The following is a 280880-nucleotide window of genomic DNA, read 5'->3' on the forward strand; positions in this document are numbered from 1 at the left end:
CAAGGCTCCCTGCCCTGGGTCCATCACAAAGCTACAGCAGCCATTTCTGGGCATAAAGCACACAATTAGGGAATAAAGTATCAACATAAAATCACCCCAAGACTTTGGGGAAGTTCTGTGCCAGGAAACCATCAATGACACAGCGATGGAGGTGGCTGATGTGGTGACTCCAATCAGAGCCCAAGGGTGGATCTGGCAGTTTATCTGCTTTCCCAAAAAGAAAAAAAGGACCCCTGTCCTTGGGCTGGTGGCTGCTGGCAGGGCAGAGGGGAGAGACACAGCCCTGGCTTAGATGGGTCACACACATTTGTAAATTTGGCTGCAGTGATTTGTGTCCTTAATCCTCAGCACAACAAGGACTCACTGGTTGTTCTGGGCCAAAAAGAGCAGTGAGAGAGATGCCACCAGAACTGCTCAGCCCTTCCCAGCTCTGCTCCCCAGACACCAACTGGGGCAGTGTGAATTGCAGCAGGCCCATCTAAGCTTGTCCCTGTAAATGAAATATTCCTGGTTCAAGAACAGGAAGAGGAAATTGGCACACACATGGCAAAGAGGGAAGCTGTGGATCTCTGGATCTGTGGATCTCTGGACACAATGCCTCCCATCCTCCTGTGCCCTTCCCTTCCTGCAGCCACTGGTTTCTCAAATCCCCCAGGTCATGCTGGGGAAACATTTAGGGACAATGGCATAAATCTGGCACACAGCTCTGGTTCTGGTCAAAATATTTTTCAGACTGGATGAGTGGCTGACTGGTCTTACCCTTGCATGAGTGAGGATAGAGTTGAACACAACTTCCCATTTGTGTTCAGCAAGAGTGTTCTCTCATCTGCTGCTTTGTTTCCAAAATGAAGGGTAATTTACCACCTTTGGGGTCTTCAGTAATGCAGATTACTGCATTACTCATTACAGATTACTCTCTGTGGAGAGTCCTTTCCCCCCTGTGACTCCTGTCCAAGAATTCCTGCCCCTGCCCAGGTTCTTGCAGGACACACCACACCTCTCCTCCAAGTGAGAGATGTTTTCATGGCTGGATGCCTCTGAAAAGACAAGGGCAGACACTCCCCTGGCATTTGTTCCTTACCTGGGTGTGCATCTGCATGTGAACCTGTGGGCAGTATGTGTGTGAGCGTGTGTTTATTAGTGCTAAAAATGCATTTGTCAAAATCTCTAGAGTTAAAAAACAATCATTACGTAATTATATTGAACAATTAACCGACTGATTCATCAGCTAGAGGCTCACCAACAACACCTGAAACCTCTGCCAGCCACCTAACAAGGCACAAACAAAAGCAACTCACAGAATATCCTGGATGTTTATGGACCTGTGCTCTGTCCAGGTAAGAGAAGACACTTTCCATTCCTGGCTGCTGAAGGTCCCAGGTGTTACCTGCTCTCAGCTGCTGGTTTAAAGTGTTTTGATACAGAAATATTCCTTATAAAATTAGTTATCATGGCTCAGAACTCCCCTAAGGTGCCCAAGCTGCCTGACTTAGACCTTTCCTCTGCTCACCAGGGTCTGTGAGCACTGTGAATATGCAGAACACTTAAAACTCCACAGAACAACCTGCTCCAAGCCAGCAGAAAAGTTCTGTCACTACCAGTGCTGTGGTGTGTAATGCTCTAGTTAAGAGCTGTCTGGGAGAGAACAGAGACAAAGAATGAAGCTGGGGAAGGAAGCTGAACTATGTTTCCAAGCAGGTAACTGTGCAACACTAACACCTTTTAAAAAGTCTTCTTCAAACCACAAAGCAGACAAGGAAGATCACTGCTGCTGTTTCACACACTACTGGAGTGCAGCAGGTCCTGCAGAGAGCACCAGAGCTGCTGCAGTCCAGGCCCATGGTGGTGTAATTTGGCTGGCAAAGCTCAGTATGTGGGCTGCATTGGGAGTCCATAAGAAGAGCTCACCTGTCTCATTTCTCACCAGAGAGGTGAAAAAGACACTGCTGCAGACAGCTGTACCAGCAAACCCTGGTGTGTACAATACCCTCAGTACCACCCGTGTTTGGAAAAGTTGGTGCATCTTTCCTAGGGAGATGCTGCTGACTGACCAACCAACTGATGCCACCAACTCTTCCTGGGCACTAAGGCACTGACCTCAGCCCTGGGAACACCTGACAAAGGTGCAATCCTTCAGCATGAACAGAGACCTGAATCCCAGCCAGGCAGTGTGTCAGTGGGCACAAAGATTCGGGCAGGGGTAAAGCAGCAGAGAGGTGACTTTATTGAGTTGTTGTGTGTCGCTGTCAGTGTCACAGGGATGCAGTGGTGGGACTGCCAGACCCAGCCAGTGTTACCCCTGCCTTTAGAGGGGCAACACGTTGTGACGTGGTGTGGACCCTCCCAGAGGACAGCAGGCAGCAGCAGGGTCAAACATGGAAGGCTCTTTATTATCTGACTCCAAAAGCTTTTATACATTTTGTACAGAGGGCCCAGATTGGCCCAAGGAGGTCACAACCTCCTGACTCCATTGGTCACTGTGACCATCAGTCAAGCTCTCTCTCAGAGAACAAGAATGCAAAACATACAGATAAATTCTAAGAATACACATTGTTTACATGCAGAATCAGGCTGCTAAGACTCATCAAACACTTGAAACCAAGAAATGCAGGGACGATATGCCAGGGGCACTGGGAGGAGGAAGGCAGTGGAGAGGCGACTCCATTGAGCTGCCGTGTGTCGCTGGGGATGTCACAGGGATGCAGTGGTGGGACTGCCAGACCCAGCCAGGGGCACTGGGAGGAGGAAGGCACTGGAGAGGTGACTCCATTGAGCTGCCGTGTGTCACTGGGGATGTCACAGGGATGCAGGGGCACCAGGAGGAGGAAAGCAGTGGAGAACGACCCCATTGAGTTTCCATGTGCCGCTGTCGATGTCACAGGGATGCAGTGGTGGGACTGGAGGTATCACAGGGATGCAGTGATGGGACTGGCGGTATCACAGGGATGCAGTGATGGGACTGGAGGTGTCACAGGGATGCAGTGGTGGGACTGGAGGTATCACAGGGATGCAGTGGTGGGACTGGAGGTATCACAGGGATGCAGTGGTGGGACTGGAGGTATCACAGGGATGCAGTGATGGGACTGGAGGTGTCACAGGGATGCAGTGATGGGACTGGAGGTATCACAGGGATGCAGTGATGGGACTGGAGGTGTCACAGGGATGCAGTGATGGGACTGGAGGTGTCACAGGGATGCAGTGACGGGACTGGAGGTATCACAGGGATGCAGTGGTGGGACTGGAGGTATCACAGGGATGCAGTGGTGGGACTGGAGGTATCACAGGGATGCAGTGGTGGGACTGGAGGTGTCACAGGGATGCAGTGATGGGACTGGAGGTGTCACAGGGATGCAGTGGTGGGACTGGAGGTATCACAGGGATGCAGTGATGGGACTGGAGGTATCACAGGGATGCAGTGGTGGGACTGGAGGTATCACAGGGATGCAGTGGTGGGACTGGAGGTATCACAGGGATGCAGTGATGGGACTGGAGGTATCACAGGGATGCAGTGATGGGACTGGAGGTGTCACAGGGATGCAGTGGTGGGACTGGAGGTGTCACAGGGATGCAGTGGTGGGACTGGAGGTATCACAGGGATGCAGTGGTGGGACTGGAGGTGTCACAGGGATGCAGTGGTGGGACTGGAGGTGTCACAGGGATGCAGTGGTGGGACTGGAGGTATCACAGGGATGCAGTGGTGGGACTGGTGGTGTCACAGGGATGCAGTGATGGGACTGGAGGTATCACAGGGATGCAGTGATGGGACTGGAGGTGTCACAGGGATGCAGTGGTGGGACTGGTGGTGTCACAGGGATGCAATGACGGGACTGCCAGAGCCGGGCAGGGGCACGGGGAGGAGGAAGGCACTGGAGAAATGACTCCACTGAGCTGCCGTGCGTCCCTGGCGCTGTCCCAGGGCTGCACTGGCGGCACTCCCGGAGCCGTGCAGAGCCAGCCCCGAGCCCGCCGCGGGGCCGGCCCTCCCTCTCTCTCTCCAATGGGCGCCGGGGCCGCCCCGGCCCGCCCCGCCCGCAGCGCTATAACTGCGGGAGCCAGCAGTGCCTGAGCCAGCCCGGCACAGCCCGCAGAGCCCAGCGCGGCTCAGCCCGGCTCCGGGACCCACCGGGACTCCCAGCAGCTTCTCCCACCTGCAGAAGGAGCGGAGCACAGCACAGCCTTCCCCTCCCCAGGAGGAGGAGGTGGGGGCTCAGCATCCTCGTGGAGCCCCTTAAGGACCCGCAGCCATGGCCGAGCACATGATGATGCCGATGAGCCACGGGGGCGCCGGGCTGCAGAGCTACCGCCTGGGGCTGCAGGGACCCCCGGCCCAGCACGGGCAGCACGTGCTCAGGAGCCTCCCCGCAGGCGCCGCTCACATGATGCCCTACGGAGGGAGCGCCATGGAGGGGACCATGAGACCCAGGGCCGGGCTGGCGGCGCAGATGGGGCACCACCAGCTGCACAACGCGATGATGTTCGGCGCTCCCGGGCAGCAGCAGCAGCAGCAGCAGTACGTGGGGCCGGTGGGAGCACAGCAGCTCATGGCCAGCATGCACCTACAAAAACTCAACACCCAGTACCAGGGACACCCTCTGGGCATCAGCAATGGGCCCATGGGTGCTGGGGCTCAGCAGTACAGAGTGGGGCCGGGGCAGCACCCCGGGGTGCAGCACATCCCCGCCCCCGCGCTGACCTTGAATGTTATGGACACTGATCTCATAGACGAGGAGGTTTTGACGTCCCTGGTGCTGGAATTGGGGTTGGACCGGATTCAGGAGCTGCCGGAGTTGTTCTTGGGACAGAACGAGTTCGACTTCATTTCAGACTTTGTTAGCAAACAGCAACCCAGTGCCATCAGCTGCTGAGAGGGGGCTTTGAGCTCCTCCTTGTGTCTTGGTGGTTTTTGTTTTGTTTTTTTTTTTTGAGTTTGTTTCTGACTTTTTTTCCCCCACCTGCCATCCTCCTCCTCCCCTTCCCCTGCCCTCCCCAAAGGGACAATCATCGGACACTGGCTTGCAATGGATTGTTTTTCTCTTCTGTGTGGTTTTTGTTTTGGTTTTTTTTTTGTTTGTTTTTTCTATGTGGGAGTTTCTGGAGAAGGGAGTTGATGCTCCCCCAAAACAACAGAGAACAGAGTCAACACCTCCTGCTGTAGAACTGCCTCTAAATGACATTAAAAGGATTTCTGGCTTAAGTAGAAATAATGGACTTACGACTTTCCTCAGCCAGGCTTGGAGCAGCACTAGGCAGCTGGCAGCCCTGCTGCTGCCTGGATTTGCTGGTGGATTCAGTGGAGCTGAAGGATCCTGAGAGAGAATTGTCTCCCCTGTGCATGGTTTGAGCCAGTTCTCCCTTCCAACCACGGCCGGGGTTAGTTATTTGTCGGGATGTTTTCCTGTGACAGTAAATAGGTTTTCAGTCATGTCTGTGTTCAGCTCGGGAAGGGGCACTTCCCCATAGCAGGCTTTTTTTTTTTTTTTTTTTTTTTTTTTTTTTTTTAAATCTAACTCACAAAAAAAAAATAATAAAGTTTGCCTTGGGGAAGGGTGTGCGTTCGTGCCTAAATGTTCATCCCTTGGAACTTCAGATCTCAGACCTGTACTGCCAATCAGCTGTAAAATTCACCAAGGTTGATTCAGGCTTAAAGCTGCAGTCTGGCTCCACTCTTTTTCCTCCACCTCTGAAACCAAATAAAGACCATGCAACTGTATATTTCAGTTCTAATCTTATTTATTTTTTCCTGTGATTATTTATTCGCAAGGGCTCCTTTTGTTATTTGGCTTTTGGGGACTGCTGGGAAAGATGCTTGGAGAGCACTGCAGCTTTAAGATGCTGGCTTTGGGGAAAAAAAAAAAAAAAAAAAAAAAAAAAAAAGCCTTGGGCTAGTTTTCAAGCTGAATAGTCACTGGTTATGCTGGACTCTAAATCCAACACCTTTCTGGATGTGATAAAGATGATTCGATTTCTAATTCCCCTCTCTCAGAGAAGGTGAGATGGGAAAGGCGGCGGGGTTTGGTTTCCTGCCCTGGCTCCTGTTTCCCTGGGGGAGCTCCTGCTGTCTCTTGGCTGCTGCTGCCCCCTGGTGCTGCCAGCCCTGGGCGGCTCGGAATGTACGGATGGATTTGAGAATAAAAACTGAAATATCGCCCGTGTGAGTTTGTTCAGTGCCCGTCTCCACGCTGTGGAACACTGGGGAAAGTGTTGTCTTTGCTCCTGCTGGTGGGTTCTTTGTGTTCCACATCTGATACTGGAGTTGGAAGGATTTGGTTTCTAATTTAATGCTTGGAATTAAGTCCTTGGAGTGTGGCTAGGAGGATGAGCTGCTCCTTCTCTGCCTTGGGGAGAAATTACAGCTGTGGATGGTGGTGCTCTGCTGCAGAGGGGCTGCTTTTGCTGGCTGAGCCAGGTGATGGAATCACAGGATGGTTTGGGCTGGAAAAGACTTTAAAATCATCTGGAGCTGCTCAGACAAGAGTGCAGGTCTGACAGCTGGGCTGCAGGTCTGCCAGCAGCTCTCTGCTGCAGTTCTCTATACCATAAAGGCTCTAAAAATCAAGACAGCAGTCTCCTACTCTTACAGGACTTAGATTTTTCTTTTTAAAGGGTTTCCAGCCCGTTCCTTTGCAGAGTTCAGGGATGTACCAGAGTGTCCCTTTCCTGCCCTGCAGCAATGGGGCTGTGGATTTTATTATTGGAATGGCTGAACCACTTTGAACTGTCAATGTCCCCTGGTCTTGTTCCTTGCACAACTCAAGTCCCATCCTTTTGGTGGTTGTGCCTGTGCAGCCTGGAAACCTGGTCAAAAAATAACTGGTGGAGCTTTTGTTGAAGGTGGGAGAGCTCTGTTTAGGCTGTCAGCTCTGTGGCAATGTTGGAGAGCTGGAAGGACTTTGTTACCTCTGTGTGCAGCTGCAGGCTGTAGGTAAAGCAGTGAAGAGCTGGCAAGTTCAGAATAAAAGTAATTCAAGCACAAAATAAGTGTTTTCTAGGCTGTCAGTTGTTGTGGGGGGAGTTTAGACTTTGGGGAAGCACACCAGTGTGTCCCAGTTACAAGTGGGGAGTTGTGTCCAGCCCACAGATGAGGATTATCAACTCAGCAGTTTCTGCAGAGCTTGCCCAGGGATAGATTTCTGTGTGATAAATCCTTGGCACTTGATGCCCAGAGGAAAATGTCTGTACATCCTCTCCAAGGGTTATGCAGTGCACTGAGGTGCTGTTGATTTAAGTCAGAACTGATAATTTGGAGTGACTGGGGGTTCACAGTCAGGATTTTCCTGGTAGTCTGTCCCAGCAGGCTCAGTTGAGATTATTTCAATGCTTCTTGAGCGTGTAACTCTTAATTTCTCCAAAAAAAAAAAAAAAAAAAACCCTGTTAAGTGTGATTTTCTAGAAAACCCAGGTCAAAACCATTTATCACTTCTGCTAGAGGCCTGTTGCTTTAGCTGGGCTGGACAAGTTCTGTTGGGTGATCCCCAAAGCTCTGCCAGGCTCTGCAGAGCACTGCACACTGCTGCTGAATGAATAAATAAATGACAGCGCCCATCAGTTTGAGAGCTTTGAGGGCATAGAAGTGAACTCCTCACATGGAGAGTTTGCGTTTACAGACAAGCACTTCTCTGAAGTACCAGGAGATTTTTTTTTTTCTTTGTGTGTGGTGGAAGAAGAGAGGCTTTCAAACCCCACCCAGGCTGGATCCTCTGTAACACTCCAAAATAGGTTTTGTAGCCATTTGTGTGATGTCCAGGGCTTGAGGCAGCCCCTGGGAGTGTGTGAGTGTGAAAACACAGAAAGACACATCCCTGTGCCTGTCTTCTCCACATCCCTGTGTGTGTCTTCTCCCCATCCCTGTGTGTCTCCCATGTCCTCTCAGGGTGATGTAGAGTGACAAAGGTGAAAGTCTCACTGCTCATTGCAGTGAGTGCCCAGGCAATAAGGTGAGCAATGCCTGGTAAATACAAAAATGATGGCTGGAGGGTTAATCCTCCTTGATTCCATCACAGTGCTGGGCTCTAAGCTGGCTACTCAGCAAAGATCTTAGTGCTGCAATAAATGTTTCTATGAAAAACTCAGCTTGCTGTTCAGACAGAGCCAGACGAGCAAAAAGAAAGCTGGAAAATCATTAGGAGATGAATGAAAAGTAAAAATCAAACAGTGAATGCCCTACAGCACCCATAGACAATTCAGCTGCATCCTGTGCATTGCCCATGATGGTGAATTTTCAGAAATTCTGGTCTGTTTAGGGAAAAATGATAATGTAAAACTAGAGAAGGAGAACAACTGAGGCAGAGTAATGTTTCTCAGAAAAAGCCACAGAATAATTTGGGATTTCTCAGTCAGGAAGAAGCTGAGCAAGAGAAGTTCATAATGTAAGTGAAAGGAGAAGGTGACGGGGAATTATTTTTCCCAAGTGTGATGCGAGATCTGTGCAAATTTAGCAGAGGGCAGGGTCAAACCTGAGTGAACAGAGGTGTTTCTGCAGGCAACATTCCTGACTCAAAGGCTCCTGGCTCAGAAACAGGGGGAATTTTGTTTGGTTTGGAGGTTTTTTTCTAATGGTTTGGGGGGTTTTTTTGTTGTTTTTGTTTGTTTGTTTGTTTTTTGGTTTGGTTGGGGTTTTTTTTTTTGGTTTTTTTTTTTGGTTTTTTTTGGGGGGGGGTTTTTTTGAGGGTTTTTGTTTTTGGTTGGTTGGGTTTGTTTGTTTGTTTGTTTTTAGGTCACAGATACATTTTCCTTCAGTCATGTCTTGTGCCAATGAAATCCACAGGGGAGAAATCAAGGTCTTTGTAAGAAGCTTAAGCTCTCTAAGCTCCTCTTCATTTTAAACCTGCTGTCCCCAAATTCCCAATCATTTCTCATTCATCTTCTCCACATCAGTAATGATTTTGCAGCTCCTGAGATGTTCCCTCCTGAGTGTCCAAGAATCACTGTTTGTTGTAGGTTGGGATCACGTTTTTGTGCCCTTTTTCTGCCTTTTTGGGATGGGGGAGGGAACAGCTCTGCTTTAAGCTGTGGATAGATGTGTCATGGATTTCTCCAATGCTATAATTAGGTCTGGTTGTTCTATATTCCCAACATCCATCACAGAACCACAGAAATATTTAGACTGGAAGGGACCTTTTGAGGTCACTCAGTGCAATCCCCTGCTCCAAGCAGGATTGCATTCAGAGGCAGGGCAGGGCTTTGTCCAGGGAGATTTGGAAAACTTGAGGGGATGGGATTTGTTTGGAACCTTATTTTAGTGCTGTACTTCTTTTCTTTCCTAATTTTTCCCTTTCCCTTGGTCCCTGACTGGCACAGGCACTCACCTACTATATTTGGAGACCTGTGCAGAGATTCCAGATCTCTCTCCCAAGGGTTAAAATCATACTCTAGCCATGTTTACATGTATTGGAGGCTTCTCTCTCACTTTTGGCCTGGGGATTTGTTTAGAACCTTGTTTTAGTGCTGTGCTGCTCTTCTTTCCTAATTTCTCTCTTTCCTTTGGTTCCTGGCTGGCACAGGCACTCACCTACTATATTTGGAGACCTGTGCAGAGATTCCAGATCTCTCTCCCAAGGGTTAAAACCATACTCTAGCCACGATTACATGTACTGGAGGGTTCTCCCACTCTTTAGATCTAAAAGATCTAAAATCCAAGTGCCAGTGTTGCCTAAATACCCAATTTCTAAAACCTGTGCCCCAGTTCTATCCCTTGGTTTCCTCACGACCTCAGTTTTTGCACTGCTGTGTCCTCAAGCCTTTAGAGAAGAGCCTTTTGAGCAGGGGTAAGCTTTGCTCTGTTCCTCTGCACACTTGTGGGGGTGTTTGTTCCTTCTCAAAATAGCCAGAGTAAGAATACAGTTTGTTCTTGTGTCATCTTGGCTTTGCCCATGAATCTTCTGGACTTCCAGAGGGGTGAGGAAGAAATGGGGATTTTACAATTTACCTCACTCTAAAAGTCCAAAACACAGTTACTAAGAAATATTCAAATAACTTTCATATTCTTGGCTACAACAGAACTGTCTCAGATGTGGTTTTCTCCTCTAGAAAACTGGTCAAATGCTGACCACTTGTAAAAATAAAACTATAGCTATGCCTGATGTCATCCTGTGCATTTCCCAAAACAAGTCACAGCACCTGCCTTGAATGGAAGCTGGCTGCTAAGGATCCCCATCACACAAACCCTGGCACCTGCAGCAGAGGCTTTCTTGGCTTCTTCTGTAAGAGCCAAATCTTTAGAATAGAGGGCTTGGGGCTTTCCAGAAAACAGCTTATTTCAAGTTTAAATAAAGCATATCTGCCTAGTGCAGTGGACTGTGAGGGCTGGTGTGACTTTCACTGCACTGCCATGGCACTGGGTAGGGATGAGAAAATCAGAGGCAGGCAAAGAACATAGATAGAACATACCCAGGAACATCCTCCTTCAGCTCCCAATACTCACATCCAGCAGCAGCAGCCTGAGGCTGAAAATGTTCTTTTCTCCTATTCCTGACCTTTGCCATCAATGGAGGTGCCATGTGTGAGGAAATTCCCCATGTTCAGGTGCACCTCATACACTGTGCTTACATACACTGCATTCAAAAGGCAGTCCTCTCCTCTCCTCTCCTCTCCTCTCCTTTCCTTTCCTTTCCTCCTGGGTTCACCCTGCAATGCCAGTAGCAGGGCAAAGAACCAGGCAATAAGTTTGTCCAGGGAAAACAGTGTGAGAAATAGGTAACAATTCACCTCTTTGTTATTACCAATGCACCAAATGGAGTCTGGAGTCACAGCAGGGCAGATTTGGCCTTTTGCAAAACACTCTCCCCAGGCAGGAACCAGTACACAGTGAATTGTCTGTGTGTGACACAGGGAAGAGCTCACACACATCTCTGACACATCACAGAACGTGCCCTGCGATGCCCAAGACTGGGGATAAGGAGAGATGCCCTCCTGCTGCACTTTCTCCACCATCTGCACAGAGCAGCACTGCCACTACTCATCTACGTGTCCCCATCTACCACCCAGAGGGGCCAGCTCAGACCTCAGGGTGTGGATGGATGCACAGACAAGGTTCTGGTTCGTGCCTGCTGACCTGCTGTTTCACCTCTCAGGTGTCTGGATCATGGGCAAGGACATCACAGTCAGAAGGAGCAATGCAAAGGGCTCCACATCACTCCCCCAGGCCAGGTTTTTGAGGATCCCACTGTGGAGTATTCCCACTTTGCTGGACCCAAGCCCCAAGTGCAGCAGAGATTCCCAGGAGCCTCCACATGTCTCTGCATGAATAGGGATTAGGGAAAGCAGCTCTTTGCCAAATCCAAGTGATATTCCAGAGGCAAAGGACTAAGCCCATAGTAAAAGCTTTGTGACTGTTTTCACAATCATCTGATCCCAGCCCAATTCCCAGATCAGCTTTTTCCCTGAAGAAGAGGGAAAACAGGGATCTGCACCTCCAGCCTTTGATACCATGCTGTTGTTTAGAAAGCCAGTGGTTACACCGTGGTCCATCTCAGCAGCATTTCCACGCTGAGGGGCTCTTTTGGAGCAGGTCGTTGTTCAGCACATTACAACACTCCCGATTTTCAGATGCTGGTTACATTCTGCCGTTATGTTGCTTCATAATTGCTACACCAAGGTATGGACCAAGTCCTGCTTTTCCTGTTTCAACTGTAAATACAAAATTCAGTTGATTGCAAGGCACCGTAGTGAGTTGAGGAAGGTTTTGACAAGCCAGCCAAGTCCTGTGTCAGTTGTGTGTGTGCAGCTCAAAGGCAGTGGGACCTTTCCATGTGCAGGGGCTGTGCTGCATCCTGCAGCCTCCGGATGGATTATTATTTCCTTTCCAGATTTGCCAAAAATATCCCTGAGTTCACATTTCCAGGGAATTCTGCAAGTTCAGCCTGCTACAAACATTCATGACCTGCTCATGACCACTGAAATACCAGGAGGGTGAAGAGACCTCAATGCAGAAGTTTTCTGATCTCCCACGCTGTTGGCTCTGATCCATGGTCCGTTCTTGCTGCTTCAGCTGTAAAAAGAAAGCAGATTTCCCCATGGAAGTCTGGCTCTCCCTGCATGGCTGAAGAGCTGTGTGTCTTCCCCATCCCTCTGCACACTTCTGCCTTTCTTCAACAGCACAAAATAAACTCCAGAGGGGTTTTATTTAATTATTTAGATGGACAGAGGGTTTTATTTAATTCATTAATTCTCATCCAAACCCCTGTGCTGGGGGTTTTGCCAGGCACACTTGGCCTTCTGTGCCAGAGCCACAACCAAAATCCACCACATCCCTACAGGTGGGAGAATACAGGTGACACTGTGGTGCTGTGAGCAGTGCCAAGAGCAAACCTGGCTTGTCAAGAGGGCACAGCTAGGCAAGGAAAGGAACAGTAACTTTAATAATTAAACCTAGCTGTAGCTTCCTCAGAGTTTCTGGCAGGGTTCAAAAGAGGATCCCAGTGTCCCTGAAGGAAGAGGAGCTCAGCACTGCCCACAGAGCCACTGCTGGGGCAAAAACAGGGAGGGAAGGGAGGGAAAGTGGTGCTCAGCATCCCAACACAAACTGGGTAAAATCCAAAGAAAGGCATCTCATGGAGATGAGACTTGACAGTGCCTATTTCTCTCCTTTCACAAGTGTTGGGAGCAATGAGTTAAAAGAAGGAGCCTGGTGAGGAGGATTGTAAATGCTCCATTGACCTTGCAGCTGGGAATAAGCCTTGATAAAGCAGTGTAAGCAGCAGAGCAGTGCTCCTCCAGCATGGACCAAGTTTGTGTTCCTCTGCCTGGGTGTTGCTTTGGGGACAGCTTGGTAGTGGGAATAAATTTGCTCTTTGTGCTGAAGCCATGGGTTTGTGGCTGTGCTGACTCACACAACAGAGAAGCAAAGTTAGCCAAGGCTCCAAGGCTGTGTTTTAGACCTCTTGGAGCAGCCAAATCCCACCTCTAGTGTGTGAATGCAATGAACAATGCACTGTTCAGCATCTTGGAAAGTCAGAACTACAAGAGCTCCTGATTTCTGCCCGGGCACCACGGGGATCTGTCCCTTTGGACAACCCCAGCTGTGTCAAATGGCCAATTTCTCCTGCAAAAGCCTTTGTAAGAATCCAGGCTGTGAACAGCACCAACTGCACAGCCAAGGGATTTAGGGCTGAATTAGGTACTCACTGGAGTTTGACATTTCCAAAGAGTTGCTCCAAGCTGTCGGTACTGGAGCGTGCCTCCAGCAGATGGGCAGCAAGACCTGCTCTGTTCACTCCTGTCTGAAGGATCTCTGGGTGAGCTCAAGGCAGCAAAAGAAAAGCTGCAAGAGTCCCTGGCCTCTTGCAAGGGAAGGCTCAGCACCGCAGGCTGTTTATAAATAGCCAGTTTCAGGAAAAGGCCCTTTCCGTTCTGCTGTCAGTGTGCTGTAAAGAATAAACAGCTTTCAGGGCTGAAAAAAAGCCCTCCTTATCTTCCCCATGTAAAAGCTGCCCCCAAGTGCTCAGCAAGCTCTGGGGTCCCCTCAGCCATGGGGGAGGCAGGCAGGACACCCTGAGTCACATCCTCCAGTGAAATGTTTGTGGCAGTTTTGAGGTGGCCAGCAGGCAAAAGGCAGGATTGTTAATACAGGATGTGCAATCAGGGCCCTCATTTCTGCACTGCTGACCTGGGTTATGCTCAAGAAGGGTTTGAGCATCCTGGAATAATGCCCAGGGTGTTGAGGGCACAGCCTCTCATTAAAGGACTTTACCACACTTCCACAAATCACCTGAGCTGGGCTACTGGTTTAAATATATGGTATGCCAGAGGAAAAACAGGTGAATACTCTGCCGGTGTAAAACTGGCAATGACAGATCTACGAGCAGTGGGAGGGAGGGAGCCTGCAGCTCCTGCTCTGAGCACTTGGAGAGCCCAGCAGAGCCCTATGGGAACTTCTTCATGGACTCAAAAATACTCTCAGACCTCTCTAGTGAAGATACAGTTTCTGGAATCTCCGCACTTCCTTGAAAGCATGTGCTGACTTTTCCTTTTGTCTTCATCCCTGGGAACCCAGGACGACTCTGATGCCCAGTGCAAAGGGGTTGGAAGGGACAGGAGAGGGTTGCCATTGGTAGAGGTGGAGAGGAAGAAAAGCCCTGTGTATAGCTGGGCCCATTGCCACGGCAGCATCTTGAAGTCGGCTCTTTGGAGTAGCCAGTGTAAAGCAGAAAAGAGTATGGACAGGGTGTGATCAGCCTGTCCTCCTCAGCATGGCTGTCCCCAAATGAGGAGGGACACTCAGGTGCTGCGGAGTGATGGCTTGGGGGCCATCGGTGGTGACCTCGCCGTGATATGGGCACCGCTGATCAGCCGGGATGGAGCCAGAGTGGGCAGGAAGGGTCCTGGCACCCGGGACCACCCAAGGCCACCCAGGGCCACCAGGGGCCACCCGGGAACTCCCGCGGGGCGCTGCTGCCCCCTCGCGGCACTGGGCGAGAAGCACCGCACAGTCCGGCCCCAGCGCTGCGGGATGCGGGGAGCGGGGAATGAAGAACAGGGTGTGGGATGTGAGGAGCAGGGTGCCAAGTTCTAGGTACTGAGAGCTGGGTGCAGAGTGCTGGGTGTCAGGTCTGGGATGTGGGGTGCCAGGTGCTGGGTGTGGGTTGTGGGGATCAGGGTTTGGGGTGCCAGGTGCTGAGCGCTGGGTGGGGAGTTCAGAGGAGAGTGCCAAGACCTGGGTGATGAGTGCTGAGGGTCCTGGGGTTCACTACACTGGGGTCTCTTCTCAGAAGCAGGTGCTGGCCCCATCCTTCCCACAGCTACACTGTTTGCTCCACAGGCACAGGGATGTGTGGGCTGTGTGTAAACGGTGGTGACACCTTCACACTGTGCACCCTCACCCTGGCAGTACCAAGTACCAAGTACATCCTTTGTCCTGTACCAAGAACCCAGCAGGGCCAGGGAAGTGACTCTGTCCCTGCGCTCGGCCTTGGCAAGGCCACACTGTGTTCAGTTCTGGGCCCCTCACTTCAAAAAGGATATTGAGGTGCTGGAGTGTGCCCAGAGAAGGGCGTCAAGGCTTGTGAAGGCTCTAGAAAAGCAGGTTTTATGAAGAATTTGGTTTGTTAAGTCTCGAGGAGGCTCAGGAGGGGTCACATTGCTCTCTACAACTCCCCAAGGAGAGGCTGTAGTGAGGTGGGTGCTGGTCTTTTCTGCTGTGCCTGCAGTGAGAGGACAGGAGGAAAAGGCCTTTAGAATCAGATGAGATATTAGAAAATATGTTCCATCAAGCACTGGAAGGGGCTGCCAAGGCAAGTGATGGATTCACCACTGCGGAGGTGTTGAAGAGGCGCTGGGATCTGGCGCTGGGTGATGTTTTAGTAGTTGAGGGGTTACAATGGCAGTGCTGGGTGGACGGTGGGGCTGGATGATGCTCCAGGTCTGCTCCCACCCTTGACAACTCTGCCGTTCCTCACTCCTGCCCTCTCTCCCCTCTCCCCGGCCCTCTCTCCCCTCACCGCCCTGTCTTCCCCTCACACAGGCCCCCTCTCCCCTCATACTGCCCCTCCTTCCCCTCACTTCCCCTCTCTCCCCTCACACTGGCCCGCTCCACCCTCATTGCCCCTCTCTCCCCCCTCTCTTCCCCCTCACACCGGCTCCCTCTCCCCTCACGGCCCTCTCTCCTCACTGACTCCCTCTCTCCTCTCTGCCCCTCTGTCCCCTCACTGCCCCTCCCTCCGGCCCTCTCTCCCATCATTGCTCCTCTCTCCGGCCCTCTCTCCCATCACTGCCCCTCCTTCCCCTCCTTCCCCTCTCTCCGGCCCCCTCTCCCATTGCTGCCCCTCTCTCCCCTCACACTGGCTGTCTCACTGCCCCTCTCTCCCATCGCTACCTCTCTCTCCCCTCTCTGCCCCTCTCTCCCCTCACACCAGCCCTCTCACTGACCCCCTCTCTCCTCTCACTGCTCCTCTGTCCCCTCCCTGCCCCTTCTCTCCCCTCACACCGGCCCTCTCTCCCCTCACTGTCCCCCTCTCCCCTCACTGCCCCTCTCTCCGATCACTGCCCTTCCTTCCCCTCACTGCCCCTCTCTCCTCTCACTGCCCCTTTCTCCCATCGCTGCCCCTCTCTCCTCTCACTGCCCCTCTTCCCCCTCACATCAGCTCCCTCTCCCCTCACCGCCCTCTCTTCCTCACTGACCCCCTCTCCTCTCACTGCCCCTCTCTCCCATCACTGCGCCTCTCCCCTCAGCCCGGCCGCGCCCACCCCTGCCCGCGCTCTGGCCCCGCCCCTCCCGCGCTCTGGCCCCGCCCCACACGCAGGCACGGCAGTGGAGGCCGCGCAGGCGCGGGGCGGGCGGGCGCTGTCAGCGGGGCCGCGCTCGCCGCCTCGGGCCCGGCCATGTCGTACGGGCCGCTGGACCCCCGCGGCCCCGGGGCCCCGCCGCCGCCCCGGGACTTCGGCGGCATCATCCAGACATGCAGCGGCAACGTGCAGCGCATCGCGCAGTACAGTGAGTGCCGGGAAAGGGACGGGGCGGCCCTGCCCGGCAGCGCCCCGGGCTGGGAGGGCTCGGTGGGAACCGGGGTGGGCACAGCCTGCCTGGAGCGGAGCTGGGCCGGGCACACGGCAGAAACCGGGCTGGGCACACGGCAGGAACCGGGCGCGGTGATGCCCAGCCCGGCTGCAGGGCGGGGTGAAGGCTGTGGGTGTTGTGGGTGAGTGTCACTGTCACCGAGCCTCCCCTTTCCCCGGCACCGGCACCTCGGCCCGGCCCGCCCCTCACTGGCATTGGGTGCCCTCCGTGAGGGGCTCCGGGTGCCCTCCGTGAGGGTCTCCGGGGGCAGCAGGAGCCCGAGGAGTCACCGCCCTCGCCGTGCCAGGGATGTCGAATAAAGCACTGGAATTGTCTGCCCGGGGAGGTGGTGGATAGGTTTAAAAAAGGACTGGATGTGGCACTCGGTGCCAGGGTTTAGTTGAGGTGTTAGGGCTGGGTTGGACTCGATCTTGGAGGTCTCTTCCAACCTACACATTGTGTGATGCTGTAATAGGGGATGAGAAGGTGCGGCTTTCCCCTCGCTGTGCTGGACAGGATGTCCCTAAGGACAAATGTTCAAGTGCCCGTGGAGGTTTTTAAGGGAAGGATCAGTCGAACGTGTTGGTTCCTCAGAAAGTTGATGACTTCTCTGACGATACAAAGCTATTTATGTTACTGAAAATGCTTTGCTCAGTCATGTTCACTTCTCCTTGGTGTAGGCATTGCTGAATTGCTTCAGTTTTCCAAACAGCATGGCTTGTTGATTTTTTTTCCCTTTTTATTTTTTCCTTTATACTCCTTCTACTCCTTCTTCCTTCCTTCCATGGGATTTCTTTGAGCCTCCTGTTCAGGCAGCTCAGCTTCTCTCTGTCTCCCAGGACAGGCTTCTGCTGTCCCATGACCTGCAGCCATCCCATCTCCACCCTCTGCCTATCTCGAGTTAAACAAATAGCCCTACAGTTTCTGTCAGGTGGGTGGGAGCACACACACAACATCTGACTTCATGTTACAGTAGTTAACTTTATTACAAACTATATAAAAAGTTTCCCTTCAAGCCTAAGAGAAAAGGATATATTGAAGCCTTAAGGCTTGTCCTCATTTCTTTTTTCCCCTATAAAGAAAAGAGCAGGCAAATTGTATGCACAGCTGAGTATTATTCACTTCTCTGGAGAATCTCTGTGGAGTGAACATTTTACACAAAATGGATAGAAAACCAGTGGCCTGAGCTGGCAAAACTGTTGTTTGCTCAGGTAATGTAACAGTCTTGCAGCTAGAGGAGAAATTGAAGTGTTTCAAGAAATCTTATCTGTCAGGTAGTGACTATGTGGGAGTCTGAAATTAAAAGGGCTTGGAGATGGAAAGGTGTTGACTCAGGGGCATACCCACTATCCAAAGAATAAAGAGCTCCAGCCTCTTCCTTTCATTTTCCCAGACACTTTATTCTCATTTTGTGTGGACTCTGAGATAAACCAAGCAAATCAAACTGCTGAACCTGGCTCAGGGCAGGACAAACACTGCCTGGCCTGGAAATGGAACTGTGCAAAAATCTCCCCTTGCAGAGACAAATAAGTCACAGAATGTCTGGACATTATGGCACAGCTGCTGTTTGCCAAGTCCTCAGCATCCACACACAGAGTGCAGTCCTTGTGCCATTTGGATCTTTCCGACCTTCCTGTGTCTGACAGAGCTGTGAAATATGTGCAGCTTTGCTTGCTGGAAGCCAAGCTCAGTGTGTGAGGAGCTGCCAACCAACTCCTCACTGTAAAACCTAATAGAAGTCTGAAATTCTAGGTGTGAGAATACACTCAGTGGATGTAAAAGCTAATTAGTGGCTAATTACTGATGGACTCACATTGCAGCTTTAGCTGAGCTGCCTTTATTATAAGCCATTGGACATCCCTTTAAAAGAAGTGGCCATTGGAAGGATCTGATGCTTCTCCAGCAACACATTGAATCAACTGCAAAGACTCCAGGCTGAAAATAGAAGTTACACAGGAGGGTGTCTCTAAATTGGGAAAAAAAAACCCTCTTGGGATAATTAAACTCCTGGGATAATTCAGTTCAGTTCAGTGTGGAACTGTATTAAGGTGATTCTCCTTGGTCTTGCCTCTCACTGCATGATGTGATAGCAGATTTCATGATTGGTTTGGGACAATCAATCTTGGTGCTGCTGCAGAATAAATAAAGTGGATCAGCTTCTTGATCTGTCAGAAAACGAACTCTTAAGGTAGAGGGAGCAGGGAGAGAAAAATGTACTTGCTTTTTAGGTAGGTTAATGGTTTGATGTGATTCATTGTGTGGTTTCGTGATCATGAGTGCCTGCATAAAGAAAACAGTGGGAAAACATTGGAGATTAGGGAGAAAGAGGTCTAAAATATCTCTCTGCGCTACAACATGATTTCAAACTGATAAAGGCAAACTGTGAGGTGCTGCCTGTTGTTCTTGAAAGATTATTTGTGCCAGTATTGTGAAAGGTTTGGACTATCATGAGTAGAAAAATTCAGATCTAGGGCGCTTTGAAACTAATAGCAATGCTTGGCATTTTCTTTCTGTTTTTTTGTTGGGGTTTTTTGGTGGTTTTTTTGTTTGTTTTTTTTTAACAAAGCACTAATAATTTAAGTAACTTAAAAATAATATAAAAGTGGCAACACAGCACAGTGACATTTTTCTGCAGCAGTGATGGCTTAAAATTCTGAAATAGCAAGGCTGAAAAAGTCTAAAAGGGTTGAGGAAAAGGAGTGCACAAACTCTTAGCTGCACTGACTTCTCTTTAGGGTATCTATGCCTCACTATCACTTTAATTTGACAGTTAATTTGTTAGGCTGGATCATGTATAGGTGGGGCTGTTAAAATACATTTTGCATTTCACAGACTCCCAGAGCTGTTGGGTTTGGAAGGGTCCCCTGGAGTTCATCTGGGCCAGCCCCTGCTGGGGGAAGTTTAGAAGGAACTTCCTGTGTTTCAGTTGTGGGTGTTGTCCTGTGTCCTGTCCTGGACTCCAGGGAGAAGAGTCTGGCCCCACCCTCTTGGCATCCACCCATAAAATACTTGTATATATTTAAAACAAAGAATGGAAGTGTTGCTTTACTAGGTTAAGTCAGATATTGAAATAAATTTAGCTTTTTTGGGGGGGAAAGCTAAAAGAATATATCCAAGAAGGAATAAAATTGGTTTGAACTTGTCTTACTAATTCATCTTGTTATTTCTTTATCTTCAGCTGCTCAAATAAAGAATTTGATGAGCCAGCTGGGAACCAAGCAGGATTCCAGCAAGCTTCAGGAAAATTTGTGAGTATTAAATGAGCAAACATTGGTGTAGATGTTTTTCCATTTCTGTCCATGTTCTTAGGGACAGTGGGTTACTTGCTTTGGAGTGATGTTTTATTAGATAAATTTAACACAGTCCTACAAACCCAGAATGACTGTCCCCTGGAGAGGCTGTACAGGGGCTCTCTGTGTCTGTGCATCTTTTACAAACTCATGGGGAACATAAATAGGAACATTATGGAAAGGATGATTCCTGAGGTCATCAAAGGAAACTTGAAAGTACATTCTTCCACTCTCTTCATGTGGCATGAATGATGAGTGTGACAGAATCTCTGAATGCACAGTTATCCTGGTTTTTATAAAAGCCATTTTTGGATAAAGTCATGGCTTGTGGTGGGAGATAACACATACCACATTTGGAGGATGAGATCAGGGTCCAATTGGGAGAAAAAGGGATTTGTTTCCTTGAGCTGCTCAGTTGACTCAATCTCTGTTTAATCAGTAGATTAAAGAATTAATCACTGGTGACCAAACAAATTCCTTCCCATTTCACGTCACTGCTTAATCCCTCCACTTTGGGGTGAGAGTGGCTGCACCCCACAAATTGTCAGCTGCCACACAAACTTCCCAAAATTTAATGTATGGTTTGTTTAGTTTACATATATATCTTATACATCTTCAATTATGGAGCCTGAATGTCTTGATTTTTGTGTCCACTGGGTCAAATAAACAACTTTCACTTAAGCATCTTGTACCCACTGAATGCAAAAGAAATTGCTTCTGGTTTTAGTATTTTTCTCTTCCTAGTTTACAGTGTGGGTTTTATGTAATAATATTAGATTCTTCACAACAATAGCTTCATATTGCAATGTTGTTGGAAAGCCTTGCAATTCCTGAAGTAGAAGCTGGATTGTTCTTCTTTCTGACCACTGTTTTTTCACCAAAATGAAGAATTTAATATCAGAATCCCTGTACTTGATATATCAAGTGTAAATTTAACCAATGGAGTTGGTAGTTGTCAAGTGAAGAGTTAGTTAATAATTGGTACCATAAGGAATTCACCCTAAAAGAAGGATTATGTTCACTGAATAAAGTTGTTTCTCTATTATGCCATTGGAGAAAGAGATATTTTTTAAGCTACTGAATTATACTAATTAGCATAAGTATATGCTAACTAGTATAATTAGCATATACTAATGCTGAAGAGCATTAGTAAGAATTAGTAAGAAAGGAGCAAAAAAATTATTTGATTTTTTTTAATGTAGCCCACACTCATGCTGATGTTAAAAAAAATAAAGTACATCTCTGATTCTTTAGGTTGAAAAAAAGCTGTGTGATCTCAGAACCCCTATTTAGCCATTATTCTGCAGGCTGAAATGCTCAGTGGCTGCTTTTTTAGGTAGATTTTTTGTGACTGCTTTTGAAATTCTCTGTGTAACTGCTTTTAAACTTCTGTATGTAACTGTTTTTAACCTTGTGTTCCAGACAACAGCTGCAGCACTCTGCAAACCGCCTTGCCAAAGAGACCAATGAATACCTGAAGGAGTTGGGCTCTCTGCCACTCCCCCTCTCTGCTTCTGAGCAGGTACAACTTCCTGCACGTATTTCTGGATCACTCATTTCATGAAATTAGGGTAGAGCACAACGTCACAAAGGCTGAACTGGCAAAGCTGAAGAGACAATGAAAGGATGATGGTGAAATAGAGAAACTCATTAAGCTGGCTCCTTATATGACACTGGAAACTCCATGTTTCCCAGGAGCCAATAATTCTAAAACCTTCCTGCATGAGAATAAAAGACCCTAAATGTTTGGGGAGAACTCAGTATGCAATTCTAGTTTTCTGAGTAAATTTCTGAAGAATAATCTTGTTTGAAAAGTGTGGTGCAAGGTCGTGTTTTAGGATAAGAATTCAGGGCAAACTGCTCACCAGTATGAAATGTGAGCAGGCCAGAAAGCTTTGCTTTCCATGGGATTTATTAGGGGTGGAAACTGGTTCACTTTGCTTATATTTGAATAAAGCAAAATAATAAAGATGATGATTTTATCTTACCAAATATTAGTTCCTACTCTCTGTGGGAAAGGGAAGGAGCAGTTCTCTGTGTCAATTCACCACTGGCTGCTTTTGGGATGCTGCTCTAGGATGATCTGGGTCAGCAGATGTTGTCTTGGTCTAATTCTGTATTTAACATTTATATACCAGTTAGAAGCATGGCTGTGCTCTGCTGGTTTGTTCAGCAGATATTTTTCAGTTAATCTTCTGTGGTGAACAAAATCCTGTCATGTGTGTCTCACTGAGTGCAGCCCAGGGAAAATTGAGTCAAAATCTGCATGAGCTGGAATCAGCCTGCTGAAGATCTGCTCTGGCAGAAGAATTGTTGCTTCCAGAGGGTTCAGATGGAAGATTGAGTGTGTTAGGAGGCTGCTTTAGTGGCTTATTATAGAAAAAAATATAATTGAAAATATTTATTTCCTTGAAATCATTGTTGAATTGGTACGAGCTGATTGCAGGATTAACAGTCCTGGAAATCCCACAGTTTGAGCCAGCTGTTGCAAATCTTTTTATCAGAAAACATAAGAACTGACCTAATGTTGTCCTTGGGACAAGCTTTTCCACAATTTCTTCTTTCTCATCACTGGAATGTCACAACACTCAAAGGAGATGTCCCGTGGAGGCAAAATAAATTGACATTGTAAAACAAAGATGAAAAGGATTATTGCAACTAATGTATTTGGAGAAAAGATAAACTGAAATGGTTATCAGGAATAAGGATTTCTGAGCACTGGCACCAAAAGATCACTGAATGCCAACATTCCTTGTTGTTATGATGGTTTTTTAAGAGTCTGACAGTCACTTTGTAATGAATGGGAATGTCTAAACTCTTGTTTGTGTTTGGATTCTTCAGCGCCAGCAGAGGCTTCAGAAGGAACGATTAATGAATGACTTCTCCACGGCCTTAAATAATTTCCAGGCAGTACAGAGGCGAGTGTCAGAGAAGGAAAAAGAAACTGTAGCAAGGGCAAGAGCTGGCTCCCGTATTTCTGTAAGTATTTACGGGAATTTTGGAGTGATACAGTAAAATATGAGTCTTCTGAGAGATCTTTTACTTGCCTTTCAACCTCATCCCTGTTTACTGACACCTTACTGAGTGAAGTGAGGCCTTGGTGCAGCAGTTTTCCATCCCTGATGTTGGAAATAATCTCCTTTCAGTGTGCTTCAGTGTCAGTGTAGAGGAGGGAAGGAATCCTGGTAGTTGCAAATGTTGCAGGTGAGATGGGGAGTCAAAGCAGAGTGAATAGCAAAGCATTGCAGGCTGCTCTTCATGTCAGCCCTTTGCTATAAAATTTAAGACTTCAGATGGAAGTTCCCACACCTTAATACATCTCAAATCTCACACTGTGTGGCTTTATATTCTTATAATTTCTGTCCTGCTAATATCTCCAATGTATGTTCACTGTTGTGTTTAAACAAACCTCGTGGCTACCAAGAATTCATAATAAAATGGCCAGTGAAAGCATTTATCTCCTCTTGCCTCAGGGCTTTCTGCAAGCTCTGCATTCTTAATTTCTGCAAGGGAACACATTTATCCATTGAATTATGCTCTAAATTTTTTGCATCATGTTGGGAAGGGAAGTTACAAACATCAACAGCTGATCCAAGAACATGAACTGGCAGCTTTTGATCATTCAGTTGCCTCTGATTTGCAGAGACAATCTGAATCTAAAAATTCAATCTAAAGGTGAAACTAAAACTAATCTTGAGTTAAATGTGAAAGCTGCAGTGACAGAGGAGCTCTCTGGACAGTTTCTGCCTTGATCTCCAAGATGCTGCTGGTGATTTTGTGCATGGTCCTGGTAGTCTGTGAGAGTAGTGACTCATTTATCTCTTCCAGGCTGATGAACGGTTCAGAGAAGAACAGCTTGTTTCATTTGATAGGTAATAACTTCTCATACTCTTGAGGTTTTCACTGCATATAACTAAAGTTTTTGTGGTGTGGTGTATTACTGTGACTTGGGCCAGGCTCTGCTGGCTGAATGCAAAACAAAAAGAGTTGAAAAGCAACTACAACAGCACAGGTAATATAACTATGTAAAAAACTGCATATGACAGTATTTTATCCTCCTTAAGTATAAATTGTTGATTATTATCCTGAGGGGAATAGTGGTGCCCTTAGGATGTGGCAGCTGCACAAGATTACCAGACAGGATTTCACTCACTGTCACTCTTTCCACAGGGAGCTGCATATTTATATCTTGAGTTTAGATGTTCTTTAGCAGCTCATTGGAGCTACAGAAGAACAGCAGATGAAGCTGCCTAAAATTCAGAAATCCTGGACATTGTGCACTGGCAAACTAATCCTGGAATTACTGTCACCTGTCAGACAGTTGTACAGTAAATAACAGGGTGCCTGTGTGGTAGATGGCTCTGTAAAATGTTACATCCATTTTAAAATCCATTGTAAAATGTTACATCCACTCTGCAGTGTGGTAAAGAGAGCCCGAGCCGCCCCAGAAGTATTAATGTGATGTACCAAACACTGGACTGGTACAATATTTTCTGGCACACTTCTCTATTGAAAAGATGGAGATGTTTCCCTTGAAGAACATTCTAAGCTGGACATAGAGGTGGCCTTGTATTATAGATGCTGCTCCACTCTAATTGGTGTAACTTCTGCAGCAGTTGTGAGGAACCAGCTCATCAGGAGAGAGGTAGACTGGGATGCAGAGTTACTTGGGTTTTAATATCTCTTTTGGTGTGTAATTTAATGTAAAGTTCCTACTAGACTAATAAATTGAAATACTAAAACACTTTAGTCTTAACTCCAAATGCCAGATAGGCAAGGATCTTTGAATCCAGGTGCTTTTCAGGTGTTCTTCTGTTCTGTTTAATGTGCCTTTCACCCTGATTTCTCCCATTTGGAGGGATGGTAAAGAAGCAAGGAAAGTACAAGTATTTTTTTAGAAAAAGCAGAACTGAAATAGGCAGGTTTCTTCTATAATGCTGTAGGTGGCTGTTACGTTCTAGAACAGAATTTGCTATGCATGTAACTGCTTTCCAGTGTCTTCACCTTGCCTGATCTGTCTCTTTTTTCAATTTTTCCAGTTTGTGACTGTTGTCACAAATCTGTCCTGTCCTTGTACAAAGTGACAGGGCTAAGAATCTCAAGGTTGTTCTGTAGGAAAACTCTTCAACTTAAACTCATTTTGCCATAAAATGCAGCATGGAAGTATCTATAGTCAGAGAGACCCTGACTTTCCCTCTCTTTGCAGTGGTGAAGATTGGAATCAGATGCAATCTCAGGAAGAAGATGTGGCAATAACTGAGCAGGACCTTGAACTCATTAAAGAAAGAGAAACTGCAATCAGGCAATTAGAGGTGACCAATCAATCCTGCACAGTTAACAGGACTGGAGATAAATCAACGGGTGCAGGGTTAATTAATGGGATGGGCTGAGGAGAGCTGATGGTGGAATAATAGAGTTTTCCTCACTGAGAGGATTGATGCCAAGATAATCTCCCTGCTCCTGTTGAAGGAGGTGTATTTTCCCTCAGTCTTGACTGGGGATCCTTCAGATATGGCAGGAGTAACTCATTTTACAGTCTTCATACTGTTTTAATTGCTTTTGTAATTAAAAAAATATTCAGTAGCTGGAGTATTGTAGGCTCCTGTGTTAATCCCAAGTTGCACAGCATCAAATCACATCATTCAGTGAATGCTGGTGTCTATTTTTACCCTGAGTGATGGTCAGAGGAGGTACTAAGAGTGAGGGTTAGAAAATATTGTGACCAGTGTTTGTTGTAACTTGTTAAACATTTGTCTTCAGGCAGACATTTTGGATGTCAATCAGATATTTAAGGATTTAGCCATGATGATTCATGACCAAGGAGATATGATTGGTAAGTGCATTTGGATAATAAGAAGCTTTTTCTTGGTTCAGTTACATGGATTATTTTTTTCAGTATTTTGCATTAAAAATATTTCTGCCTGTAATTTTTAAACACTGAAGCTCTGAAATATTTTGCAATGAGTTCTCCTGTTTTTTTTTTTTTTTTCCATAGATAGCATTGAGGCAAATGTGGAAAGTGCAGAAGTCCATGTGGAAAGAGCCAGTGAGCAGTTACAGAGAGCTGCCTATTATCAGGTAAATCCTGTGTGCTTGATTGATTGTCAGTGCATGGTTGAGCAGTAATGAAACAGGCAGAGCAAGACACTGAGGACTGCAACAGCCCAGACTAGTTATTAAAACCAGCTCATGCAAGCTGGCAATCATTCATTTTACCATCTGGTAGCATGTAGTAGTATTCTCTCTCTCCATGGCTTCCTTGTCAGAGTACTGAGGTATTTATAAATCTGAGTTGGACATGTTTTGCATGTGGTTTTTTTCTGGATGGAGAAGGAAGTGGTAATATATTACTGCCCTCAAATTATTAGATGCCAAGTTAAAAATAATTGATGTAGTCCATGGTATATGGATGGAGTGTAGCTGTAAAATCCAAGTCTAGTAACTACATGAAATCATTTAAATTGTAGAAATGCAATGCCAAGCCCAAGTGGCCAAGGGGAGATTGTATCAGAAAACTGCTTAGGAGTTTGATTAGGATTACCTGAAAAAATCTAAATAGCTGGGAAGATTTTGCCTTCTCTGAGCCTTGTATTTGCCTTAAGGGAGGCAAAACCTGTGACATTTTGACTTAACTGCATCTCTTAGACCACTGCACTCCTAAAACTAAAAACATTCATGTATAGAATCATGGAGTTGAAGGAACATGTAAAAGTGTTCAGACTACACTGGTTATTACTTCTCTCAAATAACTGTGGTTATCAAGTGCTCTTGTTCAAGTTAGTAACATGAATGGCAGCCTTGCTTTTTCCTCAAAGTGTTCCCGTTGTCAGTGGGTTTTTTTTTCTTCTCTCATTAGAAGAAATCCCGTAAGAAGATCTGTATCCTGATTCTTGGCCTTGCTGTGGTCTGTATAATCATAGTACTCGTTATCTGGAAGGCAACATGAAATCTTCCCATGGAACCCAATCTCCCTGCTGAGATTTTTTTCTGTCAGAGCAAACAGGCTGACTAGTCTCGGAGATGAATTGACCACCCTGAGAGAGCACAAGTTGGAACTACTTCTATTAATAGATATTAGCAACTAACGTGCAAATAACTAGTATTTGGAATTAGTGAACCATGGAGACGGTATTTATCGGTTTATATACAAATTATATTTGTTTTATGTAACTAAAATCTTGTGGTTTTGCTTTCTGTAATGTGTTATATTCCCTGTCCCAGCTGTATGCTGAACTGTGATCAATAATTGGAGATGTCTTGTTTCTGACAAGTCACAACTTGTGTGTAGGTAACTTTGTTGGACTGGAATGAGAATGATATTCAAAAACAGCCCACCACCAATATGTAAATCCAGCAGTTTCTAAAGTCTCCAGTATCTGCCCCATGGTTTTATTGTCTCCAAGTGGCTGTGGTTCTAGATTCTCCTGAAGAAAAGGATGTTGTCACAGATTTGAGAGGCAAAGAGGGGGTGTGTGGATGATAATTTAAACCTCTACATGCTGGTCAGTTTAGCCTTGAGACTCATAACTGTATTGTTTAATTTTTTGGGGGTGTGGTTAGGATTGTTTTTTGTTTTGTTTTCACAAAATACATCACTTGAGGACAAAATGTTCTTTTGACTTAGAATCTAACAGTGCAACCTTCTTAGACAAACTAGCTGGTGGCTTGCTAGTGGACAAATAAATCTCTTCCAATACTGACTCAAGCACTAACTATAAAAAGTTTAGCTGCTCACTCACAATTGTTTTTAGAAGCTTCCAGGGGGGAAAACACTTAAAAATGAGGCAGTGGGGCACCTAAGTTTACAAGCTGGCAGGATTAGTGAAGAGTGTTAGCAGAAATCTCAATTCTGAAGAAGTGCTCTTGAAGCTCACTTGTAGTTTTGAGTAAATATTATATGTGGCTTGTGAACATTTGGTATTTTCAATTATTTATTGAAACAAAGTGCAGAGAAACTGGCTGAGTGAAGTGCTAGGATTTTCAGACTGAGGATGTGTGTGCAAATAAAAAAGATTTGCTGGTTCCAACTCATAGAGTTGGGGCAGAATAAACAGCCATTCCCCACTTCAATGTAGCTCTGAACTGACATGCACTGAGGGAACAGCAATCTCTCCAATGCCCAGTGGGGGTGGGAAATGCAGCATACTGACCCATTTTGTATTTAATCTTTATTCCATGTCTCGTCTATAATAAAGTAAACGTGAAAGCTGGGAAGGGAGAGTTCTCCCCAATTGCACAGTGGTTTGCACTATTGCGCCATCATTCCATCTAATAATCATCAATAAACATTTTTAAAAGCCTCTCTCAGAGCTCATTTCTCTTGCAGTTTAGACGTTGGCACAGGTGTGGTTGTAGTTCCCCCTCTTAAGCAGAGTAGAAGACTTTGTTTCCTGCAGCTTCAGTTCTGTGCTCCCTGATTTTTCAGAATGAAAACACAAAATTCATTTCATGAGGAAATACACAATACTTCTGTGCAGAGTCCTGTACAACAACCGATCCCAGAAAAATGAACCTCACACCTCAGAGCAGCTTTGGGCCAGTTTTGACTATTTATTTGCCTTTTGCTACAACTTGGAACCATTGGTGAGCCTGTATGATAAAATCTGACTTGAAAGCAAGAGAACTGTGTGTTGTTCTGCTCCTTTTTTAAAGTTTTCCTTGGAAATGGTGGAAACTATTGATTTGTGTAGAGTCCTTTGGCTGTCACATTGCCAATATAAGAACAAAAACACTTAGCTCCTAAAGGAAGCATTATTTGTAGGCTCCATCCTTCTACCCTGTTTTAGTCCTCTGGAAACTGGAATTGAGGACACAGGTACAGGTTGCTGAGCTCGGGGCTTTCTGTAACTGCTTGACTCCTTTCTCCTCTCTGCACATCCTTGATCGTGCAGTAGAACCGGTGCAGACACTGTTCTGAACAGTCCCAACTATTATTCCCGAGCTTGAAAAGCCAGCGTCCTGAAAACTTGAAATAAACGTGGTTTGTGCTGCAGTGTTCCAGCACGGTGCGCCTGGCTCTGGGATGTGTGTTCCCGGGGCTGGTCCCGGCTCTGTCCCCCCAATCCCGGCTCTGTCCCCCCAATCCTGAGGCTGGTCCTGGCTCTGTCCCCCCCAATCCCGGGGTTGGTCCTGGCTCTGTCCCTCAATCCCTGGGTTGATCTCGGCACTGTCCCCCCAATCCCGGCTCTGTTCCCCCTGGTCCCGGGCTGTCCCCACGTTCCCAGGGTTGGTACTAGGGGTGTCCCCCCAATCCCGGGTTGGTCCTGGCTCTGTCCCCCCAATCCCGGGCTGGTCCTGGCCCTGTCCCCCAAATCCCCGGGCGGGGCCATCCCTCCGGAGGGGCGTGGCTAAGTTTGGTTCCGCCCCTTTCCCCGCCCCGCCGGCGCCGCGCGGGGCACGCCGGTCCCGCCGCGCGCCGCTCCCCCGCGCTCCCATAGTGCCCCGCGCCGGCTGAATGGGGCAGAGCCAAGATGGCGGCGAGCGCGGCCGCGGCGGGCGGCGGGTCCCTGTTCGAGTGCCCGAGCTGGTGAGCGCCGGGGCGGCTCAGGGGGATGAGGGGCTCGGGGATGCGCTCCCCGGAGCCGCGCAGTGCCGGCCGAACCGGCGGGGTCCGGGCCTGAGCGAGGCCCGGCGGGTGCCGCCATGGACAGCGCCGCGGGGGGCCCCGGGCCCTCCCTGAGGTGCCGGGGATTTTCCCGAGAGCTCAGAGAGGATCTGTGAGGTAGTAGAAATTAAATATCTTGCTCAGGGGATGTAGCCGGTACAAGAAATGTGTCAGCTTGAAATTAGCTTGAGATTTTTATTAGCTGGAGTTAAGAAATCAGGGCTGAGGGAAGTGTTGGAGGAGAAGCATCGCCAAAGAGCCTTGGGCTGGGTCAGGGTCGTGCTGGGACCCCTGGAAATGAAAATGCTTGAAAATTAAAATCCCTGAAAATGTCCTACCGGGAGCACAGCTCTGGATCAGGGTACCCTCGTTCATTTGTTCAGAGTGTTTTGATGCATCACTGGGGAGATCTTGGCTCTGCTGCCTTCTTTGGGATCCAGAGCCCTGGGATGGCACCGCTGTGTTTTAAACCGCACAAATTCACCCCTGAACCGAGAACTGGAGCAATTCTGTGCCCCAGCCCTGCCTGTCTCTGCTCCCTCGGTTCTCTTGTACCTCTCAGAGCTTTGTGACAGTGCATGAATGTGTTTTAATTTAAACCTGGTGTTTAAGTGCCTGCTTTAGTTGGTAAAGCCATTTAACCCTCTCATGAAAGAGAATTTCGTGTGTATTTTAGGGATTTTCTTACACGATAATAAACACCTACACGAGGATGATGTTCCATAAAATAGACCAGATAAAGGCCAGGATTATTCTGGATATTCAACTTGAAATTCAAAGTATCATCCTTATTTTTTTCCCCTAGTGTTTTTATACAGCAGTGACCACAATATGCACTATATTCCATGGGAAATTGGGCCCTGTCTTGTTCTCATTTTTTAAGACTTTTTGTAATTCACTTATTGCAACCTGAATGTCCCAAAATAATTTTTAGGCCCAGCAAAGTTCCTGTCTGGACTCTCTCCTTATACATCATAAGGAAAGTTTTTATTTTCTCTTGGATTCTGTTTGTTTGCACATTGTGGTGGTTTTAGGGACCAAATTGGGTGATTTATGTGTTTGTATCTGTGAAGTAAAGGAGAGCCTGGGACAGTTTGATCTTGTCCCATTGGCAGCAAACACCAGTGAAAAGCTTTGTGTTTTTCCTTAATGCTTCTTTTGAAACCCAAAAGTTCTTTCATAAGAGGAAAAATAAAGAAGTGAATTAGCAGGAAGGCAGCCTGGAGAGCTCCCAGCCCCAGGGTTTGTGAACCCAAAATGGGAAGTGTTGGGTGATTCTGGCTGGTGATAACCATGGCCTCACCCTGTGGGAGTGAGGAGCTCTTCTGCCAGGTGGATTTATTTTATTTTATTTTATTTTATTTTATTTTATTTTATTTTATTTTATTTTATTTTATTTTTTCTAATTTTTTTCCAATTTTTCTATATTTATTTTATTTTTTTTATTTTTATTTACTTAATTTTTAATTATTATTTTTATTTTTTAAATTTTGTTTATTTCTTTTATTTACCAGATGGATTAATTTATTTATTTATTTATTTATATATGGTTATTTTATTTTATTTATTTTATTTACCAGATTTATTTATTTATTTATGGTTATTTTCTTTTATTTATTTTATTTGCCAGATGGATTTATTTATTTATTTATGGTTATTTTTATTTTATTTACTTTATTTACCAGATGGGTTTATTTATTTATTTATTTATTTATTTCTGGTTATTTTTATTTTATTTACTTTATTTACCAGATGGATTTATTTATTTATTTATGGTTATTTTTATTTTATTTGCCAGGTTTATTCATTTATTTATTTATTTATGGTGATTTTATTTCTTTTATTTACCAGGTTTATTTACTTATTTATTTATGGTTATTTTAGTTTTGTGGGGGTTTTTTTTTTATTATTTATTTACCAGATGGGTTTATTTGTTTATTTATGGTTATTTTATTTTATTTACTTAATTTACCAGATGGATTTATTTATTTATTTATTTATTTATTTATTTATGGTGATTTTATTTTATTTCTTTTATTTACCAGATTTATTTATTTATTTATGGTTATTTTCTTTTATTTATTTTATTTACCAGATGGATTTATTTATTTATTTATTTATGGTTGTTTTATTTTATTTATTTACCAGACGGATTTATGTATTTCTGGTTAATTTATTTTATTTATTTTATTTTATTTTACTTACCAGATGGATTTATGTATTTCTGGTTAATTTATTTTATTTATTTTATTTTATTTTACTTACCAGGTGGATTTATTTATTTATTTATTTCTGGTTACTTTATTTTATTTATTTTATTTACCAGTCACTGATGGGCCTTTCCCAGGTGGGATTCTCCACAGTGGAGGTGAACAGGTTTGGTGTTTATTCAAAGTTTTCACTTGGGAGGGTGTAAAGGTGCCCTGCAGGACCCTGGGCTTACAAAAGCACCAAAAATCTCCTGTACAGGAGCATTGCAGGGCCTCATTCCAAGAGCTTTGGGCAACCAGAAACATGGAGCTGCAGAGAGTCCTCACAGCCACAACCAGATTCTCCTGTAGGGAATTATCTTCAGTCTCCTCAACCTCTGTTAAAAGCAAAATCTATGTATTTTCCTGCTTCTAAGGAAAGCTGGCTGGGACCTGTGAACACCAATCATATCAGAAATACATCTCAGATACAATCAAAAGGAGCAGCTTTTTCCTTTCCTTTAAATTTTTCAGGTTTGCCTCTATCATTTTACCTGTTCTTCCATAACTTGAGTAGCATCTGAGTACCTCATTCCCAGAAAAAAAAAAAAAATCCCAGTTTTCATCCAATTTAACTTGGTCTTTCATTTAGTTTTTTGTGCTGGTTTAGGTCGTTTCTTCACAATCCATACAACATTTATCCTTTCTTTCCTTGTGTTTCCAGCAGCTAAATTTAGGACAGATGTAAAACAGTGATTGCTGATGCCAGAACATGTTTATGCCTGTACTGTAACTCCTCTGTACCCATTAGCCAAGATTTGAGTATTTACAGTTGGCATAAAGGCTGCCAGCACTTCCTGTAGATTATAATTTAGCTATTCCATGAGGTCAGAAAATGTCTTTAGATAATAACTACAGATTTCTGGAGAGGATGAGCCCCAGGGTTCTGCAAATTCCACCCTGTCCTTGAAGCTGGACACAGAGCTGTGTACACTAATCACAGAGACCAAGATCTTTAGGAAGTGGCTAAATTTAGGTTCTGACTCCACATTTAGAAACCCAAATAATTGACCTAATTTTAAACTAACACGATAAAATTATGGCTGTCCTGTCTGTGTCCTTAACAGCAGCAACTCAGAATTTCTTGCAGTGAACTTATTTCAGTCAGGCTGCTGAGTTTCAGCTGGATATAAATCTGTAACCCTGTTCTCTGGTGTGGCACATCCTCTCACCTTTTCTCTGGGGACTGTGATGAACCATCTGGAAGAAGCTGCCTGGTTCTCATTTTGGTGATTCACGAGCTGATTAGTTTTGAATAAAAAACTGAAAAATCTTTCTGCTTTTTTTTCATTAAAAGGCTTTTCAAGTATCTAACTTGGGCAGCCTGAACTGTGATGTTGACTGAAAATGCTGAGTATCCAGGAAGAGATCACTGAAAGGAAAAGCCAGACTGAGTAGGAAGTAGACTTGTAGAATGAATTTGTTAAAAGGTTTACCTAATTGGAAAGAAAAAAAAAAAAAAAAAAAAATTGGGGAAGTAGCTGTTGTATGATTAGAGTAAGGCTGGTGTGTGAAAATTGCCAAAATTGTGTTGCAGAGTAACCAGAACTTGGCAATTTCAGAGGAAAGGGAGGAAAACAAGTTTTCCAGTGCTCAGAGGCAGAAAGAGGGAATACTGAGAAGTGGACAGGAATCCATGAAAGGAATCTGCACTTCACCATAATCCCATGTCAGTGGTGAAATCACCACTTCAGCAGATTGTGCTGGAGTTCAGCATCCTCTGCTTTTGCTGCTGCTGTTTGTTCATCTCAGTGAGAGTCAGTGTTAACCAGATACTTTGTCAGGGTGGTAAATCCACAGTCTTTGAGAAGAAAAACTGAAACCTGACAAGAAAACTTGTGAGAGTCTCAAGTGGTCAGTTCAGAAAGGGGCAGAGGTGTCTGGGCAGGCTGGTGTAATGGGTTGGAAACAAGAAAAGAAAAATCTTGGGAAAGAAATGAAGTAGAAATAACAGGAGTCTGTGTTCTTACATGAAATTATTGAGGGGAGCTGACCTTGCAGCACAGAAGAAACCAATAAATGTAAGACACACCCCAGAAACATGAAAATCTATATTTAACCCTTTCAAACAGCTTCAGCTAGCAGTGACCTTTCTTTCTTCTCCAGCCACACTGAGAACATCTCTAGCCACTGTCACTGTTCCCTGGGCTGGTTCATGCACTGAGAATGGGAACATGATCTCTGCAGAGTTCCTCAGCAGGGCAGCCAGGAACTGGGGCACTGCTGCTGCCTGGAAAGCTGCTCCAGCCTCAGAGACAAGCAGCAGAGATCTTATCTGTCAGGAATTACTAGAGATGCACATTCTGAGATACCTGAGCAGAAAAAGATCCTTTGCTGCTAAGAGCTAAAAGATCCTGTGTGATGCAGAGCAAGGTATTGGTACCACAACAGTGTCCTGGCTTTGAGCACTATAAATACCCAAAATGTTTTTGCTACACCCTGTGAGTTCACCCTTGTGCTGACCTTGTCTTGCTGGGATGTGAGGTGGGAATAACACTGCTGAATTTGCTCCAGAGGAGGTGAGCAGGAGCAGCAGGGCTGGGATTCCTCCAGGACTGCAGTCTGCTCCCTGTGTTGGCAGGGAAATGATCACAGGTGAGTGTGGGGGAAACATTGGCTACTGACCAGCACTTTTATAATAATATTACAGGTGTGTGCAGAGCCCTCTCAGCCTAGAGAAGAAAAGTGGGAGAAGTTTTTGTTCCTCTCAGCAGCCAGGGGTGGAGATGTGCTGTTTTGAGAGTGACATGAGAAAACAGCTCTTCAGGAAACACTCCCAACTTATCCCCATCTCTAGTTGTTGGTCTCTCCCTGCCTCAGGATGTTCTGTTTATTGTGTAAATCAGATGGTTTATTGTGTAAATCAGATGGTTTTCACCTGGAAAGGTAAAGCTTGAAATGCTTCTTCTCCTGGTACCTTCACTCTTACCATAAAAATAATCTTGGTTTATGTGTTGTCAGAAGGAATCTGCAGGCAGAAAAATTACAGGATTTTTGTATTTTCCCAAAAATACTTCAGCTTACATTTGTGTAGGTTTGGTCTGTAGCTCGAGCAGCTCTAATACTAATAAAATGTTTGTTAATTGTTTTGATTAATATTTTTCCTTTCTTTATTTTGCAGGGCGGGGAAACCACCACCTGGCTTACACCTGGATGTAGTCAAAGGAGACAAACTCATTGAGGTATGGCAGCAGGGTTTGATGGATTTGGTGTATCATGTACATAAACACCAGCAGCAGAACATTCCCTGTCATTTTTTCACACTTATTCATAAGTATTTCCTTTCTCTTATGTATTCATTATCTTTAAATCAGTTTGTTTTGCTCTGAAACAATGAATGAAGTGACTTTTCCCTTCCTCGTTAAACCTCTTCCCCTTGTGCTGCTTGTTTGAGAAACCTCTCTGGTCAGTTTATTTTTATTTTTTTATTTTGCATTACAGTCAGGTTAACCAGGCATCCTGTGTTTTGCAGCATGAAACACAGTTTGATTTGATTTTTTTCCTCCCACATTGAGGATCTGTGAGCAGTGTTGTGATCAGCACAGATACAGAGAGTTATTTTTATTACAGCACCACCTCATTCTCTATCTCATATTTTGTCTTATATCACAGTGAAAGTAATAAATAAAGAAAAATCTCCTTACCATTGTTGACAGAGAGATCCCAAACCAGTGGATGTATTTCAGCTGTGGAGAGACTCCCAACTTGAAGCTGACTGAAACAGAAATATTTCTGGGTGTAGTAGCCAAAAGCAAAAAAATCCTGACACCCACAAAAGTCATTCACTTATCCTCTCCTGCTCCAGCTGGGCAGAGGAGAGGGGAAAAAAAATTAATGAAGAGCTCATGAGTTTAGGATTGGGAGAAAAAAAAACACTGTAAGGGCAAAACAGGTTCAAATTAAAAAGTATAAAGTAAATATATAAGTAAATATAGGAAGGAATTGTTCAACCCTGAGGGTTCCCCAAGCACTTGATACTAACCGAGCCATCAGTGTCCCAGCCTCGTGCTGAGGGTCACCCTGTGATTGCTGGGTCTGCAAAGTGCAACAGCAAAACAAGCCATGCAGTGTTTAAGCTCAGTGTGGGAAGGAACACACTGGGTTATAGCTCAGAGGCACAGAACATTTTGGAAACTTTATCTTAATCATAAAATCATAAAATTATCTTCTCAGCTGATGATTTGTTGCAGTGCTTCCGTGAATTTGTGGCTTTTTGCAAAATCTCTTGGAAAGTGCAGTCAGGGCAGTGTTGTTTGTGTGTAAGAGGTGCAAAGGAAAATTTAAAGGATACTTCACTGTTTTCAGCTGTGGGCAAGAATTAGAAATGGTTTGATCATGTTTTGGGGTAGCTGCTTGTGGAGCTGATCAGTGTTTGTGGAGGAATAAATCACTTTCCACTTGATATCAGGTCTGTGTTTATGTAGGACTTATTTTCAAATTTACAATAAGAAAAAGTTAATACTTTTTTTTGGTTTTTTTTACAGTGTGAAATCATAGAATTCACTAGTGCAAAGGTGTTGAGTGCTGTCATTGCTGCCTTAATAAATGAGATGTCGACTCACAAAGATGTTTTTTTGTGGTTGAAATCTAAGTATTGGCACTCTTTGGGATTTTGTGCCAGCCTGTGTATCACTTAGGGGACTGAAGGAATCATCATTCTGTCTGGCTGGGTTTTATTTACAGAATTGCTTGAAATTTAATAATCCTGTAGTGCTGGCTGAAACTGGCCAGAGGTTTAATAGTTACTTGGTTTAGTAGTGGGTGTCAGAGCTGATAAATATACACACCTTGATCACTTAAATTCTCTTTTCTTTAAGATGGCAGGCAAAAATATGTTAGTCAGTAGATTTCACAAACCAGTCACTGTGAAAACTTGGTGCTTAAATTGTGTCCCTTGAGTTGGTGGGGAATGAGACATTTTAACAGAGTATTACCTAAGGGACCAATCAATCATAAAACTGTCATGATGTACACAAGTGTGGAGTCAGGTTGTTCAGTTAATTCTTCTAAACATGCAGAATTAAATCCCTGTTACTGAATAGCAGATGATGAGAACTTGCAGCGTGGGGGCTGACGCTGGAAAATCCAACCTGGAAAATACAGAACATTTGTATGGGGTAAAAAATGTTGATGTCCTGTGTTGGACTGGAGATCACCAAGCACAAGTTCCTATCTTAGACAAAGCCTGAGGTCATTCAGTGAGGAATGTGGTAAAATCTGGGAGCAGATGTCAGAGAAAATCTCCTGTATGAGGTAGTCAAATGCTTTGAATAGTGACTGTCCTTCCCAGACTGTCCAGTGTTGGCTGGTAAAAAAGGGAATAATAACTGGGACTTTCCCATATTCAACTATTCAGATTTTATAAAGAACAGACTTGAGTTTATGTATTTAACAGTGCCAGACTAAACTGAAATATTGATGAGCTGTTGATGCTTTGTTTTGAATTTGCTCTATTTATTCACATTCTTGAATTTTTTTCAGGAAGATCCAAAAGATTCTAAGAGTCTAATATGCTTCTCTGTTTGATATTCTACCTCAGAAACTCATCATTGATGAGAAGAAATACTATCTCTTTGGGAGAAATCCTGATCTGTGTGATTTTACCATTGACCACCAGTCTTGCTCTCGGGTCCATGCTGCCTTGGTCTATCACAAACATCTCAAGAGGGTTTTCCTCATAGATCTGAACAGCAGTAAGTAGTGTGGCATTTAACCAGACAGAAGAGCTGGGCTTCAGTGCTTAAACATTCTGAATCTTAGACATTTTTTGCTTTTCCATTGTTGTCTGCACTGTGGGCAAATGGATATAATTTGAATTTGCATCATAGGGAAAGACAAGGGTTAGGGCAAAGGAGAGTTTGCTCCACTCAGCCAACAGCTGCCTCACTGGGTGGTTCAAACATTTCTAATTTGTAAGAGGCCAAAGGAGAGGAGAAAAATTACTTCCCATCACAATTTTAGTGAAGCCTGTCTTCTGAGGGTGATTTCCCAAGGTCTAAAACCTGGGAAAACCATTTGTCAGGTGTTTTTTTGTACTGTCCAGACAGAGAACATTGGCACCAGCAGGGATACAGCCAGTAAAAGGTGTTTGTAATTTATATCCAGGATATATCAGGATCTGTGAGCATTGTTGTGATCAGCACAGACACAGCGAGTTATTTTTATTACAGCACCACCTCACTCTCTATTTCATATTTTGCCTAATATCACACTGAAAGTAATAAATAAAGAAGAATCACCATTGCTGACAGAGAGAACCCAAATCAGTGATTTTTTTAAGGACTTCTGGTGTGAGTTATCTCACTTTGTGAGATGATGGGTCTACACAGCTGATTCTTTCCGCGGTACCTCGAAACAACCGTTACAATCTCCGAGATTCTCAAAATTTGAACTGAAACACCATGATCCTGAGCTCAGCAGGCTGTTTTGCATTTTGCTGTCCTCAGCACATGGCACGTTCCTGGGCCACATCCGTCTGGAGGCTCACAAGCCCCAGCAGATCCCCATCGACTCCACGGTGTCCTTCGGGGCGTCCACCCGCGCCTACACCCTGCGGGAGAAGCCGCAGACGCTGCCCTCGGCCGTCAAAGGGGACGAGAAGATGGGCGGGGAGGACGAGGAGCTCAAGGGTTTGCTGGGGCTGCCAGAGGAGGAGACAGAGCTGGATGTGAGTATCATGGCACCTTTGATGCCTTGGTGGTGGTTTTTTCCAGCCAGGACAGCGTTCCTCGGTTGTTGGTTTAGTCGTGGAATTGTTGATGTTGGAAAAGACCTTGAGGAGAGTCAGGTCCATAAATCTAACACTGCCAAGATGTTATGAGCCACCCCTGAAGATAAGGTTAATTCAGGTTCTAGTTAATAGATCCCTTGGGGCAGATTGGAGTGAAACAACACTGAATAACCAGTATTTAATTAATTTATTTATTGTACCTGTAGGACATGAAATGAACGACACGCACAGTCAGGTTGTCAGGGCAAAAAGAGGGAAGTTTTTTTTTTTTTTTTTATTTAGGTTTATATAGATTTTGGACAATGACTATGGATTGGAGGATGAGGTTGCCACCTCTCCAGCCACATCAGTGCAATTGAGGCAGTTATGCCCCATCAGAGGGAAGAAAAACTTCAGCTCTGGATGGGAATGGGAATGTCTGTGTCAGAGGGGGAAGGCTCAGAGAGTTGAGGGATGTAGTTTTACAGCTGAGCCCTGGTGTAAGGCAGGGCATTGCCCTGATAGAAGGCACTATCCCCCCTCACAGGATCTGCTTCTCATCAGCCTCTTCCCTTAATCTGGTTCCAAACCCAGCTTGTTGCTAAACAAAGGTTGATTTGACATTGTCATCCTCTGGTGCTCACACCCTCTGTGCCTGGGCTGCTCCTTCATGCATGTCAGCAAAGCACCCACTGTGTTTGCAAATGGCCAATTGTTTAAGCAGTTGACATTTCAGTCTGTCACACAGGCCCCCAAAACCCTAAACCATGTCCTTAAGTTCAGTGTTTAAATGTGTTTTAAATACCTCCAGGAATGGTGACTAAACAACTTCTCTGGGTAATACCTCCTTAGGTTCAGGTTTTTAATTTCTTGGCTTTGAAGATAGCCTGAGGTGTCTTCTGCTGTCCAAACCATCTCATCTGCAATGATTAACCTGTGATCATTGATCAGGATCATAGATCTAATAATCAATCATAGATCTAATAATCTTACTGTGCCAGTGGTCATCTCACCAAGGTTTGCCAGGGACATGCTCTCCATCTAACATTTCCCCAGGCTGGGATGGTTTCCCACTCTGTTCCCATTGCCAGATACCTGTGGATGTGGGAAAGGACCTCTCAGAATCATCAACCTGGATTAGGGTACCCAGGACTGTGCTACTGTGCTCCATTCTAAATCTCAGGGCAGCTCAGTGCAGCCCTGAACCTCAGCTGGAAACTAAACAATGTCCTGTGGTCTTCTGATGTGCACAATTATGTGATTAAATCAGACTTCACACACTAATTGCTTAAACTCTTTTCATTTCTGAATTTGCTCTTAGAATCTGACAGAGTTTAACACAGCCCACAACAAAAGGATCTCCACCCTGACCATTGAGGAGGGGAACCTGGACATCCAGAGGCCAAAGCGGAAACGGAAGAACTCCAGAGTGACGTTCAGTGATGACGATGAGATCATCAACCCGGGTAAGGAGTTTGCTTCAATCCTCACTTGATTCTCTTCAGCACCTCCTTCAAGTGTGCTCATAGGGATCCCTCATGGGTGCATATGGATAAGGAGAAAATAAATCTGGCAGTCAGTATTTGGGGAGCTAAAGCCACGTCTCACTGAAGTCTGTGACCTCCTTCTGTTTCTTCTGTTCCACCTGTAAAGTAACTGCAAAGCTCTGAGCAGTTGATATCAAACTCAGCTTCATTGTTCTGTCAGATACTGGAGAGATGTCATAGGTCCAAAAGGAGGATGGTGGTTTACATTTTTTGCCCTATTTAGAATCTCAGTGGGAACAGAACTTGCTGGTTTTTCACCTGTTCTTTAATGTTTTCTTTACCTGTTGCCTCTGGGATGTCTTGAGCTCAGAGAGTTTTTGCTACTTTTGTGCACATCTGAACCAAGTCATCCCTAATCCTCATTCAAACCAATGCATTTGAAAATGTATCCACTCAAAATTAGGATTTTTTTTATCTCTTAGCTGTGTTAATTCTGTATTAATGGCATTCTTACCAATCCTACTTTATTCTGATGATATTCCTGTTAATAAGAGCAGCTAATTAATGAGCAGGTATTTTGAAATACAGTGTAGAGGTGGTTCCTTTGGCACCCAGAGTGACCATTGTGGTTTAGAATGTGACGCAGTTCAATGCTCAGAACATCCTGATACAAACACCAGCCATTCTCATCACAGAAAAAAGATATTTTTTCTGGACTTTCAGAGACTGACTGTTTCTGACTCCTGCTTCAAGGCTCCCCAATGACTCTAGGGACCAGCTGCTGTGCCTTTAGCACATGCAGTGCCTTGTCAGCAGCAGCTTTCAGCCCAAACTCCAGCCTGTCTGACCCCAAACCACTCATCCAGCTGCCCCATTGTCCATTTGAGGGAAAGCCAGGATGCCTGATGAGCCACATGGGAGACAAAACCACTGGATGTTCCTCCCTTCATTTGGTCACCCTTGTGCTTATGGGGAACTGCTGAAGTGCTGGCTTGGGGAGGAGAAGCTCTGTCATATGGATTCCTTTACCCCTCAGGTTGTTTTTCCCTTGTGCTCACTGAAAGCATCACTTGTTTTACTCACTGAAAGCATCTCTGTTCTTGCTTTGCAGAGGACGTGGACCCGTCAGTGGGGCGGTTCAGGAACATGGTGCAGACAGCAGTGGTCCCTGTGAAGGTAAGGGGTGACTCCTCACTGTCTCATCAGCACATTGCATTAATGAACTCACTTCATGATTGATGAGTTGCACCTTAGAAACAGAGTGCACTCCCACATGGAAACACTCCCACGTGGAAAGTGTTTCCTTGTGAAGCAGAAGTCGGCTTTTGTCTCCTTCCTGCACTGTGCCCCTCTGGGAGTTTATTGTTGGGCTTTTGAAGGGAACCCAGAGGAAACCTTGTAGGACAAAGACAAATGGTCTGTTAGCACGTTGTATGTGGCAGATTTGGTGCCTCTAGGGGGAAATGGTCTTGGCACTCAGTTTAAATAAGTTGATTTTATAATAGCCCCACAGCCTGTCTCAGGGGCTTCAGCTGGCTCAATCTTTAGGAGGCTTTGGAGGGAATTATACCAGGAACAAGATAAAGGATGTCAGAAAAGGCTCCTTCCCCAGGACCTTTGTCCCAGGCATTTATTCTTCCAGATTCCAGGGGGGAAAGAGAGAGAACAAGGAAGTGTGAGGCTTTTATGGCCCCCTGCTCAGGGAAAAGAGAGCTGGACCACAGCCAGGGAGGTCAGGGAAGGAAGGGAAGGGTCAATCTATATGGTGAGGGACTCCAGGGGGTCAGGAGGGAGAAACCATTCCCCCAGAGAATTAGAACAATTGATGGTCTTGAGAGCAATGGTCTTGGGGGAAATGGTCTTGGCATCCAGTTTAAATAGGTTGATAGTCTTGAGGGAAATGGTGTTGGCACCAGTTTCCATAGGCTGACATTCCATGCGTGGTGACTAATTCTCTCCCCCTCCTGCCCGCAGAAGAAGCGCCTGGAGAACGCGGGCTCGCTGCCCCCGGACGAGTCGGCGTCGCGGCGCATGCAGAGCTTCCCCTACAGCGGGGGGCTGTACGGGGGGCTGCCCCCCACCCACAACGAGGCGGGCTCCCAGCCCCACAGCGTGCACGGCACCGCGCTCATCGGGGGGCTGCCCATGCCCTACCCCAACCTCGCCCCCGACGTGGACTTGACCCCGGTCGTGCCCTCCACAGTGAACATGAACCCGGCTCCCAACCCCGCCGTCTTCAACCCCGAAGCTGTGAATGAACCCAAGAAGAAGAAATACGCCAAGGAGGCCTGGCCGGGCAAGAAGCCGACCCCGTCCCTGCTGATCTGAGCTGAGGGGAGGGTCGGAGTTACCCACTCCAGAAACTTTTCATGTGCGGTATCGTCTTTTTAAAATTTCAGTGTCCTAACAGATGTAATACCGAGATTGGAGGAGTGAAATATCCTTTAAAGATCTGTCTTCAAATGTTTTTATATGTCTGTTAAAAAAAAAGAAAAAATACAGCTCCCATCTCCTTTTGAACCAAAACCCCCTACAGCCTTTTCTTAGCCACCACTGTCCCAGAGGTCTTTATGCTGAGTTTGGATCCACAGGTCGAAGGGGCAGTCACACAATTTAATTATCACTTATGGCATGACCCTGCAGGTCCGTGTATTTCAGTGCTGAGCTCGCTGTGGTGACACTTTTCCTGCTGGATGTGCTCACAGCAGGGCAGCTCTGTCAAGAGGAAATGTTTGTGGGGCCAAGCCTTGCAGAATCCCATTGGAAGGATTTGTAAAGTGTGCAGAGTATAGGTCAGCTTTTATTTTTTATATTTCCAAAATCCTCACCAATGTGGGGCATTCTCTTTTTTTTATTATTATTATTTTTAATTCGGCTACGGCTTGTTTTAATTTCCACATAAAACACTAGATCATCCCATGAGTCATGAGTTGAGATGGAACAACAACAGGTGGGTTCCTTAGCTTTGTTCCAGGGCTGCAGAATGGGGGCTGTGGGATGGACACAGAACATCCAACAGGATCAGGCACTGCCTGCCCTGTGCCATGGTGAACTCCCCTGGATAACTCAGGGTGAAGTTAACACAGTGGAGTTGCTTTTAGACTTGGTGGTCCCTGTAACTTAAACAGTTTCATTTTTATTTGCAAATGGAACTTTTAAGTTTAGAGCGTATGAGATTCAACAAGACAAAAAGCTGGGAGGAGTGGTGTGTTCTACACACAAAAATATTTTGGCTGCTGGGAGCTGCAGGTGAGAATTGAGTGCTGCTGAGAGCCAGAATAGGAGTTCTCAGTGGACTTGGGTTGTTGCTCAAGCCCTTTAGTTCACATACTCAGACATATAGTGGCTGTACTTTACACAAGGTAAGGCCAGAGCTCTATTATTGTTAAGTTTACTCTGGATTTTTGTACACACTCTAATGCAGTTCAGCTACAAGTCACATTCCTTTGCTGTTTGGGGGATCCAGGAAATGTGCACCAGAATGAGAGCACAGACCTGGCTGTTCACTGTGTGCAGGACTGGAGCTGCTTGGGGGAGTAGTGCTGAATCCAGATTGTTGGATCAGTGCTGAGTTCAGTGAGCTGAGGATGCTGGATGCACTAGATCCATTTCAGACAGATGCCCCAATATCTGTGTGAGTTTTGCTCCACAGTGATTGTTTCTATCATGTCCTGAGGTGCCAGCAGGCAGCTGCCCAGCTCACAGGAGCTGTGGTTTTAGGGGCTGCTCTGTTCCCTCCCCACCCCATCACATCCAGCACCTGCTCCATGATCCAGCTGTGTTTAAGTGGCCATGGATGGTTCAGCAGGACATTTGTTCTGCTTCCAGTGCTCCCACAATGACTCAAAATCTTCCTCTCTTTAGTCTGGCCTGTAGGATTTTCATTTCCCAGCTAGTTGCTTTCTGAAGGCAACGCTGTAGGGTAAAACTAGTCAGGACAAACAGAAGTTGAGCAGGTTTCCTTATTTTTCTTTTTGTTTTGGGGATTTTTTTTTGTTTTATTTTGGGGGGGAAGAGGGTTGGGTTTGGGGTTTTTTGGGATTTTTTTTTTTTTTTGCAAGTGGCTCTTTGCAAGATTTTTCTTGACAAGGGAAACTTCACTGCTCGTTGTTTTTTAAAGCTCTTCTCCTCCCAGACTCTGAACCAGCTCTTATTATTTCAGAGCTTAGGGGCCACAGCTGGCCAGGAGGGGACAGGAACATCGAGGGGCTTTGTACAGACATTTGTACACTTGTGTAATATGTAATAGGCCTTTTCACACTTCTGTTGAGCTTTTTACCTGTAACCTTTACTATGTTGTAAATTAAATGCAGATTTTGCCATGTTGGAGAGTGTCGTGTGTTCGTTCCACTCTGCCCTGGTGCAGCTGAGACAGCCACAGCAGGATGGGCAGATGGGAGGATCCTGCAAAGACCCTCCTTCTGCATCAGAGCCCTGGGAGAGCCCAGAGCCACCTTCACACGGCACAGAGCACTCATCCTGCACCCTCCATCCCTACCTGGAGTCCAACACCAGCACCGTGTACTGGTTCCCTCCAGGGGCTCAGAGCAGCTGGAAACCCAAGGCTGTAAATCACCACCTCAGATCTCACTGGCCAAGTGAAGATCAGCTCCCAAACCCAGCTGAGGGAGGGAACTCTGGAGGCAAATAAAGAGAGCACAGAATAGTGAAAAGAGCTATTTATGCTCAACAACAGAGAGGCAAATAATCATCAGTACCTCACCTTCAGCACTGAAACGCCAAAGTTTGCTGAAGTCCAGACAATGTCACCCCACCTCCTTTTGCTCATACACCACAGGCTGCTGTGGAATAAAGCCACCACAAAAAAACTTCCTGAGTCACCAGCTGTGCAGACTTGCAAGTGTGTGCCAACACAAGGAATGCTGGCAGCAGCCTCTGGAACATGTGGCAGCTCCCTACCCTCACCCCTGCCAGTCCATGTCCACAGGGAGGTCTGGTCTTCATTGATTTGTGAGGCTCTCCCAGCAGAGGGGAGACAGACACTCCTTGTTGCAGTCACTTTGGCACAAAAAGGCTCTCAAAAACATTGCTCTTCACACATCAACTTGTCTAGAAATTTTCAAATCAGCACCACGGGGCTTTTAGTAAACATTGACAATTTTGTTCTGGTTTCCAAGCAAGTTCTCAACGGCAAAATCACCAATTCATGTGCACTGTAGTGTGATCTCGTGCCCTCCTCCTTTACTCTTGGCCATCACAGCACTCACTGAGGACTGAGAAATCCTAAGATCATGCAGAAAACCAAAAGCCAAACACTGCTGGCAGCAGAGGCAGAGCTGTTGGCTTTCACACACTCATCATACTTCATAAAATCGACTTCCCTGATGGCACACAGGTGATCCACACGGCATTCCTGCGTGCACAGCTCCAGGTCGTATCTGGCAGAGTTAAACTCATAGTACAGCTGCAAGTACTGTGGGTCCCTGGAGATCCTCTCCAGCACGGTCTGCATGGAGCTTGCAGAGCCATCAGGGACCTGGAAGGCTTCTGTCAGCTTGTACTCTTCCTCCCACACTGGGACCTCTTCCTTGTCTGGTGAGACCATCATGTTGGCACGAGTAAGGTTCAAGTAGTAAGTCACCATATCCTGAGGGAGAGAAAAGCAGAACTGGGGAGATATCAGGACAAAATGAGCCCTGGAGGGAGACACTGGGCTGGGTTTAGCCCCCACTGCAGCACCCCTCACCCCAAGGGCCCAGTGACAGGGATTCCTATTGAGATGGGGACCCTGCAGAACCCACCCCAAACACAGCCTGTTTCTTAAGGAGTGGCTTTGCTCTGCTTGACTTTGACCTCCAAACCTCAGCAGCTTTGACCTTGGCTTCCCCTTCAGCCATCAGTCAGTTACTATCAACACTGCCCAGCAGCAGAAACAAGGGCTGCAGGGGTGTTACTCACTGAGCAGAGTTATCTTCTCAACTGTGAACAAACTGAAGAATCAAGTTCTTCACAGCTTCTGTTCTCAGTCTCTTGCCCTTTTTCTCTCTGTTTCACTGGCTCCCCAGCCTTGCACAGTGTATTTTGGCATTCACTTCTATGCCATAAGCATGTAAACAGAGCAATTAAAGAGCTTCATCCACTACAAAGGAGGGCATAGGCACCCATCCTTCACCTTTTGGCAAACAGGAGACAGAAAACAGGGAAACAGAAGCTGCCCCTACAATTCACCTCAATTCAGATCCATTATAAATGCACCATTTTAGCAAGTAGAAGGAGAGAAATAATTTTTCAGATGGTTTAAAGGTCGTGGAGGGGGTCTGACAAGTGTGTTGTTCAAAGAGTATTCCTGTGATCCTTATTATCCGGGGAGCAAAGCAAGTGGGAAAGGAAACTCATTAAGGACATGAAGAACACCACAAAAACTGTGTGACCCTGCCCAGGGAACTCATCCCAGCACTGGCTGCCAGGGCCACACTTCAATTCACTGACACTCTGACTAAATCTTTGTGCAGACACGAGGCTGAAATATCCTGGGTCAGAGTCCTCGTGCACAAAGCCACTCAGCTTCTGTGGACTGAGAAATCCTGAAAAGCCTGTCCTGACCACAGGAGGGAATTAAAGCTGTTCCAGAGCTGCAGTGTGGGGCACACAGGGATCCCCTACCAGGACCTGAAGGGTGTCCTGATCGTAGCTGACCACCCGAATGGCAGGGTTGTTGGCTCCATTGCTCACTCCAGGTAATGTTGTTTTCCAGGGAGTCACTCCAGGGGCCAGGAACATGACATTGATGGGAGAACCTTCAGAGAAAAGTAAAGCAAACTGTGACTGGAGGCTTGTCCCACACCCTGTCCCCATCACAGTGAGCACCCAGACTGGGCTGCCAACAGCTCCCTGAACCACCACACACACAAAGATTAACACAAGGAACAACACTGGGGGCTGAGCACGGAGCTGCTGCAGCCAGGAATGGGCTCTCCAAGGCTGGCAAAGTCTCCCTGGGTGACTTGATGATGCCTGTATCCCCTGTTCTGTTTATTCTGGATATTAAGTTCTGCACCTTTAAGACTGGTTCTGAGGGCAAAGGGGGAGAGAAGAAGTGCAGAGTTTGTTTTCAGAAACTGCACCTGCTCCCCCACACTCTTCTCACAGACTGTTATATGCAGCACTGACAGCAGGAAAGAGCTCTCCTTTGGTTTTCAGTTAGGGTTTTTTAGCTTGCTGAGGCAGACAAGTCCCCCAGACTGTGGCTTTTCTTTTTCTTTGAACTGTTCAAACCTGTTCTGGACTGAAAACCCAGCAGAGCACTGGCAGCTCACACCTGTGGCCCACCAGGGCCAGGACATGGCATTTTTCAGCACTGGAGGAACTGATAAGAGACTGGGCCAGCTGAGCTACAACCCACAACAAGGACTTTCTGAATTTGCCATCTCTTCAGAACAGGAGGAGGTTTTTTTGTTTAATACTATTCATTTTTTTATGCTTGTGAATACTTTTCTTGTTAAACAAACGGGTTTTTTTCACTTTTCTCCAAGGAAATCTTTTCCTGAACCAGTTGTGGGGAGGAGCCACTTAAATCTGCTTTCTAGAGGGATCCCTTTGGAAGTTCCCTCCCAAATTTGCCCTAAACCAGGACACAAAGGCTCTTGCAGTGAGGATGGCCAGGGAACCACACTCAGCAAAGGTGTTCACCCAGAGCACCCCACACACACACAGAGATTCAGCACTGGTCCCTCAGCAATGCCCAAACCCCTCAAGATGGAACAGCCAAGATGCTGCCAGGCATTGAGGAGAAACAACAACATTTGGGGGTGAATGGGAAGGAGAGCAGGAGCTACAGGAGGCAGAGATGAGAACCACTGCTGCCCAAAGCATTTCAGAAGCTTTTGCTGGCTTCTGAGCTGCTTTCAGCCAACAGCCACACCAACACCCTGATGGACAGTGACTCTGAGAGCTGTCAGAGCTGTCACACAAGAGCTTGTGTGACCAGAACAGGTACCTGTGTCACTGTAGAACATGCGGAAGCTGTCGGTGTGATGGTGCCCAAAGAACTGGGCAGAGATCACCCCGTGGTGCTTCTGCACAATCTCCAGGTACCTCTGGTTAAAGCCCCTCCGGAACCAGGGCTTGCCCCTTTTCTTCTCAAAGAAGCCAGGAGGGACGTGCCCCACAATGTAAACCTGCAGAGACAAGAGCTGTCCTGAGCACACACCCCACACTGCCCACGGAGCTGCAGCTGCACCCTGGAGCAGAGCAAGAAGAGCTTCTGGGCTGGGGAGAAGCCCAGGTTGTTTATTTTGTCTTTACAATACCATTTCATCGTCTCTAGAGGCGTTGGTCAGTGTTTCTTCCAGCCACTGGAACTGCCCTGCAGGATCCTCCTCACCAGCTGTCTCATTATTCTGGTCATAGTACAGGTTGGTGTTGAGGACAACCATCCGCCCCCTCGTCCCTGAGCCAGGCAGTTTCTCGCTGTAGAAACCTCCTTAAAAATACAACCAACAGGGAAAGAGCTGCAGGGCTGGTCACACTGGTGGCTGTGATCCCAGATCCCTTTGTTTCCACCTCTCCTTGTTCTCCTCAGCAATAGCCACAGCAGGGTCACAGCCTGGAACAGTGCTCTGACCTCGCCAGGATTTGGAGTGACTCTTCCCTGTGTGTCTCTTGTCATTCTCGAGCCTCTCCTGGTGAGGGGAGACCTCGGTGGGTACAATGGGCAGCTCTGGAGAGCCCCAGCCCTGCCTGCACCAGCTGCTGCCTTTAAAGATATTTTTCCTCCCTCTGCAGGTCACCACTCTACATTCTTTCCAGTAACTTGACAATGGCAGGAGAGACTAAAGTATAAAATATTTTATCTTCTTGCAAGCAGAACCCCAAGACAGAAATCAGCACTGAATTGGACCCCACCTGTGAATGAATCCTCTGTGAATACTGTTGCTGTGAGCACAGAAGGAAGGAAAACTGTTCATGGTATTCTCCTACCCCTCCTCATATCCCCAGCATGCTCTAAACATGAGCCAGTGGTGCCAGACCTGCTCTGAAGAGAGGAAGGGAGGCTTCACTCAGCCAGGGCCGCCACAGTTCTGCTGTTTTGTTGTAGATCCTGTGCTCCTTCCCAGGAAACTGATTCTTGGGGTGGAAGTCATGATTGCCCATTGCTGCATAGACCTTAATACCTGGGGACAGAGCAAAGGAGACTGAGGGGAGGCTGCAGAGTTCCTCCAAGCTCCCCGAGGCACTCCCAGCCTTGGGAAGAGAGCTCTGGAGCTTTGCCAAGGCCAGTCACCCTCTGCCCCCGGGGCCACACACAGCTCTGACCCACCCTTGGGACCAGCCACCCACAGCCAAGTGACTGAGCTGTCACCAGCAGCAACACTCCTTGCTCCCTGCTGACACAGGTTGTGTCTGAGGGTGTCTTGCAGCCTTTTCTGCCTTAATTACTAATGACAGAAACCTTTACTTCCCTCTCTCCTGAGTGAGCTAACCTGAAACATGAGTGTGCATCAGCCCTGTATGGCACAGCACAACTGAGGCCACCAAACAAGTCCCAGTGACCACAGCCCTTCTGTGCCTTTCCCCGTCCCACTTCTGTCATTTCTCCATCCTGGTTAACCCTTCCCATGAGTCTCCATGCCCCACTCCCCTTCCCCATAAATCCTACCTGGAAATGTCTCTTTTATCAGAGAAGTCAGATTTCCTATTATGTGCAGAACCTTTTCTTCTCCGAGCTGCTCGTTGGGGACATGGGGAGTGTCATCTCTAGAAAAAGAGAAGCAGCACAGTCACTGTCTGGAACTGATAGGGCTTGTGCTTACAGCAGTGAGCAAGGCAGAGAAACTTGCCAACCCCTCTCTACAAGAGAGAGATTAAGATCTTGGGTGCAGCAGTCAGTGCAATGTTAACTGGCCAAGACACTGAGGGAGTTTCAAGAAATTGCCCACAGGGAAAATGAGCTCCAGTCCAAACTTGCCAGAGTAAAGAAACATTCAGATAATACTCTCAGGGATCCTACAAGGTGGGACTGTTGTGCAGGGCCAGGCGTTAGAATCCATCATCCTTGAGGATGGATTCCCTCCAGCTAAGGATATTCTGTGACTCTGGTATTTACTATTTCTTAAAACACCTCTGTGCCCAAGGGTGTGAAGGGGAGGCTCCCTCTGCTTTGGGATGTGTCATAGGTATTAAATTCCCTGGAAACATTACAAGGATCAGCAGTTTGCAATCTGAGGGCATCTCTCCTCCCCCTGCTCTGACTGGGGACAGGGACACCCAGCCCTCAGCTCCTTCCCCTGGGCATTCCAGGTGCTCAGAGTCACTGTGGGATCACACACAGCTGGGCAGGATGCACAAAGGATGGACAGTGAGCTGTGATCCTTTTGGGCTGTGCTTTCCTCCAAACCCTTATTTTGCATTACGAGGTGTCGCTGTCAGGGACACGAAAAGAACCACACTCACCCCTCAGGTTGAAGTGAGGAAAAGAAGGAGCAGTTTATTATGATTTAGGGTTTTTATAGGATTAGGAATTTAGTCCAGGATTGGCAGATGAGAGGAACAACTCTCTGACCCCAATGGTCCATTCAGAAGTCCATCAGCAGGAAATATGAAAACAATCTACATTGTTCTGAGAGACTCCATGAGAAGTATGTAAACAATCATCAGAAGACTAAGGAATCAGGGCGACAACGACGCACATCCTCCTGAATTATTAAAAAAAAAATGGATATTGATCTAATACCAATATCCAACTATGACAGACAAAGACTCTCTAACAGTTTAAAGTTAGAAAGTGTACATTTATTTATGTTTATTACGATGCCAGGGATCGCTCCCCAATACACACCTCAACCCACAGATGGTCACAGGAGCTTTTATGTCCAGGAGTATTGAACACCCAAAACACAAATGTACATTCATAACTCTGGTACATCCCATTCCATACTCTCTATGGTAATTAGCCCAAAAAGCCATTAAGCATGGGGAGTTTGTTCTTTGAAATGGGTCAGTGGTCTTTTTTATGGGGTGGGCTCCCAAAATGATAAAGAAAGATTCTCTTCCTCAGCTCTGACTTTTTAACCTTTAGTGTTATGTGACAACTGAATCCTGTTTTTTCAAGGACTGTTTGATTTATGATTGTATTGTATTCATGGAGTTTATTGATAGTTTGCCAGGTCCCATGATTTATCAGTCACTTCAATCTGGCTTCGGTTAACAAAAAGGGACGTTTAGCTACCTTACCTCAGCAACACCTATTTTAACTAAAGTCCTTAATTCTTCTAAATCAACGCTTCACTCCCCTGTCCTTTCTAAAGCGGTGACCACGGGAAGAGCGTGGACACACCTCGAGCTCCCCATGGGCTCCCCTGCCCTTGTCCCGCCCAGCCCAGGTGTCCCCCCAGGTGTCCCCGGCCCTCTCACCCGGTCCAGAGCACGAAGTCCGGCGTGGCCAGGCGGTCCCGCATGGTCCTGGCGGCCGAGCCCAGCAGGCTCCATGGGGAATCGCACAGGTAGCTGCCCCAGGGCCCGGCGGGCCCGCTCCGCTCGCCGCCCGAGGGGCAGGGCCGTCCCGCCGCGGCCGCCGCCTCATACCCGGGGTCCCAGTGCAGGTCCGTGAGGTGCCAGAACCGCCCGGAGCCGCCGCTCGCACCGGGCAGAGATAGAGCCAGTAGGCACGGCAAGAGCGGTACTACAAACTGGCCCATGGGCTGCGCTGCTCCCGTGTCCAGCCCTCACCTGTGCTTGCCCTCACCTGTGCCCCCCCTCACTGTGCCTGCCCTCACCTGTGCCCCCCCTCACTGTGCCTGCCCTCACACTTGCTCCGCCCCTCATTGTGCCTGCCCTCACACTTGCTCCGCCCCTCACTGTGCCCCGCCCACATCCGGCCGTAGCATTGCCAGGCCGGGCAGTGCCCTCTCTCAAAATGGTGGCGGCGGCTTCCCCGCGTTCTCCTCCTATTGGAGGGAGCCGGAAAGCGGAGGGACGCGATTGGCTGGCGGGCGGTAGCGCGCGAGTGGTGGGCGCGCGGGCGGTCGGGCGGGCAGCGGCAGATCCCGGAGCGGCGGCGGCGGTGGCAGATCCCGGAGCGGCGCCATGTGGAGCGGGCACGGTGCGTGCGGGGCCGGGCGGGGGCCGCGGGGCCGCCGCAGCTCTCCCCCGTGATGGCGGCAGCGCTGGGAAATAGGGCTGCGCCACCGCCTCACGGTCGCTCTGTCTCCCCCCCGCTTAGGGAATTTCGATGGCGGGTACGGCGGTATGGGCGGCGCGGGGCCCCCGGGCGGTTACACGCAGTCCCCGGGCGGGTTCGGCTCGCCCGCCGGCGGCCAGGCGGAGAAGAAGCAGGTAGGCCGGGCGGGAGCCGCGGGAAGGGCAGGGAAGGGAAGGGGAGAGGAGGGGAGGCCCGGCTGTGACTGTCCCCTGCCCCTCGCAGCGGAGCCGCTCGCAGAACATCGTGCCCTGCACCGTGTCCCAGCTGCTGGCGGCCGAGCAGGTGGACGAGACCTTCCGCATCTGCGACGTGGAGATCTCGCAGGTGGGCGCCGGGGAGGACCCTCGGCCCGGGGGGGGGATAACCCTCGGCCGGCCCCAGTAACCTTTGTTCCTGCGCCCAGGTGACCGTGGTGGGCATCGTCCGGCACGCCGAGAAGGCGCCCACCAACATCCTCTACAAAGTGGACGACATGACGGCAGCCCCGATGGATGTCAGGCAGTGGGTTGATACCGATGTAAGCGCTGGATTTGCTATGAACAGGCTGCTTTAACAGCTTTTGAGGGCAGAGGGTTGTAGAATAGTACAGTGTCTGAACTGGAAGGAACCTGAAAAGATCAGTGATCAACACCAATTTCCTGCCTCTCACAGTGGTTTTTTAATTCAAAAGATGCAGCTTTTCTGGAAGGTATTTTAGGGATAACCTGTCCCTGAAATCCAAGGGAGATGCTGCTGTAGCAGAGGTCACTGGTGTTGTATGTGACTGACTGTTCAGTATAGCTGAGTTCAGCTGAACACTTTTGAGAGGGAAATCAGGCAGATGTTCAGTTGCATTAATGCAAGTTTAGCATGAGTTCAAAAACTGCTCTGGTCCACCCCATCTCTCAACCAGATTATAGAACTCAAGACCTAGTTTTTTACTATTTGAGGTTCTTTTCCTCTTGTTGCACTGTGAGAATCTCTCCTAAGGGGACAGAGACAGCAGAGCAGACATTTGGTTCTGACTGCTCTGAAAAGTATAAATTTTATATATATATATATATATATATATATATATATATATTTACAGTTATGTTTCTCTAACTGATTTTACTGGACATAGGAATGTGTGTTGTTTGTGCTTTCTTGCTGCTTTGCTAAGTTGCTTATTGTGATAATTAAGAAAAGGAAATGTGAAACAGCAAAATTCTCTTTTTTTTTCCTCTCTGATAGGAGGCAGGAGGTGAGAATGTTGTGGTACCTCCAGGAACTTATGTTAAAGTAGCTGGTCACCTTCGGTCATTCCAGGTGAGGTGATGTTACCTGTGTGAGTGGTGGCCATGAGGCTGGAGCAGGGCTCTGAAGGATTGCTGATCTGCCTTACTGCTGCTTTGGAATATCCACTTAACTCTTTGTCTCTGGACAAATCCTTCATTGTCTCTGCCAGGGTTATATTTAATAATGTTCTAATTGTTCCTGAGTGCAGAGGAGTATGTAAAATGAGAATCCTTTCAAAATTCCCCTTGTTGTCAGTGTGCTTTCAGCAGAGCAGAGTTCTGGCCACCAGGTTCTGGGGTGTTGGTCAAGCTTAGAGCAAGTTCTGGTTCATGGGGAGACTCCTTGTGGTTTAAATATTCAATTAATGATGCATGTGCATTAAGGCAAGGTGCAGTTAATTCCCAGCTGGTTAGAAAGGGGTGATTCTGTCTCTATTGTCTTTCAAAATCCCATCCCTCTCCCACTGCTTGCTTGCTCCTAGGGATGGGGGGAATCAGAAGGGTCAAAGTGAGAAAAACCATGAGTTCAGACTAAGGCAGTTTAATAAGTAAAGCAAAACAAGGAATTCACTCCACACTTCCCATGGGCAGGCCTCTTCCTCCTCCTTTCACCAGTTTTATAACCGAGCATGACCCTGGCTGGTCTGGGTTCTCCCGTGGGGCAGTGGGGTCCCAGATGTGTCCCCTCCCAGCCTAATACTGGTGGAGCTGTGCGAGAAGCAGGAAAGCCCTTGGCTCTGTGCAAGTATTGACGAGCAACAACTAAAATATCCCTGCGTTACCAAAACATCCTTGTGTTACCAACACTGTTGCAAGCACAAGCCCAAAACTAGCCCATGCTGCTGTACCCCAGCCAAAATCAGCACAAGATCAGGTCAGAACATTTTGGATGAGCTGCATGCAGAGAATCTCTCTCCCCACTGTTATCCCTCTCCTGGAGGGAATGGCTGGGTTGGCTGTTAGGCATCTATCTTCATGTTGCTATAAATTGTTTTCTTTGTTTTTTGTTTGTTTGTTTTTTCCTCTGAAAGAATAAGAAGAGCTTGGTAGCATTTAAGATCATGCCTCTGGAAAATATGAACGAGTTCACCACACACATACTGGAAATTGTCAATGCACATATGATGCTCAGAAAAAATCTTATGGTACGTACAAAGATCCTGATTCTGTTGTGGCCCTTCCTGGGTGAGTGATGATCTCCCAAAGAGGGAGAAAATTGCCTCATTGTGGGGCTCTAAAGCCTGAAGCTGGGCAACACTGAAGGTGGAACAGGAGTCCTGCCTTCCTTGGAGAGAAATTGTATTGCAATCCACTTCCATAAGAAGCTATTTTTATTATTAGAAATTATAGTGAGTCTTTAACTCTGCGGGCTTGGGCAGCCTGGGTAACCACAGCACTTTTATTCTCACCATTCCAGTCAGCATCAAGAGTGCCACAGTCCTTTTCCTCCACGGGGATAAGTGACATGGGGGGCTACAGAGGAGGTGGCAGCCTGCCAGTGAACGGGCTCACGGCGTACCAGAGCCAGGTGGGTCCCAGCAGCTCTTCTGGGAGCACAGCACTGCCAGCAGAGGCTCCTCCAGTGTGATACAGTGTGGTTCTTGCTCACCCAGGTGCTGAACTTGATCAAAAGCTGCCATGTCCCAGAAGGGATGAGTCTACAAGACCTGAAGCAACAGCTCCACAGTATGAGTATGCCAACGATCAAGTAAGTGTGTGGAAATGAAGGATGCTATGGAAATATAGGCAGTTCTTTTCAGAGGCAGAGAGGACAGTGGTCACAGCAGCACAGGAGCCAGAGCTTTAGAAACATGCACTGCTCTGAATGAGTTGCTTTGCTCCTTGTTATCAAAACAAGCTGTTTATCAGTTCAATGGCCATGTACTGCAGTGCCTCAGTGGCATTTCTCCTGTTCAAGGACTACCTTGCTCTCTGCACACTGATAAAATATCTAGGAATAGTCTGTTCTATTCTATTTCACTGTTTCTCGTAATTTCTTAAGACTTAAAAAGGTAGTCATTACCTTCCATGACCTTTGTATGTTCTGTCCCCTCTGAAAGCAGAGTGGTGGGTACTAACTAGGAAGTGCAGAGTGGTCAGGCAGAGTCTGAGCTTCAAGGGGGGCACATTATTATAGTTTTGGAGAAACTTCCTGTGTCACCTACACTGCCCACAGAACAGACACACCAAGAGCTTCCCTTGGCAGCTGCCAGGAGGGAACTGTAGGGGATGGGGTCTGTAAATGAGAATTAAATTTGGCAGAAAGATGGTGACTTATCTCCCTGTGCTAACCAATTGCTGATGAGTTACCCAGCTGTGGGGTTTTTCTTCAAGGCAAGCTGTGGAATTCCTCAGCAGCGAGGGACACATCTACTCCACAGTGGATGACGACCACTACAAGTCAACAGATGCTGAGTAAAAGTTCCTTCCATCTGATATTAGTTGCAAGCAAATATCTGTGCATGTTTCAAGATACCTTGCTGAGCTGTATTGCATGGAGGGTGACCTTTGCTCTTTGTGGGAAGTCCTGGTTACACGGTGAATGCTGACTCCGTGGAATTCAAGGATGAGCAGAATGTGTGTGACTCTGGCAATTGGGCCTGATTCTATGCTCTGACCATGTAACTGAGAGCATAAACAGACAGGGGAAGACTGAACCTCCCTAAAGCTTCAGAGCTTTCACTTTGTTTTGGCTCCTTAGAGAACGCCTGTTAGAAAGAGCCTCTTTATGATTTGTCCTTTATTTCTAGAGCTGTTTCTCCTCAGCTTCCACACACCAGTGGGTAGTCAAGAGTAATCTTCCACTTATGTACAGCAATCATGAAAAGATGTTTTTATTGTTTAGTTTGTGCATTTAAATCTATATTTGTACTAGAGAGAGCTGATCTTGTTATTAGAGCTTTTGAACTTTTCCAATAAAATGTTAACTTGGAGCACCTTGCATCACGTGTAATTCCTGGAGGCTTTTCTGCCTTGAAGAAGAAAACTGCTTGACAAAACCTGGGGATAAAAGCACAGCTCATAATTTCAGTTTACTATCTTTATTTTTTTCCTTAGCTTTTTACTTTGAAGGCTCAAACTGAAGTGAATGTCTGGCCAGTAAGAAATTAAATAATTGTACTACTGAAGAAAATAACTTGTACCAGTGTTCCAAATAGGGCCAAAACCATTTCTGTCACCAAAACCGGGCACCTCCACCCCGCTCCCTCCCGGGCTCAGCCCTCTCTCAGCCCCGCGGTGTCACCGTGGGCAGGGCAGGGACACCCGGGGCTGGGGCTGGGGGTGACTCTGCCCGGTGCAGAGCGAGAAACGTGTGGGGCGTGAGGGCCCCGCGGGGCTGCGGGCGGGAGGAGCGGGCAGGGCCGGCTGCGGCTTCCCGGGAAGGGGCTGGGGTGGTTCTACCCTCGCCTCAAGCACCGCCGGGGCTGAGGGAGCGGAGCCGGGGCCGAACCCAGCGCTGAGGGAGCGGAGCCGGAGCCGGGGCCAGGATTGAGGGAGCGGAGCCGGGGCCAGGCCCGGGGCTGAGGAAGCGGAGCCGGGGCCGAACCCGGGGCTGAGGGAACGCGGCAGAGGCCGGGCCCAGGGCTGCAGATGTGGGCAAGGCCATACCCAGCGCTGAGGGCGCGGAGCCGGGGCCAGGCCCGGGGCTGAGGAAGAGGAGCCGAGCCAGGCCCGGGGCTGAGGAAGAGGAGCCGAGCCAGGCCCGGGGCTGAGGGAACGCGACGGGGACCGGGCCCAGGGCTGAGGGAGCGAAGCAGGGGCCGGCCCAGGACCGCGGAGATGTGGGCAGGGCCGTGCCCAGCCCCGAGGGAGCGGAGCCGGGGCGGGACGCACAGCCCGGGGCGGGCCCTGTCTGAGGGGCGGGTCCGGCCCGCGCCGGTTCCGGGCCGGGCCGCGGGGCCCCGATGTCTCCTCCAGCCGCCCCGCCGCGCTTCGGGCCGCTGCAGCTGGTGCTGGCGGCGGCGGGGACGGTGGCGGCCACGCTGGACCTGTGCATGGACGGCTGGGTGGCGGCGGAGTACGCGCGGAGAGGCCACCCCGGCTGGGCCGCGCTGTCCGTGTCGCTGCTGGCCGCCGCCTCGGCCGCCGCCCAGGCCTGCAGCTGGCTGTGGCTGCGCTCCGACCCGCCCGCGCTGCGCCCCGCCGTGCCCGCCGTGCTGCTGGCCGCCCTGCACCTCCTACAGCTCGGCTTTTTCTTTAGGTACGGCACCCTGTTCCCCGCGCGTGTCCCTGGGTATCCCTCCCTATCCGCCCCCCGGGCATCCCCCTGTCCCCGCTCCTCCCCAGCCTCCCCCCGGTGCCCGACCCTCTGCAGCGCTCTCGGCCCTCCCCACAGCCGGGACACCGCTCATCCCCACCCTGGATACAGGAGGGACCAAGAGGTTCCCGCCCAGAGCGGTTCTGCCCAGCCCCAGATGAAGTGTGTCATTGGGAGCCACCTGTGTCCTGTTAGTAAAGTTTCCCTCCGGCTCTGCGCTGTCTCCCGGTGCTGTTTCCGCTGCCTCCTGTACAAACAGAAGAGCCTCGTCACGGCCTTGGCGCTCCTGGCCTTGAGGGAGCAGCGAGGCCGAGCTGGGGAAGGGAATAATCCAAGCAGGTCCGCTGGGGTCGGTGCTCAGTTTTTACACTTCCACTTCACCCGTGGTTGGGTGTGGTGTCGCTGCTCTGGTGCATGGATTGGGCAAGGAGAAGTTTGGGCATAAATCAGTGGGGTTTGTTGTCCTGTCAGGAGTTTGTTGTCCTGGGACCAAGCTATGTGGTGCCTTTTGTGGCCCCTCACACCCAGCTGTGTCCCCACACAGGTGTCTCCACGCCCTGAAGGTGGGCTGGAGGGTGTGCTGGGCGAAGGCAGAGGAGGAGGACGAGCAGAGACACATGGCCTTCCTCTCCCACGACATCAGCATGCTGCGTCTCTTCGAGACCTTCCTGGAGAACACCCCGCAGCTCACCCTGCTCCTCTACATTATCCTGCAGACAAACAAGGCTGAGCTCTCCCAGGGTGAGGGGGCTGGGGCCAGGGGAGGGGGCTGCAGGCTTGGGCTCAGAGTGGCCTTGGGTGGGGCAGATCAGAGAGGCTCTCCAGGGGCTGGAGGATCCAGCAAGACACTTGTAGTGTCATTCTGCTCCCCATGACACACTACAGGGTGGACCCCTGTCCTGTACTCACATGCCCCAATGGGTCAGGCTGGGCTTGGGGTGGGGAGGGTTTGAATCTGGGGGACCACTGTGGTCAATCTTTTATTGCCCCAGGAGAGGCTGAGGGTGAGGTGAGTAATCAGATGCCTTTTGGGGAGTAGGGAGGGGCTGATGTTGGTATGGGTGAAGCACAGGCTGTTGCAATGGTGTTGTGGTGCCCTTCCCAGGGTGGGGAGCAGGTGTCACTGCAGGGAAATGGGGAGCCCAACAAAGTAGGAGCCAGCACTCACCTGCCTGTGTGGGCTGAGGGCTTCCATGCCTTGGAGATGGGATCTACAGAGCTGTTCAATGCCAGCACTTCATCTTCTGAGCAAGGCCAGGCACCAGCCTCCTTGTCCTTGAGAGATGCAGGTGCTGATGCTCTGACCCTGACAGCAGCTGCTTTTTGATCTGGGGGGAAACTCATTTTAGCAGTGGTGGTCAGGGAGAGGTCTGGGCCACCCCTTGGTCCCCCCTCAGCATTGTCATCTCTGTGTTTGCAGGGCTGGGGATGGGCACTGCTTTCCTGTGTGTGTCCTGGTCCCTGCTGGACTACCACCAGTCCCTGCGCTCCTTCCTGCAGGACAAACATGAGCTGAGCCTGGGCTCCTCCATCATCTACTTCCTGTGGAACCTCTTCCTCATCTGCCCCCGCATCCTGGTGCTGGCCCTCTTTGCCCTGTTCTGGCCCTATGGTGTGGCTGTGCACTTCCTCCTGCTGTGGCTGGCCATGTTCCTGTGGGTCAAGCTGCAGGGCACGAACTTCATGGAATCACCAGGCCCTGAGCACCTTTACCGGGCCATGGTGGCCGTGATCCTCTACTTCAGCTGGTTCAATGTGGCCCAGGGGAGGACTCTGCACCGCAGCATCATCTACCACGGCTTTATTTTGGTGGACAGCACGCTGCTGGCCCTTGCCTGGCTCTGGGGCTCCTCTGAGGAGGAGGAGCACTCCTACCTCCTGCCCGTGGTCTCTGCTGCCCTGCCCTGCTACCTGCTGGGGCTGGGGCTGAAGGTCACCTACTACAAGTGGCTGCACCCCAACGTGCAGGTGAAGCAGGAAGGCAGACAGGACGAGGTGGATGCCACTGGAGGGAGCGATGAGGTGGAGTTTCGCTCGTTTTTGGAACCAGACCTGGTGAACAGGAGGATGCAGTGGCTGGCCCAGACACACTTTGCCTTGTCCCGCCCGGCACGGCAGCACTTCCTGAACGGGGCTGCTGCTGCTGCAGAGTCTGCAGTCTGAGGGCAGCTCCTCTGAAGGGACATGAGGGGGAGATACACCTGTTGGTTGTGCCCCTGGTTGTGCCCCCCAGGCTGTTGTTTTGGACAGCTGGAGGGACCTGGCAGGAACCAGGGGTGATGTGGAAACACCTGATGAGTCCCATGGTACTCAGCACAGCTCTCATGGCTGTACCCTCAAGGAAAGCCACAGTGTTTGTGGTGAGTCCAGCATATGGCTGCATTGCTGTCAGCTTTTTTTGTTATTTATTACTAGCTTTTTCAAAAAACAAAAATGAAAATAAGAGCACTGGTTTATTTTCTCTGTGCCTCTCCTGTGCCTGCTGCTGCCATTGCTGTGTAGGGATGTGGGTGGTGGGGCAGGGAGAACTTGTGTCCTCCATGGTTGTGGTTATCTGACCTTTCTGTTTCCAGCAGGATTTTCCTCCTTGTTAGTTTTGGCATTAAGGTCAAAGCTCACCTGTTATCTGTGTTCAGGGGGAGGGATGGGGAAAGAGGCCTGTGCTGGGAGGAGTGGCTGCAGGGTGGCTCAGGGCTTCTATCCCAGGGAAACATCTGGATGCAGCTGGAAGAGCAGCTGAAATGCTGTTTCCCAGCTGCTCCTATAAGCTCAGCCCTGCCCAAGGCCAGGAAAAGAAAATGGGAAAGGAATGTTTGTGCAGGAAGCACCATGTGTCTCCCCTGGCAGGGCCCAGGAGCTGCTCCTTCCCCCAGTGCCTCCCCAGGAGCACGGGGGGCTCTGGGGGCTGCACTGTCACCTGTGGCACCCTGAGTGCTCCTGGTGCTGCCAAGCCTGGCTCAGACTTGGGCAGGGACTGTCACGGGGGCAGAGAACAGGCTGAAGCACTGACTATAGAAAATAAAGACTTTATTATTTTTTTCCAGTTCACAGGACAGTTCCATTACACACCATGAACAGGCAAAGGCCCCACAGCCAGCAGCACCTGGGACTTGCCCCTCACAGCACAGCAGGAGAGGTGCTGTGGGCTCCAGGGGTCCTGCTGCTTCCCACCAGGGCCAGCACAGACATGTCCCCAAGGGCTGTTGGAGGCAACAAATACTAGTGGATCAGGTGGTTTTTAAAGCCTCTGTGGCTGTGTTGAAGCTGAAGGGGAAGCCAGCAGCACCCAGGTGAGCTCAGGTGCTCTGGGCCAGGCTGACTGTCCTTCAGGTGTTCATGTTTGCTCTCCCATTACCTCTGACCTGACTGTAGCTGAACTGGTGACAGAGACAGGAGAAAATCAATAGATAGAGATGCTGTTCTTGCCTCAAGAGAGACAGGAAAAGGCTTAAATTCAGCCAGCAGAGGAAAAAAATAAAATAGCCAGGTCACCCCTTTATTAACAAACACAGAAATGTACCATCAACCTCCTGTTAAAAAAGTACTTTACATACATTCAAGGAAACATCATATAAATACCAGTATGAAATGTCAGTGGCTGCGAGTTCCACACTCAGCTAAAATTTTACCAACATCTTAAAATTTCCTTAAAACATTTGAAGTAAACAAACACAAAGCACAGCCAGCTGCCAGGCAGCTCAGGCCTGCAGGCCAGTGCCTGGGCAAACCCAGCCCCTCTCCAGCACGGCTCAGCTCTGCTGCTTCTGATGGGAGCAAAGCACTTGGGCTGCTCCTCGGCCCTGCCGGTGGTGGGAGGTTAAGGCACAGGTTTTAATCCCAAAGTTCAGCCAGCTGGAGTACAAGGTGTGCTCCCAACAGGCTGCTGAACAGGCTGGGACAGCTCCCAGACCTGCTGACAGGAGACCTTTGGATGGGCTGAGGGATGTTCAGCATCAGCACAGACTCTTCTGTGACTACAGCCAAGTCCTGATCCTCTGGTGGCATTTCCAGCCCTGGGAGCAATGAGGCTACTCCTCAGCACAGCTCTGGCACTTCACAGGGACCCCAGAGGAACTGGACTCTATGGACCCAGCAGTGAGAGAGCTGGAGCTGCCTCAGCTGCCTTGGAACAGGTGCAAACACACCTGAGCTCAAGACAAAGAACATCCCTGTGTGCTGCTCCCCTTTCCAAATCCACTGCTGAGAACTCCCAGCACAGCCTGTTTGCCCCCAGGGCACCAAACACCCTTCCCTCTGCTGAGCTGCCCAGTGACACCCACAGCAGACTCCTCAGATTTTCCATGGGATGAGTTCTGCTGCTGGCAGGCAGCAGCTCCCACACACAGCATGTTCCTGCTGCAGAGCTCCTGGGGAAACACACAGACCCAGGATCCACCTGGGATCAGAGCACAGGGCCAACAACACCTGGTAAGGAGCTGAATGGAAAGCAGATCATTCCTGACTCCAGTGACCACCCTGGAGAAAGAGAATCGCCTTTGATTCCAATTTAATCTGAATTAATCTAAAAAACCCCTCAAAACCCAAAGGGAAACTGGAGCTGGTACTATGTAAAACAGATCTCCCAGGTCCAGTCCCTGAGCATGAGGTATCCAAACCCCTGGCTCTAGGCACCTTCTGCCCCATGGTCACTGGAGCTGGCCCAGGATGCTCCCAGGGCACAGCAGAGCCTGTGCCAAGCTGGCCCAGCAGTTCCCTCTGCACTGATGGAAATTAACCCTCAGTAATTAATGCCATGAGAGGAATGCAGCAAACACATCCCTGCCTGTAGGAGCACAGCAAATGGGTCAGTGTCCTCCCTGCAGTGACAGACTTTCAGCCCAGTCTCCCAAAGGCTGGTGACCACGATCTGGAGGGCTCTGGGTGCAGCCACAGGTCTGGCTCTGCAGGAGCAGCAGCAGAGGGTTCTGGGGCACAGCACACACCTGTCCTCAGGGCACCTGGTGCCATCAGGAGATCACCAAACACAGCCTGAGTTGGCACAAAACCAGCCCCAGTGCTCAGCTGGCTGTTCCTGGCCAGGGGAGCTGCAGGTCACTGACTCCAGCCTCTATTTCTGAGACAGTAGCAGAAAAATCAGCATCACCATCCCTCCCAAGTGCTCCACGCTGCCAAGTCACAGTGTCTTAGAAAATTAAGTCCCTCTTAACAAGGCGTTTGTTTTTCACTATGTAATTAGGCTAATGCAAAGAGTATAAGAAAATTGAATCTGATTCTACTAAAAGGAACTTACAAATAGGGTCAGGAACACAGAGGTGAAGGTTATACCATAGCCAGAGCCTTCTCTGCAACATTCATGAGGATTTAGGAATTAGATTACTCCTAGTCCAGGTGAGGACTCTGTTCACATCTGAGCAGTTTGCACCAGCCTGCTGTACCTGATGTTCACAGGTGGTTTCATTTTTCTTTGCAGGGAAAATCTGTGGGATCTACAGTCCAGACCAAGGCTGGAATCCAGTGATCTCCTGCTGGCTAAAAGGGCTTGTGCACACATTGACTAGAAGCCACTGGGATCAACTTGAAACACCAACACTTGCCTCTACAAGGAACCACATATCCCAGAAGCATTCCCTTACCTTTATATTTTCCAGTAATCCCACACTGAGGAAATAACATAAGGACATTGTAATAAATTAACTGTTTTGAACACCCAGGGAAGGAGAGAGGACACATTTTACAGCAATAGAGGTATTTTTGACATTTTCATTAATATTTCCTATGAAAAAAACCCCACAGCTCTTGGCTTTGCAAAACAAGGGAGATTTTAAGCTCTGCCGTCAGCGTTTTCCTATAAAAATAAAGTTTTGTGTTTATTTGGGTTCTACAACTAAGCTGAATAGAAAGGAGAAGGCTCTTACAAATAAATCTGCTGTTTTATGGCCCCTCCCTCTGGAGACACATGCCAGAGGCATTCAGCTGGCTCTCTAAGTCCCTTCTGCAGACAAGCTCTGCACCTCTGGACTTGGCAGGGCCTGTGCTCCCAAGGAATGACCTGCTGTCATATTCCACTGTACAGTTTGCATTAGATATGTTTTCTTCATCAAGCTGAAAAGTGAGTCCCCAAACATGTGAGATTTCTGCCCCCTCCCCCAGTGATGGAGGAGGCTTGTGGGAGCTGCAGTCATGTCTTTGCTCCAGCTTCTTACAGGAAGTCTAACTCAAGGGCCTGGTGAAGGGACACGAGGTCAGCGTGGTTTGTGATCCTCCAGAAGGGCATGTTGTGCTGTAAAGACAGAGCAGAGTCAGGTTTATGCAGGGATTTCCAGGCAGGGCTGTGCAGTGTGGTGGTTCTGAGCACACCACTCTGAGGACAGACCTCAGCCACGTGCACACCTGTATCTGGAGCCCATCTCGTGTGCACATCTGTGTGTGACAGGCACCAGCACTGACACAGTGGGAACCTTGGCTGTGACTGCACCCAGGAATGCCTGTCCAGGGCCCCCAGGACACCTGCACAGATGACAGCTCTGGCTGTGGCAGAATGTGTGAAGCCTGCAGAGTCAAGGTCCTGACAGTCATCTTTGCACTTCACTATTAATTAGCACAACTGAATAACCTTGTCCAAATCAATCAAACTCTCTGCTCCTTGTTTGTAATCCACCTAATAGCAGGTGCTGTATTCATCTGCTGCTGTTCCTGAACCCTGACTCCTCCACACTCCTGAGAAACTGCAATATCCTGATAGTCACAGGTTATGATCACTATTAAACCATAGAACCATCAAAGGTGGAAGGGACTTCCAAGATCACTGAGTCCAACCTTTCAACATGGAACATACAACATGCTAGACTAAGACACTGCTGACAGGGACAGTGTTATACACAATCCTAAATAGTAAAATAGAAACTTTAAACACCCAGGAGCCAGAAAATCTTAACAAAATGGAAGATCTCTTGCACCAAAGGCAAACTTTGCTCCTGGCTGCCCTGGCCTGAAGAATTCAGCCTTGGAACACAAGTCCTTGTAGGCAAAGCCTGCCAGGAACTTCCCTTTGCATTTCCCCAGCTCTGCAGTCAGACTCACCTGCTTGGCTGCCACCTCCTCATCACGCCCATCTCCGATCACCACATAGGTGACCTTCTTCCCAAAGCGCGACACGATCCTCTCAAAGCAGCTCTCTTTGCCTGCCAAAGACAATCCCCCTGTGAGGAGCCTCAGGCAGAGAGAAACAGAGCCTGAACAGCTCCCTTCCTCCCAGTACAGAAACATTTCTGGTCTTACTGGGCAGGGGGAGCACCCAGTTCAGCTGTTCAGCTGTAGAAATGGAATTTCTCCATGTAAAAATTCCAGTTAATCCTCAGCAGGTGCCACAGTGCCCAGAGACTTGGCACAACCCCCTTACCTATTTTTGTAGCACTATAAATATTTTCAATGGGAAACACCTCGCCCAATCCATACAGAAGAACTTTGGCAAGAGCTGGCATCAGTTGGGTGGTTGTGATCAGGATGTTCTCACAGTTTTTTCTAAAAGAAAGAAAAACACTTGTAACAGCACATCTACAGGCAGTGGTGCCAGGACTGCTCCAGGCAGTCTGATCAGCTTTGCTGTCCTGATTTCAGGAGGCATTTTAGGACAAGGTTTTGCAATTTTTGCTTGTTTGGTTCTGGCAAAATTCCTTGTCAGAAAAACCATTTGGTGAATATGGGGACCTTGATGACTACAAGTGTTGTAGCAGAGAAACAGGGGTGGAGTTTTGCCCTCAGTCACTTGGCACCTGTGCCAAACAGCACCCCAGGGTGAGAAAGGGCTGAGAAAGCCTCACATGCACTGCCAGGTTCCATACCTGGACTGGATGAGCAGCAGGGATTTTAATGCGGTTTCCAGCCAGGAATCTGTCAGCACTTCTATGTCAGTCCTCAGTCGCTGCAGAGCTTCCCTCTTCTGTGGGCTGAGCAGGCCTGGAAGGTGAGGAACACGTGTTTGCCTGGCTGGGCTGGCACAGGGAGGGCTGGCCCCAGTGCACCAGCCTGCTCTGCAATAACAGCACTGAAGGCCTCTGGAAGCTGGACTGTCTCAAAGCAATGAAAGAAACCAGCTCCCAGTGATATGAATGAGCCCACACATCCATCAAGGAGTCTGTGGGGAACTGGGCAGACACTTATCTGCAATTATTTCTAAGCATTTCTCAGGATACAGGCAATCAAAGGCACTTCTCTCATAACAAGCACTCACAGTAGTAGAGGTCCAAGACAACAGAGAACTCCTCCAGTCACCCTCTCTAACTTTCTGCTTTCCAAGGACCCTTTCCACTTTAAGCCTTTTTACATATCTTTTTTTTAAACCACTCCCCTCTCTTTTATTCCCATGCCTGTAATTGCTTTTAGATATAATTTCTTCAAGTCAAGTCTCAAATTAAAAGCAGACAGAAGGGGAGCCCATTTCTGCTCCTGACAGTAAACACAGCAAGAAAGGAGCACATGGAGCCTGCACATCTCTCCAATTTCCATCCATGACATATGAGCCCCCCTCACTCCAGTCCTCTGCACTGAGGCCACAGAGGGACCCACAGCAGGCTGCACTGACAGCTGCTTCATCAAGTAGCTCTCCACAGGTCCTGAAAAACTCTGTTCAGTGTTCAGTGCTCAGCCCTCGGTGCAGGTGACCACTCACCTCCAACGTTAGTTTTGTATTTGTTGTAGATCTCGCGTACCCTGCGGTAGCGGAAGGCCAGTTTCCTCATCCAGTCCACTCCCTGCACGCCCACTGAGGAGCTGTGGTTTGCATTGCTTCCCGAGCCACTGAACCCATCCGTGGAGAAGTTGTAGTTGCTGTTCCAGGAAAGCAGATGTGTTAGGTGTGCCACAGCAGCAGAACCACTGCGGCACTGCTGATAGCAGCAGCTGGAGAACACCACAGGGCCTGATATTTCTGGGTCTGAGAGATTTTAGTCTGCTGGCAGCTGTTAACTTTTACATGCAAACCACAGGGGGAGTTTCAAAGGTCAAGATCATGGAATCACAGGATGGTTTAGGCTGGATAGGACCTTCAAGATCATCTCACTCTAAACCTCTGCCAAAGGCAGGGACTTCTTCTACTAATCTAATTAGAATAACCATTAGATTAGGTTACTAATCTAATGCTGTCCTCATGAGATCTCAACTGTTGGTTCTCCATTTCTCACTGGTCATTGAGCACAGAGGCAGCATTCAAAAATGGGCAATATAATTCACAATATCATTTCAAAACTCTTAATGCTATGTAGGTCTTCAAAGAAATGTCCTCCAGCAAACAAACACTTTGCCAGGTTTCATCCCCTGCACAATGCTGAGCTCCATCCCTTAACCCCATCTGCATTTGAAATCTTCACAAAACCTGATTACCTTAGATCCTGGCCATTGTCATCAGATGCCACATCTTCTATGTGTACCTGGTCACACTCCTGGTAAAGACAAAAAAAAAAAACAAAACAAACCCAGAAATAAAGTCATGTTGTGGTAATCCAGAAACACACTGACATTTGCAGATTAAAGGAACTGTGATAGAAACCAATCCCTTCACACTTCCCAAGAGCAACAAGCCTTGCCACAGTGCCTCCACCAACCCACAGAGCTTCCACTAACTCTGTCTGCCAGTACTGGGTTTTATTTCCCAGCCCCTTGAGGTCCTTGCCCAGCCTGAGATCTTAAGTACCAAAAAGGATTTAAAAAAGCACATTTCTATGGCATTTTGAGTTGTCTGCATAAAAAGGAACTTCAACACTCACTGAACAGGTTGGACTCAAAGCTCACTTGTCACTTGAAACCCTTCTGCCATTTCAAAAAAGCAAACAAAACAAAACAAAAATACCCCAAAAGCACATTATCTGCTCAAGCATTGCTATTCCATTTTCTCCAAATGGGTCAGCAGAGCCACAGCAGTGACTCTGGTGCTGAGTGCAGCTGATTTAACTCACTAACCAACACCTACAGCACTACATTTGTGGCTGAGCACACAGCTAACACATCAATGAGGCCCCTTCCAGCATAAAAGATTATTTGGCTTTTTCATTTGGTTTTTTGTTGCTTTTCTCCCCTGAGGCAGGGAGGTAACTCATCACCACCTTTGCAAAGTTCACTGCTGCCAGTAGTCACAGCCTCAGTGGAAATATAATTCAAGTCTCTGTTTGCATCAACAAAACCATTTTGTTTTTCCATGTGTATCAGTGCACAGAGCCCTCACAAAGAGTGGGGTGTAATTCTGAGATGTTAACGTGGAGTTCTGCCTTTCAAACACATTTGCCACGTACCTCCAAGTCATTGAAAAACAAGTGAGTATCAGCAACTTCAAAAATCATTTCCTCCATGGACAGACCTGAGCCAATCACTAGAGTTGGATCCTGGAAGAACACAAAAAAAAAAAAGTAAATGCAGTGTGGATAAAGGCAGAAGGGAATTGTCATAAATCTCTCATCAGTTAAACTGCACAGAGTTTTTACAAACCTGGCATAATTCCAGCTACATTCAATGGTGTGAACTAAAATTTCCCTAATATTTTAAACAACTCGATTAAACAATAAAACAAAAACCAAAGACTTCAGTGCTCCTCAGGAGAGACTGATACATTCTCACAGTCAGCACATACAAAACATTTAAAAATCTACAATGTATTTTGAGAAAAAACACTTCTTTTGCCTATGTGCAGCTATTCCTAGTGAGGATAAAACCAGCCTGACAGACTTGCACTGTATGAAGGGCCATGTTGGTGACATCCACGTCCTAACTCTGTACAAAGCCAAATTTAGTTCTTTTCCTGCCCCAAACTGCCAACAATTTAAAAGTACCACTGCAGAGAGTTAAAAAAAAAAAAAATCCCTATTCCTTTTCCAAAGACAAACATTTAATTCTGCATGACAGAAATGGGATTTTTTTCCATGGAAAAGACAGTATTACCTTGCCATATTTTTGAGCATAAGAGCCTGTGAGAAGAGAATGGAAGATGATGATGGTCTCATCCAGGTCCCAGAGAAACACCCGCTGCAGAGAGAACAAGAGTGGGTTAGAGCTGAGATAGAGGGAAGATATTTTTTCCTAAATCTAATCTAAACCTACTCTCAGTTTGAACTCATGGGGATAGACCTCTTAGTAGGGCCTGTAGTGATAGAACAAGGGGAAATGGTTTTACACTCAAAGAGAGGAAATTTAGACTAGATGTAAAGAAGACATTTTTTACAATCAAAGTGGTGAGGCACTGCCACATGTTGTCCAGAGAGGTGGTGGATGCCCCATTCCTGAAAACATTCAAGACCAGGCTGGACAGAGCTCTGAGTGACCTGGGTCTCTTCAACCCAAACCATTCTATGATCACTTTCCATTTCCATGGGGATGGAATGCAAAAATTGGAGGAGAATTTTCATCATCACACTATTGTGCAATGCTACCTGTAGAAAAGATCACTATTTACCTCCAGTTCACTGTCCTGTGAGGAGGAGGTATCTGCTTTCCTCTTCCCCCTGTTCTTTCCAGGGATGTTTTTTCTTGCTTGCTCATCTAACTCTTTACTTGCTGTTGCTCTTGGTAGCAAAGGACTTGTGGATGCATCTCCTGGAAGAAAGAAAGCAAACAGCTCTCATTCCCTTGTGTCTCAAAACAAACACCAATACAGCACTGGCTACAAACCATCATAGTAAAAGCTAAAATGTTACTTTACCATGTGGATGCAGTAGTAGTTGAACCCTGATTAGAACATAAACCACGATTTCTTTGTCTCATCATTTCAAAACAGCTCCATCCCCTCAATTCAGCCCCCCAGAACTGAGATATTGCAAGAGCTACTGCCTGAAGAGCAAAACCAGAGCAGAGCATCCTCCATCCTAAGACCTGGAACCTGCAGTCATTTCACCACCCTGGAATTACTCCATTACTCAACTGTGTCTATTTTATTTAATAGACAGCTGAATATAAAAATAACAGTGATGATGTTGATCCTGGAGACACAGCCTTGGCCATGACTGACAGGGACATGTAAGAACACCCTTCCTAGGGAAAGAGTACACCACCTCCTGCATCTTTCCCTCCTGCAGCCAGGTGTTCAGAGCACTCCCTGGGGCACACAGAGTATGTGGTAGGTGTCCTGGAATGGCAGCAATAAAAGGCTTCTGATACTTAAGTTTGGCCGACCCACCATAATATCCTGCACACCAGTGGGACCAGCCTGACAAGGAAGGTAAATGTCCCATCAGGCCCAGCAGTCCAAGGTGCTGCAGGGACCCTTTGGAGATGTGTCACAGAATCACAGAATGTGCAGGTTGGAAGAGACCTTCAAGATCATCTAGTCCAACCCAGCCCCAACACCTCAACTAAACCCTGGCACTGAGCCACATCCAGTCTTGTTAAACACCTCCAGGGATGGTGACTCCACCACCTCCCTGGGCAGACTATTCCAGTATTTAATCACTCTTTCTGTGAAAAACTTCTTTGTAATACCCAACCTATATTTCCCTTTGCACACCTTGAGCCTGTGTCCTCTTGTTCTGTCAGTGCTGCCTGGAGAAAGAGACCAACCCCAGCTGTCTCTAACCACCCTTCAGGAAGTTATAGAGAATGATGAGGTCACCTCTGAGTCTCCTTTTCTCCAGGCTAAACAACCCCAGCTCCCTCAGTCATTCTTCCCATGGCTTGTTTTCCCAGCCCTTCACCAGCTTTGCTGCCCTCCCTGTGTCCCCACAGCTGCCCTGTCCAGCAGAGCTGTTTCCCAGGCCCAGCCTCACCAGAGGAAGGTCTCTGCACTGCCCGTGCTGGCACCAGGGTGTTTGGTTTCTCCTCTGGGTATGTGGTGCTGGATAATGCCAAGTTCTCTGTGCTGCTGTCTGCTGGTGGCACCACTCCAAAGCCTGAGCTGGGGTAACAGGTCTGGTACTGACTCTGGCCAAGGATTGTGTATGTAGGATAGTCCTGTTGGAGGAAAGAGTTAGTGATGGTAAGATACCTCATTCAGAAAACACTCTGAACATCCAGAAAAGGATGACTTTTGTATTAGAATATCCTGCCCAAGAAAAAATCCCAGCAAGAGCACAGTTTGACTTTATGCTGTTTCATTCTGCATGCCCAAAAAGGGCTGAGAGCTCTGCCTGCCCACTGGCTCCTGCACAGGCAGGTTTTGCAGAGTAGACCAGTGATCACAGGGCCACTCCTCTGCTTCCAAAGTCTGCAAAAATTAATTCATAATGAATGAAGTGACAGCAACAGGGGAGTTGAGTGGATGCCAAGACATCAGTGCACTCTGTGCTCTGGAATGTGTGGTTTTGTCTTGCATTTGACAGTGAGAGAAAGTGACCTTGGGCCTCGTTGAGGGCACAACTACAGGATAAATGGCCCTTACTCATGTCCTGACTTCATCAAGCAATAATTCTGCATGCTGGAAGGTGTCTATTTATGAAAACTACTTAATTCATTTAGGAGATCACTCAGCACCTGTGCTTCAGGATTTTAACTTCTGCTTCTGACAGTAAAAAAAGTAGTGACTCCAAATGTCACATCACACTATTCTGGTCCACAGTTCTCTCTTGATTCCCTTGAAGAGCAGCCTGGGTTTGTTAACCAGGTACCTTGGTTTAAAATACTGAATCTTTTTTTTTCCCTTACAGTTCCAAGCAAGTTTATATTTAAAAAGCAACAGCATAAACACAGAAGGATTTTTGTGCATCCATTGCATTTTCCACACTCATACTCTCCTTCTGAAAAGCTGGACACTGAAAGCTTCCTTTGTATATCCAAATACTCAGAATGGCAGTTAACCACCCACAGAGGAAAAAAGGCAGGGGGAAATAGTCTTTGGTAGCTTGTAGGGCTGCCTCACTTTGTTCTAGTCTGCTCAGAATGCACACTCGACTTTACTGGGTTGAAGTTTTGTTTGTGTACAACTCATTTCCTACTCTTGCTGAGGGAGAACAAAGGCATCCAAAAAACATCCACCTCTAATCCTCCCTGCAGATTTAATCCTCAAAACAGCTGAATTTCTTCCACTCCTCTTGCAGAGGTTTCAGTTTTAAGACTCACAATTTGCAGATGAGGCAACAGCTTTGAGCAGATGAAGTGAGAGAAGCATCATGGTCACAGAGACAAGCAGGAGTGATTTGGTGATTTTGAGTTTCACACTGAGCCCCACAACCCCAGCACCATTTGAAATGACATTTCCATGTCATTTTTAAGCAACAAAGATAAAGGAGATGGTGCACATAAATTAACCAAGGAAGTTTTACCTGTGAGATGCTGGCTACTGCTGACGTGGAAATATTGACAACAGTTGAGGATGTAGAGACTGGACTGGCATTGGTAGTTGATGCTGTAAAATTGAGAATTATTGCATTAAATATTCTAGAAAAGTGTAAGAAATGAGAAGTTGTGAAATAAATACTTACTAGGCAAATGTGCAAGCATTTGTGCTTCCAGCAGCACTCTGCTACTAACAGCCAAAAAAAGGACTGGGCTGTATTTTGACACCAGTCACATTTCAATTGGGTTTACAGGGAAGGAGAGGTAGTAAATCTTTAAAAACAGTCCTTTCAAATGGTTCAGGAACCTTTTCCCTCCGTGGTTGCTAAGCAATTGGAGCAGAATTAAAAAGGTTTTGCATCTTTATTACATGTTTTGATAAGACAACAATCCTGTTCTGATGATCAATCAGTAGCAGTTGAAAACAAATCAGAATAAATCAAGAAAAAAAGACATGAATGTCTTTAAATCAGTTCTGTCAAAAAAAAAAAATCTGCATCTAACTTAGCATTTTTAGTCTAATTAGATTTAATATTTAAAGAAACATTAAGAATGTTTCAAATAGTAGAAAAAGAGTGTTTCCTGCTGGAGAAAGTGAACATCTCTCCCAACATCCCTGTGTCTAGAATTGCTTTTTGGATGAAATATTTGCTGAAATTGGATGAATATTTGCTGAAATAATCTGTCAACAGCTCGTAGGATGAATTCTTAGAGATGTGTAGTTGTTAGTACCAACTTGAAGATGTTTCATAAGCTTTGTGTCACTGCATTCAGTTCTCCCAAAGCACAGAAGAGGCTGCCAGGGCAGCATTTGGGAATACCAATGGTTTAGCAGTTTTTTGGGGGCTGCAGACACTGGGCCACTCCATTAAACATCCCTCAACATGGTTTTGGAACTCACAAGGATAACAACAAATAATTAAATCAGAAGGAACAAAATCAGATGCCATCAAGAACTATTTTCTTGTCTGAACCACCTTTCTCTACACACAAATAAAACAAACAAACAAAAAAAAATCCCATTTAGATGCAGAAATTCACAATATCCCTACTTTACCACCACTCTGAGAAAAACCCTTATTTTTTGCAAATACCACTATGCAGAATTCACCCCAAGAACTCAAACTTCTGAAGGTTTCAGTCCTGCTCCCCCAGAAAAACACACCCACCATGAACTCCTAACTCTCACCAACACTACCTGGTGCCTCCTGGAAAGATGAATGGATCCAAAATATGCCTCAAAAAAAGTTAAGAAAACAAAGGAAACAGATTTAAAAAGATGTGTAGAAATTCACAGTATTTACAGGAGATGAGAAATATGAGGAGTGACATCTCTGTGGAAGCAGAAACAAAGGGAATTAGCCCCAGAAACACTTAGGAAAAGGCAAAAGGAATGCACTGAACACCAATAATGGCAATGAAGACACTCAAGGAGCTCCACAGCTACTTGAAGCTCAGCTGTGTGAGCCAATGAACCTGTCACAGACACTCCTCATAAATAACTGCTCAAATACAGGGGGCAGTTTCCCAATGAAGCTCCTTCCAGTTCCACATTATGGAAACTATCAGGGCTGTTATCACCTTAAGAGAAGGTTCTTTCCAGGCCTCCATGAAGCCCAGCTCTCCAGAGAAGATCCTTGCTGACTGAACAAACCTGCCATGCAGCTGGGGCAGAGCAACTCTCTGGAGGACAGACTGTTACCCCACTGCTCTCAAGACTATCATGGAGAGGAAACAGAAAAGTGATTCTGATCTGTAAAGCTCTGCAGAAGTTGCTTCTCCACTGAGATTGATTATAGAAGTTTAAGAAAGGAGAAAAAAGATTTCAAGGTTTGGCATTCCCTCACATGAATCTCATTGTTATCTTAACTCTGGTCTCCTTCCAACAGGTCTTTTTAATGATCCTGTATCCAAACACTGGTAAATATCAGATTTTTTCAAACAGTTCCCACCACATGGATGAACCAATTCTTTCTGCACTGGGGGCCACTTCCTTTTTTGACCTGTGAACGGGCCAGAACCATGCAAAAATATTTGGCATAAATTTGCCAAACACGACTTCAAGGGCTGAGGTTTAAAGACCAGCAAACACAAGTAGTGCATTAAAGATGCCACGACTCTTTTCATCTTTTCCTCTCTTTATCCCTCACTTCACACCTCATCCTCAGACATTACATCCCTGCCTCCCCTACCTTGTTAATCTCAATCTGCTTTGCTTCATTTCCAAAGAGCCAAAACCAGAACCAGGCACTGAAATTCCCCTCTAATGAGTCAGCATCACTGTACAACTGTGTCTCACCCTGCTGATTTGAGTGGAGAGAAAAAACAGATATTCCAGGGATTACTATTAAAACAACTGTCTTATCTTTCCAGCTTTCACAATTCCTCACCAAAACATAAATGGCAAATTCCAGCCTAAAGAAAAGGTATCGATTTGCACATATGTGCCATAAGCAACAATATTGCATTATTCAGATATCTGGCATGTTCACTCCTCAAAACTGCTCTGGAAGCTGGTGAAATTCAGCACCTGCCTTCTTAGATGTGGCACTTCCAGCAACTAAAATATCTGAATGGTAGCTCTATACTGAGAAATTCACTTCCTAGCATATCTACCAACCAGGTGTGTGTGATAATATGCAAGAGCCATCCACCTCCAGAAGGAATTAAAAACAAATGTTTAAAAAATCTCACTGCAGTCAGCATATTTCCTGACACAAACAAAGAGAAATGCAAGAGCATTCCCAATAAAGCATGCAGGAACACAACATGTAGTCTCTTTCCCCTTCCCATTTGCTCCTCAGCCTGTTCAGCCCAGCAGCATGGCACCAACGAGCCAGCCTGGTGCACACACAGGTAATGAGGTAAATAAAAACCCAGAAAACACACAGGCACAAAGAGAAAAGAGGCAAAGCATGAAGGAGCATGCACAAACCAAGGATGAGCATGCAAGCATCTCTAGTTTGGTATCTGGACTCAAGTTAGGTGGAGAGAGATGCAGATAAAAACCATGCCAAGTTACCTTCAATGGAATAAGAATAATGTGCTGGGCTGGGCTGGCTTGTGGTTAACCCTGTAGTGCAGGTAAGAACACTGTGCTGACTTGTAGATGGAGTCTGAATTAAACCACTTTCAGGTTTCATACCTGGCCACAGTGCACCTGAATCAGATAAATTGGACCAGTTACAAACAAATATGCTGGGACCAAACAGCATGCTCCTACCTCAGATCAAGATTTTTTGCTCATCACAAAAGCAAGTAACAAAGACATGTTTAATTTCAGCAATAGTAAGCACTGACTGTCAGGCTGTGCAGGGATTAGAGCTGGTGACAACATGGCTGAAAAAGAGAAAATTAAAAGCACCAAGAAGACTTATTCACAAAGCTTTTAGCTAGAAATCTGTTTGTGTCACTGAGATTCACTGCCCATGCAGATAAAGGACCTGCCAGTGGCTGTGATTTTGGGCTGAGCTGCACAGCACTGCAAGTGACATCAGCTGTTACACAGTGAGGCCAAAGCTGGGACCTCTGAAGGCCAAGCTCAACACTTCCACTACTTCACTGGCCTTTGGGATCAGTATTTTAAACCAAGCCACAAGTCAGTAATTTTCCTAGACTGACAACAGGAAACACAGAGCTAAAAAATAAAAAAATAATTAAAATCCGACTGGTTGTTCCAGGTTTCCTGTTGTGTTGGAATGCTTTTGTAACATCCCTGGGCACAGCACAGAGAGCAGAGTGACTGTAATTATGTGTACAGAGCACACTTAGCATGGCTCAGCTTGGGTGCCCTGTTAAGATTGAGGTCTCTGCACTGACAGGTGCCAACAGTATCTAATTGAAGCAGCTCAGCTCAGGCCTCACTCTTTGGGGCTCTTCAGGCTTTCTTTTGAGTGTCTCCAAATCTACAGCCATAGCTAAAGACAGTTCACCCTGGCCCTGGTTAGAAAGCAGAAATATTTTGAGAAAATCTATTTAAAAACAAGCAGGAGTGTGCAAAGCAGAGGGACAAAGGATGTTTGCAGCTAGACAGAGTTCAGGGCCATCAAAAAGACCATCCTCCTTTTTAAACACCCTGAAAACAGTACCAAGGCTGGGGAAGGCACCTGCAGCCCTTCACTCACTCCAGCAGGACTGAGCCATGGGCTGTGAGCTCCAGGTTTCTCACCAGAAGACATGGGAGACTTCATCAGGCTGGACATGAGCAGCAGCTCCAAGAGGTCACTCCATGCTGCAGCTTTGTCAGAATTATATTCTGCAATGGCCCTTTGATTTATTTACATATCTGATCTCAAATTGTCACCTATGAGTCAACTTAAATCACTCCCCTCAGCACAGTTACCCCAGGGTTTGTCTCTTTGACTCTCAAGTTGTGTCTTCGTTAAGGTTTCAAAGTCCAGAACCTCAATAATCAGCAAACAAAAAGGAAAGGCTGATTTAAGAAGTACTGTAGATACATTGCAGAAACTCCAGAACAAAATATATGGGAAAAAGGTCCTCCAAGGAGAGTGGGAGTGAGAGCTGTGTTTGTTTAATCTGGAAAGGGAGAGCCACCACCTCCAAATGGGTGAGCACATTTTACAGGGGGCAGTAACCAGAAGCTCCTCAGGGCACTAGACAGAGGGACAAGGATCAGACAGCAGCACAATGTGATGGTGACACCACATGCAGAAGTGCCAAATCAACCTGAGAGTGAAAAATAAATGCTGTAGGATAATGACCACCCTGAATGCTACAGGATAATGACCACACAGGGAATGTGGCACCACTCTAAGAAGTGTTGGCAGTGCTGGCTGGTGCAGGAGCTGATTCAAGTCATTTATTGAGGCATCTTTCAGCCCCTGCCTTCCAGGACTGTCTTGTTGTTACAGATATATCCTATTTTCCATACAGCAGGCACACTCCTGGACTGGTGACATACCATACATCCTTCCCCTCATTCTGCAGGAGAGCAGTGTAATCTAGCACAGCCTCAAGGAGGATGGAGAAGCAGCTGTGAAAGGGGGAATGAGACTCTTCCATGTCCAATGGCAGCACTGTGTGTCACAGAATGTCACAGCACACACCTACAGGCATGGAAAGGCCCCACACAGGACATCTCATCACTTGTAGGTTTTTCTTGAGTTAATGGAAGCCATCACATCTGTGGTGTTTCTAATACCAACTTACAGCCACACATACTCAGCCTGGATGTGACTGCTCTTATTTTAATGTTTCTTTTTAAAATAATCTCTCCAGACAAGGGCATCCCATGCAGAACACTGCACTGAACACCAAGAGAGGTGAGAAATCAGCAAAAGCATAGGTCAACTCTTCTCTAAAAGGAGCATCCTGATTTCAGCCACCTCAAGACTCTGTTTGTGTTTGTCAGCTTGCTTTTTTCATTTCATGCTGGTCTGTTCCAGTTAGATAACCCATGGTGCCTTCTTTCTGGCAGAGACACAAATACACAAGAGAAAGACACACCAACCTCTGTAACAAGCCCTCTGGTGCTGGTAAAGCAAGTGATCAAGTTGTTGGCCCTCACCTGCTCACTGGAGATTTTGTGAGCACAAATCATTTCCAGAATTCCCTCTGCAGTGTGCATGTTCAATCCTCTACCCTCTACCTCTCTATCAAACCATGCCAGGTCCATTTTCTCAGCATAACTCAGCAGGTACCACTCCAGTATGATTTCCATTACTGGAAATAATGACTTTTAGCATCTTCCTAACACTGGATTTCACACTAAAAATTCAGGTGTTTAACAACAGACCTCAAACTCCACACCAGTCATTTCAGTAACTGATGACATTTTGGGTATTATACAGACAAAGCTCCTTTGAAGTCAATAGAAAACACAGATCTCCTTCCAGGTCTTCAGAAGAATTTCTAGTGTTACATTTAAATTAGAATATTGAAGTAGCTGAGTAACCCTGCACTCCAGAACCTTTGGCTTTAAAAAATACAAATACAAATACAAAATACAGTCACCACTACTGCCACCAACAAAACATCACACACTAACAAAACCCCTACACCCTCCCTCCAAAATTGTAGAAGGAAGTCTAAACCACTGTTTTAAACAATTTCACTGGAGCACTCCACATATTTACAAATATTTACCTTTAAAAGCACCAAAATGTGATACATTGAAACACAGAACAGCACACGGAGCAGCCTCAGTGCACCATGCACAACACACTATTGAGAAACACCAAATAAATGAAGCAAAGGAAACCATCAGTCACTGCTCAGATAGAGCAAAAAACAGCACTGAAATCAAAGTGCAGGCACCCAGTGAGGAGTATGTTCCAACAACTGTTAGTAATTACAGTATTAGTAATTTAACTCATGTATAACAAAGCCAAGTCTGGATTTATTATCTTTTCCACACCATCTTTCAAATATATCGTGACAAATCAATTGTTTTGTAACCTTTAGAAAAGCCTGTGCTCTGTCAGCAGCTAACAAAAGCCAGAAATGTAACTGTTTTTATTCAAAGACATCTAATTCTTTAATTAAAGAAAAATTCATCCTTACACACATCAAGGTACTAAGATTTTAGCCCTACAGATAAATCTGCAAGAGGCTCAGTGCATATGGTTGTGCAGTACAACCACAAACCCCTGAGATATAAACTCAGAATCACAGAATTGTAAAAGTTGGAAAAGATCTTTAAGATCATCAAGTCCAACCATTAAAGCACCACCACTAAATCAAGTCCTCACACGTTTTTTGAGGCCAGGGGATTCCCCCAGGTTCCCTGCATGGTGGTGGGATGCTCTCCCCTCTCATCGGTGTTGGATAAAACAGCCTCTGCTCCTTTCCATTTTTTGAGAGCTGCATTTGGAAAGACTGAAATAGCTATCAAGAAGGCTCAGTTATCACAGTAAATTAATTGCCTGGTAAACTTGGAGACATTTTAGCATGAGCTCTCATTTGGTGAAAGATGAAATAAAAAAATGGCTTAATCTTGGACAACAAAAAGGAAAGGAAAAAGCAGAGAAGTTGTAGCATGGGGTGTTGTGTCATTTCACTAACAAGGAAACTGCACAACTAGAGACAATGATGATCCCAAACCAAGAACCATATAACAAACTTCATGGGGAGATCCAAAGTAACCAAGATTTGTTAAAAATCATATTTTTTAAGTTGAAATCCCATCACGAGATCAGTGCCCATCTACAATTTCAGCTATGGATAGAATATGAAACTCTTCTCTCCAACACACCTTTGGCTTAACATTGGCTTTTTAACGAGACACAAAACAATTAAGTGCAGGCAGGGAGAGGGCTTTGAAAAGTCCCATTTTACCGAAAGGAGGTAGTCCGTAGGTCTGGGTGGTCTGGGGGTAGATGGTGTAGGGCTGGGACTGCTGTAGTGCTGGGTACTGAGGCTGACCAGGGTAAGGGCTCATTGTTTCCGACACTGGTACAGAAAGGATATGTGCATATGGCCTTAGTGAAAAGAGAGAACAAAAAGTCAGAAAGTACTATGTACATTTTTATGCATTTTTCAGCCTTCAAACCAGAAGACACATTTAAAAAAATTGCTCCAGGAAGGAGGAATTACTCAGATTGGCACATCCTCTGAGTGCAACAAGCTCCTTGTGCTTCCCAAGGCAGGCTCTCTTGAGTTAAGAGATGCTGCCAGCTCCCTGCAGTGACACCAGGGAAACTCCCTCCTCCACCATGCCAGAGCACCTGGGTCATCCAGGAGTTGGGAGGGACAAATTCCTCGTTCCAACAGGGACAAGAAATCAGTCCCATTTATCATGCCTTACCACACAGACCCTGAAGCTACTGCAATCTAGCAGTATCTGCAAGAACACAGAAACTATTAAAACCTATCCTGCTCCAACAGGAAGAACTACAAATATCCCTAATGACAAGAAAAATCTTATATTCCCCTTATATCGTGTTCAATTTTGTTTATTTGACAAATATTATGTGCATTATTCACCAAGACTCTCATGTTAATTACTTGAAGGGCCTCATTTATCTTTGTGAATATAAAACAACAATCACTAAAGCCCAGGGGGTGAGTTCTGTAAGTTCAGTGTCCTCAAATAACTATCTGTGGGATTTACAGCATTAGAGAAATGCATAAAGATACAAAAAGATTACTTCAGAGAGAAGTAAGAATTACAGAACTCAGTAACAATTTCTTGACTTACTTTGCAGAATACATTTGTGAGGTATAATCATTTGATGACCTTGGGATATAATCAGTGCATGTCATAACTGAAAAAAAAATAGTTTGTGTAATTACAGAGGTGCCTTCAAAACCCAACAAATAAAGACAAATATCAATACTCATGGTACATTTTAGTCAACACACAGTATTTACAAAGAGTTTTAGTGCCCTGAATATCTGTTTCAAAGCAAATTCTCAAAAACACACTGTTCAACTGGCAAAAAAAAAAATAAAAATTGTTTGAATTTTGCCAGCTCACAGCAGGTAGATCAGTCAGTCACTATTCCTCCCTGTGAAACAGTGCTCTTTCTCTTCATCAGCTGGTACCATAATTTTTGGCAACTGTCATAAAAAAACTTTGATTTCAGTCCTTCCCAAACTCTGCATATTTGCCAAAGGGGCTTCACCTGCACAAAGTGTAACATTTCTGTGTCCTGGAGCAGAGACAAAATGCCTGTTTTGCCAAGTTTTCCTCTTCCCCTACACACTCTTTTAATGCCAAACAGTCTTTCCTGTAAAAAGGAACAGCTCCAGCCCAATGAATTTAACCACACACATCCAGTGAAGCACAGCTGCAGTGCACAAGGCTGAGATTCCTCCGAAGTAATGTGGTAGTTACATTTAACCAGATGTTTCCATTTTTCTGCTTGAATAAACCCACAGCAATTGCACTCTGAAACTGGTAAGACAGAGTGGCTCAGGGAGGAAATGTTGCAAATGTTCTCACTCAGCACAGGCTATGGCTCTAGTGCACCTTGTGTGACTGAGCTCTGTTACAGCACTCCAGGCTGGGGTGGAGATGGGGGATTGGGCTCCTCTGGCTTAATCCCAGAGCCATTAAACACCCTGTGGGTTCACACCAGCTGATCTGATGAAATACTCAGTTGTCCACCAAACTAGGAAAGCAATGATGGGCAGGAGCCCAGCACAGAATTTGGCCCATGGAGCTTCTCTGGCACACGCCACCATCCCAGTTACAACCCCTGTGACTGTGTATCTGCACAGTTTATCACTTTGGATCTAAAAGCACCATTACCCAAACCCTAAGCAAACACAGCTGCACTGCTGTGGATCCAGCTGATCCCTCTCTGAAAGCAAAGCACCCAGGGCTTGCCCAGGAGGTGATCCAGGCTATCCCAAAGAGAGATTTTCTCTCTCCACATTTTCCTTCTCCCTCTGGAGTGACTCAATTACCAGCCTTCAGAATGGCACAGGGTCAGGGATAACAGCAGACTCTGCCTTGAGATTTGATCCAAATGCCAATAATGTGCTCAAAAAAAGTTGGGCTTTCCATATCAGACCTGCATTATTTCTCTTGTATGACCACACAGTTAACTCTGCTGAGTTACACTGAGGAAAGCAAGGCAGTGACCACAGGAAACTCTAACCCTAAAGTGCATTCTGCCACCTCCAGAACCTTCTTCTCTTTGTGTAATGTGGACACAAGCAGCTGAGAAGTACAAATCATGTGCTGAACCTCCAAATGATCCAGGAATCACCTTCCTCAGCTCCTCAGTGTCTGCATTTATTCATAGCATGAGGCCCATGTAGCACAAGGATACAACAGGAAACACAAACTGGGAACTTTTGGACCTAAAGACTTTCCTTTACTTTCCTTTGTCAGTTCCCACATCCCTCCTGTAAAAATGTTTAAGATTTGTAGGGTTTTTTTTAAAGAATGTCAATATTCATCTGAATAATTACTTAGTAATGATATTTCTAGAATTTGTATTTATAAAATTGCATACAAAGAATGAGGCAATGGTGTAAAAAAGCAAAAAAAAATCCCACAGTAACACTGGATGCAATTTCTGGGGTTTGTAAATGGCTTATCCAGTTCGGCAGCAGGTTTTCAAGGCTGAAATTTCTCATAATTCCTGCAACACCACAGTACATGGATTAAAATAGCAAAGATTAAATGAATTACAATGGAAAGTTACACCTTACACACTTTCAGCTAAGATGAGCTGGCCTACACTTCAAAATATTTATTGGCAGTCAAAGGTATTCCACACGGGAATCTGACTTTCCTAATAACTTCCAAGAGAAAGGATACACTCTACTCCTCACTTACTATGCAATCTTTGTATTCCCTGTTTCCTCTCTTTTTCCTAAGAGCTTTCAGCAGACACTGAATACAATTCAGATTCTAAGATGAAGTGCATGGCATATTGCTACAAAGGACCCAACCAGCTGTGTGGAGATAATGATTTATAAAACATGTTTACAACAGGCACTAGAACTGATATTGACTCAGCCCTCAAGAAGAATCATGTCTAAGGTAGATAAGACACAGCAGCACTCAGAAGCACCCAACAGCAAGCTGAGGGGGCAGTGACACAAAAAAATATTTGTTAGAAACAGATATTTCCTTACCATCAGGCATTAACACTTTGTAAACACCACAGCAAACGTTCACTTTACAACTGATAGTGAGGGCAGGCTAAGGATTACAAGGAGGAGACAGAGCTTGTGGTTGATGAAGGATGGTGCCAGGGAAAGACACGAGGAAAGGCAGTGGGAGAACTCCACAGATACTCACTCTCACTGGACATGGGAAGGTTGGAGCCAAGGTTTGAAGATTCAGTTTTCTGATCACTGACTTCTGTGCTGCTCACATGACTGCCAGGACAACAAAAGCTCAATATTAACATTATTAACTCGTAAATTAACATCTTTGGGCATCATAACCCTCGGGTTCACCCTTTCCAACCAAGGCAGACTAACTCTTCACAAAACCCTGTGCTCTTTGCTGCTTCATGAAGAGATCTGCAGCTGGAATTAGACATCAAACTATATGAGGTGGAATTAGACATCAAATTGTATTTGAGTGGAGGGTTTGGTAGAGGGGGGACTGCAGGGGTGAGTTCTGTGAGAAACATCTCTTGGCATCTCCATTTCCCCAGGCTGCAGCAGCCAAGGAATTGCTGCCAGCAGTGGTTGTGTGGCCCTGCTGTCACAGGCTCCCCTGCCCATGGGCATTGCCTCACTGCTGGATTTATCCCTGAACACCAGTCTTGAAACATCCTTCTGTACTTTAATATTTGCAGGATTATTTTGGATTTGTCCCGCGTTGTTTCAGTTCCATGTCAATGTTGCTTTGTTCATGTACAGAGCAGGAAGTACAGGTAATTTCTGAATGAAACTGTTATTCCCTTGATGACTGCCCTCCTGGCTTCAGTTTCATTATTACTAGCTCTGCAACACAGCTTTTCAGGAGGTTTTGAGCCATCTGTGTGCTGTTCTGACATTCTGAGATTGCAGTTTCTCAAGGTGAAGGAGCCAAAGGAACTATTTATTGCTGCTGAGGGGGGACTTCCCCCCCTTGTAGCTCAGGTGTGCACCAAACACAGTGTTTTCTGCCTCCCTCCATGACCTGACTCCACTCAGCATCCCAACAAGAAAAAACTGCACAGTTTTGTGTTGGATGAGCAAATTGAACTCTCAGGAAGAGCCTAGAGGTGCCTGAGCTGAACTACACAGGGAGCAGGAGGCTGCACAAGAAATAAACCCAAATATTAGGACACCTTCCCCCACCCATCCCTGATTTCTGGGCTCAACTAAACTGATTTTCTTTCCTTCCTCCACGTCCTGCAGTGCAGAGAAAAGGGAGAAACAGGTCCAATAAACTCTTTTAAACTAATCCATTGGTCAAACTTAAAATCATGTATAGCTTTATCAAAACAGAGCCAGCTTACTTAAACAGAATATCTAATCAAGTTGGAAATGCAACTTTATCTCTCCCCTCTATCTACAATTTTCAAATTCAAGGATGTTTGCACTCAAATCTTGAGCTCCCTGTGCCTGTAGGGAAGCCCTGGTTGTGCTGAAGGAGGGGGACACACAGGGAGAAGGGAGAGCACCCCAACAATGGGTTCAGACCTGCCCATCTGTCCTTGGGCCCTCTCTATCCAAGAGAGGGAAAAAAAACCTCTCTAAGATCTGATTCCTTTGACTTCAGATGGGCCAGAAAGGGATCTTGTGTGAATAGATCAAAATTCTGATTTTTAGAATACACCACGTCCACTCCTGCAGAAATGGGAGTTTCCTCCTTGCTCCTATTGGAATGGCAGAGACTCCAAAAAGAAATCTTTCTTCATTGTATTTGCTGCTACTCAGAGAAACAGAATAAATCCTAATATAGCTGTTCTCATTGTAAATAGTAATAATAATAGTTAATTCCTAAATACAATACCCATCAGGACAAAAATAGTATCACAAAGAGCTTTAAACAGGAGAGGCTACAACCTCAAGAGTTTCATTTCTCAAAGCAGTTATCCACACAGTTTCACCATGAATAGTAGCACAGACATTATTAAAATATACTGAGTCTCACCTAACTAAATGCATGTTCTGTCAGTCTCATTCTGTGAAAGATGAGTGTGATGATGCCATTAAGACTCTTTAAAAGACTTTTATACAAGCTTTATTCTATAGGACAAATTAATTATTTTTATTGGGAACTTAATCAAAATTATACCAAATACAAATGCAACTATATCTTCCACAACTCTGTAAAAAATAAATCAAGAGGCAAATTTCTAAAATGAAAGCTGTAAAAGACCATAAAGAAGCGTTCTACACTAAAATCAAATTTAAAATCCCATACCTCAGGCTCTGTTCTCTGGATTCCTGCATCTTGGCTTTTTTCACCTGCAAAGACAGAAATGTTCAGAGCTACAATTAACACAATCTGGAGGGTTCAGAGTGGTGAATACACAGCTTTGTCCTGTACTCCAGAACTCACCAGTGTGACCACGGGCTCTTCATCTCAAAACAAGCCTTTTCCTCATTAGAAAACAAGGGCTAACACTGGATTTGTACAGCAGGATTGTCATGTTAATTATGTTTGTAACAGGTACTGAGAAATACAGCCACAAAAAAAATGGCTGGGAAGGACAATTTTGGGGAAATTGAATAAAAACAGCTGTAAATTTTAAGAAAATCTTATTCTGCACAGATTCAACACTAGTCTGCTCTTTCCCCCCTATATTTTAAGATTGTTTAAAGATAGGAACATGAATGCTTTTTCTGTAGTAGATTAGGAGTTTTGACTCCTGACTAAAACCAGTACAGCACTTTTTCTCATTCTGTTCCTGTACAGGGTATTACACCACAGCCAGCACTGGCTTGAGCACAAATTTGATTTCTGAAGGCTACAAACATTACTGTGAAACCCTCAGGGGGAAGCCAGGTTGAGTTCCTCCTGCAAGAACACACCATTAAACCCAAAATACCACCTCACTCATTCATTATGATCCATCTGGCCTCATTTACTGTCACAGAATGACTGACTGGTATCAGGTACTTAGAAGAAATTACCAAAAAAATCTCTAGGTGAATATTAAAAATCTGCTTTAAAGAACCTTTAAGCAGAATCTGCTTAAAGGACACACCACTGAAAATTAACTGTACTCTGTCTCTCATGCCCCGAAGAATAAATATAGTTTTCACTATATAAGGATGTATTTATTGTATTTAGAGAGATAATTTTTAGTACAGGTAATTCATTTTTAAACTCCTCAAATAGCTGGAGTACAAACTATATGTTTTTGCTGCTTATTTTCACATTTTGTGGATTTTACTCCAGCCCATCACCGGCAGGTTGTGGCAAGGTTCTGAATAATTTTAAGTTTACATTTCATTTGACTTTGTTCCTAAATCATAAAATTGCACAAATGACATTACAATGTATTTCCTAACTAGTTTAACTGAAGAACATTAAATTCTCACATTAAAAAGGCATCAAGATATTTTCAATTACAATCACTCAAAGTGCCCTCAAGCACATAATTCTGTTTCTGTGTGTATTTGATAATCACTCCCATCGTAACTTGGCAATTTCTTGTTGAGCTTGTACCAGGTTTATTTTGGGAGCAGAACATTAATATAAACATTTCTGCTTAATTCCTACGTTATTATGTTTAATTTAATTAATCTCATACTGTATTGATAATTCACTACCCAACATTTCTGTGGTGTGTTAGTATCAGTTATTGATAATGTAAATAGCATTATCAATAACTAAAGCATAAAGAATAGGAAGAATTAAAGATTATATACAGTGTAATAACCAGCATGCTGATTCTGTCCCTAAAATAGTGAATTTTATTTTCTCTACAACAGGCTTGAAATAAATCTGGTCTTCTGAGAATAACAAGTAATAATTTTGCATAGAAACAGCAGAGTACACATAATTATTCCTTTCTTACCATTGCCTGTACAATTATAGCAAATTAAATGTACAGCACATTTTACAAACAACAAAATGCTTTTTGTCCTCTGGATAAATATACTAAATATAAGCCTTCTTTTCCAGTATTAGTTAAAATAACTAAATAAAATAACTAATAAGTAAATTCACAAAGCAAGTTCATTATTTCCACTGCACCTTTCAAAAAGGGAAGTTTGATGAAATTTTATAAAATAATTTTTATTTTGGAAGCATTTAACAGAGAGATCATATATATCAAATGCTTTTTGTCCTCTGGATAAACATACCAAGTATAAGCCTTTTTTTTTCCAATATTAGTTAAAATAAATGTATATCAAAATTGTGAGATCACTAATTTGTTTTATATTTTCATTTTCAGCCTTTTTATAAATGTACTTACTGGTTGTTCGGGTAAATCTTGTGCCTCTTCCATGGGTATTATTATTTTAATGGTTCAATGATTCAAATGGTGTGTTCCTCAGCAGCCTTCAAGCCCTGCCAAGAAAAGGTGTTCATAGCTTTATGTACTTTTTGGGGGGCTTATCATGTAGACTATCAGAGAATATTAATTGTTATATACTCCTCCCACAAAACTCGTGTGGCCATCTCCCAAATAAAATACAAAATTCATATATGGAAAGATTTCATAAACAAGGGATTTAGCTTTAAGCTTTGAAGATACAGATTTTCATGCACATGGTACATTTCTACATCATTTACTCGGGCCACACTTGACTGTAGAAGCTAACACACTAATCAGACACGTGCACCATGATTTTAAAGACACTTTAAATTATCAAATCTGGTCTACTAGGTCAGTAAACAGCATGATTCAATCTAACCTGTTTTAATTTAGAACATTTATATAACAATCAAAAAAAAAAAAATCAGGACAAGAGTGTACGCCTAAATGCATTTACACACAGTGCTGTTCCCCACCAAATTCATTATTTCAACTGCACCTTTCAAAAAAGAGAAGTTTGATGGAATTATATAAAATAATTTTTATTTTGGAAGTATTTAACAGAGAGATGTGATACATCAAAAAGCTGCTGCCCTCCAGAGGCTTTAAAACCATGAAAAAGAAATTTTGCTGAATGTTTTCACCACTTGATTAACTTTTTGCAATTTGCTGGGCAAAAGATTAAAGCCTGTGTCCTCCTGGCTTCCACCTCTGCCTGCCTGATGTGCATGAACAGCCTGATCTGTGTTTTTGTTCTTTCTCCATCTCATTTTGGACACACTTTATCAAAACCATCCCCAGCTTTTCCTGAGCTGCCTCCTCTGCTCTGCCCACACAGCACAGCTTCAGGGGGATGCAGGAACCAGAAGAAATTATGGAAAACACTTAGTAGGTTGGAAAAATCAAATCTGGTGACTTTCTGTGCTGAGGTCCAACCTATTCCTGCCTCCACAGCCACAAATTCTACCTCTGAGTGTCTGTAAGAAACGTGAAAGGGCTGTTTAACACACAACTCCTTCCTCTAAGACCTTCAGTTTATATTTTATATTATTAATGTTCGGACCATTCAACCACCTTCAAACCAAGCTTATCCCCACATTGACTGACTGACTGAACTAGTTTATAAAAAACAACTTCGTGTTGTCCTGAAAACCATGTGTGTGTCCCCCCTGGCTGGATCCTGCCAGACCTACTTTACCTGCAGCACGTGCAGGCAGCTCGCAGCTCGCTCCCACGTGCCGGCCACAGGGATGCCACACAGCCTGCAAGAATTTCATATAAACCACCACACCACACAAAAAGGTTTTCTTGCCTCGTTTGAGGACAGGTCTGATGTGCCAGGGTGTATTGTGTGAGCTGGGATAAAGTTTCATTGAAGGTTTGAGGGTTTTGCGAGGTTGTCGACCCTTTTATCAAAGTTTCTTATTGTTAAGTGAATTCACAATTAGTCTCTTCTATAACTCAGGTTTTTTGGAAATGACCCCGTTCACAGCACACAAGTTGACAAGACAAAGCACTACTGTCACCTTTACAGGTTTTTCCTCCACCAGTTTCAATCAGTTTTATTTTAAATATAAATCTTTATTTTTTGCAGACATAACAGGGAAATTAGGACTCAAGAGAAACTCTGCTATTCAGAGCTAATAAAAAGGAGTACAAAATACAATGGCCAAGAGCAAGAAAATTTGAAATTCACATCAAAAGGTCCTGTCCCTCATCCTTCTGTTATTTAATACTGTTTTGTTGTGTAATTTCATAGAAGAGTCCCAAACTAAACTCTTTAGTATGGAAAAATATTTTGTATTCCACTGATCCATACAGCAGTAACTTCCCACGCCATGCTTTGCTGAAAAGCTGTGAGTATTCTTTAATTTTGGTTCTGAGAAAGATTTAAATAATTACAAAGACAAAAAAAAATCTCAGAGTCCCACTGGAATATGTTACATGTGTGAAGAAAACACTCTTTCCAAATAAGTTTATAGGACTTGGAAGCAGATGATTTAACCAAAGTAGATAAACAGAAAGTGCCTGTCTGAATGGCAGGGAGAATTTGACCTCTGGTGGTTTCATGCCTTCTCCCAGGTTAGTGAGAATTCCAAGTGAGAACTTGGCCTGGGGTGGCTTTGTGCCTTCCCTGCACCCCCAGAAACAGCAGCACAGGCAGAGGACACCTCACACTCCAGGTGTGGCTCCACAGACCAAGCAGCAGTGAAATGCAGTGTCTGGGTGAAATGCAGGCACTGAATGCACATCTGGGAGAAAGGGGTGAGGGCATCCTCCCCCAGACAAGGAGCAGCAGCAGCAGCTCACAGGGAGAAGGGAGAACTCCTGCCTCTCCCAGCCTCCTGCACCCAACTCCTGCCTGCCTGACACTCCCTCCTTCCTGGCCACCAGAGCCTTTGTGGTTGAACAGGATCTGCCAAGGGAAAAGAAAGAGAAAGGAAAGAAAATCCAGAGAGACTCAAGCAGTCTTTCTGCTAAGCTGATGTCAGAAAGATCAGCTCTGGCCCCACACAGCCCCATTCCAGGGGAGCCAGCAGGATGAGGGTCAGGAAAAACACACAAGCAGAGCAGCAGGATGTCCCTTTCCAGCCACAGCCACGGTAAATGAAACCACAATTTTATCATCTACTCGATGTGTCACTTTGATGAAGCAGAGATACAATGGTGATAAATACACAACAGCCTTTTCACCTCTATCACCCACCCCGTCATCACCAGGATCTCATGCAGAGCAGGCACACATCTTCCTGAGGCTGGGCACAGAAAATCCTTGGCTCATGGCATGGCAGGAACCTCTCCCTGCTCTCTCCTCCTGTGCTGAGAGGCGGAGTGAAGCTGCTGTCAGCTCCAGGCTGAAGCTACAGGAGGAGGAGGAGGAGCTGCTCCTGCCCTGCTGATACCCCCAGCAGCCCTCTCCACCTCTCCAGACAGCCCCAGCCCTTGGTGGGGACACACCCGAGGCTCTGAGCCCCTCCAGGTGCTGCTGGACACCTCCTCGCCCAGCATGAGATGTCTGAACCACCCAGAGCTGGGCTTTCCCGAAAAAAAAAAATCCAGCATCTTGCACTTGCTCAGCCTGAGCTGCCTCAGAGGAGCACATTGAGCCAGCAGCTCACCAGCAACAAAAATGATTTTTAGAGTGAAAATACATAACGCTGATTTTTTTTTTTGTTGGGATTATTTTTGGTTTTGGTTGCTTTGGGTTTTTTTTTTTTTTTTTTTTTTTTTGCACATCACATCTCAGAATTTAACTTGTATAAAACTCCAGTTAACTGCACTTCGGGTAAGCTTATCACACGTCATTATTTTTAATAATTTTTAAATCCTAAGTGAATACAACAGCAGAGGTATCAAAGATTCAGGTGGTGAGAATGCTTCTGTGGGCCACTGGGTTTGTGAGTGAGAAAAACAGTACAAAATGGAAGCAAGTGTGTAAGGAGCCATTAAATGAGCTGCTGCAATGAAAAAAACATTCAGAAAAATGAGCCCATTGTTCTGCTTCTGGAAACCAGCAAAGTACCACACTTTCTTCCTTTATGGGATGATTTTTGTTAATGACCTGATGAAAACTATTCTGTAATACTGAATTAAACACCAGGTTTTATTTGATCTAGACTTGTTTTGGACAACCATCCTGTTGAATTCCAACTTGCACGGAGCAACAACAATACAAAATATTAAGAATTAGGTTTGCATGACATTTTATTTTGTTTGCTCCATTTAAGGAGCCACATCATCTAAACTTCAAACCAGAAGGCATCAGAGCAGAGGAATGAGCTGCAGAATCACTCTCAGCTCTGCCTTTGCTCTGCACAACATCTTGATGCCAATAATTCACCATTAAACACCCCAGCAACTGATCTCCAATTTCTTGCACTAAATCCTGTCTTAAAAATCCTAAAATACAAAGTCCAGCTTGGTCAGACTTTTTCCAACTAGATACTCTGGATAGAATTTCTAAAAGCTGCCTGCTATGAGCAGCACCTGGATGGAGTGCTATTTCCTTTCAGCTTGTGCTTTCACGCCCATCTGCCTGGGCTTTGAATATAAAGTTTCATGCAAGAAACAGTTCTCCCAAGCTGCAAATAATTAAAGTCAGGATTCTGTGATAAAACCAACACACAGTAATTATACTGATTAGGAAAAAAAAAAAAAAAAAAAAAGCTGACTATGGTTTTATGTTACTTTTAAACAGTCACTATTTCCCTAGGAACAAATCTTTGACTGGGGTAATGAAATTGCATCTATTAAACAGAGTTGGAGTAAAATCATAGAATCATTTATTTTGGAAAGCACCTCCAAAGATCATTAGGTCCAAGCAACACCCAGCACTGCCAAGGCCACCACTAACCCATGTCCCCAAGCGTTTTGTCTTTTAAATCCCTCAAGGGATGGTGATTCCTCCACCTCTGCCCTGGGCAGCCTGTGCCAGAGCTGGACAGCCCTTTCAGGGAAGAAATTTTCCTTAATATCCAATCTATACCTTCCCTGGCAGAGCTTGAGGCCATTTTCTCTAGTCTTGTCCCTTGTCCACTGGGAGCAGAGCCTGACCCCACCTGGATCCTCCTGTCAGGGAGTTGTGGAGAGCAAGAAGATCCTCTCAAGCCTCCTCTTCTCCAGGCTGAGCCACGCCAGCTTCTCCTCATCAGATTTGTGCTTCAGCCCCTTCCCCAGCTCTGTTCCCTTCTCTGGACATGCTCCAGCCCTTCAAAATCTGCATTTTAGTGAGGGGCCCAAAACTGAATCCAAAAGAGGGGGACAATCACTTCCCTATTCCTGCTTGACACACCATTTTTCACACAGGTCAGGATGTCCTTGGCATTTTTAGCCATCTGCACACGTGCTGGTTCATATTCAGAGCTGTCAACCAGCACCCCCAGGTCCTTTCCAGCCCCCTCCCACCCTGGAGTGTTCCATGGGATTGTTGTGCTTAGGATGCACTCCATTCCCTTGTCCAGAACATTCATAAAGATACTGAACAGGACTGATCCCAGTACTGAGCCCTGGGGAACTCCACAGTGCCCAGCCCCACAGGGATGTGGTTCCATTCCCCTTCACTCTGTGGGCCCAGCCATCCAGACAGTTTTAAACCCAGCCAAGAGCACACCTGCCCAAGCCTTGAGCAGCCAGTTTCTCCAGGAGAAATGGTGTCAAAGAGTTTATTTACTAAGGTTCAGGCAGACACATCCCTTATCCATGATGCAAGTCACCTTGTTGGAGGAGGAGATCTGCAGAATCTGCCTCTCCTAAACACATTCTGGCTGGGACTGACCCCTGGCTGTCCTGTATATGCCATATGATGGCATGGAAGGTGGTCTGTTCTACAACCTTCCACTCCTCTGAGGTCAGGCTGTAGCCCCCAGATCCATTTTCTGACCCTCCTTCTAGCTGAGCCCTTCATCTGCAACCATCCAGTCAAGTGGGGCCTCCCTGGTTAGCCAGTAGTCTGGGAAATGATGGAGAGTGGCTCAGTGAGCACCTCTGCCAGCTCCTGCAGTGCCCTTCACTGGATCCTATCTGCCCCCAGAGACTTGTCTAAGTGGTGTGGTATGTATTTATAGAAACATTTTTTATTGTCTTTTACAGCAATGGCTGTAATGTTTTTGCATTAGTTTTTTTTGTATGAGTCACCTCTGCAGTTATTTTCACTCCTTAGTGTGAACCACCTTACAATGAACAGCAACAAAAATACACCAATTAGGCAGCAGAATAGTATAATCTTCTCATATTTTCAGGTGGGTTATTTCATTACAATGTGCCCCATGCTGCTGCATTACACACACAGAGAGGAGATCAGAACATGCAGCCAAAGCAATTCAAGACATCACCCAACTGGAGCAGAGCTTTTCCTCAATGTTTTCACTCACCACACAACAAACAGCTTCTGACAGAGAGAAGCAGAACTTGGCACAGTGCAGAATGGCAGATCTAGCCCCCTTTATTTGTTTAGATTGAATTAAAATACCCAAATAAAAAACAAAAGTACCCACACACCCACAAAAGTACAACACACACAAAATACTGTGACAACCAGGAGAATAAGTCTTTGCAATGAGTGCTGCTGGATGATTCCCTGCTCTCTCTCTCCATGCTTTCTTTCTTTATCAGCCAAGAAATTTCAGAATCAAACATTGTAAAAGTGACAAGGAAGGCATTTTTGTACGCCCTATTTCTGAAGGTGTGACAAGTCTCCCAATGCTGTCCTGTAGGACTGAAAAATCATGGTTTGATTAAAATTTCATGAGCTTAAAATGGAAAAAAAAACAACCCGAGCCGGGAGAAATAAAATAAGAAATAAACACAGTGAGAAAATAACTGAAATCAAACATGGAAATAAAACTCTAATTTTCTTTCAGCAATGCCTGTTTCATTGACAGGAAGTTCCCCATGATTTTTAGATCCTTGAAGGGCTGTCAGTGCTCTGACTGGCTGCAGCTCACTCTGCTTGACAGATGACACATCCTTGTTTCCCCGGCTCTTACGCAACGCTTTTTCAATTCGATTTTGAAACACAGCAGGGAAAATTTTAATGGGGAAAAAAAGAACTGTTTTTACAAAAGGAGTATTTGGAAAGAACAACTTCATCCTCAAGAAAAACAACTCCCACTGAGCCCAGAAATCATATGGCAACTCCTGCTAGACAGAGCCAACATGTATCACTCACAGGGCACCAGAACAGACAACTGCTGCTACCTTTCAGTGACAAAAGCAGAGCACAGTGATTTACAGAAACATCAGCCAAGTAGGAGAATTGATTCCCTCCTCTCTTCCTGAGGATATAACTTGCTGTGAGATCAGACAGATTTTTCCCTGGAGATTACACAGGGTGTGGTACCTGAAATCTCACAGTTCATACACATTTTTTTGTGTTTCTGGAAATTAATAAACAGGTCACAAACTTCTAGAGCTGCAAAAAAAAAAAAAAAAGCTGTTTGACTTCCATGATTTTAAAAACAGACCTCCCAACAGCAGGAAACACTGCCTTTAATTCCTAAAAGCCACTTCAGGCATATTCTAATAGATTAGGAACAAAAGACTGAACACTTTAAACTTCTCTCAGTCAGACAGCAAATCTGCATCACATTAACCACAAAAAGGAGTTGTTACTGACATTATGCAGTTCTAAATTTAATTTTCAATTAAAGATTTGACTCAAACATCAAAAAGCCACATTGCTAGCACCAGAGGCTACCACAAAACACACCTATACTTCTATTAGAGAAACTCTTTCAGTACTCAGTTCAAAGTCCTAAGAGAAGTGAAGATGACAAGTAACAAAATAAAGTTTACAGTTTGTTCAGAAGGCTGATCTGATCTGTACAGTGCTATGAGGGGGCAATGTCTGATCATCAAGGACAGTCCACCCCAAGAGGCAAGAAAATTAACAAAATGCAGAGAAAGGACACTTTGGCTGGACAGATAATTTCTGACTAAGCCCAAAAAGGAAGAATCAGGGAGGTCAAGCAAAGACCAGGTTCATGTGAAGGCTTCACCAAAACTGCTGCAGTGTGGCTTCCAGGAGAAAATGAACAAGATCATGAAGGTATCTTGATTGCAATAAATATATTTTTTTCAGACCTTGGCACTGAGAATCAATCCCTAACTGGACAACAAACAAATCCCAGTAAAACCAGTGCTGTGTGTCACGACCACAGAAAATCCCAAGCACAAGATGAATGCAGGCAGATGAATGACCTGGTCATTACTAACAGATCTGTAATTAGTTGTGACCAGGGATAAAAGATTGTGCCCTTTTCATTGCAGCTGACACCAGATGAGAGGTGTCACATCATGCAAATTCTTGCAGTGGTAATCAAAGCATGTTTAACCTGACACTTTGTTAAGTTACAACCAGTTTTATTTGACATAACACTGGACTCTGCCAGTGAGAACTGCACTTTCAGTTGTTATATTTCGCTTTTTTACAACTGCAGCCACAAAAAAATTAATTCAATTCATTAGAGAAAGATGACAACTCGGTGCTGGTTTTTATTCAGCATAAAGTTAAATTCTTTAGGTGTTGCCTATCATACAGACTAATAATTCACAGAATTACTGTAACTACTTTTGTTATCTTGTAAAATGCCACTCGCAGTGATACCATTGAGTCATGGGGACTTTCTGGCTTTCCTCAGGTCACACAAGAATGAGTATTTTCTAACTTTTTTTAAACCAAAAGAATCATTTTTTGCTCATATCCAGAAACACCAACATAGCAGGACATTTGGCATGTGAGCGAACTACTGGATAGAAGGGGAAAAAAAAGTAGAATAAGAAGAATTATAAATCTTATGTGTCTTTTAGTTCTTCAGAATACCAGCCAAGCTAATGAAGAATAGAAATGCCCCTGTTAACTCTGAATCACATCTTCTAGAAAGGCCTTTCTATACCCCAAAAGTTCTGGATGGACAGGAAATGGGGATTTAAAGTACACAGAAGAATCTAGACAACAGCTTCTGAAATTTCAAGAGCTGTTATAAAAGCTGGGTTATATAAAAAGGCAGCAGATATATCTTGCAAAGGGGACCAGACTTGCATGTGAAACTTTAAAGTCCTGAACCAACAGCATTATTTTCTGACAGTATTTTCCCCAACAGGTAGATAAAAATAACTATGCCTTTACCAAAAGAGCAGCATAAGGAAATCTGAGATACAAAAAACCACTGTTTTTCTATCCAAAACACCTCCATGTAGTTTTGAAAACAGCTGCTACATTCTTTTCTGTTCTGAATAATTAATAATTACCTTGTCCTGAATATTCATTTTTCTACCCTGATCATCTTAAATCAGTAATATTTAAGGAAGGATTTCTTAATATCCCTCAAAAAGAACCAGGCAAAAAAAAAAAAAGTATCACTAGTATGAGACTGACCTGTAAAATCCCAGAAATGGAATTACATATAATAGTGAATTCTGTACAGAAACAGGAACATCAGCCAAGGTTTAAAAGTGCCACATGCTTTATGTGATGTTCCAGCTGGTGACTCTCAGAGAAACAGCACTGTCAGTATTCAAACACAACCAACAAACATTTCAAGACACAGCAGGAAAGCTCCTGGGATGTGAGAATAATGTTCTGCTCAAGTCTTAACTCAGGAGAGACCCATCTGCTGCAGAACTGAACTGTTTCACCTCTGAAATTAGGCTTGACACACCCTTAACCCCAAATAAAAGTCTATTTAAGGGATGGAAAGAATCCCCAGTCAGCTCCATCACAATATTATATTATTTTTCTAAATATTTATTTTCTAGTTAGCTTGTTCAGTTACAGGACTGATGGGTGACACCCTGGAAAAGACAGAGCAGTGAGTGGTGTGAGTGACAATGACACCATACCCTGAAAATGCTGCTCTGCCCTGCTGTGTCACAGCACTCTCCTAAACACCACGGTGGGTAAGGCATCAGGAGCAGATCCCAGCCCTTGCAACATCACCTTCACTGGGGCTCTGGAGGCAGCTGCAAGAAGAAAGAAAGGATTTGAAGTTACTCCCTCGGATATTGGAGCACCTCCAGTCATGGTTTCTGCACAAATTATCCCAAAATCACTTCACCAGAGAATTCTGCTGAAGAGATGCTGTTTGCAGCCCTTTAACCAAGTAAAGGAGAAAAAAAAATTCTAGACAAATTAGGATGAAATAAAGAAATTAAATTAAGGGTAAGACAAAACAAGAAAAAGCCTTTCCTCAACATAAAACCAACCAATGAGTGCCACTGGTCGTGGTATAAGGGACAAAATCACTCCAAAGTTCCTGTAAGAAGACACTGTCTGGAGATGGGTGGTTTATAGACACTGCTTGGGGCAAGAATATATATAAAATAATAGTTGTTAAGTCCTGACACAATTCCATTTCAACTCAAAAGTCTCCACACCTCTCCATCCTGGCAGCTCCTTTTCCAATCACAGGGTTCTGCAAATCCAGTAAAAGTTTTATCAAACATCTATTTTCTAATAGCAGATTTAAAAGGGAAAAAGAGCAGAGATTTGCCAAGAGGGGGGAAAAAATAATCTTACCTCTGCTAACTGAGAGTACAGGCTTGGAGATACTCATGTCCCAGTGATATATTATCTGCTTTATGCCTTGAGTAACTTGTGTATAGCCTGGCTTGAACACAGGAACACACTACTTGCCTGACTTTTAGTTCAATTAAAGTATTTCAGTTTTATGTTTAGCCATCTATAATCACCTTTTGATACACAGAAGTTAGGAAATGACACATTAATCTACTGTAAAGGGGCTCCAACTCATTCATACAACACATGGAAACCCGTTTCTTGTGTCCTCTGACATATTCAACTCAAACTTCATTCAACACTTTTCTGGGGTAAAGTTTTGAGGAGTTACAAATACTTCCAAAGTCACCAACTGCTTGGGAATTCCTACAGGTATTGTATGACACTTTTTCCCACAAACACAGCAGGTTCAGCCCAACAAGCCTGCAGGTCTGCAGGCTGAGAAAGCTGCTATCTTCGCGTATTTTTAAAAATAACTTATCAGGAAACCACTGACTTGAGGCACACGAATTGTGATTCTCCACTAAACGTACCTTATTCCGCTTCCGGAGCTCAAGATAACCCACAACAGACAAAACTGAAGGAAACCCAACAAGTGGCAGATAAGACTTTGATGATTATCATTATCTTAATCAGTATGTTGAATGTTAATTGCCAGTTGGAGGTTACTACACTACAGATAGAAGCAGAGTTAGTTTCATTCTGAAAGCAAACTCCACCATGACTCTATTTTTGATGCTCCATCAGAATGGCCACAGCTATGTGTTCCATCAAGGACTAGCTCTACTCTGGAAACCATTCAGCCACACCATGCAGCACAGAAATCAAAATAACAAGACATTCTGTGCTGTGGCTGGCTGTACATAAACCTCCAGCAACTCTGCACAGCATTCCCAGAACGAGGAATATCCAGCAGAGCTGATCTGGATCCAAACTCGCCAGTGAGGCGAGTCAAATCAGCCCAAACATTCTATTAGATGGACAAGCTCCAGCACAAGCAGCTAAACCCATCCGAGAGCGGTGCAGGTGTGCTGAGCTGTGTCCTGGGGATGCCCGCACAGCCTGCCCGTGGCCATTGACCGAGCCCTGGGCAAGTCGCAGGCCCGGCTCTGAACCCAGGCTCGCTCTGGCCGCTCCTCATTGCCTGAGCGAGCCCAGAGAGCCGGGCAGTGCCCCCCTGCCCCTCCTGCCTTTCTCCCAGCTCTTCCCCACACCAGCAGCGGCGGAGAAGGCGGGACAGCCGGCACAGCCGGGGACACCCCGCGGGGCTCCAGCCCCGCTCCTGCCCGGCCGCTCGGGCCCGCGCTCCGGCCGGGGCCGGGGCAGCACCGCACGCTGAGCACACGCCTCGGCCCCGCCGCCAGCGGCCTCGCCTCGCAGCCCCGGCCCGCCGGTCACAGCCTGAACGTCTGAATAGCACCGGGGGCTGCGGGGGTGCTCCGTGCGCGGGGCCGGAGCAGGTTCTTACCGAGAGGCGGCTCCGGAGCCGGGCCCGGGGCCCGCAGCGGACATGGCAGCGGCGCCCGCGCTCCCGCCGGAACAGAGCGGGGCGCCGGCAGTGGCGTCACGGCCCGGGGCGGGGCCTCGGGGCTCGGGGCCGTGAGGGAACCGCTACTGTGGGGCCGGGCGGTGCGGCGTTCCCGGGGCTGAGGGCTCGGAGTGGGCTCGGGCTGTGAGGGAACCGCTACTGTGGCGCCGGGCGGTGCGGCGTTCCTGGGGCTGAGGGCTCGGGCTGTGAGGGAGCCACCACCGCCGCGGGTCTGGCCGTGTGGCGTTCCCGGGACCGCCGCCGCCGCTGTGGAACTGGGCGGTGTGGCGTTCCCGGTGCCACCACACTGGGGCCGGGCGGTATGGTGTTCCCGGGGCTGAGGGCTCGGGGTGGGCTCGGGCCGTGAGGGAGCCGCTAGTGTGGGGCACCGCCGTGCGGCGTTCCCGGTCTTGTGGAGTTCCCGGGACCGCCGCCGCCGCTGTGGGACCGGGCGTGTGGCGTTCCCGGGGCCGCGGGGCTCAGGGCTCGGGCCGGGCTCGGGCCGTGAGGGAGCCGCCGCCGTGGTGCGGCATTCCCAGGGCTACTGCCTCCGTGGGACTGGCCATATGGCGTTCCCGGGGCCGCCGCACTGGGGCCGGGCAGTATGGTGTTCCCGGGACCGCGGGGCTGAGGGCTCAGGCCGGGCTCGGGCCGTGAGGGAGCCCCCGCTGCGGGTCTGGCCGTGTGGAGTTCCCGCCCTTGTGGCGTTCCCGGTGTTGTGGTGTTCCTGGGGCCGGCGCTCCGCTCGCTGTCCCAAGGGGTATTTAAATACAGCAGGGCTCGGTCACTGGGTGCCACCAAAGCCGTTCCATCCCCGACCTCCTCAGCCTGGCAGGGCAGAGAAAACAGAAGGAAAGGCTGTGGTGGGGCGAGAGCAGGGCGGGAGAGATCGCCCACCCATCACCGGTACGGCTGACACGGCCCGGCTGAGGGGAGCTGCTGAATTTATTGCGAGAGAAATCACAATAGGGCAATAAGACATCTTAATCCCGCACCCCTCCGGGCTTGTCGGACTCGGCTGTATTCCTGATTTCCTCTCTCCTCCGCCCAGCATCGCAGGGGCGGGGAATAGAGGATCACACTCTCTCCCTGCCTAAAGGGATGATGCACTATTGGAAATACCCGCTCCAGGGTCAGCCTTCAGGGACAGGCAGCTCCCCATGGGGTCACAAGTGCTGCCAGCAAAGCACCTCCTCCAGCGTGGGCTTCTCTCTCTCTCCAGGGGCCCGCAGGTCCTGCCAGGGCTCTGCTCCAGCACGGGCATCCCTCTGCTCCGGCCTGGGCTCCTCCAGGGCCATCTCTGCACCCCCTGTCCCCATGGGCTGCAGGGGCACGGCTGCCCCACCATGGGCTGCCCCACCATGGGAATCTCTATTGCCATAATCCCCAGCCTTCTGATGATAGTTTACACACCTTCCTGCAAAGTCTCTCAAAACAATCTATATTGTTTTCATTCCTCTCGGTGATGGACTTCTGTATTGACCACTGGGGTCAGAGATGTGTTCCTCTCAATGACCAGTCCTTGACCAAATCCCAAATACTATATAAACCCTAAATCATAATAAACCTTCCTTCTTTTCCCTGCTTCTATCTGATGGGTGAGTGTGGTTCTTTTTGTGTCCTTGACTGTGACAAATCTCAGCCCCAGCACTTGAAGCAGGTCCTGCCCTCCTTCCCCACTGACGCTGGGCTCTGCAGAGCTGTTTCTCACATATTCTCACTCCTTTTTTTTTTTTTTTCTTTGGCTGCGAATTGCTCCTGTGCAATAACTGTTTTTTTGGTTTTGTTTTTTTTTTTTAATTGTGTTATCCCAAAGGTGCTGCCACTCTCACTGATGGGCTCAGGTCTGCCCTTTGGCTTCACTGCAAAGAAGTTTCTGAAAACTTTCAGAAACACAAACCCACAGAAACCAGCCCTGCAGCCCTCCCCTCCTCCTCCCCTACCACAGCCTGGCCCTGCAAACCCAGTGTTTTAAAATGGTTTGTCACATCGCAGCCACACAATTGAGCTGTGTGAATTTCCCATATGCAGGTCAGAGAATTCAGGGGGTTTTGTCTGGTTGGGTTTTGGAGAGCTCTAGCAGGTTTTTTCAGAAGTTGTTTCCTATCTGAAATTATTTCTTCCCCTTCTATTTTAGCAGGTAGAACCTTGCTGAGCCTTTAATTTTCCCCCTTCCAAAGAGTTCATATGATTGTAAAAAAAAAAAAAAAAAAGAAAAAAGTCACTTTGAAGCTGTTTCGGTTTGGTACCGAGGCTTTCCCTCAAGTATAAATACAGAAAGACGAGAAGGTGGGAAAAGTTAAAGTGCAAAACAGTTGAGGAACACACTTTATTTAAAAGAGCTTTTGAGGATCCATTTCATTGCAAGGTAAAGCAGAGTAATGTAACACTGTGGTAAGAACAAGAAAGTATTTCCAGGAACAGAAGTAGCAGCTTAGCCTGGTTTTTAGAAATGCATTTTTACTGACTAATCAGGACAACATCTCCTGAAGTGGCCTTAAGGCTTTTCCATCTCCTTACCCTCTTCCTCAGATACAAGTTTATGTTTGCTCCCTGAGCCCACAGTGCTTCCTGTGGAATAAAGCCTTTTACGTACCCATGGTAAACTGTAAACTCTTACAAGCTTTCCAAGAATCAGTAGAAGATCATCTGCCAGCTTTCCATGTAAAAAATCCTTTCCACTTCCTCCAAGAGTTGCCAAACTCCATCTATCAGGGCTTTAGGGTCTGTGAAATGAGAGTTCCACTATTGCTGGGAGTCAAGGGGAGGAAGCAGGACCCTCCTCTGCCAGCTGTGAGAGCTCCTCATCCAGACTGTGCCCACAGAACAATGCAGAAACAGAGGCAGATTCCTCCAGAAAGCCACACCGAGGCTTTTTAAATTACAGAAGTTGCTCCCTTCCTGTCTGCTGTGGCTCTACAGATTCAGGGAGCATCTTTGAAGGTGTCTGAGGTGCTGGCAAATGTTTGTTGTGTGTGGCCATTACTGGAGCAGAGCCCAGGACTAGGAGGGAGATGCATTCTTACTGTGATCAGACTCTTTCCTCTGGCACTGGGCCTGCAGTGCAGGGCTGGCCCTGGAAATGGCCTTAGAAAAATAAACATCTCAGTCCTTTTCCTCACTGGCACAAATAAGGACAAAAGCTGCCTGAGGAGCTCCAGAGGATACATCTGAAGGACCTGTATCTCCACTGGGTACAGGCAAAGCAATACAAACATTGCTCCTGTCTTTGGAAAGACTTGAGCTTCTCTGTCCCATTCTTGGGCAGGAGTGGGAACGCTGCTGTCCTGCCCATGAATAATTGGTGTCACAGGTTAGATACACTCTTGCTGTCAGCAACGGACTAAGTCTTTTAGGGAACCAACAACTATTGTGAAAACAAGTTCCCTTCCCTGACCAATTTCCTGTGCTAGATTGAGCAATTTGGGTAAGAAAAGGAACCTCGAGAGTCTCATGACTCTCAGCATCCATGGAAAAGCACTTTGCCCTGGGCCCCAGTGGACTGCACCAGCTCTGGGTGAGGGGCTCCAGGGCTGTTGGGGTGTGTAAATTATTTGTCTGTCAAGTGTCCTGACCTAACACTTCACCTGCTGTAGATCAAGAACTAGTCAAGTTTGATTGTTTGCAGCAGAACTGGAAAGGCTGGAAGAAGGAATAATGTAATGGCTATAACCCTAATTTAAATAAATAAGTACAATGATACAGAAGCATTTTAAGCTTTTTTCTCTTATAATGCCCATGTTGACAGTAGCCTTCTGTTACCTGGAGCCTCCTGAGCAAGACTGGGTGTCTGCAGACACATGCAGTCAGTAAGAAATGACTGAACTGAGTGCATGAGGCCACTGCCTGGCCAGTTCTGCTCTCACACAGGAAGCCAACAGACCATGGTGCCCTTTGGCCATAATGCTGATCTGGTGGAGGAGGGGGGAAGCTGTGCTGAGGCACTCCCAATTTCTCTTCCTTTCCTTCCCTACTTTACTAACTCAAGATCTGGAAGGAAGAATTCATAATAGCTACTCCCAGACATCCATCAGGTTTGGGTCCCAGCAGACCGTGTGAGTCCCTAAGAAGGGATGAAGAGATCAGAGGTGCAGATCTCTTTGACAGCAGTTGAGGAATTCCATGGGCTACATCCCTTACAGCCACTCAAGAGCTACATCAGCTCAGACTCTTCACAGGACCATGTAAGCTGCTTAGAAGAGCCACCTGATGATACTCAGAGCTCAATCTGTTCTTCCAGGTCTTTTAAAGTGCCTTACAGTTGTGGTACTGGATCCACTGTGAGAGCTGGGCAGGCAGAGGAGCAGGGATGGTGCTGTCTGGGCTGACACAAAGGGTAATTTTGGTACACTCAGCTTCTGGGTGCTCACTGCAGAGGCTCAGTGACACACTTCTTTCACATTAAAGCAGCTCTGAGCTGTTCTCAGTGCCCATGAGAGCACCAGCCCAGACAGAAGGAGCTTTGCTGCCAGAATTACTGCAGGTTCCAGTTCTGGCCGTTGCTTGTGACAGAAGAAATGAGCGTCCATTCTTCTATCTAATGGGAAAAAGAAAATGTAAAATCCTAGTCCTCTGTTCTGTCCCTTGGTGCCTCTTTTTGAGAAAAGATGAGTGAAGAATTAACACCTCCCCACGTGCAGTCAGTAGCCCTAAGAGATCCTGATGCCATCCTCTTGGTGAATGGTGCCCTCAATCATGGTGTCTGTCGTTTGCCTGGAGCATTTACGACTCCCTTTCATGCTTTTCAGGTTTTCTGAAACGTGCTTCTGGAACTTCTTGGTGAGGAAGCAGTAGATGATCGGGTCCAGCACACAGTTTGTACTCAGGAGGCACAAAGTCACCTGGTGAGCATCGTTGAGCTGCTGGCGCAGCTGACAATTCTCCTTCTCCCACTGCTCCAGGACAGTCAGAGTCCAGGGCAGGTGCACGATGTGATGGGGCACAAAGCTTATGATGAACACAGCCAGCACCGTGCACACCATCCACAGGGCCCTTTGCTTGACGTGGGTGCTCTTCCTTGGGTGCCCCGACTTGGAGAACAGGGTCCTGATAATGACAACGTTCCAACCCAGTATTAAAAGGAAAATTACATAGAAGAGGATGCAGATGATGATGTGAATGGCGAGAACGGCTGAAACGCCGCTCGAGGTGTTGTAGCCCTCAAAGCACCGGGTGAAATTCCTGGAGCCAACCTGCTCCTGGTTAGTATGGTTGTCAAAAAGGTAATACAAAGCACTGCCCACTATTACGATCCAGATTGCTGCTGAGAGGTAGATCCCTCTTCTCTGCGTGGTCAGCTGGGCAGCTTTAATAGGATTAGTCACAGCTTGGTAACGGTTGTATGTGATGACCATCAGAAAGGCCACAGAGGAGTAGGTATTAACAAAAAACAAACAGCCAGCCACACTACAGAGGAACCCAGGCATGATCCAGTCTCCGTGGTGGTGGTAGTAAACAATCCACATTGGCATCGTGACTAAGAAGAGCAAGTCAGCCACTGTCAGGTTCACCATGAATATCTTGATTTCGTTGAGTTTCTTGGTGGGGTAAATGCGGCTGAAAATCCAGAGAACGTAGCAGTTGGCAACAAAGCCCAGAATGAAAATAATGCTGTAGAAAACAGTGAAGAGGTTGTAGCGAAACTCAGAGTCTATGTGGCATGGAATGTAGGAGTCAGCACTGATTTCTGCACCTCCTTTGCCCTTTCCAGACATGGTGTTGAGTGGGCACAGCTGAAGCACAGTTTCCTGCTGCAGCTTTTCTTCTTACCTAAAAATAGACAGCAGAAATCAAGCTGATTGGTTTGGCACCATTGCTAAGCCAAATGCCACCTTTCATTATCAGTTGTCTATGACCACAGGAGTTCTGCTGATGCCTTGGTTCCAGCCAGACACCTGCCCTGTCTCCTTGGTCCTCTCTTTGATCCCATTTCCACAGAATACAAACCTCTGTGTCTTCACCCAGCATTGTTTGCTGCAGTGAGGTCTCAGAACACTCATCTCTAGTCTTAAAATACTTTTTTGCAGGAAAGTTCTTAGATAAAAATAATCTGTTACTCTGGCCTTAATCTTTTACTAGAATCAGAAGTGTTTTCTATGACTCATCCTGTTCCTGCAACTGTTTCTCCTTTCCTCCTCTGCCACCTCCCTCATGCCCCCTTCCTCCCAACATGGTTCCTGATACTTTTCAGCTTATTTATACTTCTTTAAAGAATTCCAGACCTGAAACAAGATGTGGTAAAAATGTCTCACGGAGTCCCAGAAGAGTTGGGGTTAGAAAAGATCTCGGGAGATTACCTGTCCCAGCCCCTGCTGAAGCAGATTACCCTGAGCAGGTTGTGCAGACACAGACAGACAGGTCCCCTCTCAGATGTCTCTTCTCAGGGCTGAGCAGCCCCAGCTCCCTCAGCCTTTCCTCCTCAGAGAGGTGCTCCAGTCCCTTCATCACCTCTGCAGCCTCCACTGGACCCACTCCAGGAGCTCCATGGCTTTATTGAGAGGTTTAATTACAGACTGAGGAGCCCAGAAATGGACACAAGACTCCAGATGTGGCCTCACCTGGGCTGGGAAGAGGGACAGGATCACTTTCCTCACTTGCTGCTCCTGAGTGGGTGCCCTCCTGTCTCAAAACCTTCTGGATCCCCCTCAGCAGGAGGCAGTTCCAGGAACCCCCATCCTGACTCTGTGGGCTGAGTCCCCCCCGCGGGTGCCCTTGTGCTGTTGTTCCTCATTTGCACATTTGCATGTTTGCAATTTTCCTCTGCAAATGGGGAAGTCAGCTGGAGCTCTCTCTCCCTTTTTCCACTGAATTGCAATCCCCAGTGCTGCTCTCCAGCTGTGAGGAGAGGAAGGCAGCAGTGACCTCCCTGGGGGTCCTGTCCTTCCTCACCCCTCTCAGGTCCCCTAAGGACACGACAATGACAAGATTTGGACCTTCCCAGGCAGCTGCATGCTGGGCAGGGCTGAGTTCCAAGTGTCCTGAAGCTCGATAAGGAATACAAACCCAAGAATTCCTAATTACCTGAGATCATCAGAGAACTTTCCTTTTTTTTTTTTTTCTCTTCCAAACCTTTATGCATCATAAACTCACACTGCTGTGACTATCTGCAACACCAGGAAATAGTTCTGGTGCTTAAGGCTGGGATCTCTGCAATTAAAGGTGCTCTATTCCTGTAGCACCAGACCTGAGTATACCAAGTATAGCAGGAAAAAAAAAAAAAAACAAACCACAAAAAACAGGTAAAGTATCTCTCTGGCAGGATTCATGAGGAAAAGCACTTACATCCAACACATGGGCACAGCTGTTGTTCACAAAGTCCCTTCAGATGTGCCCCAGAGCACTGTCCACCCACACCTCCATTTCTGGCTCTGCACAATGGCATGGTGGCCACCAAACTTTGCCCAGGAGCTTTACTGCCTGCAGACTCCACACCAGCTGCCAGATTTAGCAGATGGGGCAGAAGGAAGGGTGAACATACACATCCCCTCCATGGCAGAGTCCTGCACAGAGGGTGGGCTTGAGCCACAGGGCTGTGCCCTGAAATGGAGAGGTGGGTGTGAGAACAGACTCTCCTTCCAGTCTGCTGGAACCTCTGGCCAAACCTCTGGCAGTGCCATCCCCTGGCCCCCAGCACCACCTGGCAGAGCTCACCTGCCTTTGCATTAGGAGGTTGTGCTGTGCTGTGCCAGGATCCTGCAGGGAACCACAAACGAGGTGATTTCCTTCCCATGAGCCAAGTGAGGTGTTCTAGTGAGCACAGCTGGGAGGGAACACAGCACCATTCCCCACGGAATTTACCCAATGCCCAATTCCCTCCTCAGCCTGAGGAGCCCAGGCTCATGTCTCTGTGCACTTGTGAATGCCCTGAGTCCTGGAGAACCCTGCTGGGGCTCTCAGCCTGTCCTCTGGGGCAGTGCCCCTTTCTCTGCTGCCTCTTTATGCTGCCTGTGCCAGCAGAAGGGTGAGCAGGGACCACGGGCAGGGCCTGGGGGTTCTGTTCTCTGCTGCAGCAGCCTGTGCTGCCTGTGCAAACCCCCTGAGACCTCCAGCCCAAACCCCCTGAGACCTCCAGCCCAAACCCCCTGAGACCTCCAGCCCAAACCCCCTGAGACCTCCAGCCAAGCCACTGCCTTGTCCACAGTCCCCCAGCCAGTAATCCCAGGTGGTTTGTACCATCAGCTTCCCTGGAATTCAGGACTGAAAGTGGAATTAACCACCATGGTCAGGGCACCTGCCAATCTTTGCTCTTTACACTCTGCCCTGTGCCCTCCCAGTCAGGATTTGCTGGCTCATAAATAAAAAACGAGCTCTGCCATCAGCTAGAGTATATTCCAAGAGGAATAGTATTAATAAAGTGTATTTTTCTGCTTACCAGAGTTGAAAAAATTCAGCACAGTATGTCCATCTTCAGCCTTAGCAGCGGTGGGGGTTTCACTGAGGATGTTTGGTTGTCTCCCAGATGTTATTTTCCCTGCCCTGAGGTTGGACAGTCTCCAGACCAGCAGCTCTTAAGAACAGGGCACCAGAATGGGAGCAACTGTAGCATGATTGCAGAGTCACTAGAGGAGAGGAAACGTGTGACATCAGTTAAAAGGAAATGAGAAATAAAATAAGCTGTAGAGGAAAGACAATTAGCCACAGCGAAAGTCTGGAAAGTCCTTAAGGCTTTTTCCTCAGAATCTCTCTGCCTCTGATGATCCTGAAAGAGGGCAAAAATGGGATGAGCAATGACAGGGGCCACAGCAGCAGCAGAAGAGGCCCTTGAGCTCCTCTGGGAAGGCTGGGAAAAGCTCTCCAGGCTCTTCTCAGGAAATGTCCCTGATGGCAAACATTCCATAGAAGGCCTTCACCATGTCCATGCTCCGGGGGCACCAGAGACCCCCATGGCCTGAGTTCATGTCCTGGGAGCCACAGGGACAGCCTGAGGGTTGTATGCCCTGAGCCTCATCAGCCAAATTTCTCCAACAGCGAGGAGTTGGCACAGACACTGGGACACTCTCAAGTCCCACTTTTGTTGTTGGGCTGGTGAGCCCTGGCTCCAAGCTGGGATATGGAAATCTCCTCATCAGTGGTACTGACAGAGGGGCCAGGGTGGAGAGCAGCAGTGCTGCTCTGGCTTTTGGCTCACCTGGCCCAGGGAGCCTCAAGGTTTTGGGCTGCACAGTCCCAGGGCAGCCAGCACCACGCCAGAACCCACTCACTGTGCCAGTGCCTGGTTGTCTTTAGCCAGGGGCAGGCAAAGCCCCAGAACCCACCCACGGTCTGTGCCAGTGCCTGGGTGTCTCCAGCCAGGGGCAGGAAAAGCCCCAGCACCAGTCTGGGCTTCTTTGCCTGGATTGGATCTTCCCTGGCTCTTCTCCAAAGGGTGCCAGGGCACCCAGGGCCACTGCAGAGGGAAACACCTGGTGTGTGTGCTCTGTGTGTGTGGATCCAGGGCCAGGCAGCCCCAGGATCCCCCAGTGAGCTCCAGCCAGGCTGGAGATGTGCAAGTGCTCTGCAAACTGCAGGACAATCCATGTCCAATCCAATGCTGCTCTGGATCCTGCTCAGGGAGAACTCCAAGACAACCAGAAGTCCATGGACACCACAACTGGCCCCACAGCACGGGGTGGCCGAGGTATTTGGGAGCCCCCTGAGCAGAGTGGAACCCCTGCAGTGTGAGGGAGCTCTGTAGCAGTGGCACCACAAGAGGTGGAAGCCTCAGCAGGGTGGGCTGGCATGGGGAGCAGGGGACAGCCAAGCTCTGCCAGGCCACACGAGGAGCTGAGGCTCCTGCAGAGATGCTCCAGAGCTGCGCTGGGATGGAGCTGCAGCCACCAGACCTCTCCCCCCTTTCCCCTTCCCATCAGCTGCTGTAAGGATGAAGGAATCTGACCCTTCCTGGAAGAGACAGAGCCCCAGCTCTGCCCTTCAGGCCGCTCCTGGGGGTTTAAACTTCAAACCAAACAAGAGCCCACTAGAGAGCTCGGCTGACAGCCAGCCCAAGTCCCTGGGGAGAGCAGCCAGCAATGTCAGGGGCAAGGGGAGTGCTGCAGGGGATGTAGCAACACTTGACATAGCTTGGCTCACTGCCCTGCCACAACCCAGCCCTTAGAGGAAATGAAAGCCCAGGGGGTTTTCAGAAGTCTTCACCCTTCCTCTGCTCAGCCCTGCAGCTCGGGCATTCTGCATCAGCAGATCCTTTTGTCCCCATGCAGTGCCCACAGCCAGCTCCTCCCTTTTACTCCCTTCCCCTCTGGGGACCCTCTTTCCCTGGCCCTGCTGCTGATTTCTGAGTATGTTACTGACTCCAGGATTAAGATGCGTTTTGCCAGTGGAGGCTGGGCTCGTTCAGCACTCCTGGCAGTCTGACTGTCCTGTGTTTTACACTATTTCCTGCTCTTCCCACCCAGGGAATACACACAGCAGCTGACAGCTCTGACGGCTGTGAAAAGCTGAGTTGAGAAAAAAAAACCACCCAATCTTGAATATACCTTCACTATCATCAAGCCAACTTGCAACCTAATAAAAAAATAAAGAAATATAAATAAATAAACTTCTGATTCCCACAGCTGCTGTTGAGGAGCACTGACATCCCTGAGGGTGTTGTACGTGCTGGATCCCAGAGCAGCTGTTCCAAATTCCACTCTCTGGGGAAAACCCCGCACAGGCTGCCTGGAGGGCAGTGGCTGTTCCCCAGGGTGTGGCACCCAGCAGAATTTCTCGTGGCAGCACATGGTGCCATGGCAGATGCCCAGTGCCTCCTGGAAGCCCCACCTGCCTCTGGCACATCCTTGTGGTTGTTTCCTCCTCACACACAGTCCGTTAGCAATGGACTCACTTTGGATAACCACATGTCAACTCTGGATTTTAAAACTCTTGGTTTTAAAAGGAAATATCCAGAGATTTCTTCCCAAGAGGAAACTACACTCTGTTGGCAGAGAAGAGCTCTCCAAGGAATGCAAATGGAGGAGCAGCATTTCAGCTGTTGGGTCTGTGGCTGCCCTGTCAGTGACACAACAGCAAAAAAAGGACAAGATGAAATACCAACATACAGCTTGCGACAGCACCAGCCACTGGCACACAGATGAGCTTGGTCCCTGCTGGTTCCAGTCCCCAGGACACATCCTTGAGTGCCAGGATAGGTCTTGGAAACACCATTAAATTCTTTTGGAGCCACAGCACACGCTCAGCTGGTGCTGAGTTACCTGTTTGAGTTCCCCCTACTCATGTAACACTCCACAAAGTTTTCTTTTGTTTGTTGCAGGAAAGAAAACACTAAATAAACTCAGCTTCCCCTGTCACGAGCACTTCAGAGGTGAGTAGAACCTGTTTCCACCTCGTTACCAACCCTGCAGGAATGTGCCCCAGAGCTGGGCTTGCTCAGCAGGAAAACACACCAACCCCTGGGACACTCCTGGGACAGTGGCAGCAGCACTCCCTGGGTACCCTGTGACAGCAGTCAAGGCAGGGGATGGCTTCTGCTGCTGCCTGTGCCACAGGGACTGCCCAGACTGGCAGAGAATGTCCCTGCTGGTGGCTGGACAGTCTCCCCAGCAGGGGCTGAGGCAGGGAGCAGCACAGCCTGGGCTGTTTGTGGTTCCCAAGCCCAGCCCTGCTGCACTGGGCACAGGGGTGAGTTCATGGCCCACTGTGTCAGGATTTGTGTCACAGCCCCGGGCTGTCACAGCTCAGTCCTGCCATGTCTGAGCTGTCACAGCACCTCCTGCTGCTCCCAATTGCAGCCAGACACCTCCTGCCTCATCTGCCTGCCCAGCCCAGTGGGATGAGGGCCCTGGTCTCCTCCTCCTCACAGGAGTAAGGTCCAAGCAGGATCCTCACCTTCCTTCACAGCACCCAAGCAAAGCCAGGGTTGTTGTCACTCAGGGGTGGAACAGGAATGGCTGAGAGCAGCCCCCCTCCCCACAGCCCCCCTGCCTGACTCATGCTGTGACAGTGCACCTCATCACCTCACCCTGCTGGCTGGGCACTGGGGACAGGGAGTGCCTTCCCACACCCACACTGGGAGGATGAAGATGTCTCGGGAGCCCTTGGCCCTGGCTGAGATGCCACAGCTCAGAGATCCACAGGGGGATGTTGAGCCAGTCCACATCCTGAGTTATCCAGAAGGAGCTTGGGGAGGAGGGAAGCCTGGGAGAACAAGCAGAAAGGAGAGTCTTACCTCGAGTTCACAGAGCACCTGTTCCAGCTCAGTCACAGACCCCAGCCCAGCAGGGCCATGCTGCAAGTGGACACACAGCAGGGCTGAGCTCTGTGTGTGTGTGTGCTCCTGCCTGGGAAGAGGCTCTGACAGGAAGGAGGGCGTCGTGCTGGCTCCCAGGTGAGTGACTCACTTCCCTCTTGGCACTTGTGACATGCTCAGCCGTGCCCTGCCTGCACCTTGGAGCTTGACACCAATTCCTGTGGTCCTTCCTCGGGCAGGCAGCAGAAGGAACACACTGGTTGAGGCTCCAGTGGTGGTGAGGGACTTGTCACACTCCTGTGGCACCTGGTGCCTCACGGGCCAGGGATGGGATAACCCAGCCCTTGAGCAGCTCCAGGTCAGGGGTGCAGAAATGGTCCCAGCACAGCAAAGGGGGACAGTACCCTCAGCCAGATCTCTCCTCTGGGCTCTTTTCCTTCAAAATCCCAGGAGGCAGCACAGTGAGTACTTGTTCCAAGGCTTCCATGATAAGTGGAGATTCATCAGGCAAAGTGCCAGAAGGGCACTGCTCTGCTGTGGGAATCCCCAAATTAGAAAACATCAGCCAGAAATGCTTCAGGCAGGGGCAGCTCATTCCTGTACCCCTTCTGCAGCACTATGAGCCCCCCTTGTGCTCCTTCAGCCTGGGAAGAAAGGGTGGTTGGGCACATGGAGGACTCACTCCTTCCAGCTGCCCCAGGCACTGCTCTGCCCAGATTGCACACAGGAGTTCCCCCAACACATTCTGTGCCACTGGCATCGCTCAGGTCATGGGCACAACATCCACCTCACTCATAACAAGAAATCACAGGTGTTTCTGTCTGTTCCCTTTATGCCCCGTGGGTTATTTCACAAGGAAATGTTGTTGGGGTTTCCTCGTTGGTAAGAACTGGCTCTTATTTTGGCAGGAAAGGAAATGTCAAGCTTTTAAGACAGTCTTGAAGGGCAAGACAGTCACAACCCAAAGTGCCCAAAGCACTGCTGCCAGAAGGAATGGGCTGACTGCCCTGGAGCTCCTCAGGCACCCAACTGCAGCAAACATCCCAATTTCCCAACAGAACAACCAGTTTAACTGTGGCCTTTCCCAGCAGAGAAGGTTGAAATTCAGGCAGGCAGGCTCTGCCAGGAGCCAGAGAATGAGGACAGTGAATGTCCCCTCTGTGTCAGGCTGGTGACACTTGGAACACCTTGGGCAGCTTAAAAGGGATGTGGAGAACTGGGAAGGCAGAGAGCACAGGTTCATGCTGAAGAGCAGCAGCATCTCAGTGACAGCACTCCATCCACACTATTGCTATTGAATTTTTTAATAATTCCAAGAAAAAAAAACCACCCTGGTAATTTGGGTAAAAATTTATTTTACATACAGACCATTGCAGCTTAACTATTAATCAAGAGAAGTTATTTTCCTTTACAGGAAGTGACCAGCTGGTCTGAGATTAACAGAAGTCTAAGCCTGAGAGCTGGGATTTTAGTTTGGAATTTAGATCTTGGGGGGCAGGTTCCTTCCAAGCACCACTCAATGCAGTGAGGAGCTGCAGGATTTCACTGCAGGCCAGCTGCACCACACAGTGCTGGAAACACATTCCCAGAGTCAGCCCAGATCTTTCCCGAGCTGAATTCGCCGAGAAAGACAGTGCCTGAAAGAGTTTGGATGAATTCTCCAATGTTTTGTTCAGCTCTCAAACTAGAAAGAGAAGTGGTGAAACAGCACAGTCTCTGTGAAGTACAAAACACCGAGTTACAGGGCAGCAGACACACGGGACAGCAGGAATGGCAGGGACTCTCCTAAGCCAAGTGTTCTACGTGTAGCGGGGCCCTGGCCGGGCTCATTCTCTGGCCCTATTTTCAAACAGACAGAGTACAAAAAATACTTCGACTGATAATTAATATTGTACTGGAAACAAACAGTCTACTAAAAAGCAAATCTTACTCTAGGTGCCAATGAGTCCTTAAAAGCAGGGAAGGGACTGAGGAGCTGCACTTGGGCAGTGCTTCCAGGATCATTCGCGCTGCTCCATTTTTACTTTGGGAGGTCTCAGGAAGGTCCTGTTTTTCTTTTCTTTCTTCCCCTTTGTGTTTGCCTGGAAATTTCTCCAGCTGTCTACACGACCATCCCGACTTTCCTGGGAACAACAGGGAGGAAGTGGAGAGTTAATAAGTGCAAGAGCCAAAGCACAGGGAGTACATACCAGTTTCAGGAGATCAGTAGCAATTTCCCCTTTTCCAGCATGCAGCCCCTGACAGGCAGGACACAAAGATACTGGGAAGAGCCAGGACAACACAGGAACTAAAGTGAGCTTACACACATCAGTTTAAGCACTGTGCTGGATTCTTGTTTCAGAAACCACCAGATTGGGTTGGGCAGTCCTTACTCCCTGTGGAATCCTCAAAGGAAACAAGAAACCTCTCAAATGAATGTTCCTGATCTGTCAGCCCAGAATGTGTCATGTCCTTTCTCTGTCTCAACTCCTCACTCTCCTGGTGCTGCAGATTGGAGGCAGGGAGAACAGAGAAGGGAAATGTACTGCTGCCTTCTCTGATGCTTCTTGCCCAAAGTCTCATCATATTGACACAATGAGAAAAAAAACAGGCCTCTGGTGTACTTCTCTCCCTGCCCTACCTACTGAGGAGAAAAAAAAAACCAACAACCAACCATAAAACAAAACAGAAACCAAACAAAAAAAAACCCCACAAAAAACCTCCTAAACCCCTAAATCTGCCCACAAAGCCAACCTATAATCTCTACAGGCTGGAGATTTCACAGCAGGACAGAACAAGTCCAGGAATGATCCACTTCCCAGTGTGTGATCCATCCCCTCCAGGCCCATCTCGGCAGTACCAGTGCTGCAGGTGGGCTCTGGCTACAGCAGCTCTGCTTCCCTGGCCCCTTCCCCACTGCAGGATGGGAGAGGGCCCAGCACTAACAGGGATCTGGATGCTGGGGCAATCAGACAATCCACACAAACACTTTCCAGATTAAGTTTTAGTGGTCACCACTGACCTGGGCTAAGCAGCAATTCTGTTTTACAAATAAAGACAAGAATGAACTGCTGACAGAGATGAAAAATAATACACCTCAGTTTACCAGACCTGTTTCTGCATAGGTGATACCAAAGCCCTATTGAGGGGCTCCTCTCCACACACATGCACAAAACCCAGGCTGGTGCAGATCTATTAAATTATCTCAATGACTTGCATACAAAAGGTCTCTCATCTCTCTAGGGGCATTCCCTGCAACATGGACAAGAATTGCTGAGGCCTCTTCTATAAGTTAAATTGCTGAATACCTCAAAGTTCTTCTGCCATTCTCGTTCTCGTTTCGCTTTTTCTTGTGCTTCAATTTCCTCTTCCCTCTGCCGCTTCCTGGAAGGGAAGCCACAAAAATTATGAGCCCACAAGAATCATAAACAAGGCAAATAAACAGGGCAATACTTTCAAAACATCTTGGAAAGCTCTTCTAATTTTTAGCAGATTACAGAAGAGGTAAATAGGCACACCTAAGATAGCACAGCAAATGGAATTTGGTTTCAAATTTGGAAGAGCAGTGAGGATGGTTTGGCCCCACTGACAGAAGGCATACAATTAAAAATTTGGCTTCCCTTGTTCAGCAAAACAAGCTGGATTTCTTCATCCAAGAAGCTGGACATCACTCTAGTGGCAAGTCTCTAAAACTGTTGAGGGTACATGTTCTGAGAAATTAATAACCACTGCAGCATGCAAAGTACAAAGTAAATTTTTAACCCTCTACTTTTCACCTGTAATCAAAAGCAATGTCCCAGAGTTATCCCCACCTCACTGAGCAGCACAGAACTGCTGCAGGAAGTGTATTCACAGTGAGCACTCGGACAGGATGTGATCAAAACACCTTAAAACAGTTCAGGATCACACATGCCACAGGGTATTTCTGGCACTTAAATAAAAGTAGAAATCAATCCTTCACAAGCTAAGAGCATGCAGAATTGTGTCACCATTTCACTGTTGTGGCTGGACTACATCTGTACATGTAAGAGAATGCAACCACATAAAATATATTGACACTTTCAACCTAGGAGGGCAAATTTCCTTTGTGTGCTTTTCTCTCTACAACCCTCAGGGTACCCAGAGAAGTGGCAGAATCCACATTATTGGAAATCAGCTTGACAGGACCCTTGTGAATCTAATCCAAGGCCCTGCTTTCAGCAGGAGGTCAGCCCAGATCATCTCCAGAGGTTCATTCCAATTTAGACTATTCTAAGACTCTCTGATCCCTTATCTTCTTTGAGGAAGGAAGAGGAGCCTGAATTGCACAAGCAGAACGTCATTGATACCTTTCATGCATTTCTTTTGCTTCTCTTTCTTTCCTCTTAATTTCCAGTTCAGCAAAGAGCTTCATTGTCTGTTTGTATACAGCTTGTTTGAACTGCAAAACACAAATCCAGTCTTAAAATAATACCCATCAACACAATTAAAGTCTGTTTTACAGATAAATGTAAGGAGCTCAGAAGAAATCAAACCATAGGTATGCCCACATAACCTCTATCCTGCCCTGACAATAACAGCAGCACAAAGAAAGGTATAAACCACTGCTGATTAAATTCTGGCCCTGGCACCAGGAAACAACTGCATATTAACCTCATATTAGTCTCATTTTAATTTGTCTTCATGAAGCTGTGCCTAAACAGAACTGCTCACTTCAAATCCTCTTATTCTTGGGTTAAGTCTTGCATTGTTACATTTGACAAAAAAAAGGCAAAATGGTCACTGTTTTAGAGAGTAATATTCCAGCAGATCTTCTTGATGTGTTGTAAAAATCTAGCATTGGCTTCCCAGTAGGAAATCAGTATGCTTAAACCAATCTTCATTACTAAAGAAGAGCAACAGACTTCTGAAAAATGAAAAATAGGATGGTTATGGGGTTAACTGTGGTGATAGCAACAGGAAGAAATCACTTTACAGGAAAAAAAAAAAAAAAGGGCTCTGAGACTGATAAAGTCAATGTTTGGTAATCACTCAGCATTGCTACAGCCTCTCATATCACTGACTTCTCCAGATCAGAGCCCAGGTAAAAAGAACTAAGTTAAGAACAGACTGCCAAACAAATGACAATTTAATACAAGTGGTTTGTTGCAGAACAGCACATCTGTCCCTCAGTGTTACATGAATGAACAGATGAAAATGGTCTCATTAAAAAGCCACAAGCTCATTTTAGCCACACTGCAGTGAGTGCTACACGTGCCTCTGCCAGCAGCAGGAATGTCACAGCTCCAGCAGTCAGAAAACAACAAGAAATTCAATTAAAAAAAAAAAAAAGTGCATGATGCACAAGCAATGAAGGCTTGCTTTGAGAGAAGAACAGGGTATTTTGGTCTATTTAATCTCACAATATATTTACTCTTTACACTACAGTGAAGCTGTTTTCCACAATACACAGGTATCACCAGATATATGATACTCTAAAGTGACTTAGCAGAATTTGTTCTTCTGTAAATGTAAGGGTTTATAATATTAACAAGTCTAATAAATACTTCTGTACTGGCTTTGAATCTTAATTCCTCAAAACATGTTTTGTACTCTTCAGTTTCTCTGAACATAGTATGACTTACAACTTCAGGATCATCCTCCTCTACAGTGGGAGGTTTTCCATCCTTCTTCAGCTGCTTCTTTTTTTCTTTCACCTGAAGATTAAGAACAAAAATAAGAGCTTTAAAAATTTTATAGGGCTTACATAATTGTATCCAAAAGGTTCTGCATTCCTATTCCAATGTATAGAGAGAACTCTGTCCTTGATTGAGGTTTTGTTTTACACCAAACCCTCCTAGGCCCAGACAAACATATACAAGATTACTATCACATTAACAACACTTGGATATTATTACTACAACATAATCCCTTTTGGTTTCTTGAAAGATATATATTCTTATTCAATAAACACCATCCAAACCAGCAGGAAGTTTATTGTGCTTCATGATATTGAAGTGACCTAACAACAAACAGAACACCAAGTGTTCCTTGTGTTAAGAGTATTTGAGTTCTCCCTTATCATCTGCTTCCTCAAGCTTTCTGTGTTTTAATCCACCCACATCACTCTAAACTTCTTGGTCAATGCAATCCAAACTCCTTTTCTTATCTTATAGGTCAATATCCTCCAAACTTCCCAGTCTCCTGCTGTCAGCACCTTTTATCTTCCACCTACAGATATCTGAACTGCATCTTTCATTCATAGACTCGGAAAAAAAAATATTTAGGTCAGATGTGTGGTCTGACCTGATTATTTCAGGTACTGAATTTCACTGAGTGCTCAACAGCACTCCTGGACACAGCAGTCTTGTTTCTGCTGTGAAGAGCTTGGAGCCCACCTGCACAGTGCAATTATGAGGTTTACTCACTTTAGTGACCTAACATGAAGCAAATGTACCAAAAAAGCAAAATATGAACAAAACATGAGCAATACCACTCACCCCAACCCTGGATGTTCCCACAGAATACTCACAGTGTGCTCCACATATTCTTTTCCCGCCTGTATGACATCCAAGGCTCTCTTCTTTTGCTCCTGATCTAGCAGCAGCTTGTAAGCTTTATCTACAGCTAACAAAAAGTATCAATATTAATAGCACCAGTAGTCATGTTCACAAGGCATCACAAGACTGCTACTTGTTGGCATTACTAATTTGGCTCCTAGAATTTGTGGAGGTCATTTGGTTGGCAGTTTGTTTTGGTTTTTATTATTATTAAATACATCTAGAAAAGTGATAATATGATTAGTTGAATGAGTTTTGGGGTAGAGCAATGGCAAGAACTGTCTGATACCTTCTGGAGGGAGCAGGTGAAAGCATCAGTCCTACCAGCTGTATTTATGGGCATGAACACCTCACTGTGATACAAAACACACACCCAAAACCATCACTCTGCTTCTGTCATACGGTCTATGAATAAAATCTAATGCACAGATTAAACAGCTCTTCTTGAACAATCCCAAACCCCCATGAAGATCTGTCCCTGTTTGTGACATGACAATGCCATTGTTGCCACCTAGTGCCACCTGCTGAAATGCCACCACCTCACACAGCTCTTTTGCTAAAGCACCTCTGGATCAACACTTCTGTCCCCTCCACCCTAATGTGTTTTTAAACCAGCACCAAAAAAGCTGCAACTACTAACCCAGAGCAGCCCAGAGAAAGAGTGTTACCTTCAAATGCCTTCTGGGCTCTATCTGCATCATCTTGGTTTTTGTCTGGGTGCACCAATATTGACAGCTGGAAGAAAAAATGGATCTTACCATCAAGATGAAGAGTATTTCAGAGATTTTTGAGAGAAGGGAAATAGTCTCAGACAGAGAGAATTCAAAGAGATCAAATTCCTCTGTACATGGACAAAGCAGTTGACAACATGTATGTGCCAGTATGAGCTGAGAGAATAAACAATTCCTGTAACAAACAGACTGTCCAAAAGGAAGAAAAGCTGCAGCTTGTGATGAGAGGAACAATTTAACACCCCTCAGCTGCAGTGCCTGAGCTGACATGAACCCCTTGATCATTAAAGATTTGTATCCTTGGTCTTGACAAGAAATAAACATATGGCTGGACCAGGGACACTGCTGCAGCTCTCCTCTTGTTGATACAAGCATTGCTCTATGCATTTCTGTCAAAAATAGACACCTCTCTACCCAGATACAGCTTTACCACCATTTTTTTGTGTCCACACCCAGCTGCACAATCCCTACAGCACTTCTACTTCACTCCCAAGGACTTTGAGTGCAAAAGCTGAATGAATACCTGTCGGAATCTTTTCTTTATCTCTTCATCTGTGGCTTCGGGATCCATCTGCAGCACCTAAAAGAGACCACGACAGCAGAGCAAGTTTGGTGCTACTCTCCATGTTTCAGGCTCCTGTCAGCAAGCTCTAACACTTTAATGAGTGGCTGGAGTCACTTGGTGTGTTCAGCCTGAAGGAGAGGAGAACTCATTCTACTCTTAAACATCCTTCCAAGGGGCAGCTTAGGGGCAGCTCCTGATCTCCTCACTCTCATGACCAGTGACAGGACATGAAACAGAGTTGGGGAGGTTTAAGTTGGATATCAGGGAAAGGCTCTTCCCCCAGAGGGTTCAGGCACTGCCCAGGCTCCCCAGGGAATGGGCACGGCCCTGAGGCTGCCACAGCTCCAGGAGCCTTTGGGATTGAGCTCCAGGGATGCCCAGGGGGGATTGTTGGGGGCTCTGGGCAGGGCCTGGGGCTGGGCTGGTACATCCTGGTGGGTGCCTCTCAACCCAGCATATTCCCTGATTCTGTAACACTTGGTTCACTGCCACACAGACACGCACCAGAAACCCTGCCCCACAACTACATGAATTTTCACCCAGTCAAACAGAAACATTTCACAATCTTTTTTACACTTGTGACACTATTTTCAGCAATGCCAGACTCCTCTGGCTGTGCCAGTGTCCTGTCCACATTCAAGTCTTGTGTAGACAACTACGATTCATAAATTGGTCTGAGCCTTCAACCACTCCTGTAGTAATGCTCAGTCTGACAGAAACAAAAGCACACAGGGGTTTGGGGACAATGTCAGGTCACTCAGAACACTGGACAGGAAACATACAACTTTACAAGAATTTACTAATCTTATCATTTTGAAAGAAGACAGTAGAGTTTTACAGTTTGGTTTCCATGAGTGACACCACTTGTTTATTGATATGGCAGTTTAGGAACACTTTTTGTGAATTAATTTACTGAACATAAAATTTAAGCAACGAGTGAGCAGATGTGCACTGGTCTGACTCAAAGAATCTGTAAAAAAATCCCACTCTCCCACAGGAAAGCTACAGTCTACTCTGAAACAGCTTTCTTAAATTTACTCTTCAAATCAAGTACTAAGATCTATACAAAACTGAACATTGTCAAAGGGTGACTCATCTGACTAACCAGCCCTGAATTAGGACTACAAAAAGCACCTGAGGCTTGAAAAAGGCAGCAAAAATGACACCAGGAAGGAATTCACCCAGGGAAAGCCAAATCCAGATGAATACCATACTGTTTATTTATTTATTACTATGTATTATTGTTTATTTATTGTCATCTTCAAGCTTTCCTGCTTATTAAGACTTTATAACTGACTGCAACAGGAATCAAATTATAAAGTGCAAGGGGATTCTCCATTACTCAGAGGTTCCTCAGAGACTACTCACAGGTGTGGCCACTGAGAGACCTTTTCTCACTCTATCCACTACAGAAGTTGGGCAGTGGAGATGATGGATGTGGAACATCCTGGAAATCTCTGGGAACTATTTATGTTTATGGGAACATAAAATACAAATGTGAGGGAGGAAGTGAAAAGGAATGTGGTTCTTTGTTTTAGGGAAGTCATGTACAACTACACCTGTAAGATTCTGGTTAAGCAATATTGCTGAGAAACATTAATGATATTAATTTTTAATATTAATAAAAATTAATAATGCATTTATTGCTTGGCAGTGGAAATTTTTACCTGAAGCTGTAAGAGTATATAAACTAAGTTCTGAAATAAATAATCTGGTTTCTTGCATGCAAGCAATGGAGCCCTGTCTCTATCAATCACCAACAAGAAATTCAGTGGGATGAACACCCAAAATAAAACACACAACTAGAAATGCTGAATTAAGAGAGCTGTGACCAGAACCTGCCAAGCTGCCACATCCAGCAGCTACTACCTTCAGAGAGCACCCAGCCAAACCTTCCAGTGCTGTTGTATGAGGGAAATGTTTCAACACACAGTTTGTGCTGCCATCAAACACTGACAAAGACAGCAAACACACACACACCACCCTGCTGTCCTCTGCAAACCCTCTGCGCAGCAATCTGTACCTAGAGAAGTTTTTTTTTTCTTTCCTTATGTTGTTTTTAACTAGAATAAATCCTCAGGAATCAGGAAGCTCATACATCAATTCAGAAAGGAGGACAGAATGCTCAAACTAACCTCAAAAGGGTTCAAGTTGAAATATGAAGATCCAGGTCGGGTCAGCCGGTCAATTTGGTTTTTGGATGTTAAAACAGAGTCTCGTTTTTCAATCTGCTTTACCTGAGGAACAAGAGAGACCTCTATCAACTGACCATCACAACATCTTTACCTGCTTATTCCATGTTGTTGGTAAACCAGTCATCAGAGTCCTGAACTACAATTCAGAATGCCCCTTCCTTCCCTCAAGCCTGTAGTTATTTTCTCAGGCACTATCAAAGCACATTTTTTTGCCTTTCTACAGCCTGTCAGTATTTTAACTATAAAAAAATAGTGCAGAATATTCTGTCTGTTTATTCCACAGCTGTGCTTTCCCTCCTCCCCAGGCACCTCCAGCACTTCTGTCACTGCGATTCCTTGGAAACCACGGCATTGCTTTTAACCCGTTGTTGGCAGTGCAGCCCTTTAAACACACTGAGCGATGCAAACACACAAATCCACTTTCCTCTGACCACAGCTTATTTAATTCAGCTTTTACCCCTCACAGCACTACGTCGAACCAAACCATTTATTTATATTTAGATTTATTATTTAATTTTACTTAAAGAAACAGGCATGCACGGAGGTGGCGCGGCCTCAGAGCGGGCAGCTCGGGGCACAGGCCCAGGCTGAGCCCTCGGTACCGGGGCCGGGGGGGCAGAGAGGGGCCCCCGGTTTCACTCTGCCCACAGCACGGCCGGGCCGGAGCACGGCGGGGCCACGCGAGCGTACAGCTCTCCCCGAGCTCAGCCCAGGAGAACGAGGCCCTCACCGGGGTTCGGCCCGCACCGGGGTCCCGCCGCAGCCGCCACCGGGGGCTCCGTGAGGGCCTCACCGAGCGCCAACCCGCCGCTCGCCCACCCCCAGCCCGGCGCCCACAGCGGCGGCCCCCGAGCGCGGCACAGGCCGGTTCCGCAGGGCGGGCGGGTCCCGGGAGGGGCGGCGGACAGGAGTGCGGGCGGTACCTCGTTATAGAAGGTCAGGAAGGCGTCCTCGGCCGCGCCCGCGCCGGGCCCCGCTGCCGCCGCCATGGCCGCCCGCACGTGACCCCGCCGTCGCCACACGTGACCGCGCCGCAGCGACAGGCCCCGCCCACCACGGCGCGCGCGGGGGCCGAGGCCACGCTGTGTGACGTCACATAGCAAACCCCGCCCCCGGCGCTACCGTGCCCTGAGGGCTGTTGAGGAGGGCGGGGTCGCGCTTGCGCAGTAGCGCCCCGTCCGGCGCTCCAAGGGCAGGCGGCGATGGCGGCCGTGGCGGTGCTGGCGGCGCGGGGCGGCCTGCGCGGGGCTCTGCTGGTGCAGCAGCAGCGCTGGAGCTCGGGGTCGGGAGCCGACCAGGTGCGTGTTCCGAGAGTGTCCCTTCTGTCCTCCGCCTGTCCGTCCCTTTGTTCGTCAGTCCTTCCCCCAGTGTGTCTGTCACTCTGTCCGTCAGTCCGTCCTTCCGCGCTCACCGCCGTCTCTCCCGCAGCTGGGCGAGCTGGGTAAAGGCGCCGGGAAGGGCGGCGGCGGCGGCGGTTCCATCCGGGAGGCCGGCGGAGCGTTCGGGAAGAAGCAGGCGGCCGAGGAGGAGCGGTACTTCAGGTGAGCGGGGCCCGGGGCCTGCGGAGCCGCCCCCACAGCCCGGGCAGGGCAGGGCAGGGCCCGGCCGGCCTCCCCCGCCCCGCTCCGCTGCCGGGATACACTCCCTGCCCTCCTCTCTTGCAGGGAAAAGGAGCGGGAGCAGCTCTCTGCCTTACGGAAACACCACGAGGAAGAGATCCACCACCACCAGAAAGAGATTGAGCGTCTGCAGAAAGAAATCGAGCGCCATAAGCATAAGATCAAGCAGCTTAAAGATTAAGCTGGTGCTGTTGTTGAATGTGCATGGCCAATGCTGATCGTGGTGTAAAAACAGCGTGAAGACTGTATTTTTTGCTCTGCCTAATCCGAATCCATACAGTTATGTTCTGCAACAACACCAAATAAACTACTCAGCCTCACTTTGTTGCTCAGTAACTGTTGAATGAAAACAAAAATAACCAAGCTCACTATCTGATTTTAAACTTCATTTTTTTCCAAAGTAAAGCTGCACTCTTGAGTAGGCAGGCCTATACAGAACTGAGCTATTTTTTTTTTTTTTTAGATTTGTATGAAAGAAATGACCATTTGTGCTTAGTGGGATAACTTTAAATTTATAACTGCAAGAAGAATTGGGGGGAATGGTATTTGTGTAGCAATCCATTCACAGAGAAGTAACTTTGTTTCAAGTAAAGGGTCTTTGTGGCCTAGGGGGATGTTATCTCCACTTTTCCACAGTGACTTTAACTGCCCAATAGATTAGGGGTATTTTTTACTGTCTCAACTTCTCCATCTCTTTCCAAAGAAGGATGGATTAACACTAATTTTATGTAGTTTCAATCACTTTTGACATTTAAATGTAGGAAACTCATAAAATACACAGAGACCTGAAAGAACATGGCTTTACTGCAGACAAAAAGGGGATTTTATCAACAGGCAAGTAAGAAAAGAGTCTTTTCTTGTATACCTGCACTGTCACGTCTGTAAATGTGCCCAAACAGGCTCACTGAGCAGCTCTGGGGAAAGGCTGCCTGAAATACAGACAGTGAAGGGTGGCAACGACATTGAACTGGGTGTGTCTGTGCCTGGAACTGCCCTGGCTGAAAGTGCAGGAGGCAAATGATGCCTTTGATGTTGAAAGTGGTTTATAAGGGTGTGAGTGGTGGGCTGAAGGTGTCCCAGTTTCTCCCGTGTTCCCTGACACATCACCAGCCAGCTGCTCCCTTTGGGCTGCCCTCACTTGGTGGATGTTACAGGCACATCTTGCCCGCAGAGTAAATGACACCACTGTCACTCTGCTGTCTTTAAAGAATGCTCTTCAATGAAGATGTCACCCATGGGATCAGCCCTGGAGGAGAGGCTGTGGAGGTTTCTGCCAAGGCTGTGTACAGAGCTTTAGCTGTGGGCTTTGCTCCTTTAAGTCAGGGCTAATTAACAAAATATGAGTACCTTCCCCACCTCTCTGAACCTGGTGAGATGAACTGTGCCGTGAAAAGCAATATACTATTGACCTGCTTGTGTTTTACCTATTTAAAAATCCAATTTTTTACCTTTTCCATAAAGTTTTTCCTGTTGTATCTGTCAGCTAGGGTTGGCTTCCCCAAAAACTGCAGAATCACTAGTGAGAAGTTTGGCATAACAGCTTCAGTGGACTGTGGAGAGCTGACATAAATATCAGGACAACTCTATTGAGAAGGGAACACATGAGGGTTTAAATTCACATCTCTGGGTTTTATTCTATTCACTATGCCATGAAAGCTCAGCCACCTCTGCCCAAGCACCTGTAAAGAAGGAGATTTGCTGTGAGACTGAGAATGCAGTGATTTGGACCTTTGTGATCTCTGTGCCACAGAGAGAGGTGTAACAAACACTGTGAAGTCCCTCAGGGCTGCAGGGTGCAAGTCAGTACCTTGCTACACCACAGAGCTTTCCTGCCCACCAGCAAATGACCTGACTTGCAGCAAGCAGTTTGTCTGGGTTCAGTCACCACTTCCCATGGATGGAGAGATGCCAGCTACAGATTGTTTGATGCAGGATTCCAGAGCAGGAATGCTGGGGAGTAAAACAAAATTATACCTCAGACCCAGGTGTTTGCTGGGGAGTTAAAAAGACACAAGTTGTCTAGAGACTTTCCAGCACTCCCCCTCAGCCCCTGTGACCTGGAAGACAGGGCTTAGTTGTCTTTTGGGAAGCTACAAACTCCTGTCATTGCTTCCAGGCAATTCTGGTTCACAGCAAACAAAACCCAAAGCTGATGTTTGAAACTGGTAAGGCTGCAAGGACAGTGCTGAACTTGGATAACAAACCAGAGAGGGGCTAATTGTTCTGGGTTTCCTCAGTTGCTCTGGAATGGCTGATGGCAGTGACTTGTCCCCTGCTTTGTCCCACAGGCCCAGGGCTACACAAAGGAAGGGATTCTTCGCTCTTCTCTGCCAGAACTGGTGCATCTTGATTATTTGCTAGTTCTTCAGGGTAGGACTGACCCTGTTCATGACACTCTGACTTCCCACAGCCACCTACAGCACAGCTCCATTGAGAGTTTCACTTCTTGGAGCAGCTGTTGTGTCTCAATGAGATGCTTATCCTTCTGAACACCAGATCCTCTGTCTGTGCTGTGCTAAAGATCATGGCCCAGCACTGCCTGGCCACTGCAGGAGCAGGAAAAGTGCAGTTTGTTTCCAGCTAAAACTGAGCTGGTGATTTTTGCTGCAGCAAATAGAAGCTATTTCCCGAGTTGCTCGGTTTGTGCTGCATCCTACACAAATGTGATGGAAATTACCAAGAATCTTTGGCTCAGGGGTGGGGGAAAAAGATGAAAAGAAAGGAAAGGGAGATGCAAAATCTCACTGTAAGCTGGTTGTAGTGCAAGGCACCCAGAAAGCCCAATCTGGTCTCTTTGGGCCTCTTTGTCACACTCAAACTCCCCACTCCAGAGCAGATAAAAGGAAAGAGGCAAGACAAAGCACATGTGTGTGTTTTCCTAAAAATCAAACACACTGGCTGTGAGGTAAAATAAACATATGTGCACAGGGTAATAACAGTAGCATGGCCTCTGAAGGAGGAATTTTCCTGAGCATTTCCCTGCAGTGGAAAACACTGGGGGTACTCAGAAAGACCCTTGCTGATAAATAAAGCTTGAAGATTTTTAAGACAGACCTCTCCCTGAAAGCCTGGGAGTCAGCAAACATGTAAGAGCTGCACACAGAGCTCCAGAGAACAAGATATTTGCTGGTAACATATTACCCATAATATTGTGCACTGATGATTGGTCAGGATAAGAAGTCTAGAGCATCAAGAAATGTCATTATCCCATATATAACTTAACAGCTCACCTACAAATTACAGCAGATTCAACTCTGTCATCCTGCCACTGATGTGGAACACACAGGAATTTCAGTCCAGTGTGGAAGAGAAGTGACACACTGATGGGAACACGCTGAGCCTCAGCAACCTGTGGCCACTGAACAGAGGAAAATGTCAGAGTAAATATACAGAGCTGTGGAAAAGCTGGATCCCTTCACTTCCTTTGCTCTGTCTCCTCACAGGTTTGCTGAGTTCCCCCTGCAGGATTCACACTGAAGGAGCAGAGCAGGGCACACTCTTTGCCAGAGGCAGGCTCTCCCTCTGCATGGTCAGGGGCAGCAGGACTGTCTTGCCCTCCCAGCTCTCAGCAGCTCAGATGAACCCTCTCCTTGGTTCAAAAATGATTTTTGTTTTGCCTTGGCCCAGGACTAAGTCAGACCTCCTGTGTACCTGTTTAGCTCCAATCACAGAGAGCTGTAAGTAATCTTATCCTGGGATTTTCTAGCAAAAATTGAAATTTCATCATCTCAGAGCATCTAGGGCCTCCTGTCAGGCACAGCTTTCTGTCTGGCACTGACCCAACCACCTGCAGGCTGTTCCTGGCTAGAGGTGTCCGAAGTTCAGATCATTTTGGGCTGAGGCTGTGGAACAAGGAACAAAGCACTGTAAAGCACACAGAATCTACAGTGGTAGTTGCTAGAAATATCCTGGAAATCACACTGCAGAAACATACATACCTCAATATATATTTTGCTCATCACCCTCATCATATTCAATTGCCAGCTGACAGGATATATGTTGTTATACTTTATAATTCACTCCTGGATGACATATGATAAAAAATATAATATTTTTAAAATACAAAAATATTATATATATATATATTAGAGGTTTGCAGGACATCTGGATACCATATTATAAAAAAATAATATAAAAAATATGTATATATATATTAGAGCTTTGCAGGATATCTGGATACCATATTATAAAATATATAATTTTTTAAATATATATAAAAATTTATATATATATATATAAAAGCTTTGCAGGACATTTATCAAGCCCCACTAAAGATGCTCAGCTCCCTCTATTCCTCTCAATATTTGTATTGCTCCTTTCACCCATCATTCTTAAGTCCCAGAAAAACCACTGCAGTGAACTGGGCTGGGACAAAGCATTGAATAATTACCCCTTTTTCCCTCTCTACCCCACACTAGACCTACATCCAGCACTGAAGATCTGACTCTACTCCCAAACCTCAAGCAGGAAGCCACTGAGGCAGTGCCAATTGTACAGGAAAAGCAGCACATCTGCCACCAGACAGGTTCAGCAAGACACACTGAACACCTCCAGCACCTGCACAACTTTGCCTCCAGTTTGTGTTTTGGGAACTTTGGACATCACAGACCACTTTTTCCCACATTACCAGCAGTGGGATATCACACATAGGTACCACACAAGTACAAACCACCTTCAGGAGAATAATTCTGGGGTGAATACTGGAAAAATCTTCTCTTAGAGCAACTGATCTGCTACTTTTATTTACCAGACTCCAGATGCACAGTCCACAGGAACACACGGGGGGTTTTTTGGGTGTAGTTTGACACAGCACTGTGGGACTCAGCCCAGCCCAGCACACGTTGACTCTCACGTTATGCAACAACAGCACCACAAGCACGTGAAGCCTGCACAACACCACCGCTGCCAACGGGCCGATTTCTTCCTGATTTATCCATTTGTTGTGCCCATCGAGAGCCTGACCGAGAAAATCTGGTGAGCAGGCAAGTAAAGACTTAATCACCGATTAATTACGGATTAGCAGCCGCACGCTAGTGTCCTGAGACGAGCCTGACCGGCAGCTCCCGCACGGCTACTCCTCCTCACTCGGGCCTGGCGGGCAGAGCCGGTCCGGGGGCTCACCGGAGCGGGGCAGGAAAGGCCTCAGGGGCGGGCAGGGCTGTACCGGGGTTCCGGTAGACCGCGGGGAGCGGGCCCCGGTTTCTCCCCCTCAGCGCAGGCCCCGCCCCGGGCGCGCGGGGGGGGCGGAGCCGGGCGGCCCCGCGCGCTCCCTTTGTTCGGGCCGCGGGCGGCGCTGCCCCTTTAAATGCCCCCGGTCCGGCCCTACCGGCGCGCCGGGTGGAAGGCGCCCCGCCATTGGTTAACGCCGCCTCCGCGTTCATTGGCCGCCGGCTGGAATGGCGCGTCCCGCCCCTCGCGTCTGATTGGCAGTTCCGGCTGCCCGTCGGCAGCGCGGGCTCCTGAGTGGGCGAGGCAGCGGTCCCTGGAAACAGTTCCGGGAAACCCCGCGTGCTGCCGGGGTCGCGCCGCCGTCCATGAGGAGAAGGAGGAGCGCGCGCCATTTGCCGTCGCTGCTTGGGCCCGAGCTGCGCCGCGCCGGCCCCGCTCCGGTGAGTGCCGGGGCCGCCCCGCGGGGCAGGGGGGCGCTCCGCGGCCGCGCCGAGCCCTCCTGCGTGGGCCCCGCGAAGGGACGGGCAGCGCGGGGCTGCGGGCAAGGCCCGGCGCGGGCGGGGACGGGCCCGGGGGGCGCTGGCGCGGCGGAGCGGAGGGGGGCGGGGGCCATGGCGGGGCCGCTCCGCGGGCAAGGCGCGGGCAAGGCGGGAGCGGCGCCGGGGAGGGGCCGGGGGCGGGCCCGGCCGGCGGGTGGGGGGTACGGGGGGGCGGCCCGCTCCGCCCAGCCCGGCCCAGCCCAGCCGTGCGGATCAGGGGTTGCATGTGACGGGCGGCGGCGGACGCGCCTCTCTCTCCCGGGGATGTGGGTCGGGTCGCGTCCCCCCGCTCGGGCCCTGCGGGCTCTCAAAGCCGCGCCGGCCCTGGCGGTTGTGATTGTGCCCGTGGGTACAGAAGAAGGCTCTCGGTAGCAAACGCGTCGCTGTCGCAGAGCGCTGTTAGATCTTAGGTAGCGCCTGATGTGGCGGAGCCGGGAGGGACAGCTGCACCCACCCGCAGCGCTCCGCTCCGCGCTTCCCACCGCCACTAAGGAAATAACGCTTGTCAAGTGCGTAAAGGAGAAACTGTCCGAAGTTTTGTTGTTAAGACGTTGTTTTTCTTAAATTAACTTTTGTCAAAAGATCTTTGTTAAATCTTGAGAAGTTTTGCTGAAATGCATCGTTATTGGAAAGAGTTTAAGGCTTTATTTAGTCGGTGTGAGCAGCCTTGTTACCTGTCAGAATTTGAACGGGCTACTTAGGTGTGCTGGACTACTCTTTTTGAAACAGCGTGTTGGGTTCCCTTTCCCACGTTTATGGCTCTAAAGGATCCCACCGTCACTTGGTGCTGCAAAAGGACATTGATGCTCATGAAGCTGGTGCTTTGGGTTTTTGATTCGTTCTTTTATTTTTTTTTTTCCTTTGAGGTTACACTTTAAAACAGTTTTTTGGGTTTTTTTACTTGTAAAAATAATCTAACGAATTTTACATCTCGCAGTGTAAGGTTTTTGTAACTTGTAATATATAAAATGTAGTGTTTGTGAATGAGCAGTGTCTGCTTGATAATTTTGCATCCTTGAAATTGTATTTCCTACAAGCATTATGTGTCCTTACCTCTTAGATTTTCTGTCTAGGTGAAAACCATTGAAATAATACTTGAATCTCCTGCTAACACTCCAGTCCCTATTTTAGTCAAAAATCCCTTGCTTTATCAGACAGACATCTGCAAAACTCTTTGAGGACAAATTCTTCAGAGCAGAGCTCATTTTTATCAAAGTATTGCTTGGAACTGGAGTACCAGGATTGTTGTTTAGATAACCAGATGAGCCAACTCCAATGAGAGATGAGCATGGCTAGACTTTATGGTTTAGATTAGCAAAACACAGGAGCTGCTGGTGCAATCAGTGGTTGTGTTAAAGTCATCTCCCAGTCATAGCTGTGTGGGTACTGAAAAGCAGAGTTTGTTTCTCTGTGGGCTGTGCTGTTCTCTTGCTCAGTATCCTACTGGAGGTTCTCACATTTCTCTAGGGGGCTGTGGAGGGAGAGAGGCTGAGCTGGAGAGGTTGAAGGTGCTGCTTGCATTTTGATTTACAGGTAGTGAGAAATCCTGGCTGCTTTGTAAAGATCTTCAGGCTGTGATGACTTCAAAGTAAGGTTTCTTGTAATTGATGCTAAGAAACACTTAGCATATCTTAATTAAGCTGTTAAAATGTGCTTTGTGTGATTGAAGAGCTCAGGTACAGAGGAAATGGCTGTAATGCCTTCATGTACAGAATAAAGGGCCCACCCTTCTGTACATGCCTTCATGTACAGAAATGTTTCTGAGCCAGTGAGGTTTTAATAAAACCCCAGTTCAGTCTTTAAATGTGAATTCTTATTTTCCCCCCACTTGTATGTTTATCTTCCTTACTTGACAAGAACCTTGGAGTGTGAGGCACAACTGTAGGGACTGCATTGTTTTCTTGTGGTCCATTAAACCAACAAAACCAAACAAACGTCCTCCAAACTTCCTTTGATGTTATTTTTAACATATTTAACTTACCTGCTTGACACAGATGATACATTGGTTAGAAGGAGTGAGCAAGTGGAATGACTTTGGTACAGAGTTTTTGTGGATGCTTTACTTTGTCTTCCTGTACCACCGAGCTAAACAAGTTCATTTTCTGCATAAAACTTTAAAGTTTTCAGCAGCAAAACCACTATTGGTGTATAATCACTGTGAAGTTCATTATGGTCGTTTTAGATACTGTCCTTTTGCCAGGAATTTTCTGTTCCTTCTCAATTAAGCTGTTCCCAAGCATGTTTTGAGTTAACTAGACTGAATTTATAATTAATTGGATGGAGTTATACTTAGCTAGTCTGTAGGTGGCAACCTCTGTTAGAGGCATGGTATGAGATAAAGAGAATAGTAACATCATGGCTGTTTAACCAGTGATTGTCACAGTAAGGCTGGGATCAGGTATTTCTTTTCAAGATGTCAGGAGCACACCTCTGTTAATTTTTTGTTTTCTAGAAAAATAATTAATTGAGCTATTTGAGTTATGAAACACTGGAAGCACTTTTAATTTTAACTTCCTGCTTATCATATGAGAGCTTAGAAAAGAGACTGGTAACTTTATAAATTACTCTCGAGGTGCAGGAATTTTGGATGGAAGATATTGAACAACTAAAACCATGCTTTTTATAATAAAGTATTTACAGTCTTCAGAAAAGCATTGTTTGTGAAACTTGAAACAAGACCCTTCCTGGTCTGCAGTTAGGAGGTGGTGAGGGGAGGTGACATCTTAGACACCAGTGAGAATTCTCCTTGCCCATGTTAAATTGTCCCCAATATCTATTTATTACTTCTGCTCATTTGTTGTGTATATTGTTCTAAATTCATCCATTTCTGCTTGTTTTAAAAACAAATACATATCCCACATGTACTTATAAAAATAATTCTTTACTTATAATCCACCTGAATCAACCAGTCATCCTCTTTTATAGATATTTTAATATCTTGTTTAATACAGATGAAAACCAGAGTTTATGTGGGTGCTCCTCTGCACGGCCTGGTCTGTCACAGGCTGAGTCACACTGAGCGTGCAAACAGAGATAACACTCCTCTTTAACGTGCTTTTCATATTTTTTAGAGGAGAATAAAAACGTTAAAAGTAATCATTGCGTGTTTTGCTTACTAGACAAAATTCAGTTTAAAATATTTTTCTCGGTAGCTACAACTAACTGATGTTACCTAGTGGGAGAACTAAACAGAGTTTTTCAGCTATGACTGTCACTCTAAAATCTCTGCTGAACTCAGAGGGAAGATTCAGTACAATTTTGCTTGTTGGTGATGGTGAAAGAAAAGTCAATTTAATCTCAGATTTCAGGGCAAGCTTGCCAAGCCATTAGGGGATCTATTGCTACATCTGTGAGAAGAAATTCATGTCTTCTGGATGCTCTTGATACCTGAATACTTTGGCAGCTGTGTCACTTCAGAATTTTCTACAGTACATTTCTTTTGGAAAACCTTTTAAATTAAGTTCCTGTGACAGGAAATAACTAAAATTTAAACAGTCAAACTGAACATGCATTGCATTTGATTTTAGTCCTTTATGAAGATATTAACTCTTAAGCAAAAACAAACAATACATACAAAACTGAGTATGAATTTAAATTGCTTAAACACCTACTGTAAAAAGCCTTTGAGCTGTGATGCTGTTGTGTAGTAATCTCATTCTTAGGGTTAGATATTGCTCCCCACACTGGTGTGTGGTTGTAGTGAAGGCTGATATCTTATCAATCTTGTGGATCTTGCCTGTCAGAAGTTTGAGTCACTGAATTCCAGAGGAGATGTTTCTACCTGGGCACAGCACAGCTCATCCACTTTTTGTTCACTTATAGGCAACACTGAAAAATTAATGAATTTCTGGGTATGTGACACTTGGAAGCTGTTCTGGGTTAACAAAAAAACATAAGTAAGCCCTTGTAGTCCAGAAAATAACTAGTAATTGCTTCAAGTAAATTTTCTCTATTTATTTGTTGCTGTAGCCTTTCAGTTCATTGTGGTTTGGCTTTGGTTGTTTTATTTTTTTTCCTGTATACAGACAAGACAGTGTATGTGTAATTAAATTATTTTATAAGGCAGTAGAAAGGTGAACACAAAAACGCCCTCCTCTTTATATCTTTTTTGTGTGTCTCAGCTTGTGAGTTTTTGAGAAGAAGGGTTGAGAATGGTACTGTACCCAAAGCATTTTTGGTGTGATTAAACCCCCTCTGCCCTGCACTGTTTCAAATTTGAGATCTTGCCCAGGCTGTCTAGCAAGCAGACAATGTAGCTGAGTTTTGCCTTCTGTGATGTTCATAACCTACAGAAAATTGATGTTCAGTGGTGTTTTGATAGTTAATACCTCTGAGGATAAGTTAAGCATTATTGTAGCATCAGGTATCATTTGTTTTTCTTCTGTAATTAGGCTCTAGTTGCTTTTAAGTAAACTGAACTGGTTTATTTAGCTTAGAAAGCAGTTTCTCTTTGTCGAGTAACAGAATGTGTGTGTTTATATATATATATGCCATGTAGCTATGGAAAACTTCCTTTCTTTTCCACATTAATGGCTTAAAGAAGTGGCATCTGACAGCAACAGTGTGAGGCTGCTTTACATGTCTCTAAAATTGCCCTTCAAGATAAGACAGCTTTAGTAAAATCTTTATTGTCTGAAGAAAAATGATTTGGTTTTTTTCCTTCCCTTGCTCTAGCTTGCAAATCTTCCTAGGATATCTTCCAAGCAGTTCATGAGCTGTAGTCTGGAAGGGTTGGGTGTTCAAGGGACTGTCAGAGTTGTGCTTATGCTTGGAGACTTGTTTTGCAGTGTAGTAAATAGCTCGAGGCCTCAGCATTTTTTAAAAAATGTGTTCGTGAATCATCTTCATACCTGTATTCCAGTACTTAAAAATTGCATTGCTCCAACCATGCTGCATTGTCTACCTGGTTATCATTTCACTGCTGCTCATCAACTTCTGCCCTATCATTTAAAGCCTGAGGCTTTTTTTAATTTCTGAACCTAACAGCTGATCATCCTTATGTTCTCCGCCGGGTAGTCGAATTGTCTCTTGTCAGCCTTTTTATTTGAAAGCACTGAATATCAGCTGGCTGACTAATTGGGAAATTGAAACAGTCTTTAATGAATTGGGCAAAGCCCACTGGAATTGTCTGAGAAGATAGTTGTGCATTTTTAAATCAGTTTGTTAATTCTGAAAGCAAGTGCTTTTATTAATCTAAAGAACTGAAGATGCTGCAGTCATGCCTTCCTTTTAAACCAATAAGGTACATAGTACTGAAATAGTAGCTGTGCTTTGTGCAGCTCCTATTTGAGGGAAACCGAAAGCATGGAAACTGTTGCGTTACAGCTTCAAATGACAATGTCCATCAAAGTGCCATTTTTCTCTTTCTGTCCTTGAGCTCTGCCAGCGTCGTGAGCGAGCGTGTGCCTATAGCCTTGTGCAGCATGTTGGCTTTGAAGGAAGACATGGCAACAAGCCAAGCAAGTGGAAATAAGTATTGACAAGAAACAAGTATTAACATTTTTTTATACCTTAAGCTACTCCGCAGGGTGATGTGTTCACTACATTTGAAACGATTGTTTGAAAAGTAGAGGAATGGGGAAATGGAAATAGCTCTAGATCTTCTGAGTCTTTGCTGAAGGATGTTATTGTGTCCCCATCAATTCTAGCTGCTAATGACAATCAGTAGATGGAGTTTAGACATTGTTATGTACATGAAGTACATTTTTTTTTAAAGTTATGTCAATTCTTCCATGTACATTTTCCACAGTATTAAGGGTTGTACTTTCTTTTGAAACTTAGATCAGCTGCATCCAAAAAAAAAAAAGTATTAAATAAAACTTGATACAGGTGATTTTGCAGCATGTATACAAATTAGTTTAGATAAATCATGCATTGTCCTACAAACTAGTTATTTCTGGCTTATTGTAATATAGCTCCTGAATTTTTTCCAGCAGCATAATAAAATGGCTAATCAGGTGAATGGTAATGCGGTACAGTTAAAAGAAGAGGAAGAACCAATGGATACTTCCAGTGTAACTCACACAGAACACTACAAGACACTGATAGAGGCAGGCCTCCCACAGAAGGTGGCAGAGAGACTTGATGAAATATTTCAGACAGGTATAATATGCATTTCTTGTTTCTGATTGGTTATGAAAGTGAGGGCATACCATTTTCAAATTTTTATAGATTAAGAGTTAAAAATTCGTTGTTTTTTTTTTTTTTTTTTTTTTTTTGATCTGTGTAGCTCTGAATGTTTTGCTACTTTGATTTCCCTAAAGGCAAATTGGGTTTGACATTGACTAATTACTTGCCACATCCTTGGAGTTATATGTGATATCTTAGTTGCTTTAGGGCACAGAGCACTAGTTTCTTAGACATCAAATGAAGATGTATGTTTCCACATACTAAACTGTACATTTTTATTTTTTTTCCTTCAGTCTGAATCATCATTTTGCTTTTACGTTTCTACTGTCACTGTCACAGTGATTTTAAAACACTCAAAGGCTGGATAGGTGACTTAGTGAGGGAAGCAACTAGCTTGTCTTGCCTGGGGACTACATTTGAATTGAGTCTGCCTGTGGATTTTTTGTTCTCTCTAGTTCTGAGTGGACAGTTTAATCCATGTTGGTTTTTACACTGAAATGTTCAGCCTGACACTAACAAAGTTGAGGACTAAGCTATCTAGCAACTCGAGTAATACCTTGCTGGTAGCAAGTGGTCTCTGCAACTTCTAAAGAGGTTTCTTTATATACAGAGGTTTTCCTATTTTGTTTTTATAACCACCCTATTTTATCTCATAGACAGAGGCTTTCTTTTCCTTTATAGAGTGTGTTCTGTGAAGCAGTAGAACTGCTCTATGTGTTTATCTTGAATGCCTGGGTGGCAAGATGACAGTTTTTGTTGAAAAGAGTTAAAAATTACATTGATCCAAGTGAAGACAGTTCAAAACCAATACCTTATCAATCCTCACTGTGAAACTGGCTCCTGTGGGTGATGTCTTTTGGAAGTCATTCACAGTGAGCTTTCTTCAAGCCTTTACCAGCTTTTATTGGCTACAGAGATGCACTTTCCAACTGTGGGTCACCATGACGAGCACTTGATGGTCTGAGAGAAGGTGTAAAGAAATAACTGAGGAGAGGAACTCGTGGGGTTCTAACATGTGTTGCAGTTAGGTTGTGTTGTGAGGAATTCTTCAGGAGTTTTAAAAGCTTTTCAGCCCAGAACTTGACTACCAAGTATAATTCCACTGCATGAGTAACCTGAAAACATTTATTTACACTTCATTAATGCCACTGAAGATGTTTGCATTGTGGAGGGGTTTGTTAGTGAAGCAAACTACTTTTGACACTTGAGCCAAATTTGGGGTTGAATTTAGTGATTTTTTTTTTATCTGCTGAAATCTTCTATAAAAGATACAGGTGCCTTCCAATATGCAGGATCACTTCTGAAATGTAGTCCTTGGGCTTGGCACTACTGTGCATTTTCCAAATCAAGTAGCAGTGAAATAATCTGTGTGTTTTGGAGATCAAGCTGTTGCTAAGTGTGTGGAGTTTTTGGTATTTGTCCTAAATTTGGATGTATGATTTTAAAAACGTAAATCTCAGTCTATATGTCTGACTCCACAACTGATGGAAGTGCACTACAAAAGGGAAAAAAAAAAAAAAAAACAAAAAAACAAAACCTTGTAAAGATCCTTGAAAAGAAAATGCTTCAGAACTGGTCCAGTGTTTCTTCGGGGAGTCTGTACCTGTAAAATTAACATTAGCTTTTTTGGGCTCAAAACAATACCTTTTTGAATTTTAGCTCTTAAAACTGCATAGAGCAACAAAATGAGTGTAAAAAAAACCCCAAACACTGTTTAAGATACACATGAAGTCCACTGACTCCTGCTTTTTTGAAGCTGGAGGAAAGAGTGAACAAATAATTTTTGCTTCCTAATATTTTGTGGGTTACATCTTCCTAGGTATTTGATCATCAGTTGGGTAGTTCCTTTTTCCCATACAATAGGATACTTGTAATGTTCACCTCTCAGTTTACTCTAGAACAGCTCAACTCAAGAGAAGGAAGTGTGGAATTTAAAATGAGGGATAAACAAACAAAATTCAAATTATTAAAAGTGAGCCAGAGAATCATTGTTTCAGACCCTGGTGTGTAATACTGCTTTTCTGCATCAGATTGCATTCCTGAATGCTAGAAAACTCTTACACATGGGATATAATCTTGCATGTCAGTTAGTGTTTAGGTATATACATTTTAATTTAACTTTTTCATTGTACTCATATTCTTTCATATACTTGTGTAGGAATATATAATTAAATGTCTTAATTCTGTTGCTATGAAATGTAACTTTTTTTTTTTTTTTTTTTTTGCTTTAAAAGCAAACTGCATAGTTCTTAGTTTGTATGGAATTCAATGGAAATCTGTAACTTCTTTATCTTTAACTTTTAGGGTTGGTAGCTTATGTCGATCTTGATGAAAGAGCAATTGATGCTCTTAGGGAATTTAATGAAGAAGGAGCCCTCTCTGTATTACAGCAATTTAAAGAAAGTGACCTGTCGCATGTACAGGTAAGGTGGGAGCCCCAGGAGTGTGAGCACAAGTATAAATAGTGTTCTGGCACTGCTGGCAGGAGACTTGTAACTTATTCACTGATGCTGCTGGATTATATTTCAACCCCAAATAACAAGTTTGTTAATAATTGCATTAAATGTGTAGGTATTTGAGCACGAAAGTTCCCAGATAATAAAAGTATGTGTACAATTGAGAAAATAGGTTAAAATGCTGTTTGGAATCTGATGGCTTTTTCAATCTGACAGATTTGTTCAATTAATTGTTTTATTTTCCTGAAGGGTTCTTTTGACATTTGATTTATTGCATTGACATTGAAGTAGTGACTTCATGGTATGGAGTGTAAGATTCAGTGGATTCCCAGGGCTTGTCATACACACAATTGAATTATTTTGTAAATTGTATCTACAGAACAAAAGTGCATTTTTATGTGGAGTTATGAAGACCTACAGGCAAAGAGAGAAACAAGGCAGCAAAGTACAGGAATCAACGAAGGGACCAGATGAAGCAAAGATTAAGGTAACACTTAGAGTTACTATTTATTCCCTACTAGCTGATATATTATTTGTACACAGCCTGAATTTGAACTTAAAAAACATCAATACCACCTGGATAAGTGTATTCACTCTTGGCTTTGAAGAAATGAATGGATAATAGAGGTTCTTAGAGAGAGGTTTTTGAAAGTGCAGCTCTTTCTGATCACACAGTTGCCCAAATTTAAGCTCTATAAGAACATTGATATCTATTTAAGAATTGTCTGGTGTTCTGCACTTCTTGGGGTGCTACACATAAAATGGAAAATAAGGGAGAAGACAAACAAGTTCTTCCCAGCAACCTTGTAATATAAAACAAATGTTGCTGGTTATGATAGCTTTTTAAACCCACTAAACAACAGGGTTTTGTAGGTTCTATCTCTTCATATATACCTTATCAAGTGTGGCAAAGAGCAGATAAAGAATTGCTTATCTTGGAATGGGATTTTTTTTTCTTCTGTATATTTTAACCCACTGCCCTCTCTCCTGTAATTAGTCTGACCTTTTTTTTTTATTATTATTTTCCCCAGGCTTTGCTAGAGCGGACTGGTTACACTTTGGATGTAACTACAGGACAGAGGAAATATGGGGGTCCTCCTCCAGATACTGTATATTCTGGTGTTCAGCCTGGCATTGGGACAGAGGTTGGTACATACAGACTAATCTGATCATTGCTTTGTGTACTTATATAAATTCATAAACAGGAAATACTTGAAAATAAACTGTATTACAAGTTTAAGGTATTGTAGAGGAAAATATTCTTCTATGTGTCTTAATCAGTCTTTCTTACTCCTCATTCAGCAAAAGACAGGAGGATAGGTTAAAGTGGACAAAAAAAGAGGTGGAATATACTAAGTAAGGCTATGCAAAATTTCTTAAAATTAAATCATCAGATTTCATGTTTCACCCTGAAGTTTATAGTCCATCCTTGAAAAGTGACTGTGGGTGCATGAGTAGATAAACATGTCACTTCCACATATTTGAGGCTGTTTACAAGAAATTGAATTTAAGCAACACTAGTTTGGTTTCATGTAATGTGCTAAAAATGAAAAAGACTTGGGTGCTGTATGAAGGTACTCCCATAAAAGTTTTGAAGATAGCTGAGATTAGTAATAATTAAGGAATTTTTTATTTGCTTTTGTTTCAATCTATATGAAAAAATCCTTGATGGTTGTATGGACCAATAATGAAACTAACACAACTACTACACTGAAAAGAGCCCACGTAGCTTCAGGGTTTTGGTTTTTATTTTTTTTTTTTTCTTAATTTTGTATTTAGAAAGGTGACTTAGAAACTGTTTATCAACTTAGTGATGTTGCCAGGGTGGTTATGTGATGCATAAAGTGTTATTTAATTGCACCATGTCTCACTGACATAAAGAAGCATCTCTTTACTGAGAGGGTGGTGAGACATTGAACATCCTAGAGAGATGGTGGGTGCCCCAGGGTTTAGGGCAGGGTTTAGGAGCATTTGAACAGTGCCTTTAATAACATGATTTACCTTTTGGTCAGCCCTGAAGTGGACAGGCCATTGGACTGGCTGATCATTTTAGGTCCCTTCCCACATTGAACTCTTCTCATGACTGAAAGCCCTTGATTACTGCCTTTAAGTATATTGCCCACTGGTGGTTTGGCTCTTTAGGAGCTCACAGCAAAGCCACAAATTTAGCTGCACTTTCATTCTATGAAGAATATGTTTTTATATTTTTAAGTTTCCTGAAGCTAGAACAAGTAACTCATAGAAACTCCCTTAACAGAAATACTTCTGCCTTGAATCAGCATTAAAATCTATAGCAAACCCCAGCCAGCTAGTTCTAGAAGTGATACCTCTACCAAATAAATGTATTGCTGGCATATTGTGGGGTTTAAAGGCTGATTACTGACTTAGACATGGTTTGACAGCCTGAGATACTGAACATGTTGCTGAAACTGGTGTATTTTCTGTGAAATGTAGACTTCAGCTCCTGTTTTTAAGCTCTGATCAATTGAAACAGGATCCTAAGATCTGGTGGTAGGCAGAGCATGTTTGCACATAAATGATGAGATCATTGTGGGCATTTTCTGCCACAATGAGGTAGGTGGGGTTTTGGTTTTTGTGGTTTTTTTGTTTCCTTTTTTTTTCTTAAGCTTTTGAGAACCACTTCTCATTTATTTCTGACACTTCTGGTTATACAATAGTGTATATGCTCCTTTTCCAATGTTAGGGATAAAAAAAAATTTAGGAAGTATTCCTTTGGATGTGTACTAGGTAGACTTCCTTCCCTCTAAGATGCATCAGGTCTTTCTACTGTAAATCTCTGTACACCAACTAATTTTTAAAAGATAAAGTGGAATTTATTGCATGTTAACTGTAGCTTTAGCTCTCAAGATGTAGGTGAACATCTTGAGAGCTAAAGCTACATTATGCAATAAAGCTGAAGTATTAATAAACTGTGTTTGGGTGGTCAGCATGTTGAACATTGACAGACTGGCACAATGAACACTTGGCTGAAAGGATTAGGTGGGTGAAGCAGTCCCATGTATTTTTTTTTTTGAAAGTGGGTGAGCTTTAAGAGCAGTTGGACTTTTTTGGAATGTGATTCTGTAATAAAGACAAAATTAGAGCTGTGCAGAAGGTTTTAAAGAAGAAAACAATGGCGATAGGGTTTGTAATATAATGTTGAGTGTTCCTTTTACTGAAGGACTTGCTGCTCCACTGTGAGGTTACATGATGTTGATACTTGGTATTTGGGGTGTATATTGACAAGAATAAAAACAGTTATTTGGGTGTTTCCTTCTCTCATTACACTCACTTTGCCCTTTGCATTTGCACACACTGATAACTGCTTATCGTGAGGGGCTTGTGCACTGCTCCTTTCTTCTGCTTTAAATTTCTACTGTCTTTTGTTTCTCTGCCTTTTATTCCTCTGTGTTAGATCTGCTGTTCTTTTTAAAGTTACAAGATAGTTGGAAGAGTTTCAAAGAAGCTGAAACAAATGCAGATGAGAAACAATACTACAGTATATATTAGAAGTGGAAACCATGCATCAAGCAATTAAATGGAAATTATTATTATTAAATTATTTTTCCATCTCTGTAGCTTTCCAAGGAAGATTAATTTACAGAGAGGATTTGAAAATACTGCAAGAGCAAGGAAGTGCTTGGCCTGCTTTAACATATGATACCCAACTAGATAGTTTGTAAGGTCTTAGTTTTTAACTGCCAAAATTAAAACCAGGTAAGAACCATTTATCTCTTCAGCAGGGAAAATTCACAGAGCCTCTTCAACATAAATAACAAACTCAAGTTTTCTGTGTGTAAAACCTCGTGCAGATGGCAGGAGGATTAGAACACTTGGGACATACAATTACATCAGGTGCTGTAAAGGCTGCCCTGGTGACTGCAATGTTTCTCCTCTGCTGGTTCATCTGCATTGTTCTTTCTTTCCCAGGAATTTCCAAGTGTTAAAAAGACATTTGTATTTCTGAAAAAGCTGCTTTGTTTCAAGTGTCCTCTTCCTTTTTAGGTTTTTGTTGGTAAAATCCCCCGAGACCTTTATGAAGATGAGTTGGTACCACTCTTTGAGAAGGCTGGTCCAATTTGGGATCTGCGTCTCATGATGGATCCTCTTTCTGGTCAGAACAGAGGTTACGCTTTCATTACCTTTTGTAGTAAAGATGCAGCGCAAGAAGCAGTCAAACTGGTGAGTTAACTTACTTCCAGACAGCTCAATACAAAGTAAACAGCAATCATGTTGGTAATTTCTTAATTAATGAAGTCTTTAAAGCATCCATTGACAGACTCAAAATTTTATTTTCTTAAGAATTGCCTCCTCATTTCATTAGTAAATACAGATACTTAAAAAACTATTATCTGCTGTGCCTTACTGTGGCTGATCAGAGTACTTAGGTGATTGTTAGGAGCCTACTTGATTCCAGCTAGAAAACACATTTTTTAAGCTTCAGTGTGTTTTAAATTTCATCATCCTTTTTTGAGTTACTTGGAGATGCCTTGTTTAGCTGCTGCTGCCATGGAGGAGTTCTCTGAGTTAGTTCCTCTGGTTGTTTCCAGTGGTCTTTTGTTCTTTCAGTCTGCTCACTGCCTGGAAGCTGACATGAATGCACCTGGGCAATTTGGGAAAGAAGCAATAGGAGGTCAAAGGGACACACTCTGACTGGGCCTTGACTCTGCCTGGGAGGAAGAAACAGAATTAGGCAGACTGGGGTGTATCTCCTAAGATTTTTTTTTTAATGGAAGTTTAGATTCTGACAGTAAATTTTTTAATCCTATCATGTACAAAGTCAAAACAATTCCTGCTATTAGGGGTGGGGTAAAAACCCGGTCACAGACTGATTTAGACTGTTGATTGTCTTGGCAATCCCTCAGTGTTCAAAGCTATCCAAGGAAAGAGGAAGAACTCCCAGTATCTTTAATGCCATGTATTTGCTTACTGATAATAGCAGCAGCAGTTGACTGACAGCAGAGGAAGCAGTAACCAGTTGCTAGAAAGATCTTTCAAGTCTGAGATAAACAGTAGGTGAATAAATTTATGCCATGCAATTTGTAAATGTCCCATGTTGTTCCTGTTACTGCTTTTTTTGTTTTGTTTTGTTTTTTGTAGCTTTCCATTTAACAGGATTTCTGAAGTTTGTGGAAATCCTAAGCTTGGCATTGTACTTCCAAGTGAATGCCAACACAAAACCAGCTGTTCTAGGAATTCTCTTGCAATGCCAATTCAATATGCTATGTATAAAAGTAGTAGATGATGAAGAAAATACCTGATTGTATGATATTTTTATGCATAGTATTGTATTATATTGATAAAGCAAATCAGTGGCTTTGTTTTTTCAGTGTGACAACTATGAAATCCGTCCTGGAAAGCACCTTGGAGTATGCATCTCCGTGGCAAATAACAGGTTATTTGTTGGGTCAATTCCAAAGAACAAAACTAAGGAAAACATATTGGAAGAGTTTGGTAAAGTCACAGGTAAGACTTCATGAGTCCCACAATACCATTTAGTCTCTGTTTTGTAGGTCTAGTTGTTTGACAAATGTTTATGTATCATTTAAACTATTTTCAAGTTCGATTCCAAGTTTGATTTTGTCAGAAATTTTATGTATGTACTATATCTTAAGGTGGAGTATAAAGGAACTGGTGTTTGTTTTAGTGATTGTTAAATGAATGATGATGTAACTTTACAATTAGAGATGGAAACAGCTCAAATGAACTCAAAAAAAATGAAGGTCCCAGTTCTGTTACCTGTTTTAACTTTTTGTTGAAGGCTCTGTATTTCTTACTGGATCTACAGGAAGTTCTGCTGTCAACATGGAGAAGTTTTTTTGGAGAGCCTGAAATAAATGTATTCCTGAGCAGTGAGGGGGAGGAGGGAATACTGAATTGGTTTAGAGGGAATACTATTAGAGAAATAGTTAATAACAGACGAATTTTTGTCCCAGTTTTTCAGCATTCTCCAGTATGTGCAGCAAGTAGGAAGAAGAGAAGTCAGCTCATCACTGAAAGGGTGTTTCTGCCTTAGATAAGAGATTGAGTCACTTGCTCTTGTTCCTGCAGGAAAGCTTTAACCTCCTGCTTCTTTTTTAGGATTGCTATTTATAAGTACTTCAGGGAAGTGGTGAAAACAGAAGGTGAATATTCATTTAATTCTCTCTTTTTGGAGAGATGTGGAAGATGTTCCTTCTAGGTTCCTCCCTGCAGGAGGCAGGGTAGAGATCATGTGTTAGTGCTGGCTGCCTTTCAAAGATGTAAAAATGATTTTAAAAGTATAGAAAACTTAAACTCTGTGAGTTGTTTTTTTGCAGAGCCTAATTGTGAGGTAAGTTTGTTCTGTAGAATTTCACTTGCTAGGTGATGTGTTTCTGGGTAAATTGGATGGATATCTGCTATTTGTTTCACTTTTCTTGTTCTCCCACTCCCTTTCAGGTGTAAAATTCAAATTCACTACAAAACACAAGGCATTTTAGTGTAGACTCTAGACTTTTTTCATTCCATTTGAAGCTCAGTACTAAAGATCTGTTTTTCAGAGGGTTTGGTGGATGTAATTTTGTATCATCAACCTGATGATAAAAAGAAGAATCGAGGCTTCTGCTTCTTGGAATACGAGGATCACAAGTCAGCAGCACAAGCTCGCCGACGCCTGATGAGCGGGAAAGTAAAAGTCTGGGGAAATGTTGTTACGGTGGAATGGGCTGATCCAGTAGAGGAACCTGATCCAGAAGTCATGGCAAAGGTCAGTAAAGGCTTCACTGGATGCTCTTGTGCTTTAGGAGGAATTTCTCTATGCCATAGTGATAAAGATGTGTTCCAGCTGAGCAAAAGGCTAGTTTTGAGACACAAAAGGCAATTAGAAGCATTTTCACAGTAAGGAAAAAGTGTGGTCTAAACACTGTAGATGCCATTCAAAGATGTTGGAAACTGTTATTACTAACTGTTGTTAACATCTAAACTAGTCCTGTGCAGGGTTATCCTGCTGGATTGATGTGTCATTTTCTGCTTTAGCTGTGATCAATGCCAGGTAGGTATTGCATAAAACTATTTTCCAGAGTGAGATGAAAGTGAAGTTCAGTGAATGATGCACTTTATCCCAGTGTTTTTGGGTAACTCTTCACTGTCCTTGAGGTCTGTTACTACAATTTTGCTGGGATTTGTAGCATCCCAGAAGCACAAAATCAAAGTTGGATATTCTTCTGGTTATGGAAGGGAACTGTGGAAAGAAAGAAGTTGTAGAAACTTCATGCAGGTAACTACAAGGCACTCCTCTTATTTTTTTTAAACAGTTACAGGATTAGTAAAGTTACCCAAATTTCTTAATGCAACAAAAAAGAGAATAATATCTTCCTAGTTGGTAGTTTCTTTTGAGGTCTGACTTTTCAAGATTACAGCTTTGTTCTCATTTCTTCACCAGGTAAAAGTTTTATTTGTAAGAAACTTGGCCACTACTGTGACAGAAGAAATTCTTGAGAAATCCTTTTCTGAATTTGGAAAGCTGGAAAGAGTAAAGAAGTTGAAGGATTATGCATTTGTTCATTTTGAGGACAGAGGTGCAGCAGTGAAGGTAAGTTGATTATTCTTTCCTAGGTGAGTTGATGAGAGTACTTTATTTTGTATGAATGGTTTTAAGAAACTTCTTTACACTAAATACCTCAATACCACAAACCATAGAGCCCATTTAATAAGGTTCCCATTGTGAGAATTTTAATGCTAATAATTTTGTTCCTGTGATTTCAGTAGCTAGGAGGATGTGAAACTTGAAAGAACAAAACTGTAGCAAGTTAACAAGTAGACTGGAAAAGAGTGGTAGAGCAATGCAGGAGAGTCTAGAGAAGAGGATTAAAAAAAAGATCAACCTAGACAATTTTTCTGAGGAAACACTGGCAGAAGGTATCAGTTGTCTCTCAAAGACCCATATTTAAGGGCTGTGTGTAGTTTTGGAGTGACAAAAGTATCAAATAGAAAGTGGGAGGTAATTAAAAAATGCTTTGTAAAGGAGAGGGAAATGGTGTTGGCAGCTCTTTAAGCATTACTTGTTTTAACTGTGTTCACCCGAGGCTCCTTCTCAATGACTGGTTAAATATTGAAGATCATTATTGTAAGCTTCAGAGTTCTCTTCCTGTGTGTCCATGAGCTGTGGAGAAGGTCATTAATATTTGCTGTCTGTGCTTCAGTGTACTGAATTCTGCAGAAATTATTCCATCTGTTTGTTAAATCCATGATTCATGGGGGGAAGAAGGAGAATAGGAAGTGTATTTTGCATTTGGGAGTCCTGAAGCAGATGTATTGTGTGTGGCTACATGGAAAGTTCAAAGGCTCTGTCCTCTATTTTCTTATTAATGATTTTATAGCCATTTAATTGCTTAGGTTTTTACTACACACAAGATTAGGTTTCAGAATACTCTTTGAGTGTGGCTTTAGGATGAATATCACTCATATTTAACGAGGTTGAGGTTGGTTTGGGTAGGTTTACCCCATGTCCAAGGGAGGACAAGAAATTGTTGAAACAAGGGGTAAGTCAGCAGAACCTCTGGGTGTGGATTTCTGTAGCATGTCTGTAAACACTCTCCAGCCCTTCTCCAGTATAATTACTTGTTAAATGCTCTGATGGGTTTCAGCAACTAGAAACTTGTAGCAGTTGAGAAAAAGACAGATCAACTAATCTCTAATCCTCATCCTGCATCACTAATCCTCATCTCCAGCTGGAAACTACCACATCTGGCCCATGTGGCTGCTTCATGGCCACTAAATTGGCTTATGAACTTTGTGAGATATTTTTGTGTATGGGCATGTTTTGGCTTTCAGTAAGATTGTTATGGTATTTATGTGTGAAATGCATAGAACTGGCTCATTGATTCTGGTGTCTACTGATTTTTCACACCTTCTTGGAAATAAATTGTTTTTGAGGCTTGTAGCTGTACAGACACATAAGGCCTTCATTAATGCAGATATTAATACCCAAAAAAGTTAAATGCAAAGCAGGTAACTCCAGGTGAGGAATTGGGGGTTCTAGTCCTAATTATATTTTGTGTATTAAGTTCTCTTTGTGGGTGCATTTGATAGTAAAAAATGCACATTAATTTTCTGGAGGATTCAGGGCTTGCTTGATGAGATGACCGAGTTTCAGTAATCTCTTTCGGTTTTTTCTCCTCAAGTATTGTGTCCTCAGAACTACTTGATTTTCTCAGTCACTTTTCTCACATTCAGCTGCCTGGGAACTCCAGAAGTAACAGTTCTTTGTCTTGGTATGCACATGTTCTTCCAGGCTTATAAGTGCAGTGAATGTTTATGTCAGTGTGAGTAGTGAAAACTTGAGTATTTCTGAAAGGTTCCTAGGAGATACAGGAACATAAAAACTGATGACGTTATGTCTGACTTTATAAAAATAATTCTTAATATGTTTTAATCCTCTTTTTTAATCTTATGATATAAAGAGCATATTTTTTTAAAAAATACTGCTTCCCTGTAACTGGTGAATAAAGTGGGACTTGGAAAAGTGATGTGTAACATTCTGTTTATGTAGCACAAAAGCAAAGTACATGGCACAGCTCAGCCTGGAGCAGCCCAAACTGTCTGGTTTCTTACAGTAAGTTTTAGTTCCCCTTTTGAACGGGAAAAAAAAAATTTAGTTATTTTTCTTTTAATTTTTGTACAGGCTATGAATGAAATGAATGGGAAAGAGATAGAAGGGGAAGAAATTGAAATAGTATTAGCAAAGCCACCGGATAAGAAAAGGAAAGAACGTCAGGCTGCCAGACAGGCCTCCCGGAGCACTGCGTGAGTGTCACCTCGCACCGTGGTAATGCTGCTGTCACACAGGGGCTGGCTTAGAAGAACTTGAATGACTTGGTTTAACTTTTCTCCATGTTGCTTATTGTTAATCAATAAGTGTAGCCCTGTTTTCAATGCCTGAAATGTTTTGGTTTATTCTGAAATTCTTTTCCCAGGGAATTTCCTGTAAACAGGAGAAACGTTTTTGTAACTGTACCTTTGTTATTCATTCCTTTCCCCAGGAGGGACTTCTCCTTGCTGTCCCTCTGCGCTGACCAATATGATTGAAGAGGTTTGCCTTTGTTTCACCAATCAAATTGGTCTGTGTGAAATAGTATAAAAGGGAGACACATCCCAAAAATTAGAGTCATTTTCAGCCTTCTGAATCTTGGAGTCTGTGTCGTTGTGGTGTAAAATAACATCAAATAAGAGCAAATGTACACTGTCACCAGAGGACACGAAAACCACATTCACTCGTTGGGCTGTAAAACAAGAAAAAAGGAAGTTTATTTTTGGGTTTAGGGTTTAAATAGAGTTTGGATTTTGACCAGCGATTTGGAGATGAGGTTGGCACCTTTCTGACCCCACTGGTCAAACCAGAAGTCCATCAATTTGTCCTTCCTCCTGGAATGGAATGTATATTTACAAATCATCACTCTTGGTTTATTTTACAATTTGTGAGAAACTCCAGTACAGAAACGTAAACTATCAGAAGGCTGAAAAATCAGGGCGACAGCACACTACATTCTGGCTTGCTTTCAGAGATGGATAATTCTGTGTTTCTTTTCCCTTACTAGGTATGAAGACTATTATTACTACCCTCCACCTCGCATGCCACCTCCTATGAGAGGCCGAGGCCGTGGAGGAAGAGGTGGATATGGCTATCCCCCAGATTACTATGGCTATGAAGATTATTACGATGATTACTATGGCTATGACTATCATGACTACCGTGGTGGCTACGAAGATCCCTATTACGGCTATGATGATGGCTATGCTATAAGAGGAAGAGGAGGAGGAGGAAGGGGTGGGAGAGGTGCCCCTCCACCACCTAGGGGGCGGGGAGCACCACCACCAAGAGGTAGAGCTGGCTACTCACAGAGGGGGGCACCCATGGGACCGCCGAGAGGAGCCAGGGGGGGGAGAGGGGGCCCTTCGCAGCAGCAGAGAGGACGTGGTGCTCGTGGAGCCAGGGGCAACCGTGGGGGCAACGTAGGAGGCAAGAGAAAGGCAGATGGGTACAACCAACCCGATTCCAAGCGCCGGCAGACCAACAACCAGCAGAATTGGGGCTCCCAACCCATCGCTCAGCAGCCGCTCCAGCAAGGTGGTGACTATGCCGGTAACTATGGTTACAATAATGACAACCAGGAATTTTATCAGGATACTTATGGGCAACAGTGGAAGTAGACAAGTGAGGAGGGATTTGAGAATATTGGAAACATAGAATTGGCTATAGCTCTACATCTTTCAAACAAACAAAAAAAAGAGAGAAAAAAAAATTGGCTTAATGTTTCATCCTTCAGTAGCGATTGGCTGCCATTTGTATTGGGCTGAAGAATCACTCTATTGTGTATATACTCGAGTCTCTTAGTTTTCTTTTTTTTTCATAAACGCACTTGGACATTACTGGGCTTGCAGAATTCCTGAACTCCATATGGGGTTTCAGTGCTTTTATCATTTTAGGCTTCATTTTAGCAGTTGAAAAGCAGGAATGGCACACTGTTCAATCATGATTTTGCAGAACCTCTGGTTTTGGACAGTTTCTTCTTTTTTTTTTTTTTTTTTTTTCCTTCTTTTTTTTTTTGGATTTGGGATAGACTACATAGGAGTATGCTGTACATAAAAGTAAAAGCTAGTGCTTTGTCTTAGTAGTTTTAAGAAATTACAACAAATTAAGTTTTCTTGTATTGAAAATAACATGATTGTATGTTTTGCATTCCTAGAAGTAGGATAACTGTGTTTTTAAATTGTTATAACTTCACACCTTTTTGAAAATCTGCCCTACAAAATTTGTTTGGCTTAAAACGTCAAAGCCGTGGCAATTTGTTCCTTGATGTGATTGTATTTCCAATTTCTTGTTCATGTAAGATTTCAATAAAACTCAAAAATCTATTCAAAACATTACCTATTTCAAATTCAATTGTGTCCTAAAACATTATTTCATTGGTAATTCTTGTGAAAAATACTGTTTTCAAAGTATAACTGCCTATGTGAGTGATCAAATTCATGCAAAATTTCCTGTGCTTTCCAACATGTAGCACTGTGGACATCAGACTGAAAACTAGGAGAAATTTCAGACAGCCCAAAAGGCACTCACTGTTTAATTGCTACTCAATAATTTATCGGCATCTAATTTTGAAACCTTTTTTTTTTTCCTATTTAAAAGTGTTGAATTGTATCTAAGTATTCACAGAGATCAAATTTAAATCTAGTCTTCTAATGTGGAGAAGGAAGCAGATCCTACAGTGGTGTTAATTTTGTTCCTTTGATGATGTCCTGTGGAGTCCCTGTGGAGGCTGTTCTGGTAGGATCCAGCCTTATTGTATAATTGAGCATGTAAACACACAGGGAAATTATTTTGATCTCAAGCATCTTAGTCTAATCTAAAATAATATTTGACTAGGAATAAGAATTAAAACTTGGGTGCTATGGCACACTAAATTCTTGCTACGGATAACACAAACGTACTCTCCAGATTCTGCTTATTTCTATCTTGCCATTTTAATTTGATGTTCTGCCATGATGAACAATTTGCCTTAGAATTCTCCTGCCTTATAATAAAGGCTGTTAAAAAGTTTAAGACTTTTATCTTTTGAGGGCATTGCTAGCTACATTATATTATGTGTTGCTTTGACCCTTGTCTTGGACATTCCCAGATGTCAATTTTAACTGGCAAATCATGACATTACTCTTGTGTTGCATCTTAAGCCATTCTGTACCCCAATGAAGAACATTTGCTTCTCAAGAAAAGAGAGAAACAAACGGATTTATACTTTCTCTAAAGAAAACTATTGCCGGACCTCTAAATATCCAAATCCAATACGTTGCTCATAACTTGATTTACAGCATTCCAAACACAGACTATTGAGGAAGTTAAACTTCAGTGGTCATACTCCTCCCTTTGTCTTCTATTCCTGTCTGGTGTCTCAAGTGTGTTATGTCAGAATATAAGCAGTAAGATGAGCTTCCCTACACTGCTATGGATCTGGAATGGGATTGCAGGGTTTCAGTTGTGACCTGAATCGAAGATGTCTGTCTGCTTCTCAGAAATGGGTTTGCCTATGTCAGGCTCTTCCAATTAATAGAATTGGTCATAAGTAGCTTAAAAGGGCTTTTAAAAAAAATCAATATCTAGTCTGTTGGGGTTTGGGTTTGTTTTTTTTTCCCCACTTCATAAAGTAAATGGGGCCAAATCATGTCCTTGCTGTTTCTTACCTGAGCAGTGAACTCAGAGGGCCATTGCCTGGGAATACACTTCAGGCTTTGCCCTGTGATAAGGATGTGCTTTGTAATTCTGTTTTAACACAAAGTTTATCTGCCCTATCCATATGACTTTCTGGTAGTTCTTGTAGTGCTGAGCAGAACCCTGTAGTCCCAAAAAGTATTGGCTTTTCAGTATTCATTGTAAAGGGGGTCTAGTACAAGGAGCTTAATTGGAATTGTGTTTCACGTCCTCTCCATGTTGGAAGAAGGGAGTGTTCCCATATTTCACGTTAGCTTAGGAGAGGTGAGGTGCTAGTGAACGCTGTGGGGGGAGTGGGGAGGAAACACCTCAGTTAGAGTGGTTCCAAAACAGCTCAGAAACAAAAATGTTAAAATTGTCTTCCTCAAGAACTATAAGACTGCATCTTGTATTTACTTCTGCCCAAATCACTGTTTATACCACTAGTTTTATTAAATATCAGGAATGAGCTATACATTTTTATAATTGAAAATCATAACAGTTAAACTCCGTAGAAGTTTATAATTACAAGATATACCAAGTTCTTTGATTTATATGGTTTATGGCTACTCAAATTCACCTTTTAAATTTGCAGCAGTACTTTTATTTAATCCTTAGCTAAGGTGTGCTACATCTTACTTGAATAGTGGTGTGTGCTGAACTTGAAGAACTTAATGAAATGATGGAAATAAATTATCAAGAAAAGATACTGTAGTACAGTGGAAAACTATCATGTCTGACTCAAAGGAAGAATTTCTCAGCACAATTTGGACATCTAGTTAAAAAATAAATTTAAATTTACTCTCGTGCATTTCTTCTGATTGTTTCTTCAGTATAACTTAGCAAAGATCCTCCATAATATGTTGGAAATGGATTTCAACCTGCACACCAATATTCAGCTCTTATGAGTGTCCTGCTGGCATTGGAGGAGGAGCCATGAAATGGAGTTTTAATAATCATTTGATCACTCATTTATAGCAGTTGCTTAAATGTCTGTTATTGATAAGGTGTTTGACTTAAGAAGCAAGTTACCAGATTCCTAGCAGTTCCAAAACTTGAGCAAAATACTTTTACAGCTACTGTGTTATTATATACTTAATTTCACTTTATCAACGACTTAGTTTGCTAAACTCAAGTTATAATTTTACTGTTTTATTCAACGTAGTTTGCATTTTTTCAAAGTGTTAAAGGCTTAGTTTTTTCTAGCAATCGTTTATTTTTAAGTCTCAGCTTCTGTAGTCTGATTATTAAAGAATGACAATTGCATTGCTTAAACCTTTCCAAAATAAACTCGAAGTAAAAGATCACCGCATGATTTTGGTGACTCTGTATAAAAACCTGACCACTTTTTGTCCCTTCTACATTTGGACATTAAGCCCATTTCTGTAACTTGAACTACACAGAAAAAAAAAAAATTACAGAGGGCACTCTTATTATAAGGCTAGGAGAAAAATAAATGTGAAGTGCTGAGCAAAAAGTCTTAAACCTCATAAAAATATTTGGTCCCAAGATCTATAGACCCTACTGAATGAATGTATTTTCAGCAAGACTTAATTGTTATCCAAAAATTGCTGGTGGCCCATCCATAGAACAGCAAGGACCTATCCTAGAAGTGTGTCAGCAGCAATCTTTGATCATGCATGACTTGAGGTGGAATATGTGTGTGATTAAGGATTGCTTGTATGGTGGAGGTTATCAGTGGAATTCTGTCATACACGTGAACTGCTTGAGCAGCTCAGAGCCTTATAGAAAGAGTGTACCACGTTGTGTTCCTGTTTTTTTTTCTAAAGCAACAACAAAAAGAAGTTAGAGCTTCTGTTAACTTAGAATTTGAATGAAGCTGTTGTAGTCTATTGGCTTAAATTGTCCTTTGAAACCCAGAGCAGTTTTGTTGAGCATGTATTAGTTGATAAAATGTGTAGAGTAGGGAGAAAAAAAATCCTGCTTGTACTAAAGGGAAACCATAAGCTTTTGGTCTCATTCAAATAAAATAGTCAAGGTGGATCTGCGATACTTGGTTATCGATCAGGAACTTCTGAAATTTTAGAACAGGAGAATCCCTCTGAAGAAATGTTTTAACAACTTGGAGGTTACCAGAAGCTCTGAAAGACAGTTCAGAATATATTTTCTGATGTCCAGAAATCTGCAAGTGCCAATTTTGTATTTTAACTCCTTCCTTTTACCTGACTATCAGGGAAGCGTGGTTGAGGCTGACCTGACATGTCATGATGTCGACTTGCTAGGTGGGGTTCGCAGGGGACAATAACCTTGGAGTTATCGGTAAGACAACTTTCTTTCTCATTTCCTTCAGTAAGGTCAAAGGGTTGGTGTGGGATGGGAGGAGGGAGGATATGAGCTCCACAGACCTGAGCCACTGGAATAACTTTCAAAATCTGCCATTACCATGGAGAGATTTCAAGTTGTGGAAGGTAAAAAAGGTTGAGGTTAAATTTGTCCGTGTTCAAGAGAGGCGTGGCGTAGGTTCTTGAAATTAATTTGAAAATAAAGGTGACTTGCACTTCAGAAGAAAGGTGGATGCTCTTTTAGGGGAGCTGGAAGCATAAAACATTTTGAACATTTAAATTTTTCCTCTCTGATTAAATCCAGGTATGGGTTGGATTTCTTTCCCCAACCGTGGAAAAGCAAAGAATTTGCAGCACACTTCTTCCAAGCTTAAGAATGCTATTAAGAAATGTGTCCAAGTAGATCTCTGGAAAAATAATAAAATTTTGCCTTGGAAATAACAACACTGGCATATCATGAGTTTGAATCATTTACATAATTAAACATGATAATACTTAGAAGGCACTAATTGAGAGAGAATGGCTTTTATACCAAGGGACAGTTGTAGTTGATCTCATTATAAAATCCCACTGGATTTTAATAATCATCTCTTTTTGTGGAGGGCATATGTTGATTCTAGACAAACAAATACCAAAAGCTGAAGAACAGGTTTGCAAATCAAATACTTGGACATGTTGAATTCTCCATGGCAGCTGCTCATCTTGCACCTTTCCTCAGCCAGCAGACTTGTCTTTTCCTGCTTGTACGTTCATGCAGTACTTGGAAAGGAGCAGAGAAGTTGGAAAAGCTTACTAGGCTTAGAGGAGCATTCCAGGTGCACTCATTGTTTTCCGTGGGACTGAATAGCATGCCAGTTCTGACACCAACTGCAGAAGAAGTGTGCCTGGTGAGTACAGGTATTTTGTAAGGATTTTTCAGAAATGAAGTGTTTGTTTAATTCCAGATAAACTTTACTTGGCATATCCCAACCTGAGAACAGTGATGATCACACCAAGTCATCAATGTTGTTTCACTTCAAAGATCATAAACAGAAAAAAAGAGGATTGATCTCTTAATCCTGGATTTTCCAATCTGCATGTCCCATAGAGCTGCTGATAGTGAGTGTATAGGATGTGATGCACATGCTCAGGTGGCCTGTCTCTGGGAGAGGAAGCAGATAAAACCACTGAATGGATTGGCTTTTACACATTTTGAGATTTTACAATTTGGAGATAGCTGGAAATAACGGAAATGGGACATGCTTCTTTCATACAGCATCACTCTCGTAGTGTAGTTTATGAGTTCAGAACACAATGTCAATATATTTATGTGATCTTAAGCTGCCAAATTGCATTAAATGCAGAAAAAAAAAAGGAAAAATGAAAAGCAGATCAAATTCCAGTTCTGTCCTTGGTTCAGACACAAGCTTCACTTTTTTCCTTCCTTAGCACCAGTAAACATGCAGTCTTCTCATTGGATTTTCCTGCTGAACTTCCTGCAGAGCTTGTATAAATGTAGGATACACTGTTTTTTCTCTCTCTCATTTTAAATCTTTACAGCAGCCTGTGAGAGGTGATCGTATTTCTGTTTTAATTTCAAGGAATGAGTATCCACTGCTTCAGCACCTGTTCAATGACATTATTCTTTCTGACATACCTTGAGACATTTCAGATTTGGTGTGCAGAAGGTGCATACCCAGCTGGAATTTCAGAGGAGATGTAGTGTAAGCATTAATTTCATGATGGGAAAGGAATCTAATTCTGGAGAGCATTCAGCTGTCTTAGCAATGGATGCTTCTTTCTGTTCTCAAGTTCCCTGCTATGCTGCTTTAACTGCTGCACAAAAAGGGAAGTGAAACACTGAAAGTCCCGTGATTAAAAATACTTGCGGTTCTTAAAAAAAGCCAAAACCAACCAAACAACCTTTACAAAACCCCAAAGTCCCCAACAAGGAAAGCCAGCATGGCTGTGCCCACAGCACTCTGCAGACTGGGCACCTTTTCCTTCTCCCCCTGGGAAGGGCAGAGGAATTGCAGTAGTGTCCTTGCAGGTAGGTGGTAGCTGGTCAGGTTTGGGAAACACCCCACTAATGCAGCAGTTCAGGAACAGCTGGATCATTTTTCAGTAAACATGAGTTACTGGCAGGGATGGCTCTAGTCCTACATCAGATCTGGGACCTCTTATTAAAGTGTGCCACTCCAGGAAAAGAACTGTGAATTCCTTTTGCTTTCTGTTTTTGCTGTTACAAGCACTTTTTAGATATTTTGTAATTCTGTTCGTGCATCAGTGGGTGTCCTCTTCCCACCTTGGAAGAGTCCTTGATGCAGTATCAGGAAGGTCAGAGTTGAAAGGGCTGTGGTGAGATGATCACAGAACTGTGCTGGGAATCCAGAGATCTTGTACAGTGCTAAGATTTAAGCCAAGAGAATATCAGCACACTAACATTCTGCAAGTCAAGTTCAACAGGGTCAAAACCTGGAGGAGTGTAGATTATAAAATGATCCTTTAATAACCAGATAGCTGAGCAGTAAGCTCATAAATAGGGAGTCATGCTTACTCCAGAAAGTTGAGCAGCCACCTTTATTCTCCTGTTTCCAAACAGTTCTGGATTCAATTTAAAAATTTTGGTAGACACAGCTTTAAAGATGACTCTTAACCATAACCATTTCTGTCAGATTTGTTTTTCTCTCTCACCTCTTTTCTTTCAACTATTATATAGGTGTTCACTACAAAAACCCCTATTAATGAATACCTAGTCAGTATTTATGCCATTCATGTTGTTTTAGGTTTCTGTAGCTTTGATTTTCCAACTTGCTGTACATTTGCAGGATGCTAATACATTGCATTACATCTAATGGGCAGTGTGTAGGCTTTTTGATAGAGCACTGCTGAGCTGAGCATACAGGTCAGAGGCAAAATTCCATTTCAGGCTGAAGAGTGAGTCTGTAGCAGTTCTCCTGCTGAACTTGGCAGCAGGATTCCTCTCTGAGCTGCTTCTCATTCAGAGCCAAAGTGACACTTGACCATCAGTGCTGCTCCCCTTGATACAATGAGGCTCCTCTCTGGAAGCAGCTCTTGCTACTCTGATACTGTACAAACCACTAATTCTGAGGAGAGACATTGAAATTAAGGTTCCTGAGAAATGAGGGTGCTTAAACCCTTAATGGTACCATTGTAGCTTCTTGCTTCTACTCTTCCTTTCCTCTCCCACTGTTGGTTGGATGTTCACCTGTACTCATCTCCTTATGTAGAGAGAAAGAGGAGAAATGGATCTGTTGAGCCAACAAGATGCTGGTGCAGATGCAAAGCCCTGTTGCAAGGTTTGAGATTTTTTTTGAGTGGACCTTGCTGTTTTTCAAATGATTTTTTATGTGGTATGTAAAGGTGAAAATATGGCAGGATTCTTCAAATTTCTCTGATATTATTCCTTATCTACATGAAGTATGAGAACTTGAGTTAATAATTTTGTCAGCATTTCTAGATGATAGATGTTGCAGAGAAATGTAGGCATGCACTTAGGAGCTAATTTGCTCATAAAATCATTTTATGCAAAAAAACATTCATCATTCTTCATTCATCATGTTTGTGAAGCATTAGAACATATATTTTCTTTAATGTTCTGGTAAACATTAAATCTTTTCTACGTTTCTTTCATGGCAGTTCATAGAAAATAAATGTGCTTTTTTTCCCCTCTCCTTTTTTTACTTGACTGACTCTTGGTTATAAAGTTCCAGCCTTTTCTCTCATGTCAAATAGATGTTTTCACCTACATGCCTTAGGAGTGGGTTCAGAAGGGTTTGCAGTGTAGCATGAAAAATCTAAAGGTCACAAATTAAATCTATTTCACTGGGCCAAAGTGGGGTCCTTGCAGTGAAGGCTGCACCTGTGGGAGAGAAGTATCTCCACCAATGTAGGTCATCATCTTCTTTCATTGGAAATAGCTTGAAAAATCCTTTTAGCAGCTAGGCTGAGGTTTAAAATAGAAGCAGCTCAAGAGCATCAAATGTGTGGCTGTATCAGGAGAAGTTGCTGAAGTGAGATACAGATGTGCAAGTATCTGAGTAGCTCCCTGTGATTTTTCTGGTGTGCAGTGTGGGATGGGCAGGGTGTTTATTTACACATATGGAAGAAAATTAATGTGGTTATTCAGGTCTTAATTGCTGTGATTAGCTCCACCTCTTCTTAGACTGAGGAGTAAGTAATAATGGAAATTCCAGGAGTTGAGCAGAAAGGACAAAACAGTGAAATATGTAAAATTATTTCAGGTGTACAGCTTCAGATATAGGCAGGTAGTAACCATTCCCCAGCTGAGGACAGCTGCTGGCAAGTTATTTATAGGTTTTCCTTATAAATAATAAAATAATCTGGTGATAATGCCCATATACAAGGAGAAATGAGTGATACATTTGAGATGCAGATAGTGGCTGCTGTTTCTACTGTAGACAGGGAATAAAGCAAGTGGCACAGATCTGTGTGGGTGAGTGGGGGAATTCCACCCAAAGACTGGAATGATGGTGGCACCCCTTGTGCATTACAGGATCTTGTTAAAGGACTGTTCCAAGTGTGCTCTGGAGGTGTCTGGCAGGAGCTTGCTGTTTGACTTCAATCTCCCTGTAATATCTCTGAAGAACACGTTTGGGCTGTGCTTCTGGAGTGGGTCGTGTTTGCTTTCCTGAAAATGTGCCCATCACAGACCAGTAGACTCCAGTTCTGAGCTGTGCATATCAGGCAAATAAAGCCATCTCAGGTTTTTGGAGCAAAAATGTATGTGAAGTCTAAAACTCTGAATTGCAGTAAAAGTTTCCAGAGGAATTTTGCATAGGCAGTTAAAGGAGCACTTGCAGTAATGTTAAAGTTACATTAAAAGAAATCTGATGTAGTCTTGGTCTTCTGTGTCGTTATGTCTTAAATCTTTCTAAATATGATGACTGGGTACAAAGTAGCAGTAGTATTTAGGTAGGGAGAAGAGAGCTGGTAAAGCTGTAGGGTTTTTTATAAGAAAGTAACATAAGCTTTTTTTTTTTTTTTTAAGAGAATGCTTGCAGTGGGCTGTATCTTTCCATTTTCATCTCTTCCTCTCAGCTCAATTAGTCCCACTAGGATTTTATCCTTTGGAGAAAGGATATAGGAAAAAAACTGCTTTATGAGTGTATCGTGAAAATCACAGCAGCAATGGAACAGCTTTTTCCTAGCATGAAATCCAAACCCAAAGTAGCAACTTGCTTGTAGGCTGGGTAACCAGGGGAGGAGTAGGAAGTACTAACACTAAATTATATCTGTGCTGTCTCCTGTGGCTGTTTCATTAGAGCTCCTACAAGCTTGAAATGCAATGAAGTTGTGTGTTTTACATCTTTTTAACCATTGTGTTTTTCTTGCAAAGCCTCTAGTAATAAGTTAATTAATGCAGGACAGACCACAAGGATGTTTGGTGTAACTATTTTTTTCTATTTAAAAATACATGTTTTTCAGATACTGAGCTGGATCTGGCCATAGAGACTGTGAACTTTGCTCTTGATGTAACAGAAACATGGGGTACATAATTCACATTGATTCTCTATTGTCAGGTACTGTGTTGGTAGGTGAAAATTAGATAATGATGCCTGAATTGATTAATCCCCTGGGAACAGAGGAACTGCAGTGTATAAATATGTAGGAAGACTTCCAGGAGGAAGCGTGGGATTGGCAGAGCCAGGTGGATCTCAAGCAAAGACAGACTCCTTTTTGATGCACAGAGCTTATGTTAGCAAAAAATTCTTCCCTGTTCCAAACTGAGACCACAAAACCTTTAGTGAGAAAAAAAGCCCACAATCAGACTTTAATACCAAGAGCCTGAGAATGATTGCAGTTACTTACAGAGATAGGATTGCTTGATGAAAATTGAGATGTAAGTGTGATTAGATGTTCATTTGCTTGTTACACTCATGGTTCAGTCCTGTCATTAAAACAGTTCAGCCAGTGCAGGTGTCTTACAGCTGCCTGTGAGAAGATGGCTGGTGGCAGAATGAAAGGAGGAGCAAAAGCCTATGGCTGTGTAAATGCACACTTTTTTTTTCCCCTCTATTAGTTGTCTAAATAAGTTATTTTAGAAACTACAGTTATTAACAGCAATCAGAAATCAGGCTCTGAAGAAGTTAAAATTCACTTTTATATCTTCAGTACATGAGAGCCTGGACCCCTTTATCTACCAATAATGTTTTAGCTTCCATTCTCATCTCATCTCATAATCCCTGAAGAACATTCATGGTGCTGTATGAATTGAGTTGGTAAGTTACCTCTCCTTGTACATGTGGAGAAGTTTGATTTCTGTCTTTCCTGAAAGGATTTCAGGGCTTCATTTATGCCATCAGATATTACAGCCTCTGCACACACACTAGGATACTAAAGCTGTGGCACAGTATGAAGTCAGTTGGAGCCTGGATATGCTTTTAAATTTACAAAAATCTAGCAAAATTCCTATTTTCCTCTAGGTGACTCTTGGCCTGTGGCAGTGCTGTGGGTTGTAGCCTTTAGGGCAGTGCTGCTCTTCACTGCCTCACTGATGGAGCTGCTGGCTGATGTCTGGCAGAGCAGGAAACAGGTGGAAAGGTTTTACTAGAGCACAATTATCAATCACATCCTGGATTCTTGGCCTGGGTACCACGCTCTTAAACTTGTTAGAACAATACCTGGAATAATCAAGATATGCTCCGCTACTTAAATCAAGTTTATTTTTAGCCCAGTGGTTTTTGAATCAAAGCTGCTCAGGCAAAACTTGGTTTTGAAGTATTTATAATTGCTTCTTACAGTGTTGCACACAATTTTCAGCTGAATCTGGACTGAAGGAATTTGGGCATACCAGTAGATGGCTGCTCAGTGCCCCTTTGCAACCTTACACTGGGGAAAAAATAAAAAAAGAAGTAATAACTGACAAGTAGAGAAATTGGACAGAAGATTATATGACTCCCTAGTTTCTTTTCAATACTTATTGCTACGTTTTTTGAATATTTTTCCTTTTCTAGGCATTTTCTACATTTCTGGACTTAGGCTTTGTGTCTCTCAATCTCTTATGGTTCATCATGCACCAGTAGTCAGCAGGGTCAGAAGGCTTGGCTCATATTTACCTCACAGTTTAGAACTGATTCTCCTTGCAAACATTTAAGAATGAAAAAAAAAAAAAAAAAGAAACTAGTATTTCACAGCTTCCTGGTTTTCTATATTTTAAATTGAAGTGATTAGGAAGCTGGATTTTAATGAGCTTTTAGTAGAAGTGAGATAAATGTTTGTGTAACTGCTCATTATATTTGTCTGAAAATGCCTTTTTGGGTGTTGCCTGACTCTCAGTGCCTTCTCAGGTACCTGCTGCTTTGCAAGGCTCAGGTGTGGAATATTGGTGAGCCTGACACCACAAGAGAGGCAGAGGAGGATAAAAATCAGTTGTGTTCTCAGAAGTGGAGCTCAGTGCCTGCTTTTTTCACCTGTGATTTGGGTTGGGAGAAGAATTGAACCAAATAGTTGTGGTGTTTTGCCCATTGATACCTGGTGAAGAGCAGCACAGAGCTGCATGACCTGCCTGAAGGAGGGCAGCCCTTGGGAGCTGGAGAGAGGTAAGGCATTGGTGATCTTTTCCTTGCTCAGCCTTTGCTTTCTTTGTGCTTGACCTATGCCTGCAGCCTCCTCTCTTTGGTCACAAAGGTGTCAGGCCCTATACACCTCAATCCTTTCCAGTTTCTCTCAGGGAAGTTCCTGGTCTTGCCAAAATCTAAACAAAAAAAGTGTAGCTTTGCCTGCAGCTTTTCAGCTTTTATATGTTTTGCCACAGAAGTCTGTGCTTGTCTGTGTTTCCACTTCATGTGTGACCCTTTCCTCTTTGGGCTTGGATCTTTTCCCCTTTTCATGGTGGCTCTTCAAGGCTTGGTCTTCCAGCCTCCTACCTGGCTTATGTTCACAAAAAGTAAAATATTTACAGTTCTTTTGTTCATTTTTGATGGGTTTTGTCCAAGAACAGGACCTCCTGACATCAGAATCCAGGGTAATGTCTTAGGTGTGGCAGTAGTAGGTGATGTTGTTAGAGGTGATTCTGCTTCATTGACTTGAAAAACCTTCCCATTCTGTTGAGGTGTTCCCATCTCTGTAGCACTGCTGAGTTGGAGGAGTTTCCATCTTCCAGAGCATTACCAGAAGTAACAAGAGGGATGAGATCAAGCCTTTTTTGGCTTTGTGGTTTTGCTCTGTTGTCTGAGCCCTTTCTGATACAAATTGTGTGTCTTGACACCCAGGAGTTTTAGGTCCAGGAGTCAGCTTGGTTTGAGTGAGCTTTAGAGCTTTATATCAGCAACACTGATGGCAGGACCCCATCAACCTTCACAGCTTCTTGCAACAGTTATTTCTTGGTTGCATCCATTTGAGGCAAGATTTTCCTCTGGGTTCTTTGATCTCTGGTCTCTGGCATGTGCTGGATCATCAGCCTGGCTTAGTTAATGCCTCTTGATCTCTTCAGGCTTCATTCATTTTTTAGAGAAAGGGGATGTTGTGATCACAATTCTTGAGTCTTAAAATCTCTGGTTTCTCTGGAATTGGCTGTTTTGTGTTCAGGGCTTTTGGCTGTTAGTCTTAGAAGAGGCTCTTGCGGGTGTGATAGTGCGCTGCCTCCTGCAGTAGTACCTTGTTACCTCGACAGGTAACATCACTTGCATAAGCAACACAAAATCTTGCAGACACTTATATGTCATTCACGAGAGTACATCAGAATAATTTAAGACTTTCAATCCTTGCCTTGTCTTAAAAAGAGACGGAGCAAACACCAGATAATGTCACTGCTGCACAATGCTATGAATTGCCTGAGCAGATGTTACTGAAGTGACTGTTGCATCATCTGCAGGATGTTCAGGTTGACCCATCTCTGAACAGTTTCTCTCCTTAATGGCCAGTTTGGAAAAGATGATGATCTGTTCCACAACAGCTGGGATTTCTCTTTATTCTGCATGCTTAAGAGAAGCATCTAAAAAATAGCAGGAGAAACAGAATTCAAAAGAAGAAAGCCTTACTGCTAAAATCAATAAATGTGTATATTCATTACTTACCGTGGACCAAACCTCTCAACTGGTATTCAAAAACTGGAGTGCAAAACCAGCTGAAATCAGCTCTGGCAGTATGTCACATTTCCTTTAGTGAGCTGAAGCAGTAGCTCAGGTGAACATCACCTGTAATCTTGTTTTCAGATTCAGTCAAGATTTAGCTTACAGATAATTGTATGATGCAAAGAGTTGTAGCTTATTTTAGAAAAAAAACCAGTAAGGATCTTTCCAAGTCTACCTCAGTAATTTGGGATATTTGGTGGAATGTGAAATAGGTGACTTTATTTCCATTATTTTTGGTTTTATAGAGAAGAAGGAGGATGGTGTAGGTAACACCTGCTCATGCTCACTGCAGTTCTGTAAACACTGTGTGTGAGAGTTGATTAACCATTTGCATATTAATATTACTACCTAGCAATCTCAAATTATTCACCACATTCATGAAGAGCCTTTCCTGAGATTGTCAATTATGTTTTATTCATGTTTCCTGCTTTTGTATCTGCTGAACGCCAGCTCCCTCTTTTTCCATGGGCTAGGATTGCAGGATCTGTGCTCTTTGTTTTGATAACTTTCTCCTCTTTGAAATGCCATTATTTCTGGTCTGTTTTTAGATGATGAAGGATAGACACTGTGATGGGCACTAAAGCATGGACTTGAAGTGTGCACTCTGGTGGCAGGTACTCCCATCTGGTCCTGGTGGTCTGACGTGTCTGAGGAAGGTTTAGGTGCTGCGTGTCTTAGCTGTGGTTTTCTCCATTGATTCATTTCAGTGTTTGAAATGTTTATCTTTATTTATAGCATATCCAACAGCTTTGTTGCAACAGAGGAGGTAAGTTTAGAGCTTGGGGCTGGGGGCTAAGGGGTTGACAGCCAAGCTCTGGATAGTTAATCTGTTTTGGAGTTTTTTTCTGATACAATCCTTAAAGTTTGTGCACAGATTTGGATTTATGGCCATCTGTCAGATTGACCAGACAGCTGCTAAAACCATTACAAAATGGCAAGAAACAGGGTATTTATTATATATTATATGGGCAGGAGAAGAGACTAATTTGAGTATTAGATTTTTAACCATTCTCGCAGTATTTATTTGTCCATTAAGATAGAGACAGATGCAAATTCACAGATCTGTTCGGTGAGATATTTTTTCCTATTCATTTTCCTCATTGAGAATTAGTGTTAGTGTCATACTTGTTGCTAGAAACTATTGAGCTGGTCATGCTCATTTTTCTCTGCTGAGCTCAGTGAGTTTTGCTCTCCACTCTGATGCAGGATGGCTGGTTGCTGTTAGCTGTGCTTTAAAAACAAGAATTCCTGGCTTTGGTAAAGTTTAGGACATGTTTGTTCTAAAACCTAATAAAAGCATGAGCTAATATGTATCTCAATTTCTCTGATGTGGGTTATAAAGGACTTGCCTGTCAATACAACTGAATTACCTTGTTTTGACAGGTAATAAAATCTGGATCTCTTTCTTAGCTAAGAAGGCAGTCTCAGATGTGCTTTGCTGGGCAGAATCATGTGTAGACAGCAAAGTTTATTATCTGTGAGGAAAAATGCCTTATAAGAACATGAAATCTAGATGACCTTAAATGCAAACAAATAACATTTTACGAGGTACAGTATATTAATGCCCCAACTTGGATGTAGGAATTCCTGAGTAGCAATTTTGTTCTAATGATCAATAAAGCTCTCTGTGCAATCTTTACTTCTGCAGGAAATGTGAAACATCCCAGGGATTGGCTGCCTGCCTGAAGAACCCCCAGCACCTGCCTTTCATGGCAAGTGACCTGAGCACTGATGGTAGCACTTCAGGTGGGTGTGTTGTTACCTGTATTTGCAGACTTTTCTTGTTCCCTTCATTGTATCAGAAACTGCACGTGCCTTGTACAATCTGTTTGGCCCTCTTGTAATGTCCAGTTTTTCCTAATAAACATCTTTTGAAGCCTTTGCTTTGTGACTGATTTCCAAGGGTCCAAGTTGCCATGTGTTAGGTACATCCTTCTGATGTATTCTTTGGATCGTGCAGGGAGGAGAAGAGAAACTCATAACTGCTTCTTTGGAATAAAAACCTTGTTTGAAGCTGCTACATCCACACAAGACCTTTGCTGGTAGTTTCTCTGTTTTGAATGTTTTCTTGGAGGGTCCTGATGCTTAAGACCAAACAGAAAACCATTGTAAGCAAAATCAAAGAAATTTCTCATGAAGAAAAATTAATTCTGAATGTTGGTTTGGGAAATGATGGTGAAACAAATGGGAAGTTGTGATCTTGGGCTTTTGTTCCTGTGAAGTGCCAAGTCCTGTGGGGAAACTTCAGCCATATGAAGGTGAGCTGCCTTGCACTTAAATTAATGCCAAGAGTTTGGCTTTACCTTGGCTTGATAGTTTTTGTTTCAAAGGAGGACTGAGAAGAGAGTAGAATGCACCCAGTGGTGTGTTTTCAATATTCCTCCATTTGGTTCTTTCCAGGGAGGATGGAATGGAGCCTGTATGCCCATGCAGATCTGTTTTCAAGAGTTGGAAATTCATGTGCATGTGTGTATTGACTTCAAAATCCCTTTTTTTCTATAGCAGTGTTCTGAGATCAGTTTGGCTTTGTTTTTCAGCTCAGCTGGGCAGACATTACCAGAATCCCTCAGAAACACACTCTTTTTCCCTGTGCTTAATCCTTTTTACATGCAGCATTGTACTGATCTTGCTGAATAGCAGGAATGTACAGTCTCCTAACAACAGCTACTACAGAAGTGTAAATTAAGAAGCTGGCATGAGGTTATTTTGGAGACTTGGCCATGAAAACAGCATTAGAGTTAATCCTATAACAAATATGTTTGGCACCTTAAAAAAACATCCAAAACCAAACATGTTTGTCAATTAAATTCCAAAAGTTTTGATGTTTGATTCGGCTCTAACCCTCCTCAAACAAACAAGATCTTCTCAAATGTCTCATTTTGGCCCGTTGCAGTGTCAGTGCTGTGTGTGCAGTCCCTGAGCACAGCCCCTGGTGTGCTCTGCTGGCAGGCACTTTGATCCCTGGACACAGGATGGTGTGATGTTCCATTCAGTCAAAATTCAGTGAATGTCTCCTATTATGGAAAATATTTATCCTGTGAATAACCAAGCAAATCACTTTCTTGGGGAGAGAGGAGACACTTTTCAACTAGGACTGGCCTGAAGGAATCATTGGCTACAGATGAGGAGCCATCCCCAGCCCTGCCAGTCCACCAGAACAGAAATAAACTTCTTTTATTTTTTGTGTTTGATTGTGTGAATCCTGCTTTTTCTAAAGGCACCTGTGAATTGGAAATTATTCTCATGTATAAAGTTGTATTTGTGTGAGACCCCACCTGCAGTGCTGCATTCCCCCTTGAGGTCCCCAGCACAAGGAGGACAAGGAACTGCTGGACAGTCTAGAAGAGGCCATGGAGATGCTCTGAGGACTGGAGCCCCTCAGTTCTGGACATGTTCACCTGGAGAAGGCTTGGGGGAGACCTCAGAGCCCCTTCCATGCCTAAAGGGGTTCCAAGAGAGCTAGAACAGAGTTATGTTCTCAGTATTTTACTTTTTTTCCTGCCCCTGACAATTTAACTCCATCAGTCATAGAGAAAATTCTTCATTGTATGCAGTTCTTTCATTTTAAAAATTACCAAGCAGCTCTTTGCAGGTGATTTTATTGCCACCTGCTGGAGTTCAAATAAAAATTCAGATTATTTTTTAAATATATATTTTGGCTACCTGAAAAGCCCTTGGATGATGGTTAGAGATGTACTAAAAGAAATGCAGGCTAACCTATCCCTTACCAAACCACTCATTGACTCATCATTTTGTTTATAAAGATCAACAGAGAAAACAACTGAAGGGCAATATTTGAATTTTGTCTTTATAAGGAAATCAGAAAAATTTGACATTTGACAGAATTGGAAAATATTGTGCAAATGTCAGTTCTGTCAGCTGAGGTGGCAGATGCAGCCTGGGCTGCAGTGCTGGAAAACTGTGACCTGCAGCTCCAGAAACAAATGTTTCCAGACAACTGCAGCAGCCTTGGTGATAATTTGGGGGATTTTTGCCTGCCTGGGCCTGCCCTTCATCCAAGAGGGGCTTTGGAATGGAACTGGACCACTCTGCAGTATAAATTTGTTACTCATCCTTTCTCCTGAGCTGTGCTGCTCTTAACTCCACTGGTCAGACTCTGTAGGAGACAATGCTGCTGGTATTGGGATCACTGGGAGTTGGTTATGTCAGTGCTGTTGATTTTTGGGGGACTAGAAGGTGTGTCTGGGAAACACACTCTGGCCAGGATCACTAAAAATTAGTTTGTCCCATTGTGACCTGGGGGCATAACAGGAAAGTGAGTGCAAAGTTTCCTGGCATGGATGGCCTGGAGGAACCTGACCCACCTGCAACTGATGTAAAAATGTTAAACCAAAGGACAGCAGGTGACAATGATTATTTTTGTGTTGATAATGCCATGAAACTATCAGTTGTGATCTACTTTAAACATGTGCCCTGTGGTCACTCCCAGTGCTCCAAAGATTTGTGCTTGGTTTCTGCCTTAGACTTCACTGTGGTTTCTGCTTCTGATTTGATGCCTTTTACTGTATTTTCTCTCTATGCAGCCTCTTTTTACTTTATGATGAAATGGATTTCCTACAGAGTCTTGCAAAACATGAAAAGTAATAAAATCTCTTTGGTCATGACCTCCCCAGAGCTTTACACAACTCAAGTTTTAGCAGCAGTTACTATAGATCCCTCTCCCTGTCCCTCAGGGACTCCAGAGATGGGCTGGGTTGGGTGAGGAGGGAATACAGAGGAGGCCACAGAGATGTTTGAGGGCTGGAGCACCTGTGCTGTGGAGCCAGGCTGGAAGAGCTGGGGCTGTTCAGCCTGGGGAAGGCTCCAGGGAGACCTTAGAGCCCCTTCCAGTGCCTAAAGGGACTCCAAGAGAGCTGAGAGGGGTTTTAGACAAAGGTCTGGAGGGACAGGACACAGGGAATGGCTTCCCACTGCCATAGGGCAGGGTTAGATGGGTTATTGGAGAGAAAATTTTCTCCCTGAGGGTGGGGAGGCCCTGGTACAGGGTGCCCAGAGAAGCTGTGGCTGCCCCTGGATCCCTGGAACTGTTCAAGGCCACTGGACTGGGTTTGGAGCAGCCTGGGACAGTGGAAGGTGTCCCTGCCCATGGCAAGGAGTGGAGTGAGATGATCTTTAAGGTCCATTCCTACCTAAACCATTCTGATTGTATGTGGTACAGGAGCTCTGGGGCTCTCCTGGATGAGGAAGGCTTTTGGAGTGTGTTGTGCATTTTTAGGACAAATGCATAAAGCAGCAAAAACGAGGCCATGGCATGCCAGGGCTCATGCTGTGATGCAGGGTGAGAACTGGGACCACATCTGCTTTCCAGGGCTTGCCCTGCCTTGGCACACAGCCTGCACCCTTCCTCCATGGTTTTCCCTTATCTGGAAAAGAGGTGTTGGAGCTGGGTGTCCCTGGGCCCTGCTCAGGTGTGGTCCTGAACTTCAGTGAACTCCCCTCTCTGAAACCACCCACATCCACGGGACAGCTCCTCTACCTGAGTATTGTCTGCTGTGATGATCTGGCTCATTATCTGTCTGCCACGGCTGCTGTCATTGCCTCCCACATCTGAGTTCTGTCACTGAGCTCCCTCCTACATCCAAACTTTCAGAGCCTTCAAGGGAGGTCTTCACACTGAAATTCTGTGAAATCTGGTTATTTCCCAGCTGCCTCAGCTGGGGACCTGTAGCTCTTGCCTGCCTTTTGCTTTGGGAACCTCCAGTCTGGGGATTTCCTGGCTCCTTGCACCCCAGTGCAAACTGGAGCCACCTCCTGTGGGGCAGCAAGTGTCTGATCAGATTAGAGATCCTGAGGCCCCTTGAGTGCATTAAAATACTTGGGCAATTACGATTTAAGTGTGCAATTGTCCTCATTTTCCTTGTGCAGTGTGGGAATGGTTTCACCCCCCCTGCGTAGCAGTGCTTGGTGCTGTGAGGGGTTGGAATCCCAGCTCACAGCTGGGCTCCCTTGAGAGCAGCCCTGGAGAGACCCACCCCAGCCCCAGATTAAATCCCTCCTAGGGCCAGTGCTCTGGTTTTTCTCTTTATTTATTGCTTATTAGCACAAATAAGTGTTTTCCCAGTGGGTGGAAAGTATGGCCTGTGTCTGCAGCAGGCACAGCGCTGCTGTGGGATCTGCCCAGACAGAGATGAGTATATTCATATGTAGATTTGATAGGCGTGTGCTAAAGGCAGGGAGGGCCCTGTTCCAGGTAAAGCCCAGCTGAGTCTGCCTGGAGTACTGCCCAAGCCAGGCCCTGCAGGCAAGGACCTCCTCTCCAGTGTGCTCCTTTCAGCCCTGCTGTGGTTTTCTGTGACTTTTGGAGAATTCTCTCCCTCTCCTGGTGGAGGGTACCCCTTTGCACAGACGTGGCTGTGGGAGGGCTTGGCACTGCAGGAATGGCTCTGGACTGCTGGTTCCCCCTGAGCAGCAGGGTCCTGACAGGAGGCAATCGCCGATGGGATAATGTGAGCAGTGATGATGGTCTTTCCAGGGAGATCTGTGCAATGGAGATGCTGTGACCTGAACACACAGCTCCAGTGAGTGGCTGGAGGCAGGACATGACTGTGTGTTCTCCAGCCAGGCTGAGAGCTGCTGAAGAGAACTGAGTGGGAAGGTTTTTCACCTTGGCACACTCAGAAACCTCTGAGTAGGACAAGAGGTATATACAGGATCTGTGTGTCCTCTCAGAGACACTTTCATTCATCTCCCTGGCCTATGAGCACAGGACTCCGGCTCCTGCTGCTCTCCAGGGCAGAGGAGCTCCAGCCCTGTGCTGCCCCAGGCCTTTTGGTTACAGGCTTGGAGGAAGTCACACTCCTGCTTTGGGAGGTTTGTGTGAAGCAGAGACATGTCCTGGTGGTACCATTCCTGAGGACTGGCTCAGTCAGCAGCACCTGGGGTTGTTGCTGCTTTCCCAGGCATTCCCACTAAACACTTCTGTGGGGAGGAGAGGAGTGGAGTAGGCTGGACTCAGCAGCCTGAGCCCCATGTTCATTATCCCTGTAACATCTGTGCAGGACTGTTGCAGCCATCACATCACAGATGTTATCCAGCTGTGACAAATACCATTTACCCAAGACAGTGGGGCTGGAGAAATCCACCAATCTTGGCTGGTTAGAAATCTTCAATGATTGCTCCTAGTGAGGGGAAAGACTTTGCAAACTCCCTAGGACACACAATCACAGAAACCTCTGTGGCCTGCAGGGCCAGGCACCCTGGCATGAGCCCTGTCCTGTTGCTGCCCTGGAGGAAGGGACAGGACACAACTGGCCATCTGTGCTCTTGGTGGCTGTCAGGATTTGTGACACTTCCTGCAAGAGTCCCTGGGTCCTCACAGCTTGTGGCAATCACTAACCCACCTGTTCAACTGCTCAGAGGTTGTGGAATTCAGCACAAGCCACTCCTTGGCTGCAGCTTTTTGCTCTCAGTTAGTGGTTTCTGAAATGGTAAATACATATTGAGGGTGAGGCAGAGCTCAGCCTGGCCGGGCTGTGCCAGCTGTAGGCAATGCTCATTGCAGGCATAACAGCCTCAAGTTTTGCTTTTTAATATTTTTTTTTTTTTTTAATTGTACAGAAAAGCTGTAAAATAAAACAGGTATTGTTCATGTTCATATTTTGTCTCTTCTTTTGACTGTCCAGGTGATTTGGGGTGAAGTGAAATCAGAACAGACGTGAGTTTGGGGGAGTTCCTGACGCAGGATAGGATCTTAAAATATTTTCTGTGTAGTCCTGACATATTCTGCTCAAATGCTGTGGTGTAGCATCCTGGGGAGGGTGGTACTGCGTATCAGGGAGGAGGAATTTGATGATTTTTTAGGTCTACAGGAATAGAAGTAGGACAAATGCAAATGTGCCAAGTGGTCCCTTCACAGAGTGATTTTGCACCATCCTGGGTCTGGAATGTGACACCTTCCAAAAAGGCACTTCTGAAAACTGTTATAAAATGCATTTGCCCACAAGGCTCCTGCTACAGCCATCTTTGTCCTGGCACATCTGCCTGATCTAAGGTTTCCAGGGACCCTTGGGAGCATCCTGAGGAGCTCGTGGGAAGGTTCAGTGGTTGATGTCAAGCAGCAGATAAGGGAGGCTCTGCCTGAGCAGCACCTGCAGTGGGAACAAACTGGGACTGTGGCCAAGGAGGTGCAGGAGCTGCACAGGAAGGCTGAGGAAGCCTGTCTGATGGAGCCATGCCCTCCCACATGCTGCTCCTGAGATGACAAGTTGGCAAACTATGGAAAAGGTGTAGGAATTGATGTGGAAAGCAGGAATCAGCAGAATTAGCTGCAGATGAAACAGGAAGAAAGAAACATGAAACATTTTTCTTCCCTGTCCTGTAGCTGCTGTGTGCCTCAGGGAGAGATTGCTGGGTGCACTTGGGCAAAGGAGGCCTTTGCTGTCACTGTCTTGGACAACTCAGGTGTTCTGTCACCTCTGCTAGTCTTGTGCCAGGTCAGCTTGTTCTTGGTCATTGTCTGGCCATGGGCTTCAGGACTTCAGACTGGCTTTCTGCTGTGAGCACGAGTCTGTCTTGGTGGGACAGGGACAGACCTGTCCCCATGGTCTGTGTCCCACTGGCTCAGGTATGGTTTGGTCTGGAGTGCTCTGCTCCTGGTGGTTCCAACAAGGACTGGGGAAATCTGGCTCTGGTGCCTGCAGGGATATGATGGGAGAACAATGACTGAGGTGTCACTGTAGAGACCTTCCAGCAGTTCCTGCGCTGGGCTGGGAGGTTTCCACAAGTCAGGCCTCAAACAGCACAGGGTTGTGCTGCATCCAGAGGAAGAAACTTCCATGTGGGAGAGGAGACAAACTCAGATGGAGGTTGCACTTGGATCCAGGCTGATGTACAAGCAGAGTCAAGAGACAAGGAAGCAGCAGGATGGGGTGTGCAAACATGGAAGATGCAGAGCCCTCCAACACCAGCACTGTGCTCTCAGCAGGGCACACATTCTTCACCTTTTAGGCCAATCTGTTCTTCACCTTTTAGGCCAGTCTTGGTGAGCAGTGGGAGGGTTTTTATCTTCTATTCCCAAGGCATTGACACTTCTTATGTTTATCCCAGGCAGGTACTTGTCAAGTCACCCTGGGGTGTTGATGTTGCTGTGGTGGAAAGCTGGCAGGTGCTGGGAGATAAAGGAGTGGCTGTGATTTCCTGCACTGAGGAATGAAAGGATGGTTGCAGGGAGGAAATTCTCTTGCTGCTTATGCTACAGAAATTGTTAGCTCTGCTTTAGGCAGAGCAAGTGGGAGGGATAAATGCTGAGGACAAGCTTATGTGATTGTAGCTCAAAGTCAGCCACTGGGATTTAAAAAAACTTATTTGATTTATGAGCAGCACTGCATGATGGCCAGTGGAATGGAGACAGTCACAAGAGGCTCTTGGATAACAATCCCAAGTTACAGGAGCTGTGAGGCTTCACATTTAAGGCCCACAAGCCCCTGAAGTGTCTCATCCTTCCTCACAGATGCCAGAAGAGCTGAAATCCTAGTTTTAAATGAGGACAGCAGAAAGCACATTACAGCAGCCACCTGGTGTGAGGAAGGCACTGAGGTTGGGATGCAAGATAAGTAACACATCCCCAGTGTCAGTGTCGTGTGGTGCCCTGTGCTAAGGGAATGTTGGAGTCTTATTAGTCAAATAAATGGTTCAACAAATAACACAAGGCCCTTTTGGAATGAAGTTACAGGCCTAAAAGCTAAAGGAACATTTAGAGCTGGCTCAGGAAACAGAGGGACTTTGGAATGGCTGAAAGCAAGAAAAGTGGCTGCTTTGTGCAGCAGAGAATTGGGAACCCACAAGAGAAGTGGCTTTTGATGTGGCCTGGTTTGGCAGAGGGTTGATTCACTTTGTGCAGGGGCAGTGAAATGACAAAGTCATGCAGAAGTGTTTGATGAAAAATGAAAACAAAAAGTCTTGTTAAAGATGTAACAAAAGAACAAACCACAGGGTACAATACTTACACAAGGTCTGAAGCCTGATTGAAGAGAACATAGTGGACTCCTCTGCCTTCTTTTATTAAAGCCCTGATACTGCAAATGAGATGCCAGCAGTGTAAGAAAAGTGATCCTGATTTTACCCAACCAGCAGGGGCTCTAAATTTGACTCAGATGCTATAGACTAAGAAAAGTGCTCAAAAAGAATATAAGATATGTGTTTGCAATGCTTTTAAATCTCTGGTCTGCCCATATAGTGGTGCTGTCTGTAGCATCAGTTTGAAGCAGGCAAAGTTGCAGGGAGGAGTTCAGAAAGGAGCAGCAAAGATAACAGAAGTTAAGGAATAACTTTTGTGAGAGAAGTGGCTGAACAGATCAGGACAGCTCAAACTGCACAGAACACACCTCAGGAGTGTGTTCAGGATTATCCCGTTTGGATTGAAGGGCTCAAATCTCCCATTTATCTCTTTTAGAGTGAGAGCTGGGGATGTCAGGAGAAACTGGTGGATGTGAAGAAAACCACAGCTGGTCCCTTCTCTTGGCACACAGTGAAGAACACAAACATGGTTGGTTGGGTTAGTACAGAGGGTGAGGGCTCACAAGTTCTTGGAAAATGATCTGAGAAGAAAATCCTGTTACACAGACAACATCTCCAGCCCAGGAACCCCTGAGCCCCACATGGGTCACAGGGAAAGGTCCTTTGGGGAAGCATCACCAAGTTCTCCCTTCATGATACTACACTGGTCAAACTAGAAGTTCATTAATTGTCCCGCTTTGAGAGAGGAATGATAAACAAAAAAACCCCAAACAAACAAACAAACAAACAAACAAAAAAAAAACCCCACCAGCTTTTAAAATATTACTTTGTTTACTTGAAAATTAGTGAGAAACTCTACTACAAAAATGCAAACATTAGAAGGCTGAAAAAGATCAGGGCGAGAACTTGCCCCTTTGGGCTCAAGAGGAGTGTGAGAGAGGGAGAATGGAGGGCTCAGCTAACCCAGATTAGCTGAGACACCACTGGCTGTGGGTGTACAAGGTGTGAAAAGGTGTTTTCAGGCTGTTCCCTGCCTGGGTAGAACCAGCCCTGAGCACATCCTGCACCACCACACCTGTGGTACCTCACCTGAGTTATTGCCAGGCTGCAGAGATGTGTGTGAAGCCACTTCTTACCTGGAGGACACCCAACCCTCTCACTCCTCAAACAGCAGCTTTAACTGCATGTTTTCCACAATGTTCCTCTGTCCCAGACATCTCCAGAGCCATAGGAAGTTGGTTCTAAGATGACAGCTTGGATAAATGAAGGTGTATTGTAACCACACTATGTTAAATAATGCAGCATATGGACAGCATGGAAGTTAATTTTTAAAAGGTTTGTCTGCACTAGTTCCTGATTGCTTTCTCATCTGTGGCACATTCTCTGACCCTCTTCCTCCCCATGTTACTCAGTTGCTATTGTTTCATGAGAATCTCTTAGAGTTATTGCTACTTTAATGTGGCTTCTTCCTATATATAGTCACTGTTGATTTCTTTCTGCATTAAAAATAAGATTATTGTGTAATTTTTCAACGTAATGTCTTGGCTTCTTGTGAGGGAACAGCCATTGAGTTAAATTATTGATGAAGGTAACATTACCCTTACTAGAAAGTGCCGTGACAGCCAGTAAGTATCTCTGAATTGCTTAGGATTGATAAGGGGGTTTTATCATTCCCTCAGTGCTCAGTGCTGACCTGGAGCCCCCCAAGGTTTGTGTTACCACCTCAGGGTCATGGAAGCTTCTGAAAGAGGTACAAGGATGAAAAGGGGGCACAGTCCAGGAGCTGCACCTTGGGGATGAACAGCCAGGAGGAGAGGAGGGAACGGGCAGGACATGGGTCTGGTCAGCTCAGCCATCCCAGTCCCTGCACTGGCAGGGTCAGTGCCCCTTGTCCAGGCTCCACTCCAAGGGTGGACACTGATGGCCAGGGCAGAAGGGTGCCTGGAAAAGGGCAGCCTGGGTGGGTTCACCCCTCATCCACTCCTGTTAATAACCAGTGCTGGTGTAGGAGATGGAATACAGAGCAGGCAGGGATCTGAAAAATGATGGGAAACTGGCTGGTGTTGTTTGAGCTCATCACAGCACTGCCAAAGCTCTGAAACAAAAGGCAAAACCAAGGTGTAAACTGGAGGGCTCACCTACACCAGGACACAGGGTTGTCCTCCCTAGTGCTTCTCTCCTTCTGGCCAAGGACTGGATGCTCATGGAGGAGGGAGAGTGGCTGCTGCTGGGGCCATGCCCTGGGATGTTGGGATGGGGAGGGAGAATATTTATACTCGGGGGAATGGGGTTAGCAGAGGTGAGTGCTGGGAGAAGGGAGAGCTGCTGGTAGCTCAGGGCTTCAGTGTGGTTTTGTCCTTTTTTTTCTGTGGGTTCCCCAGTGCCCAGTCTTGGTACTCCACATCAGGTTGGGCCCCCTCTTGTTCCCATAGTAGGGACATCACCACCCCATCCCTGCAGGATTTCTTGGCAAAGCAAACCCTCTCTGCACCTCTCCACATCACAACCTTAGTCCAAGGGACAGAGTGCCTCGAAGATGGTCAAGAACAAGTCCTAAGAGCTCCAGGAAAGCTGATTTAGTGCCAATAGTCGGTTTGGGTGGAAAAGGCTCAGTAAGTCTGGTCCTGAGTGCTGCTTTAGCTGAAAAGAGCACAGTCTCAGTTGAGCACTTGTGTTTTGCATTCTGTGTCATTTCCCATTTTCTCCTTGCAAGGTTTCAATGTTCCTGTTTTACCGATGCAAATACCAACTCAAAGCACTCATTGAGCCGGCTTTAATGAGCCCTTTAATGAGCTGCTGGAAATTCAGGATTGCGTTTGAAATGCTAACAAAAAATGTCTGTCACTTTATTCCACAAACCGTAAAGGACCGTTTAATAGATCATGTAATCAGAGAATGAAAGGACCTGGAAGGAACCAGTTGTAACAACTTGTTAGAGACTTTTTCCAGTCGGGACCTCTTGACAGGCTAATTCATCTATGTGGCCACTCAAATGACAATGGAAGTCTTTCACATATCCAAGCAAAAATCAGTGATTTTTGACTTTACGGTCTTCAGACTAAATTTAAAATGTCTCTATAACTGTAGATGCTATTCTCAAAATAAAGATGATAAATCTTTCCCTAGGGAATTCATGATAGCACCTCTGTAATCCATTTGAGAACTTCTATGAGCATGGCTGCTGAAAGAAAACAACAGAACCACCAAGGACACCATTAGTACTCCAACCCATCCTATTTTCTGAGCATCAAGTGCCATACATTGACTTTAGTGAATATGTGAATAGGAAGATTAATGTGCAAAAGAGGAGTAGGAGGGTGTCTGTACCAGGAAGGAATATGGCTGTGGAGGTGGTGAGTGGCTAAACAGAACATCAGTTCAATAATGCTCTGCAAAGAAAGGGAGCATCAATTCCCACCTCTGTGACAGCTTTGGGTGTCAATCTGAGTAACCACAAAAAAAAAAAAAAAGTTTCACCCAGGTTCAGGTCGTCCCTGAAACTGCAGGAAAAACAAAAACTCTCCAACAATATTTTTTTTAGTGTGTTATAGAATCAAGGCATTACTTTATTCTGGGCCAGGATGTTGTTCTGGGCCAGGATGTGCACCAGAAATAATTTCATTCACACATAGCTCGGGTTGTGCAGAGAAAATCATTTCATGACACACGATTTTGACTGGATTTTTCCACACATGTCTTGTGTGTGAAAGCATCAGGAGAAAAGCAGGGTAAGGATCATGCAATAAAATTGGTTAGCAGTGGGAAAAGTGTCATTTGTATCAAGACAAGATGAGTTCAGCAGAGCACACACACTCCTACAGCAGGTGGATGACAACAAAGTCCCACAGACCAAAATACACATTTTCTCTTCCTGTTGTGCTGATGGGGAGACAGATTGCTGCTCAGAAGATCTTGTCAGGAAAATTAATCCACAAACACCAGAGGTTCATGTCCAAAAAAGGAGACAGAGGAGTCCTGGAACTTTATTGGAATAAAGGGAGAGGCCATGGGGCATTTCCTATGGGGTGTCTCAAGTTGTTGGAGGACACAGCCTGGTTTTATCCCAATTTCCTGGGCACATTTCTCTCTATTTTTCCCCATTGACTGAGGCACTTGAGAGGTACAGACCTCCCAAATCACCTAATACAGACCCTCTTCTAATGTAACAACCCCCCTTTTTCTTTTCCTTCTTTTCTTTCTTTTCCTTCTTTCCTTCTTTTCCTTCTTTTCCTTCTTTTCCTTCTTTCCTTCTTTTCCTTCTCTTCTTTATTGTTTATTAAATAAGCTTCTTGTTTAAATTATCATTAGGGTGATTAAAATTTTTCTTTTATACATCTCATTAATTACATTCAATATTGCAGGCAAAATCCTGAGACCAGAAGAAGACAAACTGGTAAAGTTTTTGGTGCAGAAATTTTCTTAAGTGAAGGAAAATATTCAACATTTGGTTAGAAAAATGAGCTTCATGTAAGTGAAAGAGCTGAATAATAGTAATAATAATAATAATAATAATAATTAATAAATAATGGTGAACTTTTATAAAGCCTGAGAAAAATACTCCAGGTTTACTCAAAACTTTAAAAATCTCTTTAAAAGTTCTGCTGGGCAGACATCAGCAGGAATCTCAGAGAAGGGAATGGCTTTAGGGGAGCCTAAATCTGTCCCAGCAGGGTGTGAGCACACACAGAAAATGCAGTTTAACACACACATATGACACATTTAGGGTTTTTCTATACATAGAGTGGGTGAACTTTCCTATCTGTGCACAAATATAGACTCAGTGCTGCATCACAGGACTCGCCTCTGCTGGAAACCTTCTCTGCAGGGCTCAGCTGACGCTGAGTTAAGCAGCAAGAATTTCCCTGGCTAAAGCCTCCCTTGGGGGACTTTGGATACCTGGGGCCTTATCCTGAGAATGGGGCTGGGTAAGATCCACCCCACACCTGAGCAGGTTGTTCCCAATAAGGAAAAGGGGTTTCAGTTACACTCCTGGTTTTATGGAGAAGCACCAGAACTTTCTGTGTGGTGATGGATTCCCCACACCTCCAGCAGGTGTTTCCAAATAGGGGAAGAGTCTCAGTTTTACCTTTAGACCTTTACCTTTTGGGGGCTGCAAAGCTGGAAGCAGCACAGCAGGTACTGAGGTCTCTCATCTAACCTGCCTGAACCTGCAGAAGCAAATTGTGGTGCTGAGGGAAAGCAGGACAGTGATGAAGGGATGCAGCTGCCAAAAGTTGTGCTGCAGGAAGGGCTCAGTGGGAGGAGAGGAGAGGCTGGGCTGTCCCTGTGTGGAATGAGTCCCAGTGCTGAGGGGGGAACAGAGCCAGTGGGGAGCAGCCAGGGAGGGACAAAATGACCTGAAAAGACCCCTAACCCTAACCCTAACCCTAACCCTAATGCTTCATGGCAAGAGACACCCCAGGACACACTGCCAGCAGTCTGCTCATCCTCTCAGACAACTTTGGCAGGTGTTGCCCCCCTCCTCCTGCTGGAACAGGAATTGTTCTGGACCTTGTGCAGACAAACACTGCAGCTGGGACCACACAGATGTGGCATGGACGTGGCTCCTTCAGAAAGGAAATATTATCCCAGGGGATGAACTGGAAAACCTGGGGCAGAGCCTGCCTCAACTGCTGGCTCACTGTTTTTCTCCCATGAAACCACATCCTGTGCAGACTTTCCTGCCTTGTACATGATAGACCTACACATCCCAGAGTCTGCCAACATCACTGCAGAGTGGCTGGATCTGCAGAATGCCTGTCTGCTCCTGTGCTGCCAGGCAGATGGGACTCTCAGAGTCACATCATTCAGTGCCACGGAGGGTAACACACAGAATCTCACTTTACTTGCTCATGGGGTGTTCAGAGCTGGATCTCATATCAAAGATGTCTCATCTTGAATCCAAACGTGTTCACAGGCAGAGAGGATCAATTAAAAGGAGAGAAGCAGCTTGCAAATCAGCTGGCTCCAAGAGCTCCCCCGGTCTCTTCCAGCAAGTGAGTCAGAGCACATGGGCTCAGGATTGCATCAGGCATCTCCAGAGAACACAGCAAGTGCAGGCTAACATGTTCTGCCCAGGAAACTGATAATGGGGATGAGTGCCACCTGGTTTGTGCTGAAAAAGCTCCAAAAAACAGGAGAAAAACAGGCTGTTTGACTGGGATTTTCAGGAGCAGGAGGCTTCGATCTTATTAACTATTTCGTGAGTCTTGCTGACTTTTCAGCTCTGTGAAATAGTCTGGAATTTGCCTGCTCAGGCTGTTAGGAGGATATGAATTATTGTCTCCAGATTTCTAAATATCAAATGGTTCCACACTGAAGTGGGGAATGGAACACTGGAAGAGGAAGCCAGTGAGGGTGTGGAGGCTCCATTCTTGAAGATATTAAATATGAAAGGCCCTCAACAACCTGAATTAATTAGAAAACCAATTCACCTTCAAAGCTGTTCCTGCTTTAGGGAGATTTGTTGAACCAGGTGATCCCTGGAAATCTCGTATCACTCAGTAATTCTGCAATTTATAAACAAATAACAAAGAAACCTATAATGACTTGGTCATTCAGGTTTGAACCAAAGTCTCAAGGGGTTGCTCTTGGACAAAGTGATGGATGTTTCTTTGTAATTCTTTTTTTTTCCCCCAGTAGTTTTTGCCCAAAGCATTCCCACCCCTCACTGCTCCCTGCCAGAGCCTTCTCCAGACTCAGGCCCTTCCTCACAGAACATCCTCAGTTAAAGATACATGCAGCCCCATCCTCGTGAGATTTAGCATATTTGACAAAATGTTGGCTTGCACCTCTCCCACTGCCATGAAAACGCAGTTAGAGCTGCCTTTTACAAGTGATTTTTTTCTGGCATGCTGAAGAGTGATTAAAATACGACATTTCTGTAAATTGGTCATTGTATAATTAGAAGTTTAAAGTCAATGTATTTTTAATATAACACATGCTGTTATCTCCACCTTTCCATTTAACAGTAGGAAGGAGGCTACACGACCACAAGAGGAAAATAAATGGGTTCTCAAGAACGTTCAGTGAATTGGATGTTGCCAAGTTCCCCTGAATTACAGCAGCTCAAACTCCCCGCCGAGTCATGACAACTCTCAGCATAAAACAAGGACTGTTCCACAGCCACAGGCTGCACATTTCTGTGAGTTTTGTGAGCAAACAGAGGTGTTTGTGTCACATCTGCTTGGGACATCACTGGGACATCAGGGAAGAGCTCCTGGCCACAGGCATCACAGGGTTTCTAACTCAGAGCTGTGGACCAGCTTCTCCATGCCAAAATCGCCTTTGCTTTGACAGCTGCAGCTTCACCCAAGGGAAACTTCCACCAGGAATCTTCTGCCTCCCATGGAAAGAGAGTGGAGTGGTTTTATCTGAGGAAACTGTGGCTGTGGCTCCTCTCATGTGAGCAGGAAAGAGCAATGGGCTTGGATTTTTGTGCCACATAATAAAGTCTGGCCAGGGAAGAGGAAGAACAGGATGAAGGTCCAGCCCACCAACACTCCAGGCTGAGCAGCACTTTGGCACCCTGAGGCTGAACCTCCCCAGTGGAAATTTGCTCCTTGCCTGGCAGCGTTTTCCTGTGGCCAGTGTTTGCTGGAACTCTGGATCAGAATGACCAGGAGAAGCTCATTGAGGTGGCAGTCCTTGCTTGACACTCTTTGCTGTGATGCCAGGGATGGTTGCTGGGCTGGGGCTCTGGGGGATGTGTCCCTTTGGTGCACAGTCCCCAGAGGGCACATTAAAGTGCTGGAGCAAAGGCAGAGCTCTGTTGCTTTAATTTTTAGCCTTCTGATAATTGTTTACGTATTTTCCTTTGAAGTCTCTCAAAACAATGTCGATGGTTTTCATTCCTCTCAGTGATGGACTTCTAAATTAACCACTAGAGTCAAAAAAGTGTTCCTCTCATCTACCAATCCTCCACCAAATTCCTAATACTATAAAAACCCTAAACCATAATAAACTACTTTATTTTCCCTGCTTCTACCTAACGAGTGAGTGTGGTTCTTTTTGTATCCCTAACTGCGACAGTGCTCCAAAGGAAGGTGGGTGTTGGTTTTCCTGTCCTCAGTTGGGGAATTGCTGGAGTCAGAGGCATTTTTGAGGATGCCCCAGTTGCAGTGTGGATGAAACTGGTGGGTTTTGTCCAGCCCACTGCTCCCTTTAGCACCAAACTCACTGGAGAGTGCAGTTATCCAAACCCAAGGAGGGTCACCTCAGTCACTTCCTGGGAGACTCTACTTTTTTCCTGCCTTTCCAGGGTGACTCATTCAGACAGCTGCAATGTGGAGGCTTAAAGCAAGTGATGCAAATTCTGCTTCATGAGGAAAGCTAAAAAAAAAAAAAAAGTTGAAAAAAGAAAGAAAGCAGAACAAGACAAAAAAAGGAAGCAAGGAGGGTGTGAGTTCACCCACAGCAAGGACCATGAATTACAATCTCAGCAGGGAAAGGTGCTCAGTACAGAGCAGTAACTCAAAACATGCCAGAGCTCCTTTTAAAGGAAAGATTTCTGGTGAGCCCTGTTCCTAACTAGAAGCAGAAATCAAAAGAGAGAAATGAGGCATCACTCCAATTTTCTCTACTTTGTGCAACTTGGAAGGAAACTCAAAGCACTTCCAAGAGGATCCTTTCACTGTGAGAGTAGAAGTGTCTTCAGACAGCCACAGGGGAGACACTGAGGAGATTTCCTGCAGCTTGGAAGGTCCAAAAAGTTTTCAAAGTGAACATTTCCCAGTGATGTAGCATATAACCCATTGACATTGAATATTTGTGACTGCAGCCTCAGTAGTCCCACAGAGAGGGAGGGATGCCTGGACCTAAGGGAACTCCAGAGCCATTTCAGCTCACCCATTTCTCAGATTTTGCTTTCAAGGTGGCTGCTGTGTATGCAGGGGTTGGGGCAAGGCATATTAAATACAAGAAGGAAGTAAAATAATTAGGAAATACCCTTTGGATATTTAGCTGGTGATGGCCCACCAGCCCTGCTTTGCTCTGTGCATTTCACTTTGCTTCTGGGCAATATTCAGATGTAATAAACCCTTCTCTAAGTGATCAGAGAACTTCTGGGGCAGGTTCAGCTCAGCAATTGCAATTCTCTGAGATTGACACCTGCAGACCTTGTTCTGGATCATGGTCCCCTAAGTGTGATCTGATGCAGGGCTCACCTTCATCAGTGCTTGAGCCAAGAGGAGAAATTCACCTTCCAGGGGTCAGTGCCATGCCAAGCTGCAGTTCCTCTCCCAGACAGGAAATAGGAAAGCACAGTTTGGAATTCTGAGTTTGGAATTCTGAGTTTGGAATTTGTCTGGGTTTGGATGTTATTCTTTGTCTCCAGGGTCTTTGGATTCTCCCTTTACTCTGCTGGTGCTGCTCCTCAAGTTGCTCCTCAACTGCCCATCCCTGTCTGAGGAGCTGTGGGCCAGGGGGTGCCTTCTATTCCAAAAGCAAACCACACAGTATCTGCTCCTTTATTTGCTGTTTCAATGTTATTATAATGCTTAGCTCTTTTCTGCCAGCCTCAGAAGCTTCTGAGGTATTTTTATCCAGTGCCATGAAAATGAACAATGTCTTTATCTGTTGAGCTTCACGAGCAAATGCATTTATCTACTCTGGCTGTCTGCTAAAATGTTAAAAAGTAAATTACTAAATTCCTTAGGTACTAAAACTCTATTGTGAACTGCCTCAGTGAGGATGGGGGTGCTACAATTGTCAGGAAAAAAAAAATTGGATCAGACCCAGGGGAAACACCCAAAATACCTTCTTTTAATGACAATGACAGATACTGCAGCAATTATTTTGAAAGCACGGAATCTAAATATGATATTAAAGTGAAAGGAGCTCCATGGTTATAAAAAGGGAGATAATAATAGTAAAATCCTCTCGCCAAGATCCATGAACAATAGCAAGGAGCTCAGACTCCAATGCTGAGATTTGAACAAATATAACACAAAGGTAAATAAGCAGAATGTTGTCCTTATTTCATATTTCATCTGATCAGATGGGTTTTATCCTCTCCCTTCTTTAATTTTTTTTTTTTTTTTTTTTTTTTTTTTTTTTTTTTTTTTTTTTTTTTTTTTTTTTTTTTTTTTTTTTTTTTTTTTTTTTTTTGGACAGGATCTGGATGAGCACAAATAGTTTATTTTCTTCGCTGTTCAGTTTGCCCACAGAAAACCCAGTGGGACAATGCCAAATGCAAGGAAAAGAAGATGGAGCCAAAGTAACAAAAATCCATTTAAAATTTTGGACCAAAGGAAAAAAATAAGACAAAACCCAAAAAATAATAGCCAATGAAAAGTTCAGAAACACAAATTTTCAAAAATTTAATGAGATTTTGGACAAAATGGAGAAGATTTATTTTTTCCAAATGTATAGAAAGGAAATTATTTTGAGATTTTTTTTTTCTCAGTGTTGTTTTCTCCATATGGTTTTTAATGGAGAATTACCTATAAATTCACAAAATATGAAGAATTATTTATTACATCTATACATTCTGTTTTTCTCCTTACTTGAAACAAGACTAGTTCTTCTAGGTGAATCATGAACAGAAGATCTTCCATTCTCAGGCTGATCCTTCTCTTTCTCTACTCCGATTTTTTTTTTTTTTTTTTTTGCCACTGAGAAAAATCAAATGCACAATTCTGAAATATGCATTAAAGACATGAACATTCCATTTGCTTCAATTTTTTATCTGTTTTATCTCCACCCTCTGCTATGGGCTATAATCCTCTCTCCATAACATCCTGCTCCCATCCTTTGGGATGTGTCAATGGGCCACTGGGATCACTGGTGCTTTGCCTTCTCAGGAGCTGCTTCAAGAGGGAGAATCAAAATCTCAGAATCAGAATCAGAATGAGAATCAGAATCACCTGGTTGGAAGAGACCTCCAGGATCATCAAGTCCAACCCAACCTTAACCTCAACTAAACCATGACACCAGTGCCACATCCAGTCTTTTATAAACACATCCAGGGATGGTGACTCCACCACCTCCCTGGGCAGATCATTCCAATACTTTATCACCCTTTCTGTAAAGATTTTTTTCCTGATATCCAGCCTGTATTTCCTTTGGTGCTGTGTCCTCTCCTTCTGTCAGTGCTGCCTGGAGAAAGAGACCAACCCCACCTGAGCACGGTCACCTTTCAAGAAGGCAACATTTCCCTCATCTTTTTCACCCCTCTGGTATCTCACAGCTGTAACTCTTGATGAAGAATTTTCAATTTTCAGGTCTCAGCTGGATGGGGCTTTGCATAACCTCCTCTACAGCTTCTAGGCTTCCCAACTTCCAGCAGGAGATTGGACCACAGACCTCCAGGGATCTCTTCCAGTTCTCCACACGAGTGATTTGACTCGTGTTTCCATACCCAGAGCCTATTTCAGACTGTGACATTTATGAAAATAACACGAGAGCCACGGGCACAGGGGACGTGTGGCTGCTGTTCGCCCGCCTGCCTTGTCGTATTGCTGGCACCATCCTGCCTGCAGGAGACCAGGGGGACATGGGCTGCTTTTTCTCACAGCTTTGGGGTGTTTGAGCTCCTCTGAGCAAAATGCCTTGTTCGGAAAATCATGGGACTTAACAGGGGCAATTTTTATTTTTTTTTTTTAATAAAATCAAAGTGTATTGTGCTTCAGTATTTTCCCTTCTTTTTCTCTTCACACACATTAAATTCATAACAGGCTGTAAGGCAAGGGAAAGATGGCAAAGAACAGATACAGATCTATCACTTTTAATCAAGAATATAAGTATTTATTCACTAGCCTACCCAATAAGGGGCATCAAGGGCAGATAGACGTTTCCTCCACAGAGGATTTGCCACAACATCAGAGCTGAATGTCAGCCTAAAACCCCAAGGTTCTCAGCAGGAGCGTGCAGGGATCACTGTCAAAAGAAATCAATGCTGACTCAGCCTGTTCACAGCCCTTTCCTCACCTCAGCTGGGAGTGATGATTGCTTTATGAGCACTGAGCCAGACAATTGCTTTATGAGACCCAGCCAGGGGTGCTGGGCACAGCAAAATATCCACTGTGTGCATGGGGATGTCACACAGCCTCTGGCACCTTCCACAACCCCATTAGTTAACTGAAGGTGGCAGATTTAAATCCCCCTTGTTTTTTTCCAAAATGAACTTGCCAGGTCCTTTAGTCTTTCCTCACACAGTGTCTCCAGCCCTGATGTGAGAACCACACACTCTGTCCAGAAAAATGCTTCACTAAGTCAATGGGAGAGCAGGAGAATTCCTCTATTCTGTAGGAGAAAAATAATGTCTATTTATGACAATGCTGTTTTGTTTACTGTCTAAATGAGACCTCATGGAGCTCAGTGAGCACACACAACTTCTGGGGAGCTGCCTGCCTTTCTCAGCCATATTCTGCACAAATCAGATGGTTAAAGCAGGCTCAAGGAACTCTGAGAAAAGCATCTGCCAGCAGCTCAAGGCTCTGCTGCAAGTTACCTCAGCAATTAGAACAGAGGGTTTGTGTTTTGACTGTGTACCAATTTCTGAGCATTTTTCTGCTGGATAGAGAGAAAGGAAAGAGAGGAGCCCCAGAAGAAGGAAGCACTGGCTCAGCTCTTGGTTCTGCTCCTTTGTGAGACTGAGAATAAAGCTTTAGAGCCAAAATACACCTTCTGCAGAGAAGCAGTGCCTGCAGGATTCTCCATATGCCAGAGTGTAAGTAAGTGTGAGGTTTGGAATGTGACAAAAACGTGGAATTCAGGAGAAAATGGCTCATGTAGGAGAAAAAAAAGTACTGTGAGTTTCCTCCATTTTTGGAATGTCTGGGTCTTTAATTGAGTTTTCAATGATAAAGTAAGGTGACATCCAATATGAAAAGGAAAGAGAATTCCTGAACCAAAAGGAGGGACCTCAAGTGATGCATGTCCTTCTCAGCTGAAATAAATTTCTGTGACAAAGAAACCAGTACATTTTGTTGCCTCAAAAAAGAGCTGGTTGGTAAATCATGAGGATAAACCTCAAGGAAGGTCCTGCTGGATGTAGGAGAAATAAATGTAAATTGGCAGTGGGCAAAATTAGACTGAAAACTAGGAGAGTCTTTTGTATTAATGTTCTCACCACAGTTTAATGGTGAGCAAAAGCAGTTTTGAGGCATTTGCTGTCAATGAAGACATCAGCCTTCTCTCCTCCAATTTGGGCTTGACAAGACCCACAAAGAGAAAAAGCAGCATCTCTGTTCACACAGGCAATGGCTCTGACTGTGCTGCACTCACAGGGAGCCATGCTGCTGCTGATGATGATGATGAAGGAGATATTTTTACATGAGCATCATCAAGGTGCAGCCATTTTAATGTCATTTCCCATCATCTGAGGAGGATGTTCAAATGAAGGTTTTCATATGAGTTTTATTGCTCAGTCCACTGTCCCTCCCATGTGCTGGACAGAGAGACTGGGATACTTTCCAGCTCTTGAAAAAAGCTCCAACCAGGGCAGAAAATAATTCTGGTCTCGGAGGTTTTGTCTCTACTTGTGCTGGTGGTGCTGGTTCTCAGTGTGACACAGCTTTTTTACCAGAACCTGATGAGTTCCTGCCTGTGCCCAGTCCTGCAGAGCCCTTCATTAGTGAGTGTCACCCCTCCTGCCAGCTCAAACAAGTAAAAACACCCCTCCAGCATTTCTGGGAAAGGTAAATAGTTAATTATCATCCTGCTTTCCTGGAGAGTCTCATTAAGGGAAGGAACATCACCACAATGTGTTTGGTCTTGAGCTAGATCAGAGCAGAGGAAGGCTCAGAGCACAGATCTGAGTGTGCTCACTCTGGGACAGTCTGGACAGGCAACACCCTGAGAAGGAAAAGCATCAGCTCTGTCTTTGATGGCCTTCCAGCTACACCAAGAAAGGAAACTGTTTCCCACGCTGTGAAAAATAACAACTTTTTCAGCCTTTCTTCTGCAGCAAGGGGATAAAACCCTGAGCCCTGTGAAATCAGACACCCAGGAGATGCTCCTCACCCCCTTAGAGCAATCAAGGGTCTGGTCGATAAGGTGAGGCATTCACTCAGGATTCTGAGGAGGGAGGTTTGGATGAGGTTTAATTCTCCTTGGAGAATTTAATTCTCCTTGCCTGTAACCCTTTCTCCACCACTCCCCAGCCTGGGGACCCAAGGCTCAGCTGCATCAGGATTTTGGCTCAGGCTGCTGGGGAAATGTTTCAGCAGCAATGAGAAATTCTGGGAGTCAAACATGATATGAAACAAAATTAAAGGTGGGACTGCTTAGACGGGCTCAAATTAAAAAGGAAAAAATGAAATCAGCCTTGTGAAAGTTTAATAAGTGGATTAAAGGAAGAAAATTACTAAAAGCTGTGTATGGAATCCTGATCTTCACCCCCAGCACCAAGTGGATGCAAATGTGCCTGAGCTCCAACACCTCCAACACAGGGATCTACAGGCTGAGCATCATTGCTGTGACTCTGCCACTGCAGCTGTGGGGTTTTTTTTCCCTAATCTTAGGCCAAAGAGCAGACTGGTTTCCAAACTCCTTTATCTGTAGATCTGTCTGTCTCACTGGTGCACATTTGTCCTGGCTCTGGGCCTGTGCACAAATTCTCTCTGTGCCCTTGCTCCATCCAAAATGAAGATAATCCATCTCAAAAGCGTGGCTGCATTAATTTTCTAAGCAGGATATTAAATACAATACTGATTTTGATCTTGTAAAGCACGAGAGAAAAGTGCTGGAGCTCTTATTAGAGAGTTATCTGAAGGATGAAAGTCAGAGGGAAAAGACTGATTTTTTTTTTTTTTTTTTTTTTTTTTTTTTTAATATCTGAAGACCAGTCTGCACCCTGAAATTTTCTCTGATTTTCCCAGTCAGCCTAAGGAAAGCCACCAGACCCTTCCTTCTTCAGCATGGAATTACTGTCTCTAAAAAATAATTGATATCTATGAAGTCCTGGCATGGGAAGACAACAACTTTACAGCAACTTTACTCCTTTTTTTTATTATTCTAGGAGGATTTTATCCTCTGCCTGTGGCGTGCAAGGTCTCTTCTCCTGGCAAGGCACTGCAGGGCAGCAGCAGTTGTTTTGCACAGAGCCCAGACCTGCACTCTGCTGCAAATCTCTGCAAGGTTTCATGGAGTGTCTCCACTCCAAGGGCAGAATTTATTCCTCAGTTGGAGATATAAAAGAGCCAACCTCTTTCCTTGCACATTGTATCACATCAAACACGTTCCCACCCACAGAAACAGCACCCACATTGTTTGGGAGGAAAATAAATGGAGAGGCATCTTCAGAGTCTCAGAGAAAAACCTATTGTAGCTGTTCTTGTCTCAGTGGGAAATTCTGGAGGCTCAGAAGATTCACCGTGTGTCCTCTGCCAGCCTGGGAGCAAAGTGATGCTGCAAGGAATTTTTTTTTTTTTTTTTTTTTTTTGTGTAAGATTCACACCATGTGGCTGCAGTTTAAAAAGCTTGTATTTTCCTCTCAATCTCAAGTGAGGCTTTGATTTGCAGCCATTCTGGGTTCAAACCCATTCTCCATTAGAGAAAAAAAAGGTAAAATGCTGCTGTTCTGGGAGTTATTTGAAAAGTTGGGACAAAAATCCTCTAAGATATTCAGAGTGTGACTTCTTTGAGAATGAGTTGAGAGCAGCTACAGCAGACTCAGGCTCAAGGTCAAAAAATCATTTTCTGAGACACAGAGGAGGAGAGGGGCAGAGCCAGGCTATAAACGGTATTAAGTGTGCAAAAAATCATGAGATTATCTGTATTTTGAAAGTAATCCAATATGTAAATCAGCTGCCAGAGGAAAACGGAGACAGCTGGCAGTGGCTAATTTAGGATCTATTTAAGGCCAAATGGTGCTGCAAAGGGGCTGTGGCTTAAAAATTTCTCCTCCGAGACCTCGGGATCTGAATTACTTTTATGTTAAAGTTTTTGTCTGGCGCGAACATAGTTAAAAAAAAAATAAAATAAAAAGGATATTAATTTCTAATTAGCAACTAAAGCTGGTAAAATGCACTAATTGCATAGGGTAAAGATGCTGGGATTAACAGTGGCTCTTTGAGGATGCAGGAGGCTGTGCAAGCCCCAGGCTGAGCTGAAGCATCACTTGTGTCAAACCCATCCAGGGGAGCTCAGAACCTTCTTCTATCCCTGTCAGGACCTCCACAATCGCTGTGCTCATCATCTCTGTGCCTGAGAGCCATCGATCCTGGGAATCGACCAGCACGAGGCTTTCCCTGCCCGCATCCTGAGATTCCACAGCGCCCAGGAGGGGGAAAGGACAGCAGGGCTGGGCTGGGGGGGGAGAGGAGCTGGAGGGGGGAAATCCCGGGACGGGGCTGAGAAAATCCCCCCCAGAGCCCAGGACGGAGCCACAGGCGGGCAGAGAACAGAGAGCAGAGAACAGAGAGCCGCTGACGGGTGGAGGAGCGGAGGGGAGGGGAGGGAAGGGGAGGAGAGCGGAGAGAAGGAGAGGAGAGAAGGAGAGAAGAGAAGCAGAGAAGGAGCGGGACGCGCAGCGCGGGCATCACAACCGGAGCCGCCGGTGTTTTTGGGAAAACGCTGCTGGAGCCGGGCAAGAGAAGGACTGCGGGGACTGTAGGGACACCGGGGACAGCAGGGACACCGGGGACAGCAGGACAGAGGGTGAGTGCTGCCGGGACCGACGGGGCGGGCGTTGGGCCCCGGTTGAAGTTGTTTCCCGGGCACAGAGCGCTGAGGGGGCTCCGCCGGGGGGGGCGCGGGAAAAGCGCCTGAGGAGGAGGAGGAGGAGGAGGGGGAACCGGGCGGGGGTCGGGAGGGGGAGGACGGGGCCTGCGGTGGGATCGACCCTGGGATCAGCCCCAGGAAATTCAGCCCCAGGATCAGCCGGGATCGCCCCGGGATCAGCTGGGATCTCACCCGGGATCACCCTGGGATCAGCCAGCATTGCCCCTCGGGATCACCCGGGATCTCACCCGGGGATCAGCAGGGATCTCCCCAGGATCAGCCCCGGGATCAGCCCCGGGATCAGCTGGGATCACACCCTGGAACAGCTGGGATTGCTTCCCCCCTGGGATCAGCCGGGATGTCACCCGGGATCAGCCGGGATCAGCCGGGATCAGCCGAGATCACCCCGGGATCAACCGGTATCTCTCCCCCCTGGGATCAGCCGGGATCTCACCCAGTATCGCCCCGGGATCAGCCGGGATCGCCCCCCGGGATCCCCCCCAGGCTCTGCAGGCACCGGTGGATGGGGCGGGCTGAGCCCCCTGCAGAGAGCGGGGACCCCGCAGCTCCAGGCGCGGAATTACCGGCTGGTTTGGGTGGGAAGGCGAGTAGAGGTCACCTAGTCCATCCCCCCCCAGCCACGAGATGCATCTACAACCGAGTCAGGCTGCTCAGAGCCCCGTCCAAGCTGACCTTGAAGGTTTCCAGGCACAGCCTGTGGCTGCCGTGTGTCTGGAGAGAAGCTCAGGCGGTTTGGAGCTGTAAATGCCTATTGCAGGTCTCTTCCTCCAGGTACAGGGTAATGCTGTATAAATGACCACTTTAGGAGTGTGATTTTATGTGGATTGTCCTGTGGAAAGCTTTGGGTTACTTTAAGGGTTATTATCCCACATTATCCTGGTATTCCATGAAACAGCTGCCTGATTTCTTCTTCACTCTTTCTTCGGGTGGCCAAAGGTCACCTCTGATGAGGGGCTAATGCAAAGCCAGGATTTGCCTTCAGTGTAATACTGAACCCTCACAATCCTCCCTATCCACACCTGTTTGTACCTGCTGGGATGCAAGCCAGGCTTTTCAGGACTAAAATGCAGTTTTCTCACCTGGAGCCAGCAGACAACCTGTTCACTTGTTGCATCAGTGATGGATGTGAAGCACTTTTGGGATGAGCTTTGGTCGTGCAGCAAAGAGCAGGATCCAGCCAAAACCAGCCAGTGTTTGCAGTCTGTTTTTTCCAGTGTAACATGGGCAGCAGTGCATGAAACTGGAACATGGACTTCAAGGAGAATAATGAGAGAGAGACAGTCCCTTTCCCAGTTGTGAGCCTGATGCAAACCCCAGGAAAAGAAACTTCCTTTGCAAAATTAAGGGGACAACTGGCTTTAAAGAGGTGGGATTACTTTGTCAGTAATTGTAGCTTCCTCCTTCCAGGAGTTCTCCAAAGTTTTCCTAATGGCTCAGTCTTCCTTGCTGTAATTAAACCCCTCTCCTTTCAGTGATATTAGTCACAGGCACAGGGAACAGACTATTCCTTCCTGTTCTGCAGGCTTTCATGCATAGAGAGACTGCTGAACATCTCCCTCAGCTGTGCTCTTTCAACCCCAACATCCCTGTTCCTGTGCAGTTTATTCCCATATATTTTTCTCATGATTCTTTCTGCTTCCTTCTGATCCCTTGCTGTGTAGTCTGTACCTTCTTGGGAACAGTGCCCAAAGCTGAATGCCAGGCTGCCATTTGGCCTTCCCCAAAACGAACAGAACAAGATCTATCCAAGGCCTTATTCCCAGTTACACACTCGCCAAGGTGTTTGCTGTTTTGCCCTGGTACAATGTCACAGGCTCTGCTGACAGTGCACATTGATCCCACACTGTGCAGAGCTTCTGCTGAGCTGGTTACTCTCCATCACACAACAGAGGAACTGCTCATTTCTACCTGAACTGCATACTTGACCTTAAACTCAACTTTAACCTTCTCTTCCCTAGTCTGGATTTAGTGGATTCTGGGCTGGAGCCCCAGCAGTGTCATTCCACTGGATGAAACACACCATTTTCATCACCTAAACCATCACCCAAACCTGAGAATTCCAACTACTGGGCTTCCTCGTTCCTATTGTGGTAAAATTGCCAGTAGACTTGTAGAATTGTACAGCAGAATATGTTTCATCCTGCTTTTGGCTAGATAAAATCCCTGAGTGTTCCTTTAACACTTCCTGCAGCCAGAGGTCATTCAGGCAGAAGTTGTTCCCAATTTTTTTCCTGAGTTGCCTTCAGGACAGAGGGTAAGAGGATGCAGGGTGCTACTTCCAGAAGTGTAAATCACGTTTCTGCAAAAAATCATTTATTTACTGAGTGAGGAAGTGCTGCAGGAGGAGCCTTCTGAAGCTCTCTCATCCTCATTATTGGCAATCAGGGCTACACTCTAATTCAGTGTCTATAGTTAGACCAATTATGATCTGTCATCACAGCTTGTATTTTTAAGGCATACCTGTTTATGTAAGTGCAAGTATTAACAAATCAACCGATGCCTTTCAAATCCCTTTACAGGCAACCCTGGAAGATCCTTTCTGGAAAAAAAATATAACTCTTGATTTCTGGACTGGGCAAAATGGTCAGGCAAAGAATAATGGCCAAAACATAAAAGTTAAACTTGCTGCAAATGGATAGCCTTGAAAAATCTTAATGGACCAGTGTGCTCGTGGATAAAATCTCATGGGAGGGGCTGTGCACACTGAAAATTAATTCAGTAAAGCATCAAGAGAAGAGTCACAGAGCACAGAGTGAAGTGCTGAACCAAGCAAGGATGATGTGGACAAGATTTGCAAGAACTTTCTCTTCTTTGCAGGTCTCTCTAGCATTTATCATTGTAGATTCCAGCTGATTTTAAAGATTTGAAGGTTTGAGCCCTGAGGACTCTGAATGCACTGGCCTTTTCCAGAGCACTCAGTGTGAGCCTTATTCCTGTCACTCCATTGGATGAATTATAACGTTTTGTTGACGTAAGAATAAAGATATTTAGAAATGTTAATTGGAGATTTTGCATTGCTGGACCTTTGTCACCAGAGACTTTATGGCTGAGAGCAAAGTGCTCCAGCCCCTGCTCCCTCCAAAGAAATTACTGGTAAAATATAATAGAGTCCGTTTTTGCAATGTAGTATTTACCAGAATCACTGCCCATTAAATCCCAGACTTTCTCTTTGATAAGTAATATTTAGTTATAAGGTGTAATAGCAATTGTAACTTGGTAATTAACAATTAAATAGCTAATTAAATAGCTATTACCTATTGGTGGTGTGTAAATAAAGGTAAGAAAGGAAAAATACCAATAATTTAAAAGCTGAGTGAAAATAGAAGGTGGGGAGAAGAGAGTGAAGGTGTTAAACATTACTAACATTTGCTTGCCAATTACTATAGTTGCTTATTTTAAATGAGAAACGTTTTGTATATAGTTTCTCATATAGAATGCTGTTCTCTATATCAAATGAACAAAATAGGAATGTCTGATTTACTTGGAAATATTCACAATGATCCTGGCAATGATTAGACATCTAGCTGTGCTGGAGTGAACGCTCTCAGAGTCAGGAATTCTTTTCCAGAAACATGAACTCCTCTCTACCAGCTCCCCTCACTGGCAGTGAAGAGAGATGCTCAGCCCTAAAGGGCCCAGCTGCTGCTGGGCTTGACAGAAATTCTGATGCAAATAGAAATTACATAGATTGTACCTTTGATTTTTTTTTCTTGTTCCCTCTTTTAAGTTCTGCTCTGAAATGGGCCTTCAGAGAGGTTCCTCTTGGCCAGAGTGCCCCCTCCTGTCCTGCCTTCTGGCCTCCTGCTGTTGGCTCTCACTGGAAGCAGCTTCACAGCTGATCACATTTTCAGCAAGACAGAATAGACCTGGTCTATTTAGTGGATTCTACATTTAAATGAAAAGCGAGGATCAGTTACAAAATGAATTTTCAGTAGTTTGCTGAACTTCAGCTCTGTCCTCAGCCATCCCTTTGCAATTCTACGGCTTCAAGAGAAGAAAATGAATTCCTTAATTCCTCTAACTTCAGTGTGAACTTAAAGCAAATGTGCAACTTACTAAAGGACATTTTATCTCATTTTCCTTTTTTTTTTTTTTTTTTTTTTTTTGCTGTTCTACTTAGTGAACGAGTAAATTCTGTATTTTTATTTCAACATACCTATTTTGCACACATTATTTATCCTGCTCCAGCCCAGCTCTGCAGGGGTGCATTGAAGCCTTCTCCTTGCAGCTCAGCATCCTCAGAAAGTGTGGAATTACAGTCTGCATCACAGCTTGTATTTTTAAGGCATACCTATTTATGTAAGTGCAAGTATTAGCAAATCAACTGATGCCTTTCAAATCCCTTTACAGGTAACCCTGGAAGATCCTGTGTGATGGTGGCAGCAGCAAGGCTCAGCCTCCACTTCAGCTCCTTTTACACCTGCAAGAAAACCACTGTGGTGCTGCTTCCCAAAGAGGTCTGGGCAGCTGCTGAGCCATAACCCAAAATCTGTACTTACAGCCAGTTGGCAGAAATTACAAAAAAATTATGTACACATAGTAAATATGGTGATTAGGGTAACAGTCAGTAAAGTTCAGACTTTACTAAAGTAAGTTATGCTTCACCAATCTGTTAAATTAATTAAGAAAAGCTGATGAGTATATGGAGTGAGCCAAGTCCAACTGATAAAATTATTTAGCCTCTCAAGAGATTTTGAGTGATCTGGAAAGTCCATGAATAGTGTGGTGATGACATATGATGATGCTGAAACAAAGCTCTTCAGAGTATTAAAGACAAGGACTGACTGTGCAGAGCTGCAAAGAGCCTTAGTTAAAAACTGGGAGAAGGAATTCAATATTCACAGATGCAACAATTGGGCAGACAGGGGAAAAAAAGCTGATATTACCAGTCAAGGTATGTGGAATTACATTAATTGGGACTGCTCTGTGGAAATGTCAGAGCAGTGCTATGCAATGATTCAAAAAGCAAACTACCTCTTAGAAATCATTAGGAAATAAACTGAGAAAAGAAACCACCATTACGCTGAAGTATAAATCTATGGTGAATCCACATCAACAAGTGTTTGTGTTTCTGGTCTCTGTCTCTAAAAAAAAATATATCAGTGTTGAGAAAACTTCAGAAAATGGAAAAAGGGTTGAGCTGAATGTGTGGACCATTGCCAGAGACTGGTGACTAGATTTGATGGACTTTGGTCACTTTTAAACATTTTTAAATTCAAAAATTATTATAAATTGAACCTTTGCTAAGTATCACAAAATGGCCACGAGGAAGGGATTTTCCCTTTCTAGAAAAAAAAAAAATCAAGAAAGTCATAGTCTAGTGTGAAATACGAGACTTTTCTGTGTCTCCTCATTAGAAAAGTACACCTCAAAAGAAAAAGCATGTCTGAAGAGATTTGACTCACAGAAGGTGGTTGTATATATATAAAAAATATAGCCTGGAGAAAAGAAGACTCAGGGGTGACCTTATCATTCTACAACCCCCTGAAAGGTGCCTGTGCTCAGCTGGGGTTGGTCTCTTTCTCCAGCAGCACTGACAGAACCAGAGGACACAGCCTCAGGCTGAGCCAAGGGAAATACAGGTTGGATATTAAGATTTTTTTTTTTTTATGAGAAGAGTGATAAAGTACTAGAATGATCTGTCCAGGGAGGTGGTGGAGTCACCATCCCTGGATGGGTTTAAAACAAGACTGGATGTGGCACTTGGTGCCAGGGTTTAGTTGAGGTGTTAAGACTGGGTTGGACTTGATCTTGAAAGTCTCTTCCAACCTAATAATTCTGTGATTTCTGTGAAAATCAAACACACCAAACTGAAAAGTGTTGCTTCTTATATTAGGATTTAGGAGCTTAAGAGAGGCAGTTTGAGTTCAAAGTGCTAATGTTTCATGTAGAATATTATTCTCCTCTTTCTCCACAGGTTCCCAAGTGAGTGACTCCCTGTTCTGCATTGGATGGCATGAATTGTACCAGGGATGACTGAGAGAGACACTTCTCCTGGATGGCTGGGAGAGGGCTGGCCTGGTGATTATCTCCTTGGAGAAATTCTGTGTTCCTCCTTGTAGCCCTCCTAGCACACTTCAAAGCCATTCATGACCCACATTCAGGACCTCCTCCAAGAAGGGTTGGGCTGGCATAATATAAGTGACATTCTGGTTCTCATGGGTAGAAGTGAGTGAAAGGCCTGATGGAAATCTGTCTTAGGATGTTTGCTTTGGGTTTGTGAAGACTTCAGGAAATCCAGTCCTGGTGAATACAAGGAAAAGTATGGAAAGCCTGTAGATTGCATACTGTGCTGTAATGCGCACCAGTGCATTGGGATCTGGTACCCAACACCTGACTTCAGCATTTGAAAACCTGAATAGTCTGGAGAAATAAATAAAAATGGGGATCTGTACTTGAAGAAGGCTTGATTTGCAAATCTAGCAGAAATTATGAATAAAGAAGGAATCCAGAAGTGTTATTTTATATGTTAGGTACTCAGCTATTAAAGTGTCCCTTGTAAATACCAAAAATATGACACTCAGCTACTAGAGAGAAAAAGAAAATACTCTTAAGGGCAGCTTTGTCTCAAGCAAAGGGGCATCAACTGCATGCCCAGACGTTTCTTTTCCATCTCTCACCCTTCAGTATTGATTTATGCAACTTTGCAGAAGATCGGGTCAGAAAGGAGGTGTGAAAAAAAGATAATAAAGAATTATTAAGTTTCCTTCAAGATAAAAACCACCTAAATTCCCATCACTTATTGTGCTGTTTTCACTGTTGTTCACCAGACTCATGTCTGGGTGACATTTTGCTTTAACAGTGATGTAATTGATGTGATGTGATGGAAAATCTTGCATAGGAGAGTACCTCATCTACTGCATCAGCTGAAGTTTTCAACAGGTTCTTCAGTGTTGGACCAAAGTATGAAAAACTCTATTTTATCAAAAAAAGTGAGCATCTTTCTTCATCATCCCAGAAAGATTCCACTGGAAGGTGAAATCAGAGCAGAGGATGACTCAGTACAACCATTCAGCACAGTTCTCTCTCCAGAGCTCAGCCAATAAATCAATAAATGTCACTGAAACACCCCTGTCTTGGGACGAAAGGACACTCTTAGGACTGAAGATCTCCCTTTCAATCCTTCTGTCCGTCATAACTTTGGCAACAATCCTTGCAAACGTTTTTGTGGTTATAACAATTTTTCTGACCAGAAAGCTCCACACACCTGCGAATTACCTCATTGGCTCCTTGGCAGTGACTGACCTGTTAGTGTCTGTGCTGGTGATGCCTGTCAGCATTGCCTACACTGTCACCCACACGTGGGCCTTTGGCCAGCTGCTGTGTGACATCTGGTTGTCCTCAGACATCACCTGCTGCACGGCCTCCATCCTGCACCTGTGTGTCATCGCCCTGGACAGGTACTGGGCTATCACAGACGCTCTGGAATACACCAAACGCCGCACTGCTGGCCGGGCAGCCCTCATGATCGCTGTGGTCTGGATGATTTCCATCAGCATCTCGGTGCCGCCGTTTTTCTGGAGGCAGGTGAAAGCTCACGAAGAAATCGCCAAGTGTGCCGTGAACACGGATCAGATTTCCTACACGATTTATTCCACTTGTGGAGCTTTCTACATCCCGACCGTGCTCCTCCTGATACTGTATGGTAGGATTTATGCAGCAGCTCGATCCAGGATTCTGAAGCCACCCTCGTTGTATGGGAAACGTTTTACCACTGCACACCTGATCACTGGTTCTGCAGGGTCTTCCCTCTGCTCCATTAATGCCAGCCTCCACGAAGGGCATTCCCATTCAGGTGGATCCCCAATATTTATTGGTCATGTTAAAATAAAACTTGCAGATAGTGCTCTGGAAAGGAAAAGAATTTCTGCTGCGAGAGAAAGGAAAGCTACCAAAACTTTAGGGATTATTCTGGGAGCTTTCATTTTCTGCTGGCTGCCTTTTTTTGTCACATCCCTGGTCCTACCAATCTGCCAAGATGCCTGTTGGTTTCATCCCATCCTACAGGACTTTTTTACCTGGTTGGGTTACCTAAACTCATTAATCAATCCTGTCATTTATACAGCTTTTAACGAAGAATTTAAACAGGCTTTCCAAAAACTAACACTTTTCAAAAAGCGCTCCTCTTGAGACTCTCCTCTTGTGTAACTGACCCTCGTGCAATCTCCCAGCCTACCTGAAATTTTCCATGCTTTTATTCCTAAGGAACGGAGTGGTAATTGCCATCTCTCCTGCTGCCCTGTTCTGTGCATGTAACTGGGAATTTCTTGCCAATTTGATACTTTCTGCCTGGGATTTTCATGCCATAACAGGACTTGTCCATGGTCTCTGCAGTGATCGTGTCTGTACATAAGATCGATGACACATGAAATAATCTTTGCAACGAGGCAAGGTGTGACACATTATCCATTATCCAATTCTACCACGCCTTCTAACCCGATGGGAGGAAACTGTGTGTGTATTTACAAGAAGTTAGTATTCCTGCTGTATATTATTGACCATTTATGTCAGCTGAGAAAGTTTCTGGAGAGCAGGATCTGATATTTACATTTTCTATGGTATGTATCTTACCCATGTGAAGCTGATAAAACCTGTAATTTTTTCAGAAGATGTGAGACACAGCCTGACTATAATCAGCAGCAGGGCAGAGCAGCATAGCACAGATGTAAGTTATGTGGATATTTCACAAATGATGCATTCGAAGCTATGCTTTTGGTAAACTTAGAAAGGAGACAATTTATTTGAATTAATTATTACATATTTTATCATGAATAGAACAACCAGTGCAGAAATGCTACAAAATAAATAGCATGAAAATTATCGATCTGTCATTTATTTTTTTTTGCATGCGTAAACTGAAACAGAATATGGTTAGTGCCATGGTTAGTGTGGAATGACTAGGACCTCATAAAACAGCCAGAAGGTTCACTCCTTAGTGACAAGATATGGGAGATTAGAGAGGAGAGGACGAAGTGACACACCAAAGAAAACTTTCTTAGTAATTAAGGTTGTTGGGGTGGATGTGGCATCTCTGTCTCTGGAATTCTTAAAGTACTGGTCAAACAAACTGTGCTCAGGAATCACTGTCAGGACTCTCTGCTGGAGTCACAGAGCAGGTTCCTTCTAACATCCTCTGGGATTATTTCCCTGGTTTGGCAGGTGGGAAACTGGCCCATTGAAGTCTTGGATGAAATCTCAGACAAGACAGCACACCAAGTGGTGCAGCCCAAATTTCATGCAACATTTTACATCAGAAGTGTCATGTCTATACTGAACATGAGAGCCACACATTGCTTTGAAAATCACCCCATCATCCTTCTGACCACCCTTCCATCTCTCAACCTGCCCCAATTCATCTCCACCATCCCCACACACTCCACCACTGCATGTCCACACAGCTTTCAGCCTCTCCTTTGCATTTGGAGCACAGCTTTGCAGCTTCCTCCTGTTGCTGGTGCCTCTGCTGAGGATGGTTCACAAAGTGATACCCCAGGAGTCAGACAGAGGAGTTGTGTGGTCCTAGAACAGCAGTTCTCTCTCTCACCAGAGGTATTTAAGGCTGCTCTGTTTGGGACACAGCTCCTCTACCCTCCCAAAAGTGCACTGATCTAGCTCTGTCAAGCTTAAGAGATTATGATGGTGCCACTGCATGGTCGAGTTCACACAGTCTGTTTCCAAAGCGTGTCCAGAGTGCTCACTGTCAGTGCAGGGTGTCACCTGTGCTCACTCCTGAGCTGGGCTGGGGCATTGCCTGGGGATGTGTGAGCTGACAGGCCACAGCCCTCAGGGGAAGGCCTGAACGATTAACTGGTGTACACAACTGAATTCCCACACCTGAGGCCAGTCCCTGGTACTGTTCAATTTGCTGTTATAGCAGCAGTCAATTATTCACCCTCCTCTTATGATGATTGTCCTAAATGTTCACCTTTGGGCCAGTTTGTGATGACTTCCAAGATCCCTGGGTGATTCACCTGCTCAGTGTGAAACACAAAATTACAGATCATGGTCCTGGAATGGCCTTGGAGAGGCTGGCTAGTCCATTCCCTGCCTGTATCAACTGTGCTTTTGTTCTCTTCCTGTATTTCCTACTCTTGAAGATTTTCAATGATGGACAGAATACAGCATAGGAAGATGATCCACCACTCTTTGACACTGTTTAATTCAGGAGTAAACAAAGTAGGCCTTTTCTTTGATTAGATTGTAGGTTAATTTTAAAAGGCACATGGTCTAATATTACACCATTCTTATTGTTAGTAAATATTTGATAGCCTGTCTCAGTAATTTATATTGGAAAAAAACAGTGATATGGAACTGGCAGATGAAAATACTTGCTAGGGATGTAGATAAATTAAAGATAAATAACACCCACAGCCCCTGAGTTGAAAGGAGGAGGTTCTCATGTCACAGAGATCAATGTCTATATTTACCATGTTTTACAATGCTCTGTGAATTGCAGTCCAGAGCACACAAATGTATTTCACAGAAGGTATGTGAGGGCTGACTGATATCTCAGAGCCTCTCCAGTGAAGCTCTTGCAATATTGAGCAGAAAAGTTACTTAAAACATGTTTGTATAGAAGTACATATTGATATGTCCAAGAAGATAGTTATTTCAATGATAATGCAAAATTTATTGAAAACAGAAGAAATAGCTAAATATATGTCAAAGCATGTGTGTTCACTGCAGCACTCTGCAAGGAAATTCCAGTGCAGGTTATTCCTATAGCCAGGGAAGAGGATGAGTGTCAGCAATGAGGAGTCACCATGACTGAAGACTGGCAGGACAATGACAGAGGAACATGATCACTCCTCCCAGGACAAACCTGAACCTTGCTGCATGAAAGAAAGATGGTCACTGAAAGCCTGTGGGTTGAAGCAATCCCACCATGCTCACCAATCTGAAAACAGCTCCTTGTCAGGGGAGCACAAAGGAACAAATGCTGTATATGTAAGAATACTTAAGTATATGAAGCCCTATTCATGAAGAGATCACATCCTCACACACAAATGTGTCCAAAAGTTCTCCTCCTGTTTTGTAATCAGTCTACAACATGATGGAAATGCTTTTGCAGAACACACAGTGTCAGAATGCTTTCATTGACAATTAAGATGTTTTTACCACTCTGATATTCTAATGCAAAAGGTATTTTGGTACTGTGAAGATCGATGGTTTGTATTTTTCTGTCTGTTCTGTAGCAGTTAATGATGGATAGACAATTTCAAATTTTGAACTACCATGGAAACTACTCAGTACCCTGCTTTTCTTTTTTGAGTTCACAACTCCCTCTGCAGTAAACCTTTTAAGTCCTTGGATGAATGCAGAGAGAGACAGCTGTAGCTATGGCTCCCATGCACTTTACATTAAGACAATTTCACTACAGGTGCTCAGTACCTCGTGTCACTCACAGGTGAGGAGTTCCCAACAGCTCCAGAAAAATTCGTCTGACTTTTCTGAATTCTTTTTCAATACAGCCAAGATAATTCACTTGAAAACACCAGCGACTACACACATATTCCATACACTTCTGGTCAGTAACAGATTTTGCATTTAGATTTCATCACTGGTGAAAAAGAAGGAAATGTGAAAAAGAAGGAAATCCCAGAACTGGTGCAGAAGCAGCAGCACATACACACAGGTAATTTTAGGAGGGACATACAACTGCATGTACCAGCAGCAACAAGATCAACTCAAAAACCTCACCTAAATTCACCATACAAACAGAGGGAGTACAGGATAGCAAGAATACCTGAAGAGTCAGTTCAGGGACTTCATGAACTGGAAGATAACTCAGATAGACACTTTTAATAACCACTGGGATATCTGCTCTCTGTAAATTTAGCTAATGCCTTTAGAATCTCATGCCTCTGGTGTTCATGGCATCTTAGAGCCATCCACTTCTCACGTTATCAAGCTGTGCATGAGATGCATGAGTTATTTTTATTTGTTTAAAGCTACTACACCTATATGGATCCTCTGTTGTCAGACACGCTGACAGGTTCTGCTGCTTCCCCATGTCATTTGTGATTTTATTGTGTTTGTCATCTCCCCTTGCCCATCACACCTGCCCACATTACTTACACCCCACTTCCTTGGAACTATACAGCCTTTCTATCAATCATTGTGGGGACTGTCCAGGCTGGTATTTCAAAGAAAAAAGCTTAGTGCTGTGAGGTTTAGAGACTTAGAAATTTCTGTCCAGGGAAAGGAAATGATGTAGAGGAAAACTAAGGAAGCTCTGGCTGCGCTAAGATAAAGCAATTTTTTGTCTTCAGTATTTTTATTGATAGAGACTTAGTGCAGCCAATGGAAGCTGCAGACAAAAGTACAGAAAGGCACAAGTACAGACAAAAGTACAGAAAGGCACAAGTGGAACGAGGGATGTTACAAGGTGAGGAGGCAGCTCCACTTTCCCCCCCAGATATCCCCACAATGGGCAATAAGTTCCGAGCCTGTCACTTTTCGCTGCCTGGAGAGAGGCTGGAATTGCCCACCGGCGATTCTCTGACCACGCCTGCTGTAGGCTCAGCTGGGCAAAGACAGATAATGTACAGAGCATCAGAGTCCCCCGGTGTCCTGCACCGTGTCACCGCCCGGCCAGCACTGCCGGGGCTTCTTCCCAGTTAGTGCTGCTCCGCTCACCGCCCAGGCACACCGGGAATAAAAACTCCCAGTTAGTGCTGGCGGAGCTCTCTTGTCTCCAATCCCATCTCGGCATCCCTGGGCTGCAGAGGCGGAACCAGCCACCGCTGGACTGATCACCAAGTCTCAAACTCTCCAAGAGATGGCACTAAAGGGAGGAATGCGACGGGACACGGGGACAAAACCTCGCTGTGCCACCTGGCGCGGGGCTCAGCCTTGCTTTTAAAGAGCTGGGTCCAGCACTGCCTTGCCGCGACACCAAAACCCCCGGGCAGAGCTGACCCCGAGCCGGGACCGGATAAAGGGTTATCCGGCAGCCTCTGCAGCACGAAAACACCCACGGCAACTCCTGCACCGCACCCACAACACCCAAAGCGGTCCGAATCTTCTTTGGGACCTTTCACAAAGTTTTCCTCTCCCGGCTCGGGGCGCAGCCCGACCCCCCCAAGATGGCGGCGGCTGTCTGAGGGCCGGGGGCGGGCTCGGCGGAGCCGCACGGCCGGGCCGGGCCGGGCCGGGCCGCAGCCCCCGCCCCGCTCCCGCTGACGTCAAGCGCCGCCCGGCCCCGCGGCCCTCCCCTCATTGTCAGCGCCCAGCACCCGCCGCCCGAGCCCCGGAGCCCCTCGCGGGCTGCGGCTGCCCCGAGCCCGGGCTTGGGAGGGAGGGAAAGCCTGGCCGCTCCTGCTGCCCCTAAGGTAAGCAGAGTTGTGCGATGGAAGGGCGGAGGGTGGGGGGGGTGCCGCCGCAAGACCGGCGGGGCGGGGAGGAATTTGAGGCATCCGCTTTGTCTTTGACCGCCGCCGCCGCCGCCTTTCCCCCGTCTCCCTTTTCCCGTGCGGGTGCCTCAAGGCCGGGGTGCCCGCGGGGAGCCCTCGGGGGGAGCCCCGGCCCTGAGGCGGCGGCGGGGCCTCGGCTCCCGCTCGGAAATGGAGCCGCCGTCGGGCTCCTTCCGACGGGACCGGAACAGCCGCTTTCCTGAGCGGAGCCCGGCCCGTCCCCGCCCGGGAAGGGCACGGTCCCGCCGCTGCTCGCTGTCGCGCACAAGTTCTTAAACCTATTGCCTGTGGCTTGGTTGAGGTTTTAGAGGTTTCCAGGCGCTTAACGCGGTTTTTTTTTTTTTTTTGTGACTAACCATTTTTTCCCCCCTTTGCTGCAGCCACATACTCCCCTTTCCTGTTGCTTATTTTTCCTGAATTCCCCCCGTTTCGTTCCCAGCCCGCCCACGTTTATCATATAATTAATAACTTTCTTTTCTATATGTGCTTTTCTGATGCTCCTGACTTCGTGAATCACTGCAGTCTTCTCTGCTCCCGAGTCGTGAGGGAATTAATTGATGGAGCGTTGGGAAACTTTTCTTTGCCTCTTTTGGAAATTCCTGAATTTTACCCCGTTTGGTTTGGGCAGGTGTCCCATGTGCTGGTATGTGAATCCAGTGGCACAGCAAACCTTTGCTGGTTGTCCTTGGTGATTGCGCTTTCATTGCAAATCTGCATTTTTTTTCCCTCCCCTTCTAATGCTGCATCTGAAGCCTTTAAACCAATTAAACGCAAGTTAAAGTGACCATCCCGACTAATCAGCGCATTCGAGTGAGGTGCGGTGGGATTAGATTTTAATCGGTGCTTAAATTCTGTTAAAATATTCCACGAAGATCAGGGGGGAAAGAGTACGTGTGTTGGGATTGTTGCTTCTCCAGCCTCTCTCTGGGGTTTGGCGAGCGGTGACAGTGGGGAAAGGGGAATTTTATTTTATTTTTTTTTTACAACCTGGAGTCATCTGTGGCATTCCTTGTTTAGGAGGAAAAAAAAGCAGTAATTTACCGCATGCCTCCAGCCTCATGGCGGAGGTATGCATCTGCTGACCTGCAGGACATTTTTTTAGTGGTGGGGGGACGCCGTTCCCCAGTGTTACAGTTCTGTATGTGAGAGCTCTGTGCTCTGGTCACTTTGTGCTGGCATCTTTCGGCAGGGACAGCGTGCTCCGGGGCTGCTTTTGCCTCTGCGGCACTGGCGGGAGTGTAATTCCTCCATTGTACGGGCTCTGCAGCAGTTAAGGGCTGCACAAAGCGCCCGCCAGGCTGATACCCCCAGGGCTGGGGCTGCAGGAGCCCCGAGGGAGCGATATTTGTGCAGGAGCTTGGAGTGCAAGACCCCTCCTGGGCATGGCACCCCCTCACCGGCATCGTGGCTGGGGCTGCTCAGGGCAGGCAGCCCTCTGTAACACTGCGGGGAGGAGGAGGACACGGAGAGCTGATCGCTGTGTTTCTTTTGGATACGTGTCTGAAAGTTCCTGGGGGATGGAATGAGTTGGGGCAGAAGGGAGTGTGGGAGGACAGCACAATTCAAGAGTAGTCAGGTCCCCCCTAAATAACCCCTGTGTCTCCTGATTTAAGTAGTTCTTCAACCCCAGATTCCTCATGATGCCATGAAATTGCTGTTATATTGTATGGTAAAGTTTCTGCACTCCAGGCCAATCTGACCAGTGTTGACTTCCTAAGAAGTAGAAATAAGTTACAAGTAAAAGGTGTAAAAAAAAGTGTAGACCTTTAGCTACCCTTCTGTCTCTCTCTGTGTTCTGAAAACTGCCCAACTGAGAGTAAGTTACTGATTTTTCTTTATTTAATGCGAGGTTAGGAATTGTAGGCAAGAATCTCCCTTGTTAAAGAAAGGGAACTCTCAAATGTGGCTATTACAAGCAATGGTAATATTTAAAAGCCCAGTATGTTTTGCAATCTAGACCACATTATTTTGTATGTTCAAATGGGTTGGTGATTACATCTTTCAGCATGACCTTACCAGAGTATTGTACCCAGGGACTCTGAGGCTGTGCATGTCCTCCCTGAAACCTTTCCTTCCCACTGTGGGCTGCAGTTGGTGAGGAACCAGAGGCCTCTTTCCTCATGGAAGTTTTTCAGAAAGTATGGCTGGTGTTACTGAGCGAAATGACAAAAAAAGGAGACAATTTTGATACAATTGTTACACTAAAATGAAGCATATAATCTCTTTAGGAGGTCGTTTGGATTGGAAGATTCCCATGAGGGTGATTCATAAGAGTAACATGTTTTACACTAACTAGTGGACTGCAGGTCATGGGAGCCCTTAAATCATGTTGGAATGGAGAACCTTTGTTGTGATGGTTATGGTATTGTTACATACCTCTTCAGAAGTCACAGGCCTGCTGTACAGACTTTCTTCCTTGGTTAATGGTTTTATGAGCACATATAAAGTTGAAAATGAATGTTTTCAAATACTTGGTGACAGCTGATGAGCAGGTGTTGCTTGCCAGCACTTCCTGCATTCCCAAAGCTGCTGGTTGGCTTTGTCCTTCCATACTGTTGTTCCCTCTGCTTTCAATGGGCTGAATCTTTGGAGGGTTTCAGTCTTTTGATTGATCTCTTCTTCCCTCTGTAGCCACCCAAGGTGTGATTAATCTCCCTGTCCCAGCTCAGCTGTTTGCCAGGGGCCTGGCAGCCTTCTCCTGGTGGTGACTGCAGCCATTCACTGCACACACTGTGGACACTCACATCTCTCTGGATTTGAGGCTTTAGAGCTGGTGACAGAATCAGTTTGGTGGAGAACCCACAAACCATTTGCCCTTAACTGTCCAGATTTAGGAGCCTTCATAACCGCCCTGACTGAGGAGGCATGCCAGGCATGCCATTCCCGTGAAGTCGGTGAGGTTTGGGTTGATTCAGCAGCCTGAAAACCAGTGTTTTTGAAATGATCAAATATAACCTGTGGCATTGGACGTCAGCCATCAGAATGTGGCAATTTAGGCCTTAATGCTTTTGTGTCTCTGGTGGTGTTAGGTTTTGGCAGTGATGTTCCCCTGCTGAGGCCTAATCTTGGGAGATAAGAGGTTGTAAGGATGCCTCAGCCCTGTGTGCTTTAACCCTCACCAGGGTGTGGAGTAAGATATGCAGGTGCAACACACAGCTTTACCTAAGTGTGACAGAAGCATGAATGCTATGCACAGGCAGTTCCTGTTTCCTTTTCTGTAAAAGAAAGCTGAGAATATTTTGGTGCTTTCTTGCCGTAGTTGTGCAGCGAATGTAACATTTGTATTCCAGAACATTTGAATTTCTCATAGAAACACAGTCCAGAAGGGTGCATGCACCCTGTGAGTGATGGGCTGAAAGGAGAGGGGGTATTTAGAAAAAAAAAAAATAGTTTTAATGTTATATTTAGCATTCAGCCTACTCTGCAGCCTTGTCTTTGCTCATAGTAAAGCCCCTTAGGATCCACAGCAATAACCCCAGGAAGGAAATGTAATTGCTTTGCTTGGGAACAAAGTTGCCAATACACAGGTATAAAGTATAAGGACACATAAGCTGGTAAGTTTGTTTCTGTGTGACAGTGAGTAGATGAGAGTGACTGTTTGCTCTTGTCAAGTCGGAGGGGAGATGGTTTTTCACTTCCTTTCCAGTCATGGATCTGGGAAGTGCTACATCAGTGCAGCTGGGCACTGTGCCTGGATGAGGTGGGCTTGCCTTTCCCCTTGTCCTAACTGTTTTCTCCTCAAAATAGCCTTTCAGAGCCGCCTGAAAATGACTATAAAACTTAAGTTTGAGGATCTGGTCCAAAGTCTGTGAGGTCACTTGTGCAGTGTTGGCATCCCTTGAGCATCTAAGCCTTGCTGTCTGCACTGAGGTCTCTGTCACAGTGAGTTTGGATGTGCTACCTTTGCAAAGTTCCTGCTGGTGCAAAGTGCTGCCCAGGTTTGGGCAGAGGAGTAGAGACATCATGGTTAGAAACTTCAGTGGAAAATTTTCTACATTTATTAAGTCCCGTTCTGACCCTGTTTATCAGAGCTTCATTGAATTGAGCAAACCTCAAATGTCCTCAATGGAAAGTAACCTCAGAGTCCCACCATCTGGACTCTGAGCAGCTGTGTTGAACTGAGGCCAGCAAAGTGCACCGGTCTCACGTGTGTAAATACTTTGTGTGAGCTGGAAACTTCCGTCTGGCTGCTCCTTGGCCTGCTGCAGCATAATAGCTGTCATCCTGCCCTGCCCTGCCCTGCCTGTCAGCTCTCCACAACCCAACCATCCTCACCCCCTCCCTTGCTTCCAGGTGCAGGCAGAGCAGCCTGGTTCCCTGGGCAGATCCTACTTCTGACAGGTGGGCTCCCAAATGAAGTTATGAGGGACATGCACTGTCAAGTGTGGATATTTCCTCATCATTCCTCCTTGCTGACTGCCCTGGTTTATGAGGAATGTGGTGGTTTTGCTGCTTCAAGTCACAAAGGGGAAAGGCTTTGGCGTTTTTTAATCACTAAAGGTGGACAAGCCCCTGCATGTAAACATTGATAGTTCTGAATTTACTTAGCTAATTGTTTTTTTAAGTCATAGATTAAGTCATAGTTTGACCTGCTGTGTACTGCCCAGGCCATAGTATCAAACCTTACTTGGTATTGAATTAACTCATTAACTCAGCCAGTTTTGAGGTTTGTGATTTCAGCTTGCAAACTTGATGCCTGGAGCAGGGGGAGGGGGCGTTGATCTAAATAAGATTTTTTTGCCGGAAAAACCCCCACGTTCCTTGCTTGGATTTGTGATTGTTTGGCTCAGAAGTAGTAGGACTGATTTCATTCAGACACCTTGCAAACAGTGTGGTGGCTATCCCTGATTGTGCAGTGTGCCTCTGAGAAAGCAGAGCAGCAGGAGATGAGAACCAAGGCTTTCTTAGCCCCGGTAGGATTCGCCTTTGGTGGTTAATATTACAAAACCACTGGAGCTTGGGGCTCATGTGTCAGGCTGCACAGCAGGAGAGGAAAGCATCTGTGGCTGCAGGCAGGTGATGTGAGAGGGCTGCCTGACCTGTGTCACAGCACAGCAGCCCTGTGGGGCAGCTGAGGAAGGTGTTTTCTGGTGACACACATCAGCTCTGCTCCAGGATAGCAGCTCTCCTACTCCCACTGGGAAACATGTAGCAGGTGATCCCATTGACTGCTCCCAACTCCCCTGAGGGTCCTGCAGCAGTGACAGCAAGTACAGTGTGCTGGAAGTGCAAGTGCCAGGGTAGGTAAAGGTGTGTGGGACCGTGTTATTGTGTGACACTATAGGGCCCCCGTTCCTGCTTCTCATGTAAGTGTTGCAGTGTTCTAATTGACCTCTAAAAATGGTAGCTTCATCCTAAGCTGAAAATGTCTTTCTACATGACTGATCACGACGAACGTAAGCTCAAGCAACTCTTTAATTAGCCCAAGAATGTTTCTCTTTACCTCGAATGCTTACTATTCACCTTTTCCTCTGTTGCTGCATGCAATGCAGGTTTGCAGAAAGGTAGCTCTGGGCTGTGCAGCAAAGGCTCTGCTGCCTGCTGTCGTCAGCCCTGCCACCCGTGCTGCAGCTCTGTATAGATGGGAGTGACAGCTTTTGCTGCAGTGCTGCACCCTCGGTACGTGTTGCAGCAAAATCTGTCAGACATTTTCACGTTCATGCCCAAAATTGCTTTAATTAAAATTGCTTCTATACGCGTTATCTGGCTCTGCGTTATCTACGGTTCAGCACTGGCTTTGTGTCTTCCCCACTGGATTGATTTGAAAATCACAGGATGTGTTTCCGAGGCTGCAGAGGCTCCAAGGTTGTGCTGATCATCTGATTCCACTGCAGCACTTTTAGCTGCTTGTGCCTTTGAGGTGCCTGTGCCTCACGTGGGAGTGCAGTGGGTTACCTTAAAGGGAAAATCTGATGAAACTTCTTTAAGAACTTGTTGTTACATGTGATATCTTAGTGGAATTTACCGGAACAGAATGGAGATTCCTGACCTAGGATCTGGAACAGAGCTGCAAAAACATTAATTTCTCAGGTAGTGTGAATCATTTGGCAATATGTCTGTTTTTATGGGAAAGCAATAATTCCTGGATGATAATAAATAGCTACTAGTACTGCTTTGTGGTGAAAATTTAAACCTGAATCAATTTAGAATTCTTAATGAAGTCTCTCACTCTTCTGTCTGCATCCCATTCTGTATAGCTGCTCATCAGGATTGTTTTTAATGTTGCTGAGTGTGACTAATGTCTTTGCATAAAGGTATCCTGTATAACGTGGGTGTTGATGTTTCTGTGTGAGTTTTAGCAGTTAGTATACTGTAAACTGCCTGCATATGCTCTGAAATTCTCTGGATGTTACCTTTTTTGCATTGGGAACAAGAAGCACAGTTTGGAATGAGTCTTTTCCTTTTGTCTGTAACTACTATCAGAGATGCTGTGAAGGGGACAGCGAGTATGAGCAGTGCTTTGGGAAAGCTGTGAAATTGTGTGTTTGAAGGTGACTGCAGGAGCAACGCTGCAGTGGAGCATTACCAGCTCTGGTAGTGCTGGGAAGATGGAGAGGCTCTCTGGGTCTCTGCAGAGCACAGAGCACAAACAGGCTGCTGGTAGCTGGAGGTGCAGGCAGAGAGAAACAGCCACTGCTGAGTGCAGAGAGACATCTGTGCCCTGCTGAGTGCCTTCATTTACCAGGTGGCACTCCTTGGGGGAGCTGCCCCTCATTTCCCTCCTGGAGCAGCAGGAGTGGCCAGCCCCATGCTCTAGTTTGCTTTCTCTGGCTGTCTCACCACAGAAACGTGCTCCCAATCCTTACACACAGATCATCTCCATTCATTTTTTCTCTGCTGCCTACGCTTTGAGCTGATTTGCAGAAAAGGGTGGGTTTTCTCTCTCTTTTTTTTTTTTTTTTTCTTCTTCTTTCTTTTTTTAGTAATCTCTGCCCTGTGTGCCTCTAGGGACTGCTACAACTGCTGGGGCATGTGGCTGGGAGCTCAGCACTGTCCTTGCTTTGGAGCCCAGCTGTGTGTGAGCTCTGGCACACAGAGCATCTCTCTCTGCAAAAGCAAGAATGGCAGCAGCCAGCTGGACAGCAAAGCACTGGCAGCATGGCAGTGACTGCGTGTGAGGCAGATCAAGAGAAGGCTGTTCTTTTCTGCTCAGTACTGATGAGATGTCTGAAGTGTCATGAGATTCAGGTTGCCTAAAAGCCCCATCCAACCTGACCTTGGACACTTCCAGGGATGAGGGATCTGCAGCTTCTTTGGGCAACTTGTGCCAGTAACTCACCACCTTCACAGGGAAGAATTTCTTCCTAATATCCAATCTTAACCTCCTCTCTTAGTTTGAAACCAGTGCTCACATCCCATCACTACAGTGTGGACTAAAAAGTCTGTCTGTGTCTTTCTTATAAACCCTCTTTATATATTGAAAGGCCTATAAGATCTCCCCAGAGTCTTCTCTTTTCCAGACTGAACAGCCCCAACTCTCTCAGCCCTTCTTCACAAAAGTATTACACCCCTTGGATCTTTTTTGTGGCCTCTTGTGAACCCACTGTAGTATTTTTGAGGACTCCAGAATTCCAGGTGCTCCAGGTGGGGTCTCATGGGAGCAGAGTGGGAGAATCACTTCCCTTGACCTGCTGGTTGTAGTTTTTTTTGATGCAGCCAAGGACCACTGTTGGCTTTCCCTGCTGCAAGCACACATTGCTGGGTCGTGTCCAGTTTTTTGTCCACCAATATCCCCAAGTCTGTCTCTGCAGGGCTGCTCTCAATCCATTCATCCACCAGTCTGAACTGATGCTGGGTATTGCCCCATCCCAGGTGCAGAAAGCTCCAGCATGGTAAATTCTGACTGAACATAAAAGAAAATAATTTTCTCCCTGAGATTGTTCTGACAGGAAACAGGACCTGAGGGGTGGGGGCATTTCTGACCTTGGAGATTTTCACAACTTAATGTAGTCCTGAGCAACCTGCTCCAGCTTTGGGCACTAACCCTGTGTGAAATCAGAGCTGGACTGAGGTTACCTTCATCCCCTTACTGCTAACTAAGATGAGAGAGAAAATGTGAATTTCCTACTCTTTCTCTCCTCTGTAGAAATGAGCAGCATGGTGGGGGAACAGCGTGGTCCTGTCTCAGTACAGCCACGCCAGTGCTTCCTTCCTATGAAACATCCTTCCTTCCTTCAGTCCAGGGAGTGCAAGGGGGAAAAGGACATGTAAATAACAATGCGAGTGAGCACAGTGAGACAGCCATGCCCTGGAAAAGTCCTGCAGGGAATCCTCTGCTGCCATTTTTGCCTTATGCTCTATATTTCACTCTCCACTTCTCAAACATGCTGCAAGAAAAGCATATTCCCTCTTGGTTCTGATCTTCTTTTAGGATAGGATTCAGATAAATTAATTCTTGGCATTAAGCCTGCAGATTTTGTCATTAGCATCTTGTGTAAAGTTTGCAGGAATACCTGTGCTCCAAGAGCAGTAGAATTTGTCTGTCTGTTGTCCACTAGTTGAAAATCCTGGATAACAGTGGACTTAAAAGCAAATGCAGGCTGCCCTGCAGAGCTGCCTTCTTTAATACAAGGTATTTCAAGCTTGTTGGTTTTCCAGCAGCATGGAATGGAGAATTTGGAACAACGTTTTCCCATGATAGTCATGAGTTGATTGGTATCTTTAACCCTTTCAGTCCTATAGACAAGAGGCTGGTGGGAGATGGAAGAACTTTGAAGTTGGTGATGTTGTTCAGCCTTGTCTGTGGAACGAGTATGGCTCGGGATCTTTCTGATGGAAATCCTGTTCCGCACTTACAACTCCAAAAAGCTTCTTAGCTGCCTAGTGAAGGAGGCAGCTGGATGCTGAGGATGATCTCTCTGGGAAGGTACAGCTGTTCTGCTGTTTCAGTGCCCCCCTAGTCAAAGGAGACTGAGGAGACACTTTTCCCCAGGCACATGAAGAATTACTCTGGCCCATTTTTGGAAAGAAGGAGCAGAGGCCAGGTATCCCTCTGCTATCTCTTTCTGCATTCAGGAGAATCCCAACAGTGACTGCTGAATGCCCCAGGCAGTTACCAGACCTTGGATCTCTGGCTTATGGAGAATACCAGGTGCCCTTGCAGCTCTTCCCAGAGCAGAGCAGCACAGGGCATGTTACCTGGGGGTATTTTCAGCAATAAATTGAACACAAAGTCTACTGTTAGGATTTTTCAATCCACCCAGCTGTCCTCATTGAGCAAATCATATTTAAGGGTGATTTATAAGTAATTTCTAAGTTCCTGAATACCTCCTTTCATTTGACTTCACACTTGCCAGTGAACAAAAAAGCTGCAGGTTGGGAGCTCAGAAGGGAAAAAAAAATATAAGGGAGCCTAAGATCACAATTAGCATTTGTGGTACAGCCAGGGGACAGAGTTACCACCTGTTTGTATTGGGAGGCCTTGAAGGATCTAGAGATTACTGCTGGTGTGTTGGTTATCCAGCCAACCTTCATTTACCTGCACAAATGGTTGTGAGACCTCACCCGTGGTCCACCCAGTCCGCATGACTGTGGGCACACATCACCCAGGCCTTGGCTGCAGTGCCTGTGACTCAGTGCCTGTGCTGCGTGGGTACCGCGCTAATCGTGCCTCGTCTTGCCTGCCTGCCTGCTGTCCTGGATCTTTGCTGTCTGTCCTGGATGTTTGCTGTCCTGGATGCTTGCTCACTTCAGCTCCTGCAGGGTGACCAAGTGGCTCTGGAGGAGACTCCGAGCTGGTGGTGGCACCTTGGTTTGGTAACAGCACCCAGTGTCTCGCTCCAGAGCGTGTAGATTTCGTGAATCACTTTGTCTCAAGCTGGAAGTGATGCTGCTGGTGTAACCCAAGCTAAGTCAGCCTTTTATGCCAGAGGTATTTCTAATGGCTAACAGGTTCCTCTTGGACTTTTCATGACAGTGATGTTAACCCTGCTCATCCCCAGGCAGCTGAGCTGAGGTATGCTGCTAGTCTCTCCCACATCTTTGTCCAAAAGCTGCAGAGTGGCACAGCTGCACTGAACTCCAGCACATACTTGAGCTGCTGCAGTGCTGCCCCTGCCAGTGTTCCTGCAGCTCCCCTAACACACAGCCCTCTCACCCAGAGTTTACAGCTCAAGTCTAAACTCTGCTTTGCTCCAAGAGCAGCAGCAGTGGCACCTGTAACCTGAATTACATTCCCTGCCTTCCTCAGGGGCCCTTCCACGAGTCTGAATTGCTGCTAATTGCAGACTTTGTTCAGCACTTTGCATTTAAGCTGCAAGCACAGGGCAGTCCAGACTGCTGAGCACGCCTGCAGGGGTACTGCTGTCCATCTATCCAGGGTAGGGTCCTGAAAATGTGCCAGCAATTTAATCTTCTGCATTTGCACTCAGCAGGGCAAGTGGTGGATTTGCATGGGGGAGGCTGTGTCAGATGTGAGCCAGGCCAGGGCAAATGATTTCTCACAGCCCTGAAGAGGGATCCCCTCAGCAAGAGCAACTCTGCAGGGACTTGGGGTAAAACTTCTACTGATTTGGGAGATTTCTGATGATAAGGATTCTTTCTAGGGTAGGGCTGTTCTGTTCAATGGGTGGATAGCAATGCTAATGATTTATAAAGTTGACCTACAAGGCAGAAGCTGGGCTTATGCTTGAATATTGAATTTCATCAGAGCAATTAGTCCTAGATGTCTGCTTAGAATTTTTGAGTTAAAGAGCCATTAGTAAAGATTAATGGAAAATTAAAATTTAGACACTTACTGAAATATGAGTGATCATTTTTATTTCAGATCACATTTTATTTCCTTGTGCTACCATGCCATCAATCCGAGGGTCACAAGAATGGCCAGTTGTCTGTGCTACAAAGCTCATGAGCTTGTTTTTTTGGGAGAACTTTTGGGGCAATCCCAGTTTTCTGCAGGGTTTGTAGGGATCTGTGTGGAAACCTCTGAGTGGCTGAGCCAATCTTTTAGCCAGAAAAACTCATGGCCATCAAAGGAGTGTTCCTGCAAAGCTGACTCAGATGTCCTTCTACTCTGTTAGGAGAATGGAATGTGCCCTGTATCAGACAGGATGCAGAGAAACACACAATACTCTGTAATTTTCATGCCAACAGGGATATGTTTGTAGCCATGTGGCTCTTGGGTATAGTGTGAGGAAGAATGTGAAGGTTAGAGCTGCCTACGCCTAACGAGCAAAATGATTCAGAGATGGTTCTGAGGACTTGAAGTTAATCTTATTAAGTGTATTGTTCCAGGCAGGCCTTTCCCAGCTCTGGAGATGTTGCTGGATGAAAAAATTGTGTGGGTTTGTGCTTTTGGGTGTGTAACCAATTTGCAGTGTGGCACTTGTCAGATGTGCAGCGTTTGTCCTGTTTCACCTGGCCAAGTGTTTGTGACAGGACAATAAAGGAGCCCAAGGAGACAATAAGAGCTCTACTGTTTGAGAGCAATGGCTGGAAATGGATGCCCAGGAAGGAGGGAGAGAGATGGGGGAAGTGTGCAACCACGCAGATCAAAGGATTCCTCCAACCTGCAAGTTTTGGCCTTGCTGAACTGGGAGTGGGTCCCTGTGGGAATGACCTTGAGGGATTTTTATTCCACAAATGTATCTAATTGCTGCTTTATGAACCCATGAGGATTTCTAGCTTCCATAATACTGCACAGCAAGAAGTCCCCTAGTGTACCACTACATCCAAGCAGAAGGAGGGCACTGAACAGAGTGAGCCCAACCAGAGACAAGCAGAAAGTAACAGGATGAGACAAAGGAGTGAAAACACCAGCAGGAATCAGGATGGATGTTCCTGGCCCAGCCTTCAGCACAAGCATGACAGGAGAGGGTGAAGGGAATAGCATTGTGCTTGAAGGGTAAGATTTATGGTGGCCAGATGAAGAGCAAGTTCAGGAGTCAAGCTTACTAAAGTGACAGTGTGGAAGATAAGTCAGAGAAGGGCTTTTACTGTATGCCAGATATCTGGGAATAATGGAGGTTTGAGAAGCACAAAAGGTGCAGTGATGCAGGAGAGAAGAAAAGGAACAGAGGAGAAGGCACTGTAGGTCCAATTGAGGTGCCTGTCTCCTCAGCATCCTAGCTGTACCAGCAGTCCAAACCAGATGTTGGGGAGGAACATGAAAATAATGAATGTATTTCCCAACTGTCTCCTTCTAGGGACATCCTGAGTCATAGAACTTTGAGTTCTTCATATTCAATAATCTCTGACATATTATTTCATTCATTTTTCCAACAATTTTCTGAATCTTGCTTGCTCTGAATCTTTTCAGTTAGTCTGGGGCTTTCAGCTAGCCCATGGGTGGCTCAGCCACCTTCATGCTAGCACATACTTTGGGGCTGAAGCCGTGGTGAGAGCCATGGCCCCTCAAGTCCTTTCAAAGCTGAGCTGGATGGAGATGGGAGGGTGAAGGAGGTGGGAGACTCTGTGTCCAGTAATTATTACAAAAGCACCACTGAGCTGGGGCTGCTTTTCCCATGCCATCTGCAGGATGCTGCCAAGTTTGTGGCTCGCTGAAGAGAGGCCTGCATAGTGTTTGTGAAATCAAATGTGACAGTAAAATCTGCTTCTGAGGACAGTACAAGTGGCAGCAAGGGAAGAAATAAAACATCTTTCTCAGCTTTGATTCCAGTGCAGGATGGCACATAGGAGCAGCATGATGAGGGCTTTTGGAAATATCAATCCATTTCTGATAAGAGCTCCAGAGTATGGGGAACATCTTCCTTTCCATGGGGCTCCTGGGGCAGGTTGACACTGTTTTATATTGCTGAAAGGAAGATGCTGCACCTGGTCAGCAAATGCCCAGCCCTGCTTTCAGTGAGCCCTTCCAGTGTGAGACAAGCAGTGATTTCAAGGGGCAGCCAGAGGAGAGTGGCTTTGTAGAGGAAAACAGAACCTCTGCTGTGCTGTGCACAGTAAAGCACAGCTGCTCAAACCCCAGTGAGCATCTGCTGTGAGCAGCCATGGGGTGGCTTCATCCTCTGCTGCTTCTGCATTGGCCCTGCCAGCTCCATATAGGGAAATTTATTTTATATTGCAAGGAGGAGAGCAAAGCTGATGAGTTCACTGGGTGATTGGAGTGTTGACGTAGGGTCAGTGTGACTCAGTGATGTGCAAGATCCTCCCCAGATCTGCAGAGCCTGCTGCAGTGTCTCACACTGCTGTGGATGCTGTTTGGTGTCATCAGTTTAGTTTCCTTGAAGGTTGTGGTCACTGTGGTTATTTTTGACTGCTGTCTCATTATTTCACATCTCTAGTTTCATATTCTATTGGTCAAGAGTCACTCCATTTCCAGATTGCTGAGCTTTTTTCTGACTTTTAGAATTTCCTCTCCCACTAGATGCAGCCATTCTGAGCACAATTCATCCCTCAAAATATGTGCATCTCCAAAAGTCACTTGGCATTTTGCCTTTGTGTTCAGTGGGGCCAGGGAGCCTCTGTCCCCATCCTGTGTAAGCAAATCCATCATCTGCCTCCTCAGCTGTCCCAGGAGGCTGTTGGATGGATGCAGGGTCGATGTCACATAGGGGACTTTGGCTCTTGTTCAGTCTGTCTTGTTTTATACCCTTTTTCTTTTCTTTAGTGTTTTTCTCCTGTTCTCCTGACGATGTGTCATTGTGTCAAGTCAAGAACCAGGTGCTGGAAAGAGCTCCCAAAAGGCAAAATCTTATTAAGAAAAACTTTCCTTCCTTCTCTTTTTAACTGATTGAAGGCTCTGACCACAGAATTGCCATTTGTGACACCTGTGGCCATTTTCTATATCGATGATAGAGAAATATTACTTTACAAATGAAGAATGACAGGCTGGACTCCTCCCAGCCCATTTCACCCTGGGGCTGGGAAGAAAAGTCCCACTGATGCTCTCACCACGTTGAGCTGTGATACAGACATGATTCATCAGCAGCATTACCATATGTGAGCATGACATGTTCACACTCCCTTGCATATGTATGCAACACCAAAAAACTTTTAATTAAAACTGCAGGTGTATGTGCACATGGGGCAGAATCCAACCAGCACATCTAACCTGTGCTTCAGGTGGAAAGGTATGCATTAGAACAGGGGGATCATCAATAATAGTTAAATTAATAGTTTAATCAGCTTCTCCATGACCTGCTTGGCCACTGGGAACTGCTCAGAGGAGCTCCCTTGCTGCCCCAGGTTTTGCTGATGTAGATCCTCAGAGCTGTCCTCATGCCTGAGGTGACTGCCAGCCACCTAATGTAATCTGGAGACCTGCATTGCCTAAGGCTCCCTTTCCCCAGATGTGTCAACACACCCCTAGCATTGTGTTCAATGCAAAAACACAGTTCCCAGGGATATTCTGAGTAATAGTTTAGTAGAAAATAGAAAGGGGGGATCTAAGTTGTCCCCAGTGTTTGGGGAAGTGGAGGGAGTAGTACCAGATATGTGTTCCATCCATAAGAGCACAGCCCTGCTCTGCTCCTCACCTCAGACTGGGCCACCTGTCAGCCAAGGAATGCAAACCTCAGCCTGTGTGGTTTCACAGCACAGAGGATCCCGAGGACTCCAACTCCAATGAGGCAAATTGCTTTTCTGTTCTCTGATTATAGCTCTGCTTGAATCTATTGATTTTCTATTGCCTTTGATGAGTGCTGTTCTCCAAAGTCTATGGGAAACCCTGGCAACTTCAAGAGCAAACAAATAAATTAGTTTAGATTGAAGACTAAGCCATTAATAATTCTCATTTGTCTTTAGGATTGGGTAAAGCCAAATGTCTCATATATGCTGTGATTTTGGGGGCTGTGGCACAACTGTGGGAGCTCAGCCTCACCCAACCACAGTGAGGGATGTTGCATTATCAATACAAAAGTGCAAGCAAAAAGATTAAAAATCCCAAAGATTAAATGCAAAATGTGCTTGTGAGAGATACCAGTGTCTCACAGCTGTGAACTGACTGTATGTGTTTTGTGCAGGCAAGGTGAAGTAGTTCCAAGGAAAGTTAAATCTAATGATTCTGCTAAAGAAGCATTTTCCTAAAATTGTAGATAATGAGTGAAAGTGAGTGTGCAGAAAAAATGAAATTTAAGAACATGAAGGGTAATTGAGAGTTATGACTCTAGTAAATGTCTTGAACACAATTCTCACAGCTGTTTAACAGGATGCTGTAGCCAAAACCATGCAGAGTCAGAGTCACCCTCAAAGGCAGTTGTGTTAAACAGTGAGAAAAGGTAATTGATAATGCTAAATATAAATGTAGTTAGGTGATCTGCAGACTTGTTGAGGAAGAGCAGAAAACCCAATGATAAATCTGTGGGGAAAAGTAGAATCAGAATGAGTCATTTAAATAGTAAATCCTGGTAAATTCACTGCAGTGATTGGTACCATGAATTGGTTAAAATATGTGAAATTGGGGTTTGACTCCATGTGCTCTAATAAAGAACCTTCTTTCCCTTTAGGTAGTTACTAGCCACATATTTTGCCTTCATATTTTGAGTAACAGGTAGCTGGAGACTCCCCAGGCTTCCTACATGTCTCATTTGAAGAACATTCTCTCAAAAACTCAAATCCAAAGGGACGCTATTGTGCCTCTTGTCTTAATGCAGGACTGCCCTTGCTGTTGAGGTGAAATCAGGTCTTTAAGTTTTGAAGAGTAAAGAAGCACACCTGAGTGCTTTTCTGAGCTTTTCCAAAACTTTCCTCAGCTTTCAGTTCATGTTCTTGATTTGTGGCCCCTGGAGAAAGGCTGGCATCATTCCTGGGAGGACAACTGCCAAAAGATACCTGTGCCTGAGACCTCCCTTGGTTTTCAGTGAGGGAGGAGATGTCCTGTGGAAAATCCTGTTTCCCTGGCAAGGCCAGGTGAAGACAGCTGAGCATCTTTTTCTCTTTGAATCCAGAGGGCTCTAGAGCTCAGCAAAGTGAGATGCATCAGTCTTGAGTGTGTAAATATAGGTAAAAATACATATATTTATATGTATATATACAGTCCAGTACCACATACAAAATAATGTCATTTCTACTGTTGTACTTCTATTCAGGATTTGCTCTGGTCCAGCCAAGAGGAGCTGTCCCTGAGCTGCAGGAGTGTATCAACTGCTGCTGTGACCATTGAGCCTTTTCAGGAATTGGTCTGCCAGAGTCTTTCATCTGCCTTTATTGGTGACTCAGATAACTCTGTTAAACTGATCTCTCATTACATTTGTCACTGCCACAATTTACTTGCTGTTTATGAAAGTTATCTTATTTTTTTTCCTGTGTTTTTTTTTTTGTTTTGTTTTGATTTGCGTTTTTGTTTGTTTGTTTTTGGGTTGGTTTTGTTGTTGTTGTTTGTGGGTTTTCGTTTGTGTGTTTTTTGGTGGTTTGGTTTTTGGGGTGTTTGGGTGTTTGTTGTTTGGGTTTTGTTTTGTTTTTTTGTTTGGGTATTTGATGGTTTGTTTGTTTTTTTTCCAAAAACTGTAGGATAGAGGTAAGCTGAGAACTGCTCACTTTTCCAGAAGAGAGAGAAAGAAAGGAAAAAAATGAAGTCCATACATCCATCATAGTCCCAGTGTTTGAATCCTGTACCATTTGTTCTGATACTTTGATATCATTGACAGACTGGAGAAGAACAGTCATGAACAGCCAGAATAGTTTCAGTTGGAATCCCCTTGAATCCTCTGGTCCAAGCCCTAACTCATATCATGACTTCAAAGCAGTCAATACCCAAGAAAATATTTTATATTGGCCAATTCCCCTCAATCTTATAAATGTGCACTTTAAAGTCTGGTTCTCTGAGCACTGAGGTTACTTCTGGCTATGCCAGGAAGTTAAAAGGAGACTTATTGTAGATCCTTTCTCTTATTGTTTGTAGGTGTTGCTTTACATCTCCTTCTCCTTCTTCAACTAATTAGATTGAGCCTCTTTCTTCTCTGCCAGTAAATCATTTCAGCTGGGGAGGTGCTGGGAAGTTCCAGAGCCTGAATACTTCCATGAATTGAGGTGCCACAGCCTGTCTGGACCCTGTGGCAGGGTTAGAGCAGTGCCACATCCAACACCAGGCACCAGTCCTGAGGGAGGCAGCTCTGCCTCCATCGTGCTCTGGCTCTCTGGGGAGGAGGCTGCTCTCACTTCCCAGCCAGTAGCTGCTGCTGGTTAACCATTAACTCCCAGCTCCATGGCCTGCTGTGGACAGGCTTTTGTTTCCAGAGCACTGTGAATCTGCTCAATCTGCTGGCTGTGGCCTTTCTGTGCTGTGTCCAGTGACATTTCTTGTGGTCTGCTGTGGTCTGAGCAGCCTTTCCTGCCTGCAGGCAGCTGCAGTGGCCTCTGTGGTGTGTGGACAGCACGAGGGGAGGTGGCCCAGGAGCAGGACAAGGCCATGGTGGGAGGGGACAGGCATGTGGCCAAGGCTGGGTGCACTGCTGCACACAGCACGCCAAGGTTCCTCTCCAGGTTCTGTTTGCAGTGCTCCTGTCAGGGGCTGGAAGAGCCTCAGACCAAGCACAGAGGATGGTGATTCCCCTTCAGGAGGGGTCACAGGTGCCCAGTGTGCCCCAGGATTGTCCCTGTGCTGTGTGTGGCAGGTGCCTGTCCACAGTCCAGGGCCCCTCCCTGCCTGGAAATGGATCATCTCCAGCCCAAGGGTGTGTGCCAGGGTGCTGCTGCCTCCCTTACTGGCACTGTCTCCTCCCCACATCCTGCTCATTGCTTCTTGACACTGTGCAATAGGAAACTCCTGCGTGTTTCCTCTGCAGGGAGCTCCACAAAAATTCTGGAGGTCAAGTCCTGTTCCAAGACAGACTGCCTGAGCAAGGGTGCAGATCAAAGAGCTGCAGTCACCCTCCCTCCACTCGGGTTTGCAGTAGCCCTCTCGTGCTTTGGGCTGTGCCTCAGGCCCAGGAGAGGAAGGAGCTGATGCTAAGTGCCAGAGGGACACTTCAGATCCCCCCAGTGGCCATTCTGGTCTTCCCAGGGCCCCCTTCCTCCTCCTCCTCCTCCCTCAAAGCACAGAGGGGTTGTTAAAAAAACCCCCTGCAGCTCTGAGCTGTGCTGGGAAGGGTTCACATCCAGTGTGTCAGAGTGCACTGATGTGTTCTAATCACTGCTCATGCTCAGCAGCACCAAGGAGAGGCACAAGCAGCTGCTCATCTCCTGGGTGGGTGATGAGTGGGTGGCAGCTGAGGGCAACAACAGCTTTTGAAATGGGAGGGAGAAACTTGAAACTTTACTGGTAGAGTGTCCTTGGGATGTGACTCCAGCCCAGGTGAAGATTTCTGCTGAGCAGAATACTGAGCAGAATACTGAGCAGAATACTTAGATACTGGAGAAATATTATCAGTGTCAAATGGCAGCAGCTCCCAGTCCCCTCCATCTGCAGGCTGGCATGGGGGGTTTACCCCATCCTCAGTGCTTACCATACTGAGGTTTGGCTTTTTCTGATTCTGTTTGTGGGTCCTGAATCATCATCACTAAGGTGCTGCAAAGAGAAGTGTTTGCTGCAGGGGAAAGTCTGTGAGTCCTGCATCCCTCTCCAGCCTGGGGTCTCACACCTGAGCAGCTGCTCTGGGTGAGGATCCACTGGTGGTGCACAATCCATCTGTGCAGACCAGCAGAGGAGGACACTCCCTGCCCTTAGCTGTTTAGGAAACCCTGTATAACCAAACTAAATGGACTGTGGCTCTTCTCTGCAATTTCATTTCACCTAATTGAGCATTCAGAAATGTGTTTAATTTCAAAGTTATTTATATGAACATTTATAGTGTAACTTAAACAGGGAGTATATTTCTATTCTGAGCTCTTATATTGATATTGAGCTTTTTTTTTCTTTCAGGGTGAGATTGCCTCCACTCAAAGGAACAATCACATACCAGAAATACACAAGCTGTACACCATTCACCCAGCCTAAGAAAAGCTTTATTCTGAAAGGAATAAAATAATCATGGCAGAATGTACAGGGTACAAGGAAACCTCGAATCGGCACCTCCGTTTCAAACTGCAGAGCCTCAGTCGCCGCCTTGATGAACTGGAGGAGGCAACTAAAAATCTGCAGAAAGCAGAGGATGAACTGCTTGACCTCCAGGACAAGGTTATCCAGGCAGAAGGCAGCAATTCCAGCATGCTGGCTGACATTGAAGCCCTGAGGAAAAGAGTGCTGAAGATCGAAGGCAAGGATGAAGAAATTAGGAAGGCTGAAGAGCTTTGCAGATTAATGAAAGAAAAACTTGAAGAGGAGGAGAGCCTCACTCGAGATCTGAAGTCAGAAATTGAACTCCTTCAGAAGAGAATGGCAGAGCTGGAGAAGCTGGAGGAGGCTTTCAGCAGGAGCAAGAATGACTGTACACAGCTGTGTCTTAGCCTCAATGAAGAAAAGAACTTGACCAAAAAAATATCTACAGAATTAGAAATACTTAGAGTGAAAGTGAAAGAACTGGAATCATCTGAGGACAGGCTGGATAAAACTGAGCAGACCTTAACAGCTGAGTTAGAAAAGTTGAAATCCTTAGCCCTGAGCTTTATCACAGAAAGAAAACATTTTAACGAAAGAGAAAAGCAAAATGAAAAAATAATCCAGGAGCTAACACAGAAACTAGAACAAAACAATAAACTAAATAGGGCAGATCAAACTAGAAATGCATCCAACTTGCTAGAAAGGTCATCCAACAATCTCCTGGACAGAAATGATATGAGAATCGAAGATGACTTGACTTCTGCACTGCCTTCTAAGGAGACCAGGAGGAAGGGAAGTGTGGATTACCTGAAACATGTAGAAAATGAAACCAGGAATAAATCAGAAAACCAAAAGAATAAAAACCAGGAAGACAACAAAGTGAAAGATCTCACCCAAGAAATTGAGAAACTTAAAACTCAGATCAAACATTTTGAATCTTTAGAAGAAGAACTTAAAAAAATGAGAGCCAAAAATAATGATCTACAGGACAGTTACTTAAGCGAGCAGAATAAAAACAAACTCCTAACAGGTCAGCTAGAAGAAATAAAAATGCAAATCAAGAAACAGAAAGATCTGGAGAACGGAGAGGTTGAAAATGAAGACACAAGCTTTTCTAGCAGGGGAAAACACGACAGACCCAAATACAGAGGTGTCATGACTGAACTGACAGCAGCCAAGCACAAGCCAAGGGAGCTCTCACCACAGCAGCGCCGGGAGAGAGCACGGAACAGGGACTTCTCCATCAGCAATGACACCTACAGCCACACTGGGAAGCAGGTGCCCAGCCCAAGCTTAATGAGCAGAAAAGCAGGGAAAGCTTCTGGTGCATCTGCCCTTTCAGACGCTGCTGGCACAGATACAAGACGACTGGAAGAGAAATCTTCAGTCTCCACTGTTTCTTCTGGTCAGAAGGATGGTGGCATCACACAGAATGAGGGGAAGAGATCCAAAGAGCAGCCATCTGTCCTCAGCAGATATCCTCCTGCTGCACAGGAGCAGAAGTCTTGGAAAGCACCTTCCAAACCTGTTGGTGACACAGGCCTGAGATCCAAGGCTGAAAAGCCATCTCAGGTGCTCCGTGGCAGCTGCCAAAATGGTGCTGACACACGGGATGAAAAGCCAAGCAAAGGAGAATCAGTGAGTTCTTTGGCTGAGAAGCTGAAATCGAGTCAGGCTGAGGTCAGTGAGGGCTTGGGGGACACGCAGCTCACCAGGGGTAACCACACCTCCTCCAATGGCACAGCCTCAGCATACAGGTACCACGTGTCCTCCAGCGTGTCAGTCTCAGACTCTGCTGCCTCCAAAGTGGAAGCAGCCAGCACTTTTGCTGCATCACACAGGCAGCCCTCAGAGGGCAGGGCTAAGAGGGCAGTAATCTCCCAGGAAAAAGAAGCTGCAGACACATCACTTGAAAGTGTGAAGCTTTCAGCACTATCAAAGCGTTCCCATCACTCCAGGAGTCAGGAGGACATTCTGCAGATCCTCACAGGGCTTGATAAAGAAGGCCCCGAGCAGTCCTCAAGTGCAGCCACAGATCATGTAAATACAGGTTTAAAAACTGACTCCAAAACCACCCAGAGTAACCAGGAAAAGCTTAATTCAGATGAAGAATCAGGGAGAGGCAAAAAGCCAACCACTCAGTCAGATTTTGAGACAAGAAAGAAAGTCAGTTCCAAGCAGTTCTCCAATTCCAGGGGAGTTTTTAGGGCATCACTTTTTGAAAATGACAAAAAAACTGTGAATGATGAAGACTCTACCAAGTGCATAAAACCATCAGACACCAGCACTGGAGGACTGAAATCCAGAAGGTCCTTCAGCCCTAGAGAAGCTCTGAGATCAAAAGCCATCATTAAACCTGCAATTGTTGAGAAGGATATGAAGGCAATCATGGGAGAGACTGTTTCAGAGGCAGAGTCAGAAAAACAGAAGTCTACTATTAAAATGGTAACGAATAAAATGACAAGCAGCATCACAATCTTTCCTTCTGAGCCAACAGCTCCAAGGAGCAGTGCAGACACAGCAGCAAAGGAAAGGCATGTTTCCACCAGCAACATCAGAGTTGCTTCCAATGAGCCTTCACCATCAATAACAAGCAGTGCCCCTTCACCCTTTGATATCTCGATTAACAGAAGTGCTCTGAAGTCATCTGAGACAGACAGAAGTGGAGAGGCAGCACCGAGGAGTAAAGGTGAAACAGTGGTCTCGAGAAGCAGCATTATGCTAAAGACTTCTGAACTCCTGGAGAGGAACAGTGAGGCACCTGTGGAGACAATCAGCTGGAAGAGCCACGGCTCGTCAGATGCGGGTTCATCCGAAACAAAGCACGTCACTGTGAGAAGTTCCTGGAGAACAAGACAAGGCCTGCATTCCCTGGAGGACTCTCAGACCAAAGTGGAGAAAAGTGCAACTTTCAGTGCCACAAACTTGTGTAGGTCCTCGGTGGACCTTTTAGAAGGGGAAGGGAATAGTTCAAAAACAGACTCCCTGGAGCAGACTTCCTCAAGGACCAGTGCCACAGCTAATTCTTGGAGTGCCCCTGAACTGGGCTCCCGAAGGACCAAAAGTAACTTGAGTGCATCTGAGCTGCTGACACGCAGGAGTTACACGAGTGATCCTACAGCAGCTGCTGCCTGGCAGCGCACCACGCTACCTGTAAGTGTCCTGTGTTCAGCCCTCTTCCAGCTGATGAGCTTTTCCGAGTTGTCTGCTAGTTGTAGGATGCATGATTTAAAATTCTTACAGCTTATTTCCTAAGTGCTGCCTCTCCCAGCTCCTGCTTGTCTTCCTTCAGTGAATTCACAGCTCACAACTTTCAGCCCACAACTTTCTCGTATGTGAATTACCAGATTTAGCCTTATTGAGATGAGCTCCATCTGCTTGGGTCTTGTAATGCCATATGAATAACTGCATAGTAGCATCAGAGGAGGCATAGTCACAGCTTAAGTCGGATGTGGTGTGCTTTTCAGAGTGACTTTGTGTGGCGTTTTAATTTTGGAGTAGCAATGAAAAAAGATTATGGAAATGAGCAGATTTGAGTGGGGTTGTGCCTGAAGCAGAGTTGCAGCTGTAGAGATAGATAGAGCTCTTTTTTTTGGTAAGAATTTCATGGTTTTCTCATGTGAAACCAGATTCTGGTCTGGAAATGCTTCCTGGGCATCTCCTAAGAGATGGATGGTGGCTGGTAACACAAGGCTGCTCCCTCCTTGCCCTGTGTCAATATTGCACCTGAAGAGGAGGAAGAGCCACAAGGACAGCTGTGCTCTTGTCCTGCTCCTCTGACTGGTACCAGTGAGGGCAGACAGCTGGTCTGGTGAGATGTGCTTGTCCCTGGAGCTGCAGGCAGAGATTTCAGGTGAACTCACTGGCAGCACTTGCCTTTCTGCCCATTAAACCCCTCACTGGTTTGTGCTGCAGCTCCTGCCTCTGCTCTTCATTTAGCTCCACTCTGAGCAGCTGCTGCTGTTGCCAGTCTGCAGGAGGAACCAAGCTGGATTATCTGACAGGGCTGGTGGCAGAGGGGATAAGTTCATAACTGAATGACTTCAGCATTGACAAAGATAAACTGGTGGAGTTAGGCAAGAGTTTTACATTTTCAAATCTTCTCTTCTACTCCTCTGGCCATGAGAAGCACAGAGGAAATTGCATTAGCTTTGCAGAGAGTCTGCTGCCTGGTGTTAAAAGTACAGGGTGGCCTCCAGCTCCAATTGGAGACTGAGAATATCTTGTCTCCCTGGCCAGGGTGGGTCTGCTCATTCATGAATCCAAGCAGAGCTGGTATCATTGAAGTTGTCTTTCTGCATAGCAGCAGTTTGTGTGCTTGGGAAATGGGAGATCCATTCCTAGGGTGTCCATTATCCCAGGAGTTTCAATTCTCTGTGCCCACAACCTTGACTCTCACAACTGAAGCAATCTCTCCTCACAACTGCATTCTCATGTGGTTGGTTGCAGAGCCCTGAACAGTGGGCACTCAAGGATTTCTTTTCAATTTTCCTCCTGGCAGCCCACCCAGGGCTGAGTGTAGCTCTGCAGTGCATTCTGCAGGTTGGTGTCAGGTGAAATTTGTGCCAGCTGTACCCTCACAGCAGCTGAGGTGTCCCTGACAGAGCAGCCTCATCTCTGCCTGGTCAGCCCAAGTCTGTCCAGGATTAGTTGCTTTCCAGCATATGCCCTTGGGAAAAAAAACCTTTTGAGGGGTATCTTCAGGTTTATAATATGCCTCATATCACAGCAACTTGTTTCTGCTGGGATTTGTGTTTCAGTTAAAGATGGAGCTGTTTTCTCTGGCAGAAGGCTGGGCACTGAGCTGTCCTATAAAGGTATCACTGTCATCTCTTCCCAGCTCCACTATCCAGTCTGACACTGCCTTGAGAATCTTATGTGGGATCTATGCTGTTTTTGCCAAGATCTGTTTTCCTGTCTTCCATTTCAACCTTCCCTTTGTGTATTGCTGATGCAGCAAACGTCTCTTAATGAAGCTGCAAGGAGGAATGGACTGTTTGTGCTGCAGCTCTGTGCTGCAGCTCGTGTGAACGCTGCTTTGGGAGCCCCAGGGAGCTGCTGATGCACCAGTGGGTGTTGCAGCCTGGGGACCAGCTCCCTCTGCTGCTGGCAGCCAGCCTTCCCTAAAGACCTGAGGCAATGCAAGACCTCAAGCACTCATCCTGTTACAGGGTTTGTGCTCCACAGAGTGAGGTCTGTATTCCCCTGGTGTGATGTTTGATGAAGATTAGTGCAAATGTGCTGGCAGGCAGGGAGCAGATGAGCAGCAGCAGTGTCAGATGAATGCATGGTTTTCTTATTCCTCTGCCATTAATATGACTGGAGCTGGGCTGTCTGCTGCATACATTTGGCAAAATTATAAAGGTAGGCTTGTCTTCAAGGGGAGCCATCACTTCTTCTGATGGTAGAAGGCAGTGTCCTTGTCCCTGGCAGTGTCCAGGGTTGTGTTGATCTTGCCCTTTCTCTCCCCTGCTTTGGGGACTAATGCATGGGGCATCTCTAGTGGGTTGACCCTGACTGGGTGCCAGGGCCTCACCCAAGCCCCTCTGTAACACTCCCCTCCATAACTGGACAGGAGAGAGAAAATAGAATGAAAGGTTTGTGAGTGGAGATAAAGGCAGGGAGAGATCACTCACAGATTGCTGTCACCAGCAGGATGGACTTCCCTCGGTGACCTTAATTTCATTTATTATTTATTCAGTCAAAATCAGAGCAGGACAGTGAGAAGTAAAACAAATCTTACAAACACCTTCCCCCTTCCCTCCTTCCCAATCTCAACCTCTTCACCCCCAGCAGTGCAGGGAGATGGGAATGGGGGTTGTGGTCTGTTCATTACAGACTGTTAATGATGCTGCTCAGGGAGAGGAGCCCTTCCCCAGGAGACAGCTCTCCATGAACTCCAGCATGAGTTCTTCCCACAGGCTTTGGTTCTTCATGAACTGCTCCAACAAGGGTCACTGTTCCATGGGGTGCAGTCCTTCAGGAACAGGCTGCTCCAGTGTGGGTCCCCCAAGGGGTCACAGATCCTTCCACTGAACCTGCTCCAGCCTGGGCTCTCCCTTTCCATGGGTCTGCAGGTCCCTGCCATGGGCTTCCCACAGGCTCACAGTTTTTTTTTGGGGCTCCTCCATAGGCTGCAGGTGGCTTTCAGCACTCCTCTGCACCATGGTCTTCACCACAGGCTGCAGGGGAGTCTCCTGGAACTCTTCCCTCACCTTGGCATCTGCAGAGCTGTTCCTTTCACACATTCTCACTTCTCTCTCATTCCTGGCCACAATTACTTCTGTGCAGTATTTTTTCCTTCTTAGTATGTTATGACAGAGATGCTGCTGCCTTCTGTGATGGTCTCGGCCTTGGCCATGGCAGGTCCATCTCAGAGCCAGCTGGCATTGCCTCTGAGGGACATGGAGGAAGTTTCTAGCAGCTTCTCCCATCCCCTACCAAAACCTCACCATGCAAACCCAGTTACAGTATCTGTCACCATTTCACTCCTGCTGACTCCACATAGGCTTTGACTTGAGCACCCAGCCACACCATAGCAGTGGTTTCATCTTTCCTTGGACCTCAGCAATTTTGTTCAAGGGATCTTTTCTATGACTGTGCACCCATAACTTGGGTTAAAAATTACTGGATGGTTCTTGAGAAAAAAAAACTTTATGAAACAGCAGATAAATGAGGCCATGCCAGAGCTGGCCTGGTGGTTTAAGGGGACTCAAGGCCACACCTTACACTGCAAAGCTGGGACTAAAACCCCAGTACTATTCCAGACCCTGGCTCCCAACCCTTTTTGTTTTTCTTTCGCACAGGATGACAGCAAGGATTTTGTGTCCAGCTCCAGAAGGAAGCAGTATGGCTCTTCTGAGTTCCTCCTGCAGGCTGACACTCCAGGGAAAAGGACAGCCAGCAAGGTGGAGCTGCAGGACCCTGAATCCAGCTCCTCTGCACCACCAGGGCTCCAAGGAGAGGAGCAGGTAAGTCAGGGAAGGGCAAGAACCAATGTCTGAACTCACCTCCCAGTACCTAACTTAGAGAAATTGTCCAAAAAGCCTCCACTCTTTAGGAGAAATCAAGTCTGGAGTTTGCACTTCCCAGGGGTGGAGTGGCTGCTGTATTTTCTGTTATAAACTTGTTTCAGCAAGCTTTATGGCTGAGAATGTTCTCCAAGGACTAAGTGGCACTGTATCTAGTCATACTCTGGTACATGCATCAATCAGGGATGGAAAAAAAAAAAAAAAAACATTTGGAGAGACAAAAGCAGAGTCCCTGCCTCAGCTGGCAGCTTCACTACCAGAGTGTTTCTCTGCTGCTCTGCCACCTAAACCACATCTTTCTGGATACAGAAAGGAGTGGAAAATGGCATCGTTTATACTCATTAATACTTATTGCTTGAAATATGAAATAAATGTGTATTTCAGGCTGATCCTGCCACTGCTTTCCTCCCCACCACCACAGGCTGTGATCCTGGTGGGATTTGGGATGCCAAGGGCAGTTGCAATGCTGTCAGCAGGGCAGGAGTGCTCCAGGGGCAGCTGTGGGCACTCTGTGATCCCCTGGGTTTGTCTGTTCCAGGGCACTGCCCGGGCCGGCCGGACATCGCGGAGATGAGCTCATTCCCTCCTCAGTGACCGTGGTGAAGCAAGAGGCAGGACAGTACCAAGCTAACAGGCATCACACCTGTCTGTAACCTCTCCAGAGGCTTCAACCAGCCTGAAACCAGTTTTGTAATGCGATTTGAAAGGTACAGGAGCTTTACCAGTGAATTTTTTTTTCTTCATTGCTGAAGAGGCAGCTGCAGAGACTTTGCTCAGGGGACTTCCACTTTTCATCTCTGTACCTGCAATCTTAATCTTCCCTGTAGGATGATAGGTCTGTCTCCATATGGAAACTCTGACTACCTAGCCTCTCTGAACAATGGTACTCCTTGCACAAGAGAGAACTTCTTTTTATCCACTTGTGTTCACACAAGATCCCAGCAGTGTCCCTGTGATGACATCCACCAGCCCACGACAGCTGTCCACCACAACTGAAAGCTTTCAGTTCATATGGAGTGTTTGCATTCTCCTAACACACCCTTGCTGGCTGGGGTGGTGGTCACCTCAGTACCTGTGTTTCCAGCACCCTTTGTCTCTAGGCAAGAGGAGACAGTTCCCCACTGGTTACTTTACAATTTGAGAGGGAAGGAGAGCAGAAAATGTTGTTTGGGAGGAGTTGGTTCCTTATCATTGTCAGTTTCTGCTACAAGCTCTGCATGATCTGCTCATCACCACTTGAGATCCTGCACCACCAAGAAATCATCCACTGAGCCAAACCAGCACAGCAGCAACACCTCCAGCCTGGGACCAGGGTGCCATTTATCTGAAGCTTTATGTGTTACACTCTGCAGGCAACAGCTCTGGGGCTTGTGCAAGGCAGCTGAGCCTGAAGAGAAAAAGAAACAAGTGCTTTTCCTCACAGATAAGCAGAATGTTCCTTCCCAAATCAGGATGGAGACAGCTGGATTGGGCCCTAAGCTGATCTACAGTGGCTTTGGTCTGTGCCTCAACCTCTCTCTGCCATGCCTGGGAGTCAGTTAGGGGCAGAGAGTGCTTCAACCACAGGAGTGTGTCCCCAGCAGTGCCTGCAGGCCCCTGAGCACAGCTGCTGTCACTGTGGGCCACAAATGTCCCCGGCAGCACCTGCCCTGAGCGAGCTGATGGCACCTCACAGTCCTTCCTTTCCATCCCATCCCCTCCCCAGCTGCTGGGCTGGCCCTACACAAACACACTGCCACCTCAGAGCTGCCTGTCCCTCTCTGCAGCAGGACAGGGATGATGCTCCAGACACAAAAGGTCCTTGATCTGTTCCAGAGGTGCTGTGGGAAGAGCTGCACCCCAATATCTTCCATGTCTGAGTTGCACCCCACACTCGTTCCCATATCCCACCTCCAGAGGGGCAGGTACCAGAGCCAGCTGCTTGTACTGCAGCTCCTCCCTGGCCTGGGAAATGCACACCTCAATTCTGAGAAGAAAATGAATTTAAAAAAAAATAGAGCTGGTAGCAAAATATCTATGAAAACATCTATATGAAAGGGATGTATTTTAGTGACATGATTATTTTTTTTATAAAGATTGTTTGGAGGAAGGGAAAAATTATTTTTGAAAAAAAAGAGAGGTTTGTTTTTGGAATTTTAAAGATGTTTTCCCAAGTGTATATTTTTAACCCTTCATTTTATTCTTTTTACATGTCGTGACATATATGTTAATTTGCATACCAAGACAAAAAAAAATGCTTTTAAATTAGTATGAGTGGCAGCTCTAATAATCTTTAAATTATATTAAATTGTATTAACTGCTCTCTCTTACCATTGACATGGTAGTGCTAGTAGAATAATGGGAAAAATTTTAAACGCTAAACTAAAAATGAAAGTGAAAATTCTGAAGTAAATTCAGACTTCTGAACTGCCTCTCCCTTGCCCCACGTTTATCAGGAAGGATTGGAAATCCTTATGGATTGTGCAATCTGAATCCACAGTGGATTGACAGTGCTGTGCAGTGGCTCAGCACTCACTGTGTGTCAGGTTCACCACCAGACCCCGTGGATTGTCTGAGCAGCAGCAGCTTCGCTTGCCTGTGTGTGCTCCTGCCCAGCTCAGCTCTGCCTTTGACTCTTCTTTTTATGCCCCTTCTCTTCCTGTGCCCCTCCAGACCACATCAGCCCAAATACCTGCCTGCCAGCCCTGGGAGCAGCTGGGAAGCACCTTGTTGTGTTCCTCCTCTTCAGCTGTCACAGGGATTCCCTCTGCACATCCCCAAACCTCTCCAGCTGCACAGTCACAGTGGCTGTGGAGAGGCACTGCAGTTGTGCTCCACAAAGCCAGCAGGGTGTGGGTCACTGCAGCCTGTACCAACTGAGGACAGCACGTCCTGAGGAGGACAAGGATCACTCTGGGCAGTGACTGAACAGCTTTCCTCAGTCCCAGCCCCATCCTGCTGCAGGACACGGGTCCACACACCTACAGGATGTTCCTAAACATCCACCAGCTTTCTCCTTGTTGGCATAGATGTGGCTCAGCATGGTGCTCTCCCCAGGAGCCTTCCAAGGGAAGTGGTTTCAGTCGTGGTGTGGAAATCTCAGCGTCCCTGTGATTCACCACCAAACCCTGGCTTTACCCATCAGCTCCTGAAGCCCACTGCTCACCCCAGAACACAGCCCTGTGTCTCGAGTGCAAGGGAAGAACCACCAGCAGCAATAGATGTTGGGTTTTCTCCTTCTGTCAGCCAGGACCAGGCTTTGCCCCAGCAACAGGAGGGCTTTACCCTGCTGCTCAGCTGGCTTTGCCCCAGCAACACAGCACTGCTGGCACTGTCTTCAGGTGCTTCTCACAGATGATGTCTCTCCTTCCTCCAGCTGCCTCAGTTATTTGTTCAATATTTTACAGCAGATACCTTGAACTCCTGCTCTAGACTCACTTTCACTGCTTGTAAATACTGGACACAGATGTCACTTGGTAACTGCACACTGGTTGTTTTTACCACAGCTGAGATTAAATCTGAGAAAGAAAACCCTACCTAGTATGGAAAGGGGCCATGCCCTCTAGTCAATGAGTGCAATAGGAGCTGATTGTATTATTAATCTTATAGCAATGACTTCAGGAAACACAATGTGTTTACTCGAATTGCACACTTTTTTTGAACAGCTGTAAAATAGAGTATATGTGTAAATATTGCCATCACTGAAGAAGTATTTGTAATTTTAGCATATAAATATAACAGGCTTTTCAGTAGGCTTGATGATGCACAAGGCATCGAGCCCTCGGGTAATTCCAAAGTTGTAAATGTATTTGCTGTACAGAGGAACTGTGTCAGTGCTTGCTGCTCCCAAGGAACCTCAGCTGCTGGTCCCTTTTTGGAGAGCCAGTGCTTTCCCCAGCAGGGCTGGCTCCAGTCTGAGGGCCCAGCAGCTTTCACTGCTTCATGGAATGGCTTCCAGGTCTGCAGAGCTGCCTGCCCAGCTCCCTGCAGGCTGTGGGGTGCCAGCCTGGCCCCACGGGCAGGACCCCACGAGGGACAAGGGCAGGAAGCACCGGGCACAGCCACGGGCCTTGGTGCTTCGAGAGACACTCGACACAAGCAATTCCCAGCTACAGATTGAAGCAATACTCACATTGGTGTCATCACTAACATAGCAGACCTCACCTCTGCCACCCTTGCACACGGCTGAAGCAATCAGGGCACTGCTCCAGGCCAGCCCAGCCTCCCCCAGGCTGAGCTGTGCAACACAACACGAAGCCATTGTTTGCAGATGCCTCCCATGGTCAGAACCCAGGGCCCAAAGGATCCTCCTGGGCTGCCCCACGTGCAGTGCCGGCTCCTGCTTTGGGGAAGCAGCACTCCAGGCTGCATGGAATGTATTTTTAAGAGAATAAATCTATTTTTTTGTATTTGTGAACATATATTTGGGTGGGGCAGCTTAGTTAGAAGACAAATAATGCAAGAAATGTTTTCATAATCACAGGTTCATCCAAGTTAAGCCGATTTTCCAGGGTTGCAGTATTGCCTTTTCCCCTGAAATAAACTTTGTGTCCAATAGAGCTATGAGCAGTGTTCCACCCTCTTAGAACTGGCCCTGTCTCAGCATGCTGAGCAGAGGAAAGCCAGTGCTTTCCTCCCCAGGCTGCCCATGCAGTGGATACAGATGGTGCTCACCTCCTCCCAGTGACACAGTGCTCTTAGTCTGCATGCCAAATGTAAACACACACTTATCTGCATGTCTCTCCTGACTCAAACACTGTCAGTGCTACAGTATATAACCAATAAACACTCTTCTCTTTTTACATGGCTGTGATGTGGTGTTTTACAGCAGTGCCTGGGGGTGCTGCTGGCCCTGGGAGAGGCACTGAGGCAGCAGTCAGTCAGTCTGTCTGTCTGTCTGTCTGTCTGTGTGGAGGCAGTGCAGTGCTGGAGCTGAGCACCCTGCACTTTGTTTTGTGCCTTGGTTGGGACAGATCTCACGCCCCCATTCCAGGCTGCATTTCAGGCAGGGGTGGTGCATTCACAGCACAGCCACTCTCCACTGAGGCACTGCTGAAAATGGGGGAAGGAAGGGCATTTCTACAGACTGAAACACAACTCACCCCTTGGTTACAGTTCTCTCACCAGCACCAGCCAGGACTGATTGATTGTAATGGAACCAGGATCCATTGGTCAACTCCTGGGCAATGCTGGCAGTATAAGTGACAAAATCTCCTTCATGGTTTCCAGCTGTTTGCAGAGTGCAGAGTTAGCACAGATAGAAGTAAAATTAGCAGCTGTAACATACAGGATGAGCCCATTTGACGTAACCTGAAATACACTGATCTGCAAAGGGTCACCACACTTGACAGAGAAAAAAATCTTTCCCTTGTATCTGGTCTATTCTGGACAATTTCAGAGCTTTATAAAATGGGTCATTATTGTGGATGACACTTTAGGAGCCATCCAGAGCTGTCACTTCAGCTGCTGCTCCCTGGGTAGAGCCCATTAATGCAAGGTGAAGCCCTACAGAGACACCATCTGTTAAATATTTGTCCAAGAAAACTGAATTTGGCTTGGCTGAGCCCTTTCTGTCCCAGTTCACACAAGGCAGCTACTGAACATCATTAAAGAGGTGGTTGTTTACCTGGAGCTACAAAAACACTGCTGTGTGTGGCCTGCAAAGAGCAGCAGAGACCTGGAGAAGGGCCAGTGGTGGGATCCTCCAAAGGTGCCACGTCTGCCAGAAGTCAGTTCTGTGCCTACAGTTCCAGCATAGACCAGAGAGGGATTCTGTGCCTTGTGGTTCAAGGACAGTGCAGGATGTGAACTGGAGCAGTGACCACTCACCATGGCAGAACATTTGTTTTTTTACTCTGTTCCTTTTGATCAGTCACATACTCTTGCTTCAGTGGGTTCAGGTGGTGCCCAGGCTGTCAGTGCCTCCTGCCCTGGGTTCCTGATCAGCTGCTTATAGAAGGTCAAATGTTGCACATTTACCTCCAGAATCACAAGCAGAACTGCAGCTGACAGCTCCCCTTTGCTCTGATTCCTGAGGGGTCCAAACCCAGACTCACTTCCTTGATTTCAGCAGCTGCACAGATGAACATGCACAATTGTTTCAAAGTTCCTGTAGCAGAGGCTTACAAAATTGAGACAAGAAATGAATCCAAATGATTCCCAGTCCAAATATTGATTCCAACCACCACTCTACTTGTGCTGAAGCTTCCTGCCACCCCCTTTGCTGATTTCTTGGGATGTATTCCCACCACTTGTAGGACATGGACCCTTTTCTCAAAGGCAGGCCATAGAGAGGGCAGAGACAAATTACAGGCTAATCCCAAAACAGGTGGATATAACTGAGAACACAGGTGTCTGTCAGGGCAGGCCTGTGCTACATGAGGAGTTCTAGGAGCAGTGGATGTTTGCCACGAGCTTGGTGTCACAGATTCCAGGTGGACAAACAGTGTCACCAGTTCTGCTGCAGCCAGACAGTGTCACTGTACCAGGAGCCAGCCCTGTGCCAGAGCTTTCCAGGCAGAAAGATCCAACCATAACAAAGGCATTTTACTGATGTCCAACATCAGGCAGCGGCTCCAAAGCAGGGATTTCCAGGCTGGAGATGTCCTATCATTCCTCTCATCCCAACCATTGCCTGTTCTCCTGGTCCCTGTTAGGGTAAGGACAAGCACTGGAATTCCAGTTACATGCCCTGGGGTGATCATTTCCATCTCTTTTGGAATGTTTAACACACAGGAGGCATTCAGTGGTTTCATGCACTGCAACAGGTGGTCAGCAGAACAGCACCAGGCGCTACACACAGAGTTCACCTGAGGACACTGGAACACAGCTCAGTACCTTCTCTTTTGTTGGAAGTATTTAATAAAACAGTATGCTTAGCATACTCAGTGGTACCAGGTTACTCTACAGCAGGATGCAGATGGTGTAGCAGCCAATGGACCATTCTGGAGAGGTGTCATTTGCTGCTACTGGTAGGCAAACAGTTGCCCCAAATTCTTGAATGCAAGACAGGAACAGAATTGGTCCAAAATATTACTCTTCAAAACAAAGTCGTAAAAAAAAAACAAACCCCACAAAGAAATTTACATACATTCTACACTAAGCTACTATCTGTAGCAACCAGCTTCTAGAGGCCCTTGTGCAATTACCAAACTGTAAATACACACACACAGGTAGAAAAAAACCCCAAACACCCTAAAAAAACCCCTCCAGCTATTCTGACTTCCAAGAAGCATCTGCAGAGTCGAAGTCCCCGACCAGCTTTGCAGTAAAGGATTGTGTTCAACAGCTCACCCTCCTTCAAACAGCTCTAAGGTTTTGTAAAACCAAAGGCTGCCAAGCCAAAGGTGTGGCAACCTCCTGTCAGGCCATTCCCAACCAAGGCTCGTCCAGTAACTCCGGCTCCTCTCAGCAGACACTGCTACAAAACTACTCCATCTTCATCCCACGCCGACAGCGCCGTGAGCTCCGTGCTCCTCCTGGCTGTCCCCTCACATGGTGGCAGCCTGCTGGGGGGGCACCCCCGGGGTGGGCTGGCGGGGCAGGGTGTACATGGCCCCCAGGAACTGGTCGGCGATGCGGCCGGCCTCGCGCAGCCCGCTCAGCAGCGCCCCGTGCACCGTGGCCGGGTAGTTGCGGATGGTGTGTTCGCCCGCGAAGAACAGCCGAGGGATGGGCTGGGGGGGCACAGAATGACAGCAGGGTTTGGTCGTGGTTTTGGTATAATCTGCAGCAAATGATGCTTTAGCGATGTTAGAAGTCCTCTTTTAACGTCCCTAAAACTTTTCAGCCTTCTGATATTTACATTTCTGTACTGGAGCTTTATAACGCATTGTAACATAAACAAAGAGCGATGTTTGATAAACTGCAATTCCTTCCTGGGGGAAGGACAAATTGATGCACTTCTAGTTTGACCAGTGGGGTCAGAGAGGTGTCAACCTCATCCCCCAATCCCTGATCCAAAAACTATTTAAACCCTAATCCCAAAATAAACTTCCCTCTTTCTCGTTCTCACAACCTGACAGGTGAGTGTGGTTTTTTCGTGTCCGTCTAATTAATGTGTGGGTAATGTATATAAGATAGGCCATACTGAACTTATGTGTACAAATTACCAAGAAAATAAAGCTCTGTTGGATAAGGAATGTTTGCAGAGCCAGAGAAGCACTGGAGGGTCATGTCCCAGCTGTAACTGTAACTCTACAGCCAAACTGTCAAATGTGTTTAGGAAGAATGCTTTCTGATCCTGGAACTTGAACTCTAGCACACTGAGCAAACAAAAACTTCAACAATTCACTTAAATCAGCAGTTTCTCTTTCAACTAAGACCTTAAACAATTACTCAGAGAATCATAAAAAGTGGGAAAAAAAATAAATGTTCATATATTACATTCTATTACATTCTCCAGGGAACCATTTTATTCATAGCTGTGTGTATTAATGACTTGTATCATTAGAACAAGAACTCAAATAAAGCCAAAGCCACACAGAGTGGCTGTTGCTTTCAAACTTAATTCCCTCAACATGATCTGGAGATGACTCCTGCCTCCCATTTGGAAGAGACTTTTGATTCCTGTTGTTCTCACTCTGGCCTTCACCCTCTTTCAAATCACTACAACTCAATTCAATATGGTGACGGACAACAAAAATATGGAGTATGAAACACTCCATACATATAATATTAATTATATGTTAATACAGTCATTAGTATTATAATTAGTATAATATTAGTATAATTAGTGTATTAAGCACTCTGTTCAGACATAACCAAACTGGCTTTCTGAATAAAAATGCTCTTTTTTAAACAAAAAAATAACACCTGTGATGACAGAATTCATGAATGAAAAAACTAATTATTTTACAGGTTTAATCATTCATCATAAGATACAAGTTACCTAAAGTTGTGTTTAGATACGTACACAAATTACTCTGAAAAATCTTTCTGTTTGGAGGATTTTAAAAAAAATACCTGTGACATTTCTCACCTGTGGAGCACCTGGAATGGCTGGGCCTGGAGTGATTGGCTGGGCCATGAGGTCATAGTCGTTCCCAGAGGATCCGGCAGCCACGTAGGAGTAGGAGCCCCGTGCCCAGGGGTCGGCGCGCCAGCGGGACACCACCGTCTCCTTGGGCTGAGACAACACAGCAGCTTCACTTGGTGAGAAAGTGCAAATCCCACACTTTGTGACAAATACAAACTGTGCAAATTGCAACAATATAAGGGACAGAGTCCTTGGGCTGACGTCAGGGGTGGAACTCCATTTATATTCTATGATAATACATATTAAGGTGAATCTTTGATGGCAATTCCTTAAGTCTTTCCAATGTATCACACCAGACCCTGCTGCTGGAACTCAGACATTTACAGCTGCACATTCCTGCTGTGTGTGCACTGTTTCCTCTCCCATTATCAACATGATAACCAGCCCTCCCCTCTCCTCCAGCCCTGCACTGACCTGGGGCACAGCACTGCTGCCAAAGATGCCTTTGAGAATGGCAAGGCACCGACCAACAATGACATCGTCACTGATGTTCTCCATGATCCCTGCTGCTTCTCCTGCCACCAAGGCCAACAAAATTGGTGCTGTGGGGGACAGGAGAGAAAAAAAACAAATTGAATTATTGAAATTTTGATCAGACAAGTTGGACTGACACAGATCTGTAGCTGAGCCACGAGGTTAGAGACTAAACAAACCCAATAAAAATAGTCCTAAATTTTCCACCATTATGTCAATATGACAAAAGGAAAATGAATTTATATATGCCATGGTATTATTTAGAATTATCAAGAGAACTGATGTATTAAAAAGTAAATAAAAACATCAGGAATGATGTTTCAATGTTTCACAGTCTAAGCACATTAACTGCTACCCAACTATCCATAAGAAATGGTAATTGTTGTTTTGGATTTCAGCCACCTCACTTGGCTTCCACATGAGGTTTGACTGCATTTCTGTTTCATTTCTACCTGCTGTGCCTATCTTCATGAGAAGGAAGGCTTAGAATTCAGCATGTGAAGCTAATTTGTACATGAAATGATCTTTCCATCTAAACCAAAACCATGACCTTACTTGTTAACTGTATTACAGAGCCATCATAAAGCCACAAAAGCCACATGAACAGCCTCGCTTTCCAAGGCTCATTATTTGTATTCCTCCAGTAAAATCTTGCCAAACATTTTAATAATTCAGTAGCCTAGAAAGGCACTTTCTTTGCACAGCAATTTTTTTCCAGTTAACAGGAAAACTTGACCTGCTTATGACAGAATGGAATCTGCAAAACAAGTAACTTATTTAATAATGCTCCTTATATACACCTTTGCTTTTAGTCTGCTCAATGGCAGTAACAAAACCTTATTTACTGCAGAGATCTCCTGACAATCTGTGGTGGCAAAACTACTAATGGCAAAGTCCTGCTGTAGTAGAAATGGAATTTAACAAGCACAGCCTGGAACCCAGCATTAGTAAACTTATTTATATATGAATAGTGCTGCCCTGACCTACTACAGAACTGCCTGCAATCAGTGCTGTTCTCTGCTTCCATTTGTCTTCCTAAAAATATTATTTTCTCATCACACCCATTTCTGAACACTTAACAGCATTTTAAAAAGTGGTTTTTTCTAGATCTGAAACTACACTGGCAAAGGCAGACATGCACCACAGCTACCTTTGTACAGGTTCCAGAAGAGGAAAAGTTCTCCTCTGCTTGCAGTGGTGCTCCCAACATGGCCAAACAAATTGACACTTGGATCCCAGAAGACACGATCAAAACACAACACAACCTGCAAAGAAAGAGTTCAACAGTTAGGAAGAGTGCAGGGGAAAAATAAAAATAGTTACACTGTTGATGTTTATCACTGGACAGACCAAGAAAAGGAAATTTGGTGAATATATAGTGCATCTATATAAGCCATAGAGGTGTGTGCCCACAACTGCCTTCCCACAGGTCAGTGTGCTCTCAATTTTCTGGTTAACAAGTTTCACCAGATCTACTTCTGCAATTTAATTCTTTTAAGCCTGTGTGGGAAATAGACAGTTCCTTGGACAATTTTCATCATCAAACCCAAGCTAAACATCTGTGGAAAAGGCAATTCTTCCTTTCCTCCACCACACAGATTCCACCCCCACGTCAGATTCCAGCTGTGACAGCCTCAGGCCTGCTGTGACACCGTACCTTGTTCAGGTTGCCAAATCCCATCCTCTGCACTGCTGAAGTTTTCCACTCAGGAAGAGGTGGCACAAACTGAACTGCTGGAGGCTGCTGTTTCAGCACTCCCAGGGGCAGAGTGCACAGCACAGCATCACATTTATAAATGAAGGTCTGGCTGGTGGATCTGGTATTTACAGCTATCACTTCACAGCCTGGAAAAGGGAGAGAAAAACAGTTTAATAGGTCATGAGGCAAGAGTATTGGATTAAAAATTAAAGAGATTATCATAATCCCATCAGAAAGTATTTTGCTTATGGAGACAGCTTTACACTAACAGTACTGTACTTGTAGGCAAGTTGTTACTGGCCATTTAGCTCTGTGCCAGGAAACACAATTCAGGTGGCATCAGAAAATGGCCTTACTGAGAGAAGTCTGAAGATTCATCCAGGTCAGTAAATATTATTTAAATATATCCATAAATAAACACAAGTAGAGAGTGAGCCTCTCACTACACTGCTCTTGTAGCTGAAGGTTTCCCAAGCCCAATGTTTTGAAGAACAACAAAAAGAAACATTCCTTCCATTACATTCATTTATACTTCTAACACCAGGTCTTGTGGCACAAAGCTTTAAGCAGTCCCAGACCTCACTCCAAATGCTTCAATGAGATAAATAAATAAGAGAATAAATGTGAACAATCAGTAAATACAACTGAAAAAGACTGTGTCAAATGAGTCACAGAGATAATCGAAAAACCATTTGAGACTAATAAATCTCTAGCAACTACTCACAAAATCCTAATAAGAAATGTGGCTGTTTATTCAACCCCAAACATTTAATAGGAGGGGTTTTACAATATCAGACTTTACACCTACTTCTAGAGGCATTGAAATCTATTTTCTGTGCTCATGCTCCCTTCAAAGGAGTTTCCTGGAGGTCTCATGTACCTGATGCCGTGTAGCGAACCTGTCGAACCGCCGTGTTTAATTTGATGTCCAACCCTTCTGCCAAGGCCACTGGCACACAGGAATATCCATTCCTCACTGTCAAGTGACTGCCTGTGAATTCAAAGTCATCATCCTAAAAGGGAGAGGCACAAAGAGCATGCATTCGTAATGAAGTCCCTTAAAATCAATAGAAAGTAATCAACAGCTCTGCACAACGGCAAAAAATATTTTAAAAAAAAAGTTTTCAAGAGTCAAATGTGAAATTCTTTCTGATTATTCATCAAGTAATAAATATGGAAACTTTCAGCAGACAATACTGATAGAGATTGTTTTGGCACTAACAAAAAGCTGTCTGGTATTTCATCATCAAATAATAATCACAATAAGAATTCAGTACCTGCACAAAAGCAGACACACTTAACTATTAGAAACTCTTAACATCTTAACAAACTTTCATGAGAATGAAATAAAAACAGTTCAAATTTTTAGTGAATTTGTGAGTACTGACTACCTACCTGGTCCCAGTGCTTCAGTGAAAGTGTAGAAAGGGGTGTAGCATTAGCAAATTCTAGGTTTGCAAAATGCCAGTCAAGTATTTGCCTGTCTCTTGATGACAAATAAACATCACTAGAAAAAAAAATGACACAAAGACATTTAGTTTGTTGGAACAGGATATTGTAACTGCATTGCTTCTGGAAATTTCTTCACAAGTCATTTTTGAGTCTCTCCTTAGTCCAGAAATAAAAACATTAAAAACAACACAGATTCTATTTCAAACATCCAGACCTCTCTCATGGAAACTGAGTATCAAAACCCAGCAAATTCAGGTCTTTAAAGCAGAGTTTATGTAAAATACTCAAAGGGAAGCTAAAAACTTCAGAAACATAAAGGGTTACATAAATAATGGTTTAGGTAGCATGCATAAGGATAATAACAAACAAATAAAATTGCACAGAATAATAATATTGTACCAATATAAGTAGGAGTCTGTGCAGTCATTACTGACAAGTATTTAAAACCTCAAATCCCTTTTGAGATGAGGCACTGATTACTGCCAGGATTTCTACAGAATCGCCTTAGATCAAAACCACCTTTTCTCTTTGAGTCATCCCTAAAAATGAGGAAGGTGAGTTCTAAAACTGAGGGAACTCAAACTCTGGGTTTGTACTTTTGTAACCCCCTGAGTTCCCATAATAAAAACATACCACAGCATTTTTGAAATTCAGAGAAAAGGTACTAAAAGAACTGCTTTTTTAAGTATTTATCCTGTTAGTTTGTATCTTTACCTTGGTGGATTGGCTTCAAGTTCTTGTAATTTCTCTTCCAGCTTTCCTTGTGTTTCTGCCAATTCATCATACTCCTATTAAGATTAAAAGCTACCATTAAAACCAGTTTACATGTAAAAGGACTCAAAAACATCATGTAGCATCAGACTGGACCTAGTCTCAATAGAAATCACTAGAAAAATTAATTGATGGATTTAGTGGAAGCTAAATCAAGTTTGTTATTTTTTTTCAACATTTAATCCAGCATATTTTGCTCTTCTGCTCTTTGTATATACAGAGCTCTGTGTCACACTGCAGAAAAGATTAGTTTGGTGATATTTCAGGAATTTAAACTCTCAGAATTGAAGAACATGAGGGTGCATTACACTCCTGATATATTTTAAAGCTTCCTGTGGTTCTGAGAGCATTATATTCCACAAACTATTTCTTCTATTATCTCTCTTAAAAGTTTATAGCTAATTAGGTAGACATCCAGGTCTGACACCATCATAGATAGAATACTTTTTAGTTTCCTTTTTAGTGCAAATCTCTACATCAGGATATTCCCAGAGAGGGGAAGTAACTCTGCTTGTCCAGACAGAGCTCTGTACAGGATAATCTTTGCATAGAAAGAAATCTTTTAGTCAAGAAACCACCATTATCTTAGAGAAAAGATCTCTTTTCAAATGCAGATTTTATTTCTAGATTATTGTGAAATCCAGCTGTATTAAAGACCAAATCTGACATGAAAATTTATCTTCAAAATATTATATACTGACATAAGCCAGACTTATCTAAAACTGAGCTTTAGTATTCCCCAGCTAAAGGTACTCAGACCTATCACTGTTACAACCTAGAGTTACTTGAAAACACTGGATCATAGTGAGAGATGTAGAAACATTTATATTGGCTAATGTGATCTGCTGAAAATTTTGGCTAATTTTTGGTTGCTGAAGTCCTGAGAGAACAGGCTGACACACTGTATGAATGTGATCCCTCACCTTGCAAAGTGCAGTCAGATCTCTGTGTTTGCTTTTCACCAGGAACTCTGCTGTAATATCCCGAGGTGGCTTCACTTCTGAGGCTTCCTTGTACTGCTGATGGAGTTCTTTAATCTTCTCCTTTAAATTCACCATCTTTTCACAGAGAACAGGAAAAGGAAGAAATGGGGAAAAAATGACAAAAGGCAGATTTCAACAAGTTACTGTGGAAACTGAATATTCACTTTAAACTGTGCCATTATACTAAAAAGATTTCCTGCTTTTGGCAGGTATCCCTTATATATGCAATTCTACCTCCAAGAAGCCACAGTAAATACCCCCAACCCTAAATAACACAGCTGAAACCCAACATCATTAATTTCTTGCTCTGTTGCAGGTAATTGGAGAGCAGTCCACAAGCGTTTTTAACTTCAGAAACTTCCAGAAAAGTAAACATTATCTACCAGGAGCAAAAATAATGGAAGTAGTCCTAAACCACTGTTTCTGTACCACAAATCAGATTGTAGTGAAGACAATAAACATTTTTAAATAGCCCCCCAAAAGCTTCAGCCAATATCAGCATCTCTAAAAAACATCACTGTTTATCATGTCTGCCCTCTTTTTTTCTTTTCCCATATTATGTTTTATGGATATTTTTCCTTGGACATTTTTGTACATTTTGCCACTTTCTGAGGAACACAATGCTCATCATCTTGTTCTAAATGTCATTATCTGACCTTGTTAAGAAGATCTTTCAATTCCTCCTGTGTTTTCACAATTTTTTTCCAGTGCTCAATCTGCTCATCCTTCACATGCTTCTCCTGCAGTCTGGAAAAGGTGAGAAGTGAGAGTCAGCTCAACATAAAATCCTTGAGTTAATGAGAAAACTCATCACAATCTAATTAGTGGAACACAATAAAACCACAGATCATGGGATATTTTAGTAAATAATTGCACGGCAATTGGAAAATTAATGCAAGTTTCTGTAAATAAGGGATACATGACTAACTAAAATGTGAGTGTGAAGTTCATTTCTGCCATTACAATTGCCATTAGCTTTCAAGTAGTGTCAGTGCACTGTGTGGACACCAATCACACTGAGCTACTGCAGGAAACTTTCAAGAAGAGAAGTTTTCTCCTTTAACCATCTGTGAGATCAAGCAGCTGTATTAGGAAGGTAATTCTTAGCTCTAGGAGCACAATTGTTTCAGGTATCTTTTGGAAATTCATCCACAAAATAGGAAAAGTCTCCCAAAAAGAGAGGAGTCACTTACTGTATGACAACCTCCAGAGCCTGACCTAGGGAGACAGGCTTGTTATTGAGAACATTGAAATCCAGCTGATGGCTGAGATAGGACGTGGCTTCCAGCAGACGATTAAATTCTTGCTCCACCATTTCATCTTTCTCTTTGGGAACCTAGGAGACAAAAGAACAAGAATTGTTCTTAACCCATTCATAAATAATACAGTTGTATAAATAACATATAAATAGTACATTATACAAATAATACAGCCCTTGGAGAAAAAACTTTAATACCTGGTAACAGGCTTTGAGATATTACTCCTTTTTTAAAAGGTTCATGGAAACAGTATCAGACTTACAGCTTGTCCATTTGCTTCATAAAGTGGACATTTTTGTTTGATCTTTGCCAGTTCCATATTTACTTGTTTGCTGACCACAGCCATGGGATTTCCTCCTGAAAAAGATTTTATATAGTTAACAGAGACTCCTGTAAAATTTGTCTGCAATTAAACAAAAACTGTACAGTTTAAACAATTTCAGAGACTAAAACACCAACTCCAGTGTGTGCATTCCAGTGACCAAGTGTAACACTGCACTTCACACCCTTATTCCATGATTATATGAATTAAACATAAAAATATTATGGTCTTTTAATAGGGAAGCTGAAATCTGTTTTGCTATGAACTGTGCAAGTTCAGTTCTTTGTGTGGAACCAGTTTCTGTTTCCAATTTAATAAGATTAATCATGAGAGACACCAAATTTAGGCTGTCAGTAAAAATGGGGAATTTATAGGTATTTTACAGTATTTTATCATTTTACTACATTGCTGAAGGATATTCCACACTAAACACTTGCCCAATCTTTTTAGTAGAGTAACCACCTCAATAACTGATGTCATCCCATAAAAGAATAATAAATAGGAAGAAGTTTGGCTGGTTTGACATTATTTTTTACAACTTTCTTTGAAATCATGTGGAGAAAGTACTTTTGGGGTTTAAACTCTGACAAAGGGCTTTCTGTTTGGAATGGATCTCCATTTCCTCATCTCCCTTGTTTTCCCATGTAAATTTAAAGAAATTTTCTGTCTCTTTAGGGTCTCTCCCATCACACAGCTTTGCTATTTATGCAAACTGCCAAAAAGGCTGAAGGAGAACACATACTTTTTTTTTCAGACTTAAAAATACTCAATTATTTTGCCCATGAAAGAAAATAGCCATTAAGGTTCCACATTTCCTCCCTGGCCCTTTTGATTTTGAAAAACTCACCAAGTCCTGTTACCACCATTGCCCCAAGATCAGCCACGTAATTCCCTTTGCGAAAGGTGGCGACTCTTCCTCCCACTCGGTCCTTTTTCAAAGACAAGATATTAAAAACCTCTAGTTACATTCAATAAGACATCTCACTGAAATATAATCACTGAAATATCTACAAAACATGCTACAAGTGTTCTCTTAACTGAAGGTTCAATTAACAGAATGTACACTTTTCCAAAAACCTCTGCAAGTGAACTCAAGTCACAATTAATTTACCTGAGTTAAGGAATAAAATGCTTAAGTAGCATTTTAAAAAGGGGAAGAAAAAAAGGAAATAAATAAAAAAGCCTATGCCTAATCTGATTTGAGCAGATTTCACTGTTCCTACAGTAGTATCTATTGTAATAAGTTAGCTGACACTCCATTATTTTCACATGAGAAAAGCCAATTCTTTAGTCACATAACTTATTTTATACAGTTTTTACAGACCTCGTGTAGTTTTTTTTACTACTTCATTTATTGGTCGGAAGGTGATTTGTGTGTACATGCTACGATTCAGGGTGTTTACATTTTTCCTTTATGGGTTCTCATGAAACAGGTCTCATTGTTTACACAGATGCACTTATTTTTCAACCCAAGAATAGGTTGTTTTCATACCAGGAGTTTTCATACCATGACTATTTTCACATGGGAACTTGCAAATTACTTAGACAGACTAACTTTGACAATTTAGCAGAGCAGGTCTGATTTTATGAGGCCTTTTTTTTATAATTCTTTTACCTGTCATAACAGAATCCACTGTGATTCCAAAGACAATCCGTGCAGAAATTTATTTATGTTCTAGATTTCCTCCTCCCCCTGATCCTGGGACACCACAAACCCTGAGCTGCTGGGACACAGCCCTGCTCTAGTACTGGACAAAGTTACTGCTTAAATTGCCAAATGGAAGTAAAACAGCACAGAAATTCATACTCTGGCTTCCAGAACTGTGACATCCATTCCAAAACTCTGCAACTGGCGAGCTGCTGCCAACCCAGAGACTCCAGAACCAATAATGATCACCTTTCCTGTCTTCTTGGCTAAAGAAAGAGAAAAATCAGCTGCAGTAGAGTCCTTTATATGTGCAGCACTGAATTGCAAACAAGTCATGTAAAAGTTGCATTTAAGAGATACCAAGAAAAAAAGCAGTTTTCTTCTCATGAGTAGTTTTGATAAAACAAACTCTTTAACAAAAAGAAAACTGAAGTAATTCTGAATGTAATGCTGAGACAGGTACAAGGAAAATACACTAGCAGGACATCTGGAACAAGGAAGAAAACAGGAAAAAAAAATGCTTCCAGGCAATTCTCTGAAGAAGAAATCAATTCCTATTATTTATTGGGGACAAAGTATCATTGTTTTATTTCTTTCTGCCCTAGAAGAATAAAACTTAAAAAGGGCAGATAAATTCACTTGCAAAATTCAAGAATCACATAAGCATGTAACAGATCTAAGCACAATATTGTGTTCCTGACTTTAAATGAGGAACCAAGATAGCTCATTAAAAAGTGACAGTCACTCAACTATCTACAGATTTGCCAAGATTTTTTTCCTCTCAAAGTGATTTACATAAATACATGGCTTCTCTATGCCAAAATAAAACACCAATAATCATATGGCTTTCCAGCCTTTTTTATTTTCTCAGCACTGCAATCCTACAAAAGAGCGCTCAAAAAACCATCCTAAGAATAATAAAAAAACCCTTCAATTAGAAACAATGTTCAAGTTTCTTACTTGGAAGGGGCTTCACTCTTTTGTAGATGCCAAAATTGATGAGCCCATGCCGCTCCAGGTAACTGTGGACCCTGTGAACGAGCACTGTGTCACCTAAAAGAAAGAGAGAAGTTTCAGAATTATTACCTGTGTTAATTTCAGAATTATTTCAGAATAAATAACTCCATTTGCAAACAGTAACTCCTCACTCTTTTACTGCCTTCTTGCATCACACCCAGCCTAAGTCTTAAAAAAACCTCCCAAAATCCATACAATTAACAATATTTTACAGCTGAAAACCACCAAGAAGCTGTAGCAAACCTTAAAAGCTGCACATTAATTAATTCTACTGTAACAATCTATCTTTTTTAGCAGCTTTTATAAATCCTGTGATATTTCTTTAGCAGATGATGAACTCTACCAAATCTAAATCATATAATATTCATATAATGCAAAAATCCCAGTCTGTACATGACCACTCATGGAGCTCCACTAACAAAGGACTGAAGCATCTCAGGCAGCTTTTCCTCAAACAAAAGTGAAAGAAAACAGCAATGATACACACAGTAGAATTTTAGCAATAAAAAAAACTTGACTTACTGTTATAAGGTGCTTCTAACTGTTGGATAGTTGCTTCAAATGTCAGCTGTATCTTTGGGTTATCCAACCAGAGCTGCAGCTGCATTTAAACAAACAATACAACACATCATACTAAGCAATAATAATAATAATAATTAAAAAAAGGTATTTTCCAGGTGTGTTTTTGCTATCAAACTGTCAGCAGATAAAACTCCCTAATGAATTAAATTTTGGCAGGACTACCCAAGCCACACTGAATTTTCACCTTCCAGTGTTCCTTAAGGTGCAATACAGTCTGAAATTCTCACATCATTTCAAATATGTGGAAATGCACCAAGGTAGCAGAAAGGTGTGAGGAGCTGGAAATGTCAGTCAACATTGTCTTTTTTGCATCAGATTTCATGTTTTTGTAAAAGTTACAGCAGTATTTATCATGCTATAAAGTTTATTTATCTCCAATATTTAATGATCCAATCCATCTTCATCAATATAAGACACAACCATGGACTGCACTGGCCGCATATACTCAAAAAAACTTATTTACAAGACATTTACAGTTCAAAAAATCGAGCAGGAAGAATTGTCTGTGATATGTAAGTAGGTCAATTCATACTAAAAAACAGAACTCCTACTTTGTAGCACAGAGGCAGGAATTAATAAATAATTTTACTGGTCTGTGCATAGATCTAGCTCATCCATTCATAATTAGTCAGTTATTTGGGTGTTTCTCTAGAGTTGCATTGCTGAGCTTCACAGTTCCTCACAGATACCAAATTAAAGTGGAAATTGTACAACTATGAGGAATAGGAATGATTAAGAAATAATTTGGAGAAGTTCCTCTGGAGTGAATAAGGCCCACAGACCAGCAGTGCTGCTTTTCCCTGCAAATATCTCTCTCCAGTAATTTCTTAATTTCAGTGGAAGGCTTTTCTGCTTCCAATACATTTGTAAAAGGATCACTCAGTGCTCATTTTAATCAAATTGTTTTCCAACCTCTTTGGCATGCTCTGGTCTGTTTTTTTATATCTCATGACTTCCCAGAAGTTACAAACTAGAGTTAGAGGAATATTTTACAGGAATAGCAGAAATCATGCTCTCAGCATGAAGATGTCCACCACACATAAATTTTAAATAATTTCTTTAAGTTATTAAGCACTGGGTGTTACCATGGTCAGTACCCCGTGATGTTTCCTGATCATCTTTAGTCTGTGAGAAAACTGAGTTGTGCATAAGGTGTTTTGTCTCTTAACTATGGTAACACAGCAATTTTCAAAACATTTCTTGCTTTCCCTACTGTAATTTTTCTAACATGACTTCAGTTTTCCAAAATACAGGAGAAAGCCTTGATCCCTATTTTGGACATTGTAAATACACTACAGATTCTTTATGCCTTGATCCCTGGTTTGGATGTTGTAAATACGTTACAGATTCTTTATGCTGCTTTGACCAAAAACTGGAGAGCACATTTCTTAACAACTTAAAGAGCACGACAGGATGCCAGAAATGAAACCCCACTGTCCCAAAACCAAAAAAATTCCATCACAACATGGTAACAGCCAAAATGTTTTACACAAATTTCCTACCCTTTTTCCACCAACACTTTCACAACAAACTTACGGTGCGGTTCCTGATGTACAGAAAGACCTTCTGAGTCTGCTGGGGCCCACTGATTATATCAGGGAAGCAAGCAGCTTCTTGAGAGGTCATACGGTCGTGTGGAAGTCTGCTCTGGAAAGCTGCACCCTCCACACCTACAATAAAAAGACAAGGAGTCTACAGGCACTGCAAACATGATCCTTCCCAGCCAGTGCAATCAGCCAGTGGCTAATTTCGTGGCAGGCTTTCATTTTAGTTCTTTTATTTTACTTCTGCAAGGTTTCTAAGTTAAGAGTTTTCTGAATTACAGGTATCTAGAGATAGTGAAAAAGCTACACTGCAGGGGAGATAAAACAAACAAGTAAATAAACAAAGCCTGACAAATAAGTGGGGTGGGGGCACATATCCATATATTATATATAGCACACATACATAATATATGTATTAGCAATAAAACATAATTATTTTAGATGCTGTCCTTAATTTGTGTGGATTCCAGTTTCTAACACAACTGGAAAACTGTTTCAGTACCTGTTCAAAGCCAAAATATCTGTGATAAACAAACACAGCATCTACCATCCTCTCTCACTTGCTTGTCAAAGTTTAATTTGCACTGACCTTCCCCAGCTGGAGGAACCCACTTTAAACTGTCCTTTTGCATATCTGATATATTTACAGCAGGCAGTGCAATGAAATACAATCACCCTTAGGCATTTCCTGTGCTCCCTCCAAACAGATTTCCTACTCTTCTTTTTAAATGCTCCACATGTAAAAGGCTGATGCTGAAGCCATACAGAAGAGGTTTTCTCTATGTAAAGCCTTCATTCATACAGGAACCTGCATTTCTACCAATTCACACACTGCCAGTGATGAAACTGCATTTCTGTACCCTGCCTTCCTCAGTCTCTGCTGTTTTGTACTATAGAAAAAGTGACAAACTAAGACACAGCTGCATCAAGGGCTACAGCAAAAGTGCAGAAAGCAAATCCTGTCAGGCACAGAGAGCAAAACAAGGTACTGAGATGTGAAATACAGCAAGAAAAAAATAAATCTCCCATGTGCTAGAAGTGAATTCCATCAGGACAGAGGACAAGGCATTCAATCGAGAAAGACAGAAGAAAAACTTCACAAAAAAAACCCCCATAAGTATGATTAAGATCACTTGCTGAAACTGGAATTGCTCAAATGATTACAATAAATAGCAAAGTAAATAGAAGCTTGCAGTGTGTTACACTAATCAAGACAATGGTTTGAGAGTTTGAAGTTCATGTACAGCAGTACCAGGGAGAGGAGTTCCCTGCTTTTAATTCTGGTGCCACCACACACCCCCTTTAAGCATTTTTACTTCCTAAAGGCGCTGAAAAAAAAAAAAATCAAGGAGGGAAATGGTTGTGAAACTAACAAAAAAAACCCCCAAACCAAAAACTCCCAAAACAAATCAACCAAAAACAACCACACAAAAAACCCAACCAAACAAAAAAAAACCCCACAACAAGAAAAAAAAAAAATCCCCAAACCCCAAACCAAAGAAACAACAAAAAACCAACCAATGAAAAACGAAACAAAACAAAAAAAAAAAAAACCCAAAAAAAACAAAACAAAAAAAAACAACCCAACACTACAACCAAAAATTCATTCACAAGTAAAGATCAAAAGATCTGTGTGATGACTCAAGGTAAAGAAAACTGTCTGTAATAATTTACACAGATTTTACAAGAAGAAATGAGTAACAGAATCTACAGAGCATTGCAAGTAAAATAAAATTAACCACAGGAGAAGTTGACACACCCACAATGTTTCCTGCACTAATATTAGAATAGAAATAGGGGATAGAAATATGAGAATAGAAACCCACAGCTCTACTAAGAGTTCAGTTTCTCCAGCAACAACCATCCCCCAGCCCTTCTGCTGTCCTTCCATCATGCTCAACTATGAATTCTGGAAAACTGGGCATGGAAATCAAACAAGTTACCAATTCTCTGACACTTTATTAGTGCTAATAATCTTAATTAAGGTTCTAGATCCTCAAGTGCTGGCAAAAAGCTCAGCAGCACAATTTTCAGAGAATGGGCAGTTAAAGACCTGAAATGCTGAACCTGATTCCCCCTTACAGGTTTGTGATAGAAGAAGTTTATTTCTCCAGGTACCTGCTAAAAAGCCATTTAGTCATCAAACACCAGCAAACTCTCAGATGTGTGGATTTAAGACAACTCAGCAATTTCTTGAAAAGCTTTGGGATTTATTTCTTCAAATTGAGCAGCCAGAGAACATGGTGCTGCCAAGAGGTGTGAAAAGAACTCCCAAGGTGGGTTGAGTTGAGCTTTTAAGGCCATTTATCTTTCAAACTTTAAAAGTGGAATAACAGAGTAGCTGCAGATGAGCACAGGTATTCAGGAAAAAGAAAAAAAAAAGCTAATAAAACAACCCCCAAGAGTGTTCCATACAAGAATGTAGAAAAAGCATAGCTATTAAATAGCAAAGAGAGCATTTTTATTTGGCCAACCACTGGAAGATCTTATAAGAACTAAATGTCCTTGAATAGATTTCTGCAACTACACAGCTCAAATCTAAATGGATTTGGATTTCAGGCTGACTAAATCCCATTTCACACCCTTACTGCTCGTATTTCATGAAAGCCACATATTAAAGGGATTACCAGTTCAGAATTACATATTTCTCCTTGGGAAGGTTCTGCCTAGACTGGATTATCAACTCCTCTTTGCACACATTTGCACACACACACTTGCCCATTTCCTGACATCCAGCACTAGCAACTAATTGGCTGAAATTCTGAGTATTGAGTTTCTTCCTCACAGAACAAACCCTGATGAATGCTGCTCATTTAAAGATTTACAAACACATTTGCAGATGAACACACTGAATGAAAGGATTTTGGCTGTCGATTTGGACAGTTGTTAGAGCACATAATACAAAATGCAAAATATGCAGAATTTCCAATCAGCCAATGCCTACCTAAAAATGAAATAAGCAATGCATCCTTAAGCCCATGAGCCATAATAACCAGCAGCTCCATGCAAGTGGTGACATCCATAACAGTTTTTGGCTCCCTTACTTACAACAGCAAAGGATGCTCTCTTAGATGAGTATCTTGAAGTTTTATTTGCTTCAAAAAGAGCAACTCAGAGGTACAGAATACGTTCTGGAGCCTTTAACACTTGTTTAAAACCCTAATCCTGAAGTGAGAGCAAAAGCAGCAGAGTTGGAGGAAGATTTAAGTAGCACTCCAAGTAGTTAAGAGTAAAGACACCAATCCTGTGAATGAAGCAGTGAATACTGCCAGCAGCAGCACCGAGGCCAGAAGGTGAATACAATTGACAATCCAGTCCAGTGAGGAGCAGACTGTGAATCTGCCCAGCAGACAATCTCCTGGGCTAAGTGCTGGCACACAGGTCAAACAGAAATCCCTTCAAAAGACAAAAAGGAAGGAGCAAAAAGGTACTCTGTGCTATGTTTCTTCAGCAGATTAGCAAAGGGTGTACTGCTCTAAAGCTCTGTGGCAATCCAGGTGGTACAATCTGGCTAGGTAAGATGGAATTTAGACTCCTCTGAACATGGAGAGGAGTGGAGGGATGAGAGATCGGCCTGAGGCATTTCAACACAGGTTATTAGCTAAGTGCCCTTTTCCACAGTCGTTATAAACCTTGACTGAACTCTGAATTACCCCACACTTTTTAAAACTGGTGGGTTCACAACTCCTGCAGCTCTGGCTAAATCGGGGACCAGCACACCCATGCACACCTGCAAGCATCGATCCCTAACCTGGCAGCTCCTGCTATCAGTGGCAAGCATCAAACGCCACCCTCACCTGATGCTTGGCCGTCTCCATACCCTCCAGAACTGTCGTCTTGAAGTCCTCCTGCTTGCCCTGTGGAAGGAAAGAGGAGAACTCAGGGACCTTACTCCATAAGTTAAACCATACTGGACATAAAGGCCCGGCAGTTGGCGTTTTTAGGTATTAAATTTCACCAACTAACTAAACCCGTTTTCTGAGAATCCCATCTTCTGGAACCTAGGTTCAGGGCACCAAAAAAAATTATGTTCTGAAGTGTTATCCAGGTTACTGGAACGCTTTACATCAGATTTTATGGGAAATAAAGAAGTACACCATATGTAGCATTCCTGGTGGATAAATACTTATGATCTGGCAGATGGATACCATCAGACACTATGGATCTCAAACCCTAAGAATTTGATAATCTTGCCTTTGGTGCTCCCAAGTCTCCCCATATCCCAAGGAGATAGTTTAAAGCATTTTGTAAAGCCTCTTATGTTCAGGAGACCCTATTTTTTTTCCCCATAAACCCTTCCTTTAAGCTTTTCTTCAAAGGCTCAGACCCCTTACTTTGGCTTCAGTACCCTCGATACACCATCAGTGTTCTAACACACTAAGACCGTCTTTGAAGTCAAATACATGTCACACCATTGATCAGTGATGTGATCAACACCCAGCACTGAAAGACATCAGTCTTTCAACATTCCCAGCAGTGGAAACATGAGGAAAGGCTAAGCACTCATCTGAAAGACCTGAAGAAGTCTCAGAATTACCTCAGCCTGTATCTAAGTCCTGAACAGGAGTGCCACACAAGCAGGAACAGAGAAGAGAGATGAGTACAGCTGCAGTGTCTGCAGAGCAAAGGCACTCCACACCTCACACACTGCTCACTCCACAGGAGACACCAGCTCTGAGCTGAGCTCATGGCCAATATTCTTCCAGCATCAGACATCTGCCTGAAGCCCCATCGCCTGCAGGGCTCAGGAAGGCACAGCACACCTCAGGGATGGCCCAGGGCTGCCTCCTGCTGTACCGAGGCTCCTTCAAACCACACACACAAGTCAGCAAGTCCAAACCAACAGGCACTGAACACTCTGCAATGGTCACTGGAAGGGACAGTCACTTCCTAGAGCACAGCTGCCCAGGTGTCATCTCCAAACAGGCATAACCTGAGGCTAAACACACAATTGTTAATACTCTGTAGAGTCTGGGTGGACAATTTGGCCAGAATGTAATTTAAGGCTCTTAGGGGACACACTAACTGAGAAAAATTTCACCTGAGCTACAGATTTAACCCCTAAAGCAAGACACAGAAAGGTAAACAAATGTTTCCATACTGTGCTAAACTGGATTAATCTAGAATGTCACATTAAACATCTACAGATAAAACAAAATAGGAACTGAAACAAGACCTCCATTTTCCCTTAGTACAGCAGAGGAGGTATAACTAGCACTTGTATAAAATCAGTCTGCCAGTAGGGAAATAAAAAAAAAACTCACAGAGAGACTGGGACAAGTCAGATTTTGACAGGCCTCACAAGACCCAAGTTAAGATTCTGTGAATAAACATATCTGCAACAGCAAGACAGAATTCTTTACTTGATCTACATTGCAAGTACTTTATTTTGCTTCCATTCTGGGAGAGACTAACACAACTGAAACATGAATATTTACAGTCAAACATAGGCCATTAATTTGCAATAAGAGTTTCACCTGTGCCTTCCATAAGTTAAGAAATTAAATATATTCTGACTTCAGTCTATGACATTCATAATCCCTGAATTAACACTGACAGTGAGCAGAGGGGGAAAAAACTGTTCTCAGCTTACAGAAAGAAATCAGAATCTTCCTCTTCTCATCATTATTACTGAATGCTTGGACAATTCTAAAAGAATACTCAGTGTGAGCAGACAAGGCCTGCTAGTGAAGATTCCCTCTCCTTCCCTGGAAAAAAGATCCCAGCTGTAAAGGAACTAGCAGCAAGCAAACTGCTGATCCCTGTTAACATCAAACTACTGCAGCTCAACAGGACGTGTCCAAGAGCAGAATCTGCTCAAAGTCTCAAGGCAACAGAATACCAGAGTGTGAGCTGAAGAGTGAGGAGGAAGGTCCACAAAGGAATCTGCTTCATGTCATTATCCACTGTTTCAAAATGAAGAATAGCTGCACACAAGTATCACAAAGTACTGAATTTATTTAGGAAAACTGACAAGTCAGGTAAAGTAGAGACAAAGCACCACTAAGTTTGACCATTCCCTTGATCTTAATCTTGATCATATTCAGTTCCTTGGAAAACAGCACCTAAAAATACAGGATTACCACCAAGAATATTGATAACACTAAAAGGCCAAGAGCTAGTAAAGAAAATCTTCTATAGTTCTAAAAATGAAAATCCAATTTGGTGAGGAAAAACAAAACAAAGATTCTTAGAGGAAAATAAAAACAAAACAAAAAAAAAGAAGCAAGCTCCTTGATTCCAAACAGGAACACAAATGTCATCAGTCAGCACTGCAAGGGAGTTTGGAAATTTTTTGCTATTAGACAATATTCCTCAAGTAAAAAGAAGAGAGATACTCTAGGGAAATTATCTTAACCATGAAATACTGCCACACCTTTTAAAACTGCTCTGCAATAGCATGCAGGATATCTTCCAAATCCAGACTGTAACAGCCACAACACGTGGAATTCCCCACAGCTGAACACAGGAATGGAACCTACTCAAGAAAGGCCAGGCTCTGTCACCTGTAGTGTGACATTAAATAATCCTTTCCCTGTGAGCTGTCTGTGGGGACAAGCTAATGAAATACCAAACACCAGCACCAGAATATTTTTAAGTTGCACCATCAGGCTTTTCAGCTCCAAAGCTGGAATGTGACAACCTCTATTGCATTACCTGCATTTTTTCAGGATTTAAACACAGAAATTAATTTTTAAGGTCTGCAATGAGAATAAATTAACAGTAATACCCAGGCTAACTAAAATTTTCCTGTATTTTCAGTATTCAATCCTACTCTAGTATTACTGTCCAATTTAATATTTCTTATAATGCTTCAATTTTTCCTTCAAAGTGACAGAGAAAGGAAAAACCTCAATTATAAACACTGCTTTTATACACAGCAGACTCCATGCTGCCTCCTCCTTCTAAGGGGTGGCTGAATTAGAAGTTTCAATGCACTTTTAACAGCCAACATAAGATGACCTGATTTTCTTGACAACTATATTAATAAAGACAAAAACAGAGAGACTCACAAACAAATATAGTCTCAGAAACCTTAAAATTACAGCAGGACTAGCTATGGAGTGACAGCTTGAAATCTGTCTTCTTTCTACTTTATTGCTTCATGCATAGTCACAGATTCTAGGAACAGAGAAATGATATGATGACCTGAAATCTACTCATTTCTAGGCAGCCTGTTTGAAAATTGATTGTATTAAGATGGATAAATACAGTGGTTACAAAATAATATCAGGCTGTTGTGTGTACAGAACTCCATGACTCATCACTGCTCATCTTCCATGTTCTTTCCTTCACAAGACAAAACCTGTTCCACTGGACTCCACTGATTGTGTCTCAAACTGATTTCAATAATCATTCTTAGAGGCACAAAATGGAATCTGAGAGAAATGAAGTGTATCAATATCAGGTCTCAAGGATTAAACACAATGCCTAAGCTAAATGAAATACTAAGCTTAAAATACTTCCTTAATTACACCTATTAAAATTCCATTTTTGCTACATCAGCTACAACTGGGCAGGTTTTTTATCACTGCAAGTATTTCAGTCAAGCATGAGCTGCAATATTTCTGTATCAAGGCAGGAGCCAACAGCTGCAACAAGGAGAGGTTACAATGGTAAATCCTAAGAGATAAAACCCACACCCACAGCTTTTAATTTTTTTTTTTTTTTTTTTTTTTTGCAACTGAAGATAGGAATACTCCAAGCTAACACCAGTCTTATGTTCTCAAACCTGCCAGCCAAAAAGAAAATTAGGATAACTTAAGTCTAATAGTGACTCACATGAACCTGCAAAGATTCAACTACTAGATTTCAGCTCTTGTCTAACACCAGCACACACGTTATCTCATGAATCTCTTGGCTCTAAACTTTGCAAAAGCATGAATTTTTATCAGCTGAGTGACACCCCAACAACAGACCTCACTAATGGTGGCAGCTGTAAAAACAATGGAGGTAAAGAACAGGCTACTGCTACTACCACAGATTGCAAAAACTGACCAAAAAAAACCTTCTCAATGTAAAGTGAAGCTCTGTCTAAGCTAAGAGGGAAAGCACTGAAATTGAAGCAAACAGTATCCAACCAGAATTTAAGATTAGAGTCATTGTTTAGAGCCACAGGAATCAGAGTAGTTTAAATCTGTTCTTCTGCATAACAAACCCCCCATAAAAACAACCTCTTTTCTCTCTGAGTTTATACTCAGCAGGTGTGGCAGCAGAGAGCCAGAAAGGCTATTCTGGACAAGCTTCCAAAGATAATTCAAAAATGATCATGAGACTCTAGCACAAGAGGTTTGGCTGCATTTGGAATTATATTAATGCATATTCCTATCTTTATCAGGCTGTTCTGCATTTCTCCCCTCCTTCCACACGTGGGGCCAGCAAATAAAACACTGTAGGACAATTATTCAAAACCAGATTGCAACCAGACATGGGATTCATGATGCCACACCCAGCCCTACCTAATTTCTGTTAACAAATCAGGTTAAATGATTTCATTTCAGAGGAGAAGGTCTCTCTCCACTCACCAGATGGCTCCTCTGGCTCACTTTCATTCTCTTCTTCTGCAGGAGCTGGTGGAGGTGGTGGGGGCAGTTTTTTCTCTTTCTCAGCTTTAGCATTTCTCTCTTCTTCAGAGTAATACTCATCTTCTGACAGGTTTGCAAGACTCTCATCCATCTCTCTGTACTCGACCTGTGAAAAGCACAACAGAACATAAACACACTGAAGGTGCCTGTAAATCCGACTAACATTAATATTGCAAGTAACAAAACTGCTTAAAGATAAGGCTTGAGTTACCTTATGTTTCCAACAGGAAACAACAAAAACAATTCTAGATTTCTCATCAAAAGAAAAAATCTTTCATAGTCCAAGTTCAGTCACTAAAAAAGAGCAACAATGGGCACAATTCAAAGTAGCTTTGGGAAGCCTGTGTACAGGAAACCCTGGGTTCTTTAAGACACTAACACACTCTGTGATCTGCTATTAAGTATTTACATCCCACAATGTCCAGCATATTCAGTTTTTCCCACTGTTGCACCTCCAGGAGCTCCTACTCTGAAGCCAGTGATGGTGACCTCTCAGTACACACATGTATTTCCATGGATATTTGGTGTATATCACCACACAACTATTCTGTCCAAAGGCCCTTCAAAGTCTGAGCCTCCACAACTTCTGAAAAACCATCAAGTTCAATAAAAAACCCCTAAGTTTTCCCCTAGATTTATTTTAAACCTAGATACCCTCCCAAACTAAGTCCACACCATGAGAAGGTGACCTTGTGCTGGTCTGAGAGCTCAAGGGGACAGATGGTGATACAAGAGATAAACACCCTTTGCAGGTGGGCACTGTCAGTGCAAAGAAACATCACAATCTGCACAGAGCACTAATTCCTACCAGTTCACAGACCACTGTAAAGAAGGAATGCTGCTCTGAGGATCACAGAATGGCTTGGACTGGAAGGAATGTTCAAACTATCTCATTTCACCCACCCTGCCATGGGTTTCACCAGACCAGGGTGCTCCAAGCCCTGTCCAAAGTGCCCATCAACATCTCCAGCCACAGCTTCTTTGTGCAACCTGTGCCAGGGCCTCACCACCCACTGTAAAATATGCCTTCCTTATTCCTTATTTTAATTTAAAAGGTGCACCAGACTGACCTACCCAACAAGGGTAGGGAAGGATCAGTCCAGTTATCACATCACACAACGGCTCTGAAGAGCCACACTCAATGCCACAGGACAAAACAAGTCCAAAGTCATTTCAGCTTCCATGTCAAACACCCCAACCCCGGGTACAGGCAAGATCTTCTGAAAAAAGGTTTCAAAAAAAAGTTTTCATTAAAAAAAAGGTAATGTTCTCACATATTCAGAACAACAAATGAGAATTACATACTGATTGGAGAATTACAAACTATTGCAGACCTTTTACAGCTGTTAGATTTTATTGCTAAATCTCACACAGCCTGGACTCAGCTCTCCAATACCAATGGAGGGAAGATGAGGAACAGTGAGGACTGAGCATGGCATCAACCCTGCAAAACCAACATCAACCCTGCAAAAACCAGCACCGACCCTGCAAAAACCAGCACCGACCCTGCAAAAACCAGCATCGACCCTGCAAAAACCAGCACCGACCCTGCAAAAACCAGCACCGACCCTGCAAAACCAACATCATCCCGGGCACAGGAGCCTGGAGAGGCTGCAGCCATACACCGCAGTAACAGAAGGATTTGCTGATAAAATGTAAATTCACGAGCGCTCCAATGCACTCCCATGGATTTGGGGTGTTTTACTGCTCGGTATCCGCTCAGAAACCGCAAAAAAAGTTCCTAAACAGCTGCAGAAAGCTCTCTCTTATGACGGGGCACGATCCTCCCCAGAGCCCACGAATGTGAGCCAGGACAACAGGGGATCTTGTTCTTAATCTTAAACGAATGTGGCTTTTCCTGCGTGTCCCCCAGTTTATCTTTTGCACTCTGGACACCGGAGCGCTCGGTCCTGGGGATGTTACCTGCCCCCTTGGGCAGGGCCCGGTGTGTGCAGAGCCCACGGCAGGGCCGGGGACCGGGATGCCCTGAGGAAGGGCTGCCCGAGCAGGGTCTTCCAAGACTCTCTAAGGAAGGGCTGCTCAAGCAGAGCCCCCAGGACGCCCTGAGGAAGGGAGCAGGGTCTCTCGGGACTCCCCGAGGAAGGGCTCCCGAGCAGGGATCCCCAGGATTCCCGAGGAGGGGAGCGGGAGCAGGGCCAGGCCCGAGCACGTCGCGCACGAAGCGCCGCCGGGCCCCACCACCGGACCGCCCCACACCTACTTTAGCTCGCTTGCGGCGGCTGGTCCTGCGGCCCTCGGGGGTCTCGGCGATGCCGGTGGTTTCCCCGCCGGGCGCGGGGGCGGCCCCGACGGCCGAAGGCTCGGACCCACCGCCGGGAGGGGAGGCCCGCGGCGGCTCCTTCTTGCGGGGGGTGCGCTCCGAAGCCACGCCGCTATCCGAAGAGGAGCCCAGGGCTCCGGCGGCGGCGGGCGGGGGCACCGGAGCCTCCGGCCCGGCCTCGCCGCCCGCCGCCGCCTCCGCGCCCTTCTTGCCGCCCGCCAGCATCGCCCCCGCCGCCGGCACAAAGGAGCCGCGCGGGGCTGCGGCCCCACAACGTCACTTCCGGGCCGCCGCGCGCGCGCGCACCGGGCAGGCCCCGCCGGCGGCAGGAGGCGCTGTGCACCCCGCGGGCGGCAGGGGGCGCTGTGCACCCCGCGGGCGGCAGGGGGCGCTGTGCAGACCCGTAGGAGGAGGGCCCTGCCCAGCAGCGCCCCCTGCAGCTGGAGGAGCGTCATTGCAGCCGCGCCCGCCCCGCCGAGCCGCCGCCGCCGCCGCCGTGGGGACCTGAGTGGGCACGACCACGGATATCGGCCCCGGACATCATCGCACAGCGCTCCTGGACATCCCACAGCGCTCCTGGACATCGCACATCGGCCCCGGACATCGTACCGGACCCACAGCAGCAGGACCTGCTGGACACCCAGAGCAACAAGGAGCCCTGTGGCCATTAAGAGTCCTGCGTGAACTCGAAATGCTTTGAAAGGGAGATGTTTATTCCTGTTTCATCACAGAAACACAGGATGGTTTGGATTGGAAGGGATCTTAAAGCTCATCTTAAAGCGTGGGCAAAAACCAGCTGCTCCAAGTCCTGTCCAACCCGGACCTTTCAGGGATGGGCAGCCACAGCTGCTCTGGGCAACCTGTGCCTGTTGTCCCTCAGTAAAGAATTTCTTCATACTACCTGATGTAAATCTACCTTCCTTCAGCTCAAAGCCATCCCTCCCTGTCCTGTCACTCTATGCTCTTGTCCAAAGCCCCTCTCAGCTCCACTGCAGCTCCTTTACATCCCACAAGGAGCTCTAAGGTCTCTTCTCCAGATGAACAGCCCCAGCTCTCCCAGCCTGGCTCCAGAGCAGAGGGGCTCCAACACCTCTGTGGCCTCCTCTGGACTCATTCCAACAGACCTTTGTTCTATTTGAGATGCCAGAGCTGGAGGCAGAGGGGCAGAATCCCCTCCTTGTGCTGCCCATCCCTGCTGGGGATCAGTCCAGGGCACTTGGGTCTCTGGGCTGCCAGCACACATTACCAGGACACATCACATTCACAAAGGATTCAATTTTAGCCCTTCTGTCACCTTTCAATATCTGTCACTTTTCCTCAGCACGTCTTCTCTCAGGTTTCTACTGGTAAGGCAGGGAATGGGAAGTTGAAGCTCCAGCCTTTGGACAAGACTCTGCTGATGAAGTCCCACAGATGCCAGAGATGTTCTGCTCTGGGTTCCCTTGAGTATCTGAAGAGTATTTGCTAAAGGTAACAGAAAAGTAAATTTTCTTGCCTCTTTCCTTATAACTGGTCATTCCCTCGCAGGGATGGTGGCTGGTCTAAGCAGACCTATATTGTCCTGAAGCTGTGCTGGCCCATCACAAGGCTGTACAGACCCTGTGGGAGCATTCAGGGACCTGGGAAGGCAGAACTTGATTTAGGTGTAATTTTGACCATTCTCAGGGAGACAGGAAACAATTTGAGGCTGTGGAAGGTCTGCCAGATGTAGCTGAGGCACTCCAGATGCCCAGTAGAAATTGGGCAGGTGAAGCTCAGCAGAACACACTGACAGTTGCAGTGCTGAGAAGCAACTGGAACCAACTCTGAAACCTTGTTGAGTATTTATATATGAAATCCAGCTAGAAAAACTGCAGAGATAACTGAACACTGATGGGCAGAAAAGGAAGTAACAGGGAATTGCTGTAAGAACACTATCTTTACCTGTGAGCAAGGTATTTTAAGTATTTCATGCTTCCATAGGAACTGGCATTTCCTTCATCTTTTAATCTCCTTTTGTTTGCATTTACCCAAGTTTCTGAAAAAGCCAGAAAATTAATTTTTGCATATAATTGTTACCTAATGGAGTGGACAAATTATTTTCTCAAAGCATAATTAACATATTTTCTGTAGCTTTACACCAACCAACATCTCATTCAAAACTTGACACAGTCAGTTATTCTTCTGAATTGACAGATTCAAGTTAATGGTTTTATTTTTTGAGGGCCTTTTATTAAATACAGTTAACATGACAAACATAGGCTCTCCAGATTTGTAAAACTGTCTCCTAAATCCATATCTATGGTTTAGCTCCATGTTTGCTGGGGTATAAACACAATAAGGCATACAAAGGGCTTTCAGCAACATCTTGTTTCACCCAAGACATCATTGTGCCCATCATCTTATAAGGCATTTTTCCCTATGATCAGAAGAACAAATGTAAGCTCACAATAAAATATATGGGAATATTCTGACATGTGAAACAATGACAATTTGCTTTGATGACTTCTCTCTCTGTGCAGAGCTGAGTAGAACTTTTTAATTTACTGCAGATAGAAAATCTGATTTTTATAAGGAGTGTGTATGTTCAGGCTGGTTAAAACACTTGTATGCACATGCAAACTTGTATTTTATTTTTACTTCAACAAAAGTAAATATAATCCTATTTTTCATCAGAAACATTTGAGATAATCAGTGTCAAAGCCATTTTCATGTTTACCTGTTCTTCAGTAACTGATGTGGGCAAACTGGTTCCTGGATTTTTTACATGTAAGGATTTTTATACATAAGAACAATGATGAAGAATAAGTATGCCAACACAACTATTTCAGCTGGATTCATATTAATGAAAAATCCTCAGTGGAATGGAGGGTAAGCCCCCTCAGAATTAAAGTATGGCTCTGATACACTGGCTGAGCAACTGGGCACTTCCATGTACACAAAAAATCTTGGCTAAGTACAACAGAAATGGAACAACTCAGATGTAGAAAAAGGGAGAACAAGAAAGAATTAGCAATTTTCTTAAATGTGAGATTCTCTGTAACATCCTTCCATACCCCCAGCAGCACTGTGGGCAACAGGAGCAGCCTAATCCCACTCTAATGCTACTAAATCCCACCTAGTGCTCATTTTCAAGGAAGACATGGTACATTTCCTCAGCTATAATTCATCCTTCTTCCCACACTTCAGAGAAAGAAGGTTTTATTAAGTAGCATTTTTCATTATGACAGACATGAACGCAGGAGAAAAACCTGCAGCTGCATTCAGCCTTTTAAAACACACTGGGCAAGCACAAGTATCATCATCATACAGGAAATCAAGTCACCCAAAGCCTCTTCACTGTGAAGAGGGTGAGACTGGGGAGGTTCACACAATGCTGAGAATAGAAAAAGGTTCAAAAGCAACGTTCAAGGCATTACACAAACTGAAGAAAAAAGGTGTTTTGAAGTCTGCACTCGTGTTCCTTCCTTTAAAAGTCTACACTATGATATGGAAATAAAAGTCAGTGTGGAGGGTGTGAGGGGGAAGGTCTTCACCCAGCACTCTTTCTAAATTAAGTTCCACAGTTTTGCTTTTGTTAAAAATAAGTCATTTATAATTTAATACCTGTTTCAGGATACTCGGGTCTGTGGTGCTGTTAACAGCGCGCTTAATTCGCATTATCCGTTTAAAAAAAAAATAAATTTAAAAAGCAGCTCTGAACTTTGCTTCTGAGATGGAAGCACTGTCTCTGAACCAGCAATCATTGCTGTCACTCTTGCTTTGCATCTTTCAAGGCCTGAAGTCTTTCTAAAAGGGGTGGGTGGGAGTAATGCCACATTGAAAAGATCCAGTCAGAAACAGGGAATCCTAAATTATCTTTGTTTAGCTTGATCAAAGCAGAATAAAGGTCTTTAGCCTTCCCAAGTTCCTTGGCAAATGCATCTGCTTGAAACTCAAATCGTCGGCTTAGTACAGTCAAACAGAATGAGAGGACCTGTGGAGAGAAATGCATTAAAAATAGTTTAAAATTCAGCCATCTGCAAATTTCTTCAGTGCCAGTAAATACTACCACATCCAGCTTTCCACATCCCACACATTGCTGTGGCTGGAGACTGAGCTCACTAAACTTTATCCAACAAAAATATATTTTTAATTGAATTTGAATTTATTATATTTTATTTATTATTACTGAAACTGTGAGTTCTACCCAACATGCAGCACTAAGCCTGATTATCAAAATGAGACACCCAATACAGCCCCTAGAAACTTCAAACTTCCCCCAACAAAACAGAATCATTATTTAAATAGGGTAATACTTCAGTATTTACCTCATTGTAAGGTGAAAAAATGAACTGGAAAATAATCATCAAGCCTATCAGGGTAGGCTGGGTGTCATAGAAACCAAATGCAGCAAAGAGTTCTTTCTGACCAATTAGCACAGCAAACAAGAAGAAGCAAAGGAAAGAATTCATCTGCAGAAAAGAAAAAAACATTCTTGATTAAGGTAAGTCATAACATGACATCACATTATAGAGTTGCACATGGACTCCACTGTAAAAAACAAATAATATACAGAGAGGTGAATGTACACTGACAAATCTGGAAGAGGGCATTTGGAAACAGCTATAATTACAGATGCTCCAGGAAAAAAAAACAAACCCAAGAGTTTAAAATAACTTACCTGGCTGATGATTATATTCTTGACAGTATGACCTAGTTTCCAGTGACCTAATTCATGACCAAGTACAGCCAGAACTTCTTCATTTTTACATCCTTGTTTCTTATTCTGAGGGAATAACAAAGCAGAAGTGTTATCAGGTATGTCTGAACACAAATACATTTCTTACTCATTTGTTTTTTTCCTTGATCACTTAAGTGTCCCTAGATCAGGCCATTCCCTTCTGATACCAGAAACACACATATCATTTCTTGCTGAGCCTTTTTCATGAAGATCCTTACAGAAATTTAACCTTTTAAGGTTAAGAAGATTTCTACTATAAGGTAGTATTCTCTTATTTCTATATATGCAGACATGCTGATGCAAACCTGAAAGAACACTTATTTCCTTCAAAGGGAAGCTTTAGTATGGCAGTCCCAAAGAGAAGAAGATGAGCTAAAACCCTGAACAGGTCCCTTATTTGAAGAATTACAGGGAAGATCTAGTTTTTATATGCAGAGAAATACTGTTTTGCTAAAGTACCTGTGGATTTTTACAGTCTCTGGTGCTATCTGCACAACCCACACAGCCCCAGAAATTCCCACTAGCAAGCCAGGCATTCTTTGGTGCTGAAATCATTAGGGTTTGGCTTTTAGTAACTTACTCAGGACTTTTAAAATATATTAGAAAACACAAGGGAATATCTCACCAAGAAGTTAATATAAACAACACAAAGAAAGACAAACTCACTTTGGTTTTAGACTTTGTTTCTTCATTCTCACCATCTTCTCCTTCTGCAGGTTCTTTGTTCAAAGCAGAATATTCTTCCAGGAGTGTGTCAAAGAGCACTATCCGTTTGTTCTTGAAGAACCCATAGAAATAAGCATTGCTGTGGGAAGAACGCTTAGAACCTGGTGGGGGAAATTTAAAAATCATGAAGTGAATAATCCCATGCACTGAAGCCTCTACACAACCTGACACAGACCAGATCTTTCCAGAGGAACTCTCCAAGTCCCCAAAAAATGAAAAATAGACAAACTCCAGCAGATCTGTTTGGAAACAGAAGCATATTCTAAAATCTAAGTAACGGTGACTCCAATAGAGAAATGTAGAGTGTAATCACTAAAAACACTAAAACCATAAGAGCAGTCTGCTTTTCTTCTTGGACATTAGATGTTCAAATTCTATTGCAATTTCAGACTTAGAGTGGAAAGAGCATTGACACTGCTCCAGGCAAAGAACCCGTGCCAAATTCCATAGAATTCTCTCAAGTGTGCCAGCAAAGATGAATGGAAACAGATAAACATGAAGACTTTGGAAACAGCTAAGGAAAAGAGATGAACTACAGATAACACAGTTCCTCAATACTAGTTTTGCAATAGATCATTTTTTACAGCTACCTTTATCTAGATCAGCTCAGTATGGACTGTTTCTGCTGTCAATAAACCTAGGGCCAAGAAACTCATCTCTTTCCATGGAATGGGAAGAGTTTTCAGTTGATTAAAAAGCTTATTTTTGCTTATGGACAGAAGCTGTTGCAACATCAGGACCAAAAGATGTCTCTATGAGGGGAAAAGAGGATTCCCCTGGGTTTTTTGCAGCAAAGGATAAGTTAGGAGGCACTTGCCTTAAAACACTCAGTATAAATGTATGAACTGCATAAACCCCTTAGGGCACAAATATCCATTGTTCCATTGGAAGCCAACCCTTAGATGGTCATTGTGACCTTCAGCACCAAACCACAACAGATTAACAGAGAAAAAGATTGGGCAGAGTATGACACCTCAGCATCTGGTCCCTTCCCAGTGAAGAAATCTGAACAGCCACAGGATAGCAAGGCTTCCTTTCATCTGTCTGTAATGAATAAAAATCTTCATCCTTCACTAAATATTGGTAGAGAAGGAACATTTGTAATCTGCCTCTTACAGAATGAAGCCTGAAAGTTCATTCTGTAAAAGGCAGATTACAACTTGGTTGCACATTTTACCAATGGAGCAGGAAGAGCCAAGACAGAGTGCAGAAAAACACCAGTAAAATGAAGTTCCCACATTCTGTCCTCCATATCAAAAGGGAATGGTGCTGGCTCAAACTCTTAAGAATGCTACAAAAAAAAAAAAAAAAAAAAGTGAGGGGCAGTGAGGAGGGGCAGAACTTGGAGGTTTGGCAGCCTCCACTGCAGTCCCACTGCACAGGGGCTGTGAGACCATCCAGTTACAGCATAAGAAACCATCCCTGTGAACATTTCAAGAAATAGGTAATTTTAATTTTCAGTACTTTTTCAAGTGTTTTACCAAGGACTTTGAGACAATTAAGGCTAAACTGAGACTAGAAAAATTAAAATATTCCCTTTGTTTCACAGTTCTAAAATGGTAATCTTGACTACTTTTGTGCTTCCACTCATTTCACAAATTTAAAATTACAAAACCTTTTAATTAAAAAAAACCCAAACAAACAAATCCTCACCTTCAACAACATACACCTTGGTCAATGGGAAGTCAATGCTCTTTGCCATTGTTTCAATTTGCCGCTTGAGCTCTCCCTCCGGAAGTGGAATGAATTTATCAAACAAAGGTGCAATATAGTCTGCATAGATTGTAACAAGCACCTGCAAACACATGCAGATATTAAGAACGGGGCATGCAAATGTGTTTAGTACTAAAAGGTGGAGCAAAAAGTTCAAAAAAAGGGCACAATTTCAGAAAAAAACACTTGCTAAAGCAGAATTCCTGAAGTGGGATCTCTAGCCAGGCTCTCTCTGGGCTGTTTTGTCTGGTAGCCAGTCCACAGCTCAGCCAATGTGCACAAACAGCCACACACTGAGCAGAACTGGGGTGGGCAGGGCAGAAGACAAGGCCTTGGGCATCACTGACAGGCTGTTTCACACCCTTCACCTGTCCTGGAAAGCTCTCAAGTGTTTCACACTCAGGTGCAGAGAGGAAGGAACCAGGAGATAAAAGAATTCAGACTAATTCCTGCTAACTTGTAAAAAAACTGCCTAAAAAGAGGCAAGAAATTTAATTTCCCCTATTTTCTTTCATTCTCCCAACTGTGTGCAGGGCTAAGTCAATTATCTGCCTGATACCTCTGGCTCCACAATGACTAACAGCCCTGACCTAAAAATATCACCACAGTGCACCTGCATCTCTTCAAACTGGCATCAGCTGCAGCCCAGTTGAGAAAGCCAGAACTAAAATAATGTGATAGAAAAGAAAGCTGAACTCCCTTTCCTCCCATTCTGGATCACCATAAAATTATTTTTATTTATTTATTTTAGAAGTTTAAATTCTGGTTAGCAAAAAAAGGAACAGGACATCAGAGGCAAACGGATATAAACATTAACTTCAAAATTACCTTGATACATTTTATTTCACTGTAAACAAGTATCTGGAGTTTTGACATTGTGTGCACTGTTGAAAAAGTCCAATGAAATTAAAAATCGGAAAAATTGACTTTTGCAAAGTCACAGTAAGTGAGGGAATCAATATGCAGCACCACTAAAAATAAGTTATTATAGTTACTGCAATTTTTAGGGGCTTAAACCTCTGCAGATACCTTGCAGAAGGTGTAGTGCTGTATTTCCAGTGCCTATTCTGAACCTTTATAGTGCTTCTCTTTCAATTGATGAAGACACTCCAGTATTAAATATATTAGATATCTATGACATTAATGTGGACAACTAATATGAGCTATTATTCCTGAATGAGTATATTGAGATCAAGACACTCTGGTAAAGTTTGTAGACATTAAAATTCACAGGACATTTAGATTTTTTTCTTCATTTCCTATCAGCTATGTTCAGCAAGCTGGAGTCTGGAAGAAACTCAAACATCTCATACTCACCAAGGAAACAACTAATGTGAAGAGCCAGGCATAGATAAAAAAGTAGTCTCCCCCTATTTTAATAATGTAAAGCAGAAGGGATGTCACTGGCAACAGAATACACTGAGTCACAACAAACTTCTTGATAGCATCCTTAAAAAAAAATCCCAGTGTCTGCAAAGAAAGGATAAATTATATTAGTGATTTGTCAATATAAATATTAAAATGCCATTCTGGTTAGTGAACTGATCCCTTCAGTTAAGACAAATGGCAAACCAGCAATGGCAGTGTCATAAGAAAATCAGAGTTAGTAAAAATGAGTTCTCCTTGCAGCTCCTTACAACCACATGGACAAAGCCCATGCAGATGCACTTTTCTTTAGCAAGGCCTGACAAAACCATTATTTTGTGTTGTACATTCATGAAAGGACCAGTCTGTCTAACCAAACTGAACCAATGTGGTCAGTACAAGTGCTCTCTGCAGTACCTGTTGATTGAAGCCATGTTTCTCTTCTATGACAAATGTATTGTATAAACTCCATGGCAGACCAGTCACTGCACTGAAGAGTGTTGCGAGCAGCAGAAATACCAATGACTGAACAATCTAAAAACCAAAACAAAATCACCTTATGTTTATTGACAATAAAATTTTGTTTACAAATATATTTTTACAATTTTTTACAAATATTCTGGGTGTTAAAAATGGCTTTTAAGTCAGTGTTTTAACTGAAACCAGTTAGAAGATGATGCTAGATAAATTCACAGAATTAACTTGTTAATGATGACTAATTATTGCTCACTATATTAACTTACTAAGGATTTGGAACACAAATTTGGATACTTGCCTCATCCACAGCATGAAGGTAAATTAAGCAAATTTCTTACCCTTTTAGTGTGCAGGTAGATCAATTCTAGCATTAGTAAAAAGAAAACACCCAAATAAAGAGCTCCCAAAAACCCAACCCACCACCTCATTGGATTCAAGCAGATACCAGAATTTGCTTTTAATATATAAGGCTGTTTTAATTAGTAAGCTAATTTAAAAGCAAGCTAATTTACTGTTACAAGTTCTCAGAATCACACAATCATTGTGTGCACCAGAAAACATCTGTTATTTTTACTGTATTACCAGTTAGCTAAATCTCATTTTTGACTAAATATCAATTTAAAAATAAAAACTATTATTGCAGTAGGGATCAAATACTTCCATGGAAATTTAAAGCCTACTTACCTCATATTCTGGTCCAAAGCCAGCACGACCAGAGATCTGACCAGACAGTTTCCATAGAAAAGGAATTCCTCCACAGAGGAGAATCATCTTAAAAACAAAACCACATACCACAGAGGAGTATGAAACACACTGTCATCTTAGTCTACTAAAATTTCAGCATGACAAGAACCTTGTAAGAGCGAATAAGACAAGTTTTATAATTAGCTTTTTGCCACTCCTCTGATCTTAACAGTGATAAAACAAGTCTGAAATATATGGAAAAAATTAATTTTTACTTTACAGAAGTAGAGAGCAGGTAATTTATTTTTTAGTGTCAGGAGCAGATGGAAAGGACCAAAGCATGGTGGTTTTAAAACCTCAGCAGAGAAATTAAAGCCACTTAAACTGCACCTTTTCAAATGGTGGAGGGGAACAACAAAAAACCCCAACTCATTGGTCATACATTAGAGTCACAATTTACTAAAGAAAACAGCAGTAAACACAACTCTAAAATGAAAACTGGTTTAACCAACAAAGGAAAGACATTGTCCAGTCCTCCCTAGGGCAGAAACAAGATGGCAGAGGATCAGCACCAGAGACAGGAGCAGGAATTCACCACTGCAGACATGTAGAGAAGGAGCTGTATGCGCCCTACACATGAGGGCTTTCCACTTTGCAGAATATAATCACAGAAACTTTCAGCCTGGAAAATCACTCTGAGATCACTGAGTCCAACCCAGCACTGCCAAACCCACCACTAACTCATGTCTTTATTCATCTAACAGTCCATCTGGCAAACTCATGGCTCTTTTATTTATTAGCTACAATGTTTTGGGCAACCATAACAACAGTAGGCTCAGATGAAAATAAGCACAGAGTGCTGATTCAAGTCTTGGAATAGCACAGCACTAAATTCAGTGGTAAAAGATACTCATTCCAATCATGCACATTTTCCTTAGAAACAACAAAGGCTTTTTTATCAAAAAATGAAAGTAATTGCATTCCTCCAAACACAGGGAAAGATCTGTATTTTAACAATTCATAGTAGCTCTCATGCTGCTTAATTATTTTGCAATGGACACTATTATAGAATATAATTAAAATGTAAGCTAACACTGTAGTTGTGCAGTATGACTCAGCACTGCAGAATTACATGCTTTGTGAATAATTTCTTTTCTTTTTGTGTAGCAGATCCAACCACAAACAAAACCAGAATATAAATGTCAGTGTTTGCCATATAACCCCAGAATGCCAAAGAACCAAAGTACAGTTTGAGTACATGAAAAATATCTTATGAAAAGTACTTACAGTGCCCTCAACCTCTGAATAGAGGCCTGACCAAAAGCTGAAAGTACTTTTGTCCAGCTGATAGAGACGGGACTTTTCAAACGTTTCTGAGTCCATGATCTGTCCCAGTTCCTGTGGTACATGTGTGGTTGTTCTGTACACCCGCCTCTGAAAAATTGAAGACCAAACTTAAAGTCTACACCTAATATTTTAAAACAAGATAAATAAGATTGAAAAGTAACCCATAAAATGTTCCCGTGGGCCACCACAGAAAGGATTAAAAAAACCCAATACACAAACAAATTAATATTCCTAAATTCTGTTTTTTCTGTCAAGTTCTAAATACAAAACCGAAGCACAATTATTATGTTACAACCAGGAACTGAACTGCTGGCTTAACAACTTACTTAGAATAGTTCAAATACAGATCACACAACCTGATTTTTCCACAGGATGTTACTGCACCACGGTTAACCACTGAGCTGATTTTAAAACCAAACCCCAGATCCTCCTGTGCAAACCAAGTGTGACTTCACCAGAATAGAAACCGAGGTGTTGTTTCATTTTGAGTAAAGAACTTGCCACTTGAAAAAAAATTTAAGAATAGAAGTCTTTTCCCTCAGCTGCCGTGTTTGAGCATAGTTGCCTGTTCTCTAAGGAAAAGTTTGTACCCTTTGTAACTTCAAAACACATTTTCCCCTGTCTGGGGCATCAGGCTGTGCTGTCCCTGATCCCAGGTCACATATCCAGGTGTGTGGCTGCTGTTACACCTGCCAGGTGGGCAGATGGGATGGAGATAGAGTGGAGATGGGGCTGGGAGGGGACAGCAGGGCCTGGCCAAAGGGACACCCCATCCTGTGTGTCATATCTGCGATAAGGGGCGGGGGCCGGGATGTTCCTTTCAGGGTGGGAACAGGCATCGCCATCGGGGACGTGCTGAACGAGGCCTGTGCGGCGCTTCCTTCCTCTTCCCTTCACCCGCTGAACTGTCGTTATTTCAACTCACGATTTCCTCATTATCGCTCACACCACTCTCTCTCAGCTGTCCCGGGGAGGAGGCCGGAGCTGCGGGGGGCTCTGAGCGGTGACCCTGCCGCGCTGACCCAACTCGCCGCTGTGAGCGATCCCCATCCGCTACAGCGCGCTGAGGCCGCGCCCGGGACAGGCCGAGCCCTCCACGGGCCGGTGACAGCCCCGGATCCGGCTCTGGCTCCATCCAGCCCTGTTTCTGGCTCCATCCCCATCCCCGGCTCCCGCCTCAGCCCGGCCCCGCCGCCGGTCCCGGCCACCCTCCACGTGAGGCCGGGGCCGCGCCCGGCACAGCCCCATCCCGCCAACAGCCACCGTGCACCGCCAGAGCCCCACCGACCTGCCGGTGCGCCAGGAAAGCCTCCCAGAGGTAGACGGCCCAGGAGAAGAGCAGGACGGAGCAGAAGATGCGGCGCTCGACCGGCAGCTCTGCCCACAGATCGCCGGACAGCGCCATGGCCGCTCCGCCAGCCGCGCGCTGCGGCGCCGCCTGCCGGCCGGAGGAGCCATGGGCGGGGCGGGCGGGCCCTGAGGGGGCGGCCCCGGGGCGGGACGGGGCGGGCGCCGTGAAGGGACGGAAAGGGCTCCGTGAAGGGGCGGTCCGACCCCGGGGCGGGCGGGCCGTGAAGGGGCGGTGGGACGGGAGGGTCGTGAAGGGGCGTCCCTGTACCGGGCGCCGTGAAGGGGCGGCCCCGGCGGCGGGACTGGCGGGCACCGTGAAGGGACGGGTGCCATGAAGGGAAGGGGCGGCCCGGCGGCGGGACGGGCGCCATGTGACGGGACGGCCCCGGAGTGGGACGGACGAGCCGTGAAGGGGCGGCCCGGCGGCGGAACGGGCGCCGTGAAGGAAAGGGGCGGCCCCGCGGCAGGACGGGCGCCGTGTGAAGGAGCAGCCCCGGCGGCGGGACGGACGGGCCCCGGAGCGGGGTGGGCGCCGTGAAGGAGCGTCCGTGAAGGGAAGGGGCCGCCCCCTCACGGCGCCCGTGAAGGGCTCAGCTGTGCCCAGCCCGGCTCCGCCCTGCGCGTGTGGGGGGCAGCGTGGCGAGGATCTGGGCAGATGTTTAAATTACTTCTCTTCCGTATAAATTACTCGGACTGCGCACAGAACTCTCTGCCGGGCAATTAGATCAGATTAAAAAGGCCAAGAAGAAACGGGGATAAAGATGTAGAGTCAAGCTGTACGGTTGTGATGCTGTTACCTCACTGAGACAGTAGAGCATTTTGTAGATGATGAAGTTCAAAGAATAAAACACACTGACAGTGTCTGAAATGAGCAAGATACAGTTTCTGTAACGAGGAAGAAGCTGACCAGTGCTGTACTGGTATCTTTCAACTGAAATATGACCACTCTATGAACCAACACTACTAAAAGTCCTGGCAGTGCCTGGAGTGCCACATCAGCACAGGAAAATGACTCCAAGCTGCTTTTGTGCAGCCCAAAGTGACTCAACCACTTTCTAAATGCATCTCTTGGACTGAGGAATGTTGCAGGACTTGTCTCCATAGGTGGCAGACAGAAATGATGTCTGTCTCTGCCCTGGGGTATATCCCAGCCTCGGGAAAGAGCAGTAACTGAAGAGAAGGACTCACCAGGCTCTGTAACACCAGTGAGGACTGGTCTGTCAGTGTGCACTGTGTGTGGTTTGCAGGCACACAGGAACTCATTTGGTAAAAGCAGAATTGAATCTGAGGGAATCAGTTTAACGTGCAGCTTGTTTTGTGGGAAATCCAGCTGCCTGATTTGAAACTGAAGTCTCCAAACCTCAAGGAATTTATTATTCATGCTGACCACAAAGGGACAGGTTCTTCTGTGGGATACTCAAACCCTGAGAGGATAACAGGGTCTCTCTGGCCCAATACCTGAACCAGCCATCATGTCTATTAAATTTCCTGTTAAAACTTTTCCTCTTTTGAGATCTTGAATATTCAAGTATATTAAAACATGACTCAAACTTGACATTAAAAAGTATTTCAGAGAGAGAAATTACTCTGAAACACATTGAAGGATGTCGGATGCTGTTGCAGTATTCAACCTTTTGACACAATTTACTTCCATTTTTAGAACTTTGTGAGAAGATTGAATCACTTCTTTCATTAAAAGCTTATCGTTTAGAGAGAGGAAAGCAGTAAGGTGCGCTTCTGTTGCTTGGTGTATGATTTTGTACCTAAGTTTTAGGGATGCCCAAATAACTTTCTTTTCCTAATTGTAGTACAAAGATGCCATTTCTGCCTAGTTTTGGCTATACCACAGTTCACCAGGCAGTTTGATAACTGCAATCATTTCTGCACCCAGCCAACACTCATGCTCTGTTTTAAACATTTCCCAAAGTCTTTTTTTCATTTCCTTTCCACTGCTGCTTTTTCAGATCACAGTATAAAAACCCAGAAAGCCCAACACCCAAGCCCTCAATCAGTAAGAAGCTGTGATTGCTGCTTGCTCATTAAAATCCCCACAGAGCCATGGAAATACCCCTCACAGGGGACAGCAATTCTGGGCCTCCTGGTGTGGCAAGAAATGTGATACAAAACAAGAAACAGAGGTTAAAATATTAACTGACTCTTCCAGTCAATCTCCCAGCTAGGTTTCATTTGTTGTCAAAGAAACTCACTGGGGAGCCCTAAATGTACACTGGTACTTTCAGTGACTCAACCTGCTTGAAGTCTGGCAACACTCATCACACACTCAGGTGGTGCCAGACAGTCTCAGAAAACACCCTCTGCCTTTAAAGGAACAAGGACTTTCTCATGCAGAAGTGTAATTAGTAAGCTTGTACTAATTATAGTTCTTTCAAGTCTAAAAAAAGCACGGAGAATGTTGTAAAATAAAATGTAATACTTTACTTTTCTGTATCTATTTTATCAGTTTGATAAATTATCTACAAATGCATAAAACTTAAGCAACACTGTCCAATGCACTCAGAATGGTCCCAAACTCAATTACAAGTAAAGCACATTTAAAGATTTACTGTACAGTAAACAAATGGGTGAAAAACTGTAATTTATTGAAACTCATAACTCAAAAAATATAAGATGCTGTAGTGTACAATATGTTACACAAAGCACCCTGGGGTGCACATTCAAGTCAAGTAATAACTCCATCGCCCCCCAAACCCTGGTACCCCAGTACTTGTTCCATATACAATCATGCACATTTACTCTTCAAGAGGAAGCCCCCAAGTGTTCTGATGTGTTAAATAGCACCAAAATCAGCATTGTTCATTGAAAAAAAATGGGGAGCTAAATTAACTTGGCCATTACTTTTGACAGATATTATACATTCATGGAATCAAACAGTCAAAACTAACCTAAAAAAGTGTGTACTGTAACAATTACTGTTCTAATTTGAAGTTCTCCCCGTACAGCAGTAGTGGAGGCTATCTGCTCTAAGCAAAGCTACTTATGTACTTCCTACACACAGCTCATCTGCCTTTTTTGTTGGAAATAAATCTATGAGAGGTGTGGAAAACTTGGATCTTTCAAGGACAACTACTGGTCGTAAGTAATGCAGCTGTTTTAAGGCAAGGTCTCCACAGTCCATTAGGGCCTTGTCCAGGATTGCCCTCAGATTTTCTAAAGAAGGGGCAGATGAGGACTCTGACAGCAAGGGCTGGATCTCTGTTAGCTGCCCAGCATCATTTGGGGTTATGATTACATTTTCATCACTTACAAAGTTGTTTACTGGTGTATCCCCTTGACTGTCTCCCTCTTTTTGCAATGTTTCATCTACTGGCAACTGCTCAGGAGACTCCCATTCTACTACCTCATCACAATCATCGTCGTCATCATCATCATCTTTTCCCTCACTTTCCTGAATAAATTTTAAAAATGAAGACTCAAATCCCATTGGTTTATATGTTTTTAAATCAAATGGTTTGGACACAGGAGGCTTTTGAAATTTGTCTTTCATAGCACAAAGTACATTTCTTTTTGCATTCTGATTACCCACACTATGTTGACATCCTTCTGGCTCTTTCTCTCTTGGCACCTCTGACTGTAAACTGGAGAGAGAAGAGCTATTCTCCTTTTCACTGCTTTCAGAAAGATCTTCAGTTTTACACACAGCTGTCTCCTCGCTGTTGGGCTCTTCTGAACAGGTGTCCTTTGAACTGTGGTTACATTTTAAAGTGCCTGAGTACACAAAGGCACTGGCATCACAACTCACACCACTCGGTGGACATTGGTTTTGGTCTTCATTACTCACATCTGGAGGATCAGAGGCAGGGTTTGGAACGAGGGGTTTGTCATCACTCTCCTGCACAGGCTCAGAAGTAGCTGATTTATCCTCGTTAACTTCCACATCCTTTTTCTCCGAGTCTGAAGCTGTGTCAGAGCAGGACTGCTTTTCAATCATGACGCCACATTTGACACAGAGCACGAGTTTCTGGAGGCGCTGCTCGATGTACATGTTGGTCATCTGGTGTGTGCGCTTGTAGTGCCTGACGATGCTGCTCTCCAGTTTGACAACAGACAGGCAGCCCTGCACCATGCACGGGTACTGCGTCTGGTTAGACTTCTCCTTGCACATTTGTAGGGCTTCCTCTTTTGTTTTGAAATTCAGCAAAGGCTTCTCTCTGCTTTTGCTAATTCTCTTAGCTTTTTCTTTTAATTGCTTCCCGTTCTGCTTGCTTGAGTCAAAGCCGTCTTTCAAGTAATTTTGCTCATTTTTCTCTTCGTCATCTTCCTCCTCTTTCTGATTTCCGAAGAGACTATCATAATATTCACTGTGTCTGAAATATACATGCTGAGAATAGTGACTGTAATTTGTGAAAATTCGGTTGCAGCCATTAAGGTCACAATGGATTTCAAAATCTTTGTTTAATCTTTCTTCATTGGCATGTTCTTCTATTAGGTGCTGTTTAAGCTTATTAAATGTATAAAATACAGCATGGCAGTGGGCTTGGTTACAAGCAAATCTGGCAGACTCAGCTTCAGAAAGCAGTTTTTGATCCTCTAAGATTTCATTGTGGAAGTCACTACAATGCTTAGCAAGAGCTTTAGAACACAGAAAACGCTTACCACAGTCTTTGTGTTTGCATGCAAATACCTTTTTACATTTGACAAGTTCCCTTTTCGTTCTTGCTTTGTCTTTTTCTAAGCAGAGCTGTTCCTTGTTATACTGGTGAACAGTTCTGTAATGGCGAATCAAACCTTTCTGGTTTGTGAATGCAGAGTTGCAGCTTTTATGTATACAATGAAATGGTTTGTGGTACTTATGCAATATGTAACATAAGTTCCCTTTAGCAACTGTTCTTTTGCTTCCTCTTCCCTGTCTGGCTTCCAGTTCTTCTCTATGACTGTCCAGAGAAGTTATGTTAGATGTTTTTCTTGTTACATCATTGTCTGCCTCTTCATTGGACTCCAAATCAGTCTCAGAACAGCAGTCTTCCTTCTTTGGGTGACACAGCTGTTCAGAGTCCGAATGTCCAGGGAACCCAACGCTGTTTGCACAGGCAGGCACTGCAGCAGTGCTGTTCTTATGCATGTCCTCTGTACATAAACCTACGTGATCAAATTTTTCACTAGGACACACCTTGTGGGCCACGCCCTCGCAGCCAAGCTGATGTTTGTTTCTGTAGTGAATTCGAAGATGTGTTTTTCTTGTAAATGATCTTTGGCAAATATGACACTTAAATGGTGAATAGCGATGCTGGAACATATTTAGCTGAAGAACCATTTCCTTTGAATAGTTATGCTTTTTAACATAATGCATTAGGAGAGCTTCTCTGGTCACAAACTCACATGTACATCCGTGACATTCACAGAAAAATGGTTTAGCTGCCAGCTGAGTAAGGTACTGGCTGGGTAAATTATCTTCTTGCTCTTGAAGGTGAAATTTTGAGGTAGTTTCATCAGCTGACTCAGAGCACTTGGCATCCCTAGATGAATAGCCCAGATAAGATTTCTGTCTTGAATTTTGAATGTTAGCATTTTTTAAGCTTAAATGTTTCAAGCCTAACATTAGTTCCCACATGTTATCTTCAAGATCTGCTTCTTTAGAACTGTCATAAAAAGATGTTTCTGGGGAAGAAGGGTAAGTTTCTTCCCTCAGGTCACTGCTTTCTTTAGCATCTACAGCACAACACACACTTTCTGGAGAGTCAGCATTTGTATCAGAATTATGACCTAACTCTGGACTCATATCTGTAGGGGATTTACTGTCCTGAGCACCATTCAACAGATCAAGAAAGTATTTCGTTTTCATTTCCATATTTCTTTTGCCTTTAAAGTTGTATGGATGGGCCCTTCGAAGGTGCTTTTGCATACTTCTGGAATTTTTGTGGATGGAACAGCAGCCTTCAAAACCACAGGGAAGGTTCTTGTCATCAAAGCAAACTGCCACATTGGAACACTGTTGTTTCACATCTGCTGGATGGAAGACTCCTTCCTGGGACACGACAAAACCTGGAACTGACTGGTTGTGAGCCACTGTTGGAAGCAGCCGTGGAGATGTCTGACCTTGGCTCACTGCGGCATCTGCCCTGTGCTTCCCGCAGTGCAGGCTGCAATTACTTTCACTGTTGAGATCTTCACTGTCAGAGAGAGATTCTTCCTTCACCTGTGGAATCTCCTGAGAACCTGAGGGATCCAAGTTATCGTTCAGACTGGAATTTTCAGATTGTTCAAGCAGCTGAGACTCTGGAAGATAACCAGATTTTTCTTCGGAAACCAACCCCTCAAGGTTCAGCCTTTGCTTCCCTTCCCCATTCGACACTTGGATGTCATGTGCCGCGAGGTGATTCTGAAACTCAGTTTTTGAATAATAAAACTTTTTGCAACCGAAATAGTTGCAGGTGTACGACGCGTCCCTGAAATGCTGCGCCTCGTGATGGTAAAGCTGCCCTAAATCGCTAAAAACAATATTACACCCATTGAGCTCACACTTATAACGCAGATCATCGTGGGTCTGTTTGTGGTTGAGGAGCTCATTGACAGAGCCAAACCTGGCGTAGCAGTCCATGGAAACACACATGTAGGGCTGGGGCCCGCAGTGCACGCGCTCGTGCTCCCGCAGGTGGAAGGAGGTCATGAAGTGCCGGCGGCAGAAAGCGCATTTCTCCCTCCTGTTCTTCATGTCCAGGTAGTGTTTGGCGTTCTCGTCGTTGTTCTGGTGTTCAGCTTTCAGGTGGACGCTCAAGTATTTGAATTGTTTAAAGACTCGGGAGCAATCTGTGCCAGGACAGGGGTAGATGTCTCTGTCTTGCAGCTGGCAGTTTTCCAGCTGGCTGAAGGTGACGTATTCCTCTGTGTCGTCCTCAAAGCTTTCAGGGAGCTGTGCCTGGTGTGGCCTTTCTGGGAACGCTGGGGGCGGGCTGCTGGAACCTGTTGCCTTTGGTGGTGATCTCTCTTTTTTCAGAATTATTTTCTTTTTAGGTCTGTGCGTTCTGCTAGGTGGCATTTTGACGTGTTCCATTACGTGTGGTACAAAAAATTCCTTTCTTTTGAACTTCTTAGTGCAAACAGGACACGTATAAATACCATCTTCCATGTGCATCTTAGAATGATGCAGTATTCTGGCCTCTATACACTCCCTTTTGCAGAGCACACAAAAAAACTTGTATTGAAGCCACCTCTGGTATCTTTCTGAAGAACCAATTGGTTTTTTTACTCTTGATTTTTCCTTGGGGTGACTCATCATGTCTTTCCCATCATAGTATTTGTGTTCTTTTGTGTTCTCATCATAGTCACTAAAGAAATTTTCTAACATATCAGTTTCATTGAGTGACATATGGCAACCTGCATCATCCTCAGAATCAGAAGCTACCTTCCCTAAGAGTTTATGACAATGCCTCTTTAGAGTCTTCCAGTCCCAAAATTCAGGATCAAACGGCCAATATGCCTTCAAAGCTAACAGCAGTTCACAGCGGAGTGAATTCGGAACCAGTGCATTTTCTTCATCGAATTTTTGGTCTGGCTGCATATAGAGCTCTTCCAATGCATTAAATCCACTCAGAGTTGGCTCCAGTAAGAATTCTGTGAGTTGACAGGCTCTTCTAACTTCGAGGTCTTCTGGTAAAAGGCATGCAATTGTTTTACACACTGATGTCTTCATCTCATCGCTTCCGTTGGACCTGATCTGGAGGGCTCTCACACACAACAACACTGACACAGCCAGTCCTGCTTCCTCTGCCTGTCCAAAGAAAACACAAGAGTTTTATCAGTATCTTATTAGGCACTTAATCAGAAAGTATAAATAATGAAATAAGCTATTTTTTTTTTTCAATTCAATAGAATTATTAAGAAAATAATAATTTCATGTAAACAACTGTAGCTGTGTCCAAAGACTCAGGACTGTATCTTACTTACTTCAGATTGTATGACTCTTATCAAGAAAAATAGATGCTGTAGTGTTTTAGCAATGATGCCAAACTGACGACATCTCTCCAAAAAGGAGTCTAAGGAAGGATCTATTCTTCTCTGCAGTTTGCTCCAGAAAAGTGTCAGTTCCCTGCAAAGAGTTGAAAGCAGAAATGTAAGAACGCTGCAGATACACACAATTTGTGCAGTCACAGTGTGTCAGTTCAGAGCTGATGCCAAGAAAAATTCAAGTGTTATTCAAGGACAGCACACACTTGAATTATGTTCTGATCTCCAAGTGACACTGAAGAGAACAGATCAAAACCCAGAGTATCTCCTGATACTCACTGAGGAAAGACACTGGCACTGGGATTCATGTCAATGCACACATCTACGCCTGCACAGACTTCCTTTCTAGACAAAAAAACCCTGTCCCACAGTCTTTACCTCTCACACAGAAATTTAAAATGGCTAAGATGAATTATAATGGAAAGTTGTCACTTTTCTCCCAATAAGAAGCCGCTCAGCTGTTGACACCTGCAGCCAGGTGATGTGGCTGCCACTAAAGGGAACAGAACCACATCTTACAGAATCACCCTTTGCAAAGCATCACGGAAAGAATCTGTAAGCTGAAGGCTGTCTGTGGTCTCTGTGCTGTTCCACTCACACCATGAGAGCACAGAGCCATTCTACTGAGCAATTTATTATACCCAAGGCAGCACAACCACTTAAGGATACGACCTGTCACTTGCTGTTGTTCTGCCAGCACAAAGTGTGAGTGCTGTTTCAGTTTTAAATTGTTTAAACATGACTTTTGTCTAACTGGTCTATTAGCATAGCAACTTGTGATGAAGTAAGTAGTTATCTAGGAAGTGCTTCAGTCTGATCCACTTCTCAAGTAAAGGATAAATCCACCTTCTCTACATAGTTTTGTACTATATTCACTCAATTCTAGCCAGTGAAGAATAGTTAGCAGAAGGAGCTTATACTTACCAAGAGCAATAGACATTTGCTGTTTGAAGCTGATGGGTAAGATATGTTGTACAAAGAATAAATGCAGTGTTTTCTTGTCCCTCAGATTCCAGATTACATATGATGTCTAGTACCTCTTTGCAATCCACCTTTGCAATCTTAAAGAAAATTGAAAAGAAAAGGCACTTTATTCTCAGAATGTTTACAAAGAATGCATATTTACTGTATCAAAGTCTCACAAACAAAACATTATGTTTCCCATACCCAGAGATCATGCCACACCTTTCAGCTACAAAATGGTATGAGAAGTTCACCTGTTAGTTCTGATCCCTTCTCAATATTAGTTTTCTCTGGGACAACATTCCATTTTGGGCAGCTTAGATAAATATTTCCATGCAGGGAACCATCCATCTAAAACCTCCCATTCTGCCTCTGCATTTACAGATTCTTGTGTTGCTACTGAAAATTAGAACCCAGGTCCAAAAAGATCAAGACTTGTGAAAAACCAGTCTTTTGTTCTCTTCATCCCCAGGTGCTGATTCTGAACCACCACATTTCAAAGCATGATGATAAAAACAGAAGTGTTTAGAGGAGTGTGCTGATTTTGGCTGGGGTAGAGTTAATTTTCTTTCTCATGTCTGGTATGGGGCTGTGTTTGGCATTTCTGCTGGACACAAGGTTGATAATACAGAGATGTTTTTGTTATTACTGAGCAGTCCTTACACAGAGCAGAGGAAGCTGGGAGTGCACAGGGATTTTCCAGACCAGGACATCATGCTCATTACACACAGTGAGGGCAAGAAGCAGGAAGGGGAATGTGTTGAGAGTTTGTCTTCTCAAGTTTCCATTATGTATTATTGTGCCTTGCTCTCCTGGAGGTGCCTGCCCATGGGTAGCAATGAATTAATTCCTGGTGTTGCTTTCCTTGTGTGCATGGCTTTGGCTTCACCTCTTATATTATCTTTACCTCTACCTACAAGTTTTCTCACTCTTACCCTTCCACTTCTGACCTTTGGTAGGGGAGCTATGAGGGGCCTGGGTCTAGTTAGGGTTAAACCATGACAAGGAGACAAACCCCAAGGAAGTTCTGGAATATCTGCTTGAGGTAGTAAATATCTGTGTACCAAACCAGGGTGCCAGCTTGGATATAAGCCACAAACACTAAATATGAAGAGTGTTTACTATTAACACAACACTAGGTTTAAATACATTTTTCCACTGGATCTATTCCACCTCACAGAGCAGA

General features: G+C 44.8%; 16 protein-coding genes and 1 long non-coding RNA gene across 32 annotated transcripts in view; 9 read left to right on the top strand and 8 right to left on the bottom strand.

Annotated features, from left to right (window-relative positions):
• The first annotated feature begins 4078 nt into the window (after window positions 1-4078).
• CITED4 (Cbp/p300 interacting transactivator with Glu/Asp rich carboxy-terminal domain 4) lies at window positions 4079-5729 on the top strand. The gene has a single exon (XM_083879601.1). It carries the CDS (start codon window positions 4245-4247, stop codon window positions 4863-4865), a length of 621 nt encoding a protein of 206 aa, XP_083735727.1. The 5' UTR covers window positions 4079-4244; the 3' UTR covers window positions 4866-5729.
• Window positions 5730-16303: 10574 nt separating this feature from the next.
• Window positions 16304-28081, top strand: STX12 (syntaxin 12). The gene is made up of 9 exons (XM_083879508.1): window positions 16304-16426; window positions 19668-19737; window positions 21202-21301; window positions 22621-22758; window positions 23608-23651; window positions 24986-25091; window positions 25540-25612; window positions 25775-25857; window positions 26636-28081. The coding sequence occupies exons 1-9, from the start codon at window positions 16315-16317 to the stop codon at window positions 26723-26725; spliced, it is 816 nt and encodes a 271-aa protein (XP_083735634.1). The 5' UTR covers window positions 16304-16314; the 3' UTR covers window positions 26726-28081.
• Window positions 28082-29225: 1144 nt separating this feature from the next.
• Window positions 29226-91253, top strand: PPP1R8 (protein phosphatase 1 regulatory subunit 8). 2 transcript variants are annotated; one of them, XR_014591868.1, is made up of 8 exons: window positions 29226-29305; window positions 34754-34814; window positions 37172-37325; window positions 38079-38299; window positions 39663-39807; window positions 40940-41004; window positions 41803-43541; window positions 91243-91253. XR_014591868.1 is itself a non-coding variant. In XM_083879410.1 (7 exons), exons 1-7 carry the CDS (start codon window positions 29250-29252, stop codon window positions 42154-42156), a joined length of 1056 nt encoding a protein of 351 aa, XP_083735536.1. In that variant the 5' UTR covers window positions 29226-29249; the 3' UTR covers window positions 42157-44155. The 2 variants fall into 2 exon arrangements, 1 of the variants encoding a protein (XP_083735536.1); XM_083879410.1 differs by lacking the exon at window positions 91243-91253 and having other exon boundaries at window positions 41803-44155.
• On the bottom strand, window positions 44400-51516 carry SMPDL3B (sphingomyelin phosphodiesterase acid like 3B). The gene is made up of 7 exons (XM_083879328.1): window positions 51202-51516; window positions 49448-49545; window positions 48819-48962; window positions 48099-48271; window positions 47786-47966; window positions 46453-46586; window positions 44400-45436 (listed from the first exon to the last, which is right to left on the bottom strand). Exons 1-7 carry the CDS (start codon window positions 51483-51485, stop codon window positions 45053-45055), a joined length of 1398 nt encoding a protein of 465 aa, XP_083735454.1. The 5' UTR covers window positions 51486-51516; the 3' UTR covers window positions 44400-45052.
• Window positions 51859-56172, top strand: RPA2 (replication protein A2). The gene is made up of 9 exons (XM_083879425.1): window positions 51859-51889; window positions 52010-52122; window positions 52211-52312; window positions 52392-52505; window positions 53201-53275; window positions 54276-54389; window positions 54662-54772; window positions 54858-54952; window positions 55579-56172. Exons 1-9 carry the CDS (start codon window positions 51874-51876, stop codon window positions 55661-55663), a joined length of 825 nt encoding a protein of 274 aa, XP_083735551.1. The 5' UTR covers window positions 51859-51873; the 3' UTR covers window positions 55664-56172.
• On the top strand, window positions 57144-63085 carry XKR8 (XK related 8). Of its 4 annotated transcripts, XM_083879407.1 has the most exons (5): window positions 57144-57445; window positions 58047-58243; window positions 58923-59862; window positions 60547-60792; window positions 62934-63085. In XM_083879407.1, the coding sequence occupies exons 1-3, from the start codon at window positions 57150-57152 to the stop codon at window positions 59663-59665; spliced, it is 1236 nt and encodes a 411-aa protein (XP_083735533.1). In that variant the 5' UTR covers window positions 57144-57149; the 3' UTR covers window positions 59666-59862; window positions 60547-60792; window positions 62934-63085. The 4 variants fall into 4 exon arrangements, with proteins under 4 accessions (XP_083735533.1, XP_083735532.1, XP_083735534.1 ...); XM_083879406.1 differs by having other exon boundaries at window positions 60547-63085; XM_083879408.1 differs by lacking the exon at window positions 60547-60792.
• EYA3 (EYA transcriptional coactivator and phosphatase 3) lies at window positions 63212-98128 on the bottom strand. 5 transcript variants are annotated; one of them, XM_083879401.1, is made up of 19 exons: window positions 98049-98128; window positions 95905-96024; window positions 86503-86597; window positions 84498-84541; window positions 82431-82510; window positions 79869-79935; window positions 79007-79149; window positions 74733-74870; window positions 71698-71780; window positions 70207-70390; window positions 68901-69040; window positions 68390-68473; window positions 67747-67836; window positions 66842-66900; window positions 66132-66289; window positions 65305-65419; window positions 64863-64984; window positions 64544-64644; window positions 63212-63743 (listed from the first exon to the last, which is right to left on the bottom strand). In XM_083879401.1, exons 3-19 carry the CDS (start codon window positions 86533-86535, stop codon window positions 63663-63665), a joined length of 1722 nt encoding a protein of 573 aa, XP_083735527.1. In that variant the 5' UTR covers window positions 86536-86597; window positions 95905-96024; window positions 98049-98128; the 3' UTR covers window positions 63212-63662. The 5 variants fall into 5 exon arrangements, with proteins under 5 accessions (XP_083735527.1, XP_083735530.1, XP_083735528.1 ...); XM_083879404.1 differs by lacking the exon at window positions 74733-74870; XM_083879402.1 differs by lacking the exon at window positions 95905-96024 and having other exon boundaries at window positions 98049-98120.
• Window positions 98129-98920: 792 nt separating this feature from the next.
• PTAFR (platelet activating factor receptor) lies at window positions 98921-110375 on the bottom strand. 2 transcript variants are annotated; one of them, XM_083879307.1, is made up of 3 exons: window positions 110269-110375; window positions 106480-106666; window positions 98921-103877 (listed from the first exon to the last, which is right to left on the bottom strand). In XM_083879307.1, the coding sequence occupies exon 3, from the start codon at window positions 103820-103822 to the stop codon at window positions 102758-102760; it is 1065 nt and encodes a 354-aa protein (XP_083735433.1). In that variant the 5' UTR covers window positions 103823-103877; window positions 106480-106666; window positions 110269-110375; the 3' UTR covers window positions 98921-102757. The 2 variants fall into 2 exon arrangements, with proteins under 2 accessions (XP_083735433.1, XP_083735434.1); XM_083879308.1 differs by lacking the exons at window positions 106480-106666; window positions 110269-110375 and adding an exon at window positions 104666-104747.
• Window positions 110376-111624: 1249 nt separating this feature from the next.
• On the bottom strand, window positions 111625-121287 carry DNAJC8 (DnaJ heat shock protein family (Hsp40) member C8). Its single transcript, XM_083879573.1, has 9 exons — window positions 121201-121287; window positions 120218-120319; window positions 118041-118097; window positions 117455-117521; window positions 116759-116853; window positions 115872-115943; window positions 114597-114688; window positions 113577-113652; window positions 111625-112412 (listed from the first exon to the last, which is right to left on the bottom strand). Exons 1-9 carry the CDS (start codon window positions 121264-121266, stop codon window positions 112290-112292), a joined length of 750 nt encoding a protein of 249 aa, XP_083735699.1. The 5' UTR covers window positions 121267-121287; the 3' UTR covers window positions 111625-112289.
• A 170-nt stretch (window positions 121288-121457) lies between these two features.
• ATP5IF1 (ATP synthase inhibitory factor subunit 1) lies at window positions 121458-122128 on the top strand. Its single transcript, XM_083879426.1, has 3 exons — window positions 121458-121575; window positions 121706-121818; window positions 121942-122128. Exons 1-3 carry the CDS (start codon window positions 121480-121482, stop codon window positions 122075-122077), a joined length of 345 nt encoding a protein of 114 aa, XP_083735552.1. The 5' UTR covers window positions 121458-121479; the 3' UTR covers window positions 122078-122128.
• Window positions 122129-123350: 1222 nt separating this feature from the next.
• LOC310919917 lies at window positions 123351-127106 on the bottom strand. Of its 3 annotated transcripts, none has more exons than XR_014591877.1 (6): window positions 126899-127106; window positions 125835-125918; window positions 125676-125738; window positions 125131-125254; window positions 123704-123846; window positions 123351-123575 (listed from the first exon to the last, which is right to left on the bottom strand). It is a non-coding gene; the product is annotated as an uncharacterized lncRNA (long non-coding RNA). The 3 variants fall into 3 exon arrangements; XR_014591878.1 differs by lacking the exon at window positions 126899-127106 and adding an exon at window positions 126644-126733; XR_014591879.1 differs by lacking the exon at window positions 126899-127106 and adding an exon at window positions 126569-126678.
• Window positions 126769-148091, top strand: HNRNPR (heterogeneous nuclear ribonucleoprotein R). 4 transcript variants are annotated; one of them, XM_083879542.1, is made up of 11 exons: window positions 127421-127505; window positions 133541-133706; window positions 136038-136156; window positions 136569-136676; window positions 137221-137334; window positions 140195-140371; window positions 141520-141655; window positions 142711-142916; window positions 143592-143741; window positions 145833-145954; window positions 146746-148091. In XM_083879542.1, exons 1-11 carry the CDS (start codon window positions 127431-127433, stop codon window positions 147356-147358), a joined length of 1986 nt encoding a protein of 661 aa, XP_083735668.1. In that variant the 5' UTR covers window positions 127421-127430; the 3' UTR covers window positions 147359-148091. The 4 variants fall into 4 exon arrangements, with proteins under 4 accessions (XP_083735669.1, XP_083735670.1, XP_083735668.1 ...); XM_083879541.1 differs by having other exon boundaries at window positions 127424-127505; window positions 133538-133706; XM_083879543.1 differs by lacking the exons at window positions 127421-127505; window positions 133541-133706 and adding an exon at window positions 126769-126878.
• Window positions 148092-194371: 46280 nt separating this feature from the next.
• On the top strand, window positions 194372-196067 carry HTR1D (5-hydroxytryptamine receptor 1D). Its single transcript, XM_083879562.1, has one exon. It carries the CDS (start codon window positions 194446-194448, stop codon window positions 195580-195582), a length of 1137 nt encoding a protein of 378 aa, XP_083735688.1. The 5' UTR covers window positions 194372-194445; the 3' UTR covers window positions 195583-196067.
• Window positions 196068-200684: 4617 nt separating this feature from the next.
• Window positions 200685-229373, top strand: LUZP1 (leucine zipper protein 1). The gene is made up of 4 exons (XM_083879448.1): window positions 200685-200786; window positions 219625-222894; window positions 226548-226712; window positions 227311-229373. The coding sequence occupies exons 2-4, from the start codon at window positions 219733-219735 to the stop codon at window positions 227344-227346; spliced, it is 3363 nt and encodes a 1120-aa protein (XP_083735574.1). The 5' UTR covers window positions 200685-200786; window positions 219625-219732; the 3' UTR covers window positions 227347-229373.
• Window positions 229374-233595: 4222 nt separating this feature from the next.
• On the bottom strand, window positions 233596-258630 carry KDM1A (lysine demethylase 1A; the record flags this gene model as incomplete). The annotated part of the gene is made up of 20 exons (XM_083879302.1): window positions 233596-234427; window positions 235732-235878; window positions 236203-236330; window positions 237413-237527; window positions 237920-238107; window positions 238842-238974; window positions 239357-239468; window positions 240128-240201; window positions 241108-241242; window positions 241824-241914; window positions 242361-242503; window positions 242689-242783; window positions 243596-243677; window positions 244556-244662; window positions 245357-245449; window positions 245936-246014; window positions 247532-247665; window positions 251337-251396; window positions 256065-256230; window positions 258346-258630. The coding sequence occupies 20 exons, from the start codon at window positions 258628-258630 to the stop codon at window positions 234242-234244; spliced, it is 2553 nt and encodes an 850-aa protein (XP_083735428.1). The 3' UTR covers window positions 233596-234241.
• Window positions 258631-260581: 1951 nt separating this feature from the next.
• ZMPSTE24 (zinc metallopeptidase STE24) lies at window positions 260582-270832 on the bottom strand. The gene is made up of 10 exons (XM_083879637.1): window positions 270708-270832; window positions 269360-269506; window positions 268073-268159; window positions 267329-267445; window positions 266864-267016; window positions 265487-265628; window positions 263774-263934; window positions 263048-263152; window positions 262695-262838; window positions 260582-262360 (listed from the first exon to the last, which is right to left on the bottom strand). Exons 1-10 carry the CDS (start codon window positions 270822-270824, stop codon window positions 262136-262138), a joined length of 1398 nt encoding a protein of 465 aa, XP_083735763.1. The 5' UTR covers window positions 270825-270832; the 3' UTR covers window positions 260582-262135.
• A 2392-nt stretch (window positions 270833-273224) lies between these two features.
• Window positions 273225-280880, bottom strand: part of RLF (RLF zinc finger) — a 35443-nt gene continuing 27787 nt past the window's right edge. For both annotated transcript variants that reach the window (XM_083879467.1, XM_083879466.1), the window contains 3 exons: window positions 279656-279792; window positions 278672-278813; window positions 273225-278495 (listed from right to left, as the gene is read on the bottom strand). In XM_083879467.1, coding sequence (XP_083735593.1) covers window positions 273765-278495; window positions 278672-278813; window positions 279656-279792 — 5010 coding nt within the window. In that variant the 3' untranslated portion in view covers window positions 273225-273764. The remainder of the gene's footprint in view (window positions 278496-278671; window positions 278814-279655; window positions 279793-280880) is intronic.

The sequence above is a fragment of the Zosterops lateralis genome (assembly GCF_965231275.1).
Source record: "Zosterops lateralis genome assembly, chromosome: 28".
NCBI classification, from domain to species: Eukaryota; Metazoa; Chordata; class Aves; order Passeriformes; family Zosteropidae; genus Zosterops; species Zosterops lateralis.

Coding starts and splice junctions, on each gene's coding strand:
- PTAFR (XM_083879307.1), bottom strand. CDS start 103,822: ATGTCTGGAAAGGGCAAAGGAGGTGCAGAAATCAGTGCTGACTCCTAC.
- LUZP1 (XM_083879448.1), top strand. CDS start 219,733: ATGGCAGAATGTACAGGGTACAAGGAAACCTCGAATCGGCACCTCCGT. Junction 222,895..226,547: donor GGCAGCGCACCACGCTACCT/GTAAGTGTCCTG, acceptor TCTTTCGCACAG/GATGACAGCAAGGATTTTGT. Junction 226,713..227,310: donor GGCTCCAAGGAGAGGAGCAG/GTAAGTCAGGGA, acceptor TGTCTGTTCCAG/GGCACTGCCCGGGCCGGCCG.
- STX12 (XM_083879508.1), top strand. CDS start 16,315: ATGTCGTACGGGCCGCTGGACCCCCGCGGCCCCGGGGCCCCGCCGCCG. Junction 22,759..23,607: donor GAGCTGGCTCCCGTATTTCT/GTAAGTATTTAC, acceptor TATCTCTTCCAG/GCTGATGAACGGTTCAGAGA. Junction 25,613..25,774: donor TGACCAAGGAGATATGATTG/GTAAGTGCATTT, acceptor TTTTTTCCATAG/ATAGCATTGAGGCAAATGTG.
- HNRNPR (XM_083879541.1), top strand. CDS start 127,431: ATGAGGAGAAGGAGGAGCGCGCGCCATTTGCCGTCGCTGCTTGGGCCC. Junction 143,742..145,832: donor ACAGAGGTGCAGCAGTGAAG/GTAAGTTGATTA, acceptor ATTTTTGTACAG/GCTATGAATGAAATGAATGG. Junction 145,955..146,745: donor CAGGCCTCCCGGAGCACTGC/GTGAGTGTCACC, acceptor TTCCCTTACTAG/GTATGAAGACTATTATTACT.
- CITED4 (XM_083879601.1), top strand. CDS start 4,245: ATGGCCGAGCACATGATGATGCCGATGAGCCACGGGGGCGCCGGGCTG.
- PPP1R8 (XM_083879410.1), top strand. CDS start 29,250: ATGGCGGCGAGCGCGGCCGCGGCGGGCGGCGGGTCCCTGTTCGAGTGC. Junction 29,306..34,753: donor CTGTTCGAGTGCCCGAGCTG/GTGAGCGCCGGG, acceptor TTTATTTTGCAG/GGCGGGGAAACCACCACCTG. Junction 41,005..41,802: donor CAGCAGTGGTCCCTGTGAAG/GTAAGGGGTGAC, acceptor TCCTGCCCGCAG/AAGAAGCGCCTGGAGAACGC.
- DNAJC8 (XM_083879573.1), bottom strand. CDS start 121,266: ATGGCGGCGGCAGCGGGGCCCGGCGCGGGCGCGGCCGAGGACGCCTTC. Junction 115,944..116,758: donor AAGAATATGTGGAGCACACT/GTGAGTATTCTG, acceptor CTTAATCTTCAG/GTGAAAGAAAAAAAGAAGCA. Junction 112,413..113,576: donor AATGGCAGAAGAACTTTGAG/GTATTCAGCAAT, acceptor TGTTGTTCCCAG/GAAAGTCGGGATGGTCGTGT.
- ZMPSTE24 (XM_083879637.1), bottom strand. CDS start 270,824: ATGGCGCTGTCCGGCGATCTGTGGGCAGAGCTGCCGGTCGAGCGCCGC. Junction 267,017..267,328: donor AACATGGCTTCAATCAACAG/GTACTGCAGAGA, acceptor CTTTCTTTGCAG/ACACTGGGATTTTTTTTTAA. Junction 263,153..263,773: donor AAACAAAGTCTAAAACCAAA/GTGAGTTTGTCT, acceptor TTATTCCCTCAG/AATAAGAAACAAGGATGTAA.
- HTR1D (XM_083879562.1), top strand. CDS start 194,446: ATGACTCAGTACAACCATTCAGCACAGTTCTCTCTCCAGAGCTCAGCC.
- RPA2 (XM_083879425.1), top strand. Junction 53,276..54,275: donor GTCACCTTCGGTCATTCCAG/GTGAGGTGATGT, acceptor TTCCTCTGAAAG/AATAAGAAGAGCTTGGTAGC. Junction 54,773..54,857: donor TCACGGCGTACCAGAGCCAG/GTGGGTCCCAGC, acceptor TTGCTCACCCAG/GTGCTGAACTTGATCAAAAG.
- XKR8 (XM_083879406.1), top strand. CDS start 57,150: ATGTCTCCTCCAGCCGCCCCGCCGCGCTTCGGGCCGCTGCAGCTGGTG. Junction 57,446..58,046: donor CAGCTCGGCTTTTTCTTTAG/GTACGGCACCCT, acceptor GTCCCCACACAG/GTGTCTCCACGCCCTGAAGG. Junction 58,244..58,922: donor CAAGGCTGAGCTCTCCCAGG/GTGAGGGGGCTG, acceptor CTGTGTTTGCAG/GGCTGGGGATGGGCACTGCT.
- EYA3 (XM_083879401.1), bottom strand. CDS start 86,535: ATGGAAGAGGCACAAGATTTACCCGAACAACCA. Junction 74,871..79,006: donor CTACGGACTACCTCCTTTCG/GTAAAATGGGAC, acceptor TATCTGATTCAG/GTGCACTGTGGCCAGGTATG. Junction 66,901..67,746: donor TGTTTTTCAATGACTTGGAG/GTACGTGGCAAA, acceptor TGTCTTTACCAG/GAGTGTGACCAGGTACACAT.
- ATP5IF1 (XM_083879426.1), top strand. CDS start 121,480: ATGGCGGCCGTGGCGGTGCTGGCGGCGCGGGGCGGCCTGCGCGGGGCT. Junction 121,576..121,705: donor CGGGGTCGGGAGCCGACCAG/GTGCGTGTTCCG, acceptor TCTCTCCCGCAG/CTGGGCGAGCTGGGTAAAGG. Junction 121,819..121,941: donor GAGGAGGAGCGGTACTTCAG/GTGAGCGGGGCC, acceptor CCTCTCTTGCAG/GGAAAAGGAGCGGGAGCAGC.
- SMPDL3B (XM_083879328.1), bottom strand. CDS start 51,485: ATGGGCCAGTTTGTAGTACCGCTCTTGCCGTGCCTACTGGCTCTATCT. Junction 48,963..49,447: donor GATAAAAGAGACATTTCCAG/GTAGGATTTATG, acceptor CTCTGTCCCCAG/GTATTAAGGTCTATGCAGCA. Junction 47,967..48,098: donor CCTCTAGAGACGATGAAATG/GTATTGTAAAGA, acceptor TTGTCTCTGCAG/GTTTACATTGTGGGGCACGT.